At 40.8% G+C, this 217,572-nt stretch overlaps 12 protein-coding genes and 1 long non-coding RNA gene across 25 annotated transcripts; 7 read left to right on the top strand and 6 right to left on the bottom strand.

Annotated features, from left to right (window-relative positions):
• Window positions 1-9,221: 9,221 nt before the first annotated feature.
• Window positions 9,222-37,099, bottom strand: pcp4b (Purkinje cell protein 4b). Its single transcript, XM_026297764.1, has 3 exons — window positions 36,952-37,099; window positions 16,841-16,892; window positions 9,222-9,867 (listed from the first exon to the last, which is right to left on the bottom strand). Exons 1-3 carry the CDS (start codon window positions 36,958-36,960, stop codon window positions 9,737-9,739), a joined length of 192 nt encoding a protein of 63 aa, XP_026153549.1. The 5' UTR covers window positions 36,961-37,099; the 3' UTR covers window positions 9,222-9,736.
• An 18,527-nt stretch (window positions 37,100-55,626) lies between these two features.
• On the bottom strand, window positions 55,627-67,232 carry igsf5b (immunoglobulin superfamily, member 5b). 4 transcript variants are annotated; one of them, XM_026315605.1, is made up of 10 exons: window positions 67,151-67,232; window positions 66,786-66,868; window positions 65,536-65,853; window positions 62,396-62,523; window positions 62,011-62,176; window positions 61,334-61,462; window positions 59,633-59,657; window positions 58,874-58,962; window positions 57,624-57,688; window positions 55,627-56,694 (listed from the first exon to the last, which is right to left on the bottom strand). In XM_026315605.1, the coding sequence occupies exons 2-10, from the start codon at window positions 66,832-66,834 to the stop codon at window positions 56,584-56,586; spliced, it is 1,080 nt and encodes a 359-aa protein (XP_026171390.1). In that variant the 5' UTR covers window positions 66,835-66,868; window positions 67,151-67,232; the 3' UTR covers window positions 55,627-56,583. The 4 variants fall into 4 exon arrangements, with proteins under 4 accessions (XP_026171390.1, XP_026171407.1, XP_026171416.1 ...); XM_026315622.1 differs by having other exon boundaries at window positions 62,411-62,523; XM_026315631.1 differs by having other exon boundaries at window positions 62,011-62,167; window positions 62,411-62,523.
• Window positions 67,233-68,398: 1,166 nt separating this feature from the next.
• sh3bgr (SH3 domain binding glutamate-rich protein) lies at window positions 68,399-78,453 on the bottom strand. Of its 6 annotated transcripts, XM_026298853.1 has the most exons (12): window positions 78,266-78,453; window positions 77,083-77,268; window positions 76,627-76,707; window positions 75,711-75,782; window positions 74,673-74,855; window positions 74,040-74,066; window positions 73,926-73,946; window positions 73,354-73,377; window positions 72,906-72,932; window positions 71,873-71,899; window positions 70,038-70,089; window positions 68,399-69,092 (listed from the first exon to the last, which is right to left on the bottom strand). In XM_026298853.1, the coding sequence occupies exons 1-11, from the start codon at window positions 78,308-78,310 to the stop codon at window positions 70,072-70,074; spliced, it is 711 nt and encodes a 236-aa protein (XP_026154638.1). In that variant the 5' UTR covers window positions 78,311-78,453; the 3' UTR covers window positions 68,399-69,092; window positions 70,038-70,071. The 6 variants fall into 6 exon arrangements, with proteins under 6 accessions (XP_026154638.1, XP_026154639.1, XP_026154641.1 ...); XM_026298854.1 differs by lacking the exons at window positions 72,906-72,932; window positions 73,354-73,377 and having other exon boundaries at window positions 78,266-78,451; XM_026298856.1 differs by lacking the exons at window positions 74,673-74,855; window positions 75,711-75,782 and having other exon boundaries at window positions 78,266-78,449.
• An 8,392-nt stretch (window positions 78,454-86,845) lies between these two features.
• LOC113124201 (uncharacterized) lies at window positions 86,846-91,302 on the bottom strand. The gene is made up of 3 exons (XR_003295007.1): window positions 91,186-91,302; window positions 87,476-87,635; window positions 86,846-87,123 (listed from the first exon to the last, which is right to left on the bottom strand). It is a non-coding gene; the product is annotated as an uncharacterized LOC113124201 (long non-coding RNA).
• A 2,899-nt stretch (window positions 91,303-94,201) lies between these two features.
• On the top strand, window positions 94,202-108,484 carry cep164 (centrosomal protein 164). The gene is made up of 27 exons (XM_026320786.1): window positions 94,202-94,343; window positions 94,795-94,878; window positions 95,245-95,356; window positions 96,111-96,330; window positions 96,716-96,880; window positions 96,999-97,109; window positions 97,206-97,286; window positions 97,587-97,691; window positions 100,954-101,007; window positions 101,114-101,247; window positions 101,655-102,140; window positions 102,443-102,574; window positions 102,770-102,965; window positions 103,332-103,409; window positions 103,556-103,678; window positions 104,138-104,281; window positions 104,588-104,671; window positions 104,765-104,833; window positions 104,925-105,184; window positions 105,442-105,621; window positions 105,710-105,890; window positions 105,999-106,106; window positions 106,311-106,413; window positions 106,620-107,006; window positions 107,092-107,164; window positions 107,246-107,365; window positions 107,679-108,484. Exons 2-27 carry the CDS (start codon window positions 94,800-94,802, stop codon window positions 107,773-107,775), a joined length of 3,882 nt encoding a protein of 1,293 aa, XP_026176571.1. The 5' UTR covers window positions 94,202-94,343; window positions 94,795-94,799; the 3' UTR covers window positions 107,776-108,484.
• An 84-nt stretch (window positions 108,485-108,568) lies between these two features.
• Window positions 108,569-118,461, bottom strand: sidt2 (SID1 transmembrane family, member 2). Its single transcript, XM_026320800.1, has 26 exons — window positions 117,667-118,461; window positions 117,450-117,571; window positions 116,053-116,217; window positions 115,869-115,914; window positions 115,326-115,427; window positions 115,114-115,197; window positions 114,837-115,002; window positions 114,608-114,701; window positions 114,339-114,397; window positions 114,083-114,109; window positions 113,299-113,337; window positions 113,139-113,216; window positions 112,520-112,635; window positions 112,303-112,376; window positions 112,071-112,137; window positions 111,912-111,985; window positions 111,682-111,805; window positions 111,086-111,203; window positions 110,788-110,924; window positions 110,597-110,705; window positions 110,336-110,412; window positions 110,137-110,183; window positions 109,928-110,033; window positions 109,727-109,837; window positions 109,518-109,631; window positions 108,569-109,370 (listed from the first exon to the last, which is right to left on the bottom strand). The coding sequence occupies exons 1-26, from the start codon at window positions 117,949-117,951 to the stop codon at window positions 109,308-109,310; spliced, it is 2,604 nt and encodes an 867-aa protein (XP_026176585.1). The 5' UTR covers window positions 117,952-118,461; the 3' UTR covers window positions 108,569-109,307.
• Window positions 118,462-120,586: 2,125 nt separating this feature from the next.
• On the top strand, window positions 120,587-150,400 carry sik3 (SIK family kinase 3). Of its 4 annotated transcripts, none has more exons than XM_026327018.2 (26): window positions 120,587-120,903; window positions 130,170-130,286; window positions 130,885-130,948; window positions 131,479-131,640; window positions 131,832-131,956; window positions 132,141-132,264; window positions 132,594-132,712; window positions 133,028-133,138; window positions 133,257-133,391; window positions 133,760-133,837; window positions 133,991-134,100; window positions 135,800-135,956; window positions 136,101-136,250; window positions 136,362-136,435; window positions 139,098-139,232; window positions 140,199-140,340; window positions 142,801-142,920; window positions 143,228-143,286; window positions 143,481-143,590; window positions 143,993-144,159; window positions 144,431-144,558; window positions 147,625-148,394; window positions 148,564-148,718; window positions 148,814-148,943; window positions 149,023-149,166; window positions 150,217-150,400. In XM_026327018.2, the coding sequence occupies exons 1-25, from the start codon at window positions 120,613-120,615 to the stop codon at window positions 149,142-149,144; spliced, it is 3,855 nt and encodes a 1,284-aa protein (XP_026182803.1). In that variant the 5' UTR covers window positions 120,587-120,612; the 3' UTR covers window positions 149,145-149,166; window positions 150,217-150,400. The 4 variants fall into 4 exon arrangements, with proteins under 4 accessions (XP_026182803.1, XP_026182793.1, XP_026182785.1 ...); XM_026327008.2 differs by having other exon boundaries at window positions 149,023-149,178; XM_026327000.2 differs by having other exon boundaries at window positions 149,023-149,149; window positions 150,217-150,399.
• A 4,832-nt stretch (window positions 150,401-155,232) lies between these two features.
• On the top strand, window positions 155,233-158,983 carry tmem25 (transmembrane protein 25). The gene is made up of 9 exons (XM_026298564.1): window positions 155,233-155,314; window positions 155,857-155,936; window positions 156,094-156,438; window positions 156,526-156,816; window positions 156,952-157,086; window positions 157,186-157,219; window positions 158,114-158,223; window positions 158,565-158,651; window positions 158,774-158,983. Exons 1-9 carry the CDS (start codon window positions 155,265-155,267, stop codon window positions 158,845-158,847), a joined length of 1,206 nt encoding a protein of 401 aa, XP_026154349.1. The 5' UTR covers window positions 155,233-155,264; the 3' UTR covers window positions 158,848-158,983.
• A 1,529-nt stretch (window positions 158,984-160,512) lies between these two features.
• On the top strand, window positions 160,513-163,390 carry LOC113122250 (T-cell surface glycoprotein CD3 delta chain). Of its 2 annotated transcripts, none has more exons than XM_026293450.1 (7): window positions 160,513-160,638; window positions 160,976-161,048; window positions 161,161-161,181; window positions 161,336-161,533; window positions 161,779-161,922; window positions 162,913-162,980; window positions 163,109-163,390. In XM_026293450.1, the coding sequence occupies exons 2-7, from the start codon at window positions 160,994-160,996 to the stop codon at window positions 163,166-163,168; spliced, it is 546 nt and encodes a 181-aa protein (XP_026149235.1). In that variant the 5' UTR covers window positions 160,513-160,638; window positions 160,976-160,993; the 3' UTR covers window positions 163,169-163,390. The 2 variants fall into 2 exon arrangements, with proteins under 2 accessions (XP_026149235.1, XP_026149244.1); XM_026293459.1 differs by having other exon boundaries at window positions 160,536-160,638; window positions 160,973-161,048.
• A 2,171-nt stretch (window positions 163,391-165,561) lies between these two features.
• Window positions 165,562-169,764, bottom strand: LOC113125748 (T-cell surface glycoprotein CD3 epsilon chain). The gene is made up of 5 exons (XM_026299421.1): window positions 169,513-169,764; window positions 168,820-169,026; window positions 168,588-168,731; window positions 168,374-168,426; window positions 165,562-167,421 (listed from the first exon to the last, which is right to left on the bottom strand). Exons 1-5 carry the CDS (start codon window positions 169,580-169,582, stop codon window positions 167,359-167,361), a joined length of 537 nt encoding a protein of 178 aa, XP_026155206.1. The 5' UTR covers window positions 169,583-169,764; the 3' UTR covers window positions 165,562-167,358.
• Window positions 169,765-173,487: 3,723 nt separating this feature from the next.
• LOC113125319 (myelin protein zero-like protein 2) lies at window positions 173,488-186,771 on the top strand. Its single transcript, XM_026298701.2, has 4 exons — window positions 173,488-173,743; window positions 182,814-182,983; window positions 183,297-183,507; window positions 183,681-186,771. Exons 1-4 carry the CDS (start codon window positions 173,665-173,667, stop codon window positions 183,854-183,856), a joined length of 636 nt encoding a protein of 211 aa, XP_026154486.1. The 5' UTR covers window positions 173,488-173,664; the 3' UTR covers window positions 183,857-186,771.
• Window positions 186,772-189,679: 2,908 nt separating this feature from the next.
• mpzl3 (myelin protein zero-like 3) lies at window positions 189,680-200,599 on the top strand. Its single transcript, XM_026293471.1, has 6 exons — window positions 189,680-189,920; window positions 192,985-193,151; window positions 197,083-197,296; window positions 198,069-198,225; window positions 199,201-199,270; window positions 199,504-200,599. Exons 1-6 carry the CDS (start codon window positions 189,851-189,853, stop codon window positions 199,582-199,584), a joined length of 759 nt encoding a protein of 252 aa, XP_026149256.1. The 5' UTR covers window positions 189,680-189,850; the 3' UTR covers window positions 199,585-200,599.
• Window positions 200,600-205,611: 5,012 nt separating this feature from the next.
• gap43 (growth associated protein 43) lies at window positions 205,612-216,850 on the top strand. The gene is given in 4 exon segments (XM_026296329.1): window positions 205,612-205,883; window positions 212,296-212,798; window positions 212,800-212,933; window positions 215,632-216,850. Coding segments are annotated over 4 exon segments (747 nt in total). The 5' UTR covers window positions 205,612-205,853; the 3' UTR covers window positions 215,712-216,850.
• Window positions 216,851-217,572: the final 722 nt, after the last annotated feature.

The following is a 217,572-nucleotide window of genomic DNA, read 5'->3' as shown; positions in this document are numbered from 1 at the left end:
CCGCCTTTTACAGAAAAACACAGCTGAGCTTTGATTGCTCAGATTTAAAATGGACCACTCTCAAAACTAATCCTGATAAATAAAATGTTGAGTTTACCACCAGTCACAATGAAAACAGGCATCTGGTTGAAATTAAATTAACTGAACTTACTTTAAGGGACTACATATCTATGGTTCCCATAGTTTGTTTCTGTGGTTCTCTGCAAACAAAACAATGCCACTTGTGACCAATTGTGTTTAAACCATTTGAGTAATAGAGAAATCAGCTTTAAAGGTTTCAAGGGTTAAAATATCAGAAAATCCTGATAATACCAGAATATATTATTGATTATGTTCTTTTTTGGTTAATGCTCTTGTGATGCCTCAGATTTGTGTTTTTTCTGCTTTGTGTGTAAACTACTGGGAAGCAGGTGATTTATTTACAGGCCTTTTTCATTTTTGTAGTAGTTTGTGTCATTTCAGCAGTGCTTTCACATCTGTCTGAGAGATGAAACACAGCTGTTTACATATACTTTACATTTCCCTTGATAATTCGGTCTGGAATATAATTTTAAAAAAGCATATTTAGCCTTAAAACCTGCTTAAAAGGAACAAAAAGGTGTGACAACCAAAAATGGATTCTGACTATTTGAAAGGAATAGTTTCAAATGCCAGTAGGAAGAAATATTAAATAAACCAAGCTTAAGCACACAAATGCACAAAATTAAAGAAAACATGTTATATTTACTAAGCAGGATTTTTATTTTGTAGAAGCTGGTTTCATGCATGAAAGAACTTCAGTAGATGTAAGGGTAGGAAGAGGAAATTTATCCAGCAGGAAGCACGTAAATGTGAAGCACAACCTTGGCATGGCTCCAACCCGAACTAACATAAAGAGCTTGTAAAAAGTGTTTATACTGATGCAGCTTTGTCTTTACGTTGATCAACAGATGGTGTTGTGCAGTTGCTGAATTTGGTCCATTTGCTGGTACTGAGGAGTGTGAGCCTGTGGGCTCCGAGGAGGTGGAAAGGAACGGTTCAGCACCAACATTATTTGTGACAACCTGGAGAGAGACATCAAGGGCAACCCAGCAGTCTGTTCCAGTGTGTGTCTGCTGTTTGCAGGAGTGCGCCACCCTGAACACGGTGAATTATTCATGCCAGCACTGACACTGGGACCTAGATCAGGTTTACACTGTCACACTGAGCCTCGCAGCACCCGAGAATGTAGATGAGACAGCAGATTGCAGTTCCATATACGAATGCACACACGCTACAATCTTTAGGAAAACTGGGTAACTGATATCACTGATGTAGAGTTAAGCATATTAGTTAATAGGCAGACCATTTTTTAAAAATTAGCTTTTGATTGATACTGTTCTCTAAATGGGCTGTGCATGTGTCAGAGATCGAATGAATATATAACAAACATTGTGCTCCATGTTTGAATACAAGTTCTCAGCCTGCTCAGCCACCAGAAAGACTGCATGCATTTACTATATATTATTCCAACAAAAGGATCACACCAAAAATAAAATTTACTGTGGGTGAAAGACAATAATAGCAGTTTCTTTTTAAGTCTGTGGGCTCCCCTCAGTGGTGTGCGATAGTATAATGAAGATGAATGTCCCAGCAGCACACTGAGAATACTTTATGACTGTGCAGGTGCCCTCATACATTAGGAAGAAGCAGGACTAGAGTGTGTGAATAGTCTCCTGGCTGCAGGGCCATTATCACACCTCCCACCATGCTCAGCAGCCAGAGAGAGAAACTGAGATAGGAGAATGGGAAGAGGTGGTTTCAAATCCATAAAAACTGTAACGTGGCCCTTAACCTTTTTTTGGTTGTACTCCCACAGCTCTGCAAGATTAACTCAAGTCACGCCACACTATTTAAAGGTTCAATGTCTAATATTTAGAGCAATCTACTGTATTAGTAGATATGGAATATAGTGTTCATAAATGTGTTGTAATCAGTGTGTTATCACCAGAAAATACAAACCGTTGCGTTTTTTCAATGTTAGAATGAGCCTTTTAAATCTACATGGACAGTGGGTCTCCTTTCACTGTGGCAGACATGTTACACTACCATGTTTCTACAGTAGCCTAGAATGGATGAAACCAAACACTGGCTCTAGAGAGGGAATTGCATTTTGTTTTTAAGTGATGACCACTGAGTAGATCATTTTTTTGATCATTTTGTCCCATGTTTCAGTCATTCTAGTTGAAGTTATTTTATATTTATTTTATTTATCCACAACTTTAAGTATTTTCATTTATCAAATGCTAAGGTATTTCAATTGAATATTCATTCATTTTTACTTTTAGCTGCTTTTGAAATGGTTTTAGTTTGAACTTAGCTAGTTAACCATGTTACCTGCTATCTATGACCATAGGTTTATACACAAGATATAGCATTTGAGATTGTCCCGTGGAACCAGCTCCCAGTCTGGGTTTAGGACTCAGACATCCTCTCTACTTTAAGGTTAGGCTTAAAACTTTCCTTTTTCATAATCAAGAAAGTTTCTTTTAAAATATAAGGATATATATATATATATATATATATATATATATATATATATATATATATCAAAAAACATGCATGTTAGGTTGATTGGTGACGCTAAAATTGCCCGTAGGAGTGAGTGTGAGTGTGTGAGGTTGTCTGTCTTTGTGTGTCTATATGTGGCCCTGCGACAGACTGGTGACCTGTCCAGGGTGTACCCCTGCCTTCCACCCGAGAGAGAGCTGGGTTAGGCTCCAGCAGATCCCCGTGACCCTGAACCAGGAAAAAGCGGGTATAGAAGATGGATGGATGGATGGATATATATATATATATATGTCACTAATATATTCAGTAAGAGTGGTATTAATATTATTATTATTATAAGTCAGTCTTTCATAGTGAAGATTTTTATTAGGATTTTTTTCCTTTAACAATCCACCAAGGATGCCATAGTATGACGTGCAATGTCAGTGAGCAGACACAGGTTAGGAATAGACCCTCCCAGCTGGGTTTTGTAATGAGGTGCCTGAAGAGTTGGCAGGAGACAGGGGGGCAATTTAGACAGCATGAAATGGAAGGACTTTCCCCCTGAGCTCACACAACACTCCCCTAATCAGTCACACCCTCACTTCCCTCTCTGTGGCTTCACAAGAACTATTCACCTTTGTTTCCTTGACATTGATGTTTATCTTTCTTTCAGACCAATTATTTCTTCTTCCCTGTTCTGTTTTGACCTCCCTCTCTTTTCTCTGTCTCACATCACGCTATTGATCCAGCTTGTCTTCTTTGAAGGGCTTGAAGAGCACAGGATCTTTCTGAGAAGAATATTGAGTTTGTTTGGTTGGACAGGGCACAATGACATGCTCACAGAATCAAAGGTGTTATTGTACCATCAGTAGAAACAGGTTGTGTGTGTGTGAACACATTACGTTTTGCAGGTGTTTATTATGATTGGTGCTGCTATATCACCCTTGGTTAAAAATGGTTTTATTAGAGCTTCTTCTAAGTCAATTAAAATAAAATAATTTATTTTAAAATAAAAATAAAATAATTTATTTTAACTCAAATAGCAACAATCAACAACAAACCAAATACTTGGAGGCAGAAAATGTCAGTTACCCAACATGAGTTGCATTTCTACAATACTGTAGCTCCCACACTCCCTTGGTCACGTGAAACTGGCTTGTACCTTTGTAGTGTTCACTTAATGTACTCCTGCTCTCCACATTAAAAAGAACTGTTTCTTTCAGCTAAACAAACAATGGGGGATTTGCCTTTGAATAATTAGTCCTAAAATCAGACTGTCTTCGCATTTCCATCTGTTTATACTTAGTGTCTGTTCTGACCTTTATGAGTTCCACTGTGACTGCGTATTGTATTTTCTGTCCAGTGATGGAGCAAAAAAACCAGGATGTTATTCTGACATTATAGTCTGAAACATATCCTGACCATCATGTTAATCCACACTCGATGGCAAAAGTCATTAAAATGTAGCACTCACACTTTAAATATATGTAGGCTGTATATATTTTATGATTTTATATTTGCACCTGATATATGGAAAAAAATATGGCACCACACCACCAACCTGTACCTTACAGATCAATGGCGTTAAACTCATCAGCATAAGTTGGTTACCACAAAACCTTAAACATAAGTTTGACTCTGAGGTGTTTTCCAAGTCTATAGTCATGTGGTCTGTTGGTCAAATGCTGCTAATTTTTCACTGTCTTTGTGTCAGCTGTCAGAAGTGAAAACTAACCAGATGGTGACCTTGTTTTTTTTAATATTCATTTACTTGTTTTTCCAATATAGTAATGCAAGAACTATAGAAAACATGACATATGTTATTTCTATGGGTCTTGGGTTTGTATGACTATAAATGTAAGATGTCAGTGAACCTGACAAGCCCTGAAAACAATGATATATAAGCATCATAACAGTTTAAGGCTTTGATACAAACACTCTTAAAGGATTTAGTACAAATGTGAGCCCTTCAGAAACATCACACCCAGGCATCTCCACACACATAACACTGCATATTCACATTGCTTAGAACAGGCATCTTGTCCATTCAGTGCATGCTTTGTATGCATAGTGATTTTTTTGTCCAGAATTTTTGTGTCCACTAATGAGCGTACTAAACAACAACTGAAAGCCTTATAGTTATACAAAGTGGAGTGGATATAAAACAAGGAAAAATCTTAGGTGAACAGCTGTCGTTCATTATTATGCATAGTATACTGTCCTGAGAAAATAAAACAATAACCAGAGACTCTTTTGAAAAGGGACTTGTAGCTTTAAGAGTGAGATCTCATTAGTGAAGGAGAAAACCAAGTATAAATAGAAGCTGGTTTCTGGGGTTGTTTCCAATCACAAGGTCAGTAGAGCAGTAGTACTGCTGGGGGGCAGGCTTTCTAGCATAGTGTTCAGATATGAAGATAAGAAAATCTATTGTACTACAGTCATAGTGAGAGTGACATGACAGAAAGGAGGAGAAAGGAAGAGTGATATGTTGAACAATGAACACTGTGACTCTGCAGAAGCAGTTCTCATGGTTTCTCATGGTTCTCATGGCTTTCTTACTGGTGATTGTTTTTATTTATTTATTTCTAGTTCAGGGTCATTTCACTTATCACATGGACTCGCTGCAGCATGAATGAATATCGCCTGTTGGGCTTTGTTTCTTAACTTTGTACAGTGTATTCATGTATGGATGGATGGTGAGATCGCAAACAGCACCGTGTCATTGCCATTGAGCCTGTATTAATTTAAAATCAGTAGGCCCTTACACTAGATATTCTTTCTTAATACTAAAATTAATCTTACAATGAACCATAATGACTGTATATCTACCACACTACCATATCTGAGTGACAAAATGGACGTTATTACATACAGATATAAGATATTGAACTGTTGATAATATATAAACCTCCATCCATCCATTATCTATACCTGTTCGTCCTGTTTAGGGTCACAGGGATCTTTACATGAATCATTTCAAACATTTGTCTCTACTTGGATAGTCATAAACATCTGGGGCAAAGCTAATCAAACAATGAGAATAATATTAAGGTTGAAAAATACTTTCACCTTTAGATGGTCCAAACAGGGTGAGATCACTCCAATACTGTCATGATCCGCAGTTTTGGACTTCCTGTTTATTTTATTTTGAAAAGGATCATGACAGGATCTGGTTTTGTTTCATTTCTGTTCACCTTACTTTGACCCAATTAGTTCATCGTTTTCACCTGTGCCTTGTTTTGTCCTTCACTTTAAGTACCTTGGTTCAGTCACTGTTTCTTGGCCAGGTTGTCTGTTATTTCATGTCCGTTGTATCACGTCTGTTGTACTATGTCTGTTGCCTTACCTCGTCTACTACCTACGTCCCACGCCATGACTTCTGCCTGACTTTTGTTGCCACGTTCTACCCTGCTTGTTTCCTTGGTTTTTGGACCCTTTTGATCACGGTTTGTTCTTTTGTTTCCCCAAGGTTAAGTTTAGTTGTTTTGGTTTTCTGTTGTGTGTGTCCTCACCATGTTTTGTGTGTTCGTCTAGCTTCCTTTTGGATTCAGGTTTTTTTTGTCTTGTTACCTTGTTCATGCTTTGTCCCCTCAGTTCAAGTGTCTTTGTCCCATTCCATGTTTTATGCCCTTGTGTTTTCATGCCTTGCCTTCCCTGATTTTCGTGTCCATGTTTCCCCCTAGGTCTGTGAGTCCTCCTTGTGTGTGACCCAGACCCTCATGCCTTGTTCCCTATGAGTCCCTGTCTTTGTCTTCATGTTCATGCTTCATGTGCTCCTGCTTTGTGTGTTAGTTTTTGTTTAACTTCATTTTTTGTACAATAAAGCCCCTTTTTCCCTCACTCCTGTGTTTTTGTGTGAAGTTTGCTCCTGACCACGCCCTAGTTCATGACAAATACACTGTACAATTACAGAACAAGAACAATACCTTCAGTGTTGTTCTTCCATACTTAAAAATACTATTAATCCTGACAAATGTGACATAGAGCTTCTGTTGCTTTATGGGTCTGTAGACTCCAGTAGTTATTACTGGAGACTGAAGACAAAAAGAACAGCCAAAGATGCATCTCATACAAAAACATAAAACCCAGCTTCTCGGGCACCTGTCTGTTTTTCTGAATAAGTATATAGATATGAAGTTTTAATTAGTTTTTCAGATTTTTTTTTTGCTTTGTTCTTGGCCATGGGAAGTAACTTTGATAACTGAGCAGCGCTCAATTTCCTGTCTTGTCACTGCAGGAGATTTATCAGTGAAAAAAAAACTCTATTGCACAAAGAAGTTAACTTTAGAGGCAAAATAATGCATGGTGCCAACAGGTGAGAGCTGCAGTTTTTGAAAGCTTTTAGAGTTTCTGTACCATCAGTGGAAAGACTTTTGACAAATTCCACAGGAGCGATCAGTCATTTGCACTCAAAGTAGGCTGTTATTTTTCACAGTGAATTTTCTCACATCTTATTCAAACGCACACACACTCATTGATCACATCGAATTCATGTTACCGTTAGTATGACAGACTACTCTAATGGTAAATGTAAATTTAATGAATTAAACCAAGTGAAATCCTCCATCTCCACGTCTACAGGGACCCTGAGTCTGCAGTGTTAAAGGAAATACGCTGAGTTTAACCAGTAAATCACATTATTTAAGATAAAAACATGATTTTTCTTACTTTCATGGAAATACATTCTAATGCATGTGTAAGTGAATGTGTGCAGTCAGGCGTGAACCAATGATGAAAATGCCAGTTTTCATCACAACATGGATGATTAATTATTATCAGTAATTACAAAGTGTGAAATTGATTTTTGTAGTTGTCCAATCATATACAAAGAAAACAGTAATACACCACAAATGCTGAATTCAGCTTCGTCCTTTGAGAAGGATAAGCAGCTTCATGTGCTGTTCATACTGGCTGGCTTAAAAAATACCCAACCCACCACCTCCAGATATTAGATTTAGATTAGATTATTAGATATTAGATTAGATTTATTCTGTACGAGTGATAGAGGAGAGGAGAAGAGAGGAGAGGAGAGGAGAGAAGAGGAGAGGAGAGAAAAGGAGAGAAAAGGGGAGAGCAGAAAAGTTTATAGTCATGCAAGATCAGAAGAAAATCACCATATGTTAATATTCTATTATCACACGCTCATACAAACACAGGAAAGAGACTAGCAGAGCCTCAGGAGGACGGTTATTCTCTCTGGGCCTTTAGATGACTTGGCAGGATCCTATTTAATCATCTGGGTGGAAAATAAACAAGCAAGCAAACAAACAAGAAACTGTAGTGAGTCTTTTATTTCCATGAGACAGTGACCTTCAAAGGAAGCCTAAAGGTCACTGCACTGTTGCCTTTAAAGAAGAGAGACTGAGGCACAACCTGCTTTGCGTTGATTTGTTACTAAGGAAATAAGTGAAATATAATAATGTCACAGAGAAAACTGAATGGATTCACTTTATTGTTTTATTTTATACTGCTAACCATCTTGTTCACCATGTTCTCAGCTTTCTAAGTCCAAACACTTCAGAACAGTGTTATGATCCTGAGTTGCTTGACACTCTTCAATATCCCAAATTGGCCATAAATGTGAGTGTTTATGTGTCACCACTGTGATACACCGCTGAACTGTCCAGGGTGTACCCCGTCTCCCACCCAATATCAGCTGTCAGGTGTCTCACATGTACTAGTTCATAAACCAAAGTATTGGACAAATGAAAATGTTGATTTCAGTGTGGTGTTAGGTGAATAGTTACAGGATAACAGCAGTGGTTTCAGTTCATTTCCTCAGTTGTCTGAGCTGAATTTCACAATAATTCATCCAATAGTTGCCAAAACAACTGATACATCTTGAATTCTTGCCTGTGCCAATCCAACTGGTAGATGTTGATCTGTTTCACTGAAGAAACAATAAAATGTGTCTGCTGGTAGAAAGGTCAGGGGATCACCAGCATCAGAAAGATTCATTCTATGGGGACCATGAATTTCTGTGCAGACTTTCAGGGTTCTCTGAATTTTATTTCCATGACTGATACTGCTTTCCATAAAACAACATCAGGGCAAAAACTTAACCTTGCTGTTTTAAAAAGTTTATAAATTATAGGCTGATTACTAGAAAACTAGCAAATGCTGTGTTTCTCTGTGGCATGCTGTAAGATGAATTACACTGATATGTTTTAATGTTTGAAATATAGTATAAATATATGATGGAAGCTTTGTGCTGTTCTGTGATCAACTTTAAAAGGAGTAAGGTTTGTTTTGGACAGTTGCCTGTAGCCGAGTGCTTGCTGCCCCTGTAATTTACCTAGAGCTGCAAGAAAGTTATTCAAATTATGGAGTGACAGCTGGACATCCTTTGCAGTTCAGTGTATTTACTCAAATGTCCATCAAAAACATCAGTAGCCTTTTCCAACAATTCCAATTTCCAACCTTCTAAGCAGATGAGTGGTGTTTAAAGTGCCTAAAGCTTTAGCAGCTCAGTGAGAATCAGTCAGTCAGTGAGCTGGTTCCCTGTAGGGAGAAGGTCATCAATCTGGGAAGGAAACAAATTCATCTCTTGAAAATGCTTCTATTGGTATCAGTCATCAGAATAGAAGTCACAGATAAACTGCAGCAGACATGTTCAATATGTAGCTGGAAGTGTTTGGTATTTACATGAGCCATACACAGGTTCCACACAGAGCCTTTATTTATTCAATATACACTGATACATAGCTTAATAGTACCATGCGGGTAAGAAAAATGCCTCTGGGTACAGTGGGTGAAATATTATCTTAAGGATGGAAAGTTCCAGACTTAGTTTCCTAAAAATGGCCTTATTCTAACCTCCGATTTAGCGCCATCTACAAGTACAGTTGATTCCAGAAAATGTAGTCCTAATCAGTACAGAAAGGATGGTAAAGTTATGAGGCTGGGATAAGTACAAAAACATATTCTAACACAAACACCAGCTAGACTTCATGATATAAGGAACATACAATATATGGCAGGACAGAAACAGGATCTTTGTGTTGCTTATTTATTGATAGAGCAGTTAAACAATAAATAATAGGAATTATAGTAATAGCATAATGAAAATTCACAGACATGTTATATGATGAACAGGCTATTGCATTCTTGTCCCCCCATCACAGCCCCTGAAGTTCCAACAGGTATGAATTTGTATTACATGCAAATGTCACACCATCGACACTGTGCCATCACTTCCACCAGCGGCAGAGCAGCGGGGTGCTCACTAGGACTTCTCATCACGCTTCTTCTTCTGGAACTTCCTGAAATGGGACTGGATGGCGACCGCGGCCTTTTCGGTCTCTGGGTCGTCCATGTCGATGTCAAAGTCCTCTGGCACGTTCGTCTTGGAAGCATCTGGAAGGAAAAGGGAAAGAGAGGTCTAACTCATTGAATGCATCAGCCAGGTGAACTGACATTCACTAAAACTCACCACTAAACACTGACTGGCTGATCATGGCTTAGCAACAGTAAATAGGCACGACACATCACTCAGTGTTTGGCTTTTCCAAATGTTTAGGTGTAGGCATGGGGCTGCAGGTCTTCAATATTTCATGAGCTGTGAGGATGCATCCAGCTTTAGCCTGACTTTTTCCCACAACATCCTGTAGGTAGCCATATATTGCATATTTAAGGTCCCTTTGTCAGAGACTGCAAATTTTTAGCAGTTAGACAGTAAAATGCTAATGTTTCTCATAAACATTGACTCAAAGGCACCAAGGCATAAAAATATTGAATTATTACCTAACGTTTTGTAGTTAAATACCACTAAATCAATTAAATGCAAAAAACAGGCAAAAAAGGATCAGACACAACAGATCAATAGCTCACGATGTCAGCGAGATTAGCCTTCGATCGATTAAAATGTGTTATCTGGCGTTACTGCTTTGCTGTAATGCTTTGCTGAATTCATCGTTAAAGCATGTTTCACTATCATGCAACAGCTCATGTCACCAAGAATAAAAAGTCAATTAGCTGTTTTTGTCTTTTTATTTTCACAGAAATTAATGAGTTCTCTAAAAAACTCTGTATGAAGTTATTCCATTTGTCTGGCTGACAACACACAGGACGACACACATTGCTCTGGCTTGCGTTTGATCAGCAGAGCCAAGTGTAGGGAAAGATGACAAATACTAACAGCACATGCACAGAAAGGCAACTCGTATTGACTGTGCAGCTAATCCTCAGGTTCCCTTGGGGTGGAGCTGAGTCCCCCTCTCTTGCTGCTCAAGGAGGAAACTAACTGCTGTGTCAAGCTGATCTTTGAATCCTGCATTAATTGATATTGAATTTTCCACTTCTCTAATGCTCACTATTTTCATTCAAGCAGCATTAGCTACCGAGCTCTGGCGTCTGCCTTGTCAACAGCACACATGTTAATAATCCAACTTTTTCATGCAAATTTATTTTTCATTCATCTGTTGAAACCCATACAAACTAGTCAACTTGTTTTAAAAAAGGACGTTACCAATCTAGTGTTTTTTTTATTACTATATTTATCACATCGTCACACTAATAGACTAAAAACTGCATATTTGCTGAAAACAAATGAGAAATGTGACATCAGGGCTAAGTGTGGGACAGTTATGCAAGAAACGTAATGTCACTTTAATGTAATTGTGAAAAGTGTGAGCTTCTTATAGCCATGCTAAATTCATAAATTCACAAAGTAATTTTTATTTCTCTAATAAAATCACCAGACAATGAAAGGTGTATTACTTTGGCAACATTAAGTTTACATCCAACAATGGTCACATTAACAACATTTAAGAGTCAAATATGCTGTTTATCAGTTCAGGTTGTCAGTAATTTCAGTTTTGTTCTCAGTTATGTAGGTGCTGGACATGTTTTTTATAACTAAACCAACTGATCAAGTTTAGTTTTGTGTTTCAGATGAACCAAAAAGGAACCATGTCATCACGCTGACAAAGACTTTGAGTTCTGAGCACAGATTTTCATCATTTTTTAAAAGACAGGAGGCAGTGGCTGAATGTGACAATGACGGATCATTCTCATCTGTATTAGGATTCATCTTCTCCTCCACACACATAAACATACACAAAATGGATTATCAAACCTATTACCTCTGGCAGCACTTTCAGTGTCCCTGTCTTCACCTAATGGGAGTGTAATATCTGCTGTCAGAGTGTCGTTTTGGATCATCGTGAATGTGCTGCCAGTGAAAAGGAGAAAATTTTATTTGTGGTGTTGGTGTGTGGTAGGTGGTGCTTGGTTGGTGCTTGTTGCCATCCTTGTCTTTTAAAGGTGCTGAGAAGTCTTATAGATTTCACAGAGGACAAGATGCATTAAAAAGGAAGTTTTATACCTTGAGACAATGGAGACAAATTTTGAAAATTAGACTAAATCTCTGTCCCCAAATCAGTGCCATATTATTGCTTCCTTTGAAAAACCTGTGTCCATATAACAATAAGATTTACAGATGACTAATTTGGTTATTGTTTAATTGTTTTCTAAGTAAAATGTTAAACATTTAGAGGCTTTGTATGATAATAAATTGAATTCTTTTGGTGTCACAAATGTTATGGCTTTTCTGTGAACTGTTATTTCCCCACCCAGGCTGCAGAGGTCACTCTTTCCCTCTGACTCCTGTTCCTCTGCTACTTCTTCTTCTCTCATTACTTAGTCCTGATTTTCACACCCACCACACCTGTTCAAAGTTTTCCAGGACTTCCTGTTTTCCATGTGCAAACTCATTTATGGACTTTTGGATTTCTGGATTTCTGGATATGGACTTTGTCAGTTTTTGTATGTTTTCATCTTCTGTTTCAACCTCTGATTAGATTTGGACTTCACCTTTGGTTTTCCCTGCCTGATCTTGTCTGCCTGGACCCAAAGTAAGTTTCACCTGTTATTTAAAAAACAGCCTGAATGTATCTGCCACTTATCTCTGCACTTGTGCTCCTTTTTGCTCCTTTTGCTGATTCAAGCAAAAATCTTTTATCTTATGAAATTGGTCATTTAGAAAATTTCTCCCAGGTAATTTATGTTTTACTTACAAAACACAAAATGGCTCTGATTATCAACCCTCAGTAAGCACAAAGGACAAACTGTGTCTCTAATACATTTTCATTCAGCTGTAGGTCAATCAGCTTTTCTCTGGTAAATTAAAATGGCAGGACCCCTGCATTTATCGGTTCAACAGAATTGAATATTATAATAACAAACTACTTAAACTAGAGGATTTTTCATGTGTCTTGTTAAGTTGTATGTTAATGCCACTTCATCTTGTCATTTTGCTGCTCCAAAGGCAACTTAAACCATATAACAAACACATACATTTATCAGGAGAGAGGCAGTGCTGTTTCTCTAGTGTCCAACATCCATTTTAAGCTGAAGATCTGGACTCAACGGCATCGTGCATGCTTTCAAAAGATAATTGTGCTTGGGTGTGTGTACAGTGTAAAAGTTTATATATTTATGTGCATAGAATTGTGTTTATGTGTGTGAGAGATTCCTGTTTGTATGTTTACAGTTAAAAGTCAGTGTGTGAATGTCAGGAAAACATCGGTAACCCCTGAGGCCTTGAAACACTAGAAATGCAGGAAAACATAAGAGCGGTCGATACACAAATACACTGGTTCAGTATTGATTGGGATTGTGTACTTGGTTTTTCATTGTGTGTCATCTCTTATTTTGCCATGGGGAGGAAGCATCTGTATAACTTGCTTGGACATAGTGAAAACATGGGCTCTTCAAAAACCCGCAGAGGAAATACGTGGTTTCTGCTCTTTCTAGTGCTGAATGCTTCTGAAACAGCGATACCATGTGCATTTACTAACAATATCTGACAGAATAAAACGAATACATTACAGTTATAATTGCGTACAGTAACACTAATTAAAAAGTGTGTAGAAAATGGGTCATCTTCATCTGAGCGCTTGTCTCAAGCTAATTATAAAAGGATGACTTTGATCTCTAAGGTGAGCCAATTTTAAAATTGTCTGTGCCTGTTTGAAATAAGGTGGAAGGTGCTGTTGGTGTAGTAAAATCTCCGTATAGTTCATGACAATTCTCAGCAAGCTTAACATTTACATAAAGAAATGGAGCAGTTCCACTTGCTGTGTTCCACAGGACTAAGTGGGTGACTATTTCCTATTACTGTTCCCGTCAGTGTGGTTTGTAGCAGTCAGTCCATGCTGCCATAGCTGCTACAGTGCCTGGGCTAATCATAAGCTCAGTGAACATGTGGAGCATATGGCCCAAACACACAACATCTGGACTCAACCATGTCAAACAATGTCAGAGAAGTGAGAGGCGTTTTAGAGGTGTCTATGACGGTGTTCTGACCAACATGCAGTTACTCCAGTTCTGTATTTAAGTACAGTTGATGGGTATTTGTGCTTTACATGAATATTTTTATTATTTTATTTCATTTTACTTCTGTTCCAACACTTACATCCTGTAAACCTCACCAATCTGCTGCTGAGTTTCTATTCTTAACACAAATATCAGTCAGTTATTCATTTACATTGACAGCTTCTTTAATTTGACTTTTCTGAGCACTGTTAAGTTACTATCAGTGAAACTCAATACATCCTGCAAATTGAGGTATTATACCCTTTGAGCTGTTGAAAGTATTTTAATGTGAAACATTATATACTTTCTTAAGCAGAAGTGACAATAAGTGAACGGAGAATGAAAACATAATTTCTGTTAGACAATAGAAACTCAGAGTAAAGTGAGTATGACGAGACTGCATTATATTATACTGTATTTTTAATTATATGCAATTTAAGTAAAGAGTAGCTGTAACTACTATTTAAAATGATTATCCAAATAAATAATGCATGATGAGCATCAATTGGTTTTTGATAATTGCCTGTACTTTTATTTAGCATGACAATTTATTTGTAAAACAGTGTTTTCACCTTGGTCCCCGACTGACAAAGATTATTATGTTAATTTTAGCAGCATCTTGTTTTCTTTCTTTCTTCTTATAGAATAATCAACATCAGCAGTGAGTCTTTCCTGGGTCTTAAAGTAAATAGAGTCATGACACAGCAAGGTGGAAGTGTCCAATTCAATTACACTTTCAATAAACTTTCAACTTTTAATCTTTTGCGGTTATCTGCAGACAAAGATAATTTCCTCCAGCTTTCCTGGTAGTGCTGTAATCAGGGAAACAGCTTTGGCTGCATGACTAAGGTGCAGCACAGTTGTATTTACATGTACCCCCCCAGTTCAAAATGAGTTTGAATGAATATGAATACATCAATCACTCCTTGGCTGCCCTTCAGCCTGCGAGAGCCTTTAAAGACCGTGTTCTGCTGTGCGTGCGTGCGTGTGTGCGTGTGTGCGTGTGTGTGTGTGTGTGTGTGTGTGTGTGTTTGTATGAATGTAGACTGCGTACTTTGCCTTTGCTTCTTTATTCTTAAGTGAATAGAAAGTGTGTTAAATCCTACAGGCAGTGAAAAATTAGTCTCCTGCAACAAGGTGTCTCATCTCACCCAGTTGCTTTAGGTAAACTGGATCCTGTTAATTGGCACTGGTGAATAATGTTGCTGAACAATGACTCTGTTATTATTTTCAAAGTGGGTCAGTGCTGCATTTTCTTACATGCTTTGGAAGCAGATTACTGCCTGTTTTTGAGATGAACCATTTATTCAAGTTGAAAAATGATTAGACTATTTGAAAAATTAATGATTAACTAGATTTTTGTAGGCTAATCTTATATCTCAATTGTCACAGCTGCCTGATGCTTGCATCGAAAAATGAGATGATGAGTTGCCAGTTCATTTTTTGACCTTGAAGGCCTTTTCAATACAGTGTTACATCAATTTTAAAGGCAGCTGAACCACGTGCACACCCACTTTGTTCAAGGTTGCATACAATAATAACTTGGTATTTGACTGTTCTGATAAGTACATGGTTTTTCCTTTGACATTTCCAACACTTTTGCTCTTTAAACAACTAAATGCATTTATGTAAAGGCCTATCAGTTTGTGGAAGAATCAGTTTTTTTGCTGCATTAGTGTTGCTTTATTGCAAATTGTTTCCTCTTTCTTTAAATCAATTATGTATAAATTTATTGAAAAAAGTACAGACCACACTATTTTGTTAAATCAGTATAGTTAATTTTTCTCGCTTTCAAGTAATAATCTGGTCCCAAGTCAGAGTGACAGACCAAATCACTGGCATGATTTATACAAGTGAAAGCAGGTACGATATTAGTTTCTCGATGAGTCTTTATTTACTTCACTGTGATAGGTTTAATGACAGAAAGCTCAACAATAAACATGATTTGTAATGCACTTGGTGCACGAAGCAGATCTTTATTTCCCACAGGACCAAAGGGATACAGGTAGTCTATCTCTGTTCAGGGAGGCAATCATCAGAGAGTTGGATTTATAGAAGCTGGTGGTCATCTCAGTTGTGTCTCCTGGCACTGTATTATTTACCCAGCTGAGTCAGGACTTTAAAGATCAGAGCAATCCAAAGCTTTGTCAAGTGATTTATATAAAAACTGTAAAGTGGTGCAGTATATAATGTCTTTGAAATTTACTAAATTAGCAAAGCTGAATTGCTACAGTATGTAGCCAGACGTGCTATGAATTCTTACAGGAGATGGTATTTTTGGTTTCAAAGGTGAGTCACTGCTGAAAAATAATAATGTACAACCTCATAATTATTTGCACTGCTCTTGAGCTCATGTACTGTAGACCTGCTGAAATAGACATGACTCCAGGGCTTTGTACTCTCAGACAGAAATGAAGAAATGTGACAGAAAATGAGACATGAACTATAAATTCTCATTATAAAATGTTCTCCATGACATGTAAATGACGTTACAGTGCCCTGAACTCTTGTCAGAACATGATTGGATAAGATGCAAAACCCTGAGGTGTGTGTGCGTGTGTGTGTGTGCGTGAGTGTGTGTGTGTGTGTGTGTGTGTGTGTGTGTGTGTGTGCGCGCGCGCACGTGTGTGTGCGTGCGCGCGCGTGTGTGTGTGTGCGTGTGTGTGCTGATGGCAGCCATCCTTCTGACCCTGTTACTGTCAATCAAGTGACATGTGCCCTTTAAGGCTCATCTTAAATACATGAATCATCGTTTACTGTAAGCTCTGGTCCACTTAGCCTCCCTCTCTCTCATCCTCCCCACCTCCATCATTCTCAGTCTCTGTCTCCCTTAACTTTTAAGTTCTCATCTTTATTTTCCAAAATTATGTAAAGATCAAAAATGCTTATATAACTCCTGTTTCATCTGAGGTCAGTTTGTCTCCGATATCACTGAATCATAATATTGCTGATGAAAATAAGTGTCTAAATTAAATACCAATGTATCACATACATTAGTTTTTTTTTTTTTTACCTTGCCCTCCAGATGTCTTGTTGTTGCCAGCAGCTGCTCCAGATCCTTGTCTCTGCAACACAAAACAACAAAACAGAAAAGTTTTATACAGGACTTTTTCTTCAAAATGGAATCCACCCGACTACAGCACAATAGACACTTTCCCACAAACCTGCCATCATATCCAACTGAGTTGAATACATGTCACTGCTCTGTGCCCTTTGCTAATTAAGCCTTGTCCCCATGATTGTTCTGACATCTACAGGGGGCTGATCTGCCACATAATCTGCAAGCAAGCTCTCTAAAGCCTCCACTCTGGAGGGTTTTAGCTGGTCGGGCTCACATATTCCAGCTAGAAGTGACTCTGCAGGGCCGTGTGACAGTAGAAAGGCCTAAAGACAATATACACGATGACCACGACTGACACAGTGCCCGAGGTTTTGTCTGTTATTATGACGTGGCACTGTGATGCTACAGAGGTCAGAAGAATTCTCAGTTGAAGCAAAGCAAATGACCAAATGACCTAGTCTGTACTGTACTGTATGTTCCATTGTCCTCGTTAGCTAAGTACAGAGTGGGAAAAGTCCAGACGTAGGCAGTTATGCAAGCTGTCAAATATATCATCAAACATGCTCAACTATTTTTCTGTCATACTGTGAGGGCTCATTTTACCTATGTTTTATGTCAGCCGTGTGTGGAGTGTACCCCACCTCTCACCTAATGTCAACCACCAATTAGCTCCAACCACCCAGTGACCCTCAAGGATAAGTGGGTATGGCTAGTGGACATCTTTTTCACTCCACTTTACAAGACACAGAGGTGTTAAGTAAATTCATGAGCAGACTGGTGGATGTACATGAGAAATCCTAATGTATGAAAGCTGCAACGATCTCAGCATCGCCTGAAAAACAAAGCCAGGTACTGCACACTCAAACACAAATACATTTTCAAACACACATGGTGCCAGCACATAACAGTCATTTTATCCTTGTGTACTAATGTAGCCCATTTATCTGAATGTGTTCTTATGCCTCAGTCATTTATTAGCCACACAATATTACCTTTGGGTTCCAAACACACTAATTTCCCTCTTATTAAACTGCAAATAGCCACTGGGCTCCAGAGAAACAGCAAATTGACTGTGTTAATGTGTGTATTCCCCAAATCTTCTGACATGATATGAGTTTATCAAAGTGTGCTAAAAATAGAGCTCAAAGACTTTCAACACTCACTCAACATAAACTTTAAATTCATGATGTAAGAGACAAGAGAGCAGCTGGTCATCTGAGTACAGGTGTGACACCTCATCACAATGAGCAGATTAGGTTTGTTTATTCAAAAAACAGATCCACAATGTGAGCATAGCTATAAACTTTACTTGTTTTACTTACAGGCCAAATACCTGCACATAAAGTACAGTAGTAGTCAGAATACTCATTACCACTTTTACTGTCTACATCTTAAAATTAAGATCAAGTGAGCTTTGGCCCTACTGCCCCATGGGAAGTTTCTTTAGTCTTTATTGCTTTAAGATACAGGAACAAATTTCCAAAAAATGTATGAAACTAGTCAATTTCATATGGACATTTTAAAATGATCTGTACTATTAATTTTTTATGCAAGAAATGTTATTTTTAGGGTTCAGTTACAGACATAAATGACTTGATAAAATGAAGATTTGTTGCAGACCTTTCACCAAAGTGTTAAGTGCTAATGCAGCTAAGAACCCGATGTTATCAAATGATCCTCTTCTTTGCTGCTCCACTGTATGAGCCATCCTAATTAATTCAGCATTAGCTATCCACGTTATAACGGATGTCCCCAGGCCTGTGTGTGGGACTGACTTGATGGCCCATTTATCTTTACACCCACAACCAAAGAGCAGGTGGGTTTAAGCAGAGAGAGGGAGTGCAAAAAGTCCAACACTTAGTCACTGCCACCAACCTCACTAAAACATTCAGTATGGCTATGCATTTTAGAGGATGTTAGGAGCTTGAAATTCCCACTGCAATCAATAGGTGACACTGAAACTTGGCAGATCTGGGAAACAAAGTCTCTTACATCCATCCATCCATTATCCATACCCACTTATTCCTATTTAGGATCGTAGGGATCTGCTGGAGTCTATCCCAGGTAACAGTGCTAATCACCAAGCCATCATGTTGCCCAGTCTCTTACATGTATATGAAATTATTGCAGGAATTATCGTGTCGCTGCATAGGTCATTGCCAGGGTGTCAGCTTCTGTTTTCATATGCACAGCTGTGATGATGTTCTTTTCTGTAGTGGAGAGGAGGATCAATACCTCCCTCTGCAGTTAAGATGTACTTAGACAAACACTGGCACTGAGAAGATAAATGACCAGAATCAACATGGTGACCGCCTCCTTTTGTCTGGGGAAAAAAAGGAAAATTAGAGAGAGGGAGGGTTAAGCCTGCAGAGGTCCAGTAAATTACTAGTCTAGCTCTGTCCAAAGGCAACAGAAATCACCCCATGAGCAGCACAAAACCTGGACTTTAAAAAACAATTTTTGGTAAATATCAAACATGTTTGACATTTAAGATTACTTATCAAGGAGGTTTTGCCAAAATACCCCCAATAGCAAATGAAAGCAAGCAGCCCGAGGAAGCGTCACCAAACATGTCAGCACATCACAACACCACCCGATTGAAAAAGACAACAAGCTTGCTGAATTATAGCAACATCAGACATGGAAAGGACATGGGTTACAAAGTCATGTTTGATCGAGCAAGTTTCTGTAAAATCTCATGTCTGTGGAATCGCCATGAAATCAGTACTGCAAACAGGAGGTGTGTGTGGTCTCCCAGTCCGGTCAACTAGTCTAGTGTGTGTGTAGTCAGCCAATCCAAGTTGATTTTATTGATTTTTTGCTGTAAACTACAGTAGGTAGAAATGGATGTGCTGACCACATGTATGGGAGTGTGCCCATGTTTGTGCTTCTGTGCCAGATCAATACACCTTTAGAGGTGCTGAGAGGTGGACTTTGAAGCTAACCACCAATTGGCTCCAGCCTCATGTGTTATAAAGTCAATCTTTTCATTTCAGTCAATAAAACAAATATGTACTCTATTTCAGGAATATGAAGGCACAGAAAGATCAATAAAATTACAGTTGTTTAAATGGCTTTTAATTTTAATATTCTTCCACAAATGGCCACTTCATCACAGTCTGTACTTTATCTTTGTAGCTAGTTTTTGTTTTTTTTACCCATGTTTTAAGTGAGGCTTGAGATGACCTATGTGTGTTTTGCAAAGGGAAGCGCTGTATAATATACATATTATGTATTATTATTAGATTGTAAGCATTTCATATGGATTTTTGCCAGCTTTAACAAATTCAGAGGGAAAGCACTGGGGAGTCGGCACAGTAACAAAACGCAGAAAGAAGATGTTTCATTTAAGTAGCATGTATCTAGCTGGCTCCTGAGGGAATTAGCTCCAGCTTTCACAGTTATTTCCCTGCTTGTTCAAAGGTTTCCTATTTGCTCATGTCAGAAGAGTTTCCATGCTTTAATAGCTGAAAAGTCGAGAAGGTCTCGTGCCACGTGTCCTCTTTTCTGAGCTTCTCTTTCTGCATTATTAATCCATTGCTTTCAATGAATTTCAAACAGCATGCGCCTCGCTTTGATGCTGGGGAGAGGGCTGGGTGGTGAGGGGGTTTGAAGCATCCTCACAAGCTCAGCACAACATGCCAGTGCCTTTTGGGAAGAAATGTTTAATTTGAGGCTGGGCTTTGATGCAATTCTGAATTTTCTTTAACAAAAACTCTTGAAGTTACTGGAAGTGTATAAGGTACAGTACATGCACACAACACTGCAGTTTATGTTTACCTGTCATGCATGTCAGGATGATACGTGTTGGCTCTTTTCATTTGTCTATCAGGAGAAACCCAAAGTGGGGCAACTTTAGTAAATTGCTTTGTGGTGATTAACAGCACAGTCACACAGCTGAGCCTCCCTGCAGCTCCAAACAAATACCAGAGCCAGGTAACCAGCACTGTTTTGCTCTTCCCTGTTACTAATCCCAGTTCAAAGAATAGAGCTGAGTCTCTCCACCAGCCTCTTCTAATGGCCATGAAATGAACTAGTGCCTGAGCTTGAACTCCCAAAAACTTCAGCTGACTGCTCTGCTTCAGCACTCACTGGAAACAAAACTGCCCTCCAGCTCATCTGGTTGAATTGCTCATGTATGTTTTGGAGATATCGCATTGATGTAATATTGCAGCATTGTTACAACGAGACTGATATTGTATCACACACAGACCAACTGCAAATACAAACACTAACACAGGCCTATAGGTAGATTCAAGGGCATGAAAAGCAGCGTGATCTGTAACTTTCAGAACAATGTTCTTCATGGTCTTACTGGTTTTACAGTCCATTTGAGCTGATGTCCACATATAGATATTCACACATGATGCACCTCCTCTAATGCTTTTGTTAAATAGCATTAGAGGATAGAGAATAACCTTGTAATTTCTGAAAATCACTTTATCTTAAAAGCATATGGGCTTTCTTCTGTTTTTGGCTTGATGTGCACAGTAGTGTAAGTTACAAAAATTTGCTGACCATGGTGTTTATTTTATTTTTTGCTGCTTCTGATTATTTTTCCGTTGCACTGGTTCTAAGATAAGAGGCTACAATGAATGATTATAATCTATTGGTTACTTTCTCACTGAACTGATTATGGTTTTAGTCTGTGAAATGTACAAACAGTCAAAAATGCTTATCACAATTTCCTAAGGAGATTTGAAAAATAATCCCACTTCAGAAGCTGACTGTTTAATTATACTATACGTTGTCATTTTTCTTGTCTATTGACGTTTGTTGCTACTTCAACTTGTTTCATTCAATTTTGAGAAAAAAAGTGCCTATTTAATCACAGTTTATAGGATTAATAATCCAGAAACCACCAGTCTGTAGTTAGCACATCACATTTCTGTCTGTGGCTTTTGTAGTTCTTCACTTAGCATCGAAACAGGAAATAATATTCTATCATAGAGGAGCTCATTTGCACAATTTGAGACTGAACACATCTAGTGAATCTTTGAAATGCGATCATTGTAAAGTTTGGTCCACCCATCATAAAATACCACACTGTGGTGCCTTTGAAACCTTAAATATGTCCTCTGAGATAACATCACCATAGATCTAAGCTCTGCTTGGCCATGATTATCACCGTGTTACTGTGTGCACACAACAGGTTCCATAGGGATTAACAGGTTACAACTTGGCTTAAATTCAAGATGTGACCTGAGGCGATTTTGTTTATGGAGCTCAGTTTAGCAGAGGTGATGAGAAAATATAACTCTCCCGGGGGCAGGGAAGAGAGGAGGAACCAATACGGACGAGCAGCTCTGGAACTGCAATAATAGTAGCTTTAATGAGTGAGATTACTGAGGGGGAAAGGGGATATCCTCACTCTGCAGATAAATCTGCACATAAAAACACACACACTGACAAATTAGACCTGTGGAGAAAACATACACACACAATTTCACACGCCACAAGGAACAAAAACAATTAGATGAGAAACTAATCAAGCAGAAAAAAAGACAGTAATTACATGACGTTGACAAGGGAGAGAGACAAAGCACAAAGATACATATTGTGTTTCTCATTAATCATTAAGACTCAGAGGACCACAAGGTCAACAAACATTGATTTGATGTGTGTGTGTTTGTGTGCTTTTAGCTGAAATACACAAACACAAACAGCAGAGCTACTCTAGCATATTTTCAGTAAACTCCATAGTGGCTGCAGCAGAATTTGTGCCTCAAGGCTTTCAATTAGGTTGTTCTAGAAGAAAACACATATATATACACACATATACAAGAACACAGGCACTCTCACAAACACCGGGTGAGTCTAGCAGAATAACAGTGTGTACATACTGTAAGCACGTAGCACAACAGAGAAATGCAAATGTATTTTATCTTGATTGGCCATTCATTGGGGAAGGGAGAAGGAAGACAGCAGACGTTTTCAGAAAGAATCCTTTAAAATATCCACCTCCTTTCATTCTGCTGTGAGCAAACCTTTATTTTCCTCTCTGAGCCAAACTCTGTTATCGGACCAGCATAATGGGATGCTGGAGTCAAGCCCTCTCTTTCCATTTGACTTGTGTTTGCTTTTCCATCTTATACGTGTCTTCACACCTGCCGTAAAATCAGGCCTGCTTTCTCAAGTTTCGTCTTCATGTGATTATACCCAAATAAAACTGATCCACATGGGCATGCAGCTTAAACTAGTTTGGTTTTCCTCAATTTAAACTAGTGTAATCCTGCAACCCACAACTAATTCAAAGACTTCATGTTTTTTGCATAGATGAGCTTTGAATTAAAGGTGCAATGTGTAAAAAGACACGTTTTCCACTTCCATGGTCGACACGGCTGCTAGGAGCTGTGGCCGTAAGGTCTCGGGTTCCTGTCATGGTGGCAATCCCCTAACCCGGTGGTGGACTCCGGAGGTAAGAGATGCCGTCAAGCTGAAGAAGGAGTCCTACCGAGCTTGGTTGGCTTGTGGGACTCCCGAAGCAGCTGACGGGTATCGCCGGGCCAAGCGTGCTGCAGCCCAGGCGGTGACGGCGGCAAAAACTCGGGTATGGGAGGAGTTCGATGAGGCCATGGAGAAGGACTACCTGTCGGCCCCGAAGAGATTCTGGCAAACCGTCCGGCGTCTCAGGAGGGGGAATCAGCGCTCTACCAACACTGTTTACAGTGGAAGTGGGGAGCTTCTGCCCTCGACTTGGGATATTGTCGGACGGTGGAAGGAATACTTCGAGGATCTCCTCAATCCCGTCAACACGTCTTCCATAAGGGAAGCGGGGGCCTATGCCAGGGTGCTGGAGAGGAGGAGCCGGCCAGTGGTTGAACCTCAGATCCAGGAGGAACAATGCGGTTTCCGTCCCGGCCGAGGAACACTGGACCAGCTCTACACCCTCTCGAAGGTGCTCGAGGGTTCATGGGAGTTTGCCCAACCAGTCCACATCTGTTTTGTGGACTTGGAGAAGGCATTCGACCAGGTCCCTCGTGACATCCTGTGGGAGGTGCTCCAGGAGTATGGGGTCCGGGGCCCTTTGCTGAGGGCTATCCGGTCTCTGTACAAACGGAGCAGGAGCTTGGTTCACATTGCCGGTAGTAAGTCAGACCTGTTCCTAGTGCACGTGGTGAAGAAGGAGCTAAGCCGGAAGGCGAAGCTCTCAATTTACCGGTCAATCTATGTTCCTACTCTCACCTATGGTCATGAGCTCTGGGTCATGACCAAAAGGACAAGATCGCAGATACAAGCCGCTAAAATGAGCTTCCTCCGCAGGGTGGCCAGGCGCTCCTTTAGAGATAGGGTGAGGAGCTTGGTCACCCGGGAGGAGCTCGGAGTAGAGCCGCTGCTCCTCCACATCGAGAGGAGTCAGTTGATGTGGCTCGGGCATCTGTTTCGGATGCCTCCTGGGCGTCTCCCTGGGGAGGTGTTCCGGGTATGTCACACTGGGAGGAGGCCCCGGGGAAGACCCAGGACATGCTGGAGGGACTATGTCTCCCGGCTGGCCTGGGAACGCCTCGGTGTCCCCTCGGAAGAGCTGGAGGAAGTGGCCAGGGGGAAGGAAGCCTGGGTATCCCTGATTCGGCTACTGCCCCCGCGACCTGGCCCCGGATAAGAGGAAGAAGATGGATGGATGGATGGATGTGTAAAAAGTGAAAGATTTGAAAACATATAGTGGTGAGATTGTAGACAAACCATTTCCAGGCACGAGGGAGGGTACAGTGCCAATCAATTTCAAAACAAGACAAGATTCCCTGTCTAGAGTCAGTATTTGGTTTGGCCGCTCTGGGCTACTGTAGAAACATGGTGATACAACATGGCCGCTTCTCTGAAAGGAGACCTGCTCCCTATGTAGGTTTAAAAGGCTCATTATAAGCTTAGTAAAGTGCAGCAGTCTGTATTTTCTGGTGATTATACACTTATGACAACATTTATGAATACTATAGTTAATATCTGCTAATAGATTGCTCTAAATATCACACATTGTTCCTTTCTGTTGGCATTTTTAATCTGTTATTGGCCATATACAGTGATAGCCCAAGTTCTTTTATTTGTTTACTGATTAAACAGACAAGCTGCTATATGGATTAGTGATCTCATAGGATTATTTTAGGTAGATCCTGTTACCTCCTGCTTTCAGTCTTTAACCTAATCAACTGCTGACAATGCTGAAAATAACAAATATGTTAATATAATGTCATTCTGACACACTGCTTTAAAATCACAAAGTCGCCATGTCGATTAAATGTCTTGGTCACGCTGATGTGTAGCAACATATCAACACTTTCCACAGATTCAACACACTGAAATAGAGCCGTAGCTAGTATGTGGGGGCGTAGAAACCTCGTTTCCATGACAGTGAGACGTTCCTATCATTCATGGCAGTATGTAACTCAGCAGCTTTTGTCTCTGAGGGGATGTTCAGTGTATGGAGGATGCTGCTGTGCTAAAAGCCTGAACAGTAGAACACTTTTCGTTTTGATCCTCTAACCTCGCTCTTCTCCTGCCTCTTCAGCTCTCCAGAAATCAGCCTGCTCATCTTCACTGTGGGAGTGTGCCGGGAGTGAGTGTGCGTCTGTGGGCGCTCTTTACTACGAGTATGTGTGCAGCGCTGTGTACTACAGACCACTCATCTGTATGAGCTCCACTGGCAGTTACATAAACCATACTGTCATAAAGGCTACAGGGCACACTGAAACGCAGCCAAATCAGTGCTGGGTCAATAACTCCCCACTGCAGATTTTTTGGATTTTCTTTCCTTTGTTAGGCAGCCAGTGCATGTCTGGTTGAAAGTGAGGAGGAAGTGGGTGGCTTTTTACTGTTGCAGTGCACCACAGAGGTCAGTAATTACCATGAAACATAATTACTGACTTTCCCTGGGACCCCTTTTCTCTGAAAAGAAAGGCAGTAAGTTTGGCTGCAGTAATTACAACAGACTGTAAAGGAAGCCATTTGTGAGGCACAGAGAAAAATGAATTAAGGTTAAAATGTATCTAAACTGCCGGTCCACATATGCACCTGGCACATTAGTGTATGTTAAATCCACCTCTGGCATTAGTTTAATTTTTCTCATTAAACTATTTTGCAACAATTGTTACACTACACTACGCTACACACTCTTGAGCCTCGTCCGCTGCCCGTTTTACTGTGGGTTTTAAGAAATGACTTCCATTTTCCACACAAGGAAGGTGGGCTGGTATCTACAAGTCAAATGTGGAGATCTTTTTTTCCTCAGCAGCCCTTGGGGCTCCAGGTAGAGTGAGTCAGTGGGGAAAAAGAAGAGCAGCTGATTTGTCTGTCATAAAGATCAGCTGTTTGACGGTGACTGGCGATGCTGGCGCCTTCACATAGTCTGCCAGGAGAACCACGAGGCACAGAAACGTCCAGTTTCCTCTGTGGAAGCCAGGAATCCTAAAGTGACTCTGCTGAAATGAGAAGTTGTCAGGCCCTGATGTTAGAGATGATCTCTTCTTCCTCTCACACTTTTTTCATATTAACTTTATTTTTTGCAAAGCAGTTGTACCTATTCGCTACTTCATTCCTCATACATACAACCACAATCATTGTCAAAGCATCTCCACATGCTGCACACGCCTGTCACTGTGTGAGACAGTCATTTGTTTTGCTTCCTTCATATTCCTCTGAGGTTCGGGATGAAGAAGGCTTTTGGTAAAACTATGAGCCTGAGCAAGAAACAGGCCAGCTGTCATGCAACCAAGGTGCCATTCCCAGAGAAGCTTTGATCAAACCACTCACATTGACTCACAAACTACTTTTTCTTCTTTTTTTTATAATCTTACATTATTTTGGAGAATTTATGCGATGCGGCACTAAAACTCTCAGTTCACATAATGTGCTCAAGACCAAGCCAAGAAGTACTAATGCCTCTGTGGCACAGAAAAGCCGGAAATCAAAAAACTCCAAATGACCTCTAGAATAAAAAAATCATTTGTTTTCATCTTAATACAGATTGTGCTGTGGTAAAAAAAATACTTTGATTCACAGCAATTTCCACTGAGAGAAGAGGGAGGGAGGGAGTGACACAGGAGGGGAGGAGGGAAAAAACACTTTGCAGCTCCTCTTCAAATTATTTTTTCAAACTCCCGTCTGTTACACAATTTAATGAGCCTTGAAATTGGCGACATCACATTTCTCGGAGTTGCTTTCATTAGTGTGGGTGTCTCCAATCTCTGGGGATTGGTTTCCTCACTTTGGGATCGTATGCCATTCAGCCACAGTGTATTGCAGTGATGAAAGAAGCACCAAACTAACCAGCAGGCCAGTAAATAGATGAGGGAGTTCCCTGTGATCAACCAGGGTTTCGGTTCAATCAGCCAGCTGATTTACAGAAGCAGTGCTGCAGGTCAAAGTACTCCACTCAGCAACAAATTCAATCATGCTGTGTGTGTGTGTGTGTGTGTGTGTGTGTGTGTGTGTGTGTGTGTGTGTGTGTGTGTGTGTGTGTGTGTGTGTGTGTGTGTGTGTGTGTGTGTGTGTGTGTGTGTGTGTGTGTGTGCGTGTGCGTGTGTGTGCGTGTGTGTGTGTGTGTGTGTGCGTGTGCGCGTGCGTGTGTGTGTAGTATTTACTTAAATCACAATAAAACAAATCTTGATGACACAGCAACATTTGTTTTCTTAGAAATCTCCCTTGGTTCAAAAGCATAACTGAACAGAAGATTTCAGTTGATTTACCTAACTAACACAGTGTCTTAAAAACATACACTCGTAAAAGTAAAATAACACAATGTGTCAAACAAACTCTTTATTGGGTTAAATGTAATTGATGTGAAAACCAGCTGTCCTCTCCTACTTTTTGGAGTAGTTTAAGAGAACTTACATTTCATTTTGCATGCCTGGTCCCTCCTGGCTCCTGCTGAAAGCTGAGCGAAAACTGAATTTGAAAATAGACTGAGGATAAACTGGATATTAGATTACAGTCTGCTGATCAAGAACAATCTGTGAATAAGGTAAATTCTAAAACTAAAACTCCATCTGGTAACAAGTGAAGTAGACAGAGTTGAGGTTATTTTTTTAAAGTCAACACTATCACAACGACTACTACTAAATCTTACTTTAACTGTGCCTTTCAGTTCATCGAATCACATCATGGATGAAGCACACTTCCTGACTTTTGTTTCACGCCACTGTTGTTGTCAGGGGGCAGTTTCCTGTAGTTTATTGACTTAACTCTGTTGTGTTGAACATTGAAACACCTCCCTGTTTGTCACAAATTAGATGAAATGTGAAAATCAGTGCTGTGGATCCCCAAAAGCTCCTTAGTCTGTTAATCTGTAATAGCTGATCCATAAGGTTGATGTTTTGGATTGAACGACTGATGTTTTGGCGTCAGCTACTTCATCTGGCCCAACAACACTGACCATTTTGGGCTTGAGCGCTAAGATCCAGACAAACTGTGTTTTTTGAGGAGGTCCAGTCTGTTTGTGGTGACTTTGTTAATTTAATCCAATGCAAAGCTGTGAGGTGGCTCCGCGTGACACACTGAGCACTTGCTACGTAACCAGGCGACCCAGATAGCGCTCCAGTCTGCATTTATGGGCCAAGCAGCAGGAGAGCAGCTTTGCAAATGAACTGAAAAGAGCAAGATGTTCAAATTAAGACCCTAATTATGAGGAATGATGAATCTGTCTGCTCTGCTGTCCAGAGACTGTCAGATAGAAACATCCCTCATATAAACTCACCAAGGAATCAGAATACACTTGAAGTTTGGATACTGTTCAAATAATAGATCCTTTCTCTGTGCTCGGTGGATTTCAAACTAAACACAGTTTGTGTATAGCTTAATAATTAAAATCAAAGTAGAGTGGTAGATGAAAATGAGTGGTGAGGAATTGGTAAAATAGTTGTTTCTGGGGTTATTTTAAGACTTGGCAGCTTCTAGAGTCCGAGTTCTCTGCCACACTCAATGGACATTAAGAATTTAAAAAAGCAGAAGTAGGCCACAGACAATTGAAGCAGAAAGAACATAAGGCCAAAAACCGCCTCTTCTTCTTTCTGTTTTTCAAGCTTCAGAACAAGTTTTTTTTTAATGTCTCTTTTCAAGCGTAAGACAGAGACAAATGAGTTGTTCATCTTCCCCGTAGACATCACCACCAGCTCAGGTTCAGCCACAGAACATCAGGGGTCCAGTGCAAAGAATATGTGTAAAGTGGAAATGACAAACCCAACTAATAGTTGAGGGAGCTCATCAATGCAGCTACTGCAAATTTCTTCCCTAAACTACTCAAACTACACACTGTGCCTGTGAAAAGCCTCCTCTCATGTTTAATTGTGGTTCTGGGGCATTGTCTTACAAAACAGTTCCTCAAAAGCTGCAGTGGATTTCTAGTGACATCTACACAGGGCATGTGTTGGCCCCCGGCTTGTGCTCACTGGGGCGAGAGTGGCTTGTGACTGAGTCGCTTTGAAGAAAAACGGTGATAGAAAAGACCTGCAGGACATAAGAGTCCGACAGGATTTATAATCCGTACCCAGAGTGATAATGTTTTTATTATTTGCTCACAAGCCACCATCATTCCAAAAACACAGTTTAACTTATTCAAGGACTATCAATGAACTGATTTTGTGTTTTGTGTCATAGTGTTTAATAGGATCTTTTATTTAACACTAAATTATGGCATCAGTGTTCAACAGCATAAACAGTAGTATATGCAGCTACTGGGTATTCATTAGGCAGGTTAGTCCCCATTTAATTGTGTGCTAGGATGCTGGATAACAGGTGTTTGCTGTCGGCTCATGATTTATGTCTGTCTCATCTTTTTCCATTAAATCCAAAAAAAAAAAAAAAAGACACCATGCCACACATTTTCTTTTCTACTTGAGCCACTTTAGAAATCTGTATAGCAGTTAGGCTCCATTTAGTCCATAATGGAGAAGAAAAAAAAACGTCATAGATAGACTATAGGGTTGGTGCCTGAGCAGGTCCAGTAAGTGTGGAAGAAAGCTGGTGCAACTGTGAGGTGACCTTCATTATAGGGGTGAACAGTAAGTATACAGTATGTAGAGACATAACATGGGTTATATGTTGTCCTATATTGCAGGTAAAATATGTAATATTCAGGGGGACCACAGGGGTATATGGCTTACAATGGACATACTGTATAATATGACAAATCAATGTATCACTGTCACTTCCTCAACTGCCTGTATGAGCTTTACACATTAGTAATAAATAAATAGTGAATTTCATGTCCCTTTACCTCCTCAAAATACATTTTCTTTTCTGCATTCAGGTCAATGCTTTGTGGCTCATAAAGTCACAGGACATGAGTGTTCTGCAGAATCAAAGATACAGTACTTTCCTGGTTTGGGGTGTTTAAAAAAAAAAACAAAGAGAGAAAGATTTTCGACTCATTATCCAAAATAGCATCTCTGGCTACACTGAATTTGATAGTAAGTAAAAAATTCATTTTGGCTTTTAATTACCATATAGGCTTTGTTTCAGCCGCATAATAAAAAGCCATAGTCATTAAAATGAATCAACAAACTAGACGTAGCTTATGCACTAAAGGTTTGACCTGGAAATCAAACTGCTCCATTGTTCATCACATTTGCTACCAGCTTGTTTTAGAAATACCACCAGCTGTTCTACACTGCTGCAATGTCTGGTTGTGGTTGTCAGTGCATCCCAAACGTCATGAGCAAATTCTCTTTATGACTTGAGCCTTAACAATAAAAGACCTTACAATTAAGCGCTTAAGTGTCCACAGAGAAAAGAGTAGTTTTAAACTTCTTCTTTCAATGAACGCCATTTAATGTGTCACACCCAGTGACTGCAGACAAATACCAATGCCAAGACATTTAAAAAGCAAAAATTGGCAAATTTGTGAATACTACATTCCCGTTATGTAAATCTTTAGTATGCTGCTTGGATATTTCACCAATACATGTAGATGTTTTACATGACAGGAGAGCAGCTGGAAGATAACACAGCCATGTACAGCGTTAACTTCAGATTTAAAAAAGTAGAAAAAAACATACCTGAGATACTTTGCCAGCTCACGTCATTAAAATGACTCTAAGAGCACAGAGTGAGTGTTTGAGAATGAAAACAACACAGGTTATGTTTTTATGTGCCTCTACTAAAAATTTACCATTTGTCCCAATATTCAGACTGGGACTCGTGCAGTTACAAAACTCTTTCTTTAACCTCCTTGCTTATTAGATTGGCCTGCAGTCCCCAAAGTATTTTCCCCCAAATCTGTGGCGTGTGATGCTGTAATGATTTTGGAGGAGGAAAATTTGCAATGTGCAGCAGAAATGTCGCTCTGTTAATGTAGCCCTCCCAACTCGTACAGTGAATGACTGAAACATACGCACCAACATGAGCACGCTGCTGAAATGTTTGATTTATATGATTATGGTTCATTCACAGAGCAAAGACAGCTTTTACACAGAAGTGTTGCCTACTGTCATAGATTCACAAATTTTATAGTTATCAAAATTTCCTTTCATATGTCACTGTCATGTAACAATTAAAATAATCATGTATGATTGATCATTTCATCAGTATTCTAAATGTGTCATAATTTTTCATCCATGTCAAGAGCACAGACTTAAAGAGGATTTTCTGCAACCTGACAGCAAATCATCCATCAGTCACAGGATGAAAGAGCTCTGTAAACACCTTCCAAAGCATTTCACCAAAGCAACAGGCCTAATAAACATGTCAATTTATGTTATTGATTCACTTTACATTGGTTACATTGTGTGTTTCCTCTGCAAAAGGCAATACAAGGCCTGAAAAAACAGGGCCTCATCATCCCTGTGTACACATCCGGCTAATTTATGGCTGCATAACAATCAGACAACAGCAACACATGCATTACAAAAACTGTCGCTTTACTGCACTAATAGTTTCTGTGTGAGCTTGATACCAGTCCAAGTGATTTATGATCCTGCGGTTGAGTAAACTGCAGCTCACATCTTCTTTGCTGTTGGTAAAGTTTGTGCTGGTTGATGGAGTGTGTGTTGATTAGACTCAGGATGGAAACTAAACATGATATGAATCAACATGAAGACACTGAATATGTTTATAGAGTTTAATTGATGTGATCATTATACAATGGAAATAATCAGATTCAGTGTTTAAATTTGCTTTTAATTTGAATATCATTTAGATAACATCTCTTGTGCAGTGACAGCTGACAGTGTGGTTTTGTTTTCAGTGTCTCATCAAAAGTTCCAAGACCATGATCTCTTTCTACACAGGCCTTTGTGTGAAACTGTCCATTGCACTTTTACAGGACACTCGCCTGTAGAAGCAGCATGCTTTCTACTGCTAGTGCAGAGAGTCCACTACAACAGCTGCAACAGACTGACACCAATAAAACACAGCTGTATCTGTGTTTATTTCTGCAATTTTGCATTTTAGGCCTTTACCAAAGCCTGCCAATTTAACCCTGTGTACCATCAGGGTGAAAAGCAATCTGTGTGGTCCATCTGCCTGTTGGACAGTGAACAAGAATGTGGCTGCCAACAGTGGAAGCCGCAACACAGCAGATCTACACAATCTACAAAAGTCCCCTAATCCAGCAGTACATGCTCTAAAGCTGCTTAATATTTGAACATAGGGACGGACCAGTTCCTGTTGTAGGTTTACCAATCTGAAAAGACTAGGGCAGACTTATCTTTTGGCTTTTGCTAAGCATAAATGCAGATTTCTACCCTCATATACACAGTGTGTATTTCAAGGACTAAGCACCTCATGTTACTCATGTTAAAACCAGCTGATGTCAGTTTTTAATGGGATGGAGAACAAATGCTTGAACTCTGAGATAAAGTGTTGCAAGCACCAAAAGCCAAAAAAAGCATTTTCCAAAGTAAGTCCTCACATCAGATTCAATAATGACTAAATGAAGCTTTGTGTCAAACTGCTGTGAAAAATATATCATATTTTGTCTAACGATAAGACAGTGTGTGTGTTCCAGTCGCTACCCAAAGCTCAGTGTCTCTTGCGTAAAATCCCGCAACCCAATTTGATGCCTGGGAGGGTGATGGCGTGTGAAGATCTTAGTCCAGCGTTACAAGACAAATGAAAGATAGGGAGTCAGTGCACCACAGCTAAAGGAAGATATACTGTAGATTAATTCAAAAAGAGAGTGTAATTCAGTGACTGTGTCTCTCCAATAACACAGAGTGATTAGGTAAGCACAGGTGATAAGTGTCCTAAAAAGCTGTGAAGCTATTTGAGACATCTGATTTGTGCTGACTGTTAATGCGGTGACCTCAGTGATACTTCTCTGGCCGAGGTTATTTAAGTCTAAGTACTTTGAGAAATTCCTATCTGTGCTTCAATCGGATTAAACAGAGTTTTGTCAGATTTATGTTTCCTGTCCATGGGGCTGAATTGAGCCAAGCTCAAAGTAAAGCAGGGCTAATTCAAAGTAGCATGAATACTGTGTATGATTCCTCAATGCAGTCGTCCACATAGCCAAAGGCTTTTCTTATCATTTCAGAACTACATCTACAAAGAAACTTGTACTTGCAATAATGATCCAGCAGCCAATCAAGGCTAAGCTTATGCTAATTTATAATTAAGGTAATTAGCAATTTTGAGCAATCCCAGCTGGGGCAACTGGGGCAAAAATTAATAGTATTAAAAAATGGTTATACAAATTTCTAACTGCACATGCACACATGTATGTAATGCACATACACATGCAAGAATGTAAATACCTGCATGTACACATATGAATCTTATTTAAGCCTTTATTCGAACACACTCACCACAACTGTGCTGATACTGATCTAAGAATATCTGACTTCATTTAACATCATCATCAAAGTCTGAGTGAGTGTTACTTCCTCTTGCACTGACCAACACTGGTGAAGTTGCTGTGACAGTTATGCAAAAAGCTGCAGAAACTAGAGACTGGCTGCTGCTATATGAGCTGTATTGGCTTCAAGACGTCTGCGTCATGAGTCAGTAACTGCAGGAAAATGAGAGCAGCATGCAGTTTTGTAGTCCAGAAATACCTGAGAGTCAACATGAGTTTAAGCATCCTTGGAAAATGTTCCATGAACTGTGCAGTAACTTTCTACAAGTAACGTAAACCATAAAAACACACCAGCCACCCACAGGCCATCTCCATAAAAACATCCAGTGATTTGTTGATGTTTTCACATTACCTGTAAATGCTCATCGTGCTGTTTGTGTGTTTATCTTTAGAGTTTTTAACAGTTTACTTCTTTGTTGATGCTATAATTCTACAACCTGGTCTTCTTTTTCTATATTTCATTTGGCTCAGGCTGTGGTGTGTTGTGTTGTGTTTCTGTTTGCCACCCTGTAAAAATACGCAACATCCAGCTGGTGACACTTATCGGTCTGCTCACGCTGTTGTAGTCAGATCAGGGGGGTATCGCACATGCAATTAAGAAAACCAGGATGACTGAAAAAGTGTGGGTCTGTGCATCCTGGCTTAATCTGTTACACATTTGTTGAGCCAGGATGAGCGAATGCAGCTACTGTGATTTCAGTGCTAGACTAACATTTCTTATCGTGCAGCAAACGGTTCCCTTATTGGGGTTTTTAACATCTCCAACAGAATAAAGGAACATGCACTTGCTAAGTGCCATAGTGTTACACAGACCATCTGTGGGACAGTCAGTGAGGGCCCCAAGCTGTCCAGTGTTGTATCTTTGGACCCAGCAGCCTACAGAAATATTGGCTGCCATCACCTGAGAATCTGTACCTCTGAGTCAGATACTAACGGGTCTGACCTGTGCCTGAATGAAAGTGAATATTAACACTCCCTCATCTAAGACATCATCCAACAAAGGACACGTCATTGTGAAAAGGAGACTTGAAGCGGACTTTAGCCTTATGTTATATATCCCACATATTGCCCTTGTAATATATATATATATATATAATATATATATTCATCGAACCTCTGTCAGCAATATGAACAGCAGTCTTCACAAACAATAGCTATATGTTAGGACCTGTTAGGACAACTGAAAATATCCACAGAAAAATCATTTAATTTTGCTAAGTATACTTCAGATTTTTAATTATCAGAAAGCTGCTCTGTAATCTCAGAATCAGAACTATCAGTCAAATAGCTGAACACAGCAGCACTCGGAAAGGGACTGAGTGCAAACAGCAAGCTACAGATTAAGACCAGAGGAAAGTCAAACTCCGACATGATGGTTACTAACCCTGTCAGTATCTTAAACTCTACTATAAACCTAACAAAAAAGTATCAAAGTGTCCTGAGTCAGCCGTTTTCCAGCATCTGGAGCACCTGACAATTTTTTTACACTGTTCACTTGGTTCATTTGCCAAGAGATGTAGAGAGAAGGCCCAGAAGAAAAAAAATCAAAGCTGTAGGAGTAAAACTGTGGAGCAGTATTACCTTGGAGTATTGTATGTGTCGATGAGAAAGTGGGAGGTGGAGGGGGCAAGGGCATAGAGCGAGAGGGCTGCAGTGCTGACCACTGAGAGACTCATCCATCCAGAACATGCTGAGCTGCTCTGCTTTGCTTACTGGCATCAAGTCAAGTTTAGAGACTGAATGACTTTGACTGAGAACTACCCCACTCTGCTCAATACTTGACAAAACATATCAGCTAAGCAGAAAAATCCTCACCCTTCCTCTCCATGGCCTCCTCCTCCTCTGCCTCCTCCTCCTATTTGTATCAGGACCATTTTTTCCCCTAGAATTACGCCTCTTTTAATCAACAGAAGATGGCAGCTATTCTTTACTTTGTGGGTTATTACCAAACAAAAAGGTGATTTCACTGCAGGCGATTCAATTATTTAAAAGCTATTAAAGCTGCTGTTGTGTGTGCACCCTGATATCATATTTTATTAAGGCAGTGGGTGAAAGACTGGTTATAAACAGCTTGCAGGGAAGTATGGTGACGTTTGACACCAACCCATCTGACGGAATGACAGACTGTATATCTGCTAGACTGTAGGATTGGATTTTAATAACACTGCTTTACCATTTCATTGGCTTTTTTTCCTTTTTCCTTGAAGTGTCTGAGGAGGTTTACAGCTGCTGCTCAGGCTTCCAAATTAACCTTTGAGCACATTTATGTCTAGAGTGTAGTTTCTCACTTGACCACACATTTGCATGTAAACACTGTAAAGCGAGTATATACCCACAGATACCTGCACAAACAAAACATGGTGGTTACATGAGCAGGAAAACTCCAGGGCATTTAATAATGAGCTTTATGGTTTGTGCAGAATCATAAGTCTCCATTAAAAGAAAGCTATTAATATCCACCTCCCTCCACTCCAATGAATGAGCTGAACATCTGTGACTGTTTGGGATACAGACTGTGAGCTGTGGGAAAACCTAACAGCAGTTTTCCATTGCAAGCTGTAACCTCCTGTGGTGTTAGATCTCAGATTCCCTGAACAGTTGCCTTCATGCTGAGAACTAAACCTACAGTAATATTCAGTTGGTACAGCCACCTGAGACTTTATTTACCAGTGCTGCCACATACTGTCAAACAAATCACCTGGAAGCCTTTTCACCTGAATCTCTCTTTTCTTCCAATATGAGAGATATTCATTGGTCCTTTTCTCTCATTTTGCTGTTTCTTCAAAATTCAAGAAGTTACAAAGTAAACGCAGTTCACGCCACAGTTTCTGTGCTTCTCCACACTCTATTCCTTTTTTCGCCAGTGCTCCTTCTACTGTATCTGCTGTCAAACCACGCAGCATAAATCAAATCATGACTGAACGTGAAGTCGGTCTGAGCCATTGTAGTGAAAAATAAATGCATGTATCTGTCGTAGCTCCACTACTATAGATAACTAGTCCCCCTAAAGCGGCAGTTAAACCCAGCACTGCTGCGCCCCGGAGTGCCCTACACACTTTGCCAGAGCAGCTGTGCAGCATCTGACACTATGACAGGAATTTCAGCGCTTCAGCAGTAAATGTGCAGAAATTCCATCTGTTACCAGTGTCCGTTGTCAACAGCAGCTCTCCTGCCTGGTAAATCTCTCAATAATATTTCCTTATGCGCATTAGCGCACGCATTGTGCGCAATTGGGTTAATCCCGATGCTTTTTTTGTTTTAAAACATAAACTATTCCTACCTCGCTCATGATGGACCGTAAATGTCGAGGTGCCTCGCCTGCTTCCAGTACGTGAGATGCGGAAAGAGAAGTTTCAGCAACAGTGCCCTTTAAAAGAGTGGCTCGCCGCGCACAGAGAAGCTTTATAAAGTGTTAAGCCCAACTCCTCCGTCTCATCACGTCACCAATAAACCAATAGGAATGCCGCGGGCAAATGTGTCTCCCAAACCACCACCCAGCTCCTTCAAATATTCATACGCTGTGTAAGCCCTTTTCATCATGATCAGCCAAATGGAGCTTCTCTCTCCTGTTGAACACCCGCTCACAAATATCAGCGATGGGAGACATTTCATGCACCAGTCATCAAGTCATGAATAGAAATTATTTCACAGCGTGTACCATTGTTCTCCCACCTGAGTGTGTGTAAAAGTGTGTGTGTGAGCTCTAAAGTAAAATTATGTCCTGTCTTTATATCTTACCTTATAAATCCAGGGACTAACAGTGTGTCTGTCATAATGTGCTTCGTTTAATGCCTGGTAACGCTATAGTTTCATACCGTGGTGCATGTTCTGTTTTAATTTTATGGAATGTGTTTTTCAGAGCATGTGATATCCCTCTTGCATTTATTACATGGCCAAGTATATCTAGTAAAGGTTTAATAAGCTCATTTTTGTGTTACATCCAAAATGAGTGGTGAATTTATCACAACAGAAACTGATTTCTCTTTTTAATTTCCTTGCTGAAAGACAAAGTGATTTTTCAGGGAGAGGACTAGTCGAGGGGCTTGTGCTTTTGCACCAGTCACAGTTCGTCTGGTTATATCTGTTCTTTCCCTTCCATCCCTTTGAAAATCAGTTTCTCAAGGTAAATTATTACTTGTCCTAAATCTATTCATGTTTGTAATATTGACGGTGTTTGGCCAATGGAGCAGTTAATTAGCAGAAAGTAGGTTTAATGCAGAAACTAAAAGGTAACTTCTATCTGGCCCCTAAGCTAGAAAGTGGAAATTGTTTCAGACAAACAGGACCAATATTTACTAAGCTTTGATGTGAATGCAACTTGAGGGCTGTGCAGCTTCCTTATGGACTGTCACTGAAGAGCCAGTGAAGTCCCAGTGGAGTCTTGATGGATGGGAAAAGAGGAACCCGATTACAAATGAAGCCTAAGATCTCTTCTGGCCTGACCTGACCGGTATGTCTCTGGGTAACTGTCAATGTGCCTGACAAGATGGAGCAAATTTGCACTGAAAATGGCTTTGGGTTCTTGTTCTGCAAAACACGCTCCTCAAATCCCTCTGCTTAAGATAGTTGGAGGGAAGGAAGTTGTTTTGTTTTGCCAAGTGCAGCAGATGGTACTGAGGTGTGGAAGCTTATGAAGTTAGCAAGGCACAGCACAATCTGTGGAGACTGCAATATAGAATTAAAGCTGAGCTAATGTTGTCCTTCACAGTGTAGAGGACACCAACAGTACAGTGCATTAACTGTAGAGATGACAGGTACAGGCACACAAGGAGTAATGGCTTAACGTCCAATGGCATCTTAACTGTGTGATTTTATGCAGATACTAGAAGATCAGCATATCTATCTCTCTGTCTTTCTATCTATCTATCCTTCTCTGTCTGTCTGTCTGTGTGTATGTGTGTCTGTCTGTCCTTCTCTCTCTGTCTGTCTGTCTCTCTCTCTCCTCTCTCTCTCTCTCTCTCTCTTTACCCATAACACTTGCCTGTGTTGGTCTGAAAGAAGTGTGTAAGTGTAGTTTTCACAGAATGATAAAATACGTATTTCCAGCCTCAGTGTTCAGGTGCATGGTCGGTGTAGGGGCAGTGTAAGAATCTTCATCCTGGCAGACAAATTAATGCAAAGAGTTCATCTTAACAAAAAGGTCTGAGTCATGACTGGGTGCCCATCCTTTCCTTAATATTCAGGTGGAGCTTCAAGTGTGTAGACACCCACAGCATAACCAAACATTGGAGTGTGTAACAACAGCAATATAAAGGCAAATCACACAGAAATGAGAACACAACTTATTTTGTCCACAGGGTTCACAACGGTAAAACATTTACAAGCAGGAACATTATCGTCCAACTAGTGGTGGAGAGACAGCAGATGAACACTGTGGGGAAACAGCTGTCTGTCCCTCAGGAGAAGATGAACAGACATGATGCGGAAGTCAGGGGAACAAATGGTTGTGTTTTATGGCGTATAGGAGAATATAGTAGGGAGAGAATGACTTTTGTTGACTTTGATTCAGTGGATCTTTTATTAAGGTCAGAGGTTATCTGTGCAGTATGGGATATTCCACTTAACCCAAAAGCAAAATGTTCATTTTCTTCAATTGTCTTACATAGGAATTTGAGGTCAAAGGTCATCTACAGAGCACTAGAGGAGGTAGAAATTTAGCTTTGCGATGAAGAACACTTTAGCAGCGTGTATGTGAGCTGACACTCAGAATTAATGTACATCACCCTCCTTGTTGTATGACCTGTATCAACTCAAGCAACTACTTAAAAACATAAAGATCTCTCTCTTTGTGCTTTTACAGCGTTTAGAGTGTAAACATATTACAGAGTGCATGTGCAGGCTGTATTTCTGCTGGATAACTACAGCCAATTTGCAGTCAACTTTGCATAATACATAGTGACTGAATTTTGAATTTCTTATTGTTTCCCATTTATCACAGTATGTTGTTCACAGTTTCTATGAGTTGCCTTCTTAGTCTTTCTTGTCCTGTTTTCTATGTTCGATTCCACATGTGTTGTTGTTGAAGCTGTTGTATTTCCATAAGGGTTGTGACTCATGAGTGTTTCTGGCGAAATGCCTTTATTCTGCTTTGTTGTCTTGAAGAGACTCCTCCATCAGAGAGTTGCATAGAAACAATTTTTATATTCTGTGCTGAATATGAAATGCACGCATATATGTAAATATATGTAAACTAGGCCTTTTGTAGAGTTTGAATATGTTTTGCATTAAAATCATTTTGCTGTTCTGTTTTAAGTCCTGGAATACACACAGTAAGTCAATGGTATCTGTCATTTAAAAATTCCATGGTTTGCCAGGCAACTATCATTATGTGATGTGATCATGTTTGTTATGGTTTGCACACTATTGCTCTCAAAAGAACCAGAATGGGACTTATTCTGAAAGTGTGTTATCCCACATGGAATATATATCTAACAAACTGGGTGTGTGTTTGACCATGTTTAGTCTTCCATATGCCCTCTGTGTCAGAATCAATCTCATCTTTATTAAAAGACTGAGAGAGCATTCCGACCACAGACAGTCTTTCCTTTCATCCCTGTCTGTCTGAAGAGGGAACCTCATCCCAGCAGGTTGGCACAAAGAACAAAGAGAGTGACCTCAGTGCCCTTCTTACTGTGAGTTGATAAACATAAATAAATACCTTCACAAAGCCAGTTGAAACTTTATAAGCATGAGTGATACAAATAGGCAGGATAATCACTTTATCATCACCAAACTTTTACAAGCTATTGTTTGAAATTCTAGCGTTATCATAGAAATAATATTATGTTGTTAGATATAAATTGTTTCTGACATGCACTATCTGACTATTATATGTATGCTAATGTGAAAAAATGGCACACATTTGAAACCTGGTGCACTTAAACAGGTGCCAAAGTGAAAATGTGCTGACTTTGTACTGTTGTGGCTGAAATAGTGTGTAATTCCTTTCTCACTGCAACATTAAACTAAACAAAGTGACTTTGAATGGATAAGGCTGGTAGTAGTTTTTACGTCACAAAACCGTAAAGTCACAAAGTATCAAGAAGTGGACTAACACATTGTGTGTTTTGGTCGCATTGGCACAAAATATAGTAGGCATAAAGTCCCACCAGTCTGGGGAGGCAGACTGAGAGATGGTAATTCAATGAGAACGTATTTATACTCTAAAGTACTTCATAAAGTCTTTACTGTCTGTGTTACAAATGAAAGAGTGCTGAGAGCTGCAGATCTTTCACCATCTCTACAGTATGTTGTGAGAGCTTTGGCCAACTCCAGTGGGATTTAAGGATTGATCAGCAATTCTAAAGAACAGACAAATAAAATGGACTGAAATGCTGAGCAGGGGAAGGTGTGACACACCTTATTAAGAAGACTTACATGAATACACTTTGCAAACTTAGTAATTCTGTACTATATGGTAAGCAGAGACTGTTTTGTTGTTCCCCCACATCATTTTCAGAATACACAGCAATTAATAAATAGACTGAAGCCCGGTCTTTGTTAATTCAAGTGTTTGCTTCAGAGCAGATTAGTGTAAATTCCAAAAACATTGCTGGGACAAATGAGTTTTAGATTCTGTTTCATATATATCAGGGTTCACAGTTCCTTGAATCACTGAGTGCAATAGAGATTGGTGCTGGTGCCACAGGTGCAGACTCAGTGACAGCTTACAGAATTTCACAGCACACACTGTTTAAACAACAGGAGCTAAGTGTAAAGTGTAATTCACAGCCACAGTGCACTGCAGGGGGGCATCGCCATATATATGATGCACAATCAAGTACACAGGAGTTAACACACACATACATTCACCCTGCAGAAATACATAGCACTCATGCAATATGATTGTCTCTGCAGAGGGAAGTCATTTATCTTTATTTTGTTATTTAAGACTCTCCAGAAGGAGGTTGAGCTGCAATTGCACATGGCTGCCTGCAGCTGACCTGAACCCTGATATGTATCACTAACACCATGAAAAGGAGCATGTCCATGGTTTCAATTACACACAGAGATAATACATTTCGCTCTGATTTGCAACAAGAAACAATGTGTTTCCACTATTTATCTGTACACAGTCTGCTCATTTAAATTGGACATCCTTGCAAACAGATGTTTCCCCCATATTATCAGTGTTGCCACTGGAACTGGAAATGGTCATAGATATTCTTGAAAAAATGAGATAATAGTCACCTCCTTAGTCTGGTGTAACAAGAGTTTAATTTGAGAAGATTTAATTAGAGTTAAACACATTAGTAAAAGTACTACATCTGCAAACTCAGGAACATTCCATAAATGAGGATAAACTCTCTTGTCATTTACCAATTTTAAAAAAAGTGAAGTGAAAATATATAACATATACATATAAACATATACTGTATGAAGAATATGATCTGGAAGGATAAGAAACTTCCAGGTACCTTCTGGTACCAGACCTGAGGAAAACAATACAGAGTAGGAAATCAAATAGTAGAGAACCTATGACAAGAATAAAACAGCACTGGATGCAGTAAGACAGAGAATGAGATGAAAAAGCAAGAAAAGGAACTTACTTCCATTTAGGAAAGTTCCTTTGGTCAAAATAAGGAGAATAACAAGATCAGAGCTGCCTGGGAGAAGGCAAGTGATTGGATCAATGGTGCTTTTGAGATAGAGTGAAAGAAGTCAGATAGTCTGAGACTGCTGTTGGAGCAAATACTGAGCTATAGGTTATACAACATGGGACACAAGTATGTAAATAAAAAAACTAGAATACCCCAGCTGTGAAAGGTGTTTAAAACTTGAAGACTTATAGAAAAGTGTTTGCACAGACCTTGGTCAATCTGAGAGAAAAGGAGAGTTAAGAGCTGATACTAAACAAAAAGTGAGATGGTCTAAAAGAGGTTTGGGAAAGAATTTGATTGAGGAGAAGAGCACATTACCATTAGTGTGCAGTGTCTGTCAGACCTGAAAAAATGTTTTTTGTATTAACTGAAACTTCCTTAAATGTGGAACATGGTGTATTGTTACTTATTGCTACCCTTTGACCAAATGTAAAACTAAAGAGGTATCTACTATTGGAAAGGTTAATACAGTCAGAGCACTATGTCATATTAAGAGATGATAAAATCATGACTTTTTTGGTAGAATTCAGCTGTTTATTCTTTATCTCTTGGCTATAACATCATTTTTCACCTGCACATGCAGTAAATTCGAGCAGTTTGGGATTTCAGAACAGGTCTATGTTGGACTGGAGTCATATGACAAGACTGAATCCTTGCTAACTTTCAGTCTGTTTGTTTGTCTGTGGGTCCAACTGGCAGCACGAAGCTAGAAAGTTCAGAAGAGAGGCAGCACGAGTTCTCTTGTATCAGGCTGCTCTGTAAGCCTCAGGTCATTATATCACTCAGCACCACATCTCTTGCCTTCTCACATCTGATTAAACTACAACCACATGGTGCTCAACATTGGCTCATTCCAAGTACAGCTCTTATAGTTGTGGTCGGGGATGCTGAGATATGTGAGTGGAATGTAATGTTATAACTGTGCGTCTTCTGCTGCAATAACACAGACTGACTGGGGCAGGATCATTAAAATCAATTTGTACTTCCTAAGTAACATGTATATTGCTTATAATTAATAAACATTGGCTGAATTCTTTGCTGTGTCTTCTGAGACCATGTGTAACATTGCTTCTTTAACTACTACCCCTTTATACTGCAGTCCAATTTTGTCTAATATTGAGATTTCATGATAAAACCAGCATGAAGCAAGTAACCTTTTGCCCTTTAGCCATTACTGCATCCTCTGTACTGTTTACTACATGCTTGATCTCTTATGTGTGTGTGTGTGGCCAGTCATCACTGATTTATATGTGTGGCTGCATCTCGTCACACTCTCTAAACAAACATTGTGTCAAAAGAGCCCTGAGACATTCTCCTTGTTTTTATGACTGTGGTTGGCAACTTAATATAATCCTGCAAGCACAGCCATCACTGGAGAGCCACAGACAGCTGCATAATGAAATCTCACACAGGGAAAGCCTGACAACACCACCTGCCTGGCATCCTCTTCTCTATGAGCTACAGCCATTGTTTCACTCTTCCTTTTCATTTTTTGTGCCTTTTTATTCCCTTTCTTCATAATCCCTTCATCTGAGGGTTTCCCAGCTGCTGTCACACACCTCGTCACTGTCCGTTGCTGTGTCGCTTCCCGTCTCAGGGAAGACCAGGTTCCTGTGTAGTAAATTGCTCCTCCTCCTCATCAGAGTGTGCAGAGACATTTTTATAATAAGTGCTAGCTGCTGGGCACTGACAGCCACAGAGCCAATCAGCTTTTATTAGCGCACAGCTCGATGAAGACAAAGTAGGATACTGCTAATGGGATGCATACTGTGTGTTTGTGAGAGGAGGAAGAAAACATGGCTGTAACTCACTGCTGCGAGAAGCTACAGATCCAAGCGTGTCCTGTTGTAGAGCATAGCACAACACTGTCAGTATTTTAGTTTCAGTTTCAGAAACCAAGTATCACTACTGAGTTATCTTTAACCATTAGGTACTTTGAAAGTGTAGCGTGGAAACTTAACATTGCACTCCTACAACACTGCCTGACTCAAAACAGATGCTTTCAAACATATGTCAAAGTTGACGCTGCAGATAGAGATATTGTCTATCCCACACATTCTTCTTCCTTTTCAAAACCTGGAGTCTACATTACCCACGATGCAATTCGACCACCAACTGTAGTCAGAGATGCGGTGCTCAGTGGTGGAAAGTAATACATTTCATAGTCAATTCTTATACTTTTGATCTAATAATTATATTCCACTAAAAGAATATATTTAAAAATCAAGCCCATTTTAGTATGCTTTTAAAGAAGATGGAGCTTTCCATTTCCAGCATTTATGCTATGCTAAGCTGACTGTCTCCTGGCAGTAGCATTGTTTTTACAGATACAACAGTAGTAATTATCTCAATAATCCCTTAGCAAAAAGCAAATTAGCGTTTCACAAAATATATAACTAGCTCTTTAAAATTCTAAACATCTAATACCCTGAGAAAAATACAAAAAACACTCCTTGATAATAAATGTCTATTTATATCTGACCTGATAATGTCAAATCTCAACAGAGTCCATCTTAATATGGAAGAGATAAACACTCAAATGCGTTCCCTTTCATCACACACACACACACACACACACCTTCTTTATCATCTACATATGCATTTTCCCGACTATGCAGCCCTCCAGTTGCCGTGCCTAGTGGGGGTCTCCAGCAGAGTAGTCTCAGCTCTGCACACTGCAATTATTAGTGCCTAATTACTAGGAACGTTGCCAGTCAAAGGAAAGTGATGATAGGCTGCCTACATGTCAGGAGCCAGTTGTACTTCTGGCTGACAGTGAGAGACAGCAATGAATGAGGTGGAACCACTGACTTGATGTGCTGAGAGTGAATTTAGTACTGGTGAGATCTGGATTCAGGCTGTCTTACCTTGTCTGTGCTCTTGATCAGTATCAATGGTATTACAAGTGGAGCGGGGCCAAAGCAGCGTGCCTTGTCAGCAGCTGCACATAGAAGGATTAGCCTGGAATATTGATAATACTGCTGTTCATTCATATTAGAGAAAATAAGAAAAACATCCATTAAATTATTAGCTACAGTCTGATTTCAGTCATTTATGTGGCACTGTGAATCTTTAATGGGTGTGTTCAATAAAAACATGGGAAATTCAAATTGTTTGTGTGTTTTCAGCTTAAGCAGACTGTGTTTGTCTATTAAGATTTAGGTGAAGAGCAGATTGTCCACACGTTTGATGCCAAATAAATGCAGAAAACCAGATCATTTCAGTGGGTTCACATACTTTTTCTTGGCACTATAAACTAATCTAACCTTCATACTTGACCCTGGTCATGCCTGATGTTGTCCACCCTGGGGACACAAGCAGGGACAGGCCTGGTGAGAACTTGAACAGGAGACTACTTCAGAATACCAGGTACTGCAAGGGTCATTGATACAAAAACAATGACTGTTTTAGTATTTAAGCAGTCTTCTTTATTATTATTACCTACAATTCAGACTCTGCTCATTTTCTAAAATTACTACACAGTCCATTTTTTGTTGTTGTTTTAAAGCACTTTTGTCAATATTTGCTGTTAAATGTCCTTTAATAAATAATAGTTGCCATCCATCTTGGCCAATACACCTATTTGTGCCACAAATACAAATTAAGACATATATTTCAACAACCACTAAATCCTCTATGCTTGATGGGTGTTGCATTTTTGGCTCATACCTGGTCCACTGCTATTTAAGAAATAATACAGTTGGACACTGGGACAAAGTGAGCTGGAGGGTGGTGGTGGCTTTTAATTGAGACAAGAGATGCAAGGGTTATTGCCACATTTATGCCATCATCCATCTTGTACAAGACTTACATGGATATATTAAAGAGAGATTTGCATTGCCATGGAGAGCTGTAAAAATGTCATTGTCTACAAAATACAGAATTATTTGTGGATGCACTATCATGCCAGGAATGTTTAAATGCCTTTTACATCACCAGGGACCACATTTATAGAGCCGCTAAAAGCAGCTGTTCCTTTATGCTCGAGTGTTTTTATTGTGTCTTAGTGCTGCACAAAAAATAGCACCTCTGTAAAGCCAGAACAGTGCTAACACACAGCAGGCAGTCACGTGATAAAGACTCATAGATGTGAAACTGAAAATGTCAGGTACAATCAGACAATACAGTGACATATCTGAGAGTTTCAGTTTGGGATAAACTAGCTCTCTTTGGTTTAGTGAGGACAGAAAGTGAGGAAATCTGTTGGCTCAGGGTTTCTCAGAGAAAGGGGGGGGGGGCTCTCAGTTGCCTTTCATTTCCTCATCAGAAAGGTTGTAAAATCAAGGTGTCCATGAACATGCACAGAAAAAACTCCACACTGGAGGAATTGTGCAATTACACTGTTTCACACTGTCCTTGGCTGAGTTGAGGACACAAGTGAAGTGGCAGATTCTTCTATTAACTGATTAACAATGTATTTCAGCCAAAGAGCAGAGATTCAGTTAACTCAGCAACAAACAAGAAATCAGCCCTGATGAGTCAGAGCTTAATTACTACACAGCCAGAAGACCACAGTTCCCTCCAAGTTCCCAATGACGTTACTAGAAAATTACATCAAGTTGTAGTTTATGAGACATGAAATTGCTGAACGAAGGAAATAACCCCCTGAACAGGAGCACAGAAGTGTCTTGCAGAGCATGAGAGTACATTACTGATGGCCTATCAATACCCATTAGCTTGGAAACCTTTTAATTATTTCTCATTCACCCAGTCGTGCTGGAGGAAAGGGAAAGACAATGATGGAGACAGGCAGAGAGAGAGCAAGATATCCATCTGGGACGCAGAAATGTGGACACATTTTTACATGCAAACAGAGTTAAACTTACGAGACATAAATGTGGCAGAGGCTTAACTGAGTGTTAACTGGTAGGCAAAGCAAATATAAATAAGAATTTTTTTATTGGTTATTTCTGCAGCAACAAAGCAATTAGTGCACAGAGATTCAAAAAACATTGCTGCCTCTGTGGCAGTGTGGTGTTAATTAGTCCTTTGCCTAGAAAGGCTTGTAGAGAACAGAGGGAAATGTATTTCAGGACCAAATAATATGCAAGTGACTTGTTCTTTGCCAGTATAGATTTCCCAGGTCACAGAAAATGGCCCTGTTTTATAAAGTTGAGCTAAAATGCAGTTTTTAATTTATCTTTGTTGTTCATTACCAAATGGTCTGTCAACACAACGTCAAGGCGTTTTACAGTGTTTTTATTCCCCTGTCACTTCTTTAAGTCAGTCCTGTTAATGTGATGCCACAGTGACAGCACCACCGGTTGTTGCTTTGTTTACCACTGTGTGTTAATGCCATGTGTTTGTAATGTTTGGCTTTGCCTCAGAGGGTCCAGCTGTTCTCTGCTTGGATGAGGACATGAGACTGAGGTGCTGATGGTTTGACTTTTCAGTTTGGGTTTGATTAGGTCTGGAGACTTTTCCTTTGACTCTGATGGAAATGCTCTGATACTCTGATGGCTCTGATACTCTGATACTCTGATACTGTGATGGCTCTGATACTCTGATGGCTCTGATACTCTAATACTCTGATGGCTCTGATACTCTAATACTCTGATGGCTCTGATGGCTCTGATACTCTGATGGCTCTGATACTCTAATACTCTGATGGCTCTGATAATCTGATACTCTGATGGCTCTGATACTCTGATGGCTCTGATGGCTCTGATGGCTCTGATACTCTGATGGCTCTGATGGCTCTGATGGCTCTGATACTCTGATGGCTCTGATACTCTGATGGCTCTGATACTCTGATGGCTCTGATACTCTGATGGCTCTGATGGCTCTGATACTCTGATGGCTCTGATGGCTCTGATACTCTGATGGCTCTGATGGCTCTGATGGCTCTGATACTCTGATGGCTCTGATGGCTCTGATGGCCTATACTCTGATGGCTCTGATGGCTCTGATACTCTGATGGCTCTGATACTCTAATACTCTGATGGCTCTGATAATCTGATACTCTGATGGCTCTGATACTCTGATACTCTGATGGCTCTGATACTCTGATGGCTCTGATGGCTCTGATACTCTGATGGCTCTGATGGCTCTGATACTCTGATGGCTCTGATGGCTCTGATGGCTCTGATACTCTGATGGCTCTGATACTCTGATACTCTGATGGCTCTGATGGCTCTGATACTCTGATACTCTGATGGCTCTGATGGCTCTGATACTCTGATGGCTCTGATGGCTCTGATACTCTGATGGCTCTGATGGCTCTGATACGCTGATGGCTCTGATAATCTGATGGCTCTGATAATCTGACACTCTGATGGCTCTGATGGCTCTGATACTCTGATGGCTCTGATAATCTGACACTCTGATGGCTCTGATGGCTCTGATACTCTGATGGCTCTGATGGCTCTGATGGCTCTGATGGCTCTGATGGCTCTGATGGCTCTGATGGCTCTGATACTCTGATGGCTCTGATGGCTCTGATGGCTCTGATACTCTGATGGCTCTGATGGCTCTGATGGCTCTGATACTCTGATGGCTCTGATACTCTGATACTCTGATGGCTCTGATACTCTGATGGCTCTGATGGCTCTGATACTCTGATGGCTCTGATACTCTGATGGCTCTGATGGCTCTGATACTCTGATGGCTCTGATGGCTCTGATACTCTGATGGCTCTGATGGCTCTGATACTCTGATGGCTCTGATAATCTGATACTCTGATAATCTGATACTCTGATACTCTGATGGCTCTGATGGCTCTGATGGCTCTGATACTCTGATGGCTCTGATGGCTCTGATGGCTCTGATGGCTCTGATGGCTCTGATACTCTGATGGCTCTGATGGCTCTGATACTCTGATGGCTCTGATAATCTGATACTCTGATGGCTCTGATAATCTGATACTCTGATACTCTGATGGCTCTGATGGCTCTGATACTCTGATGGCTCTGATGGCTCTGATACTCTGATGGCTCTGATGGCTCTGATACTCTGATGGCTCTGATGGCTCTGATACTCTGATGGCTCTGATACTCTGATGGTCTTATCTCAGTTATTCCTGCATGTTATTCCTGCATTACTGCAAGTGCATGTTAGAGCAAATTGTGTCAGGCCTGTGCTCATGATTTGGTAGTAATATGGATTTTGTTGCTTTTGATACCAACTTTAGAGGATTTGCAGAGATTGCAGGAAGTGTAGACTTCGAGCACAGTATGTCCATTTCTTACAAGCATGCTCAGTTTTTTTTTCTGCATATGCTACTGCAGTCACCATCTGCATCTTTTTCTTTCACCACTATCTACCCATGTTGCCCAGCTTCAGCTTTATCCTTATTTAGAAATGGTTTCAATTGTTGGAAGGATCTTGGTAGGAGTGGGGGAATAAAATATTACACCACGAGACGATTCAACTCAGGCTCAGGTAGGAAAGCCGCCCACACTTCATCTGTCTTAAATCGCAAAATAATGGAAAAGAAAATGAAAAAAACACAAACACTAGAATTTAATGTGGCTATTTTTTCCTGCATTAATGCTTTGAAGGACAACATGATGATAGATATCACCAATCAGGCATCAGCTTTATTTTAGACCAAGAACTTGTGACATAGACGTACACATGAGGAAGTCTAAGTAATGACACAGCACCAGAACATGGAGGATAGCAGGAGTGTGTTGGTTTGGCTTTTGGAAAGTATAAATTTACACCTTCGTTTTCAAATAAATGATTATGTTGTGATTTTGACTCGTCTGTCACTTTCTACCAAATCGTGCAATTAGCAGCTATGTTTTGAGACGCACAGATTAACATCAACATTTGCAGTATGAGGATGGAGATGAAGCTTGTTGTAGAGATGTTTTGCATGTTTAGCTCTTGAACTGCAGTGTCAGGTGAAAAAGTGCAAGTGGAGAATGTAGCTGGTCCTGTAAGAGGCTTTTGGTTCATCACAACATACTAGTACAGCTTAATCCACTGCAGCATTTTATCATATGCCACAGCTGTCATTTTTTTTGGATGATCCCTTTATATGCCCTCAGGCTGGACACCATATCCTAAAATTTTGTGTTTCCACAATTCAAAAATAAGTTTAAAGCGTTTCAGAAAGTACACAGACTGCAGCGCATTTTATGTGTAGGGGTCATTTTAAAAGACATTTAAACAAAGACGTATGACAGGTTGCTTTTAATTTTGCAAGTCTTAGGGAATATCTGCAAGAGTTTACAAATAATAATCAGTGGCTACAAAATTTAAATAAATTGTTTATTTATATAGAAATTAAGAATCATTTTTCTGTTCTTTTCATTAATGTGTTATTCTTGTTTTTGGAAGTCTCTTAATTGATCAGTTCACAGTGTGCATGTCCTCTGGGCTATTAGGCACTCCCCTCTGTTTAACTGAACCACACAAATCAATAGCAGCAACATGACAAATGCATTCACTCTATAACTGATGGCAGTTTGGGATATTGCACTGGCAGCCTTATTTGTTTGTTCAGATAATTTTTCACTCCAACGGCTTTTGACACACATCTTGCACTTGTTTGACAAACCTGTTGCAAAGCTTTTGCTCGAGGGTGAGCTCTGGCTTTCATTAATAAACTGGTCTCAGTGGATGTTTTCATTTATGCCCAAAACCAAATATGCCAAATCCTGTTTCATATGCTGATAAGTAGTGATCATCTGTTTTCTTTGTTTTCTTTTTTTTTTTTACATGTAAACATTGATACAGTGTGATTTTGTATAATGAAGTGATGAAGTGAGTTTGCCTGAGGAAGGTATGTTAGAAATGTCAGAGCTAAATAAACTTAACTAAGTCATTAAATGTTCAGACAACTTATTTGGCAAATTCAGTACTAACCAGACACCTATAGTACAGCAAAGTGTAGTGTGGCAAGTGTGCCTTTTCTTTTTTGTTTATATAAACTTGTAACCAGTACCACTTTAGTGTGGATATGTCTGATTATTGAACAGAGATGTTCAGTACAAACCCATCAGGGCCTTTCTGTGTGGAGTTTGCATGTTCTCCCTGTGCTTGTGTGGGTTTTCTCCAGGTACTCCGGTTTCCTCCCACAGTCCAAAAACATGTATGTCAGGTTGATTGGTGACTCTAAATTGCCCATAGGAGTGAGTGTGAGTGTGTGAGGTTGTTTGTCTCTATGTGGCCCTGTGATGGACTGGTGACCTGTCCAGGGTGGACCCCTGCCTTTCACCCAAAGAGAGCTGGGATAGGCTCCAGCAGATCCCCGTGACCCTGGTTAGGAATAAGCGGGTATGGATGGATGGATGGATGGATGGATGGATGGATGGATGCATGCATGTTCAGTACATGGAAAAGAATAAGTGAGGTGTTTTAATAGGGATTGCGTCATAAACTATAGTACTGTACAAGTCTGATTCAGCCATGAGTCAGTACTGGATTTTAAAAGAAGTGCTTTCCATTACAGGAGAGTTGGTGTGCAAGAATATTTGGGGGGTTGCTGGACTTCCCATGCAATGACAGTAGGATATCACTTATCAAGACAGCACTATCAGCAGATATGGTCTGCAGAAGCGCTGACGTGCTGAACCTCTTCTCCCTCAGTGCCAACACTGCTGCCATCAGAGCACAGCCATGACAGATGGGCAGTTTGGGACACATGAAAAAAGGGTGCTAAGAGGTCTTAGCAGGTCCTGTCCCTTTGGGAGACACATACAAACTGCTTTCATGCCCTTGATTAGGACTGGTAACACATCAACTTCAGTAGAGTCTGGGTAAAAGAAAAATGTGGAATTGTATTTTTAATCACACCACAGTTATCAGTTTAATTATTGTTTTAAACCAGTGCAGACAAAGTTAGATAATATTATATGACTCAGTTGGGAAGAACCTAAGTTAAAGGTGAAATGTCAAGAGATTTTATTAAAGTTTAATATTTGATCCCACAATGAAAACTCTTTCATTTTTTAAAAATACTTATCGTCCACCAGCTCAAAAAATCTGCAGCAGGTGAGTAAATTGAAACAAGAATTTTTGAGGCAAAAGCGAAGGAGTGAGCTCTGACACAGTGAGTCACACTCACACAGCAGAGGGATAGGGGTTGGAAATACCTCTGAGGCATAGGAATTGCTCTGCTCAGCCAGGCTTCAGACTGCGGCCGGCCACCACTAACACCCCTGTATACTGCTGCCATATCCAGTTAATCAGCCACAGGGACCTCTCTTTTTTAAAAAAAACTTACCATTGAAAAGCTCTTAACTGTGCACTGTGGTAATTAGCCTGCAAAATCACTTGCTGAGTTGTGTTAAACAGCTAATAAAGGCTACCCTAACAAGGTTGTGCCAAGGATTTTAGCCTCAGTTGCTGGTAATGGCACTAGACACATAATACAGTGGCAAAGAATTAGATTTGTGGGCCTTTAATTTAGTAGGAGCCTCATGCTACAATGTTCTTGAAGGTATCCATCCATCCATTATCTATACCCGCTTATTCCTATTTCTGGTCACAGGGATCTGCTGGAGCCTAGCTCTTTGAGGCATTGGCTTTCAATAATGAGAGGAGGTGTTAAGTTATTAATCAGTGGTGCTTTGCCAGTGCTGGCCATTGAGAGTCCAAACAAAGCATCAACCACTTAATTTGTCCTGACCAGTGCCAAGAGGACCCATTTAATTCAAATCAATCAACATAGTGGCATTCTGAAGCCGCAGACCATTTACATGTCACTGAGGTCTTTTGTGCAGGAGGAAATATTTATAAAGCTGATGATGAAATGCTCAGGGCTTGTGTTCCTTGTGGCCCTGTGTATTCAAAGGTCAACAATAAGAAATTATTGTCTCAACACCTTTTATGATGGCTCACTTGAGGTGTGGCGTTTCTCCAGTGTATAAACTCATTCAGGTAGTTGCAGTAGGCTTGCCCACCATAGATTTGAGCTTATTTTTGTTATGCACTTGTTTTTAAAGGACATTTATGTGCTATTCTGCATTTTTCATTTTGTTAACTAATCACATGAAAGCACCAAAACTGCCAAAGGAGCCACAGCATAGATCTGGGTCACATGTTCTGTCTTTATGATGAACATGGCCACTGTAACTTAGTTTTTGTCCTGTATAAACTGTCTTACTGCTGGAAATATTCAACTGCACCTGATGTTTATCAACCCATTGCTAAAAAAAAGTCCTCAAACTCATGCATTATGTACATCTGTTTGAGTAATGTTTGCTAACATCTACAATGCCCTGCTCCTTTAGAAAATGACTTAACCTTTACAATAAATTGAACAATATAATCAAGACCCATTTTTAATGATTTATGTCTTCACTAGGAACCAGTGGGCTTGAGGCTACGAGCTACAGACACAGTAGGAAAAAATGTGCTTTTGATTTTGCTGATTTTTGACCAGAATAATAATTGAATATTGCCAGTCTTTCTAAAGACAAACAGGAAGCAATGCGGCTCTGGGACTAAGACATTTATAAATATGTACTTTTAATCTCTGCTCAGTATCTTCTGTTCCTACAGCAGAGTAGTGACTGGACTGCTAATGGACCGTGGCAACAGGAAGTAGAAAGCAGAATATAACAAGCCACTGGAGACATCATGTTGTACCCCAGAGAGCTATTATCCAGATTTTCCATGTATATATCCATACACCAAAGAAACTACATCGGCTTCTTGCTAATTGCTAACAGAAACACGTTGAGGTAGCAGGGGAGCTTCACCCTAGCAGCAAGCTTCTTTCTCATCATCCCTGATGGTTCTGTTCCACTCTCTAATTTCCTGTGTAATGAGGAAGGAGATACCTGCTGTATTGACAAGTGGTCCCTCATAGACTGACAAAGTTTGAATGCTGAGGTAAAGATCTGGTAGCCAGAGTGGCAATGGACACTGAGCATGTGCAGTGTAACTCTGCTTACGACAGGCAGGAGGAGGGTGGACAATGAGTGAGTGACAATGACTCCAGCAGATGACTAGAGTTATGAAGAGAGACCTTGTTACTGCCTCATTGCTGGAACAGACCCTGGCTGTCTCTGTGAGACCTCAATGGCTCCAAATGATAGAAGCACACCATTTTCTGCAGTGTGACCGAGACCCATGGAGCACCCTGAGTAAGCCTCAGGGAAGGGTTAAGCTGGAAAACGAAACACTAAAGCATGTCATGTAATAGGCCTCTCATTTTGCACCTGTCTTTGTCAGGCCCACCGGAGGAAATCTAATTTATTTAATAGCCTGCCGCTGCAATGCCAGGCGTTTGGTGGAAGAAAACAGAAGGCAGTGATGATGAACGCATAGCGGGAGAGAGTGAGAGAGAGAGGACAAACCCTTTTCTCACATTCACTGGTGAGATGTGATTTCCAAAGTAAAGATCTGTGTCAGCCATCTGGTGACAGAGAATAGCAGGAAACTGTGGCAGCATGCTATTTTCAATAATGCAAGCATGCATGCTGTCACTACATAATTGACAATTTTGGATTTCTGTGGAAATCTTCTTGTCCTCTTAAATTATTTTTTTTATTTACTTTCTACAATATAAATCTTTCTATTTCCATTTGCTGTTTCTGAGAGATACAAATTCAACACAGTGTCAGAGTAAAACAGAGATTCATGTTTGCAGAGAGATGTGGTAAGCAATGATAGTGAGAGCCCATGTATAGTGGCACCACAGTAAAGCTTTTTAAGGTACAAAATTGTGGTGTGATGCATCTGATTTTAACCACACTCAGTGAGGAATGACAGGTTTGGATTATCTTTCAGCAGCTTTGTCCCAGATTAAAATACCTGACGGATTATATGTAACCTAGTACTGACATTTACATTCTCTCCCTGAGTAACTGTAATAAGTCTGATGATGAGGTCAACAATTATTGTGTCCAGTTCTTTGGTTTATGACTAAATACCTGTAAAGCTAATGAAATTCCCTGCCTGCGTGACTGTAGACTAGTTTCCAACACATTGCTTGTGTGTAGCATGAAGATAACATATAAATTATATAGTTCCCAGCCAAAACACATAAACAGATTGTTTGTTTGTCAGTGCTCTGTCCTGACTTTTGATCGTGACCTCTGAATGCCCTGTTAACTGTTCCTCTCTCGTACTACATTCGTTATATGAATAAATGATACAGTGCACTGGAAATCAATGCATTTGTTTTCAGCAGCATTTCCATTTGCAGAGGTTTAGACACAGTGCCATTCGCCTATGAGCTTGCGGTCATTTTCAGCTAATCAAAGAGAGAGCAGAGATGAATCAAGTCTGAAACTCAAAGAACTAATCAGATTGTGCACCGGCCCTCAGTAAAATGAAAGTGAATGTCCCATTCAACAAAACATAATCTTCTGATTGGATGCTTTGCCATTTCTTTCAAGGCCTGTGCAGTTTGTGAGAAGTGACAAATGATGAATAAATACTAAAAGAGCCACAGCATCATTCAGAAAAACACTGTTATTCCTTTTGGCACAGACTTGAACTTCAATGCTGTGACATAATCAAACAGTGATAATGTTGTCAATGCCTGGGGTTCCTCAGAAAAATGAACTACAGCAGTATATTAAGAGTTTTTAGGACACATTTTCCAGCAATAGACATGTCATCTTTTAAATGGATGGCAACTCCTTTAATAACAGCAGTGTTGATGAAACTATAGAGTGTCTGGCAGATTCATATAGCTCCATCTGTACCACTTCACTCCCCTCCACCCTTTGCTATTATGAAATGCAAATGGTATGTCACCCACTTCACACAGAGATAAATCTGTTACTTTGTGCATTAGTACACAGAGTCTCACCACCACATCATTTTCACTGCTGCACCAGTCACATCGTGGTAATTTACACTCCAGGCTTTGCCACTGATAACGCATTTTATAACCATTTCCTTTCTATGACAATTGAGTTTTAGATCCTATATGCAATAGCAAAAGGCATAAATTGGACTATTGGAATTGACCAGAAGGAAGGAACAGGTTACAGTGATGTACTGTATGATGTGGTATTTTGGAGGAGGAATCTGGGATATCACTACAGCTGGAATTACTTAATAAGGGTAACTTAAAGGACAGCTCTGGTTTATTACAATTTGGATCTTATGTTTGTCACAAATTACTTCGACCTGGTTGACTTTTCATAGTTGTACACAGATTATTCCTTTGCAATAATAGAAAATTTGTGACATTTTGTGTGTGCTCAGACTGGTTTTACCTCCAAATATAATGTTTTACATCATTTGTTGAAACAACAACCTGTCAGACCATTTGACTGGCCCCTTTTCTTGCCAGTTAGCTATAATGTATACTTTCATAATAGTTTTTGCAAAAAAAAAAAAAAAAAGAGCTTTAAGCTTTACAAAAATTTCACCATCTGTAAATACTGTACATCACAATATTAAACTGTGGTAATTCTCCTGACAGTCTTGGACTTGTCCTCTGCTAAACCCACTTGGACTGGGCTCTCGCTGTGCAGAGACAAGCTGCTGGAGTGCACAACATCAGGGACCTGGAAAACACCATTAAATATTTTTTCCTTAATAACAATACACCAGATCATTTCTGCAGCAGTGCACATAGACATCAGTCATAGGAAATGCAACAGTGAGATTATGTTTTGTAATTAATAAAGTGTATGATCACCCACAGATAAATGTGAAGACAATTGGTAGGGAACTATTGCCTTATAAGTCTCAAAGTGGCTGTCTTACAGCTTCAGTAGCTCAGGGTAAGATAATCCTATTGCCAAACTTTAAGCACTGGTTCATTACATCAAAGACAAAAGTAAATCAGAAAGGAACTTGTGACCTGAAGTCAGAGCTGCTCAAAATCTGAGCTAATTGGGAAAAGAGGCTACATAAATCAGTCCAGGGTAGTAAAGTTGGCCTTCCCCATTACGTGCAATTTATCAATACAGTATATTATCTAGAATCAATGTGCCAATCAATTAGTCAGTTACAAGTTGTCTTCTGGAAGCCCTTTGAATAACATTTACTCGATCAACAGTGAGATCATCTTTTACAGGACACACAGACAGAAATTAGATTTTTAGAATAATTAATTTTTTCTGATATTGTGTTTCAATGAGGGGTTGGTCTACTAGTCATCTACATATACACCTAAAAAAATCATCCCAACATTGACGTGGTACACCTCAGTGATGATGGAGCCTTTTAAAAATGCACTGTAAACTAAAAATAGTGCTGATTTTGTTGAGTCATGAACTACTCTATAAATTTAGATTTACCCACTATGACCCAAAAGCAAGTTATTCCACAGCTGTGATTTATACCATAATGGAATATTTGAGTTGTCTGATGGGAGGCTGAGGTGCCACAGTGGAGCAGTGCAGTTCCCCGTGCTCTCCTCAGCATGTGGGGATCTAGCAGGAGCTCCAGCTGCAGATCGACTGACTGACCTTCAGTTTCTCTATCTTACCTTATGAAAGCTGACAAAGTCCATATGGCTACGAGATTCCATGATTAGCTCATTGCGAACTGCATCTGCAGGAAGAAAAACAGGACTTTAGCCTGATCTAACCTTGCAGCTCTTCTAACCAGCCACAGCCCATTTTAGACTTAAACAGGACCAGGAGCATAGGATAAGATTTAGGAGATATAGTGGCTCAGATGTCTGAGAACTATACAGCATCCTAAATGTAAATAAGTCTTTTGTTTCTATCTAAAAAAAAAAAAAAAAAAAAAAGTCAAAATATGCATAAATATGAATTGAAACTGAATTGTTAATATGTGGTTTGTGGCTGCTCAACTGTCCATGAAAAAAACCTAATGTTTAGTTATTACCCTTATTAATCCCACAATGGGGAAATTCCATTACCACCCAAAGTGCACACACACTGTGAACACACACCCGGAGCAGTGGGCAGCCAGTGCTGCGGTGCCCGGGGAACAGTTATCTTACCTAACCCAGGTATCACTTTAAGATACCTGGTATGTTACTATTTACTGCAGCAGTATAATATAATAAATCAAAACATACTAAACTATGTAAGTTATAGTCCATTTACTACACATCCCATATACTTTGCAATACTAGTAACAGTGGTTCAAGGCTTTACACATCAATGGATTTTAGTACAGTATTAAAGTATATTAATAAACTCTTGGTACCTGTGACATCCTTCAAAGTGAACATAAAATCTACTTTTATGTTGTGAAAGTTTTTTTGGAACTAAAATCAGTAATTAAACTGAATTACCAAACAATTATAGTTACCTTAATGTTAGTGTTTATAAATCGCACAACTCATGTTTTAGAAGATGACTGGCAGATTTTCATGTTGTTAACAAAAAACAAGAAACCAGATGTTAATGCAGTTGAATGTAGAAAGTTTTAAACCTTATACTTGATATCATCACATTGGTCTGAAATGTTGTGAAAGGCAAATACCTCAAATAATTGTTGAGTCATGTTGGTACACAACATATTAGGCACAACAAAAATACTGTGATTATTTTATTCTATGGGTTTGTATAAATAAGACTTACCTGTGAGGTTAGTACAGCACTGACCTATTTATTGTAACATAATGCTACAGTTTATTAAATTAAACAAAAATATCCATCTGCGCCCACAGAGGCCATACTGTCACATGTGACATTGTGACTAAAACAGTTGCAGCTGAGAATTGAAGATGTCACAGTAAACTACACATATTCGCTCTCTCACCTGTGGGACCCTCACTAGAGTATCCTAAGTTGACCTTCCCTCCTGTCGCCTCAGCAACCGAGCTTCTCCCGCTCACTGATTGGTTGAACCTGTAAATGCCCAAATGAATGGTCCAATGGAAAAGATAACCTTTAGCTGTGATCCGGCACAGCCACTTTGTCAGAGGCTGTGCTGTTGTGAACAGACCATTTTCTTCTCTCACAAAGCAGCTGTATGCCAGAGGCCTCTGCATTGTTTTCATTATAAAACGATTTGGCAGATAAAAAAAAAAACATCATCATTTTTCACTGCATTTTATTAGACTCAAACTAAGTACTGAGCTCTCCCTTCAATATGATCAATGGAAAAGCTGTAAAATGTATTTCAGCTGCAGAGAAAATGCTGACAAATATAATGCGTAATGTGTCTGCTTCTAAATGAGCTAACGACCGTGTTAATCTTAATTAAGTTGTTACAAAAATTCATGTCTTCAATTTTCTTTTATAACGTGGAACAATAAAAGCTCCATTTATTCTCAGAAAGAAGTTGTATGTATTAACAGACATTCCTGCTGAGTAGTCACATTCTAGTAGTTTATGTAAAGTAAAACTGGAGCCATGGCTGTCTCTGTTTGATTTTTGACAGCTCTTTTATTCCATGAGAAAGTCAGATTTTATCTTAAAGTTAGTTTAAGAAGTAAGGAGACCCCTCAGGTTTTTCAGAGTTTAAAAATAGCCCCATAAAACAAAAGTAGTTTAGAAAGAGAGTTTTAAATCTTACCATATTGCCTCCTGTGGGTTGGGTTCTGAGAGGTAAAAGAAAAGAAACATTAGGTTTACAGAACTATTATGAACTATCAGCTGCTAACTTTATTATTGACCACAGACCCGTTATGCTTGCTCACTGCAGCCACAGCAGAACGAAAGCTGTAAATGTCCTGTTGCTTATTAGTTTTAGGATCTTCACTAATATCATAGCCCCCAGTGAGTTTGCAATTCAACAATGAAAGCTAAAGTGGAGTGTTAATAAGTTTTTTAACACGGTTTCATGGTTGCCTTTGCCAAAGGTCCTCCTGGCCACAGTGAAGACACAACAATATACCAATGATGCAGATGGCACTGGCCCCAGGAGAGATATAAACTGCTCCTTTTACAGGGAGAAAAACTGCCTTTGTCATTATGTTTTAAATCCCTGCTGTCATGCTGAAAAAAGTCTTTGAGGGTGACTGTATTAGATCCTTTCTTTTTTCAGTAATTACAAAACATACATTACTCCCCACTCAGGTGGATTACTCAAAAAAGAGCTTAGTGACTTGGAAACATGCCAGAGCCTCTGCCATATGAAACATCTTCATGAAGTCAATTTAACATGCTCAGGGGTGTCAAACCTAAAGCCGTAAGACTGATGCAAGGACAGTGGTGAAGGTGGTATCAGACGCTACAGGTGCAGGAAGAGGCGAAAGGTCACATCTGCTTTATGATAATCCCCTAGTTCTAAACCATGGCCATGATTTGAAGAATCAGTCACAGGGATTACAGTGACTTCTAAATGTGTGACTCAGGCCTACTTTTTGTTATCATGTGCAAACAGGCCTCCTCCTTGCACTAGAACAAGGTTCCCCTATGAGATGTCACTCCAGAAACATTTCTACAATGTCCCGCTTTCCTGGCCAGACTTTTTTCAACATCGAAGTATTTTGCTTCCTCAACTTGCCAAGGTATCGACCTCTCTGTTTGGAGTGGTCGCACATAGTCCAGCTACAAATAGTCTGGGTTCGGTCATGAGCTCTGAAAGAGGGGCGGTAAAACTATCCCACTGTGTGGTGATTTTAAACCCATATTAACAGGTTTACACCTTGGGTGGGCAACTTATGTTCCTCAAGGGCCACTGCTCTACTTGTTTTCCAACTATCCCTGCTCTAGCAACTGTTGATTAGCTGGGTCAATGTGTGTTCATCCAGTCAGAACATGAGTTTCACTCTGCTGGTTTATATTAATATTTACTCACCTGAAATATACCCGACATATTTATAACTCTACAGCAAATATAAAGATAAGAATAGATTTTAAGTCCTACTGAAATCACATTTTGCATTATTAATGATGTCTTGCTCAAGGGCACCTCTACAGTAGCTATTTGGAGTGATTGGTAGTAATTACTCCTTCCTGTCTTGAGATTCCCAGTTGTTTTGGGACTCAAACTGCCAGACCTGAAGATACAGACATACCTCCCTAACATTTGTGCTGCTGCTGTTTCCTGAGAAGTAAGGTTTGTGCTGACAACTAATGTTCTGTCACAAAAAGATATAGCGTGCCCTTGGTAGAGGCCAGCACGGCGTAGTGCCGAGTCACAGTGTGTAGACACGTATCTTCTTCATTATACTTTAATCACAGTTTCCGCACTAGAAGAGTGTGGAGTAGTAATTGTTTTTTTTTTGTTTTTTTTCACCTGGATCAATTTAAGGAGGAGAAAAGTGCCTACTTGCTTGCCTCTTTTGTCTGTAGCAGAGGACAGTGCAGATGCAGATCAGGAGCAGTAGCAGAAGTGCAGACAGGGAGCCTGTTACCACCAGCGGGACTGTGCACACATCGTCGTCCACCACCTCTGCAACTAAGAAAAGAAGGACACATCATGTGTTTTTGATAAAGAAATGGTGAAACTCTGCTCTTACTTTGAAGTTAAATTACAAATTTACACACAGTGTAAAGAAAGCTGTGTTTAGTTTCCTGTTTTAATTTGCAGTCGTAGGCATGTGGGTGTTTGCTGAGGGAGGCTGCTCTGTGGTGACTTTAAGAAAATGTTACAAATACAACGAACATTACTACAATAATATAGTGTGAGTATTTTACAGTGTTGGACCTCATGGAGGTATGTGACCTCAACTCCACTTAAGTAGCTTTGATGCAAACTCATGCAGTGTTGATTTGGCAGCTTTCTACTCCACAGTCCTCTTCAATAATAATATTCAGTGATGATTCAGGTGCTTCCCAACAATGAGTGACACCAAACACACAAAAAGAAGGAGATTTTAAAAAGAGAGAAAACACGAATGTAGAGGCCAAAAACTAAACTAGGACAGAACAGATAGACACCAGAGAGACAAATCTAAACAGGTGTGTGCACATATACATGTTATTTAATGTGTGTTACAGTCTCACCTACTGTCAGACGGCCACTGCTCTTCAGTGGTGTGGGCATGGCAGACACAGAGGCCAGACAATCCACATGAGAGCTCTTTACTGCCGTCACGCTGAGGTTGCTGGTCACAGTGAAGAGGCTCTTCCCAGACATTTCACTGCTGATGCTGTATTCACTCTGGCTCACCTCCACACCATTTCCCAGAGAGAGCAGGACCATTGTTAATTACAATATATTCCGCTTGCTAATTGGGATGTTTACATTTTAACTTGCCATAATTTTGCAGAGATAATCTGGAAATGTGGCAAACAGAGTTTAAAGAGACAGTTCACCTACAGGTTTTCACTGTCTAGCAGTGATGATGTGTCCAAAGATGATGTCTGATTGCTTACATGATGTACTTACATTTTTATTATTCACCTGCCATTGCAGAGTGGGTTTAGGGAACCATCCTACAGCTTTGCATTCAAACAGCACTGGCTGTCCCTTAAAAGCCAACTTTTCATCCCCAGCGACTTTCACACTGCCCTTCTCTGCAATCACAAAGCACATTCACAAGCTTGAATTATGCTCTTTCTTATTATTATTATTTATGTGCCAGCATGCATAAGCAGTATATGTTTTCCTGCATATTTCTGCATGATTGTGAGTGAGTTTATGAATGCTGACAAAACTGGGAAAGACGGATTTCATCATGATTGTTTCTCATGTGGTTGCATGAACACATCTCTGCAAAAAATAAGCATCACTTCCTCCTCAGGCCCGTTACCACTTACAGTAGATAGATTACATTGGTTGCAGGTGATTGATCTCGTGTCTCAGTTGCTGATGAATGCTTGTTCTCTTTTTCCCTTCAAACGCTTCCACACCAACCAAATAAGCCACTGAAGCCCTGAAGACTCTGGTAGATACTGTATGTATCTCATATGTGACGTCTATTGTTTGGCAGAATAAGAGGCAGTGGATGTTACAGACAGTGGCTATAGGCAGAAAGATAATTACAGAAGCTTCAGTCTTTTATCTAAGAAAATGTCTTGTCTCTCTTGATTTAGGTGCAAATCTTCAGTTGTTTTGTCCCCTTTATTGACTGTCCCTTTTCTCCAGGGGCTTTTACTTGATGTCTTGGTTGGTATCATAAACACTGTTCGATTCTGAAAGCAACCAGTGCTGATAAGTGAAATCCAGCTGCTCTGACAGAATCTCAGCACCAGTGAATAAAGTTTGGCAAGGAACCAGCCTCATTTGCACTGACTGATGAGGGGCTCTCAGCGATCATGGCTGATTGATACATCTGAATAGAAAAAGAACATCATCAGCACTCCCTCCCAAAGCTCTAATCTAAGTGATCCCTGAAATAAGGTTTCATAAGGTTTGTTAATCACTGGAGGGAAACTCTGAAGACTTTTGGCTGCTGTGTGAGGTGGGAAGTGCTCAGCTAGCTCTAATTTCAGTGATTTTTCAGCAGGGGTCCTCAGAGGGGAAATTGCTGCTTTGGGGGCAGCATTTAAAGACCACAACATGCCTCTGTGCAGATTTGGTGTGTACGCACATGCAATTTATGTTACATGAACCTTATATAACACATGTGCTGTATGTGTGGGTGTGAATTTATTCCAATGAGAAGGACACTATTCATCAGCACTAGACTGCTCACCATCTCTGATTTACATCAAATAGTTCTCTTCACTGCAGATCCTGTTCGTACTTAACAGCACATGCACTTGCTGAAGTAAAAGGTTGGTGTGTTCTTGTGTGAGAGTGAGTAAAGAAATAAGCGTGAAAGATGAAGTGACAGCAAGCAGGAGGGTGTAGTTCTATTTACATCATCTTCACATTGGACAATTAAAGAAGGAAGTGTGGTTGATAGCATACAGACTCAACCATCCCTGTGTGGATTTATGGCTCTATTCCAGCAGTATATTTCAGGCTGCACTACACAAATCACAGACAGAGTTGCTGACTGTTAACTGGGCATGCCAGAATGCACAATTAATTCAAAGGTTGTGTCAAGCCATAGTGATCTTCTGCATCCAGAGAGGAATCCCTGATTCACCATATACTGCTGTTAATGGCTGCATATGTCAGTGGGGATTTGTGGCACTGGCACCAATGTGGCCTCTCTCAATAATATATTGTAGGCGACAGGTCGTTGTTTTTTTTTCCTCTACCTCTTTCCAGAGGAGATGTTTCCAGGTTTATTTTTTTTAGCTGAGTTCTCTGTTCCGTTTGTACATACTGTAGATAAGCAGAATGATAAGGTCAGGAGGTCCAAGCAAATCTTAAAGAATTTATCGAGTTGTTTATCGAATGATCACTAACTTCCCAGTATTGTTAATTATAAAGCCAAAATGTGGTGCTTTTCCCTGGTTAATCCTTGAACAAAGGAATGTTCCAAAAAGTATGGTTGTGGTGAGAGAACTGTCTCAAAGAAAGTACTGTGTAGAACAACCACTAACAAACCTTTATATCAAAACATAACAAAATGAACATTCCAGCTACATTTTATGTTAAAAAACCTTCAAGAAAAACAGAAATTGGTTATCAAGTTCAGCAAATCTCCAGCCAATGTGTGACCCATTTCTCCACCGCATAACCGCCTTTGGCACTGCATCTGCAGAATATACACTAAATGAAGAGAGACGGGGTTCAGCTGCAGCCTGTATCCATCTATCTGCTGCCTGGTCTGAGTGAATTGCTTTTTCCAGGTATTTTCTATGCAGGGGGAAATGAAAACCTGTACTCAACACCACAGGCAGAACATGGTTTCTCAATTGTCATATTGTAGTTTGATATAATATAGGAAAGCGTACTTTCATTTTTTAATCCCCCCACTTCCAAAAAATAAATAAAACAAACACTTTGTATTGAAATATGTACCTTGAATGCTGAGGAAAAGTACTATATTATTATTCCTGATTCTTCGTGTTATATTTGGTAGCTCCAGCACCATGTGGGTGGGCAGAATTAAAGCACACAACTTTTGCTTAAGCCCTTAATTTTACCTCTTTTTTTTACATGGTGGTTTTTGCCTTGTCAAGGTTAAATTCAATGTGTAGCTGAGCTCTCACACTGCAATGGATTCAAAAGACTTTTCATCTGCTTGGTTTCCTTTGCTACTTTGTTTGAGTGTCTGTACATTGTATTAGTCGCATTGTAGGGACCAAAACCTGTTTTCACTCTCCCATTGTGGAGGCTTGGCCTCTTTGTAAACTACGTACATCATTGAATTTGACTTGGTTTAAGGATCGGGTTAGCATTAGGCAGGTAGTGGTTATGGTTAAGGTTAGGGTTAGTCTCCAGGAAAAAAACATGCAAGTGTGATGTGTCATGTCCCCACAAGAAATGAAAACAAACACGTGCATGTGTGCTGTGTGTGTGTACTCTTATAGAGCATCCCTAAGAGAAGCTGGTTGCACTAAAAGCCTTGGAAATTCTTTGCAGCAGAAATAAACAATTCTGCCTTCTCACGGCAATGAATCAAGGTAACACACATGCACCTAGTAGCTCTTCTGATTCTCTCTCACATACAAATATATCATACAGACCTTGTACAAACAAGCCTGCTGCTTTCCGGTCAATGCCCTGGAGGTCACAGGTCACAGGTCCCTCGTTGTGCCTCTCTGTGCTCTTTAGCACAAACTGCCAGCTGTCTCCTTTTGATGTGGGGTTTTTCTCTGCCGTCACATTCGGGTTGATGGATGGCAGGACACCATGCAACTTCGAGATGCTGAGCGCCGCTGTTCCATTCAGCAGCCACACCATAACAGTCCACTGGGTGTTGGAGGTACTGCAGGTAAACCGGGCCTCCTCCCCTTGCAGGACAGTTAGCATTTCAGGTGACAGCTTTATCTGAGCTCCAACTGCTAAAAGTCAAAAAGGAGTCACCAAACAAAATGTATTGAGCAGGTTTTGGAATAAGTAAAAACAAATCAAATTACCAGTGTGACACTTAGTAAACTACTGTTACTTATTTGCTTTCTTGCTTGGAGTTAGGTGCTAAGCTCATGTCTCTTCTGTAAATGGGAAGCCACATATGAAGTGAATCAGCTGCCACACAGGAGCTGACTAACTAGCTTAGCATAAACCTTAGGTGGGGAGAAACAGCTAGGCTGGTGTCCAATGGTAACAACCTCTAAAGCGCTCTGAAACAATTCTTATTTTGTTTATTTAATAGAAAAACTGTGCACCAGCAGTTCAGGCCTACGCTTTATTTAACCTCACTCATCATAGAGGCACATGAATGCACACATCCTCTATTGAATTCCTGCATATATTTTTTGCTTTCTGTCACTGGCAAATGAAGGAGAATGAATTAATATTAATGGAAAAGTGAAATATGAAATCACAGGTTTACACCACAATGCTCAGGGTGATGTATAACTTGTTTGCAGTGAGCTAACAGTATTAGCTTATACAGCCAGCATGCTGAGTTATCAATTATGCATCTGTTTAGGAAATTAGGTCTGAGAAATATCTAGGCCAGCCTAGACAGCTATATCTTTTCACTGTAATCACACAATGTTAGACTAATGAGCATAATTTGTGTGTGCTCCTATTGGGACTGTTAACCAGTGAAGTCGCCCAACCATTGGCAAGATCTTACCTTTAACTGGACAGACTTTTTGGAAAAAATTGTAAAGTGCACATAGATCAATGGGCCCAAGTAATTTGAAGGGTAAAAGTATTAAACACGTAATGCCACTAAATGGGGCCACTATTACAAATACATTACTGGCCTCTGCAACACATCTTCAATCAAACATGGTGCTGTTTTTGTTTTGAGCTGGAGTCTCACCTTGAATCTTGCATGATATAAGAAGCACTGAGAGGCAAAACAAGTCCATCTTTAATCAGTCCATAGTTCAATGCTGAATGGACCTGAAACAAAAATATATGAATTATTACCTACCTAACCTAAAAGCATGGTTAACTATAATCATGAGCTCTTTGTTAAATTGCCCCAGAGCTTTATACAGATATTATTCATCATTGTGTGCGGAGGATGAAGTCACCTCAAATTTTTGTGGTTTAAAATGAAAATTCTCAACAATTTTTGGTGGATAGATTACTATGAAATTTACTCACGTTCATATTCCCTTCCACTAGATTAATACATCTAATTTTTGGAAAAATTTCCAAAAGTCCCATTGTCTGACTCACCTCAGTCTGGTGTCTCTGTGTCACGCTCAGTAGATACGTGTCAACATCGCTTTCTTCCTCTTGCCTGGTGCTAATCCACTCCAAACTGTCTCGTTAAATATTACCTAACTCAGTGAGAACTTTGCTCTGTGCTGATGCAAATACACAGTGTGACTCATATTGCAAACAATGCCCCTTGTAAGTCTCCAGTTCCCAGGGGTCTTATAACTTATGCTTCCTCCCTCTTCAAATAATGTGTTTGAAATAACTCACAGACTAACACTCACAAATGTTTGATGTATGACATGATGTGTTAAATCTGTAAAATAACTTTTGACCACTTTAAGTTTCCATAGTAATTTTGTCAAAGAGGTTGTGTTAATTTTCATACCACAAACACCCTTCCAGTAGAAAGTACATTTATTGAACTTAAATGCACTTCTGAGGTACTTTACTTGAGTGGTTTAAATTTCATGGTGCTTCAAACCTCTACTCTGTTACAATTCAGAGGCAAATAATGTCATATTTCATAACATCAATTTGACAGCTATATTTATTTGTAATTCAGATTAAGATTCTGCACATTAAGAAACTAATAATCAAACTATTAAAGTTTAAGCCAATGGTTCCCAATGTTTTGGCTTTTATTTTAGATATTTTACAAAAAGCCCATGTCTGATTAACCACATGTTTTATTGTATTTTATTTTTATTTACGAAGTAACATTTCAAATAATTACACGTAAAATCATGAATCAGTGACAGAGCCATGTTTCTAAACATCTTGAGTACTTCTGCTTTTGATAAGTTATCTACATTTTTCTGCTAAATATTTTCACTTTAGTGGAAATTTAGTAAAATTGTTCTCTGTAATCGAATTTTTGTTTTTCTATCATTACTTTTATTTAAAGATCTTACTAGTTTTTCCACCACTGCATCTTTCAGTCTAATTATACTATATACTATAGAGTCATTTCCAAAAATGACTATGTATAGTATTTGCATTTAGACAGAATGGAAAGTGGTAATAATCTGTTAACATACCAACAGTGTGGTACTTAAAGGTATGTACTATAAATACCCAGCCAATTTTTTTTTTCTGTCCAGTAATAATAGTATATGTTCCACTCCACCACCACCTAAAATCTCTTGGGACTAGGCATTTGTTTTCCTGTTTGCGTCTGCACTGCTCACACAGCACAATGGTCCATTGATCTATAAATGTTCCAACAAAAGAGTTTAAAATAAAAACAAAATAGAACCACTAAAGTTTTTTTTCACCAGTTTACTTTATTGCATTTCTCATTACATCCAAGTCTTAGTCACGTTTCACTCAGCAAAGTGCATCGATTAAACAGTAGTATTGGCAGGAGTACTTGTAGTGGTGTTGGAGTAGTTTGTAGTCTAGTAGTATGTGCTTATTTCTTTCTCATGCATACTTGATACGTCTTAGTTTGCATTTATACATTCACTTCTTAAAATGAGTCGTCAAGGCATTACATTGTATTAAAAGAACAGAACACTTACTAGAGAGTCAGTTACAAACCTGTGAATCATAACTCCAGAAGGCAAAGCTAAGGTATGCCAAGATAATATGGTTTGAAAAATTCAATGCCTCTCTGTGTTAGAAAACTTAATTTCCAAAAGTAAAGTTTTAACTGTGCATTTTACAAAAGCTACTCATTACAAACAAACTTACACCACTTGGCTACTCTGCGCATTTTCAGTACAGTATGTCTCCACACACAAAATATAAAAATTAAGTCAGAATTGCAGACAAAAGGGTAGAGGGTGGCAACTGTGGGCTGGGGTTTTTTATTTTGGCTGGTGTCCTCAAGCACATGCCCAATGGTTTCCCACAGGGTCTGGTGCAGCCTTGGGGAGGGGTGGAGGGGTGGAGTGATGGGGCGGAGGAGGTCTAGCATCAGGGGTCAGGGAGAGAAGAAACAGTAGGCTCCTTCAGGCTGGAACACAAGCCAAACAAACAGATGGGAAAAAAAGAGGTCACACACTTCCCAGTTGTCTTCGCAGCCACCACTGATACGCCTGTGCCACCCAGCTTTCCCGCTCCTCCGCAGGCACATCTGAAGCTCGCTTAGCAGCTTCGTCTAACGTGGCGTGACAGGGGCTCTCAGGGGCTGAGAGACAGCTAATGGAGGAAGAAGACAAGCATTGCCATTCCTTCAAAGCCTGCTCTATAGCTCTTCCTGCAGCGGGTCATAGATGCCTGACATGCAGAGAGGAACTAGAAGACATGCTTTGAAGATTAGGATTATTATCATCATAACCATCATCATCACTGCCACTGCCTCAGAGGAATTAAAAAAAGACTTTTTTCTGTAATGGTTCCAGATGATCCCCAGGCACTCTGTGTGTTCACTGAAACTGTCTGCAGATGGAACCTACAGTGACAGTTGCCAATAAATAGGCTATTGCATTATTTTATTTATTCTGACTGGACACATCAAAGTGCACGTCAGTAGAAAACATGACAGCTCTGTACACTGAGGTGAAGCGAAGAGAGTATCAGCATTAGCATGTGAGATTTAAGCATCATGCATGTAAAGACAAGAATAGTACAATGTAGTGAATATTTTGTTTCTGCTTCACAAGCACAGTATATCCTGTAGATATACAAGCTGGCTGTGTAATTGCTGCTATTTTACAGCAGCCTCTGATTTGATAGCAAGGTCAAAGAGACACACAAAAGCAAAACATTTTTTAGACTGTAGGTTTAGTGTTTTAATTAACATGGTTATATAAACACCAAAAATAAAAGCAGCAATAGGGGGCTTGTTCATGCTCTGGTGATGTTTGTTCCCAATTCAGACAATGTTTTACTGCCCTCCGATGGTAAAGCAGAAACACTGAAAGAAAGCAGTTTTTGTTTTTTTTTGTTGTTTTTTTACCTGGATAGTCATCGTTAGTGTCTCCTGGTTTTAACTACTTTGCCTCTTCCTCCTGTTAACACAAATAATCACATATTGATAACAAATACAAGCAAAGCAATGGAAGATAAGAAGTATATCAGCAAGAATGTGTTGAAATCTATATGTTTTAAGTTACTTTATGTGAATTGTTCACATTATTATAGCACATTTTAGATCATTCTGCTAGCACTAGTTTTACTTGTAGAAAAATGAAACAATCCCAGTAAAACTGGGGCAGTTTGTGTCAGCTCCTTCGTCTCAGTGACTCAACTCAGATCCAATGCAGGGGGATTAGTGGATTTAAGCAAAAAAAGACTGCATTTGGTTCAGCACAGTTTGGTGCCTCAATATAAGTAACGATTGCTCTGACAGTGAGAGTATAAAAAAAGAGCTTTCCTCTTCCTGTTATCTTGTCTTTCCACCAAGCCTGGCAATTTCAATAAAACCAGTCATTATTGGGAGTGAGCAATCAAGATGTTCCATTACTCCGTATTTGTGTCCCACACGGATCCATCCTCTTAATGAGAGTGAAATAAGACTTTTTGCAGGCAGGTCAAACACAGGCAGTAGTAAAACATGAACAAATGTGTTTGTTGTCATTTTAATACTACCTGTGTTTCTTCCAAGTCTTCCTCTTCTTCCTTTGACACATTTAAATAAAAAAAGAGAAGGAAGGGGGCTGTGTGAAGTCATCGTCCAAATGACAGGAAAGTGAGAGGACTTCACATGTTAGTGGTTATAGTAAGGGGTGGATAAAACATGGGGGAGTTATCTGAGATACGCGTGCTCAGTAACAATGATGGGAAGAATGAGGGAAACTACGGAAAATAATGTCCTGTAGGTTTGTGTCTATGTCTTGTGGTAATCTAAGACTGGTGCTTAAGATGGTGCATCATGTAAGCTGATGTTTTAAATTCAGAAACAAGAAGTAATCATATGCTTTGTTTAATATGTGAAGCTGCATTGGCTGTCCCTTGTTAGTACAGTGTGATGACTGCTTTCTAGAAGTAAACAACATGCTCACCGAGGGAAAAAAGAGAGTTGACATCATTATCTATAATTAGATGCCACAATCACTTGATTCCACCCAGTCCTACATCTTGAAATAGTTAGTACCAAAACACTATAAGACAAACAGAGCTACACAACCTGAAAACAAATTAGGCAGCAGTTCGTAATCTAGTTTGTCATCTGACATAACATTTTTCTGTGTTTTATTATCACTAGTATTGCACAATAACAAGAGATGTTGCATCCCATCCATCATCTTTGAAACTTGTCGCATCCACTTTATTTCAGAGTGCTCTTGGCAAAAAAGAAACAAGCCATGACTTCGTAAAAAAAGAGAAAGACACATCCCCCTGTCAAGACAGTGAGTCCCCTCTCCGTGCAACATAACCAAACATGTCCAAGTTGTGCTCATGTGGATACAGGCAGAGTTAAACAACACAGCAAACCTTTCCACCTGTTCTTAAGACATCAAAACAAAAAAAGAGACAGTGGCTTGACAGGCTCAGAGAAAATGCCTCTGTGGATGTTTTTCTACATGTTCACTACAACACTGAATGAAGCACCAATACTGTGTGGTGTCATCTCTGAAGTAATGAAGTAATGAATAAAAACCAGAGTTGTATCACATTCGCACACTGTGCACTGGACCACATGATGTAAGACTGCCTTGGGGAGAGATGATAAAAGGTTTCTATAAACCTGTACATACAGTCTTAGTATGCAAGCACATCATGCATAAAAAATGCCCAATATGAATGCGCACCATGCAAAACATGAGTAAGGAGTCTACAGTCTAAATATACCTCTTGTACTTCAGCCTCTTCTTCTTCCTAGGGAAGATTAAATCAGGTGTTTTTGAGAATGCGAACATCAAAAAGAAGTTATGAAAATAACCAACATAATGGTCCATATATGACTCGTGTTTTTGTAACCACATTAAATTCACCTTAGGTTTAAGTCAAATTTTTATCATGCCACACATCGTCAGGCATCTTCATGGAAAAGAGTCTATGAGGTCATGCAACATGCACAGGGAGGGGAGGACAGGGAGGACAGTGAAAGTCTATAAAGCCTGAAAAATACTGGTCTACACAACAAACAAGAAACTACCTCACTGCCTTGCTCATCTTGCTCCTGCAAGAAAGGTGGCGCAACAATGACAAAATAGACGGAAAGACAGAGTAGAGAAGGAAAAAGCAAGGCAAAGCAAAGCAGTGAAGAAATGTGACAAAAGATCAGCCAGAGGTTGGAATGTCTCTGAGGGGCAGAAGTCCTTTTCACACAGCACTTAGAGCTGGAACAGTTTTTATCCTTGACAGTTGCTTTTTACTTCGATTACCTGAGGCTTCATACTATTCCACTCTAAAGTGGTCAAATCCTGATTTGGGCTCTGGTTAGGTCTGAAGGGACGGTAACCCTGAGTTAAGTAATGCTGTGTGAAAAGTGGTTGAACTGATCATGAACTCAGTCAGAGGGCAGAATGAAACTAATCTAACTTACATGAGAAAAGTTCTGAGTACACTGCATCATAACCTTTCTGATAATAATACAAAAATCACCAAAGCTCATAGTCTCTTCATCACTGCATTACGTCATATATGGCTAAATAGCGACAGTGTTGTGTTTATTGTTGCACTGACTCTTTGCCCTGTGTCATGATACTCATCCAGCTGTTTGGTCCCTTTTGACCTGATTTTATGGCAAATTAAACTAATACAGAAAGACTACTAAAAACTAGTGAAGTAGAACATTAATGGGTATACTGGGAGATGGCAAAAAGACAAGACGAACTGAGGAAGGCTAGGGGTATGTAAAGAAAATATCACATAAATCTACCTCAAGCTGTCGGAGCTCTTCTTCCTCCTATAGGGAATAACAGATGGCAGGTCAGCAGGCTGTGTAGGGAGCAAAAGAGCACCACAAGCATGCACTATATAGAAAAGTCATCTGAATTAAAATGGAAACTATGGGGATAGTTGAAGTTGTCAGGAAACAGCTACAGAACTGGGAAGAAATGAGGAACTGGATGTTAGCAGAAAGAGAAGAAATCAAAATGATTAAACAAGGTAGAGCAGAGTGATGGAGATAAAACAGTTAAAGGTTGAGGGAAAGGTGTGTCCTGAAGTGAGCAACTTAAAAGAGTAGACAGATGAGTGGGAACAGCAGATCAAAACCCACCCCAACCCAGCCAGAGCAGCCTTCCCTGATCTGTGCACCACCAAACCCACTCTGCTGATGACTATATGTAGGAACCGTTGAAAGAGATGATCACAGATGCAGTTACCTCTGACTGCAAATCCTCTTCCTCCTGGGGGAAGCAAACCAAGAAATGGACAAAAGTGCAAAGAAGGGGTCAAATGCCATTACAGTGTGTGCATGAGGAACAAGAGTCGTGAAAACCAGCTCTAGGGCCTCTGAAACTGATGCGTCTGAGTAACATGTACTGATTGGTGTTGTTTGTGAGATTAGATAGACAGCCATTCAGTTACTGTATGCAAGCCATCTGAAGGAAATTCATTAATAGAAATTCAGTCTTCTCACATTTCAAATAGCACCATGAGAAAATATCCTTGTTGCATAATTTTTAGTCCAACTTACAGATAATATTGATTTGCGAGTTAATAGAAACCCTACAGGTGCAGCTCATTAGTAATCAAAATAATAGGCAGCATTTTCAGATCACTGGCAAACAGACATGGCTGGAAGCTAGTGAAGACTGGTCAGAGCACTGATTAGAAACCAGCAACGACCGCCACTACTATTGGTAATGTTGGAACAAAGCACTATGCATGAACTACTATTTATTAATAACACCCATCAGATTTGGCACCAAGAAAACACAATTGTCCTTCTTACCCTCTCGTCATCAGCTTCTTCCTGTTGAAGGAAAGAAGAAAAAACACTGACAGACAGTTCATTTTAGCTTTACCTTGAGTTCTGTGCACTCATAAACTTTAGATACATACTCACCTGTTCTTCCTGTTCTGCATGAGCCTGCTAACAGAGCAAATAAGATCATATTAGAGACATAATATTCATCCTGAGACACAACATTCACAGTGTATGAAACCAGACACTGACAAGTGATTGTAGTGACACAACACATTGACACGCAGGACAGTTACTAGTAAATGGATGTGCAGTGTGCATTGCATCATCAGAACAAGTAGTAACAGTGTCATTACCAGAAATCATCAAACATGGGTGGTAGATGGAGGAAAATTGAAAACAGAAACCCATACAAAGTTACAGAAATGAAATATTAAAGAGGTTCAGGGTCCAGTGGTGCTGAAGGGACAAAAAGGGAATGTTGAACAGGAACTATGCATACTGTGAGTTAGTAAATAACTGAATCGAGAGACAGACAGAGGAGAAGCAGTATGAGGATGGCAGAATCTTAAAAAGGAGGCAAATCCTTAATATGGGATGAAAAGAAGACATGAAAGGGAACGTGACGTTGCTGAGGGTAGAAAAAAACAGAGCATTCCAGGAATTATGGGAGGTGGAGGAAAAACACATTAAAAACATTCAAGACTTGGAGAAAGAGGCGAGATGACGGAGCTGGGATTGGAGCTAAGTGGCAATTACTGTGTCTTCTGTGACCTCGTCTGTTTCTTCCACTGTCTCCTCCTCCTCAGCAGGGGCCTCGTCTCCTGCTGTTTCTCCTTCCGCGGCTTCGTCATCTGCAGTCTCTCCCTCCACCTCTTCACCTCCTTCACCTTCCTCATCAGCAGCCTGCTCCTTCTTCCTGTGTGCAACCCCATTACGCTCCTCCACAGGAACCTCCTTATTGTGAGAAAACAGTAATGTGTGATCAAGGAAAACAAATGAAGTGATTAAAAAAATAAACTTAGAACAATAACAGCATAGTTCTTCAGGCACTGCTTCAAACAGCATTAATCATTTGAAAAGCTCAAAACTTAAAAGGCAGGTGTTATTCAATCCTGGGAATAAAGTGGGGGAGGGAAGAAACATTAGCAGTTTAAAGATGGAGGCAGTACTTGGGGTTAAAAAAAAGTTTGAAATGATCTATTATAAATTGTCATAGGTCAGAATCCCTCATGACCTTGATGCAAAGGTTTGAGACAAATACACCTCATTTTATTTTTCAACAAGCATTAGAGGAAAGGATAAATACCACTGTCACAATTGTTTGGTAAATATGAAGCTACAACCAGCAGCCAAGTAGCTTAGCACAACGACTGGAACCAGAGGGGAAACAGCTGGCTTCTCCAATAGGATTCGCCCTCTAGCAAACCAAAGACATTTATGTGAACATTGTTCAATGTCGTATTTAATCTTGAAAATCATTAGAACCAAGAATTATAAAAAACACAAAATGTTTTGTTTTGTGACAAAACCAGACTACCAAAAATTGTCAAAATGGTTATAGAAACATCATGTTTCACAATTCTGTGCCAATCTGAACTCAGTGAAGCAATGTCACTGTGTTATTGTGAACTCATGCACAACACTAAAAGATTAGTCAGTGTTGGGACAGGGTAACCCAGAGGAACATGTCTGTTGAAGTTGACAGGTTTGGAAAATAGTGAAATTGAGTTCAACTGGATGAAAAGGAAAAGGTGAGACAGTGGAGAGAAACAAAGCATGGAGGAGGGATAAAAGTAAGAACAGCATTACTGTTGACTCATCGTTTCCCTCTGCATGGGTCCCGTTCTCCACTATGTGCGCTTTGTCGGCCTGTGCTGCTTCCTGTGTCAACGAAATGCTCATGTTTAGCATAATACAGAGTCATGGCTTATAATCCCCTGCTTGGATCATCAAACAATATTGATGCTGTAGTAGAAGGTTAACACACAGTTTTCTTGAAATAAATTTAATGCACTGTATCAACTTGAACATATTTACTAACATAACAGAAAATTGTGGCCTCAGCCCACTACAGTCTGAAGTAGTGATATGTAAGGTTTGATTCAGCATCCACTGAAAGACTCAAGTGATATGTTTGCATTACTCACCATAGAGGTGTTCTAATTTTTACGTATTATATAAACTACAATGACTCTAATGTACAGTTTACATGAAATGACCTGAACGACTACAGATGATACGTTTGATTTGTCCCATAAGTAGAGAAAAGGGAAATGTCAGATTTCAGTGGCGTCTGAATCACATTCTTTATTGGTAATTTATGAATGTTACTGTAAGCATTAAGTCTGATAATTTGCTTACTCTAGCTTCTTTTTCCTTTGTAATGATGCTTGAAAATGCTTGTGTGGCATTTTAGAACTGGTTTAGATTAGTTCTTGCTGTCTTGACATGACACAATAATAAAACCATCATATAAAGGTAACTGGCAGCATAATGCCAAGATCTGATAAAGGTTTTTAATACCCTGCATGTCAATATGATGAGATTCAGCTCTTAATGATTTCTGTTTCTTTTGTTTTAGGTGTTTGATAGATGAAACCCTAAAGGAAGACTGCTCACAGTGTCATAATACTGCAGATTCATTGCCTGGCACAGAGGTAAAGGAAATTAGGGGATTTGTTTGTTTGTTTGTTTGTCAAAGCAGAAAACAAAAAATAGTTCTAACCTTTGACCCAGGAGGAGGAGGAAGCCCCAGGAAGGCATACACTGTGTTGTCCTCCTTGGCATCAAAGAATGTGTCATAGTCCTGCATGTAAATAAGAGGAAAAGGTTTTTTAATACTTCGCTACCTTCTCTGTTCCTACTCACTGGGCAGTTAAGGGAGCAGGATGTATTAACTGCAGTGAGTTCTGTGTGTTTTCAGCAGTAAAGCAGCAATGAGGAGATTCAGTAACACACATTCATTTACTAAAATGACTTACAAATGTGTCACTATATAGCACTTTACTGTTTTCTGTAGCCTTGCTCCAATGTTCATTGATTCACATTAACATGTGTGTATTTTATGTACTATTCTGCAGAGGTTTCTGCATTATGGTGCAACATCTGGAGCCAATCACTGGTCACTGGTCAATGAACAGAGGTCTACAGCATAGTGAGTATTGGCTGTGAACATACGCACCCCACAGTAGCTCTCTTCGTTGAAGATCTGGGGGGGCAGGGGGATACCGTTGGCAGGCTTCTTCTCTTCTGGGACATTCTGCCTCATCCACATGCGGTTTGCCTCATTGCAGGCGATGTCCAGCTGAGTGTAGTCCACTTTAAGAGCCTCCAGGAAGGCAACCACATCTTGCTGTTTCTTCTTGATCTGAAAAGCAGAAAAACAAATCACGCCTATAACAATTAAGAAAATCAACCTGACTGCACAGGATATGGGAAGAAGCCTTTAACATTTAAAAATGGAGCACAGTGGTATAAACCTATGAACTAGATGATTGACAGAAAATGAATTGCTAACTAGTTTGATAATACTTTACACTGGTTTGACAGTGTTAGTACACGTTATGACATATCATCATAGTAAATTGAATATCTTTGTGTTCAAACTGCTAATTCAACTGAAAATATAATGTGAATAAGTCATTTTGTGCACTGGGAAATTGTGATGGGCCGTTTTTCACTAATTACTCAAATTCTAGACAAAACAAAGATTACAAAATAAAAACACACACATCAGGTTCATTGAAAATGCTAATTACTGTTCTTAGCTCTGGCTGTTCAGACAACCCTCCACTTGGAAAAGGAAAACATACAGACAAGTTCACTCAGGAGGGTCGGACGCAGGTCTCTGTGCTCAGAGAAAACACTGCCATCCAACTGGGCCACCGTGCCCCCACAGGCCAGCTCAAACTGCTTATTTAGCGTTGCCAAAAGTAGATCTAGAAGATGAATTCACTCCGCCTGTTGTACACACCTCACATAGAGCAGCCTATAGAAAGTTGAATGTATATGTGATCGGAAATGCTATAAAAGCCTCGATTAACAGATATGTGGAATAAATTGTCTGAATATCGGGGTCTGCGACAAGAAGGACTGTCGGAGCCCCTGTTCTAGAAAACTCCGCATGTGATTACTTCGATTTATAGGCGAATGAAAGGGACCGCTGAGGTACCTCTGAAACACAAATCTGACCATAATCCAAGTCTTCAACGTGCCAACAGGCTTTAGGCAGCCAAATCAAAGGCAAGTGGCATTCATTTGTAGGTTTAACGCTCCTGAGCCAGTGTGGGTGAAAACCGACATCGGAATGAAACAAGGAAAGTTCACTCTTAATGAGAAATCTGTCGCATGGGCCGAAATCTTACCGCTGTGGATCCAGATGAAGAGGCGAGGAATACTTTGATAACCATTTTGTTACAATTTTGTAACGTATTCAACAAGTGGGCTCTTAAAGGAGCAGGGAGCCTCCGATATTATTAGAGCGCACCCAGGACGGAGACATGGGACTAAGATCACACACACACACACACACACACACACACACACAATGCACAGTCTATTTCTGTCTCCAGGCTCCAAATAGTGCAGGATTGGTGGGATGGCCCCTAGGGGCGCAGCACCTTACTGACTGATTGGCAGCTTCAGCTGTCTGTCTGCCTTGGGGACAGTGAAGTTCGTTTCCAGCTCCTTGCTGAGTGCATATATGGACAGAAGTATCACAGAGCAGGACTGTAGGCTGTAACATATTGGTATGTTATATGTACTGTGTGAAATTTAACCAGCAGAATTTCAGACTGAGATAAATATGTAGCTACACAGCAAAATAGAAGAAACACAGAAGAAAACCAGAAATTTTATTTGATTATTTTATTGATGCCAGTTAATTGAAGTGTGGGAAGAAACCGGAGCACCCGGAGTAAACCCATCATGCAGCTGTGTTGAACATGTGGCGGCCTGGAGAGCTGAAGTCCTGGTCAAGTCCACATCCAGGTGATTTCCTGCTTTAGACAGAAGGTCACCTGGATGTGAAGGTCAGCAGGACTTCAGCTCTCGCTCGATGTTTCACCTAATATTTTATTGATGCCAGTTATATTTGGGAAGAAACCGGAGCACCCGGAGTAAACCCATCATGCAGCTGTGTTGAACATGTGGCGGCCTGGAGAGCTGAAGTCCTGGTCAAGTCTACATCCAGGTGATTTCCTGCTTTAGACAGAAGGTCACCTGGATGTGAAGGTCAGCAGGACTTCAGCTCTCGCTCAATGTTTCATCTAAGCCTAAAAAGGTGTGAAATGATGTCGAAAATCCCAGTGTAATGAGCAGTTTTAACAATACACATATGGAAAGATGTGGATTGAGTCATACACCCATAATCCAAAGCCGACTACACCAATTGTGGTCAGCAACATGGGCCAGTTCTCCCTAAGTCCGCGTCTCATTCTCTCCATCCAGCTGAGGCGCTTTGGTCTAATAACATTTTGAGCAAAGCACCGAACAACGAAAAAATAGCTGTTGGGCTGCTGACGCAGGATGTGATTCAAGGTCATAGGTATGCTGTGAAACATTTCTACAAGCTCCTTGATCACAACGTGCTTGTAGTCCTGGAAATCATTGTTGGTGTCGAACGAATCAACTTTTACCACGTCCCAAACATCTTCAGCTAAACGTATTATCGTAGCCGTAGTGGAGTAGTCCAGGCCGCCAGGACAGCGTTGATCTGCGTTCAGGAGTTTGCACACTGTGGAGTGTACCAGGAGTTTAACAAACACTTCTTTCTGGTGTTCTTCCATGCTTGTCTTCTTTTGTACTGATCCGATGTGTAAAAATGCTTTGTATGAGCAAAACTATTTATCTAGTACAGTTGGATTGGATGTGACGTCAAAACTTTGATCCAAAGTCATGTCCGCACCATGTGACGTCACCAGTTACCGGACCTAAAGGCAGAGTTTTGACGTCACCAATGACGTCATTATATTGTGCTAGAAACGTCTAAATAGAATTTCTATCTTTTTTTGGCACTGTCGATCAGTACAAAAGAAGACAAGCATGGAAGAACACCAGAAAGAAGTGTTTGTTAAACTCCTGGTACACTCCACAGTGTCCAAACTCCTGAACGCAGATCAACGCTGTCCTGGCGGCCTGGACGACTCCACTAAGGCTACGATAATACGTTTAGCTGAAGATGTTTGGGACGTGGTAAAAGTTGATTCGTTCGACACCAACAGTGATTGTTTCCTGGACTACGAGCACGTTGTGATCATGGAGCTTGTAGAAATGTTTCACAGCATACCTATGACCTTGAATCACATCCTGCGTCAGCAGCCCAACAGCTATTTTTTCGTTGTTCGGTGCTTTGCTCAAAATTTTTTAAGACCAAAAAAATGTATTAGACCAAAGCGCCTCAGCTGGATGGAGAGAATGAGACGCGGACTTAGGGAGAACTGGCCCATGTTGCTGACCACAATTGGTGTAGTCGGCTTTGGATTATGGGTGTATGACTCAATCCACATCTTTCCATATGTGTATTGTTAAAACTGCTCATTACACTGGGATTTTCGACATCATTTCACACCTTTTTAGGCTTAGATGAAACATCGAGCGAGAGCTGAAGTCCTGCTGACCTTCACATCCAGGTGACCTTCTGTCTAAAGCAGGAAATCACCTGGATGTGGACTTGACCAGGACTTCAGCTCTCCAGGCCGCCACATGTTCAACACAGCTGCATGATGGGTTTACTCCGGGTGCTCCGGTTTCTTCCCAAATATAACTGGCATCAATAAAATATTAGGTGAAACATCGAGCGAGAGCTGAAGTCCTGCTGACCTTCACATCCAGGTGACCTTCTGTCTAAAGCAGGAAATCACCTGGATGTGGACTTGACCAGGACTTCAGCTCTCCAGGCCGCCACATGTTCAACACAGCTGCATGATGGGTTTACTCCGGGTGCTCCGGTTTCTTCCCAAATATAACTGGCATCAATAAAATATTAGGTGAAACATCGAGCGAGAGCTGAAGTCCTGCTGACCTTCACATCCAGGTGACCTTCTGTCTAAAGCAGGAAATCACCTGGATGTGGACTTGACCAGGACTTCAGCTCTCCAGGCCGCCACATGTTCAACACAGCTGCATGATGGGTTTACTCCGGGTGCTCCGGTTTCTTCCCAAATATAACTGGCATCAATAAAATATTAGGTGAAACATCGAGCGAGAGCTGAAGTCCTGCTGACCTTCACATCCAGGTGACCTTCTGTCTAAAGCAGGAAATCACCTGGATGTGGACTTGACCAGGACTTCAGCTCTCCAGGCCGCCACATGTTCAACACAACTGCATGATGGGTTTACTCCGGGTGCTCCGGTTTCTTCCCAAATATAACTGGCATCAATAAAATATTAGGTGAAACATCGAGCGAGAGCTGAAGTCCTGCTGACCTTCACATCCAGGTGACCTTCTGTCTAAAGCAGGAAATCACCTGGATGTGGACTTGACCAGGACTTCAGCTCTCCAGGCCGCCACATGTTCAACACAGCTGCATGATGGGTTTACTCCGGGTGCTCCGGTTTCTTCCCACATTTCAATTAACTGGCGTCAATAAAATAATCAAATAAAATTTCTGATTTTCTTCTGTTTTTCTTCTATTTTGCTGTGTAGCTACATATTTATCTCAGTCTAAAATTCTGCTGGATAAATTTCAACAATACATAAACAAACATAAATAGCAATAAATAACCAATAAGAGTTGGTGGTGGTTGGGAGGAATAAACACGTCCATGTAAAGTAAATGACTTTGGCTTTCCCACTGAGAGTTCAAACCCCATTCTAGTGCCCAGTCCTCAAATTTTCCTTTTCCTCTTGTCCTGGTCCTAAACTCCTAGCCTCTCCACATCACTCCACCATCTGGAAATTCAGTAGATCTGTCTGCACTGATAAATTTGTCATTCATTATAATAAAAAATACTGGATTTATTACACTGAGTTGCATTTTCTACCAGATTTGTTTCATTTGTCAAAGTTAAAACTTACAAAACAGAAACAGTAATTGAGTTTTAAGTGGGACATATGGAAATAGCTGATGTTATGAATATGTAAATACTATGATGGACTGGTGACCTGTCCAGGGTGTACCCCTGCATTTCACCCAAAGAGAGCTGGGATAGGCTCCAGCAGGTCCCTGTCACCCTGGTTAGGAATAAGGGGGTATAGATGATGGATGGATGAATATGTAACTATTGCTATTAACAGTTTAACTGTGATCTTTTTGTTTATGTGGCAGGTGGAAAACACATTGAGCATTGACAGACTGAGGAAGAGGCAAGAAGGATATGAAAGTTTCACTGATTGCTGGAGTTATATCAAAACTAATATCTGGGTAACAGAATATTTCAGCCCTGCGGTGGAAGGAGATCCTGTTTAACCCTCTGTGTCTCAGCAAGTACATCCAATATTGTAGCAAGCTTTTAAAGCTGTTGTGAAGAGGCCACCTTTGAGGGCAAAATGTATATATTAAGTGTAATTACAATATATATATGGTTTTGTTATTTAAACCAGCAACATTTACAGAAGAAAGTAATTTATAATAATCCCAGTCTAAAGTAAATTCCTGATGAACTGAGCTTAAACTTCACCTGAGCCAGGTATGGGATCTGCAGCAGCAGCTGAGTGAGGCCCTGACTGAGAACAAGCTGTTGAAGAGGCTGCAGCCTCACCACATGGTGGCAGAATTTCACAGGTTGGTTGCCTGGTTATGTCCCTCTGCTCTCACTGCGGTCTAAAAAAAATTCACAGTGCTCTCACAGTGCTCTCCGGTGCCTACTTGCTAATGATCATTCCAAATACCAGGATTTTCGAAAGCATTTTACGCCTTTTGAGGCTTTGATGAAACATCAAGCGAGAGCAGGACTGGGTCCAGTCAGCACCCAGCCAGTCAGCAGCCAAAACAGAAGAATTAACTCAAATAATATGTACAATAAAACAATAATGATGACTACATTTGATTTTTCTGTTTTGTTAGCAAATACATACACAATATATAAAAATGTATAATACAACATAATTGAAGTATATAGTTATGAACCTATACCAGGACATAGCTATGAAATATAAGCAATAAAGTCACAATTACCAGCAATAAACCCATGATAAAAGTTAAATAAATAAATAAATGGGATTTCAATGTAAAAGCAAACATTTGGCACAGTTACGGTATCATTTAGGGTCAGTTATGGCTACTTTTTTGGCTGGGTTATGGGGATTTAGGACACTTTATTAAGGCTATAGGGTCAGTTTGGGTCAGTTTTGGGCCTATATTTGGTTTGGTTTGGTTTTGACAAATTTTAGCACTCCAAATTTGGCCCATTTATCCACCTAGAGCTTTGCCAAAATGGTGAGCCAGTTTTTGGGCAAATCTGAGCCATGATAATTTTGCTATCTGGGTTTTTGTTTGTTTGTTCTGTACTGCTCGAGTGTGTAAAACTTGCTCAGGTAAGGGCAATACTATTTATCAATTTTAGAAATTCTATTTAGACGTTTCTAGTACGACAGAATTTGACTATAGAATTTTACTATACTGATGACGTCATAAAGGCTTTGGATGAAGATAAACGTTCTCCTGGCTGCTTGGAGGATTCTTCTAAGGATCTTATAAGGCGTTTAGCTGAAGCTGTTTGGGACGAGGAAAAAGTTACTTCATTCGACATCGACGGTGATCGTCTCCTGGGCTATGAAGACGTTGTGATCGGGAAGCTTGTAGAAATGCTTGGCAGCACAAATGTGGCCTTGAAACTCATCCTGTCTCAGCAGCCTAACAACGAATTTTTCCTGGTTCAGCAAATTCGAAATTTTGCTGAGAATTTTATTAGACTAAAGTGCTACGAAAGGACGGAGAGAATGAGACTTGGAGGAAACTGGCCAATGTTGCTGACCGTTGGCGTAGGCTTTGCCGTGTCTTGCCGGCTGCTCTACAAAATTTTCACAGTGCTCTCACAGTGCTCTCCGGTGCCTACTTGCTAATGATCATTCCAAATACCAGGAGTTTCGAAATCATGTCAAATTTTAGCACTCCAAATTTGGCCCATTTAGGGGCCATTTATCCACCCAGAGCTTTGCCAAAATGGCGAGACAGTTTTTGGCCAAATCTGAGCCATGATAATTTTGCTATCTGGGTTTTGTTTGTTACTCATCGAGTGTGTAATTGTTCTGGTAAGAACAATACTATTTATCAACTTTTCGTTTCGTTCAACGTTTCTAGTGTTGGAGAAATAAATCTTACACCTTTACTAATTTCATTTATAATTATTGGGAAATAAATTTACACATTGACTTATTTCATTTATGATATCAGTACTCTTATAAATGTTTATGTTTAATGTTTCTCACTGTATAGTAGGCTAACGTTACTGTTTATGAACGCATCAATTCTAAAGCGACAGAAAATAGAAGCATCAATTATTAATGTCCCAGGGTTTTAGTCCACAGATTTTTAAGGTAACGTTGTTTTTAGCACTAGCGCTAACTCCTTTACACCGCACACAACTGTCTAACATTGCTGTGGGCCTCTTCTAGTTAAAATGCCTCAGCACAAAAGGTCAAAGTACATGTGTTTTACCTACATAGAGATCCTAAATAAACCCCACCCTGTGGTTGTAGCAGTGGCAGCCACCTGATTTCGAGCTAAGGCTAACTAGCTAGCTAGCCATATAGCATAATTCATTAGCCGCATGCTGAGCTAACGCCGAGCTAGTCAACAATGAATCGAGGCGGCCGTGTCATGTTATTTTTTTTCCTTTTGGCTTGTTCATTATTGTTAAATAAACTAATTTTGAGAATTGAATTTTCTTGTGACTTATTTGTGCACATGGGTAAGATTAGGCTCGGTTATGGCTCAGTTTTGGGGTTTCTGGTTAAAGGGTGGTGTTGATATGGTTAACTTGTGGCTGAGAATTGGTACCAATAATTAAACCTGTTTTGGCCCAGTTCAGGGCCATTTAAGGGTGATTAACTGGCCGAGATTCGGGCCGGTTATGGCCCATGTGTGACCCTTGTCTTTAATCCAGTTCTGGGCCACGTCTGGGCCGTCATTCTTTGCGGTACTTGGGCCGAGGGAAAAGTGATTGTGTGGCACGGAGCTGGGCCAGAGAACATTTGCTATGTGCGCTACATAGAGATCCTGAATAAACCTCACCCAGTGGTTGTAGCAGAGCAGCCACCTGATTTCGAGCTAAGGCTAACTAGCTAGCTAGCCATATAGCATAATTCATTAGCCGCACACTGAGCTAACGCCGAGCTAGTCAACAATGAATCGAGGCGGCCGTGATACAAATGTACAACCTGTACCCAGAAGCCAGACACGATGTGTGAAACAAGGCGTTTAGCTGAACATGTTCGGGATGAGGTAAAAGTGACTTCGTTCAATATCAACGATGATCGTTTCCTGGACTACGAGCACGTTGTGATCAAGGAGCTTGTAGAAATGTTTGACAGCAGACATGTGGCCTTGAATCGTATCGTGACTCAGCAGCCCAACAACGATTTTTTCGTTGTTCGGTGTTTTGCTCTTAATTTTATTAGACCAAAGCGCCTCGAAAGGACGGAGAGAATGAGACTTGGAGAAAACTGGCCCATGATGCTGAACGTTGGCATAGGCGTTGCCGTGTCTCCCCTGGTGCTCTACAAACTTTTTAAATTGCTCGCCGATGATTACGTGATAATGATCATCCCAAAAATTGGGATTTTCGACATCATTTTACACCTTTTTAGGTTTAGATGAAACATCAAGCGAGAGCTGAAGTCCTGGTGACCTTCACATTCAGGTGACCTTCTGTCTAAAGCAGGAAATCACCTGGATGGCATAGGCGTTGCCGTGTCTCCCCTGGTGCTCTACAAACTTTTTAAATTGCTCGCTGATGATTACGTGATAATGATCATCCCAACAATTGGAATAGCAAACGGACTTGGCCCAAATGTGGCGTAATAATGACAGTGCTGGCGTGTTGCCGGTAATGGCATGCATCATGTCAGCCAACTGTGGGCCATGCCTGGCAATGATGGCACTGCCTGCATGACGGCGGACTACATTTGGGCCGATTGTGTATGGGAGGTGAGTGGCCCAGATCAGTGTAGAGATTATGGGCCATACTTTGTGTACTGGATTAGGCCTGCTGGGCAAGATTGTCAAAAAAGCTATGATTATAAAAATTAAAAATAATTAATAAATATAGTGTTTACTTTTCAACAATGTTCACAAAATTAAATAATCAATAAATTTGAATTAGCTTACGAAGTATTATTTATTTATTTTAATTAGTTTTTGTAAATTTATATTTTTTTAAAAAATCAAATGAAATTGTCTATATTTCAATACTCTTTAGTTTAAGTGCCACAAAATCTATAATATTACGAAATATATAATTTTTTTCCTAAATCATAGTTTATTTGAAAATATGTAAAGTTAGAACTTGGCGGTGGATTGTTTATTTTGGTGCGATCTCCATGGTAACGGCAGGTTTTCTGGTTGTGGCGGGTCTTTCTTTATGTCTTCTTCTTTATTATTCTGTATAGAATAATACATTACTCTGTATTATTATTATTATCACATTATTCTGTATAGAATAATAAAGACAAAGTGTTGAGCATGAACCGAGCCAGCGGTAGTCCCGCCACGGTCGATTTTTAACGGCATTTGGCGGTTATTTCAAACCACATCTTGTTAACTCTGTTAATATAATAGCTGCCTTGGACCAGAACTGGATTAAAGACAAGGGTCACACATGGGCCATAACCGGCCCGAATCTCGGCCAGTTAATCACCCTTAAATGGCCCTGAACTGGGCCAAAACAGGTTTAATTATTGGTACCAATTCTCAGCCACAAGTTAACCATATCAACACCACCCTTTAACCAGAAACCCCAAAACTGAGCCATAACCTATTCTATTAATGAATCTACCACTGAAATTTAAACAAATAATGTAATTTTACTCTCAACAAACAGAGGCATATTAAAACAATTACGTAAAGTAACACATCAGAATGTCTGTATGTGTAAAGGAGAAAGTGATCCTATGTAGGACTGTCCTCAAGAAGTGAAGCACAGCTCTGCAGCCCCTCTTTTCTCCTCAAGCGCTCTCTTCTTCCTCCATCTCTATCAGGAGCAAGCTGAAGCCATCTTTATATATTTGCTTCTATCTCCTGATCAGTGGCATGTTGTGTCAGACGATTTTTTCTCACAGCAGCTGAAAGACAAAATACAACATAATACAAAATTAATTAATACATATACAAACATTCATCCACCTACTTTAAATAATTTTGGATAACAATTGAAAATAAGGTTGCTTCAGTTGCATTTAATACAGGAAATGAGTGCTTATGTGGCACTACTGCATGCTCGTACTAACTAGCTTGTCAGAGTCTGACAAACAAGACCATTTTAGTGAACAAAAACCTTAAAATGTTGTGATATGAAAACTGTAGTGTAAACAAACCTACTGTTAAATAACAGTTGTAGAAATTGGGCATAAAAACATATTTGATTTTAAATAAATTAATTCATTTTTTAAGTGGTCATACTCACTACAGACTTACCAAGAACGATGTTCCGTAACTGCAAGCTTCTAAAGCTGATCTTCCCATTTACTCCACGCATATTCATATTCCTGGCCAGCGAGTTTGTTATTGTTGCTCTCATTATTCTCCAAACTCCATCCCTGGTGTCCGTCCCACCTTTCATTGCCAATATGCTTATCTGTGAATTAACATTTAATTGAATCATTGTTATTGTAAATTGTTAATGTAAATTATATAATTTCCTCACCCCCACTTGTTCCAAGCCTGTATGAGTTTCTTCCTTCTGTTGAACAAAGGAGAAATTTTGAAAAATGTTGGTACCCAGGCAGCAGATGGTACCCACTGACTTCCATAATATTTTTTACCAATGTTACCTTCAACTCTCTGGTTACCAACATTCCTCAAAATGTCTTCTTTGTGTTCATCCAAAGAAACCCACTTATACAAGCTTAAAAGTAAATGATGAGTAAATTTTCATTTTTGTGTGAACTTCATTTAAGAACAAGAACAGGCATATATATTAAAACAATAAGCCTTTGGTAAGCCTAAACAAAACAGTTGTGCATTTATACATCTATATCTGGAGTATAACTGACTTACCAGTTGCATTTGAAAGTCAGGAAATTTCCTGTGTTAGAGAAATTAAAATGTTACCCTCAGGTTTGTTAATCCATTTTACTTTAAAGTCAAAAACACTGTTGAGTAGGGCCTGTTACCGCTTGTCTCTTCCTAAGGTCAGTCTGTTCTGACCTTCACTTTCTGATAAGACACTTAGTATTGAAACCCAGATGTTTTGCAGTTTCATGGGAAACTGCCTCCTCTTTCTTCCTTTATCACATGACTTTGTATCATAGTATTAAAATGATGTGCTGCCCAGCTAAGAGCCAGTGATCCTCATGCTGTACCAAGGTGCTGTGTGACTGTTACTCCTTGCAAGTAAAACTTCTATATAATCTTCATTTGGTCCATCATGATCTCTTGATTTTCTGCAGTGCGTCAGGGGGAGTATGACCTCTCTCAAACAAGTCAGGAGAAATACTGCTTCCCTGATTCGGGTCAGGAGAAGTGTGGACTTTCTGAAACAGTTGAGCAGTTGTGTGGCTTCTCTGAAGCGGATCAGAGGAAGTCTGGCCTCTCTGAAATGGCTCAGCAGTTGCACCATTTCTCTGTCGTGTATCAGTGTAACCGGGTCATATATTCCCTTAGTTATAATTACACAAAATCTGTTTTTATCTCCAAATATTTCTATACCTGACTGTCAGGACCTCCTAACCTGTTGTTTTTGTTGATAAAGTTTGAGTTCAAAGCCCCTCCTCATTCATTTCTGCTTCTGTGGTACCCCTCCTATAAATTCTGGGCACCCACTTCCCCTCTCCCCCTTTGTACAATTCTCCTGTGGGAGAGGTGGGTGCCATTTTCTCAGTTCAATTAACATCGTAATGCATCCTGTTGTTTCTTATTGTTTTGCATTTATTTTAGCTCATCCTCACCATCATTATGGTTGTTACTAGCTGTTGATATGAATGTGTTGGCACATGGGCGCTTATAAAGCTACTTTATTTAATAGACGGGTGTTGCTAGCGTAAAAGCTATGCTGCTAACTCCCGTCCTGACTGTTTATATTTATTTGTGTAGGAGTTGGAGCGGGCAGAATAGTTACTTGGAGGTTTTTCTTTTTTTCTTTTTATTGTCAGGAAATAAATGGAGCTCGTCTCCAAACGTGATCCTAGTGTCACCATCCTCACTTCAACACAACGCAGAAACCCACCGGTCACATCAGGGGAAGTGCAGCCTCTCTGAAACAAGGCAGCAGTTGTGTGGTTTATCTGAAGCGGGTCAGGGAAAGTATGGACTTTCTGAAATGGCTCAGTCGTTGTGCGGCTTTGAGTCATTTTCAGCTTTACAAGTGAATCACTGTTACTGATTTGGCTGTGATTTTTCCTATCATTTTGACAGCATTACATTGTTCCGCTCATCGGATAGAAAGCACCAGACATTCCGCAGACCGGTCTATGGTCTGTACTGGCGGCCTCAAGTCCACTTCTGGGCCGTCATTCTTTGCGGTACTTGGGCCGAGGGAAAAGTGATTGTGTGGCACGGAGCTGGGCCAGAGAACATTTGCTATGTGCGCTACATAGAGATCCTGAATAAACCCCACCCAGTGGTTGTAGCAGAGCAGCCACCTGATTTCGAGCTAAGGCTAACTAGCTAGCTAGCCATATAGCATTATTCATTAGCCGCATGCTGAGCTAACGCCGAGCTGGTCAACAATGAATCGAGGCGGCCGTGATACAAATGTACAACCTGTACCCAGAAGCCAGACACGGTGTGTAAAACAAGGCGTTTAGCTGAACATGTTCGGGATGAGGTAAAAGTGACTTCGTTCAATATCAACGATGATCGTTTCCTGGACCACGAGCACGTTGTGATCAAGGAGCTTGTAGAAATGTTTGACAGCAGACATGTGGCCTTGAATCGTATCGTGACTCAGCAGCCCAACAACGATTTTTTCGTTGTTCGGTGTTTTGCTCTTAATGTTTTAAGATCAAAGCGCATGGACAGAAAGAACGGAGAGAACGAGTCATGGAAGAAACTGGCCCATGTTGCTGACCGTTGGCATAGGCGTTGCCGTGTCTCCCCTGGTGCTCTACAAACTTTTTAAATTGCTCGTCGATGATTACGTGATAATGATCATCCCAAAAATTGGGATTTTCGACATCATTTTACACCTTTTTAGGCTTAGATGAAACATCAAGCGAGAGCTGAAGTCCTGGTGACCTTGGATGTGGACTTGACCAGGACTTCAGCTCTCTAGGCCACCACATGTTCAACACAGCTGCATGATGGGTTTAGTCCGGGACCTCCGGTTTCTTCCCACATTTCAATTAACTGGCATCAATAAAATAATCAAATTAAATTTGTGATTTTCTTCTATTTTGCTGTGTAGCTACATATTTATCTCAGTCTGAAATTCTGCTGGTTAAATTTCACACAGTACATATAACATACCAATATGTTACAGCCTACAGTCCTGCTCTGTGATATTTCTGTCCATATATGCACTCAGCAAGGAGCTGGAAACGAACTGAAGCTGCCAATCAGTCAGTAAGGTGCTGCGCTGATGACGGAAAACAACAGAGCAAAACTATAGCTTTCATCAATGTTGAGCAATGAGCTAGAAAATGTCTTTAACATTTGTGATAACAGGATCAAATGACTCAAACTGCAGCTTCCCCCGTTTGTGCCCTTGGCTGACACAGACCTTAAGTGGCTATCGATGAAGAGAGAATTTCTTCTGGCGTTTGCTTCAGCAGAACGTGTGAGAACTGCCCACGCTATGAGTCCATGAGTCCTAAAATCTGTTCTCTCAAAGCAGCGCCTTGAACACTGGGTGGTGGATGTGTAGCATTCCCAGCTGAACCAATGCACTTTACTCTCTGATAACTGATGTTTACAAAAGCTTTTATTCCATGACACCATCGAAATCCACTTTGATTGTAAAACACCGTAAGAGCTGATTGAAGACAACAAAACATACACTAATTAGACATTTGCCAACTAAAAATACAAAACATGCATAAATCCTATTATCTATAATATGTATGCATATGTAATTCAATTATGCCAACAACCGACTGTTAACTACCTGCTAAGCGTTAGCCTATAACTTCAATTAACCATAAAAGTAAATTGTTTGTAAGTCACTAAATAAGAATGTGAAACGATACCTTGTGCCCCAGGTGCTAGAGAAACCTTTCTAACTTAAGTTATCCAAAATAGAGCTTTCATATATTCAGTGTAGCGTATTTCTAGTTTCGGCGCGACCGTGTTCATCCTCACCGGAACCGCGGTATTTACTTCCTGTATCCTGGATTTCAAAATAAAGCCATGTGTGGTAAAAAACGTACCAAAAACCAACAAAAATAAAAGTCCACTTTAAATTTGTCCCACATTGAGTCTCTATCATGGCAACATTTTTAATAAAGTGTTCTTCAGTAATATTTGGCTCCATTTAATAATAAAGTCCTTGAGAAATCTTGCGTGGAGTAGTCTTTGAAGCTACACCGCCCTCTACTGGAGGATGCGAAGATGCCAAGCCAATTCAATGAATGGGGGATTTAATGGTCATTTACAGGATGTAATAACCCATGCTTATGCCTCACAGTATCAGCCACCACCACCTGGAGTGACGTGTCATTCTAGCAGGACTCTCAAAACCTTGTGGGCTGCAATGAATGGAGTGCCTCTAGAGGTTATATGTGAGGCAGCCTCCTGGACACGTTCACCAAATTCTACAGGGTGAATGTGGCAACACCCCATCCATTAGAAGGTATCCTGCGGCAGCACCCTTCTTCATCCCAATGAGGTGTGTGCAGTTTTAAAGGTCTAAGTATTCCTCGTGACCTTGTTGGTGTTAGTTGTCCAGTACTTGAAGCACCACCTCTGGTGGTCAGTAGGGAGCAAATTGAACAAGAGTAACTCTGGTTCTATGAATCCTCGATGACTGCCAGAGGCATGTCCGCAAAGGTGTGTGTGTGCCCTATTGTTTATATTGTGGAATTATAGAGTCTTATGGCCGTGGACACAAAAGACTTCCTGAATCTCTCAGTCTTTGCTTTAGGAGGAATTAGTCTGTTGCTGAAAGAAATTCCCATTCGCCACAATTCCTCATGAAGTGGGTGGGCAGATTTTGTCCACCATCCTCCTCTCTGCCACAGCCTCCAGACTGTCCAGTTCCAGCCCAACAACTAATTTTGCCTTCCTGATCAACTTGTTTGGTCTGTTGGCCTCACCAGCCTTGATGCCACCTCCCCAGCACACATCTGCAAAGAACAGTGCACTCGCTACTGCAGACTGATAGAACATCTTCAGTAGCTTGTTGCACATGCCAAAGGAACAGAGTCTCTTGAGGAAGAACAGTCTGCTCTGTTCTTTCTTGAAGAGTGCATCTGTATTGTTTGACCAGTCCAGTTAATGTAAACTCCAAGATATTTGTAGAAGTCCACAATCTCTACTTCCTCCCCAAGAATGGAGATAGGGACTGGGATCTTCCTGCTCCTCCTGAAGTCCACCACCAGTTCTCTGGTTTTCTTGATATTGAGCTTTAGACAGGTGTTGTTACACCAATCAACAAAGCTTTTTATCAAGTGTCTGTACTCCTCATTGTTATCATTATTGAATTAATTAATGGCCATTTTCCGTGGAAAATAATGATCTACACATCTTAACTGACGTGTGCATCATTGTAATTATTGGATGGCTTGCAGACAGGGACATGTTGTGTTGTGCAAGACACTGATGCCATCACTGAGTCAGCCATGTCTAGGACAGGTGTAATATTGTCAAGAATATAGCCCAGGAAGCAGCTCTTTAAAACTTACCTGAATCGCCTTGGTTAATTGATATATTTGCTTTTGCAGATAGCCACTTCTCTCTGGTCTTCTTCCATGCTGATAGCAGGATGTTTGGGCCTTGTTGAACTTTTTTTGTTCAGTGACAATTTGACATTTGAATGAAGCTTGGCTTAACTCAAGGTTTTTCTCTAAGTCCTAGAATAAAGTAAGACATTCCTATTTGTAATATAGTTAATATTTTTATGCTCCTACTGTGGATACTGCTATGAGTTCTGAAGGATGTGACAATAAACACTGTTGTGTTAGTAGTAGCACGTTTAGCAGTGAACCGCATCTTCACCAACGAGCTGAAGTCCTGCTCTTGTGTGAGCTTAGAGAAAACTGGCCCTTGTTGCTGATGACTACAAATGGTGTAGTCGTCACTGGATTATGTGTTAAAATAGACGTGGTGGAAACAACCCCCCTCCATATGTGTGGTATTAAAATAGCCTCTTAAAACCTTTAAATCTGCTTTTTCTCCAGATGACTACGTCTCCTGGTAACCTTCACATCCAGGTGACCTTTTGTCTAAAGTAGGAGATCACCTAGATATGGCCCATACCAGGACTTCAGCTCCCCAGGCCGCTGCATGATGGGTTTACTCCAGGTGCTCCGATTTCTTCCCACATTTCAATTAATTGGCATCAATAAAATAATTAAAGTTCTGTTTTTCTTATATTTCTTAATAATTTAGCATTAAAAGGCATGAAATAAAAATTATATGTTGCCACCAAAAAAGACAAAAAATTGTGGAGGATATTTGCGGTTTCCGTGAAATTGTGGGGGTTTCCACAAACAAGTATTAGTTAGGTTCTGTCGGCGTGTTTGTTTATTGGAATTAAGCAGAGGAAAAATTCTTTCAATTCACACACGAGTTTTAATTGAAATTCCAAATGCTTGTACAAGGACCCTTTTCCTGATCACATGAGAACAATCATCAGAGAATGCTCTTTATGTTGCAATTCAAAACTACAAGCTGCATCTCACTGCGCAGCCCCCGAAATGAGACGAGATTTATGTCACTATATGTGTCCCCCTCGCCTCTGTAAAAGTTTTTGTTCATAGCATTCCTCAGTTCAGGCTCCACCTATCGGCCTGGCGCACTACCGTTGTGTTTTCTCTCTTGCATGTTTTTGTTGTTGCAGCGTTTCTCTCTTGCAGGTGTTTTCGTTGTTGCAGCGTTTCTCTCTTGCAGGTGTTTTCGTTGTTGCAGCGTTTCTCTCTTGCAGGTGTTTTCGTTGTTGCAGCGTTTCTCTCTTGCAGGTGTTTTCGTTGTTGCAGCGCGTTCGCCCTTGTCGGCCACCGTACTGAACGCCTCATGAGAATCAGCCAATCAGATCCATGTCTTCATCGTCAACAGGAAACGGGACAAGCGTCCTTGGAGATGTTGCTAGTGGGGTAACTTTTGCATCTCCCACCCGCTGTGTCAAACAAATGACGACTAATCGACACTGTCACAGAGATCAATGAGAAAACGATTAAAAGTTTGGAAGGTAAATCACTCATCAATAACGAGCTGTTCTCCAGCTACCTGCCCAGCAATGCTAATGCTAAGTAGCTATTGGAGCGTAGCTAATGTTGAAGTTAGCTAAGTTGCTAGTTTAATTAGCTTTCCTTGTTGTTTTCTGCTTTTTGCGTTTACCGGAATAAATGTTAGTGTTGCTTTCTTGCTACACAGCTTCCTACACTCTTAGGACCGTGTTTATATTAAGGCCTTGCATTTCTCTGCCTCGCTTTCTTTGTCTAAGTGCAACTAACACTAATCTTATTAACGTTAGCGCAGCATAATTGTGAAATCAAATCAGGCATTTTCTGTCAGAAAGCAAAGCGTGTTTTCCACTGACGCTTCCAACCGTCATGAACAACCTCAGGTCGTTGCCTGTCGATGTGTTATAACAGTGTATTAATGTTACAGCATCTTTAAATCCCTGTTTGCATTTGCAGTAACCATGACTGCAGCTGCTCTCATAGGAGACCAGCTAATCCTGGAAGAGGACTATGATGAGAACTATATACCCTCTGAACAAGGTACACAGGTTGCAGATGTGTCTTCAGTCTGATTCTTTCACCCTGGTAGAATATGTTGATTATTGTTGTGTAATGGATGAATATTCTCTTTACTATTGGATACAGGGATCCCCTGTATCATGTACCTGTATGTTTTGGGGTGTCTAGCTCTGTCTGAGTGAGCCATTCAGTTCAGTTCATAGGTTTGAGAGCATGTGATTGGTTGTACACACCTTATCCAGGTAATCAGCAGGGATAGTTAGATGACAAGCAGGACAGTGGCTACAGTATCGTATGTTATGGGATGCTCTCCGATTGACTTCAGTTACATTGATCGGTTCTAATATTTATTACTGTTCTCAATTCCCAATTTCTCTTTATCAACAGAGATCCAAGAGTACGCAAGAGAGATTGGCATTGATCCCGACAATGAACCGGAGCTCCTGTGGCTGGCCAGGGAAGGCATTGTTGCCCCTCTGCCTCCTGAGTGGAAGCCTTGGTGAGTAAGGAGAGTGAGGCTGTCTAGTAAGTCCTAGGAGCATGGCCACCCTCTGTAGCAGATACATTATGTAACCACATTTTGTATTGTCTGCATTGATTTAGAGAATGTGATGTTGTTGTAAATGGTTATGGTGATGTAGAATGAGACAAACAAAAAGCAAACAAACCAAAAATAGAAGGTGTCAGAATATAATTTTTGCTGTCTGAGCTCTTATAAGTCTTCTGAGTCTATTTCACTTCTACTGTGCAAGTGTTTGTGTCCTTGCAGCCAACCAAGGGTGAAGGTCTGTTCTTGACAACCAACAGTGAAGCTGCATAGCAACATGTGAATCCACCAGTATCAGAACACAAGTAATAGATAGCCTATAGATAGAGGCTAAAGGAAATCAACTTAGGGAATAGTTCATTGGGTTCAATAGTTCATAGGTTTGAAAACGCAAATAACAGCATCTCTGTTATTTTACACAAAGACAATAATATAATGCAGAACTACTTTAATGTAAATAATGTAGATTAATTTCTGTCTGTCTTTGTCTCTGATGAGAGGTTAACAAATCATAGAATCTAAAAAAACAAATCAAGGAATAATTGTTGTCCAGTTGTAGCCTAACAAATCTCAGAGGTATGGTGATATGGAATGATAGATTAATTTGGGTCAGTGTTCAGTTTCAGGTGACAACACACCGTCTGGTGTAATTTCTCGTTTCACTTACCCATCCACCCATCGTCTCTCCCCTCCTCCTCCCCTACAGCCAGGATGTGACGGGAGACATCTATTATTTCAACTTCTCCACTGGCCAGTCCACCTGGGATCACCCATGCGACGAGCACTATCGCCGCCTGGTGGCCCAGGAGCGTGACCGTGCCCAGCTCACGGCTGCTGGGACAAAGAAGGACAAAGACAAGAAGAAGAAGAAAGAAAAGAAGGAGAAGAAAGAGAAAAAGAAGAAGGAACCACTCAGGACTCCTGGAGTAAGTGTTTCTATTTTTGCAGCACCAGACTGTAGAAGACAAAGTATAAAAGTAAAATTTTGTTTTATTTGATTATTGGAAAAGTAGCAATAGTTACACACAGTAATGAACAAGATAAATATTTATTGTGCTTGTGAGAAATTCATTGTTGAGTCCCTCAGTGTAGGATTTTTATTATCTTCATCATTTATTTAACCTACAGTTTTCATTGAAAAACTGCTCTGGGAAGCCCTGTTAGAAAAAAGGTTGTAATAATACTATGGCAGTCTCAAATATTGTAATATACCCCACAACCTTGCAGCTACCTTTCAGTAGCAGGAATTTCAAGATACCATGGTACTTCATTCTGGTGTTTCCTTCTCTGATTGTGTGTCATGTTTTCTAGGCTCTGAGTTCAGCCTTGGGACCCCTCCCCTCCTCACTGGGCAGCCTGGCTCCTCTGAGAGGTCTGGATGCCTCTGGGCCAGGCCCATTCTCTGGATCTGCCCCTGCTCTCCGGGGGTCCATTTGTAGCTCTGGTGGCCTGGAGCCCCTCAAGAAATCCCTTAGGGTAAGATCCCAGTGCTGTATGAAGGCTCATTCTGTATGATGAGATTTTGAGCTTTTTTTAGTCTCTCCCAAACTTTTATTCTGTATGGAATAGCACATTTAGTATCGTTTTCTGTCAGGGCCCACGGAGCAGTGGAGCATCTAGTGTTCTAGGGAGCAGGCAGGAAGAGAGGGTGTCTCTTACTCTGCCCGGCTTTGATGATGATGAAGAAAAAATTTCTGAAAACGAGGTGCAGTTAACAATCAATGCAAATGATGAAAGCTGTTATTCCTAAATATATATCTATATACTCTTTGTACTTATAAAATCTGGGGTTACTTTTCAGCTGAGTCCTCGTGGTTCAGACAGGCTGTTGAAGAATCTTCATCTAGACCTGGATGCCCTTGGAGGAGGCCTAAAATATGAGGTAGACAAGCTAATTTGCTTTCTATGGCAATGTTTATTTGGCAGTTTGACAGTGGATAGTGAAGAGAGAGATAGGAATGTGGGGAAGGAGAGAGGCACTGTATTATGTGCAATTTTGGTTCCCTGACTGAGGATTACACTGTTGATATTGTGGTTATGTGTTATGCATCTTAACCATTCGCTTCAATTATGACATGATAATAACAAATTCTGTTTTTTGCTTACATATCTATCAGAACTGTATTATGCTTTTTAAGTATGAATATGTTTTTGTATTTAATGGTTTCATGGTGTACCCTAGGACAGTGATGTCAGTGGTGGAGCTCCGCTTGAGGACAGGACTGACCCAGAGTTGCAGGACTTGGTCGTGTCTGGAGATCACAGCCCTGAACCACCGTCCCAACAAGTAAGCACACACATGTGGCTCTTTTTTTTTTTTTTTTTTTTTTCCACTGGCTCTCACCTTTGTCTTTTTCACCCATTTTCAGTTCTGTTTGAACAATCCAAATATAACCTCTCTCTCATTTCTGTGTCCTTTGAGTAGTCATACTCAGGCCTGTGTGATTCTCTGTGACTGACAAATATTTACTGGTTGGAAACATTTTCATAGATTACATTTGTTGACAGGAATTGTAGAAGCCCATCCCTAGAATATTATGTATATTTATGGAGGGTAGTATTGAGTTTTCACCTTTAAGCCGGAGATTTAAGACCGGCCTACCCATCCTGGTAGAAAAGCAGACTTTAATGTGTTGCATTTTCAGCATTTGTTTTAGTTCTAGTTTGATCAGTTAAAAATAAGAGCATAATGATGTAGAGTAAAGATGCTATTCTATAGTAGATATACATTGTTTATTTATATCAATGCATCCTCTATGTATCATTGCCATAGTGGGATTTTCTATGTATCATTGCCATAGTGGGCCTTTCTTGTTGTCTAATGTAACTAAACCATCTGTTGTTCCTTCTCTTGTGTTTCTTTGACCTTTAATCCTCTCTTATCTCCACTATGACCCGTATGTATTCATGTAGCTGCTGTGCTGCTGGGATTTGTCCTTTGGGCATGGCTGTTACTGTGTCTTCCTCTTTGTCCTGCTGTCTTCCTACTGTCATTGTTATTGCTTTGCTGTCTGAATGGAAATACCAGGAGCATCAGGTCATCTCAGTGAAACCTGAAGACTGTTACTGAAGACTGTCCTCACAGTAACATGTTTATCCCCTTTGGGATAGACCAGGACAATTTCCCACCACGGTCAAAAGATTCTGAGCAGTCAGTTTTCATTCATGAATTTTTACTTTTACCACTAATTATAGTTGGTGGTTATGCATTTAGTTTTTGTTCAAAATTACAAAATGCCCTAAGATTTAACTGAACCAAAATGTATAGATTCAGTGAATTCTTCCACGCAGGAGAATTGTTAGAGGGGAAATGCTGGAACATGTAGGGCATTTATCAGAAAAACCTGCCCCTTTGCCTGCATTTCAGTGTGAGGCTCACCCCAAACAAGCAATTTTGTAAATTACATTAGTCATACATTAGTCAAATATTTTTATTTGTTTATTTTACTGTGTTGTACTCTCCATTATTTGTCTGTCTAACATGAGTAATTTTGTCGTTGTGAAATGCATATTGTTGGTTTTGCATGCAGTTGTGTCATGATCTCCCCCCCCCCAAGTCCCCAAGTCCCCAAGTCATCTTTCAGCAGGGTCACAATCTTCTTGTCTGGCTCCTTCCCTCACCTACCCTCCTCCTTCCTTTCTATCCTTTGTGTCTCTGCACATCTCCTATGTGCCTGTGTTTGGGATGGATGGTTTTCCTATTCCCCTCCACCAAGGACACTCTGAGGGGACACCACCTCCATCTGTCACCACTGGCGGACACCGGAAACCGTATTTATGATGAGGAGGCTGGTGCTGCCACTCCTGAACCTGACCACTCAGAGCAGGAGCTAGCAGAGGAGTTGAATGAAGTGGAAGAGGAAGAGGAGGGAGGAGAGTTGGAAGATGAGGATAGTCAGAAAGAAAAGGGAGGGGATGAGGAAGGAGGGGAAGCGGAGGAGGATGAGGAGGGAGTAGAGTTGGAAGATGAGCATAGTCAGAAAGACAAGGGAGAGGATGAGGAAGGAGGGGAAGTGGAGGAGGATGAGGTGGAGGAGCAGGAGATGGAGACAGGGAAGTTGGAAGATGAGGATGCTCAGGAAGACAAGGGAGAGGATGTGGAAGGAGAGGAAGCGGAAGAGGACAAGGAGGAGGGAGGGGAGTTGGAATATGAGGATGCTCAGAAAGACGAGGGAGAAGATGAAGAAGGAGGGGAAGCAGAGGTGGGATTGAAGGGAGGTGAAACAGAGGCAGGAAATGAGCAGGAAGATGGAGAGGAAGCAGATTTGAGAAAAAGCAGACAAGAGGGTGATGAGATTGAAGAAGAGCATGGTGGAAGTAAAGCAGCTGTGAAGAGCAAGAAAGGAGAGGAAGAGGTGGAGAGTGATGGGGTACTGGAGGAGTGCTGTGAAGGTGAGGATAAAGAGAAAGATGCAGGGGAAGGTGAAGTGACAGAAAACATGAACCACAGTGAAAGAGAAGAAAATGACGATGATGAGAAAGTAGAATTGTGCTTGAAAAACGAGGATGATGAGACCAGAGACAGAGAGGAGAACATGGGGAGCGATGAAGCCTTGGAGAGTTTAATGCAGGAGGAGGAAGATATGCAGGAAGAGGTGCAAGCAGTAGATGGAAAACAAGAATGTGAAGAAGATAGTGATGTGATGAAATCCCTGAAAAGTGATAACGATGAAGGGAGTGAGTGGGAAGACAAAGGGGAGGATGGTGAAAGCGATGAGGCTTTGGAGCGATGCTCTCTGAGCCAGAATAAACCTGATGAGGAGGAGTTAGAGAGATGTGTGCTGAGTGAAGGAGCAGACACAGAGAGGGAGGGTACTGAGGTAGAGGATGATTCATATGCCCAAATGCCACGAGAGGCATCGGAGAGCGAGGAGGAAGTCGTGGAGGTTTTTGAGATGGAAGCGTCTGATCTCCGACCTGCCAAGTTAGGCCCGAAGATGATGCTGAGTGACCTTAAAACACTTGACCAAAAGAGAAAAATTCTTGCTGGCAGGATGAAGAGTGAGACAAAAAAATGCCCCCTTCCTGCAGAGGTAGGGTTTGGTGTTGCCTCTGTGCGTGCTCATCCCCACCCAACCCCACCCTGCTCCTGCTTGACTTTTTCAAACATGCACGGGTGCAAACATGTAAATCCCAAAATCCAATTCCACTACCTTAGGGGCTGTCTCAACCTCAGTCAGCCAGGATGTCATCACAGGCAAACTGAAATAGAAACTGGTGAAAGGACAGTTCATTCAAGCCCCTGAGGACTGGTTTGGAAATTTCTGATCCCTGTGCCCACTGACAGTGCAGGCTTTTAATAGTCTACCTGACTTGCCATTTGACCAGGCACAGGACTCTGATCTCCCACCACTTTCTCCTTTAATGCTTGGCTGTTTGCATGCACCGTACACTCTCCCTGTGCTGTGTGTTTCTGTGTCCCTTTGAAAAAAAAAAACAGCAAGCTTCCATGTTCAGTGTTGCTCGTGCAATTTGTGTTTTGTGTACATGTGCATCTTCATTGAGTTGCGACCTTGTCATTGAGTGCGGTTGTGTGTGTTTTATTGCAGGAGTCAGAGTCCAGTAAGATCACTGACAAAGCTTCATCCTCCATAGATGTCAAGGTAGTTAGATAATGCACTATGATACCCATTCACCATCATTTATTCATTTGTTTGTGTATCCAGTTGTCGCTTTGTTTTGTGATGTCTCTGGTTTTGTATCCATAAGCTGTCAGAGAAGGTTCTGGACATCAACGACCTGTCTGGCACAGTCAGTCCACTGGAGAAGAAGGGCAAAGTGGAAAGTAAAGATGAAGAGGACAGTGAGGAAGAGGAAAAGATAAAGAAGACAGAGACAGAGAGGTTTCTTGTTTTAATGGTGTTTAATGTCTCTAAAACAACTCATCTGCCTGAGTCTAGGTTGTATTTCTTCTAAGAAATGTCTGATTGTGAGGTTTTGTATTGTGTTTTGCATCTTTAAAGATTGGTTTTAGAGGCATTTTTTATGCTTTTTGACTATTTTTTAAAAATTCTGCTGTTTTTCTTGACTGTGATCTCATCTGTGAGCCAGTAATTTCTTGTGCGAAAGTCACAACTATTACATCTATTTTTTGTGAAACATGCAGCCAGTTGGTCGAAAGAAAGGAATGCAGTTTCAGGAAGTACACACAACTTGATTAGTAATGGAATAATGTGGAAATGTTCTATGCAAGCTTAGGATTTTTTTGTTACCTTGGAAGTACTAAAACCTCCCTCCCACCCTTGTTTAGGCATATGCTGGCTGAAGACAAAGGCAACCCCCAAACCCATAATGTTGATCGGCTCATCCTCCATCAGTCAAGCCCTTCGCCCTCAGTCTCCATTTCATCCCATTCAGGGCAAGGTGTTGAGCTCAAACCAGAAGGATTTGGTGTTTCTCTGGAGTTACAGAGGCCTGAAACCTCAAGAGGTCGTCTGGTCCACACCAGCAAACTCAAAGATCCTGAAACCACCTTAAAGAGTCAACACAACTCGTTGGATGAAGAGTCAAGATGGAGAAACGGGCAAGACAGAGAGAAGAAAGGGAGGGAGGAAGAGGAGAGGAGTCTGAAAGAAAGGAAGGAGAGGGAGAGGAGGGAGGCCGATCAGGAGGAGGAAGAAGAGAGGAAGTGGATGATGAGAGAGAAAGAGAAGAGGATGCATGTCCTCCAGGAGGAGCTGAGGAGAGCAGAAGAGGAGGAGAGGAAGCTTAAGGAAGAGAGTGAGGAAAGACTGAGGTAAGAATGGAAATTCTAACGTTGTAGTCCTCTCCAAACTTTTACTGCCTCATTACATTACATCAACCTATCGGGTCACGTCCATTAAGGTCATATTACTTCTCATTCAACAGGCACTAAAAGTTTTACTATTTTTTTTTACTTTACCTTTATTTAACCAGGTATGTTCCATTGAGGATAGATTAGATTATGAGGCAAATTCACATTAGAGTGATGAGTCACTTAAGCCAAACTATGAGCTATAAAACATAATCAGTTAAAACAAGTTGAACTCACAAATACCTGTTTGTGTGTTTCCTCAGGGCTCTGCAGCAGCGTCTCCTGTCTGAGAGGAGAGAGCAGGAGTCCAGACTGAACGCTGAGTCTCAGAGGGCCCTGGAGGAGCTCCGAGAGTCTGTACAGAAGGAGAGGGAGAAGCAGCAACAGCAGCTCAGGTCAGACACTAACATTAACACATGGTGCACCAGAGCTTTAGCTAGTTCAGAACTAAATCTGCTATGCAGGCTTTCTATATTAATATCTTTCTATCTATCTGATTTTTGTAACACACACCCTTTCAAAGCAACTTTAATCAGTTTGCAGTTAATTGCCAATAAGCCACAAAATAACATTGTGTGTCCTTTGATCAGGGAAGAGAGTGAAGCCATCTTGAAAACGTTGCGTATCGCTTTAGAGGAAGAACGAACAGCGGAGCGTGAGAGGCTGGAGGGCCAGAAGAAGGAGGACATGGAACGTCTGAAGGCAGAGTCCGAAGAGGAGCTGCAAGCACAGAGGAGGCGACTGCAGGGAGAGAGAGAGGAGAAACTGAGCTCTCTGAAACAGGAGGTGACTGAGGATGATATTGGCTTCTTTTTTATTTTAAATCTCTTTGTTTTTCCATTTTGTTTCTGCACCTAGTGTGACTTTGAGACTGACTAATGAGGGATATCAGATTCTAAACACACTCATGTTGAAGCTACAAATAAATAAAAAGAACAGAAGAGATGATTGCAAGTACTAACTTCAATAAATTACAAAATTCAAATATGGTCATTTTCAGTAGGCAATGCAAAGAAAATCATTTGAACAAAATTATGAAGCAATCCAGAGTGAAAGCCAGATAGAGCTGGTCTGGTGATTTGTATGAACATGTGTCTGTCACTGTGTTTGCACTGTTTTGTGGATTTGATTGAGCTGTTTGTCTGTATAAAGGTTAAAAGCACAGAAAGGAGGAAGGAGCTGTTGATGAGTCCACGACCTGAACAGCACCTGGCAGAGTACCACCGAGAGGTCAGAGAGCACGGACACACATACGCTGTGCAGACAGAATTGCGTCATTATTGTAGATTTCGTGAGCAAAGGATTGAAATTTAAGTAAAATTTCACTGGAAAATAACTTTTCGATCTGTAAACCTACCTTTTCTTCCTGTACCTAGTTGGCTGATGTGCTCCAAGAAATACGAGATGAAGTACAGCGTGATCACGAGAGGAAGCTGGAGCAGCTGAGGGAGGACCACAGAAGAGAGATGAACAACATCAGAGAGAAATACCTGGATGAGGTCAGAGAGAGTTTAGGGTATGGGGTTATGGCACCAATGGGCTCCAACAATAAAAAGACTCTGGCTCATTATAATGGTATCCAGTCAGAAGATGAAAGATAAATATTAATAGATATTCTCATTAAATCAAACAGTACAATCCATTGTAAGTCATTGTTATTGTAATTCAAGTAATTATTGGTTATTGCATGAAATAGGTTGAGAAGCACCATGAAAGAGAAGTTATCTATGTATTAGAATTATCTGTTTAGGTCTTGACTAGGTTATTAAACATACAGTAAGTAGCTACTTTTGTTTTTAACACCATTTAAAGGTGCATTTACTGAGATTTTACACATTGTCTGTTAAATCCAGTTGAAAATGGGAGAACACGTAATTGAGAGGTTTTCTGTTTCGCAGGGTTTCTATCTTTTTCAGTTCTCAGCTTTTTGTTTCTAAGACTCTGTGTATGTGTTCCAGGAGACTGCTCAGAGGGAGCGCTTGCTTTCCGCTCTACAGGAGGACCGGGAGCGTCTTCAGGCCTCTCATGCTGTCCAACTGGAGAAACTCCGGCTGCAGCTTGACACACAAATTCAAAAGACACAGCTCACACACTCACGCAAGGTGAGACAGGACAGATTTACTGGCAGTATATCTAAGTGCTGTAACTATGGAAATGTTACACATTCTTTCAATGTCTACAACTCATTGCTCATGAGTCCTCTTTTCCACCTGCTGCCACAGGTTCTAGATGTATTTAAATGGATGGTTTACACTTACACCATAATGAAACACTTTTCTTTCTACAGACTTAAACAGCAAAGGGAAGCCTTTTATTTTAAGTCAACTTTGCCTTACTGAATATCCTTCTGAGGGAATGTAGTAGTACAAACACCCCAAAACACAAATCTCTCCTATTTCATATCTTAGGAGTCAGATGTGCAGGAACTGGCAGATAAGTTGGAGCTGAGAGCCAAAGAGCTAAAGAGCCAGGAGGCCATGCTGCAAACAAAGGTCTTTTATTCCATGTGTAATTTACTAATTATCACAGATATTCTAACCTGAATCACCTGGACTAATTTGGCTTTGTTTTGTTCTTTATGTCAGGCAGCAGATCTTAAAAGGAGAAGGAAAATGCTTGGAGAAGAAGAGGAAGATGTTGGCAGACAGATTGAGGTAGGAGGTCTAACTTGTCTTTAGAAGAAAGATTATATTCTCCCACTGCCTCCATCTATAAAGCCTTTCATTCCTACCTGCATGTGTTCAGGTTTTTCCCAGGCTGATCCAGGAGAGAGACCAGCTGAAAATGGAGCTGGAAAGAATGAGAGAGGAGAAACATCACGCTCGAGAACTCCTCCAGAGAGCCAGGGAGGAGAAGAGCAAGGCCAAAGAGGAGGAAGAGAGGCTGAGAGAGGAGAGAGATAAAGCCAGGGAAGAGTGCAGGAGAGCCAAGGAGGACAAGGAGCGACTGGAGAGCAAGTTGTCGCTGCTGCAGGAAAGATGTGACCGTCTCAGCCGTAGAGTCAGGTACAGCTGAAATACACGATATTGGCAGATCATAAAAGGAACAGTTCTCCCCAAAATAAAATTTCACAGACAGGAGTAATCCATAGCAATCCATTCTTAGGCTCTTCTTTTTTTATTTTGTAGAATAACTACTACATGACAGAGTTTGACAGAGTCAATAGCAAAAGCTCTTTGGAACAAAATTTTAAAAGTTTGGTTTGTGGCTGATTTTCATATCTGCATTTTTAAGATATTATCATCTTATTTTGTCTGGTCAGTGAGTTGGAACAAGGTGGAGGAGCGAGCATCTCCCCAAAGGAAGAATCTAAACAAAAGATGGTGGAGAAAGCAGATGTGACAGCACCCTCCAGTGACAGAAGAGACTCATTGCTACATGTAGAAGACCTGGAAGAGCCGCCACTCTCCCCTTTACCTGACAGCCACAGCAGCATGGACGAGTAAGGAGAGAGAGACAGACACAAAACAGAACTGTGATCATTAAGGATAATTTATTCAGCCCTTAGCCTCACACCTCTATGTGCCCAGGTTCCGACGCTATATCTCCTCACACGGCGCCTCCATCCAGAAGACCAAACTCTTCCTGGAGAGGGAGAGCGGCCGGCTGATGGAGAGGCAGGCAGCTCTGAGGGCCGCTCAGACCTGCTCCTCCCAGACCATCAACCATGAAGGAAGGCTGACTGAAGAGGTGATAAGAAACCTCCAGCAGGTAGGGAGGAGTGTGACCTGCCTCTTGTAGAATGGGTTTATTGAATGATGGGATGCAGTTGATTTACCAATAAATGTTAAGTGTTGATACATTTTTCTTGCCTGTCAGGAAGCCAGAAATGTGGCGGAGCTGCAGCAGACCGTTCAGAGAGGAAACACCCTTCTACGACGGAAAGAGGAGCAACTCCAACAGCTAGAGAGTTCTATAGCTGAAGAGGTCAGAGGTCACAGTTAAAATGATGCTTCACTTTGGTTGAGTGTTTTAATTTCCTATATTTTAACACCATAGTCATAGTTAGTGTGGTTACCTCAAATATACAAAGAAAGTTATAAAAATATGTTGCTTTATTCATTTCCTGTGAAAGTTGGTGTTGAATACTTCTAGTCGAACTCATTCTGTCCTGTTGCTTTCTACCTTTAGCCTCAGTTTGAGGATCTGCCTCAGCTGACAGGAGATAGGAAAGTGACCTTTGACGTGACTGAGTCTGACCTCAGCAGCACTGTGGACCCACCGGATGGAACAGGTAACACACAAATATATTGAGTGTAGAGCACAGTTTAACTAATCATTTATTTCTTCAACTTGTTTTTATTCATATCATTGGTCTCTTATATTTCATACTTTGCCATAGACTGTTTTTTACAGCTAAGTATGACTGTGTAGTGAAGCTCATACTGGTTTTCTATTACTTTCTCTACACCTTTCTCTTCTCCACCTACCTCTTGTCAGGAAGTCATCCCACTGTACCGGCCAAAGTGCAGGAGTTAGCAGAGTCCCTGCAGCAGATCTCAGGCCAGCTCAACACTGTGCTCAGTGCATTGGGTTCACTGTCTCAGAGGCAGAATGCCATACCTTACACAGCCTTCCCCTTGGCTCCATCTCAGCCTCATTCCAACCCAGCTCACACCTCCACCTCTGTGCCCGGCATGCCCCATATGCACACCCTGATCCCCAGCTCCTTAGCCCCACCTCCCCCCCTGAGGCTCTCAGAGCCATCCTGGAACTGGTTGCCTCAGGGCAGTTCTGCAACCACCCCACTCTACAGCACTCCCATCAGCAATGGGCTGAGGGCCTCTGAAGACTTCATCAACAGCAGATGGAGTCAGATATTCCCTGGTACGACAACATATACATCATTTTTACTATGCTACTAAAAAATGTATTATCAGTCCCAACCATTGTCTGTTCTGTTGTTCCCCAGGGGCAGCTATGGAGCCAGTTGCCTCCAGCACAATGAAGACCTCCTCTGCATACTCATCATACACTCCTGCTAGGTAAACAGCAGTACACATCCTTACCACGTTAAATTAACCTAAAACTACAACTGCAGCTGTGTTTGACGGTGTGTTTTGCAGTGAGCATGGTCGCAGCCTGCGGTCCACACAGAAATCAGTGGAGGTGGACGGGCAAAGGCTGCAGGGGCTGATTGACGGCAACAAGAAGTGGCTGGAGATGCGCAAGAAAGACACCAGCATGTATCCTTCTGTCACACATACTCATTCACACACATAAACATTAGTGCAGAAATGTCACACAATGGAGTTTCTGTTGTTTTTACCTCATTTCAGTGTACCAGACTGACATAAACCATTTGTTTATAATGTACCAACCTGCCATATATAATCAATCCAAGTAAATAAAATGTCAGGAGGAGTAATTGGTTCAGGGGATAATAAGTTCAGTTATATTTCTGAGTTGTCTGATAAACCTTTGCTGCTTCACATTATTGATATCTATGTATTAGGCCACGGTGCTGTGCTTTTTATTGTCTTTAACGTCGCCTTCCAGACCTCTGTTTACTCGTTATCAGGCTCCTTCCTCCAAGAGTGGCCTGGTCCAGCTGGGCCTGGACGATAACAACCAGATCAGAGTCTATCATTACTGAAAACGTGACGCACAGTTCATTGCCTTCGCACTGTGACAGTAACTGAGGACTTTGGAGCATTTTAATGACTGTGACAGGTCAGTGTTGTGACGTTTACGGGCAGAGGCTCGCCTGGGAATCAGATGCCCTCTTTGATTTACAGGTTGAATTACAGGTTGACAGTAAAGGTCTGGCCTCCTCCACTGTGATTGGAGGAAGAGCTGACTGCAGAGAATATCACAGTGCATTTTATCTTCCAATGTGGCTGTGAGACTTTTTAAAGCACTTCAGTGTCATGTTTACAGACACTGTTCAGTTTTTAATGGTTTGGTTTACTGGTGTCAGATGGGAGTTGGTCTTTTCCTAGTAAGTGTAGGACAATCATGGAGGAGTTTCTAGATGTTTATTCAGAATACTTCTCCATTAATGGAAACTTCAGATATCACCAGATTTGTCTTCAGTTGTGAATCCCACTTATTTGCTGCTTAAGGCAGGACATAACACTGAGCAGCAGATTTTCAACTTCCATCTCATGATAGGTTAGTTTTGTATTTATGCTACTCTTTTTTTGTGTGAGTTGTGTTTTTTAATTGGCTCCCCCACTTTTGCTCTTTTAGCCTTCCAGAAAAAGAAATCGGTTAGTTGTTGTTCAGGCAAAAGGAAAGTGCATATATTTGTGTAAATACATGCTGTATTTTTCTATATTTTAATAAATTAAATTTTATATGTATATTCTTGTAACTTCTGTGCACTGTTCACCTTAAAGCCAGCTGTCATTACCTCAATACTAAATCGCATTAAACAAAGACCATACATTTCAAAATGAGATTTTATTCAGTAACTGCTCATTGCAATGCTCAACAGTAAAATTCATCTTTTTCATACAGTACAGTGCAAAAAATACTTTCGCAGTCAGATTTGAGGGCAGTCAAAGAGTAAATACAATCATCATTATTATTCTCCAGTGAGAAGGACGGCTAGTTTAAAGATCTGACCACTCAGAGTACAGTATGTGACAAACATTGTTAAAACATTAAAGGCCACTGAAAGACTGGACAGAATTCATGGTTGTAAAGACACGCACACACGCACGCACGTACGCACACACACACCGGTACAAACGCACGCAGCATATAAACAGCATTTAGACATTAATTCCAAAATAAACAGTTGACTTGTAGTTCATATGTAACGCAGAGAGTATAAAATAAGTTAATTCTGACCGTTTACTTTTAGCAAGTCCTTACAATGTTATACTTCATCGTCAGCACTAGGTAAACATTGATTACAACAGTTAAATCAGTGATGACAGCGACAAAATATTTCAATGTCGATCCAGGTCTTCATTGGCACATTAGTGTTCATACAAGAGGAGGGATGGGCTATGGCCCTTCCCTGACTGGCTGTGAGAGGCAGACGGGTGCCCACCATACTCTCTGGGATATATAGGCTACTGGCTGTGCTTTTTGAAATCATAGAGGCGATGCAAATGAAGAGAAGGAAGGGCGATAAGGCAGAGAGGAAGAGCTGCGGTCATCAGAGAGCTGACAAATCTAGAAGACATAGATCTTGTCTCTCTGGACGGTATCAAGGTCATCGTCCATGGTCAGCAGGACCTAAGATGGAAGAGTGAAGGTAGCTTTTGCAGATTGTGTCATATTAAAAATATATATTTCAAGCCTGATCATGTTCTAAGCATTCAGAAAAATAATTCAATTTGAATGTGCCTGAAGTGTGTATGCTGACAGCAGACATTATCATACCAGGAAGGATCCAAACATGGCGATGGAGGAGAGGAAGTGCCAAATGTCGTGGTCGTCAAAGAAAGAGAGCAGGATACAGTCCCTGTTGTGCTCCCGAGACTCTGCTGGTGTTTTCTGCGTCAGGTGAGAGAGAAACACAGTAAACTGATGCCACGCTATATAGGAATACAAAGATTGTGGTGTATTCTCAGGGGCAAAAACCTACTGACCTGCCAGGTGCTGAGACCCTGGAAGAAGAAATACAGTGCAAAGCCCCAAACTACGGCCGTGAAGAGAATACACACCAAGGCCAGACACTGGATTCTCTCACCACTACGCAGCTAAACACACAGAGAAAAAATCTTTAGCTATACAGTACAAAACACATTTGATCATTCATAAATCTAAATGAAGCCAAAACTCAAACTCACCTTCATAATGATGTAGAAGGCAAAGTAGAGCAGCAGGTTACAGATGGCGATGGCCAACAAGTATGAGGCAAAGTCATTAGGTCTCTCTATGAGACCATAGGCAGCTCTGTCGAGAGGGAGCATGGAGGAGGGAAAACAAAAATCACTTCTACACACAAAATTTCTATTTATATCGTAGCTGCTAATGAAGAAAATCAGCATTTACTTACAGACACCAGTTGACAATGTTCCCCATTACAATCAGAACCATTCGGTCCTATAAAGGTGAGAGAACATTTACACACAGGAAAAATCAGTCTTGACCAATTGGATTCAGTCGATAAGAATTCATGTGTTAAATCAGTGGAGTTCCCATTTAACCCATGACAGCATTTAAACATATTCATCAATAATTTAGTCTTTACTCACAATATACATCGGTCCACTGCACTGTCGAATGCAATCTGTATAGATGACATACACCATCCTGCGTAGGATTCCCGAGTCTGACGCACAAATACAGAGAAAAACATCAAATCCTGCATATAATGCTATAATCACAGTCCAGGTAACGTTTGAAAGACCCTGTTCAACCTGAGCATTAACCTACAGAAACAAAACAATTATAAAATAATTAACTAAAACCACAAAGGATTAATATCAACCACTAATTTCTTGGTGTGATCCTACCAAGTCTCCATCGGCCCATGTAATAGAGCTGTGTGCTGAGGAGGAGAGTGGCCAGAATGTGGATCACAGAGAAGACGATCCAGAAGACTGTGTTTCCTTTCCCAAATACCTTCAAACACAACATGACACATATTAGAAAAAAACTGTCTGTTTTGGCTTATTTTGTGGTGTGTATGTGTGTGTGTACATACCACTCCCAGCACTGAAAAGAAGATAACCACAGCTAAGCAGGCATAGGCAGTGTAAGCACTCGCGTTGATGTCTGGGTGTCTCTTCTGATAAAGTTTTAACATACACAGTCCAGCAATCATGTACATAAAGGAAGTGTCTGCAAAGAAAGTGAGAAGCTTCACTTAACATATGCCATCTCTAAAGCAATCTATCTCTGTGACAGACACAGCTTTTACATCATATTCTTAGTTAGTACTGGTATCTGCTTTTACTCAAAGACGCAACATTGAGGCCCAGTGGAAAAAGAAGCACACTTACCAAATTGGAAGTTGGTGTAGTTGGGACAGACATGGTAGCAGGCACTGAGCAAACCCTCCATCATCAGAGCAGTTCCCATGGCATAAAAGAGACCAAAGTGCTTTGGGATGCCACACTCCTGAGTGGAAAATGCAACCAATAACTCAGCAACGAAGATTAGTAAATAATAATAATAATAATACTTTTATTTATAAGGCGCTTTAAGAACAGCAAGAGCTGACACAAAGTGCCGTACACCAAAACAAAGAATTTGAATATATATATATATATATATATATATATATATATATATATATATATATATATATATATATATATATATATATATATATATATATATATATATATATATATATATATATTTATACACATACACATACACACACACATACATGAAATAAGACATTTGATGCTGCAGGAGTCTGTTACTTACAAAAAAGGTGTTATGAACATCACATCAGCTAAAAAATGGTAGTAATTATAACTGACATGTTATAGTTCTGTCTAGGGAAACAGTAGTGGGTGGAACACAGCTAATTTAGCTGTGCCTTAGTGTGTGTTTACATTGCAGCTGGACAGTGGTGCATGTGCCTTACCAGTGCATTGAGGTTGTTGCGGACCAGGGCTCGATTGTGGACGATGTCTCTCTTGAGCACGATGAGAAGGAACAGGAGTCCAAGCATCACGTAACCAAGGTTACTGAGTATGTTGTTGAATGCGCTGTGTAGGACAAAAAAAAAACAAAAAACATGTGAGTCATCACACACTCATCCATTTGTGTCATTTTGTACCTAATACCTGAGACATACATTTGCTATCTACAAACCTCAGAGCTCCCAGAGGGTGGGCACATAGGAAGTTGTAATAGCAAATGTCCTGGTTTCCCGTAACATTGACAACCTGAAGAACAGAGTCGTTTTACACCCATCTACATCACGTGTCAGTTTATTGATGTTTTTTAACAGAACTTGTCAACAACTTTTACCGTCTGGTAGGTGATGACCAGCTGGACGACTGGCAGGGCGTAGAACACAGCGATGGTGGCAATGTTCCTGGAAAAATGACTCATTTGAGACTTTCTGATAATAATGCTGGGAGGATGCTCTGCTTCATTATTTCACATCTTTGTAACCAGACTATTTCTGGGAGTTTTATCTTTTACTGCACTATTACTCCACTCTGGAAGTTGCTGCAATCTTGGATTGTTGTAGCCTCACCAGAAGTAGATTTGGTATTTCTTGCTGAGGATCCTTTTGTCTTTGCGGGCCAGGTCAGATACACATAGAAATTTCTAGAACAAGAGAAGGACAATATTAGTGACAGTCATTGGGTAAAAATGGACAAACTTTGTGACAGACTGTATGTCGGAAAAGTCTAATCAGTCAATGCTGAGGTGCAGTTCACATAACAAAAGTAACGAGAAAACGAGAGTACCTTGGTGCGTACGATGTTTTTGTCTGAGTTGATGTCGTCCAGTGTGTCGTAGTCATCCTCCTCCACAGAGCTCAGAGACTCCTGCCTGCTTCGTCCCACACTGTCCAACGATCGATCTATAGAGAGGGGACAGGATGGGCAAAAGAAAAGAGCCTTTCAATTCAGCGGAAGAGCAATCGAAACAATTTGTTGGACATCTGAATTAAAAATAAATTTGATGAAAAGGTGTTCAAACATATCACACCATTTGAGATTTCTTTACAATTTTTCCAAATACATTAACCAGAAAGTTGGAGTGGTTTTCATTTCACTGTCAGCAGATTAGGAATTTGGCCACTTCCAAGTCTCATTGATGAATGATTAACATGGAGTTGATTGGTTTGGTGTAAATCTCGGAACTGATTAAACTAATTATGTCGCAGAGTGTCACCGAAGCGGACGTGTATGTGGTGAAGATGATTGGGGATTGGTCGACGTTTGAAAGGTTCCTGCCCTGATAAACAAAAGCACACAGAAAGTCAGTGAGGGACTGGAGCTGCAGGCCAGGCTGTGGAGACACACTCTAGAGTCACCTTGATGGGGCAGAAAAAAATGTGTGTGTGCCCATGTTTGTCCATACCCATGTATCCATAGTTGTTGTCGGTTGAGGTGGCGCTGTCAGTAACTGCCTCTGAACTCAGTGTGCTGCCATTATCAGCTAGGAAAGTAAAGGAGAGAATGTTTTGTCACTTACTCTCCTAACAAATACAAATATAAAAACCAGACTGTCCAAAACTCACCAAAGGAGCCATATTCGTACGGTGAGGCTGGAATCTTCCCTGTGGACAGAATGCACAGCAATACAGTCAGTTTCATCAGTGTCTTAATGCAGCACACTAAAACGCCACTACAGCTGCTGCTGTTAGTACGTTCGAGTTGTTAGTAAATAAACACAGACAAGTTATGTTTACAATGCATAAAGAAATGACACAAAATACCTGAAAAACATATATGAGACTACAGTTTTAGTGCATGGGTGTAAATGTGATTACAAAATGGTGCAGAGGCTGATTGGTGTTAAGGTGAACAGTGAAAAAGTTTAAAATCAAATCATGTCAGCATGCACTGCAGAGAACAGACAGATACACACACAGAGGGAAGCCTGAGCCGAAGAACACACACGTTTATCTTAATGACTACACCAGTGTGTTTTCAACAACTTCCATCTTATGCTTTTGTTGATTATCATATTGTTATCACTGTCAACTATAATGGCATATACAAGTATAATACACGTGTGTTTCTTCAGGCAGCAAAAACAATATCTGTGAGGACTAGAAGGATAACATTGTGATGTAAATAACAAAAAACTGCATGATAAAACTAATGTGATTTCTTGTATTTATCCAGTACCCAGGTGAGTCCTGTGGATCTGCACCTCTATGATGCATGTCAGAAAAACACTACAGCCAATAACATCACTGTTACGAGTACGTGATCTAATGCATGCAGGACATTTGCAGGCAAGCAACACATACACACACAAACAGGAAGTGCACAATAGGATTAACTATGCTGTTATACCGTCTCCATTTTTCCCGAGCAGAGAGGCTGAACCATTAGCATGAGAGAGAGAGAGTGAAAAACACACATTCAGTACACACAGAATGTTACAGGTGGTATGGCTACTTTACTGCATGTTAAATGTAGTTTCACATCTTATACTCTACTAATACTACTCTGCAGTACAAGTTCATGTCTTCCAAAAAAATGGTATGCGCCACACTCCCTCTAACGAGGCCATAATGGGCCAGTCCATCATAGCGTGTTGCTGGGTTACCTGTCTCAGCAGGTGACATGTCAGCAGGAATCTGAAACACCTCTCTCTTCTTACTCACTCTGGAAGAGATGCAGGTGAAAATAGTTTGTACTGGTGTTGTTCTTGCACAACACATGTACTTTAATTGCACTGTAATTGGTTATTTTGATCAGTTTTCAGGAAAGACATTCCAAATACATGAAAACAAAGATACACGTAATATAGTGTATGTGAAATGGGTGAATTAAATAACTGCTGGTTTAGTTGCAGAGGAAAGTACAGATTATTACCTTTTGTTCTCCAGACAGGCCACCAGCAAGGTGAGAAGGTAGAACGAGAGGAAGATACCCAGACAGAACAGCATGCCAATCACATAAATGTCCGCTGTGGAGTGTGCAGACATATGTTTAAGCTTATTCATGAGCTAATAATGCATTTCCTTGGTTTAATCCAAATGTTGCTGACATACTCTAAAAGACTTTCTAACACAGTGATGTAATCATGAAACCGATAACGTACAGTTGATGGCAGGGGATACCATCACGTCAAGAACCTTGCTGCGGTTACCAGCATCAATCAGCTCATCAGGTCGCAGAGGGTAGAATCGCAGTGGACCACCACATGCCTCATCCTCTGTTTTTACCACTATCACTACATAGAAACTGTTGCTGGGAAAATCCTTCCTCTGCAAAAGAATCAGAAAGACACATGAGAAAACACGTTATGGCTGTGTGGTAATAGCATCTATACCAGTATGTTCTGCATCTCACAATAATATAAGTGTGTGAAACACTACCTGCACTGTGATGGCACCTTTTTTGGTCATAGTCTGATACATCCCAATGAAGGCCACATTGTTGTCAAGGTCATAGACAGGGCACTGGAAATGGAGGGATTAAAAAAAAAAAAAATCAAGGACCTCATGTAGCTACTACATGCTGATCACAATGGCAGGGGCCACCTAATGACAGTCTCATTAGAGGGAACAGGGAGGGGGAGCAATTGTACCTGAATGTCTTGGATTGACATAACGGAGCATGGGAAGTTCATTTCTGAGTTGACCTTGACAATCACAGTGTCTATCCCGTCTGGGAAGACGTACTTGAAGTACTGAGAGAAAAGCGTGATAAGGGGAATAATTGTAGGTGACAGAGTTAGAAAGCATGTTGTATTTGCTGAGGACACAAAAACCTTCACAGATTAAGACAGTTTCCTTTAAAATATAGTTACTGACTGTAGGAGGATGTGATCAACTTAATCTTACGTACTGTGACAACAAAGGTTTATCAGGTTTTATAAAAGGCCTAAACAAAAATAAAACTTTTTCTTCTGCACATGTTGAAATGCAGAACTTGCCAGAGAAAACGTAAGAAAAGAATGTCACAAATGGGAAATTTCTTCCTTTCATACATCCTCTTTTTTGTATGTACTTTCCGCAGCTTACGTGTCCCATCCACCCCAACGGTCACCCGTCTGCTATATTTCTGTGAATTAACTTTGTTACTGTAAAGTAGTCATAAACACCCAAAGCTATGGTATCATGCTGTATACCTGAGGCTGAGATGGTGATGCGGTGAAGCTGAATTTCGTGTCTGTCCTGTAATCAGGTTGAAAATATCATGTCACACACACCAGCGAGTCTTTGTTAGCTTCTATAAAAAAAAAACATCTCAATGGCCAAGTGAGAATTCAGGCCACATATTGTGTTTAGGTGATTATATCTGATATCACTCACTGCAGAGTGAAGCTTTCCACACGGCTGACCCTGAGCTGGTAGTTTGTACCCTGATTGGACAGGGTAGACACATCCACAAAGAAGTACTGGCTCTCGGATGCGGCTCGGGTTGGTGGCTGACACAATGTTCGGCCCACATGTTTGTAAGGGTACTTCCTCTGGTAGCTGGAAATAACAAGATACCAAAACACAGGTTGAATAAAAATATAAAAGTATATCCAACATGTACTAATTCAAAGGTTTGGATTTATGAATTTGAAAATAACTTGTGTTAAAGTATCCGTTGAGAGCTTGTTTCAGTTGAACAGAATGGGTAAACACAAAGTAATGGATTTATTATGTGAAGACAGCTGGGCTCCTCAGATGTGCACTGAATGATCTCACAAGAGGAAGTGAAAGTCCAACGTTCGTTCCTGATAAGCTAAACCTTGCATGACCATGGGACTGTACATGCACGAGTGTAACAAGGTCATCCTCATATTGCACAACCAGAGAGATTACCTCTGAGTGTGGGAGACACGGATCACACCGTAAATGAGCTGCTGGCCAGCACCTAATAAATTGTTTAACTTCTAACCTGTTATAAAATCCCACCTGATGAGGGTGGCTGCCAAGTTACAACCCAGAGCCTATTAAAGGCTGTGGATTTGCTGTTAACTGTCCTTAATACTAGTAATTGCAATTCTAGCTCAGATGTCCAAACCTGAACTTCATTCTCTTCCTCTGCCACACCTACAAAATATTATACAACAAGCACAGCTAGCATTTCCACATTTCAGTCTCCTACAAGGCTATTAGGTACACACACAGCTATCTGTGGGAAACAAACTCAATCTTGAAGTCAGAACTGTTTACCATCTGGGAAGAAAGCAGCAGCAACAGCCTAACCCTCCCTAGGAGGAAGCTAGCCCTTTATGTACAGTGCAACAAATTATGAAGGCAAACAAACTCTATTATAAGTTGGACAGACCCTTTCGATGTGTGACCTGCCTTCCAGTCCACCTGTACTGGTGATTTTAGGTGTTAAGACATGTAGGTGTTTAAGATGCCTTAAAACCTATATATATACACAACTAACACATTATCTTTCAGCAGATCAATTTCAATCTGAATTACAGCTGTTGACAAACATTCAACATAAATAAACCACTTAATGACGCTCATCAGTAAATATGGCCAGGTTATTGCAGTATATACAGTACTAGGTGACATATAAAACATTTGCAACTACGCAAAACACAGAACATACTGGGGCTAACCCCGCTGTACAATTTATAGAACATGATTTACTAGCACCTCAGATGATCTGGGACAATGAGCTGCTCCAATCAAGCTCAATCTCAGAAACATTGCTGGATTGCTAAGGAGAATATGAATGTGTTTTCGGGAATACTCACAGGCCTCTTAATATGAGAGGGACTTGAAAAGACAGCACAGCTTGTTTCTGCCGTATCACAAACAGGATAGGGCTCTCAAAACCCTGTGACAGCACATCCACAGAAACACGCACTCCCTCAGTCTGAAAACCGAAGGAAGGAAAAGGAGAAAACAGCTTACACTCAGTACTGGTTGACATCAAGAAACAAATGGACTAGTCTGACCATGTTAACTCACCTTATTTCTGGAAACAGTGTGATTGAAAGCATAGATTGTCTGGTTCTCACTTGTAACTGTGTCATTGTAGGTCACATCAAACTCTGCATCTTTCTGAACCACATTTTTGGTTTCCCCCACCGCACCACTGCAGCAAGAAAACCCACAGAGCCAGAGCAGGGCTATCAGTCCCGGTCGGATCCAACAAGGAGCAGGTCTGTTTTTGTGTCGAGATTTCCAGCAGCTCCTGAGCACCATGTTGCCTGACACCGTCCTCCTAAACTGACAATTGATGCCTTGTGTCATTCTCGCCTGTGTGGCAACCCTAATGATAACTCCACCCCATCCAGCAACACTTTAATGGATAAATAACAAGCTAGCTAGCTAGCCAACAATAGCGGAAGCTGCAGGCTAACAAGGTAAACACACAGCAGGTTGTTTACATCACAACAAACCCGTTGTCATCTACAACCAATTCGAATCAGTCCGCTACACAACCGGTACCACACGTTTCAAGACGAGATGATAACGATAAGGTTACTCAGGTCTTCATCTAAGCCTGGCAGGCTGCTAGCGAGCTGCGATAGTGTTAGTTAGCACTGTGGCTCAGGACGCAGACACGGCAACTCCATGATCCAGTATCGGGGTTCGGCTCCGGCTTCACAGAAACATCTAAAAGGAAGCGGTTTTTTCAGGTCTGTCCAATGCGGACGGTTGTCACTGGCTGTGGTTGCGTCACCGCAGCATTGTGCCGAAATTTCTTGCGCCGAGAAGGAAGATTCACTGTGTTTATTATGGAGAAAATGTGTTCCATTAGCGCCCCTCCACGCTCAGGTCACGTATAGGGTGCAGACAGTAAACAAACAGACGTCGTGACGTCACGTCGCAGTCCGTAAATTACGTCATCGCGGCGGAGAACCCGCGTAGGTGTATGTGCAAGAAGAGGTTTGTCCACAGTGAATCAAATCATAACACGCTGCATTTACAACAGATTTTACAGCAGCTTGGTTTCTTTCAAATAACAGAACTGTATGTATAAAATAGCAAAGGCCTACTTGGTTCCAATAAAAATGATTTTTTATTTCAAAACACCTGTTGTAAATTATATTTCTAAGATATTTAAGACATGAAAATTGTTGGAAAAAGGAGCCAATCCCAACCCTTTTTGGGTGAAAGGCAGGGGTACATCCTGGACAGGTCACCAGTCCATCACAGGTCCCTGTTGGCAAACAATTATTTTAAAATTGCATGTAAAAGATTTTCCCTTTTGCATTTTATTTAACTTTATGAATACAATCTTTATATACAGTGTAGGTGTAGTCTACATGGAGGGATCTGTTACACACACCTATTAACCAATGTTTCACTTGTGCACAACTGAAAAGCACAAATGAGTTAAAGCAGCATATAGAAATACTTCACCAGCTGCAGTAACTTTGCAGGGATTGTCTGGAAAGCCTAACAGAATTAATGCTTCCTTTTAACATGTTGTCTAGTCCTGTTACAGTCTTCTAACAACAGCTGCATATGACTGAGCAGTCATATGGCTCAGTCTCTTGTCTCCCCAGTGCTACTGTCCAAGCTCTAATTTCAGCCAGAAAAACTCGGTCAAGATCTTAAAAATGCTGCTTATTTGCTTCGAGTCAACTATGGAAGATATCTGTAAACTTTCTTTTCCTGCCCTGGCACACGAGTATACCTGCTGTGCTCAGGCAGTAATCCAGTTTAGTAACAGGATGTAGGAACTCCTCTCTACCATGCAGGGGTGCTGTACACAACCTAGTGAGTCTGCAACAGGATAGAATAGAATAGACTAGAATAGAATAGGATTCCCTTCCTCGCCCATGAGCCTACTAATAAAGCACTACAGCATCTCTGCAGAATTTGTTGGCATAAACTGTAACAAGATTAACCATAAACAAATAATTAATTATTATTATTTTATACTGATTTCTATTTTAATTTCTGCATATTCATACATGCAGCATGTAGGCTGCATTACATGCTTTTATGTTCTTTCAGGGCACACTTGAGCGCATCTTAAAATAAAAAATTTATGAAAGAAAAGAAGAAGAAAGAAAAGAAGAAAGAAAAAGAAGAAAAGAAGAAAGTTCTTTTATTAATTAATTAGTCGGTTTTTGATGTATTCAAGTTTCATATTTGTTTTTCCTAAATGCATTAACTGTAACAATAACTACGTTATTATTTTATTGACTGATATTCAGGACCGAGCTCTATTAGCATGACATTATATGTGCTATCTAAAACGTGTATTCCTATGTGTTTGTGCAAATGTGCATATGCGTGTGTGTGTGTGTGTGTGTGTGTATTTGCGTGCAGCCTGTATCACTGCAACCCTCTCATTGTGCATTGTGAAGAATGTGGAATCTGAGAATATAATTACCGTGGAAATACAGCTAATAGCAAAGCCACTAATGGCAAAGGGTTCATTAGATTTTCTGAGAGCTTTACTGTCCTCAGAAGGTCAGGCCATTTCTCAGCATAAGTGGCATTTACCTTTGCACAGAGAATCTGCGGTAGGTAGACTAACCTGCATACAGCATTTAATAGGCTGGTTCTCTTCGTGCCACTGCAGGTTCAAATAAACGGTTGTTTTGTAAATATTCATGATGCCAGTTTTGGAGAATGTTTTGCTAAACTCGGTGTTTTGAATGTCATCGTTTGCCTTTAAAGCCTCAGAAACCCGTCTGATCATGCACGGTGCGGCAGTTTGCAAGGAATCACTGAATCATGGGAACCAGAGTGATAATGCGCACTTCTCTGTCGCCCAGGCAACCACAATACGTTTCTGTGGATGAAGTCATTTGTTACGCCGACTGTTACCATGGTTACAACCTAGAGAGGGCGCTGCGGAGGAGCGTTCCACGTAAAATGACGCAGGGCGGGGGCGTGCCCGCGATGCGCGCTGCGCAAGGCTGCTTGTTGTTCCCGCAGAGAGGCGAGAAGATGGCGGCCGTGTCAAGCGGAGGTGCTGCTGGGTCCGCTGCGCCCGGGATTACGCACTCTCCCCGACCGATCCACGCAGTAATGGGCTCCCAGACCCGACCCCAGCCATCTTCCGGGATCAACCACCCTAGTCGTACCGGCACGGCCGCTGGTTGCATCCCCAATCCTGGGCACACTTCGGTCACCAGGCCCCCCCCGGCCCGAGTGGGCCACTATGAAATCGAGCGGACCATCGGCAAGGGAAATTTCGCGGTTGTTAAACTAGCCACACACGTCCTTACCAAAGCAAAGGTAAGATTACGGATATCTGGGCGTTAGCGGTGAACAGTTACAAGTTGTCATTGTTTTATTTCAAGCTTTTTCGACCATGTACTCCGGATGACGCTGGGGCCTTCGGGCTCCGGAGACAACGGCCAGTTTTTGGTGACACCGCTGCCTGATGTTGGTGGGGGTCCCTTCGACACGGGGCATCACCCCTAACCGCTGGATACAAAACACATTTATCACAAGATAAATCTGATCCCTCAGGTATTACCGGTCGGTGTTTTACATGAGCACCACAGAGGCCTGGGGTTACTGTGTGCCAAAAGACGAAGAGAAGGATATTGACGAAGATGAAAAATACGATTGGAGTTCCGATTGGAGTCGCTAGCTTAGCTTACTAGCTAATTAACCTAGCTGTTTGGATAGATTCAGACATTATTTCAGGCGCATGAAAAGTAACACGGTTAAAAGTTTGCAGCGCCCTCTTTGTTAACTTTAAGTCAACCGCGAACTTCCAAAGTCGATAACGTTAGTTGAATGTTGCCCGAGTATTGGTTGCTCGCTGTGAAATCCAGCATAACGTTAGATTTAACGCCAGCTAACGCTAACTGTAGCTAGCTAGTTGATAAACAAACCGCCTTAGTCATTTTGTTTTGTTTGTGGTATTTCTGATAACTTTTCCGTCAAAGGAAACATTAACATGGCACAGTTAGTGATTTTAAAATTGCCACTACGCGCTGATTGTACGTATGGCTGGATATTTTTGCTTAGAGTGGGCGCCATTGAGCTGCTACCAGATACAGTTATCAATAAGTGATATTCATGCTGGATGAATAGATGAGTTGCTTTGGGGTTTGCCAGGAGTCAGTCTCTTGCTCCATGTCTGTAACTCATGAGAGTTAACATTATACCCAGGCTTTTTCTGTTGGTTACTGGTTTTTGCAGACACATTAAATGTTAGGGGGGATTGGGGGCATTGCACAAAAAAGAGAAAATTCAAGTAGTTTCATACAACTATTTATTTTTTTCTTTTATTGTTACTTACTTGATGTGGTGCCTCACTGTTTCAAGGCTTCAACAGCAGTATCAGTATAATTTAAGATGTTATGAGAAGACATGACAGATGAGATAACCTGTATTAACTCCCAAAGGGCAATTCTTGTAGTAAAAGTAAGAAGTACTAAGTAATAAAAGTAGTCAGTGACAGCAGTTGGTTAGATTTCTGGTAATTAGGCCCTTTGATTTCCAGCCTGTTGAAGATTTACTCAGGATAATTCTTTCTGAGGATGTCAGACGCCTTTTTCTGATTAAATGACCATTGTATTGATCAGTATGCACATCCCTTATGATGGATGCCTGGTTGAATGCTTACGACCGATATGTGTAATTGAAGCCTACACTTACAGACAGCTTCTGCAGTATGATTTTTGTTTCTTGCTTCATGAAGAGCCTTTAATTGTCATGTCACGAATAAAGGTGCGTCAAGGGAGCCGAGTGTGCAGCCTCAACACCATGTCCTTGTTGACTTACACACAGACAGGCAGACTAGGGTCACTTGGCTGCTTTGCACCACATAGCCCAGAGAACCTTCCATTTAGTTCCATGAAGCCAAAATAGACTTGGGCCGGTGAGACCCATGGAATGGGTTTCGACACTACAGAAGACTTTTTTGAAAGATGTTAACTGTGATGATATTACTATAAGATATTTATGGGTAGAAGCTTTGGCAAAGAGTGTGGTCAATCATTCTGTAGAAGCAATACAAAGGCAGTAGTAACAGATTGATTAAGTGGTTATGAATCTTTATTCTTCTGCGTGTCAGCCTGTTTCTGCCTGTCTGGATGTGTGGGGCTGCTTAACTTAGAGTAAGACAGGCAGAGGACAAAATGACATGAAACATGGACTGACAGAATAAAAGAGAGGCTTTGTTGCTGGCTGTTGATGGTGGTCACAGACAGACCAGTTGGCTTAATTTTTATCAACTAGTGCAGCGTTTATTTAGCATTCCTAGTTATTCATGAATATCAGAAGAATAGGGGTGTACTTTTACATGCCTGTGGATATCATGAATATGGATATGATGATCAGTCATCAGATGAAATGCGCTTTGGAGCCTTGTTTTATGGCCTAGGTTTAATAATGAGCCAATGAGAAATGCTGAGTAGTCAAAAAATAGCTCTCTCAGTTGTTACGTGGAGCTGGATGATATCCTGCAGTGCAGTCCTACTGAAGAGGATCTGGTTATTTATACTTGGTTGCTGTAGAAGCCTAGAAAGGGATGGTCTCGTTATACGGCTCATTTGCTCAGTTTTGTTAAAACCTAAAACACTGAACAGTCAATTTGTTTAAAGTGTGCCACCTCAATACACACTACTATTTCAGCTGTGTATTTTGCTAATTCTTGTGGAACAGGACTTGGAACACAGAAGCAGTCCCACAACATAGACCTTTTCTGGCAGATAGCTGGTGTGCTGCATCTGGATGTTGAAATAGTGAAAGTTCATCTGCTTCAGACAAAGGTTGGCTAGTGAAGTGGAAGTCAAAACAGGCATTTTTATACTCGCATACTCAACTAAAGGCATTTGAGATAAATCTTGATTTCAGTGATTGTTTTCTCCATAAACTTTATTTCAGTACTTTTTGATAACTCAGATTTTAGCTCTAAAACTCACTGCCAAGCTCATTTAGGGATTTGCCTTACAGGAGTAGCTGTAATTTCTTTAAAAATAAATTCAAATTGTTTGTCTGACCAACAGACTAAAGAAGGTCATTAATTTTAATTTGAATGGATACAAATAGGTAATCCTCACATTTTAGAATCTGTAACTGTCATCTTTACTTAAGAAATTACAAAAGTTACTAGAATTGGCATGCTTTATTTTAATAATTGTAATAATTTCGACAACTAATTAGGGTTCTCAAAGAGTTCTCACTGAGTCTGTGTCCATTCCTTGATGTAATCTATTCAAAGCCAGTAATGTTTATCTCTGCCACCCTCTGTGCTGCGTTTCCAGCACAACTTCAAGGTAATATGGCCTTGAAAGTTCTATGAAAATTTTGAAATGTGTACAGGGGCTGGTCTTGTTTAGGACACAAAGAGAGACAAGCTTTTGAAAGATTTATTTTTAGGGCTGGGTTTTAAAAAATAAATTTTTGGATTCAAATTGATCTTCATTTGAAACATCTGATATACATTCTTAAAATCCATGGATCGATTTTTAAAAATATATGCATTTTCCTGCATGTTTCAGAGGCTAATCATGCTGCAAGGTCTCTCTTCGAAATTTGTTTACCTATTGAGAGTTATTCTCTCTGTACCTCTCTGGAAGAGAACAGGGTTCAGGTGGATTTTGTTGTCCTTTCACTGCTGAAATCTACACTTGGTAGTACTTGATTTATCACCTACTACTGTACTGTAATCAAAATTGCCTTCATATAACTGTTTAAATTTTTTTTATAATTAGCCTGGTCATAGTGTTCCTTTTTTGTGTAAGTTGTGACATTTGTGTTGTGAAAATCTTTCATAACCAAACAGAATTGGTTTTGAGATGGAAATATTGAGTCAATATTGACTCAAATCGAGACCTTGTGAATCGGAATCAAGTCTATTCATGAAGTCTGTAGCGATACTGAGCTCCATTTATTTTCATGTTTACCGAGATTGAACTGATTGTTCTGCACTGCAACTTTATGCTATTAATTAGGCCCATAGTTGCCTGTAGTGTGCCATACTTGAGATGTTATCAAGTATCCCTGTAATTTTTAACAGGTGGCAAATTTGCACATCCTTTTGCATATCACTTGAACAGCCACAGTCAGCTATTATGTGAATTGATTTTTTATGCACAGCTAATTAATTAGTCAGTGAGATCCTTTCATCTTTTATTATCTTTCAGGATATGAACATTTTTGAAATTGTCCCTAGCTACTGTTCAGGTATAATAAATCTGTTATCCTGGCTGGCCTCTAGGTAAATGGTCAGCGCTAATATTCAGTTGCGATGGTGACACAGGGACATGTGATGCAACTAGAGTGTTGCAGATGTCTCCATGCAGCAAGTATTCATACTACCATTCTGCAGGGAAGCAGTATTTTATTAATTACACACTGTGTATGTAATTGTAATTGATGATTCTCAGGAATTGAGTGTTCAATTTGTTTATCACGTGATTGACAAATTGTGTAGCAAGGCTTTTGCAAAGCCTTCGGTCAGCTGGCACCGGGCTGCCACTCTGTGGTAGCAGTTTTTTCTACTCTTCGTTTTCCTGTCCTTCCTCCTTTTCCTCTCGAGTGTTTTTAGGCAAGAAAAGGATGAGCAGGAGGAAGAGGGCAGACAGGATGGCAAATGTTAGGTAACAGGCCTAATGTACTCTGCACTCACTCCCTCAGTCACACTCACTCTCAGTACTCTAACATACAGCATGCCCTCTCTGCTTCTCAAAGACGCACATACGCACAGTCAAGTGTGATTTCGTTTGGGTGAATAATATGACAAAGGCTGTGTTTATGCCTGACTTGTCTTCCTGCCCTCTAGCCATCTTCTGTTGCGTTGTCAGTAACGTGAATCTGTAGCTAGCCGGCATCAAAAGGAGAAGAGAGTCCATACGATGAGTTTCTGTTACTTGACGTGACGAAGGACAGTGTGAGGTCGTTGTTCTGTCCTGTTGTGTTTCTCGTCAAATGTATCGACACTTATGTTGGTGCCTCATATTAACTCCAGCAGTTTGTGTCCATGCACGTAATCTCTCCTATGACATGTGCAAACATTACACACTCTAAAAATCACAACTCTGTGCCATCAGCATCCACAGAGCTGTATGTTGTCAAAGACGTGTCGCCAAGGATCCCAGTCGTAGAAAGGTCGCTCCATTGAATTCTAACTGGTTTCCATAGAGATGATGGTTATTCCAGCCTCCAACCACAAGTTCTGAATGTGACTGACCTGCCATTGGTTGAGCTTGTTGTCTGCTATGTTGTGAAGACTCTTGATTAGTGGTTTTTGTTTACCAAAACTGTAAATTGCATGCAGCAGAATTTGTCTGGTGTGCTTTGGTCTCCCACCTCTGTTTCTGACAATCTGGGTTCCTTGCCCTTATCTTTGATGTGGAATTGATTGCTTAGTGTATATAGCAGGATTTCTGTTGATGAAGATTCTTTGATCAAGAAGCTTTGGTTGTGATAAAGAGCTAGTTGTGCTAAACAGTAGTGGTGTTTGCTTAAACAAACACATGCCTTACATAGTGTTCATAGTATGATCCATGGGAAGTATACATAAATCATCTGACAGAGTAAATGTATATGTGTGTATGTGTCTATATAATAAATAAATAACCAGGACCAAGACTTTGCAAAGTCCAAAAACTTCAGCCAATTACATTTATCATCATACAAGGCAAGCAGAAAATTCTCACAGTTCTCTGATTGCAGTAGTCAGGCAGAACATTTTATGCATTAGTAAAAGACACGAACTGAAGGCATGCTACAACTAGTGAGGACATAGTTCAATTACAGCACTAAAGTGTAGAGCAAAAATATCAAGTTTGCTTAAGGTTTTCTGTTTTTGTAGTGACTGGAAGGTAGTATGGTATTTGAAAAAACGCTATCTTTAGGTGGTATGTGTATTTCTTACAAAAAAATGAGATATGTACCATGTTCTTGTCCCCACAGAGAGCTGTTTGTCAAAGTAGAAAGACCGTGTCAAACCAGAACTGGTGATTTTCTTTTTTTTTTCCTTGTAAGCACAACAATCACTGTCATGGTGGGAATGTGAACTTGCAGCTTCAGTCAGCTGGTGTGTCATACAGTGACTGTAGTTGGATGTGGTTAGGTCTGTATGAGCCTCTCAGCGTAAAAGGGTCTCCTCTGCTGTGCATAAAAAGGAAATGGGAGGTGGTGTCCAGTTTTTACAGTGAAGCAGGTCCTGGTGCTGTTCTTTCAGCCTTGCACATTCAACTTAGTCATTTTCACACATAAACTAATACAAGTGCACAGCAAGCAAGTAGAACATCTCTAAAAAGGCTTTGTGCTGACTCATATTGCCTGCATGTTTTCATGTGTGTCTGTGTACACATATACTGTCATATGTGCAACTTGTACAGGGCTGCTGTGACCTCATTGTGATGTCCTTTACACGTGTACACACAAAACCCACAATTTCTGCCTATAATTAGCAGCTGTAAGGATAGCAGGTATGTATGCATGGGTGTGTGTGTGGGTATCTGTGCATATGTGTGTGGGTGTGTGCATGTGGTGAAGAGTTAAACTCCGTCACATGCTGGTATAGGCTAAGCCTGAGCATTACACCTCCTGTGGGAGATAATCGCTGTCACCTGTTGATGAATGTTAACCCTGTGTGTTATATCACCGCACCACTGAGCGATCGAGCGAGTGAGTCACTGAGCGCGTGAACACAGATGAGCATACAAGATGCACTTGCCCCAGCTTCCCACCTGATGTTACACCAATTCTCTTTTTTGGATTAATCCTAATATTTAGTTGGATCATGATCACTTGCTAATATGAAGTAAAATTCTTTTTTGTGTGTGTGTGTTTGTTTGTTTGTTTGTTTGTTTGTTTGCTCGAGGCTTAAGTGTCGTGGCAGAGGTCAAACCCTGACATGACCTATAGTAGTATGCATTGAGTAAGTCAGTGTATTGAAGGCAGGTGTGTAGCGCAATGAAATTTTCTCACAAAATACATGCTGACTTAAGCAGTACTTAACATGGTAGTATGTTTATATAGTGTATATAAACTATATATATATATACTCTATTTATATAGTGTCTGTCTCAGCCTGCTATGTTGTGTCCATGTATATGTTTAAACAGGAAGCCATTTTCTTGCTCTTGCTGTTTCATTAGCTTGTATATAAGCTCATAACAAGCTCCCAGTAATCCCAGTCTTATTATCCTTTGTGTGGCAGGTGAATTGTTGTTGTACACTTGTGTTTAAGTTGGTTGATTGTCTAAGATAAACGATTTTAACTCTTTTTTTCGTCCACCTGAGGTATTATTTTATATGTTAATTTATTTTTTTGTGGACTGTAAAGCTAGTTGGTGTGTGAGTGTGTTGTACAGTAAATGGCTCCGACTCCTCTGCTGGGCACCAGCTGCTCTGGCATGGTGCTGTGTTGAGGTCACTGTCTTGTGATCACAGGGGCTATGTGACATTTCATCTCATTGCAGCCGGCCTCTCAGGAATGGTGTGTGTGTGTGTGCGTGCGTGTGTGTAAACCCAGATCTTTTGATGGAAAATTCCAGTCGTGGAAGCAAGTGGAAAATAAATTTAACACCCTGAGGGTCCTAAAGGTACAACATATTCTCAATGCATTTACTGTATCTTGGATGACGCTGAAGCTGGAGCGCCACACTTTGAGATATACACCAGTCACATGGTTGTTGGTAGAGTACAGCTTACTGGTTAGCTTCACAGCGGGTCTAGCCAGGTCTTTACCTGTTAGCATAGCAAAGTATGCTATTTTCTAATTGACTGTCACAATTACTGTACACTCATAAAATAACAGATGCTCATAACGATCATGAGCAGTTAAGTGCAATATGAAAAACTATGTGCTTTTATCAATACAAACATGTAATAATCAGTGAATTTCAGTTTATTTCCAAAAGTGCATTGATTTGATATGAATGTGGTAATCCTCCCATCCCTAGTAGGTACCCCAGGAACCTGTCAATCAGCCACTGAACAGTTATCCATCTCAAGGTTTTATATTAAGACAAATATCTTGTGTCTGTACAGTTTCAACATGTAGCCAAAGAAACCCTGTTTCCTCGTTTCCGGGTCTCACTGTCCTCTAAATATAATGTGTATGTGTAGAAGCTGGCATATGTTCGAATGCGGGAGTGTGTGTGATCCAGATGTCCTGTTGTTACCCTCCATAAGATGCAGAGAGTAGTGATTACATCCAACAAAACTGGATGACTGCCAGTGCCAAGAATAGATTGCTAGAGCTTAAGATACCACAGAGACACACTACACACACACACATACATACATAGAGTACATATATAAACAGGTCTGTATTTCTAATAAAACTAAACAGTACAATTTTTGCTGATGTTCAGTGTCTTTATATGTGTCTGCCTGAAAGATTTCAGAAGGACCATACCAATAAAAACAAAGTGTTGAAAGGCTGTGACACCCCAGATGATGCATGTGTATGTCAGCACAAGAAAATGAAATGTGATTTGTCACGGAGCACAGTGCATGATGGGACAGACATTTAAAGAAAAAATTGGAACCAATAAAACGATATAGAATTTAACATAACAGAGGGCTCAGCAAAGAACCAATTAGAAACCATGTAGAGTCGGTACATTTTCAATTTAAAAACTCCTCCACACAATGTACATCTGCATTTAATAATTAAACACTTCAGTGTTTTCAAATGTCAGGATACAAGGAGAACACAAAATCTACCTGTATACATGTTGTCCACTATTCTTGAAGGGAAACTACACACTAACTTCTGCTCGGCAGAATTTCACGGATGAGGTGCTGCTGTTTGTGTGTGTTCATGCAGGACGAATGCGTTTCATTTTTTTCACACGCACTCAAACTGTACCCGCTAATCTATTTTTGGCAGGAGCTGTGTTTTGGGGCAGCCCTTTTACTTTAGCTTGATTAAGTCATTAAAGGTGTCTACGAGGGTGTCACACACCATCACTGTCCACTTTGCTGGAGCCATTGTCAAAGGCTCAGTAGTTATGCAAGAGTTTTGCTGGCACTCAGAGGTCATGACTCAGGTCGAGTTCCCTAAACAAGATTCAGAGAGCCAACAATCCAGATGAAGCACCGTGTTTGCCAAGACACAGTTTGGGTGTCGGTCATCTTAAGATGTGCAGCCAGTCAACTATCAGTTTATAGTGTTTTTATGTTTTTGTTAGTGGATTCCCTGAGCCAGGCCGTGTCAGAGTGAGTCTGTCTGACTCATACTATCACTTTACCTTGTTTGCTGGTTCTTTTCACAGCACTTTGCTCTTTTGTCATTATCGTGTTATCACTTGCAAGTGCACTGTGGCTGTGCCTTGGAATTGTTGTCTGTAATTTAAGTGTTGACTAAATGCCATTTAACACAAATGTCTGGCCTTGTGTATTCTGAAATTCAAGAACTAGTAAACACATTACATTGCATGAGTTCGCTCTCCTTTCTGTGTGCGTCTTCCATACTCCCTCGCTGATTCCTCTTAAATCTCGTCCTCCCTGTCCAGGAATTCGCCGTCTTTCATCATTAATCCTTATCTCCAACCATCCTTTTCTTGTTCCCCTGTCTCCAGGTGGCTATAAAAATAGTGGATAAGACTCAGCTGGATGACGAGAACCTGAAAAAGATCTTCAGAGAGGTGCAAATCATGAAGTTGCTGAAGCACCCCCACATCATCCGCCTCTACCAGGTACACACTCAGACTCACCCCCAGAGCTTGATAAGGTGCTCTGCTGCTATCTTACACGAGACACGCATGGTCCACTAGGAAAAGGAAAAATTAAATTAGGATTTGGTGATGACCTGTTAATTTTTCTTGGGTTGACTGTACCAAAGATTTCCTTGTTGGTATGGAATTATAAAAAATACCTGGAAACTACTATTTCAGTTTCATTCAGAAAAACTTATTTTTCCCCCCAATCACAGTTGTTCCGCTGGGGAAGGTACCATCTAAGTGATAGAAGTTAGGGAAAAAAAAGTTTCCTTTTTTTCGCAGTGGGAGATCAAGACCAAACTAGCCTGTCTCAAACTAGCATCTCAATCCAGCATGTTGACTTCAAAAAGCCACTGTCATTTAAAACGTAATATGCATTTTCCTTGTAAGTGCGATCATATTATCTTAAAATTTCAATAAACACAGCACTGTCAATTTCTGTGCTATATAAATCTTCCTCTTTGTAACTATGCTTACTCATTGTGTTGTGTAACAGGTGAGCCGCCCATAACTAGATGTTGGCCTGTCAGAGAGTCTGTAGGTCCTGGCTGTTATCTTTTGTTTATTTCTTTAGGTGATGGAGACAGAGAGGATGATCTATCTGGTAACAGAGTACGCTAGCGGTGGAGAAATATTTGGTAAGAGTTCCCCACTGTTAATCTTGCTATGGATTGTCTTTGTCATGTCTGTCTCAACTTTTCAGTTTTTTTCCCTTGACTGGTGTCAAATTATGTAAAAAAGGAAAAATTGGCATTTAAAAATTTGAGGGCCATTGTTCTTAAAATGGCTTGATATGTTGTAGAACAAATCATCTAAATATAATTAATAAAGGTTTTGTTTTTAAGAGACATGACTGGTTTCCTCTACTGCATAGTTGGTTCATGCTTGTTTTACACAAAATGCATCTTTTATTGGTTTTGTATACACATACTGGTTTCATATTTTAGTTTTCTGTTGTATTCTGATAGTAAATTATGTCCAGGATCCAATGTCCACTTTCTGTTTTTATAGGAGTATAATATGGCAAATCCCAACAGAACAGCATTTGTATATTGTGTATTCAGCTACTCGGCCTGTTGGCTTTGAGTTTAACAAAGCCCTGAGCACAGGATCTGATCAGTTACAGTGGATGCCCATGTCTAAATTGTATGGATGTGTGTATGTACAGACCACCTTGTGGCTCATGGGCGGATGGCAGAAAAAGACGCCAGGAAAAAGTTCAAGCAGATTGTTGCAGCAGTCCATTTCTGTCATTGCCGTAACATTGTCCACAGAGACCTGAAGGCTGAGAATCTGCTCCTGGACCACAACCTCAACATCAAAATCGCAGGTGTGTGTTTGTATGTGTTTGCACTGAAGAATGTTTGGGTGGGTATCTTTATTTAGCGGTTTTGGACTGTCTTGGTGAGTGGGTGTAGGCAAGTGTGATCATGTTCTTTTGGAGCCTTTACCTGCTTTGATTGAGTTTACACTGTCAAGAAAAGTGATAAGATTGAATCAACTTCTTCTCTCCCCTGTCAGATTTTGGCTTCAGTAACTTGTTTTCTCGAGGCCAGCTGTTGAAGACGTGGTGTGGCAGCCCTCCCTATGCTGCACCAGAACTTTTTGAGGGCAAGGAATATGATGGGCCTAAAGTAGATATATGGGTGAGTAACTGGACTGCACTGCAACAGAAAGCTTAGCTGACTGACTTCAGCCTTTCAAAAGAGAAAAGAATGAAAGGTTCTCAGACGTCTTTGTCTTAAAGTGTAGTACCCAGCTTCTTCTTGATGTTTTTGTTGAAGAAAATGATAATGACTCATAGTTTGTTTCTGTGTTTTCTCTGTATAGAGCTTAGGTGTGGTCTTATATGTGTTGGTGTGTGGCGCCCTGCCCTTCGATGGCAGCACTCTACAGAATTTGCGGGCACGTGTCCTCAGCGGCAAATTCCGCATTCCCTTCTTCATGTCCACAGGTAGTAATCCTGCCAACTCTCAATCTTTCCAAAGTCTCTTCACTTCCTCCTCCAGATCAAATCACTGCAAGATGTCAGTAGCTTATTTTTCCCAACCAAAGGCTTAACCAATTCTCAAGGTGATACTTCACGAAAAATTGCTTTTCAAAGTTGTTATATTTCATCTTCATAGAAAAATATGACATTTTTGAGCCAATGGAGAGTTGTACTCTAGGAGGCTAGATGGTCTGGTCATGTCTACCATCTTCATTGGTGTTTGTCAAACATTTAATTGGACAAAGCGTATTATTAAGCTGTTTCAAATATTATATCCGCTTTGTGTGTTGCAGACTGTGAGTACTTGATCAGACACATGTTGGTGCTGGAGCCCAGCAGGCGGTTGACAATGGAGCAGATCTGTAAAAACAAGTGGATGAGACAAGGAGACCCAGACCCAGACTTCGACAGGGTGAGACCTCCATAGGGTTCTGCAGTAAATCACTTGATTCAGGCCAGGTCATAGGTGGAAAGCAATAAACTGGTTTTGTGCAGAGGTTCCATAATACCAGCATCTCTAAAGTGTGCTGATTAACACAATAAGGTTGTGGAAGTGTAGCAACAACAATTAAGCATTTTATGGGAGGTTTGACTATTTCTCGAGCTATTCCTTTAACACAAATCTAAAAGGAAAGGGGTGCAAGTTTGGTGTTTTCATCTGCCACTGCCTTGACAGTTCTTTGTCAGCCCTGGCTCACCTCTTTTCTATATCTCTCCTCTCTTGCAGCTGATAGCGGAGTGTGAGCAGGTGAAGACGGAGAGAGAAACAGAGCTCATCAATGAGCAGGTGCTGATAGCCATGTCTAAAATGGGCCTGGAAAGAGAGCACACACTTCAGGTTGGCAGACAACTACATGGCACACTTAAACTGATGTATTTAAGTTTTTGCACTGGGTTTTGTTAAAAGTAGTGTAATTTCAGTAACTGATTTATATTCCACCCCTCCCCTCCTCCAGTCCCTACAAGCAGATGCATATGATCACTACAGTGCCATCTACAGTCTACTGGCTGACCGCCTCAAGAAACACAAGACCCTACGTGTTGCCCAACCAACACCACACCCTATTAGCTATCCCCTTAACGCTGTACAGGTGATTCATTCTTTATGTTGTCATGATAGGCATTAAGCTTTGCCATTGTTTCATAGTGCTATAGACTGTTAATGTTCTAGAAATACTCCAGAACACTTACCATATAATCTTAACAATCCCTGTAGTTGACTGATGATGTGTCTGTGCCTATATGTGGATTGATTTTGTTTATATATAAATGTATGCAGATAAGTCATTTTATTAATAGTTTCTTTAAATAAGTATTGGACTTTTAGTTTCATAGTCTCCGCTGTAGGCAGCAATGTTTGAACAGTAGTCCACTGCTCTGAGAAGATTGTTTAAAAATTAGTGCAAACCTCACATGACTTGCATTTGTGTGTTTATGTCTGTGCACGCTCACTAAGCAGACAGATCCTCAAGGCAATCCTGTTAGCATGACCGTTCCCCATGTCCAGCTCATTAACCCGGAGAACCAGATTGTTGAGGTGAGTCAACCACCTGGTCATGTTCTTAGTGCAGCAGGTATCATAGATCAGTCAACACATCAGTCTTTATTTTTGATTAATTCTGTGTTTCACTGTGTTATTTTAAGACATTATCATAACTAATGATCATATATGTGTGTAATTGTTGCTTAGCCGGATGGCAACATGGCGCTGGACAGTGATGAAGGGGAGGAGCCATCTCCTGAGGCGATGGCTCGCTACCTTTCTATGAGGCGGCACACTGTCGGGGTGCCCGACCAAAGGTAAACATGGCATTAACACACAAGCCTCTAATCTACTACAAGTTAGGTTTCTGTTATTGCAACAATATTTTTACTTGTCTTAGTATGTTTTCACTGTCATTTCCCTGTGCTGGTTTCCATTGGTGTACTTTGTATTGAAGTGTGCATGAGTTGGCATGTGCAAATAGCAGATCATGTTCATAACACCATGCAATCTCTTCCAAGGATATAAATTCATGCAAACAACATGAACCAGTTTCTGTTTCATCAGTTTTGTGGTTACAAGGGGAACATTTGTGTTTTGTGATAGTGCAGTGGCTAAAACTAGTTTAAAACTATTGGATAAGTAAAGTCAGTATGTTATTCCAATTTTTCTCTCTTCTTGGCTGATGCCCAAACCTGTATTATCTGATGTTTTGGTAGAAGTCTGCATCACAGTTGCATTAACCCTCTGGGGTCGACGAACGCGTCGGCGTGTTTTGACGCATCTTCTATTGATAACACCGAAACAAACTTAAATTACTCCGTCAATTCTGATTGTACAGATAAAAGCAATATATCATTCAAATCACAGTGCTTTAGTTGTATACCATCGTAATAACCAAAAAATGCTGGGCTTGCACTATCCCGGGCGAGGTAATGCGGTCCCGCCTTGTACACTGTCCACTGTTCACATGTAAATAATCTCAGGTGAACCAGGTAAATATGTGCACACCCCCGAGAAATGACATAAAACGTCAAACTTACTCACTTTTTCTGCACGTTTGGATGATGGCGCGTTACGCATGTGAAGAAGCTCTTCTTGTATTCCACACAGAGACAAATAGTTTAGTTTGTCCTCAGAGTAAAAACATGATTTTAACTCGAATGACGAACGATTGGCTCTGCATTGTGTTGTATTGTACAGCACTAATCCGTCCCATCCACATTGACTGAAAGGCTCATTATGCGCGTCTTTGTCTGGTCGTTCAGTGCGTCTTTTGTCTTCTCAGGTAAATCACATGACTATTCATCCTGAGACACACCTTCTTGCATATGGCCTTTCTGGACAAAAAGTGTCTTAGAAAATTGAAATCAATGTGTTGTTTACTGTGAATGAGTGAAAAAGATGACTTTCACATCATTGTGAAGTAAACACTTTTGGCAGCAACATGCAGGTCTCCAAAGTTTTGTGAACCAATGTTCTTTATGTATTTTATGGTCTTATTTCAGTGACTAAAAAATTGTAGTTTTTCACTAACCATGCATAAACACTGTTTTCTCAAAAACACAGTCATGTATAAACTTGCTGCTCACATATTATTGTAGCCCAGTTTGTGCTGATTACAGTGTTATCAGACTTTAGACATGAATATGTTTAAAAGCAACTGAAAAAAGCACAAATGTCAAAATTTGTCCAGGGCCCCAAAACCCCCTTAGACCCCAGAGGGTTAACTTAGGACAGTTGTCAAAAATGGTAGATGCCGTGCTTCTGCCAACTATTGTGTGACTTAGTCTGTGGTGTTGAGTTTGCAATCACATGTAATACAAACTGAAACCTATTTATAGCTTTTTAAAAAATAATAACAATCTGCACAAATAGGAAGTGTTTATTGGTGGGTATGTTGATGCAGGGTTAGTGGAGTGTTAGGTCTTACATTTAAATAAGCTGTTCTCATAAGATATTAACTAGAATATGAGCTTGTAACTGAGTTTTCATTCTTTCCTCTTTCCACCACAGGACAGAGATGCAGGAGGACCTCCAGAAACTTCCACCAGGTTTCCCACGTGGTGCAGTGCCCCAGCCCCCCTTCCCCTCGCTGGCTCCCACAATGGGGCAAATGCATACTCTCATGCCTACACAGAGTTTGCAACCCACACAGCAGCTGGAGTACAAGGTATAGTCATTGGGTTGGATTAAGGTTTGTACATTGGCAATAGAAGGTTTCTGGAAGCCATTAGGTAACTTATAGAACCCTCTATGTCTAAGTACCAGCTTTGATTATCCACCTTCTGACTCCTTGTTTCTATTGTCCTTCCAGGAGCAGTCGTTGCTGCAGCCGCCTACACTGCAGCTGCTTAACTGCATGGGACCTTTGGGTAGAAGGGCTTCTGATGGTGGGGCCAACATTCAGTTACATGCTCAGCTCCTCAAAAGACCCCGGGGGCCATCACCACTTGTGGCCAGTCCAGTGAGTATAGATGTTACATCTGAGTATCTGTATTTCCATATGCATGGGATTTCTTTATTTTCCTACCATTTAAACTGTAATGCTGACCAGTAAACTGTTTGCCTCTCTCAGCACCCTATCCCTGCAGTAGCTCCAGTGGATGAGGAGGGTTCGGATGGAGAGCCAGATCAAGAAGCGGTACAGAGGTAACCCACGGTGCCGTGTTTTTGGTGAAGGGGTTTACTGTACAGAGGTGCTGTCTGAACTGGATACTCAGGAAGGTCTGTAGCCTGTGACATTAGTTTCAGGAGTTCTGTGTGAATGTTGTGGTAAGGACTGTACGAAATAAAACCATACGTTTTTAATTTTTATCACTAGTCACACGTGAGACTTCACCTCACTTTATTTAAAATAATCTTAATTTTGAACATCATGACCTTCTATGTAAAGAAGCTTTTCAGACCTAAAACACATTAATCCAGTGACATGCAGTACATACTCCATGACACAGAAGAAACGGCAATTTGTCTGCTGTTGTTTTGAGTAGTGGACATGTGTTTAATCCAGGTAATTGCAAACAAAAAAACCTGAACAATACATGGAGGGTGTACAGTGGGTACGGAAAGTATTCAGACCCCTTTAAATTTTTCACTCTTTGTGTCATTGCAATTTTTGCAAGTTTATTAAAAAAGAAAAACTGAAATATCACATGGTCATAAGTATTCAGACCCTGTGCTCAGTATTGAGTAGAAGCACCCTTTTGAGCTAGTACAGCCATGAGTCTTCTTGGGAATGATGCAACAAGTTTTTCACACCTGGATTTGGGGATCCTCTGCCATTCTTCCTTGCAGATCCTCTCCAGTTCTGTCAGGTTGGATGGTGAACGTTGCTGGACAGCCATTTTCAGGGCTCTCCAGAGATGCTCAATTGGGTTTAGGTCAGGGCTCTGGCTGGGCCAGTCAAGAACGGTCACAGAGTTGTTCTGAAGCCACTCCTCTGTTATTTTAGCTGTGTGCTTAGGGTCATTGTCCTGTTGAAAGGTGAACCTTCGGCCCAGACTGAGGTCCTTAGCACTCTGGAAGAGGTTTTCTTCCAGGATATCTCTGTACTTGGCTGCATTCATCTTTCCTTCAGTTGCAACCAGTCGTCCTGTCCCTGCAGCTGAAAAACACCCCCACAACATGATGCTCCCACCACCATGTTTCACTGTAGGGATTGTATTGGGCAGGTGATGAGCAGTGCCTGGTTTTCTCCACACATACTGCTTAGAATTAACGCCAAAAGGTTCAATCTTGGTCTCATCAGACCAAAGAATCTTATTTCTCATAGTCTGGGAGTCCTTCATGTGTTTTTTGGCAACCTCTATGCAGGCTTTCATGTGTCTTGCACTGAGGAGAGGCTTCCGTCGGGCCACTCTGCCATAAAGCCCCGACTGGTGGAGGGCTGCAGTGATAGTTGACTTTATGGAACTTTCTCCCATCTCCCTACTGCATCTCTGGAGCTCAGCCACAGTGATCTTTGGGTTCTTCTTTACCTCTCTCACCAAGGCTCTTCTCCCACGACTGCTCAGTTTGGCTGGACGGCCAGGTCTAGGACGAGTTCTGGTCTTCCCAAACTTTTCCCATTTGAGGATTATGGATGCCACTGTGCTCTTAGGAACCTGGAGTCCTGCAGAAATTCTTTTGTAACCTTGGCCAGATCTGTGCCTTGCCACAATTCTGTCTCTGAGCTCCTTGGGCAGTTCCTTCGACCTCATGATTCTCATTTGCTCTGACATGCACTGTGAGCTGTAAGGTCTTATATAGACAGGTGTGTGCCTTTCCTAATCAAGTCCAATCAGTTTAATTAAACACAGCTGGACTCCAATGAAGGAGCAGAACCATCTCAAAGAGGATCAGAAGAAATGGACAGCATGTGAGTTAAATATGAGTGTCACTGCAAAGGGTCTGAATACTTATGACCATGTGATATTTCAGTTTTTCTTTTTTAATAAACTTGCAAAAATTTCTACATATCTGTTTTTTTCTGTCAAGATGGGGTGCTGAGTGTACATTAATGAGAAATAAAATGAACTTTTTTGATTTTGGCAAATGGCAGCAATGACACAAAGAGTGAAAAATTTAAAGGGGTCTGAATACTTTCCGTACCCACTGTATGTTTATATTCATATTTAAAAAATATATTTTCAAAATACAAGATTTGACATCAGAGGAGCTGAAATTCAGTCACAATAATGATTATCATTTTTGGCATATAGATATATGTTGTTTGATTCCAAGGTCCAGGTTAGGGTCTCCCAGCCAGTCCTCTTCAGACAGCACCTTCTGTAGACGTCGCTGGTATCCTGGGTTGCTGGGAGTGAATGCCTTCTGGCTGCTCTGCTTTTTCCCACGGGAGGTGACCACCCTGCTGTGGTGCTTATCCCATTTCTCCTCCTTTCACCATCGCACAAGTGCCTTCTGTCACAATTCCAAACTGACTCTGCCACTAAATCCAGTCCTCCTATCTCTCAAAGTCTTAATCAAGAACCTTTTTATCTCATTTCAGTAAGTGCCAAATTATTTTCCAGACACACTCACTGTTTCTCACACAGCTTTGCTAACTCTGAAGCTTGCAAAACCAACTATTTAAAAAATGGCCACCAGTCCAATACTGAAATTGGAAACTGGGTGGTTGTGGGAGCTTTAACATCCGTCTATGATGTAATTCTATTGTATGTTTTTCTGATTGGCTAAGCTGATATGGCAGAGGTGGGAAGGGGTGGGCCTTTTCCCCCCGTCTCCATTAGCCAACGAGGACAGAGAGCTGACCAGTGCTGCTTCCTGTCTCCCACCCTCACCCCCGTCCTCCCCCCTCCCTGCGGCCCAGGTACCTGGCGAACCGCTCCAAGCGGCACACGACGCACGCGCTCATGAGCACATCGCAGGGCGAGCCCTCAGCAGAGTCACAGCGGCTCCAGGGCCCCCGCCAGAGGGGGGGTTGGGCCCCCGACATACACACCCGGTGAGGGGACACGCCCGCTCCGAGCTGTATATGCACAAACACACACTCACACATACAAATACACATACATGCATTTTAAATGAGGGGCATATCAAGCCTAACTCTTAATCACGCTCTCACACACACAAAAACACTTACTTGCACACACAGCTGATCTCAGACATCCAGGTGAGGGTTGAGCACCTTTTGTAAAGGAAGAGCATTTTTACTTAGTGGTGTTGAAGCTGGAGGCTGTGGCACAGGGCAGACATACTGCCACACCACCAGTAAACCATGATCCAAAATAAGTGTCTTCTCCCCACACGGAGCAGGTAAGATTTAGGAAGTTGTTCTTGTATGAGCAACCGTTCTAAGCGTGGTTTCTCTTAGTGTCCATTCTTTTGTGTTATGTCGTTGCAGATGTTATCCCCTATGATCAGTTCTAGTTCTTTTTTTTTTCTTTTTTAAGTGTAAATGATAGTTCATCCAGTCCTGTCAATTATCAATGTTGCAAGCAGTAATTTAGCTTTCTGTGAACCATGTCAACACTTGAATAAAAAGTAGTTTATCTTCTATGCACTGCACAAACATCTGGAATCAATGGTAAGTTGAGGAAGGAGCCTTTCTGAATATGCAGTCACTTCATGCATTTATATATTGTGTTGCTGTGTTAGATGAACTTCCATCATCAGTGCTAATGTAACTTATTCTGTCATAATTTGCTGGATGAAATAATTTAAATGATCATTTACCTGGGTTAATCAGTTTTTGTTCATTCCAAGTGTTATGTATCACCATCAGATGCTTGAACATAATTTTACTTTAATATTTTGTGCAGGTTTGTACAGCTCATGTTTCTCATGTTTGTATCTCATCTGTCTGTATGATTGAATGTGTGTGTGTGTGTGTGTTATTTTCTATCTGTCATATCGTGTCTTTGTGTGGGTGTGTGTGGGTGTGGGTGTTTCTGTGTTTATGTGCACTCAGATCCAGCTATAAGGACTGTAACACTCTTCATCTCCCCATGGAGCGCTTCTCACCTGTCAGACGGTTTTCTGATGGCGCTGCCACCATCCAGGCTTTCAAGGCTCATCTAGAGAATGGCAGCCTCATTAAGCAAGTTAAGCAGGTACATCACCACCACTCTACTAAATATCACAGGACATAAGAGGGAGTCAAAAAACAAGTAGGTGTTTTCAATAAACTGAAAGTAGCTGAGTTTATCCTCCCAGCTCACCAGAGAAAAGTGACTTAGCTGTGACATTTATTTATTTATTTATTTATTTTGTTGCTGAAGAAAACAAACATATCGTTATGTTGTGCTAATGTTGCATATATTTATTTGACGTCATGTATATTTGTTATCAGCATGTTGTTATATGAGTCATTTAGAGAGAGAAATTTTGACTGTCTGGCAGTGAAAGATTTTGTTTTTTTTTCTGTGAGATTTATTATTATAAGAACAGTTAAAATCAGACTTTATGAAAAGATACATTGAGAATAAAGTAAAACAGCGTTTCTGTGGAGGGTTGATGGGGTTTTTAAACAGTAACAGTGACTCAACAATTACTTCACCAAGTGCTGGGATTTCAGAAATTCCCTTCTGGTCTGTACTTCACCTCAGCTCCCTGCTTTTTTAACTGTTCATAGAAGTAGGACTGCTAGGGGCTTGCAAACAATGATGCAACACATTTTGTTCTAAGGGAAAAAAGTGCAGAACTGGTGATACAGTGTAGCTAGTTGATGCAATTTTTACTGACTTGGGAAAACAAACCAAGAACCCTGGCACTGCAGATCTGTGCTTTACAAGATTAGCTAAACTCTGATGCAGCAGCAAGTGTAAAAGCAGTCGGTCTCCTGATGTGGAGCACTTTGATAAGACTCCCATTGGCTGGCTGTGGCATTTTGCCTCCTCATATGTTGTCTTCTAGTCAGCCAAGCTACAGTTAGAAGCTGAAAAGTGATGACAATTGGTCAGCTTGTCTTATGCTTGTATTGTCCATGAATTCTGAAATAAAAACACAAATATTAACATATTGAAAAAATTCTGAGGAAGTTCAGTGGTGTCATTTGTCTCTGATCCTGTTTGACTATGGAGTTGAGATCGGGCAATGAGGAACTTCAGACCTAGGTTTTAAGATAAACCTTACACACACTGATGATATGGTAAGACTAGAGCTGGGGTCATGTGGTTTAGGTCTTAACTAATAGGCACCATAGATGCCCTAGTGGTGTTTATCTTTTGACAGATACACATCATTAACATCAAACCATTTTGTCTGGAGCATATGAGAGAAAACTGACATACTTTGACAGATGGTACATAATTTATGTACACACTGCATATACTCACAAACAGAATGGTACATAATTTATGTACACACTGCATATACTCACAAACAGAAATGTACTTAACACCTAAAAACACTAAAATAAAATGCTTTTTCTCATGGTTATTACTTTCCCCTTTTGCCCCACGGGGAAGTGTTGGGTGGCCTTTGCAAAAAAAAAATTTAAAAAAAAAACAAAACAATCTTGACTAATCATTATGAGTGACATCATATAGACTCAGGGCAATTTGGACACCCAACATGAGGTTTTTCCTAAGATTAAGTCAAACAATGTTTTTCATATGGGAAGATCTCCAGCTACTTCTTGAGACATCACATCATTTGCTGTGACACTGCAATGAGATGACCTCATGAGAGGCAGGGAGAGAGATAATCATCATGTTCTTAGTGGTGCTCCATTTCAGGCATGCACTTAAGTGCTGAGATTATCTTGCTCTTAAGTCCTAAAGAGGGTTAACAAGAGTAGAACAAAGGTTAACGCACACATGGCCTCTACCCAGGACAAGACTCTCAGGAGTAAATGTTTTCAGAAGGTTCTACTATTGATACTCTCCAGCCTGTATTTATATATATATTATTTTTTTTAAATAAATAAAAAAATAACTTGCGGTAAATAAATGTAGATACATTTATGACCTCAGAGTATATTACACCTGCTGTTGTTCTCATAATTTTGGATTGCACAAAGTGCTTACACAGCAGGTTTCCACATTTTATGTGTATGCATGCATTTGCTTTTAGCATTGGCTGTCCAATTAGTTTCATTAACTAAATGTGATTAGTGTTATTAACTGAAGCACCAACATTTTTAAGACATGTTGTTGCCCTTAATTCCAAAATTGCCTTATGTTTTTGTTAAAATGGTACATTTTCTCAGTTTAAACATTTCTATGTTCTGTTGTGGATAAAATATGGGTTTATGAGATTTGCAAATCATTGCAGTCTGATTGTGTCTATATCATTCAATCTCAACTTTTATGGAATTGGGATTGTACAAATACTGCAAAAAGTACATACATTATATTTACCACCTACTATAGATAAATTGGTAAATTACTCCTCATTCATTGTCTGTAATAGGTCAAATTTTGATCACCTTTTTAACAATGGAGACTGCTTCTCTGGGTCCAGCACACTGCCCTCATGTTTTAGCTTTTTTATAAATTAAAAAAAAAAAAAAAAATCCCTTGTTGGCATGTAACTTTAATATTTGTGGTCCATGTCTGTGTTTCCAATAGGAGTGCGAGCAGCTCCAGAAAATGTATGCTGCCCAGCAGGACGAGCGACTTTTGGAGCACACCCAGCAACAGCATGTCCTCTACCAGCAAGAGCAACAGATCCTTCACCAGCAAATCCAGGTAAGTGAAGCTGTCATAAGCTGTGGTCATAGAGCGCACCATGAGCTTTGAACAGGTTAAAACCTCTCATACACAAAGAGTTGAGCTGTGCTGCTTCACCTTTTAAGGTTTGCGATCATACTTTGGAATTAGGAATGCTTCATACAAGTCTTACATGGTGCATGTAAGATATCACTTAAAATATATACAAACTATAAAGCATAGATTTAAGCCTCATAGAAGGTGCTATTGATTTGTTTTATCTGAGCCTTGGATACTCTGCACTGAAGCTGGACTTTAATTGAAATGTATTTCGCTCTACCCGCAGGGTCTGTCTTTAGGCCATGGAGAGAGCCAGCCCAGTCACCTAACCCACCAGCTACAGAGGTGAACAAACACACACACACACACACACACACACACACACACACACACACACACATATATATTACTCACCATATATTGAACAGCGAACAGTAAACTTGATACTGTGGTGCAGTACTATCGACTGAAGTGTTACATCACTGTTATCTCTGTATCTCTCTCTTCTCCTCTCCTACTCTGTCCTGTTCTTCCCTCAGGTTACGTATCCAGCCCTCCAGCCCTCCGCCAACACATCCCAGCAACCACCTCTTCAGACAGCCCAATCAGAGCCCTCCGCCTGGCTCTGCAGGCATAATGCAAGGGCATGGTTAGTAATATCGCTTCTAGAGTCCTTAACTGTTTCTTCCATTATAAGTGGTGTAGGTGCATTGTCTTTTTAGCTTAGGTTAAATTGCCTACTGAGAGACTGAGAAATATTGCAAACAGTTCTGATTGTCCAGAATTGTTTTGTTTAGTAGATATTAAGCTTCAGATTCGTACTTAAGCATTTGACTCTCCATTAGTCACAGGTTTTTGTCATCAGACACTTACATATGTTTAGAATTAACATTGTGTTATGAATAATAAAGTGCTAGTGTGGGTAGTTTATGTTGACTGGAAGATAAACAGTATCAGTAATTAATCAGGACCAAACCTTATTGTAGTACTGAAATGTAGTACTAGAAATTTAGTTGACAAGGATTTGCTCCCATGACTCCTCTCCTGGCAGGCCCGTCTCCAGTGCAGTACCAGCATGGTTCTCCAGCACTGTACCAGGGCCAGAGTGGCAGCCCACCTCCCTCAGGCCTGTCTCGTGTCACCCTACCACCAAATCAGCAAGCAGCGTCCACCCACCCCACTGTCCCTTTGGCACAGGGTGTACCTCAACAACAGCAGGTGACTGTCAAGACCCAATTAGTTTTGGTTTTTGATATTTTTTTCTGTGTGGATGCTCACACATATATTTTTTTAATGAATTCCCTTAGACTAACGGTTAAATCTAAATAAATTTGACATTGTGTTTAACTAGGAAATGTCATACAGCCCCTTAATACTCTGAATAAAATTTTAGTTATCCATGGTATCAGTATCCACCATAGCATGCAAAGTGATACTCTGATCATAATAATAAATGCTCTGACTGTTGTTGCTGACATTGTTTGTACAGGTTACCATTCAGGTTCAAGAAGTGGAGCTGGGAGGTGGGGCGCAGAGACAGGGCAGCTTTTTGTCCACACCAGGGGGACACAGAGTTCTTGGGAAGCAGCTGAGCGCAGACAACGCTGAGACGCACAGGTGACCCCAACCATCCTGTCACCACATCCCATGATGGCTGCCAAACACCCTCGACAATACCACTGGACTTTTCTGTCTATGTTTTCTTTTCATTACTCTCCACCTCCTCACCACCAGTCAGCAAACACCTGCATGCTGTTTGTTGTATTTTATCTGTTTCACTGACTGATTCTTACTGTGTTGTTGTGCTTTTTTTGTCATGTCAATTGTAAACTGTTCAAAAAAATTAAGGGAACACAGTTAAACGTTAGGGACATCAATTTGCTGTTTCACCCGCTTTGGTGCAATGGAGAGTCTTAAGCAGGACAACCCCCAAAATGGAAGGGTCTGAATGTGGTGGCCACAGACAAATGCTCTCTCTTTATTCTTCCTGATTGATTGTTCTCAAGTTCTGTGCCTTGCCAGTGTCCTTGTTACTGCTGGCAGTAAAGGGCAGTACCTGCAGCCCAGTCAGGTTGCACAGGTAGTCCACTTACCCCAAGATGGTGCATACATACGTGTAGTTGCAAGAACATTTGCTACAGTGGGTACGGAAAGTATTCAGACCCCTTTAAATTTTTCACTCTTTGTGTCATTGCAGCCATTTGCCAAAATAAAAAAAGTTCATTTTATTTCTCATTAATGTACACTCAGCACCCCATCTTGACAGAAAAAAACAGAAATGTAGAAATTTTTTGCAAATTTATTAAAAAAGAAAAACTGAAATATCACATGGTCATAAGTATTCAGACCCTGTGCTCAGTATTGAGTAGAAGCACCTTTTGAGCTAGTACAGCCATGAGTCTTCTTGGGAATGATGCAACAAGTTTTTCACACCTGGATTTGGGGATCCTCTGCCATTCTTCCTTGCCAGTCGTCCTGTCCCTGCAGCTGAAAAACACCCCCACAACATGATGCTCCCACCATCATGTTTCACTGTAGGGATTGTATTGTAGGGCAGGTGATGAGCAGTGCCTGGTTTTCTCCACACATACCGCTTAGAATTAATGCCAAAAAGTTCAATCTTGGTCTCATCAGACCAGAGAATCTTATTTCTCATAGTCTGGGAGTCCTTCATGTGTTTTTTGGCAAACTCTATGCAGGCTTTCATGTGTCTTGCACTGAGGAGAGGTTTCCGTCGGGCCACTCTGCCATAAAGCCCCGACTGGTGGAGGGCTGCAGTGATAGTCGACTCTGTGGAACTTTCTCCCATCTCCCTACTGCATCTCTGGAGCTCAGCCACAGTGATCTTTGGGTTCTTCTTTACCTCTCTCACCAAGGCTCTTCTCCCACGATTGCTCAGTTTGACTGGACGGCCAGGTCTAGGAAGAGTTCTGGTCGTCCCAAACTTTTTCCATTTGAGGATTATGGAGGCCACTGTGCTCTTAGGAACCTTGAGTGCTGCAGAAATACTTCTGTAACCTTGGCCAGATCTGTGCCTTGCCACAATTCTGTCTCTGAGCTCCTTGGGCAGTTCCTTCGACCTCATGATTCTCATTTGCTCTGACATGCACTGTGAGCTGTAAGGTCTTATATAGACAGGTGTGTGCCTTTCCTAATCAAGTCCAATCAGTTTAATTAAACACAGCTGGACTCCAATGAAGGAGCAGAACCATCTCAAAGAGGATCAGAAGAAATGGACAGCATGTGAGTTAAATATGAGTGTCACTGCAAAGGGTCTGAATACTTATGACCATGTGATATTAGTTTTTCTTTTTTAATAAATTTGCAAAAATTTCTACATTTCTGTTTTTTTCTGTCAAGGTGGGGTGCTCAGTGTACATTGAGAAATAAAATGAACTTTTTTGATTTTGGCAAATGGCTGCAATGACACAAAGAGTGAAAAATTTAAAGGGGTCTGAATACTTTCTGTACCCACTGTATGTCTCTCAGCACAGTGTCAAGGTCATGGAGGAGATGCCTGGAGACCAGCTCTTACACCAGGAGAGTTGGACTGAGTCCTAGAAGAGCCAGTAGAATCATGATCTGTTTGGACTGGGAGAGCAGAATTGTCAAGTCCGCTACTGGTGCCCCATTTTCTTCACAAATGAGAGCAAGTTCACACTGAGCACATCAGGCAGAGTCTGGAGACACTGTTGTGAACATGTCATCACATTCCCCTGAACTAAGTCCAGTTGAGCAGCTATAGGCCATTATGTCAGGGTGTATCTGATGCCAGGTACCTCCACAGGCTGTCCAGGAGCTCACTGATGCCCTGGTCCAGGTCTGGGAGGAGACCTTCTGCCCACTCATCAGGAGCAGCCCAGACATTGTTGGGAGTGCATAGAGGCACGCAGGGGCCATGTGCACTATGAGTTGCTGTGATAAAATTGATGCTACTTGGAAGAGTCTGTAATTTCAATTTTTCACTTTGATTATCAGTGTGATTTGAAATACAGCCCTCTATGATAATCATAATCAGTTTGTTCTGAACAAATCATCATGCTCATAATTAAAGACTTTCAACTTGAATAATTTTTTTCATCAAGACCAGTGATTTAAGTGTTCCCTTAATCTTTGTTTGAACAGTCCATTTCTAAAAAATTGTATATTGAAATCTCAGATGATAATACTGTTGCTCAGGTCAGAGATTTTATGTGAGAGAGCAGACTCTTTGTTACCTGTGTTGAAAATTAATGGGAATCCTTCATCATCTTTGCTGAGATGACATCAACAAATTCTCCACCTCAGTGTAGCTGGGTGAGTCGTTGGGTGTGAGTGTTTTGGAAGTACAGTCTGTGTAAATCTCCCACAAGCTGGAGTAGAAGATCATTCATCCTATAAACACCTCATACACTGTGCCCCAGAACCGGGACTGCCTTCACTGGGAGGATGTGTAACAGTCCTCAAACACACAGTCAGTCATAGTTTCTTTAGAAATTCCTTTGCACCTCTCAGTGAACACTAAGTCCTGGAGCTGACCTGAAGTGTTTGCTAGGCTCTCTCTGTGCCCTGATTTGATATCTACAGATTCTATAGATTTTTGAAAGCTAGGTGATCTACTTGCATGTCAAATAGATTTGGGGAAATGCTGATGTTTACCAGGAAACTAATTGTCCTCTGTATCCCCCCCCCCCCCAAATCCAGTCGCAGCCTTGGCCGCTTCACATCCGGATATGAGCAGGCCCAGTTCAATCCCCACCTCTTCTCTGGCGATGCTGCCTCCCGAGGCACCTCCGGGGTGGTCGGCTCCTACAGCCCCTACCTGCAGGGAGCCTCCCTGAAAGTCCCTGGCCTGGAGGGTTACCAGAGTGGGGCAGTGGGGACCAACAGCTACGGTGCCCCTTCTACACTACAGCAGGCCCTGCTCTCCCCGACTCCTTTGGACTACCGCCCCCCACAACAGCACGTTACTCCCACCTTGCAAGGCCTACTGTCTCCTCGCCACTCTTTAACAGGCCATGCTGACCCCAGGCTGCCCCCCCAGGACCTGGCTGCCCTGCTGAAGAGGCAGAGCCCACGACCGTGCCCAGCACCCCCCACACCTCCCAGCGGTCCAACCCAAGAGTATGGAGAGATGCTGCTTCTCCGCCAGCTGAGCCAAGGTGAGAGCTTGGAGCCACAGGCGCCACAGGGTGCCTCTGGAGGCCAACACTACCACCACCTCCTTCAGATTCGACCTCCGGATGTGCAACCACAGCAGCACCCGGCCCAAGCACCTTGCCCCAGCTTACCTCACTCAGAGAGCATGGAGGAGGATGAGGTGCCATCTGGCTATCACCACCCGCATGATGGCCTGCTGGCCAAGGCAGGAGACGGTCATGAGCTCCTGGGGCCACCCCGAGGAGGCACGCCACCCTATAACTCACCTACACACAGGCATGCTGGCTACATAAGGAATGCTTCAGCGACTAGAGGTGAGACCCATTTTATGTGGCAGTCTAGTGTCTTTCCTGACTGCCGGAAATATTTGTTTACCTTCACCTCTGTGCTGCATTAAAATAATTCAGACGTTAAATCGACATCAGAGCAGTTTATATTTTGCTTTTTGTGGGAACTGAATGCACATGATCTGTTTTCTGTCAGAATCTGAGCATGTGGAGTGCAGGCCCCCGGGACAAGCCATGGAGGTACCTGATCATAATGATGTAGGCTATTCGCGAGGTGCCCAGGGTGACGCCTATAGGTCCCGCGGACAGCTACAGCGCCACCACACCATTCAGACCTGTGATGATGCCTATGTGAGAGAGAGCCAGACTGAGCTTTTAAATTGAGTTTGATATCATGCGAAAACGTCATCAGGAACTAGCTTACATTGTTTTGTTATTGTGTGCAGGATCAGGCCGAGCCCATGTCCGGGATGAGCCTATTGGCTGGGAAAGCACTAAGCTCCGCTCGCATGTCGGACATCCTCAGCCAGACATCACTGACAGGAAGCCAGCAGCTACACCAGCGGGAAGAGTCAGGTCAGCAGGAGACATGCAGTACCTGAAACACCATATTTGCTTTGCCCATGTCACTAAAACGAGTGTGTTTCTTGTGCAGTGTGTGATGTCGAAGGGGAGCTCCATGCAGCAGCCTGCTACCCTTCCTCCTGCACCACTGACATGCTTTTCAGCTACAAGCCCCCTGACCTGCAGTACAGCATGGAGCAGGCTGGGGTCTAGCACAGGTGCACACACAGCTAAGGTTTGGTTTTAGGTAAACAAGTAAACAAATACAAATGAAAGCATTTTCCTTTCCAGCTGTGCCTCAAGCTGTTATAAATTAGTTTATGAATGTTTTTGTTGGATTTATATAATAATCAGTGTTTGCCTTGTTTTAATGAGGTTTATTCAAACATTTATTACCTGGGTTTCATTTCATTTGTCCATTTTGTCTCTTTACTTCGATCAGGACCAGGTTTTCTTTTATGTGCTTCTAAAACGGTGTAACCGTCTTGGAGCATTTTATGTTTTATTTTTAAACCACTGAATCCCAGTTGCTTTGTGGCATCAGTCAAATTGAAAAAAACTCTTTAAGTGTCAACATTAAAACAACTGAATCTAATTCATGTGTAAATATAACACATAAGGTTTGAATGTTTAAGTAGTCACCTCACCAATACTGCTCCATTTGTGTCTTCTGTGCTGCTCAAGGTCTGTTCAGTTTAATGACCTCGACATATTTCACTCTGAACTCTGACACGGTCGCTCTAATTATTTACAAGTGGCACCTTTTATCAGACCAGTCACTGATTTTTCTTTGTCATCAGGATGTAGTTTTTGTCAGGTAACCTTGAGTGTACAGGTATATTTTACCAAAAACAGTCAGTTTATTTGTGTTTTATGTCTGTTTATCATTTTAGTTTTTAATTTATATTTTAATTTGCTAATGTCCAAAATCTTCATCATTACACTGACATTTAGCATCATTGCTAAACTCTGTTTATACAACTAGTGGACTGCTCCCTCACAGTTAGACGGTCCAGTTCTGTCCGGACAGCCATTTTTCATCTTACTGCTGGAAAACAATGACTACAACACCCTGCAGTGGAAATATGTGTTTTCAATAAACATAGTCTTTGCAGCACATGTTAAATGCACTAAGGTTATTGGAGAGACCTTTTTCGTTTGCTCTTTGATCAAAGTTTCTGTATAAACTTAAATATCTAAAAAGGAGTGTAATGCTAAGTAATAGCAGAGGCAGGATGAAGAAAAGTATTGATTGTTTCTTCTGCTGCTCTGTGGTCTTCTGCAGGAAGCAGTGTATCCTGTGTACAGCGGTCCATATCAGCCATCCTGAGTTGTGTTGACTTGAGTTGAGCAGCATCACACCAAACCACCTTTGTCTGCCCAAGTGGGGGGTGCTCTACGTCCATCTGTCTGTCTCCGTCTGTCCCTGGAAGGGCAGTCAGCGTGAGAGAGGGGAAGGGGTGGGTGGGTGTAGACATCAGAGGGGTGTGGGGGTCACAGGTGGGGTCCCTGGGTGTAAAAGTTGAAGTGCCCGCATTATCTGCACAGACATCCAGCATTCACTGCTGCAGGTTCTCCTCTTCTCACCTCCTGTCATGGGCCTATTGGGATTCCTCTGTTCCATCTTCCAACTCGACCCCTAACCTTCTCCCTCCACAACCCACCACACACACTTGCTGCCCTGAGCTAAAGCCCCTTTTCACCCTTCGCCCTCGATTAACTGTTGATATACTTCATTATGTGCCTCACTGGCCAACGCATTGAAACAGTCACACACACAAGTACAGTACATGGAGTCCAACAGCTCAAAGAAATATACACACTGCTGCCACAAACCCAAAGTATTCACATTAGGTGTGTGTTGTGTGCGAGTGCGTGCGTGCATGACTGAGAAGATGAGGCGAGGTGTCCGAGGTTCAGCCTGCTCCTCCCTCTGTCCTGCAGCAGATCATTCCGGAGCGGGCTGGGATCTCGGCATCGACGGCCCCGTTTTCGGCCTGTTGGTGGGTGTTTTGGGTCAAGGCTCCGACTGGGCAACAAACCCATTTTCTCCAAAGATGGAGCTTAGTGACATCGCACAGGACAAACCAGCTCTCTCATTTTTTTTTTTTTTTTTTTTTTTTTTTTTTTTTTGTTTGTTTGTTTGTTTGTTTTGCATTTGTTTTATTTTTAATTTTATTTTAAATTTGGATTTTACTGCTAATGTCCATGTAGGCATTATGGTCAATTTTGTTACTCTTATTGTTATTACTGTTTTCTGTAAAAGATGTTTTATTATAATGAATATTATTATTATTATTATTAAAGGAAAAACAGATCTGTGTTCCAAGGAAGACAACATGTTTTTTGATGAAATAATTCTGCACTTTCAGTTCGAGCTATCCTCTGTCTACTCACACTTCCTCCCTCTGTCATTCTGTTAATCCTGCTTTTCAGTTCTACTTTCCTCAACTTGTTACCCTCTTCTCCATCCTCCTCCTTCCTTTCCCACGTCGGTGACAGTGTATTGCATTGTGGGTAGTTTTACCAGACATTTGCTCCTTTCCTTGTACAGTGATGCCATGTATAGAACGCTATTGCAATTTCTGTATCAGACCTTTTTGTTACTTTCTTTTTTTTTCTTTTTTTTTACATGTTTGGAGGCTTTTTATATTGGTATTGTTTATCATTTGTATTTTTTGGATGTCTTCAAAGAGTTTTTTTTTTCTTTTGGTTTTATGGATCTTGAGATTTCTAGCCAAAAGAGGACAGAGAGAAGAGGGACAGTGCTCTTTCTGTGGTGTATAAAAGATTGTTCTGATTTGTTTTAATATTATATCGAGACACTTGAATTAAGAGGAGAGTAATTATTTTGTGTTGCTTTTTAAAGTATCATTTCAATTGTTGATGTTGTGACTTGTCATTCTTGTTGATGTTGGGCCTGTTTTCTGTTAATGGAGTAGTCGTGGCAGGCTATACAGGGTCAGGCTATGGGCTTTGTCTGGGATGGTTCGGGTGCTACAGAGACATGACACTCTAAAGACAAAAAAAAGACAAAAAACAAGGGAATAACCTGTAAAATAGCTGACATATCATCATCACAAGTGTGGAGACGGACAAACCCACTTCTCTTTCTTGCTGCCCTACCTACCTGCTGTGATCTTCCCAAACACGTTTCACTATATCAGCTTCTGATCGGAAGGCACCTTACGGACACGCTCCCTCCTTTCAAGCTAACCTTGTTACTATGGCAACCAAGGAGGAAACTACAACTTCCACTATTACTCCGCTGGCCTTATCCTTTTTGTTTTCAACCTTGCTTTGTATCCCCACTCTACCCCCAGCCTGGAAAGGGACGATTGGAGGATGTGATGGCTGCGTTTTACCAACGGTTATCAGACCTTGCTGGGTACACTTTGACACACCTCCAAATAACAAAAGGGAAACGTTTCAGGAGGTGCCACTTTGGATTGAGTTGTGTTGGACTTTCAGAGTGGAGGAATGTATGTTTGGGGTCCGACAGATGTGTTACATGTCTAACAAGGTCTGTCTAAGCTGAGTTTGGCTGAGGTGCAGCCAGACAGAGGCTAGAGCACACTGAGGAACACAGCAGAGGACTGAATCCCTAACAACCCCCTTTCTTTTTTTTAAGTTCTTTTTACCTCCCTCAAACAAAACCCCTGGAACTCACGTCTGTTAGGCCAGCAAGAGGACTGTGGTGCAAATAAAGCTTAACTTTTCTGTGTTATAATGGCCAGATTTCACACTTCCTGGCTGCACAGTTGACATGTCGTATGCTATAAACCCCTGAGAGCTGTAGGTGGCGTCATGCAGCGCCTGTGCTTTCCATTTGCATCATGTCACTTCCTGTTTACCAACATTCTCTCTTATTCAAGACGTGATGTGGTTTGCAGTAATTCCCAGAAAGAGTACTTGCAAGTATAAACAGTTCCTTCCCTGTTGGTCTAATTGGGCAGAAGAAGCTTTCCCCCCCCCCCCCCCCCCCCCCCCCCCCCCCATTCCATCAGATTATTCCCTCCAGCTCATTTGTTCCTCTTACAGATCTGTCCTGTTGTCTCTCATTGTTTACACCACGTTAAAACTCAGATCTGGAGGAGGAAGAATTGAGCACTTTCCTGTCAATGGAGAAGAAACAACTGGAATGGGAGACACTGCATGTCATTTAGTCCATGGGGAGATAGAAGCTCTAAAATTAAGACTGGAGGCTCCACTTTGTTTAATATTGCGAGCAGTACCAGAGCTTTAGCTACACAACTATGTGAGTGGGGAAAGAACAGAGGCACACAGGAAGAGACAGCCGGGTGAATGGAAAGCGCCGCACATGATTCTGAGATAATGGAGGAGGAGAGAGCTGCTTCACACACTCCTCCGGCCTGATCACACTGACCCTTCTCTGTTGTCTTAACTCTTCCAACCCTGACTCCTGGCTTTTCTCTCCGTCTCAGCCTCCCCTTCTCAGCAAGCCAGCTCTCCCACTCCCGTTTCTTCAGGTTTATTTTGTTTTCTATCGGTTCACTTTTTTCTTTTTTTTTTTCTTTTTTTTTTTTTTTCTGTTTTGTTTCTCTGTTTGTTTGTTGAGTACAAAAATACTAAAGTGCAACAACAATGATTAAAAAGAATATCAACCAAACTGAGATGAATAAATAAATATATATAAATAAAGAAATAATTTAAAAAGTTCACGACTTCTCTGACTGTTACCTGATGCATTCTTTCACACACCCCAGGCATTTAATTTGCTTTATTTCTAGGCAGCCATTTTGTTTAGTTCAAATGTAAATCAGCAAATCAGACTGAGAGGAAATTTCACAATTATCTTATTTTGCTTTTACAGGTTAATTAGGGCTTTGATAAATCTATAGGTTGTTTAAAATAAATAGTTTGATATTAATATGCTTATTATGATTTTCTAAAGCATGAGCCCACTACTACAGTGAAACATGTTAGTGTGTCTCTGCCCTCCAGTGGAGAAACTTAGATGTTTTTTTTTTAAGTGACTTCATGCTCAGTACTGCACTCTGTCTTTACACAGTGGCTGATCATCCAGGAACAATAATTGATACCTATTAGTAATAAGCTGATATCAGATGATATGTCTGCCTGGCAGATTTATTATATATATATTTATTATTCACATCCCTGTGGGACTGACAGAAAGTAGGAATAGAAAGAGACTGGAAAGTGGTAAACACATTAAAAAGAAATCTACAGAAATACTGTCTGTTGTAGATAGTGAAAATTGGCCCTTCAAATCACAGATGTACTTTATATTTGTTTAGCAAAGATAAGATCAACTTCATTGATCCCTGAGGGGAAATTTAGGACGTGCATGTATGTGTGTGATTATTTTTACTGTTGCACATATCTGGAGTTTCATCTATTGTCATGTAGCAGGTTTAAAGATAGTCCCATCAGCAGCATCAGTATTGATTTATTGATTTATTCAGTTTCTATATTACTGATGCAAAACTGTATTGAAAGTGTCTTTAATGTGCAGCTTGTTCCATCACCTCATGAAGTCTAAAGGTTTCCCTCAGATTAATTCATTAATCATAGTTGTAGCTTGTTATTTTGGCATGAATGTTCCTACAGTAAGAGCTTGTTTCTTTGTTTTTACCTCTCGGCTGCTCTGTGAGCTGCTGCTCAGGCCTGTACAGCTGCACTGCAGAGGATTTTCAGTCTGGACCAGTTCCTATAGCAGAGATTACTTTACTGTAAAGATCCATTTATGCCTCTGAGCTGTTTCCTCTTCAACGCAGCACGATTCATGTTCAAGTCCCCAGCAGATCGTTAAAGACTGAGGTTTTGCATGAACTTACTCCTCTACATCCTCCTCTCCTCTCTTCTCCTCTTCCTCCTCCTCTCCTCTCTTCTCCTCTCCTCACCTCTTCCTCTTCCTCCTTCTCTTCTCTCCTCTCCTCTCCTCTCCTCCTCTTCTCTCCTCTTCCTCTTCCTCTCCTCTCCACCCCTCCTCCTCTCCGCTCCTCACATCAGCTTTTTCTCTTGTGACAACTCTGTGCCCACTCTCCTTTTCTCTCCATATCCCTTTCTCCCAGCCTTCATTCTCTCCCCTCTCCTTCTTTCCCTCCATCCCCTCAGCTGCTTGCACCTTTTCTCCCTTCCTCCTCCTTTCTCTCCTCCTCTGAGCGGCGACAGTGTGACTGCTTGCGTCAGCCAGCCTTGCCAGTTAGTGAACGCTGCTGCTGGAGTTGCCGTATACCCTGCAGAGAACCCTGTGTGTGTGTGTGACTGTATGAGCGTATGCAGATGGGAAACTGCCTCTCATCTCTCTGCTGTTATCACCATCCTTCGCTCGCCCTTCTCTCCTCCTCCATGGAGCTCCATCAGGCTGAATCACACCGCCATCTGCAGAAAGGGCTGAGGTAATAACTGTGTGTGTGTGTGTGTGTGTGTGTGTGTGTGTGTGTGTGTGTTTGTTTCTTAAATGCACACATCTGTATTGAAATACCTGCATGCAGCCTTGCAAACGTGTGCAGTGTGTGTGTGTACACTGTAACGTATAGCCCCTTGCAACCCATCAAACTGCAGATCACATCGCCGTGCAAATCAAGCATCCTCAGCCTGACTGCAAACAGCTGCAACACTTGCCGTTGTGTGTTACGAAGGATTTTCCTTGTCTCAGTATGTGTAGGATAATGTGTGTTTCCTTGACAGCTCAGTTCCTGTTTTCGTCCGAGGTGCTCACACAGATCACATGACCCTAGATTGCAAGCAAGCACTAGGCATTACTCACTCACTGTGTGTGTGTGTGTGATCCGAACAGGCCTGTGCATGTTTTGTTTGTTTTATTATTGTGGTTCATGTTCCCATTATGAAGCATCATTCTAGTTTATAGTAACAATTATGTGATTTCTCCAAGCAGATAGATGTGTGTGTGTGTGTTTGTGGTGCTCCCTGGGCCCAGTATGGACCGTTTATGTGTAAGGAGGTGGGCATCTGGCTCGGCCGTCATGCTCCTTCAAACACTGGCCTTATCCTGGGCAGGTGAGGTACACAGGAACTGTGATACATGGCTTATATGTTTTGGTTAAGAACTAGGTGATTGTATTCATTTTAAGGATGATTTTACTGTTGTCTCAGTGAATTTAAGGCCAATATAATAATAGGCCAATAGTCCAATTACATAATTTTTAACCCACAGGTGCAATTAAGTCCACCCCCAAAATTGACGGGCGACACCGGGCAGCTGTGACACTGCAGGAGAACGTGACACACCGGTTCAACTGCCAGTCAGACGGCTGGGACCCCCATGCACCACCCTTACTGACCTGGTACCTGGATGGGAAGCAGCAGAAAGAGCCGTCACCCAACCCTGGGCGCCTGGTGATGACATCACAGGAAGATTCTGAGGTGCTGAGACCTGGGACCCATCACAACAGTACCTTTTCTCTGCGAGCTCGAAAGTGGGACAGGGAACTTGTGTGTGTCGCGTCCAACCCCAGGACAGGAAAGAGCTACAATGCCACGGTCACACTCAACGTCCAGTGTGAGTCTGTGTGAAATATTTTGGGGTCCCACCATTTTCTGTTGATACAGTGACTAAAGTGAGTCGTCCCTGTCCTTTGTCCCCCAGTCCAACCAGAGATCCTCAGGGTGAACGCTCACTACAGTGAAACCTCAGACCCCGGCCTCTCCTTGGTTCTCTTCGCTTTGGTACGCTCCAATCCGCCTGCCACAATTACCTTTGTGGATCAGTCTGGCCAGCTGGTGGCCAACACCTCTGACTTCCTCATCCTGGACTCACGAAGCTACCCCTGGCTGGCCAATCACACGCTGAGGGTCACACTCAGTAGCCTATCAGGGAATATCTCACTGAACGCCAGCAACAGCGTGGGAACGGTGCAGAGCAACCTCACACTGGCAGGTGAAAGACGAACTGGCTGTTGCTCCGTATTTACCTCACAGATGTGAGATTATGATCAATCATCTGATCTAACAACAATAAGCAAACAAAAACACAAACGCGGCTGAACATCTCTGTCTTTGCTCCTCTCTCCAGAGTTCCTGCAGTCTCGTGTGGAGGTGCCTATGCTGGGAATAGTAACTGGGGGAGCTATGGCCTTCATGGCCCTGCTCATCCTCAGTCTGATAGTTCTCTGCCTCATGCAAAAAAACAACAAGAGCAAGTCCATTGGTGAGATGACTGTTTGTGTGTGCAGTCAGCAAGTCACAACAGATGTATATATAACATGAATCATGCATCTGTGTATGTGTGTGTGTGTGTGTGTTACAGATGAACCAGTGGAGATTCTGATGACCAAAAAAAGGTAAAATAATCTCTGTAACTTTAAGAGTACTTATGTTTTTGCTTCACTTAGAAGTCTGATTTTGTTTTAAGCAGAAGAGAAAAAATTGTCAAATATGTTGTTTCCAATTTCATAGTAACTTTTGTCTGGAACTGAGGGACATTTTTGAGACTACAATGTTTTGCTTTCTTGTCAGAGTTTGATGAGAATAAAACTCTTACACTTTGTTAGTGTTGGACAGAGTCAGGAGTCAGGAATCAACCGACTCCCACGTCAGTGGATTTCCCCGAAACACCAGCCTATTTGTTTCTCACATACAGGTGTGTTCACAGATGTACACACCTCTGACACAACCTGAGAAATATTGGCCGCACTTTGTAAAACAAAACTGAACACACAGAACATGTGTCACACCAACTAAAGTTACTAAAGACACGATCTGATTAGTTTCCTTATAAAGAAGATTTTTGCATGATCATTTATATGTTTTAAAAATGGAAATATTGTGTCAGGGGTGTGGAGATTTATGAGCAAAGATGATATTCGGTCATGGTGATTGAGCAGCTCACAAACATCACGAACACTGGACATAGACTATACGGATGTTGGCCTTAGAAGAACATCCACAGAGAATAACCTAAATGCTATTTAACGTAATGAAATGTAGATTGAGGCTTATTTGTTATGTAAAGGTTATTAATCTGCTTCCTACAACCACCTTTCTTTCATTGACACCATACTGAAACTGTATCATAACCCTCTCCCACATCTCGCCTAATAATTTCCCTCTCAGCACATTAGTGGATTGGAAGGGAAATACTGATGAAAGCGTTTTTGTGCTCTTATGAATATTTAATGTTCATCCAGCGGGCTAATAACACGTCTAAACTGAGTTCCTCTATATCATGCACACAGTGAGTCTGCCAGTCTGCAGGCAGAGAAGGCCAACAGGACCCACATCCCCAGAGAGAACATGTCTCTGCCGTCCAACGTGCAGCTCAACGACCTCAGCACCTTAAGAAAAGGTAAGTTCCCCACAGTGTGTGTGCTGGAATTCAACATAGGGTTTGATAAAACACTGATGGTCCCAGATAGTGAAGGACCTCAACACGATTCATTTCAGTACTTAATGGTAATTTATTTAGTTGCAGTTTGGTTTGTGTTATAATTCATGTTCCTGAATACACGTGTGCTTAGATAAACCACTAGAATTTGGTGTTAACTGGAAGTGCAAATTGATGTTGTGCCCCCTGGCTGATCCAGCTGTGCATCCAGTAATGTCCCACACACAAATAAAGGAATAGATGTGTGTTTCCTCAAGATTATCTCTTTAGACTTTATTCCATCTTTCCTGCATCACTTGTAGCGCGAGCTGCCCAGAAGAACAGTGTGGGAGAGAATAAGAAAGAGGAAGAGGAGGAGGAAGATCTGTCTTTAGCCTACGCCGCCAGAGGTCAGGAAAACACACTGCATTTTTGATTATTTATACTTCAGCTTCAACGTGGAGGAACAGCAGTAAGTATATTTTTCCACGCTGTGTTCTTTTTCTGAATTTTACTCCCCGATGATTCCCAGGTTTTGCCAGATATCCGATGGTGGGCTACATTTATAAGGTGAACAGCACAAGCAGCGAGGAGATCTGGCTCTGACTGACCTCAGCGTTAACACACAAACTGTACATGCATGCAACGATGTCCAATAGTGCAGCTGTCCAAGAGGAAACCCAAAGCAACTGCCAGTCAGTCATTCAGCCAACATCTTAAAAACTGGCCAAGGATGAGCAGGAACCAGAAACTAACTTGTGGAGCTCTTATCTGTTTCTGGACCACATACATTGCAGCATCAACACACCCTGTTTTCCCGACTCCAACTTGGGCACCAAAAACTCAAACCTCAAACTGTCAGTGTTTCTATTCACTGTCTCTATGAATGAGTGGTAGATCCACAGCTGATGGGCTGTTGCAAAGTTTGAGCTCTGCATAAAAAAGTTTGTCTTTTTTTTTTTTGCTCATCATGTTGTCGTCCCTGTCGCGTTATTGGAATGCATTAATTGTTCTACGCTAACATCTCTGTGCACAAAACAATGTATTGTATGTGAGATTTAACATATTGACCAATAATATCTAAATAAGATGGTACATAATTCTAAAATATGCATTTATATATGGTCATGTAACATGTCACGTACTGTATATTTGTACACATATGTATATGTGTATAAAATAATACGTCTGATAAAGATAATATTGAAATTGTATGAAGTAAAATGACGGATTTCGTGTGATTTTATTGGCAGCCACCAGGGGGCGCTCCAAGGTGATTTATAAGATGAAACGCATGGCGGCGTTTGTTAGTCATAAGAGTTATGTGTGTGTTTTTTAAGGTAGTGTTGGGATGAGTGTACCGTGGTGGGAACGATACAACAGCAGGTGCAAGAAGCATTTAATACACGGTGTGTGTGTGTGTGTGTGTGTGTGTGTGTGTGTGTGTGTGTCAGGTGTTGGCACTAGGTCACAGGTGGTTGTGGCTTCCAACAGGAAGTTGAATTGTGTTGTGGGAGCATCTCTTTGCTTTCTATCTGCTGCTGCTTCTGTGCTGAACAGGGAATCTAGTCTGTCACACACAGCAGCACAAACATTTACAAAGTTCAGGCAACTCAAATACATTCACTTGTGTTTTTTTGTGTGTTTCGGTTTAGTTTTGCGACTCCTAAATCAACTAGACAGCGAGTAGCCCTTAGTGTTAAGACACTGATCAGTCATTTCAGCCAATGGAAAGCTGATAAACAGATTATTTCCACTTTCAATATGACGATTTTCCTTCTCAGGCTGCTGCTCATGTTTGTTTTTGGGAAATATGGACATTGTTTTGTAGAAATGAAAATACCATGTGGGTGAAAACTGACTGTTTTAATTCATCTTGGTACATTTTAATATTTCACTGGGACAAATGTCTGAACGACTACAGTCCCACTTCAGTTTAATCCTAAAAGCAGCAGTGGAAGAAAAGTTCAGATGATTTAATTGAGGAAAAGTAGCACGATGTAAAATACTGCAGTGAAAATGTTGGTGTACATGAATATTAAAGTGCATGTGTATAATTTTTATTAGATTATAGACACAGATTATTATAGTTTATGTGTTTGTATGTAGAGTGTGGTCGTCAAAGTAGTTTGACAGTGTAAAGTGGCATGAAGTGTAATCCTGAAGTAAAGTTCAGGTAGTTAAGTGTGTTTTTGTTATTTTTGTCTATTTGGTGTCATTTGCTGGAAGTCATGGAGACATCGAGGTCTCCAGATGTAGAACTCAACGGGGTTTGCTCAGACGAAAAATAAACCAATCACATTCACTTCCTGCGCACACATACGGACCCTGAGAGACTCTGACAGACCCATACAAGACTCTTTGTCACCAGAGAGGCAGCAGCTCTTGGTTTTTGAGGTCAGTGCTGTTATTTTACATTTATTTAAGATACTGTGTTGACTTCAGCTCAGATTGTGATGTATTATTGCATCGGTTTTAATGAAGACCCATACTGTGGTTGTGTTTTGGGAAAATCAGCCCAACCCAAAGTCTGAACTTGTTTTATTGTATTGACATTTTAAAACGACTCTGTTAACATCAGCACCTTAACCTTCCTCGTTCACCAGCAGTTACTTTGTGCAGTACGTTGAGTGAAAGGGGCGACTGGGAGCAGAAAATGGCGTCCTTCCTGTCTTCTGCTGTTTGCTTGCTCACACTTAGACTGATCTGAAACATCTCCCTCTGTCATCAGCAGAACTCAGGAGTCAACACAATGAAATGCCTGTTTGTTTTGGCTTCCTGCTCGCTGCTGTTCTGGACTCTGACAGGTAGGTCTCCCATCAGCTGGCTTTTTAGAACAAGATTAAAAAACATGAATTTCAAATGCTCAGACATTTTACGATGACGGTTTCTATTTTTCTTTCCATATTTCTCTCACAGAATTTGTCAGTGGTCAGGAAGGTAAGAAGGCAAAACTTTAACAGTGAAGTGGGATTGTGTAACAGTAACTACCTGTGTGTAAAGTTTAAATCTGTTGTCGTGCAGAAAAACTTGTTTCCATAATCATTGTGCAGGTATATTGTCTTAAATTTGAATGTATCTTCTTCCTACACAGTTGCTGAGGTAAAGGTGAATTACCACCCTGGTGGGATCAAACTGAGCTGTGATAAGAGACAAATTTATAACGCTACATCAGGAGAAGGACAAGGGTTTTTGCTGTTGGACTACAAGGACGAGAACACAGACGAGTACACATGTGTTAACGAAGCCGACGAGAGTGATAAAGAACCAAAAATCTATGTGAAGTTTCGCAGTAAGTGCTGCAGAAAGTCTAATGTCATGTATCATGTCATAAAGTACTCATGTATTTTGTGTTTTACTATGGCTTTTATGTGCACTTGTGTACTATGTGTATTTCCTGTGTTTACAAATAATGTAAGTACAGTGTCCATACATCTATTGAATTGAATTCAATTTTATTTGTATAGCGCCAAGTCACAATACAAATCATCTCAAGGCACTTTACAAATGTTTCATTGTGTGTGTGTGTGTGTCCAGCCTGTGACAACTGTATAGAGCTTGACCTGACTGCCATACTGGGCATAGTCATCGGAGATGTGGTGGCTACGATTGCGATAGGAGTCGGTGTCTATCTCCTTCTGTCTCAGTCTCGACTCACTCCAATGTCCTCCCACAAGAAAAGTAAGTCTCTGTCTGTCCGTCCGTCCGCCCGTCCATCCGCCCGTCCATCCATCCATCCATCCATCCATCCATCCATCCATCCATCCATCCATCCATCCATCCATCCATCCATCCACCTTAATATTTAATGTTTTCACTAATTCTCGTTTAAAATACAAGTTCAGTTATACTTGTTATGGGATATAACCCAGATTATACAGTAGATCAGAATGTATGAGCCTGTTATGAAAAACCGATGAGACCACTGACTGCAAAATGTAAAAAAACCCCCCAAAAAACAGTAGCGTCCTTTAATAACTTCAAACATTACCATGATTATGTACACATTTAATGTTCATCACAGTGTCATGTCAAAGTGCTGCTCCAAGAACTGACGATGTATCATACAGAAACATGTTGGTGCATAAATAAATAATATCACTGGGTAGTGATCATTTCATTGTCTTTTAGTTATAATCATCTCCATCCATGAAGCAGCCGATTAGCTCAGTGATTGGAAACAAGGAAATTACTGATCAGCCAAATTATCTGAACCTGTTTTTATTTTAGTTCTGATTTACTTCACAATATTTTTTTGCATTCCCCCAATCCACAAGAACAGATCGATGTTTTGGGTCAGTCCGTCAGAATTACAGGCGATACTGCCAATTCAGGGTGAGGCTCTGCAGCTGCAACACAATGCAGAGATGATGTGACACCTCACATAAGGTGTTTATTTCAGCTTTGACAGAACAATATACTGACTCTGACCACAGTTAGTCAAAGGCCTTTTTAAGCCACAAGTCCAAACTTGAGCTGCCCACAGCACAAAGGTTCTTCACATGCTGAAGTCCATTTATTCCCTGTGCAGGAAGTGATACAGTGAAAATAATATTAATAAAAGTTACAGTGTTTTGGTCAATCGGAGCACTTCAATAAAATAAATAGCAGCAAAATGTATTTATTAATCCTTAAAATATGAACGCGTAGCCTCACTCTCTCTGTCCTCAGGCTCTGACCGACAGCATCTTGTTCCCAACGAAGTGAGCAGCAGCCGAGGCCCCAACGATCAGTACGAGGTACGAGGACACACGGAGGCCTTTTAAAAGGCCTATTTGATTATATGTATTTAAAATGAAGTGATAGATTTAAACTCCATGGCTCTCCTTGTCCCTTTACCATGACACCCCCACCCTTTCTCCCTCAGCGGCTGAGATACAAAGGTGCTCAGAAGGACATGTATGATGTGATTCAGAACAGAAGATAGAGCAGCTGCTCGTCCATGTGTTCTCGCATCTTAAACATCTGCAGGAGGGAACGGCCTGTTATCTGTTCCAGGGGTCGGCGTCACACCAAACGTTTTGGTGATGGTTGTCACATATTCCTAATGAAATCTGTACGATAGTGACTTAGCTTAAGAGTTTATGCCATTTTTTAAAAACTATGCCTGTAAAATCATGCTTTCAATAAACCACACACACATAATAAAGGATGCTCTACCTGTTGCTGTTACGTCAGAGGGTCAGTGTTCATCAGCAGCTGTTTTTCAGTGGGATTTTAATCACCCAGTTTAGTATTTTTATAGATTATCTATGTTTTTTCCACTTACGTTAAGAAGGGCTGCTGCAACAGCCACTTCACATAATGGCTTCAAAATAAATGTTGATTTTGACAAACAAAATGAATTGTCCTGTGTTGTCATGTCATGGTGGTGGTGGATTAGAAGCTACTCAAGTCGAGGAGCCTGCGTTCAGTGCTTTTAAATGTGCTACTCATTCATTTAACAACAATATCACAAGTTTTTATCATATTATAGTGTTTTATTAAAAAAAAACATAAAATATGTTTTTAAAATGAATAGATTTGTTTTCTGATCCAACACGTTTAGCTTGGGATTAAAAACTGTTGGGTGTGGTTGCGTCACCTTGTCATATGTCAGAGATATCTAAACTTCTCTGATGCTTTTATTTCTACAGCTACTTCAATTATTATAGTAACTATAAACAGCAAAAACTGGAAAAAAGAACCAAAATGAAGATACAGATTTGTACAGAAGAACTTTTCCACCCAGGTAATAAGCTGAAGCAGCTGGCCTCTAAGGTGGGAAACTCTAGATCTACTACATCGTATATCACTGAACCGCAAAACTAGCTACAAATGGCAAATGTTACACACATGAATCGATGCATCATTATTAATTTAATCATGAAATTAATTGAACAGAGGACGAGCACTTGAGATATTTAAAAGTTGCAATTCCTAAGATTTTCATGAAATCAAGATATTTATGATGCGATTCAGCCTGATTTTCTCTCAATAGACTGGTTGTCCTTTACTGACATTACAACATTACGATCGATACAATTCTCACTGTCTGTTTACTTTCTAAAAGATCAGCGGAGGTTTTATTACCTTTAACACTGATCTGAAAAGTGACCTCAGGTGTTGCCTCAGGATTATAACTCTCACACATTTTAAAGAGAACACTTTATTAATATTTTAACATGATTTAGTTAATTCAGGACTTTTACTTGTTATTGAGTATTTTTACACTCATCAGTGCTTCTATATTTCATCACCATCTCATGAAGGTGAGACCATCTCAGAGGCCTATTTTAGTCTGTTGCACCGAAGATCTGAACAGATAAGAAGAAAGAGAGAAACAGTTACACAAGAAGAGTAAAGAGCGAGGTAAAATGTTAAAAACAGACATTGTTAAAATAGTAACAAAGGACAGGGAGGAAATGCTGAAGAGGGTGGAGGTGAGAAACCTTAGTAGAAGCATCCCCATGTCAGACAATCGAAACGCTTAAATTCTTTTGTCGCTGCTGTGACAATGATCCAAACTGCTCTTTTCTACCAGAGAGAAGAGAGAGAAAAGATCAAACGCTCAGCTCTGAAACATAACCCTGATCAACACACACGCACACACAGCTCATTTCTGACTCAAATGCATGTGCGCACACTTTCACACACTCACACAGGGTCACACAACAGAAATGTGTGTGTTTGTGCACGGATGCTCACGCACGTAAGCGCACACTTGTCAAGCAGATGTATGTCTGTGTGTGGGAGCAGTTTGACTTAAGACTGTCAAATAGAAGATCACATTGTTTACCCACACACACACACACACACACACACCTTAGCTCTTCGTTTCTCTCTCAAACAAACATGCAGCAGATGTACGTGAAGATACGTGAGCAGTGAGTGTGGGAGTGTTTCCACTCTGAGCTACATACAGTACGACTGATCAACCATTACCAGTCTTGCACGAGGTAAATATTATGTGGCAGCATCATTTCCATCCATGCAGCTGTGCTCAGTCACTGCTGGGAAAATCACCATGATGCCATCAGAGGCCAAAACATGACACATCATTTCCAGTGTGTCTGACAGCATGAAAACATATATGTTTTTATTTTCTGAGAGGTTTCAGAGATGTGTCAGATGTTTCCTGAGACATCGTGGCCTGTCACTCATATAAGGGACACCAGCGAGGAAGACTACCGATGGTGATTGTGTGCTGATGGTGACATGCGGCTGAGCTACGGATATGAGCTGCGGCTTTCAGGTTGTTTCATCAATCACACGAGGCTGTATCTGAACCGAGCATCTCAGCATCGTTTTCAACCATGTGCAAAGAGAAAAAAATGAGAACGCAGCTCATTGTGGTTTATTCATTAGTGACACATGTTGTGGCATTACAGTAGCAAAACGATTAACACAGCAGATTAAATGAAAAAAAGCATGGAAGGTGTGAAATAAGTAAAAATTTGGTTTCTGCAGAACATTTGAATTGAAATGTCTGAACTTACAATGACACAAACATTTATGTGCAGATGTTATGAGTTTTTTATGAAGCAAATGTCACTTTACTCTTCTGTTACTCCAATTTTTACACTACAAGTATAAAAACAACAGCAAGAAAACCCAAACATTCAGAGGATATTTACACCTGGCAGCATTTTTACAGCCCCCTAAATTTGCAAGAATAATAATGTTTGTTTTTGGTGATGTTGCCAAATGTTTAAATGCAGTTTATATATATTATATATTTATTACTCGGGTAATTATTAAAGATGGTGTTGTGCTAGACAACATTAGGTCTTTTTAACTTTATGTCCATGGGGGTGCATCATCATCATCATCATCATCATCAACATCACTAACTATAACATCAATGCTAAGATACGCTAATTAATATCAATATGACATATAAAAAACTGCAAAGAATAGGCATCATAAAACTAGACTTCATGGCATTAGACAGTACTGGTGTAAGACAACAAAAGACAACACTGAGTATATATCTTAAAAACAAAACAAAGAAGCGTTTTCTCACTTGCCTCTAAGCGTTTCTAGTCATGTAGATAGTTTTTGGTTTTATTGGTTCAGATACGTGTCTCTGAGTTTGCTGTGTCCACAGCAGTGCAGTCGCCCCTCACTGTATCTCTTAGACAGACTAAATTATGGCTTATAGATCTACTAAATGGTTAATGTGTCAGGCCTGCTGTATTTCCCAGTAACTTTTATTTTACTTCTCAATAATACGTCAAGTGTTGGCAGAAAACTGTCCGACTACTACACTTGGTGTTATAGTTGATTATTGTGGTAATAACTAGTGATCAGCGTTGTTTATTCTGTCCTAAACACAGACGGTTGGATGTGTATTAAATTATATGACACTATAATTTCTACTACTGCTACTTCTACTGCTACTTTACTTATTTAACCATCTTTGTGACGGTTAAATAAGAGACGAACAGACGTATCACTGTAGAAAATGTCCCCATTACTTTGAATCACCCACTAAATACCGTCAGTAGTTTTACATGTACTTTCTAACATCATGAGTACCTCAAAATATAATGTCATTTTGTGTTTTACTACAGCGGCAACAGAATATCTGGACAAATGAAGCCTAAACTGCTGTACCTGTCTAGGTAATACCAGGGGTAAGAGAGAAAGTTTTGGGTTTAGTGACCCATCACATCTAAATGCTCGATGTCTGTCTTAACCCTCCTGTTGTCTTCGGCTCAATTTGACCCATTTTCCAAAAGTTAATATGTGATAACATTGGTTTTCTTCTATATAAGGAACTAAAAATGGGTAAATTTGACTCAGAAGGACAAAATCTGAAGACAAGACTACACACCTTTTGTCCGTTCTGTTTTGACTGCTTATAAAACATGAGGTATAAAATGATCACCAACTTTTTACTTTCACCTTTTTAGTGAACTTGTTTCCAACATATCAACATATATTTTCCACTTATAGTCAGGAACCATCCATGTCATTTTAGTTCATTAGATGGAAGAAAATCAAAAGTTATCACATTTTAACTTTTGAAAATGGGTCAAATTGAGCCAAAGACAACAGGAGGGTTAAGTGAATGTTTGCCTTCGTTCATAAAACCCTTTATCCAGTGACCCGGTGCACTCAGGTGATGCTCCATTATCCCGTCTTGTTGACGACAGTAGAGTAGGTATCCTGGGAGCGAGTGTGAGTGCTCAGTGGCTGCAAAAACAAAATAAATAGTGTTAGGTCACAGAATCGTTCCTCAAATCTGTGATAATTGGATCACAACACAGAGTCTAAAGTCACAGTCAGTCAGTAATCCAGGTTTCTGTCACGCTCACTAAAATAATAAAATAGTTTTTCTGCTGAGAGTAAGATGAGAAGATGTTAGGCTTCAGATGGGTGACGCGGTGGACTGTCTTAAAATCTGCCACTGTTCCACCGATATAGGGTCCCAGAGGGGTCACTTCACATTTTCATGTTTTGATTATTGATTTTGATTGTTTGGATTTAAAATGTGTGTTTGCCATGTGTGCACACAGGAAATGGTCCCGTCCTGAACAGATCTTCTTACCTCACTATACGTGGATAGGAATCCTAACACATTACACACTGGTGTAGTTACTGCACTATTTAATCTACTTTAAAATTAACATACAGGAATACACACATAGATTGGGATGAGTTGTATCTCATGCACAAACACAGTAGCACTTTGAGCGCACTGTGTAGCCTCAATATGTATTTTCTCTCTATGATACTTTGGTTTTCCTACATGTTACAATATGAGAATAAAACATGTTAATTTGTTTTATTTTCTAACCTGTGGGCAAAGCCAGACAGTTTCCACCTGCTTGTACTCTGTTGGGCTAACTAATATCTGATTAACATATTTATCTTCTCATCAAACTCTATGCAATAAAGCAAATAATTGTTTCCTACATGGTGGAACTTTTCTTTAAAAGACCAGATAACAACAGCCTCTCTCTCTTATTCCACACACCTACTGGGACTTTTGATCTCGTCACGACTGATGATTTAACATTGAACTATTATTGATTCCTGCTGTGCTTCATTTAATTCACTCTGAACAAGAAAATCAAACAACTTTTAAATGTAAAATGAAGCAGAAAATGGATCTGAACAGAGCAAACACATATAAAATACCTACCTCATAGTCAGGAGATGGGACAGGTGGAGCCCGGCCTCCTGAACGAGCAGGTGCTGGAAGATAATCACAAATAAAGTGAACAGGCACAAGGTTAAAAATCAGCAGCTAACAAGACTAAAAGATGAAACAGCTGCAGCTCAAAGACACTGGTTAACCTTTATTTTGCCATGATGTATAAGCAGAGTGGTGCAATGCTGTTGGACTGCACTCTTACCTTTGGAAGTGGGCATGGGACCAGATGAGCTTTTCTTTTTGGTGTTCATGTAGATCAGCAATATCACAAATATCGTCGCGACAATGTCCAAAACAACAATCAGCATAAAAATCGTCCCATCGAGCTCAAAGCAGTTTTCACACACTAGAGGACAAGCAGCAGCAAAGACGTGTAGTCAGTAAAGACGACCAACTGGTGGGACAATGTGAAAATGTGAAGGATTTTTACTCACCTTTTCCTTGCACGTAGAAATAATATTTTTTTTCGACATTAAGATGATCAGTGTATTTGCAGAAATACGGTCCTTTGTTTTTGCCGTTATATGTGACTGTACATGTTGATTCTTCAGAGCTGCAGCTGACATTGTCACCTTTCAGGAACCATTCTCCTTTTTCTGGACAGGTCATGGTGTAGGTTTCTCTCCAGAATGTTACGGATCCTTAAAACATACAAACAGACATTCATTTACGTTAACATACATGTTTTCATCAGTTCCCTTTACCTTAACTTGTCAGAGGTAAAGAAAGTCTGTGGGCTGAGATGAGCTCCCGAGACCAAAAACCTCCACATGTGCATATATTATTAGCATGTGTTACACAATGCTAATTTCTTATATGTATAATAGAGCCTCTTTACATTAACACCCCAGAATAAATAACAAAAATACTATGAACTGGAAACCTAGTAAAATGCACATCACAGTAAAAAATATCACAGAATGAAAGAAATACACAGTTCAGATTAGTGAAACGAACAACTTCTCGATGCAGCAGGTTGAGGTGCATAAATTAAATACAGGAAATTGGAGACGTTTCCTTGATAATGCTCTTAAATGTTACAATTTTTACAGAATATGTTGTTTACAAAATCCAGAACAGTACATTAGAAATGACGTGTATAACTTTATGAAATTAATGATTTTTACCTGCAACAGCCTTCACAGACGGTACGAACAGGAGGACGACCAACACGGCCCGAACACCCAAATTGTTCATTTTCTCAAAGCAGCTTCTTTTTCTGTGCTGTGTTTCTGTTTCTTATTACTGTATAGATCTAATCTGTGGATGTCTCTTCTTCAGGTTATTAAAGGTGTTGATTTGTCTGCTCGGTAAGACAAGAAGATTCAGAAAAGTAGATGCGATGATCCTCTCCCTGACTCGGTCTGTCTCTCTTTAACGTACACGCAAACACAGACACAGACACAGACACACACTCAAACACACAGACACACACACCCTTCACCCCCCACAGGAAGTGTTTTTGTAAATTCACAGTTAAACCTCAAAAATGAAGTGAAGCTGCAGGAATATGGGGTATAGAAACACACTTTTATTCCTCTTGTGATTTATAGTGGATTTATGATCAAAAACTCAGAAAAGGAAGCTTCAGCTGCAGTGAAACCGAGATGACGACTGGCGAACAGATCATGATAAAAATTTTTACACACACTTCTCCGCACTGGAGGTCACTTCTTCACAAGTGCAGCTCAGCACAACAGTTAATGTAACATCAGAACTACCAGAACACAGACAGGAAAACTTTGTCACTGCTGATTTAAAACACACTTTGTCTCATTGTTTTATCTTTTATTTAATGACTATTTCAACAAAACAAAGACACTGACATGACAGGCCTGACGTGTGTGCACTGAGCTTCCCTACAGATTTTGTCATAGAAATGAAGGAGAATTGCTCCATGTTGCGTCAACAGGTTTTATTTTCGATCTTTTTGCATAGAGTAATATGAAAATGCACACAATGAAACCAAAGCACCGATGCAATAAAAACTATAAACATGTCACTATACATACTTGTATATATGACAGCTATAGGCAGAACTACATCAGTGTTAGTCAGCCCTGTCTTCTATACACATTACACTTGAGGCCTCTCTAATCCGTTCCTCCAAGGCCACTGTCCTGCCTGTTTTCCAACTATCCGTGCTCTACTCACTGTTGATCACCTGGATCAGGTGTGTTTAGCCAATCAGAAGCTGGAAGGTACCAGACTTTGTCTTCCCCCACTCCACCCTAATCTAAGGTGGTATGTAGGAAAACAAACAGGACACCTCATAACGTCTCAGCAGCCGAGAGAAAAAACTCACAATATAGAAACTTCAAAGTTTGTTCTTCTTAATGAATTAGAATCTATAAAACATGTCACTATACATACAGGACCCTAGAGGATCATGGGTTGGGTGCTCCTGCTCTAAATACGTCTGGGAAAGAACCATTTTGCAGCCTGGTCCATTCATTAAAACCTTCTTTAGACATATCCAGATAAATCCACCTGCACAAGGAGACGTCGTCTGTGTGGTGATGAAGGACTGGTGGTTTCTATCCCACCCTCTGATGAAACAGTGAATCATCAGGAATGAAACCTAAGTGTTCACATAAGGAGTTCGGTATTTTTTTAAATGACTTTTTAGTATATTTAGTGTCTAATTTACACTAATATCGTGTCATGCTATGTTTTTCATGTCAATTTAACATTTTCACAACAATATCTAAACTTTTCCTGTCTCTCCTGTTTGTTTTGACCTTTCTGCTCATGTCTCTGTCCACCCATCACATGTCCTCAAACTATTCTCTCTGGTCCACCTGCTCACCTGTCTGTGATTCTTAATAACCAGACTTTCCCCACCCACCTTTACACCTGTTCCCAGTTCCCTCATTAGCTCCTTTTCCACCTGCTCCTTCTCAGGTTGTCTATCATGCTGTATTTTTTATTCCAGCTTTTCTTCCATCAGTGTGTTATTCTGTCTGTTTCTTGGACTTTGACTGCTGATTTTACTATGACTGACTGGTGTTTTTTCTGCCTGCAGGTATGTCTCCGCTCTGTCTGAGCTCCATACGCTTAATCTCCATACGTTTCTTTAAAAGCATTAATGATTGTATTTTTATAAACTGTCTGTGCAGTATTATAATTAATCCGACTTTTAGGATTTTGTGTTGAGATTTTGTATCAATACTTGGTTTGTTTATTTTTACATGCATCCCCCTCATATGTCTGGACAATAAGATGCAGCAGATTATTTTTATTACAGGCTCATAGTCCAGAATAAGAAAAAACAAAGAGGATCAATAACTGTACAATACATTCACACTTAAAAGGTCTTTACCTTTAAACACTAAAAAAATTGATTGGTTGATTAATAGCAGAGAAATATTTAATACTTTTAAGTTTACTAACTAACTAACAATAAGTGGTAATAAAACATCAGTTTGCTCTTTATATAAAGTGGCAATAACTAAATAACAAATAATTCAAATTATAAGTTTTATAGATTCTAATTCATTAAGAAGAAGAAACTTTGAAGTTTCTATGCTGTGAGTTTTTTCTCTCAGCTGCTGAGACGTTATGAGGTGTCCTCACGTCGTCGGTCTGAGTTCAGCCTGTGAAGTGTGTTACATGTTGTTTCCCGTCATCTGTGTGCTCTCTAACGAAAACATAAACAATGTCTGAACAAACAAATAAAGCCTTTGCTAAAGGGTCAAGCTATAATTATAATTACACATGATAATAAAGGGCCCTTATGATAACACATCAAGTTTGCAGTTGTGAATGTTAATAGGGTCCAATGCTCTGTAGCTGCTCAGCAGAAGGTCAGAGGTCAAACAGTCCACGGGAAGAGTTTTCATGATGATGAGCTAATCAAACAAAGCCAGTGCTAGAGGAAGAGGAATAGCAGCCACAAGAACCTGTGAAGAACCTGCTGACTCAGAGGTTCTTCTTCAGAACTGGGGAGTTTGTCCTCCTCTGATTCGAGGGTCCAAGGACAGAGTCGAATTTTTATGACTTGTCTTGTGTAGTGTCTCTTTTCTTACTCTTTGTTTTTCCTCTGCCTGCTGTGAAGCACTTTGTGGAAAGTGCTTTAGAAATAAACTGAAAAGTGACTATTCTTTGAACACGTCCTTTGTAAAAATGTCTTTTAGATCATTTTATGTCCCAGTTCATAGACAGCTGTGATATCTAGCAGTGCATATTCAAAAATGTCAAACATCTACGCAGAGAACAATTAAGGTTGTAAAAGACTTTTTCAGGTTGACTGCTGAGATTTTTGAAGCCAACATATCTATTAATGCACTTGTCATTCCACAGTCTCATGGAGCAGGATTTGACCCCAAACCTCAACAGAAACTGTCTGCATGTCAGCCATGAACAGACCAGAGTCTGAGCCATTTTCATCTGACAGGGTTCAAAGTGCAGCTCTGCCCCCAAGTGGTTCGAACTAGTAACCAGCCAGTTTCCCACTGGAAAAATAAAACTGTCTCCCACTAAAAGAACAAATTGTCACATGAACGTGAGTCTCTCCTGTAGGGATTTCTCACCAGTCCTCAGTTTTTTTGGCATCTGTTCACAGAGATTCTCTCAGTTTTGGTAACTGATAAAGTGGATTCTACTTTAATCATCAATCAAAAACTGACAGATTCATTAGGTTTAAGTCAAACATTGAAATGAATTAAATTAATTTAGAGGGTGATAATGACCTTATGCAATATTTGACACCATGTACAGTAGCAGACATTTACCATTTAATATCATACAGGATATACCTCTGTAATTCATGCTGTTTTTGTATAATGATACATCAGATCATATAAAATGAGATCATTAGATTAAACGTGCCCTCTACACGCGCTGCCTCTAATTCCTAGATGAGTTTGAGCGACACCTTTGGTTTGGCACCAGACGTCTTTTACGCAGCAGCACAATAGTGTCTGCAGGCTTGGAGTTTATTAGCTTGTGTGTGTGTGTGTGTGTGTGTGTGTGTGTGTGTGTGAGAGAGAGAGAGAGAGAGAGAGAGAGAGAGAGAGAGAGAGAGAGAGAGAGAGAGATAAGAAGGCAGCGAGGAGAGAGTGGAGACTTTGTTACTCCGCCTGAAAATGTGGTGGGAGGGTGCAGAAATGAAATGCAGGCTGTGAGGGCAGCGGCGAGTTGGGACGCGTCTTTGGAGAGACCAGGTGGAGGAGAGGACTCACTTCATGTTTCCATCCCACTCGACAGGGCTTCCATAGACGTGGCGGCCTGTTTTCCTCTCACTGTGTGTCGGCGGGGAAGTTTCGCTGGGTTCGCTGATGATCATCAGACAACCTGCCGTCCATCCAATGTGCGTAAACGGGCTCTATTTCTTCACCGTCCTGTCTGGACTTGCAGGTGAGAGCCCGGTTTAGTTCAGTGGATCATCTGATTGAAAACAGTTATTCATGTGGGTCGCTCTTATAACACTGTCTTTGCATTGGAGCGTTTGAATAGTGGGATTTTTTCAATTAAGCGCCTTTTCTGAAATGTTCAAATTCAACTAGTGACACAGGACCCAGTTATTGACACACAAATACAAGCTTTAAAGGCACAGGGCCTACTTTAGTAAGAGTGAAAAAGTTTAAATTAGACTATTTCTACTTGTCCCTGTGATCTGATGTTGGTCAAATCTTACACTGAGTGATGTTTTAACGTCCTGAGAGTCAACCTTAGACATAACAGGATGACTCTTTAAATAGTCGAGTTAAAGAAACTCCTGATTATCTGCCCATCAGTAAAAACTCCACGGAGACCCCCTTATCTCCACGTCTGAGCGACTGTGTCGTGCGTCACCGGGAAGTGGAGATTTGCTGAAGAATTCCAGTTAAAAACATCCACAGCGGGGGCACCTCTTAACAACACAACGACTTTACAGTGTTTGTGTTGCAGTTTACTGCAGCCTCACGCCTGTCCTGCCTATGAATGTGCTTAAAGTCACGGAGACATATATGAGTCCACATGCTTCCCGAGCCAGGGGATCCAGGAAACGTTGTTTGGACCATAACAACTTGCACCCGGTTATGTAAACAAACACTCAGAGATCATATCCGCTTGTTATATCTGGTCTCATCTTTAAGCTGTAATGGAACATACATTTAATTTTATGAATTGGTGCATCGATAGCAATTCATTCAGCGGATGACAGGTTGTTTAATCCGGAAGTTGTCTGTGTCCATCCCAGTTAAGTGGATTATATTGATTGAACATGTCCATCCGCCAAAGCACCATGCAGGGATTTGCAAATAGTAGCGAAGTGCTTATGTTTACAGAAAGAATGTGGCTCCAGGTCAGTGCCAGTCTGACCCAGATAGAGCAGGAGGTTTAGTAAATACACTGAGCTGATAGATAATCAAACAACAATGTGTGGATTGATTAAAGCATGTTGGAGCTGATATTGCTCAGCAGCATCTCACTTCTCATTTCATTTCCATTGCCTCGGGATTTATTGTGCTGGCAACATGACAATGCATGATAAAGTAAGCCAACACACTCCTCTGCACGGGTGTAAAATTACTGTTGTGTGTGCAAAAGAAATCATATTCATTTCTCTCTCCCTTCAGGTAGACGCATACGTGACATTAAAAACAGCACATTTTACCCACAGTGCATTGATCAGACATGTATTATTAATTTGCAGACTTGTTGCAAAGAGTCTGTTTTCAAGGAGATATAGACCAAACAGAATAATTTATTTCTCCTCCTGCTTTTCCAAACATAATTGCACCAAGTGTTGTAAAAAGTGTGTTTGGTAGGAGTTAAAAAATGCTATAAATCATAATTTGTCTGAAGATGCTCTTGGGAGTCACTTCTTTCTAGAACATGATCATTAGTAGATTTGGCTTCTCTGTTTCTGTGTGTTGTGACGGTCGATGCAGGCTCAGAGGAGGAACAATCAAAACGGAACATGTCACCTCGTGCTGCCACATTTATTATGTATTGTTTTTGAATAGTTAGTTTTTAGGAACACTTAGTTTTTCTGCATCTGCTAACCTCTTATTACATTTAGATATATTTCACTTTCTACAAAAGATTAAAAGACAGAAACAACAGCCAGATATTCTATTTTGGGTTTAATTATTAGGCACCTGTTTAGCTTAAATTGGACAAGTTTGCTTAGAACTGAGCTAAAAGAGCTTGAATATTGACATTTGTCTTGTTTGAGTAGCAACCTTGACTCCAGATGGAAATCTAACTCCTGCTTGTTTAAGTAAACACCTGCTAAAAAGGTCACCGCATCAGCTTAGAAGGTTAAGAGTGTCAGTGTTGTGTTCACAGCTTATTTCTGTTTTGCCAAAAATTATTACTGCAGCTTTGTTGATATTGTGCCTTTATGGTTTGATCTTTTCTGTCAAGACTTTAGGGGCCTCTAATAGTACTGGGTGTTTTCCTATTGGGTTAATTAGGCCTTGAATGCATCACAGCCCAAAGAGGGTACCAAAGGATCAATCAGTCAATTTCTCTGTGTGAGCACTTGCATTTGAAACTGGCAGAATCACAATGTAGCTAATGAGGAAGGGAAACACACTCAACAGTACACTAGATTAGATTTAACAACCTACATACGATTATGCTCATTTCTCCTCCCGTGTTGACCAAACACAGGCAGGAGGCTCAAAACCTTAAAATCTTTTCATCCCCTGCTGGTAACTTGTTTTCATTTCTGTGCTTCACTTTAGTTCATCTTGCTCTAACATTGTTCTTTTCAACCAGAGGCAAGAAATGTTTAGAGGCTGACGTGTGCCAACGTGTCCTGACTTACACACACACGAACAAATGGCTGTTGTTGACTGTCGCATACCAGAAGCTTACGCTGGTTATTTAGGCTTTAGTTGACTCTTCACAGTCGTCGACCAGCTTCTTGTTTCTGCTTATTGGGATATCACAGTTTTCTCTCTGCTGTGGTGCCTCTAATCTAAGATAAATAATAATAATAGGTTGGTGTATTAATAGTAATAATAGGATGGCACGGCAGAGGACGTGTGGCAAGTGTGTGTGGAGTTGATGCCATTGCCTGGAGGTGCATAGAGTTGACATGTTCATATTTAAGAAGGCACCAATCCCCAACACAGAGAGCTTAAGATGCATCTGTGCAGTGCTTGAAGAGTAATGTGTAATTCTGTGCTCGCTGCAAATGTAAACAGGGATTTGAAATACTTTTCTCACTGAATAGAAATTGTTTGTGTTTGCAAGTTCATCTGAGGTTTGAGTGCCTCGTGCACATGCTCACAGACTGTAACAAGGTAAAAACTGTATATTTCTGAGCATGGGTCTCAGCCTCTCTGAAAACTTTGTTAGCTGGTCCCTCATTCTCATAATTATTTAGACTTACAGTAAACAGGTAGGTCTTTTAGTCTTACAGCATGTGGAATAAATCACCAGTTTCCAAAGAACACCAGGAGGTCTTTCTGAGTCATCTGATCTGCAGCGAGCAGAGAGGAATTTCATCATCAGTTGCCAGTTGCTGAACAACTTCTAATGAAAAACAGAAGAACCATGAAGCTGACGAGTTTCCCAGGCTGGGGAGTTGCTTTCTGACATTGTCTTAATTTCCTTTTCTTTGTTTAGTATCTGACTTTCCTATGTAATCTGGTATACCCAGTCATTGTCCCCTGAAGTATAGTGAAAGAGTAACAGAAGCATCTACTTATTTGGATTTGCACACTAATTATCTGACACCGTACTCAGCTATTTAAATGAATGAGTGTGTGATTAATGGCTGTGGCAGGTGAGGGTCAGACTGCACTTGTTATATATGTTTCCTTAGTCATTTCACATCTACAAGCAAGCTGTGGAAAATTTGCAAAAATAACATACAAATATATATAAGGTTATATATAAATATAGCATAGCAGGTAAACTGCCTTTAGCATTTGTTTAGCTCTTTGCTAATTCCAATGCACACGTCAATGATTTAGTATTGCACTTTCATTAAGTTTGACCACTTATAAGTAAATGCAGCACAGGCCAAGATGCACATGGAGAAATAACTGTCTAAAACACATCCTAAAACAATATGGCTGTAGCAGCAAAACCTGTAAGTGTATTGAGGTTGCATTGGGTACTTTTAGTTCCATATTTTGCCCCTTTAAGGTGGAAATCAAAGAGGTGAAAGTCACAGGAGGACTGGATTCACACTGACTCATATCACTGCAGGACAGCAGACGTATGGACAGTCCAGCGTTATAATAAATTTGCAACACTAATGTTTTCTGTGGAGATTTGCTCATTCAACAGGAGCTTGTCAGCTGAGGTGAAGAGTTTACATTAGAGCCGCCTTCATTTTGTAATCATGGAGAGAAGCTGTGCAGTCAGCTGCAAGGTGGGAGTGGAAGAGGTTTGATGGATTAAACTCTTATCCTCACTCACTCACTGCCTGTTTCCTCTGGACACCACCACCTAATGAATTACAATTGGTCTGGAGGAAGGAGGAGGAGGGAGACAGAAAGACAGGAAGAAAGCATTCAAAAAGAGATTGATGATTGGGTTCTGTTTGGACTGACCTTTAGTGTTTTCAGAAACAGTTTCTGTACTTCAGTATGGTTTATACATACATAGGGTTAAAGTTTAGATGTGCTGTTCTCCATATCCGGTATACGTATCTCTCTGTGTGACAGATTTTATACTTTAGTGTTATTAGACAGGAGCAAAAATAATAGCACAAATGACAAAAAAAACAAAAAAACAAAACAAACTCTTACAGATTCTTGTCCAGTTGTCTGTGAGATTTAAGTGCAGAAACTGAGCTTAGCATCATCAGTGATAATAATAATCCATCCATCCGGTATCTGCCCCCAAAGGCAGGTACACCCTGGTCAGATCAGTCTATCACAGGGCTGACACACAGAGACAGACAATCCCACTCACTTTTACACCTACAGGTAATTTAGAGTCACCAATTAGCCTAAACTACACTGCATGTGTTTGGACTGTGGGTGGAGAAAACCCACACAGACACAGGGAGAATATTCAGAGAGAAGTTCATACACAAAGGTTAAGCTCCTCTACTCCAAACTCAGAAAAGCTTTGTTTGTTTTTTTTTTGCACACAATTATCATTTTGTGCAATAATGTTATAATTCTCCTAAATAGAAGGAAAATAATCCAAATGATAAAGAACAGCCCCATAACAAAAGTATACCTTTGGTCACAGAGTGTGTTTGCTTGTATTGGCACAGCAGCTGGTTTATAAGTGAGTGGAATGAAGATAAACAGTTCAGTATGTTACACTCTGTGCCTTCTTTTCAGCGAACATACAGTTACCTGAACCTGCTATTCCCAGGCCTCAGTGCAGCTCTGCATGAAAGACAGACCTTGTTAAATTAAACAGAGACACTAACCTGGAGTTTGAAACCTCTCACAAAGGGCCGAAGAGGAGCTTTGTAATCCACTGAGCCCTTTGTATGTTTGGTTCTGGCCTAAGTGTTTCCTCCACGACCGGAGAATCAGGTTTCCTCTGGTGGTCCCTTTGTTTCTGAGCCTGATGAAGAGAGGAAAGGCACAAACACACACTGTCTAGCAAATAATGTAATGAAACCAACTTCCTGATTCAGAAATTTGAGCTGACTGCTTCATTTCTGTTGCTGTGTTTTCTTCTCCAAGAAGACTTGCCATCCTGTTTGCAAACACAGACCACGTCTACAGTGTAAACTGTAAAGGAAACACATCTTTAACAGTGATTGGCAACTGTGTTACATCCCCATGTTTCCCCACTTAGCATGATATAATATCTGATAATAGATATTAGCACATGTTTGACTGAAAGCACATCCTTTCTCTCTGCTTTCCCTTTGCTGGTATACATATTTCTGAGTAACTGAGATAGATTTGGATTGTGCACGAAGGTTGGCGTGATTTGTTGGATCTGTGGATTGTTTTTCAAAGAAAATATTTAGAATACCAGAGAGTTCAATATACCAAGTGTGCCTCTCTTCGGTGTGAAACACTCCCAGAATGCCTCACAACGCTACAGTTTTGGAAATGCTGCCCTTGGTAACAGTTACTAAGTAGAATAAATAAATAAATAAATCAGAAGAGACATTTCTTTTGTTTGTTTGTTTGTCTGTCTGTTGGCAGAATATCCCAACTAGTTGAGTGGAAAGTGGAAAGTTTGGTCATGGTCCAAGGAAGAAGTGACTGCAGTATATCAGAGGATTGTTGTTCCACCTTGACGTACAGTACATAGAGCACTGAGGGCGTTGTTTCACTAGATAAATATAGAGTCTAATATTTCCCCCCTTTCCCAAACAGCAATCGTCCAATCGTATCTTAGCAAACTAACTAAGCCTGTCAGTCTTTGAGCTTTGGACTTGTTGAAGCAGTGTGGATATAGCGACACCCAGAAGTCTTTTTAAAGTCTTTACACAACCAAAAACATAGATTAAACACTGTCTTTATCTGCTCTCATCTATGTTGCTCACACTGTAACTGCTGCATGCAAGATAATATCCACAAATTTGAAAGTTAATTAGAATAAATACTCTGGATCTGCCCTTGGATATAACGGTACATAACTCCATCTTAATAAGCTGTGAAAGCTCTGTCTCTGGGTCCTGGGTGTGGTCAGCCCTGGTCGGGCAGGATGTCCAGACATAAACATGTGAGCGACAGACTGGACATGGACAAACAAGTAAACAAACCAACAGTTTTATCTTATCTCTTCCTTGTTCTCTTCAGACCCCAATTATGTAGAAGAATACTTTTTGTTATGAACCAGCTCAGTTGGTGCCCTCTTTACTCATCCTGCAAATTTGATCACTTAAGTTCTTAATTTCTGCTTATTTATGACTCTTCTCTATTTCTTTAAACAAGTTAAAGTCTGTCCTCTTCATGTCCTCACTCATGTAATGGCATTCATCCTTCTTACCAATTAGTACCTGCTAATGACTGATTAAATAATAATACTGTGCTTTTAGCCACGGGGATTACTACATAGCTCTAACTGCTCTGCCATTTGCTAATATCCATTTTATTTTCAAAAAAGGCTTAATTAACCTAAATTTTTAATCAGCTCAGCTTGCGTCAAAGGACTGTGCAGTCTTGAAGGGGTTTTTCATTTTTTGTTGTTCAAAGGAGATTAGTGATGCTTTTTTTAAATTCAGGCACTGTAAATAGATTGGTTAAGGGAAAAAATTTAAAATGAGGCTTTTTGGCTGGAGAATATGTTTCCTCCTATATGAACCATGATGAATCTGTTCAGGATAAACACTGTTCCATGTGCATATACTCTCTAAATAAGTGTGTAGAAACAGATGGTTTTAAGTCTAGAGAACCATGAATATCTGTTTAAGGTTTCATGGCAATCCATGTCGCTAAGATGGTTAGAGACAGAAAACCACTTACTCCTAGTTTGAAAGTAGGGAGTTACTTATTGAGTGAGCTTCTGTTCCCAATCTATCTTTTTACTTCATCCTCTTTATCTACATGTGCATGACATACAGAATATGACACATTTACCCAGTGGCTTGGACTCTTCTCGGAGACACACGTGCACACGTAGCAGGGAGTCATTACTGCCTGAACCGATAAAGTCAGCACTGATTCTATCTGCTTAATGAGTAATCCACTTCTGTGCACAATGCCAGGTAGAGGGAGGAGAGAAAAATCTTAGAGAGCAGGCGTTTCTTCTCTGTAAACAAAGTGTAACAATATGATAAAGTTAGAATCTAATTTTTCTTTATACAAGGAATTATATGTGTCAGTTTCAGGTTTTGAAGCTGTTTCAGTTCCTTTGACCTGATTTGACCAACAACCACCTGGCTGATTTTTAATGTGGATTCAACCATGTAGTGACGTCAAATATAAGACCTAGCCATTTGTAAAGATGCGCATTTCTTGCAGTGTGCACTCTGTCTGTATTGTATAGTAGTGTACTCCTCCCAGGTTTCACTGGGCTCATTTAAAACACATTAAGCTGCTAGAGTGCTGTCAGGGGCTCAGAGACGAGAAAGAAGATTGTCTGTTTAATGCTGCACAGAGGCCCAACCCACAGGAAACTCTCCAGATATGGAACAGAACACTTTGTCCGAAGGGCCAGACCCCCCGACATTTTCCCAGCTTTCCTCTGCCTTAATGCTTATTTTAACTATAATGCAGGGCAGTGGAAATATGACTGTATGATTTTTCTCTTTCCCTTTTCTTATATTCCTCAGGACCTAAATCACAGTTCATCACTGGGAAAATCCACCTTAAGTTATGTAACCTGCATTTTGAAATTGCATAAGGTTTCCTGATACCTATCACAGTAAACATTGTAAAACTACTGTAGGTATTGACTGGCAGAGCTGATCTTTAATCAGGCTGTAACATGTGGGAGTGTGTCTCATATGTAAAACTGAAGCCTGGGATGACACATCCCCTCAGGTGACAGCTTTACAACAGCTCTTCTGTCAGACTGAAGTGCCTCTGATAGTCAGAGCTTTTGTCGAGTGTTTGTCTTGTTGTGCAGGGTCCTCATGTGGAGTGTGAAAAAGCCGTGGCTACCCTGACCACACTGCGGCTACTCTACAGCTGCATGATCTGCCGTGTGCTTGGCCACTACGAGGCTAGACATGGCTCCTGATATTAGCAGGGCATGTAGAGTTCTCCCTATAAATAGTTCAAGTGCTTTGGACTAGACAGCCTGCACATAAACATCCCTGAGACTTGTCACACAAATGTACCTACAGGGCTGCTTTTGAGTAACGTTGGATCTGTCTTCATAAACAACACTCAACAAGCTTGAGGATGGGGACACGTGATCGACTGGTTCATGATGCGATGCTGACCGGCTGCCAGGCAGGAACTCGGCATTAAGCACGTCATTGCATATGTGTATGTCTGCGCTAACTCCATTTCGGAGAACGCCATCCATCATTTAGAGGGAACCAAACTGTTGCCAATATCCCTCTTTGCTTTTCCAGTCAATTCATTTTCTATTTAATAGGTCTACCATGTACTGTAAAGATTGATTTAGTCCATATTCATATAATATACAGCACACTCTCAATATCAGCCCTGTCTCTGCTGCAGTGGTATGGCTAAAGTGGCTATTACTCATAAAGTGTCACAGATATGGTTGCTGACCTAAAATCCATTTGGACTTTCAGGATCTAATGAAGCAGATGTTTGAAGCAAGTTCACTTACAGTTTGGAGATATAATCTCATACTTTTAACATTTTAGCATAGTGTTTAAGATTTCAGTATGTAATGTCATGCATCTGTGCAGTGCAACAGCTTATAGTGATTTTATTCCTGCAGCAGCTCTGCGTAGGCAGAGGGAAGGTCACTGAGTACATTTCATGCTCTCGGCATCTGTTGCAGTGTATTTAGCATATGTACAGTATTTGTGTGTGTGTGTGTGTGTTTTAAACACTGTGTGTGTGCTCTGTATGCTCTGCATTCTGCTTTTTTAAACTGTGCTGCTGTGCCATATGTTTGTATGTTGCAGGCATGTTGCAGGTCAGTGGGATACATATATACACACCTGGAGATATGGAGGCTGTCAATGGGACCGACGTTCGCCTGAAGTGCACATTCCACAGTTCCTTTCCTCTTAACCCCAGTGCCATCACCGTCTCCTGGAGCTTCAGACCCCTCACTCCAAGCCGAGAGGAGACGGTGAGTGGGTGTGTGTCTGTGCGTGTGTGAGATCAAACCTCAACCTATGCTCATCGTGTCAGGGAGCATCCACCCCCTCAGCCAAGTGAGAGAGGAGTCGGTGAGTCATCAGGGTCCCGATGGAGCACCCAAGACAGCCTGACTTTTTTCTGTGAGCCTGTGTTCGTATGAGAATAGAGTGAAAAGATGCAGCAGGTCTGGGTTTATGGCTTCCTTCCTTACCCAGCAGCCCCCGCTCTCATTTTGATATGACTTTCTAACCAATCAATATCTGTTGCTCTGACCAAATCTACCTGACTAATTTCGTTTTTAGGTGTTCCACTACCAAGTGAAACCATACCCTCCTCTAGAGGGCATTTTCAGGAATCGTGTGGCGTGGGCCGGTGACATCATGGGTCGTGACGCCTCCATCATAATTCGACAGGTGAAGTTCAGTTACAATGGCACTTACATCTGCCAGGTGAAGAATCCACCGGATGTCCATGGAATGGTTGGAGAGATTCGACTCCATGTCGTCACCACAGGTCAGCAGATTGATTTTCAAATGAAATAAACATTCACATATATCATAAATATACGTTCGCACATCATGATTAGTGTCCTGTTCTATTGCTGTGAATGAAAATAGTTAAAGTAAAACAGTATCGATTCATCTGACTTTAAACAGTGATGCTATTTCACATGTTCCTTCTTACAGCCTCTTTCTCCGAGCTCCTTCTCCTGGCGTTGGGCGTCGGGGGCGGTATTGCAGCTGTGGTCATCCTCCTCATCATCATTGTTTCCTGCAGGCGGTGCAGGAGGAGGAGACAGAGACAGCTGGAAGTGAATGAGGAGGCACCTCGCAAGCAGAGGAAAGATCCCACTGTGTGGTAAGCTCAAGAGAAGGACAGAGGGAGAGAAAGAGCAGGAAAGACAGAGGAAAGGAAGAAAGCAAACACACTGCCAGTCTCGCCCTCCATCTACCAGCAATGGTGGGGTCTAGGGCTCTTCTCCTATTGGACACTTCATCTAGGGCTCTTTTCCTACTGGACACTTCACGTCCTCTTCTCTCTGCAGTGACAGTCCTGGGATCTTAGTCCTGGAACAGTTGATGGACAGTTTTCATTAAGCAGAAATAAACTGAGAATGTGCCTTTGTGTAGAAAGCTGTAGATCCAGAAGTTTAGCCAGGCTGCTGCATAGCTTTTATGGTCTCACCGTGTGCCTTCCTGGATGAGAAACAACTGTTTTATCAGTTCATCTTTTCCTGTTCATTTAAATTGGCCTCCAAACACCTTTCCTGTTTAGGTGAAATGTTTTGATGATGTAGATGTAGAACAATAGTGTATTCCTGCTGTTTACTTTCCTAGTAATACAGATCAACCCCCATCAAACCAATGCAGTAAAAGCCACATGTTTGATATATTGTTTCAGCAAACAATAGAAACAGTGGAACAATGAATGAGCAAGTTTGTAGCTTTTGTTTTAGTTATCAGATGAAGAGAAACATCATGAAAGTCCATACAGAGGTTTTATCCACTGCTGTTTCGGTGGTGTTGGCCTCCCTCTCTGCTTTGTTTCACTACTGAAGTTAAATCACTGTATTATAGATTCTGAAGTGTCATTAGATTAATTTTGTGGCTCCTGTAGAAATAATCAAGGTGCTATCAAAAAATTCAATGCTAACAGTGAGCACTTGGAGGAGTTGAAAACAGTTATTTTATATTTTTGTAAAATGTTAAAAGCACTTAATGAACTGCAATATCTAATATAGGCTTCGCTAACAAAGTGGTCCATTTCTGCCATTTCTAATGGCCTATAATAATGAGCTATTTTGTCAAAAACAGATTTGTTTCTAGGCACATGGGACTTCTCTGGCTTTATCCTGGGTTTTCAGATCTCTCTGTAACAGACATCATAATTGGTTATTGTGAAAACTGCTCTGTGGTAACTTATGCTCCACACATCAAAAGCCAAGCCTCTCAAGGGAAAGTTGACATCTGTGTCGTCATTGTAGTCAATCAACTTTATCCAGACTTCAAACTCAATCTGTCACTGACAACCAGGCAGAGGAAGACAAGAATTTTATCCTGCTCAAATACTGATGAGTAAAGACAGAGTTCGATCCACCGTTGGCTCTTAACTTGGGATGATTGTGTAACGCTATCCCTTTGTCCCTGCTGCTGTGTCTGTGTTGCCTGCTCATCTTTGTCCTCTCCCATTGCGTGTGACTGATGCACCATCCATCCATCATTATCCACAGAACCACTTTACCTGGAACATCCAGGGTCACATTGGGCGAGAGGTGGGGTACACCCTGCACACCGACAGTCCATCACAGGGCTGACACAGGCAATTTAGAGTCACCAATCAGCCCCACCCCAAACAGTGTGTCTTTGGGCTGTGGGACAAAACCAGAGTACCCAGAGAAAACCCACACAGACATGCTATGATTACTGATAAATGTGCATGTATATAAATAATTAATGAATGTGTGATGAATGCATATATCTTTCCTCCCCCCTGGTGCATGTTTCTCTATATCCTCTCTTGTGTGTACACGTGTCCCAGCCAGCCATCAAGGGCTGTCCAGTTTTACCCACAAAAGTAGAAACTGATAATTCAGATGACATGATCTCGGAAAGGCAGCACCAAAGACCCCAGCACCTCTGCAGAAGAGGGCCTCAGTTCAGACCATAATGATTTTAGTGATGACTCTTGAGTATTGGACAGAAACACTGACATGAAGCTTGCTGGAGGGGTGCCCGGGTGTCACCCATGGATAAGGTTCCACGGTTCTGCTGAGTAGGTGCTTGGTGAAGAAAGCGCTACTGCTGCTGTTTCTAAAATAAGCACATTGTTTCCGAATGAAGGAAAATGGAAAGAGACAGTTCAGTGTCTAAGTTTCTGAATAAGAACAAAGAGATTGGAGAAATACTTTTGACTAAGATGAAGGCTATGAAACTGCATCAAAAGGACACCATCATTACCACTGAGAAAAAGTCAAATCTTCAGGGTTTATGAAAACCACTTTCATGATACACATTTTACATATATTGTAACCCTGAAAATGGCTTGACCACTGTCACGAAGACAAATGGGCCACTTCACGTTTGTTCTTCTAGAACCAGATCTTGTTAAGTCTATCTAGGAACCTAATATAATAATCGGCTCCAACAAACATTTAATTTCATCCAAGATATTGGCATTTCAGAAGTCAGAATGAGAAAGTTGTTTGCTGCCATGGTACCTAATAGGCTAACAGACAATATTATGTACAATCTGTAGGAACATCTTTCATATTTTAATTTTACAACTGAACGCCATCAAGAATAATATAAGCCTTTGATTTCAGGCGGTTACGCACACCGTCGTAATACCCTGCAGCCCCAGAGCCCTTGTTAAAAGCTGTTTTATCTGAGGGGCTTACAATCTGTCACACCAGATCACTTGGATAAAGCAGAGACAAGTGATGTTCCTGCTGTTAAATCCAAAGGCCAAATACTTCAGTGAAGAACCGTCCTCACACATGCTCCTGTCCTGAGTCTTCTGTGGGAGCACACAGTCAGATCTGAAAACCCTTTGACTGTTAAATGTCCATGAGAAGCTGTTTTTCCCCGTGCGTCTGTGAATGTATCATATCTGCTAACTCTTGATTGTAACACCTCTGTCTTTCTTTCTTTTGTGAATTGATTTTCTACTTGTGATGTAATAGTTTATCATGTTGTTTAAAATGTCACTGAATTTGTTTGTCATAGAACTTTTATTTACAAAAAAGATTTTCTAATAAAAATACCTTTAAATATTTTACCACACTGTATCAGACACTAGTTGGCCCATGAAACAAATAATCACCCACAACTTGGCATGATTTGACAGAATTCATCTATTATGTAAGAGAGGAGTCTTGCTATTTTGCATTTATTATGCATCATTATCTTTAATGCACTCCATCCAATTGTGTTCTTATGATGTGTCTGTCTGCAGAGCTCTTCACTTGTTTACCTGTAAGCATCACCGCAGTGAATTGTTTAATATATTGCAGGTTAAATATGCGAATGGCTGCTGATGTGATTTCCATCTGGGGTTTGCTTGTTTATTGGATGTGATTGTTCATGACTGCGAATATGTTATCCTATATCTGTGTGTGTGTGTGTGTGAGTCTGTCTGAGTGTATTGATCAAAGTCTATTTCTCTGGGTGCAGTTTAGTTAATGACTGACCAGAAAGTTTTGTGTGTGTGTGTCAGTGTGTGTGTGTAGATTGGCATGGTTGACTAAACTTTAAAAAGAAGGGGAAAGGTGGGGGAGAGACAGTCTGTCTGTCCATGCTAAATAATTACATGTGTTTGTAAAGAGGCCCCTATTGTTTAAATAGTGGGCGCTTGTTTCCATCACCAGAGCCTGTTGATCACAATCACAGGGCACAGACACTGAGCTTCAAATTAGGCTACAACAATCAGCTACAGGTGTTGATATGTTCAGGGTTTAGTTTATAAGCAGCTACTCAAGTTTCTTATGTTGATGTTCAGATGTGATGTTGCCATTTTTTTTTTTTTACCACGTTTGTGAAATGAAGAAATAGTAGATGCACTGTGTTCTCCAATAACAGCATCCAGAACACACACACACACACACACACACACACACACAAAACTTCTGAGTGAACGGATCTGACAAATCTGCTTTCTCAACTGGTGCTATGTTATTATTACGCCTGTTACTCTCTCTACTCAAACACAACCACACCCGTGTGCAGCAAGTTCATGCCTCGTGGTTGCCAATGGGAATTCTGGGAAATGTAGGAAATCAGACTGAGGGAAACACCAGAAATAAAGAAACTAGACCAGGCATGAGACTGTCCCAGCACCTAACTAATTAAGGCATATTGTTCAAATCTTTAGATGCACCTATAGAGCTGAATTCCTTCATGCATGCGGACACACTGACTTGCATATATGCAGACACATGAACAAACAAAAGCTGGGCCTGACATGACAGGTTGCAAAAAATAAAACCCGATCATGTCTCTAGTATCGTGTACAGGGCTTTCTAAAATGTGAGTTATATGACTGAATACACACAGTGCAAAACACCATTTAATAATCTATTCATTCTCAAGTTTGTGCTTTCTACAGGGAGTGTATAGCAGATGCAGAATTTCATCAAGTATTCAATGCATATAACCTGATGAAAGGACAGAAGGACTGTCACAAAAGGATAATGGTTACATACACCATCTGGCCCCAGCCATTTAATTCACCTTTATCGGCCCCATCCAGCGTGGACAACAGAAGAACAGGTCTCTTGTTGAGCAGCGCCGCCAGAAAGCCAGTTAGCTGTAAGAGCTTTTATTGTTTCTGAGCAGATTTCATTTGAAACTGAGACCATGATACTGTACCCAGACAGAGAACCCCTGTATTCTCACATATAATACATGACACAATGTGCTGGTGTGTGTCTGTGTGTGAATGTATCCAGGCAAGCGGCAAACGATTTTATCTTTCAACAGAGGAGTCTCTAAAAATTAACACAGATTATATGAAATGATATGATGAACTGTGGAATCCAGAAGATGCTCCTGCTCCCAGGTAAGGCAAGTTCTGTAACTCAGCATCTACTGAAAAAAGGAAGCGTCTCAGTGTTACATAATGTTTACAGACAGAATAGTCACACTGTAATATTGAATGGATGCAGGGAGGAAGCAGAATGAGCCTCACTCTCAACACCTTTATCAGCAATAACACCCAGGGAAATGTGCTATGAACAATAAAGCAAATGTGTAAATACAAAGTATGTGTACTACATTACCTCTGAAGAAACCTCAAAGGGTAAACAGAGACATTATTAATCTTCAGTCCTCACAGGAATAATTTCCACATGGTCTATAATAGATTAGAAGTTATTTCTAAAGTAATATATATGGAGTCATTTGTATATATGACTTTTCATTCCTTTATTAGTGAAACATGGCTGCTTTCTTTTCCTCAAATTCCCCCAAAACAATAAATGTATACTGTTTTGTATTTAAAACAGTAAAATATCTATCTATATATATATATATATGTCTATATATAGAGATTCCAGTAGACATTAATTCTGTCAAATCAACGTCACAATGATTCAACTCTTGACACACACACAAGGTATTTTAAGAAGCCTGGCCCAGAGTAAGACAGGGTGTTGACTACAGCATTCCTGATCGCTTACACTGGAGGAGCTATGCAGATGAAACAAAGACGTAAACACATGTAGTCTCACCCACATGTAGTGGAGGGAAAAACTATTACGTTACAACAGTAAAGACAGCAGATTGGGGACAGGGACAGTGGAGTAATGTGCCTAGAAATAGCATAAAGGTCCCACTAGAGCACCCATGGGTCTATAATAAAGCTGGTTAGGAAGATAATGGAAGGACTGGGCCTCAGGCCTCCGCGCACATGCACACACACACACACACACACACACACACACACACACACACACACACACACACAGACACAGACACAGACAGACACAGACACAGGTCACATTAGGAGATGGGAGAAGAGAATGTGTTTTATTTTGGCTCCATCATATCATATGCTGATATTATTATTATTATTATTAAACCAAAACATAGTCACGGATATTTAGCTGCATCTTTAAGATTCACAGCACTGACTCAGATTTTACCCACTTTCAGTTTGACATTAAAACACAACTGGCTGTAGACCAGGCCATATCAAGGCGTTTCACTTCCTGGTGCACCTGTTTGTCAGGTACGCTCGTCGAAACGGAGCCGCTGAGTCACTACAACCGGACTATGGACGAAGTTTTACCGAAGCTTTGAGGCCATTTGGACTTTTCTTTTTTATCGTCACATGAGTGAATCGTCTGTCGCGTCTTAAAATGCGTGTGTTGCACCAAGGAGCTGGCGCTGTGAATGTGGTTTTGCTGCTGTGTTTGTTCGCTTGTTTCGGTGAGTAAACAGGCCCGAGCTCGACTTTCACGTCTCACGTCGTTTTAGCTCAGTTCAGGACTGGACCTTACAGCTCTTATTTAGGTGTAGACGAGCATTTCTGGAATATGAGCCCACTTTTTTTCCGATGTGCTCCTCTTTTCAAAACCACCAGGTAGGTCAGAAAAGTTCATGGAAAGACAGGCCGAGTGGAAAAGCCCTGAGCGTCATGAGACTGTCCCAAAGTAATTAAAGTTTCAGATGGACATGTACACAGCTAACACAGACTCTAAATGAGAATATATACATTCATTACAGCAGCACTGCCATAGCCTATATCATAATGAAGCTCAGGATGTTTCATTCTCTGGTGAAATTGTCAGAAATGGGTCAAATTAACTCCTTTATTATTATTGTGTTGTGTTGTATTGGGGTTCATGATATCAGAAACACCCCTGGATACAATGCAGGCCGGTACAACACCACCTTTAACTGCTACCTCAATAATAAATAGTCTCACAAAAAGCTGCCACATAATGAGATTCATAAAGAGAGATCTGATGGGTCAGCTGATTAAAACTATACAGGTGTGTTTAATAAAGTGCTGCAGGAGTGTGTAGTACACAAACACAGGCCTGCGTAAGGAAACTGGGCTGGGAGGGATCGTGACAGTCGGTGTGGAGGAAGTTTAGAGCCAGATACGTTACAAACATGGCTGTGGGTTGTGGGCCAGTTGTTTTCCTCTCTCTGAAAGCATCTGACTTTGTTATTGAAGGAAGAGTAGTGGCACAGCGTGTGAAGCTGTAGCAGCAGATTCATATCATTAAGGTTTTCTTTTCGCTGAGAAACATGTGTTGTCCTACATTTTGCACCCAGGATTTCTCACAAGCGTAGCCAGTGCTTGTTTTTTTTTTTCTGCCAGGGTCATACCTTCACAGCTCAGATGGCATCACAGTGCGATATTATCTTTTTGGCTTTTACTTTTCGGTTTCTTCAGTGAAAACACTGATGAGCTTCCAACTTTTGTTTCCCACCATTAGTTGATTGATTGTCAGCATCTCTCATGTTGCTCACGTTCAAGAGTGGTCCAGCTTTCAAGGCTCCTCTGCTTGATTTCCATTTTTCTGAAGAGTTCATGTTGTCAACTCTCTTGCCCTGGAGTCTTTATAGATGAATCGGGCTGATGGCGTGATATATCTCATGCTGTTTTCATAAGATAAAGTTCGTGCTCATCAGGACCATTGGGGTCCCTGAAGGAACCAGTGGTTCCAGTCTAAGATGGATATATCTGTTGATTGCTGCGATATGAGATATGGGGGTTTTGCTTTGAAATTAAGAAAGACTTTTTAATTTTTTTTTTTAACTCATGACCCCTGCCAAAAAAAAACAGCAAACTCCCTGATGGTGTATTGTCATGCAAATACAGTCAGTAAAGTGGCAAAGCCACTTTTGCCCAGACTTAAACACTGGATGCATGAAAGCTGTTACGTTGCATAGCTGTGGGATTCTCGGTAGAGTTCACAAACTCCTGAGAATCCATCTTGTGAGACCTGGAAGTAATTTCATCGAACCACCATTGGTTTGCTTCCTGTGAAGACGCAGCATGATGACAATAGGGCTGCACCTATTGATTGCTTTTTAAGTCGAATATTTCGGCAATAACTCGAGTAATCGGATAAAATAGACTTTTGCATTTTTAAACCATAATACTGTTGTGTGATTCATGACAGAAACGACAGGTTACCTTGAAATAACGTTACCTTGTGAGCCGGTCTGGGTCACAGCTGGATGCTTTCTGTCCAGATGTTGAAGCATTGACGAAGTGTTGTTGTGGTTCTCCAGTTCTACTTTATAATACACACACTGCACTGTGTTGTCGTCTTTTTTAAGTTTGAGATTATCCCGAACTTTGGACATTTTCTACCTTTTACTGACGGTTTCTCTCTCTGCCATAGCGCCAACTTTGAAATACCTTGTGCGACAGTGATTATGGTCCGAGCGGAACAATGATCCCGAGGCGGAGCGGATCCGATAAAGCAAGTAATAGTAATTAAACAAAGAATTTGCTTCGAGGATTTTTTTTGTAATCGAATTCATCCGTTTCCTCGAGTATTCGTTGCAGCCCTAGATGACACCCTAGGGTGACTATTTTCAACAACAGTGATGGCAACTGCGATGTCTTGCATTTGATAATATGCCTTCATGCACATAATTATTTAAAAAAAACAACAGAAACAAACTGTGGCTCATTAGCGTCCACGGCTCCTCTGTGATTTTTTTTATTTTTTATTTTTTATTTTTTTTTGTCTTTAATCTTGTGCTCAAAGTTACTACGTCAGGTGACTTGTTGCTTTGATTGTTTAAAATTACTTGATGTTAGTGGGTTAGTGACAGATGGCTTATCCAATCATCTGCCAAGTAATTGTTTGAAAGCCCTCTGCCCTTTCCAAAAGGTGTCTTAGGGTGCCATCTGGCTTGGCAGGTTATGAAAACTGTTGGATTGCCATGAAATTTTGTACCAGAGAACTGATTATACCGACTTCGGTGTTCTCCCTTGATTTTTCTGTGTTTTGAGTCTGAGTCTGGCAAAATAACAGATTAGTTGTAAAAGATGCCGTTAATGTTCAGTTTGTGTTTATGGATCGCAGGCTCCGCTTTAACACGTGGCTGACATTTTGTATGAAGTGATGATAAAGAAAAACATCCAGAGAGACATATAGGGATGCAGCTTTATCTGCAGCTGTCAGGCCCCTGACAGACAGATGTGTTGCGTTTATGTCAAACCCAGAAAGAGATGCTGATGAGTAACTTGTGTCAGACTGTCACTCGGTTCACTGTCTACCAGGAGAAATGCATTGTATTGTAGATGCTGTCATTTCTTTTGTTTGTTTACTGTTTTGCTTCTAGTGAGCTATTAAAATGTCACTCACAAATGTACCCTCCTTTCTCTTTGTCCATTTGCACTCTTCTCATTCTTTCTGGCCATCTTTAACATATAAATCTGCTCCTATCATGTCTTTTACTTCTTTCTGTCCTCTGTGTCACTCAATCATCTTTTAATATTCATCCTTTTCTACCTTTCCAGCTCCTTCCTTAGTCTCCTCTATTACAGTCAGTTCTCCAGCAGAGCTCCATGCATCCAAAGGGGACACCGTCATATTGCCCTGCTCTTTCATTTCCACGAGTAGGCCAACCAGTAAGATGACTGTCGACTGGTCCTACAGGCACCAAAGTGGAGGCCCCCCACAGATAGTGAGTACGGATTTATCAATTGCAATCCACTCAAATTGTAAAGATGCTCTGTCTCTGTATTTGTATTAGAGATAAATGAATTTTGGGGCAAAACATTCTGCTTAAAACGCACGGCATTGACTGGTTTTTGTACTTGAAATATTTATTTACGCTCTAAAAAGGTCATGGTGCAGGAGAACAAAGAAACAGATGCTGCACAGTGCACCATCTGAATGTTGATGCTATGCTGATGGGAAGTCTGTTAGTTAGCAATTAACAATATGACATAAAGCCCTAATTTCTTCCAAGAAATGTTGACACAATGATCTGTCGAATGATCAACAGGAGAATTGTTCACCAATGCACATGATTTTGCTTTAGACCTTAGTTTTAAATGATATTGTTTAACATGGACGTGCGACTTCCATTGGTCACTCTGTACAAACATATTCGTTTGACTATCTGATTGCGTTATTTGCATTCTTGACCAGCTGGTGTTCTCTTGATTTCTAAACCTATATCTCTAGCTCTGGTAGTAATTCATGGCCTAAAGCAAAGTGAGTGTCAGATCCGTGTCACTTTTAATCTATGCACTGTATTAGTAATTTGATTTATCAGCAGTCCTCTCCAGGGTAGAGTCTCCTTGCAGCCCCAGCTGGTCAGCTATGTTAATATGCCTCCCTACTTGGTGGTGATGTGGTCTTGTTTGAGATGCATTCGGATGTATCCGTCCCAACCCGTAAGTGCACTAAAGTCCTCTAACCCCACAGAGCATGGGTTCAGTTTCAGTGACCAACCCACTAAAAAAATCAACCAAATGCTTTAAGCAGTTCCATTTGGACTTGAAGATAGCATCATCTGCGGTTCTGTGTAATTGCATTGGAAGCATGGGAATCCATAGTGTGGTAGCTGCAACTCTATATGCCATCACTTTCTTATAGAAGCACTCAGGGGAAAATGGAGACTAATGTTTTGTGGCTCTGCTGATATGGAGGTCTGTTGGTTTAGTCACTAAGATGTACTGTAGCTATATTTCTGCTCTCAGAGTAGGTAGCAAGCAGTGTGGCACTACCTCAGAGCTGCACACACATTAGTAAAAAGGTGTGTCAGCTGCTTTTCAAGGAAAAGCCATACCAGTGCCTGTATTTCCTTCAGGCCAGCTCAGCTAGCTTGTTCCCTGTATCACAGATGAATAATGCGCAGCAGCTTTCTGATATGGCCGATAGATGGAACCGAGTCTGGAAGTTTCTCATTTCTGTTGCTTTCATTTACTTTCCGTCCAATTTCATTAGCAGTTTTGGCTGCTTTACCAGCCTGTTTGTCCCCGGTCGTATATCATGCTGGGAGAGACCATGAATAAGCATGTGAAAAGCTTCATCAGAAAATATCATTTTGCTGCCAAAGCTTTAGTGTCAGTCTGAACTGCTGCAGTGCTTCAGCAGCTTGAATAATTACATCAGTCCTGATGAGAATTAATTTTGTTGATTGGAGGAGAGAGGCTGGGTGGTTCATAAAATATCGATGGAAGTAGGTGATAACTGGATGATTTAGCAGTTGAATTCTGCTGAATAATCCCTAAAAAATAAATTTGGTAATGTTGATATTTTAGTCAAACACTGCTGCTAAATTTGTCAGTGCAGTCTTTTGTCTAAAATCAGATTTGCAGATGGAAACAATTCCATATTCTTGGCTGTGCTGCAGCATTTCTTAAAAGGACCACTGGGTCTAATGTTTGTTTCCAGACTGAGCAGACTCTTAACGTAGTCACTGAGTTCAAGCTGCTCTTATGTTGTGTAGGCTGAGCTCTGCCAAGTGCCCAAACGATCAGCTGTTGCTGAATAACAGTGCAGGGACATGTGTACATGTACATTATCTTCCCCACACCTGCAATCAGTGTGTCGTAAAAACGCAGCTGATATATATACACACACACACACACACACACACACACACAGTTGTAAAGCCATAAAGCTTAATCATCGCCGGTGATTGTTTAGATAATGCTGTGTTTTGATTTTTTTTTCTTTCTTTATGATTGGGAGCCCTTTAACAGTTATCAGTTATCCTTGTTGACATTGCTTCAGGTGTGTAAACCTTTAGGCAGTAAAAATACTCTGTGTACCAGGCTGCATAAAGAAGTAAATATTTTTTATTTTATATACATATTTTCATAAGTAACATGTTACATAAATACTTAACATTCATATTATCTGTTTAAATGCTTGTCATGCATTTTGTCATATTTTGAAATATTTAATTTGTCAGTTTGTCAATTTGCAGTTTTATGCATATCATGCATGACTGATGCATGTAGTGTTTTTTTGGTTGTTCGAATTATTTTGTGAATTGTTTTTTGATCTTTATAAATCATTCATATTATGTTTACTTGCATGAATAGAGATAATTTTTCACTGGGCATGGAACTGGCAGAGGACCATCTGGTTTTCTATGAAACGCCACTAAATAAAATGGTGTGAATTACAGAAACGGTCACACAGGAATTTGTTTTCAATCAGAGAGTGCAAGGAGCCACTAGACTGTTGGTGTGAGTTAGAGTAGTATCTCGAAGAGGGTTGGATTTCTCTGCTCACATCCGTTACAAAGCACATCCTCATGTGTCACATCCTCTTGAATATTTTTTATCTATATGGGCTCAGCCTCCTTGTATCTGATTTCAGAATCATGTGTTGATAAAATGTATCGTGGTGAGTCGTGGTGAAGGATAAGGCTTCACTGTGATGGGAGTGTATGCTGCTGGCTTTCTGGGTACCATCCACTTGTTAGACTACAGTTAGTGGAGCAAAATAGAATTATTGGACCATAATCTGGTGTTTTCTGTTCACTTGAATGACTTTTTAGGAATGTTTTAAGTCTAATGGAAGGAGCTGAATGACTAGGCAGGTCGGAGATGCGTCTTTGTAGATTTTCAGAAGCGATCGATAGGTCCCTTCTGCTCTGCTTTAAGAGATGAAGGACATGCAGCTCTGATCTTATCCACCAAATAATCTAAAAGCCTCTTGATGTCTTCATGTTCCTCAACCAGCTCGGTACAAGATATAGCTGGGAATAGTAATGTCCACCCACTCATATTACATGTCTAATCACTAATTCTGTTTCTTTATCCTGAAGGTTCCTTTTCTGCTGTAGTAACTTTTTTGTTTTTTATCCCGTTAAGCCCTTCAGGTTGGTGTAGGTGGAAACAGTTTCCAATTTCCATTTAATCACCAGCTGAAATTTCAATCAGTTCATTTCAGATTTTTTTTTTTCCCCCTCTATGTCAACTCTCCACTCCTCGTTTAGACTGTGGTATTTCCACTTTTTTTTTTTTTTTTAATTCCCCCTTCTCCACCCACACAAACAACACACTCACACTCTGGATGTAATGTTTTCGAGAGGTCGAGGTCAGGTTGACGTGGGAGTAATGAAGGGATGTTCTCAAAAACAGACTGACGTCGTAAAACTAACATTCAGTTTTCGAGGCACCTGCAGTACAAATGTTTTGTGTGTGCACATGGATTTCCTTTGCCTGTCAGATTTGTATTCATATTTCTTACACTGAACATAGAGCCTCCTTCACTCTAGCAACAGCATTGCCAGAAGAAAATGTCCCACCATCTGTCCTGCTGCCTGTGACTCTAGACACTTTCCCTGAGAAAGGAAAATGGCATCTAACATTTGAAGTGATTATTCTAAATGTTCTCTAATCGTTAGTTCAAATTATTAAAGTGCTGCTCTCTCAGTGGAGTTACTGTACCTGTTTGTTAGGAGACAGTGGATGAGAAAGGCTCATTATGTCACCAGTGGTGTCTTTTTTTTTTTTTCTTCTATCTTTCTCCCAACATCAATACAGTTTACCAGACTGAGATAATTTTACAGCCTTGCTCAGGATGTTCCTGTTATTAGTTTCATACAACTAGCTATTTTTAAAAAAAATCCTCTCTTCTCCTTCCAGTTTTTCCACTTCTCCTCACAAGCGTTCCCTCCACCTGAGGGTCAGTTCATGGGTCGTATCCGGTGGCACGGAAGTCCAGCACGTGGGGACGCCTCCATCGCTCTGATCAACGCCACGTTGAACGATAACGGGACCTACACGTGCTCAGTCAGGAACCCTCCCGATGTTTATGGGTCCCCACTGTCACAGACGGTACTCACCGTCACACCAAAATGTAAGCTAATGCTCATGCCACTTCAAACTGTCATGATCTCTTTATTTCACTGTATAGAGTCATAATCAGTTGACTTCCTCAATCTGTTAATGCCTGGTTATATGTAACGTAACAGTAGTCCCAGCCTGACTCCTTTCCTCTGTCACGTAGGCAGCCTCGACATCAGTCCCTTTGTTTTTCTGTGTGAAAACTGTTGTTTGCACTACGAAAATGAACTTTAAAAATGCTGGTTGCCTGTGCTGCATTGACTCAGTGTTTGACTAATCAATGTAAGTGCACGTCACTCATGGTTTCTGTTGTGCTGAAAAGTAACTACTCCAAAGTGGGAGCTAAAAGAGTCCCCTGAAACAGCGTCCTAAAGCCTGTGATGGTACCCAGCTCTTGCAGTTCCTACACAAATGGGGAACTTCCTCCAAAGGTTCTAAGAAATATGACAATGTTCCTCCTCAATAGCAGCTGGTTAGAACAGCTGCACTAAAATACTGGAAAAAGGGTAAAAGCTGTGTTAAGCTAAGATAATGACTGATGGATTTGATGTATATGTTTACCCATGATGTTTGTTTGTAGTGGTTGTGATGTATTCACTGCCATTAAGAAGTGAATGATTGCTGTTATTCATGGCCGATACCTGTACAACTGGTGTATATATTGAGCTGTATGTGCTCTGCATGTGTTAACGAATGCTTTTGGACGTGTGGCCTATACATGTGTATAAGTGGCCATAAACAGCTTGTTAATCTGTGTCTAATGACCTCATGTCCTCTCCCTGTAGCGGCCAGCATTCGCTTCACTGACGTTGCGATCCTCCTCGCTTTCATCCTCCTCCCCTCCGCTCTCATCACCCTCATTCTGATTGGACGGATGCTCTGTTCCAAGCAACGGCTCGACCAATCGAAGGCCTACAGATCACCCATCGAGGTCACAGACGGGTGAGTAGATTTATCCACCCAATCACTGCTGTGGGTCTCTGGGGGGTAATGATAGTCATTGCAGTCGTAGATGGTTATAGATGTGCTTCTGGGTAGCTAATTTGATGAAGGTTAAACAGGAATTTAAGTCTGAGTTAGGAGTTTCAGGAGTGTCTCCTTGTTGAAGAAAAGTGTATGAGTCAGCGGCTCCAGCTCAAATGTTTGAAATTAGCAGGTTTATAGCGTAGCACTGTTACTCTCTGTGGTTGCACAGGAGCTGGTACTTGCTCTCGAATGAAAGTTCAAACAGCACTGTTACTCTATAATATGTGTCTAATGAATAGCATAAATGGTAAACATAGGTGGTTCATATGACGTTGAATAAACACTGAGCAGCAACTTCAGTTCAGTCAGGCCCCTCTATAGTTACATGGTGTATTTTCATTTTTTATTTTCTAATACTTAGAGTCCTAACTGCACCACTACCAGCATGTGTTTTCTTCTAATCAGTCCCTTTGCTTTACTTCTCTCTATCACAGTAAAGTGACCCAACAAACATCATTCAAGTCTGTTTTTACAAAAAGAAACAAGGGCATTTTTAAAAAATAATGTGTCATTTTGGATTCGCTCTGTAGCTCAGAGTTAGCTGAATAGATTAATGCCACTCTCTGTTCTTGCTTTTTGTTTCTGTTCTTATGAAGCTGCAGGCTGGAGCTGATTAGCTATGTTAGAACGAAGATAGGCCAAGAAAACTGTATGTTTTACAAGTTTTTCTACAAATCTTCTTTGGATTATGTAGTAGAAAAAAATTCTTTGTGAGAACATGGCATCATTATTATTTTTTGGTATATCAGTGAAAATCAACACAAACGACCCTCAGCTCAACACTCATTGAAGCTGCTGTGACATTCAGACCTGTTTGGAACTTGCTTTATTAATAAAAACAGGCTTTTATTGGGACATTGTTATTACTGTTGTTCTTTCTGCTTTCCTCAGTGAGGAGTATGGCGACCACCTACCGGCAGCCAAAGTAAAGAAGACCACATGCTGTGACCTATATATGATGGTACAGTACACAATGTTTCATCATGGCACATGGCCTTCCACCCCATAAATAACTAAATGATCCATTTCACGTGCTTAATTTTACATGCTCCTCCATTGCTGGCGACAGGACTTGAAGGTTTATGAAATATTGATTTCTTTCCAGTGTAGTTCTTTGGTGTCTGGCTCTTTGTGTGTGTCTGTACACACACATCTGACTGTTTTTTGTTTTTTTCTATCTACCCTCTCTGTCAGGACCCAGAGGATATAGAGGAGCACTACAAGTTAAAAACCAGATCTCCCATAGATGAAGGATTTGCTGAGTCTCAGTGCTAGAGAACCCTGTTGTTTGGGGACTGGAACTACAGCCTCTGGACCAATTGGTGCCATATAATGGGAGGTACTGAATGGAAATCAATACCAGATCCTTTTTTCACCTTTTTACCACTTTCAGGCACTTTTTTAAGCCATAGGTGATGGAGTTCAGTTTTTGAGGGTACCTGTTCAGAGTGATACTGTTCAGTCACGACAATCTTTATTATGAATTACATTTACACGATTCAGTATGCAAATAATTTGATTTACCATTTGTCAACAAGCCCCTGACATTTTAAAGGCCTAATCCACAGCGTTTATGCAAATGTGATGTGACGAAAAGTCTTGATTCTTGAATTTCCAAGCTCCTGGTCTTGTCTGTACTGGAAAACAGCTGGTATTTGATCAGATATGTCCATGCCAGAGTGGCTGGATGATATCTGGAATATTTCTGTTATATCCTTAATGTTTGGAGAGAAATTTGGTTTGTTTGACTGGTTTGACATACTATTTATGTATAATATTGTATATACAGTGCTTTTGATATTTTATATTTGATATATCTATACATACATCCATATCTGAATGTGGCCTTTCATGCATGTGGTTGTTTCATGTGCTGTAACGGGGTTGAGTCTCGACTTTGAATGCACAGCCTGCTTGTGTTGATTTAATTTTTTAGTAACATTTATGCCTACATAAAGTATTTATATGCAGATTCATTTAGCTTTCTGAGAGGATGAACATCACTTTTTCAAAAGATCCTTTTAGCAAGTTAATACAAAGAATTTGTTCAGTAAATTGATGAGTTAGTGAGAGAGAGAACCAATAAGTTTGTTGTTAAAGGCACCATTCTCATTTGCTCTGTTTTTGTTTGCACTGTTCACAAATGGGTCTATTTCACTATTTATGAATGTTCTTGAATGTCCCTTAAAAGCATTAAGGACAGGCCGGAGTCTATGGCAGCATCTGTCTTATGGACACAGTCATGGGATTTGAGATTCATTAAAAGGTTTAATAAAAACTCCCAATGAAATACCCAGAAAACAATAAGTCCTCATTCTGTGTCCTTTCTTTTCTATTTCTCATTCAGCGCTTTCATGCCCTCTAGGTTTTAATAATTCACACACTGCTATGGTGAAACAATTATCATTCCTGCTTCATCTCAACTACCATGGCAACTCTGTCAGGCAGAGAAAAAAAATATTTAAAAAACTGATTGGAGAAAGAAGAAGCTCAGTGGACTGTCTCAACTCAGTTTACTGGATAAACCTTATCAGGGAGGGCAACATCTAGGTTTTCTAGTCTCCAGACTGAAGGGATATATCACACTTACTGCAGAAACATCTACTTTTTCAGCTATTAGGTATTGTTACTGACTGGAAATCACAGAAAGTGATTCTAACTATCAACATCTGGAGAAAGGCCTACCCATTAACGATGGCTGGTAATGATTCATACCATTATTAATGCTTAGAAATGATATGGACTCTAAGTGTGATTGTAACAGTATCTGTCACTTTAGGTTCTGATGTTCAACAAACACACATTTCTCCCTGGCTCCTGTCGACATTACAGGTGTTACTTTGCCGTGTTATGTTTCTTATTTATGTATTTATTTATTTTTTTCAGCTTTAGTTCTTGTTCAGGAGGTGGAACCTAGTTCACTTTCCTTAGTGTGACTTGTAGAAAACCCTCCAGGTCTTTGTCCCACAGTAAAATACATTTGGAATTGTATAAAATTTATTTCTGACTATGTCTGAAGTAAGAATTCACAGTTCTTTTGCTGCTTGATTAACGATCAGCCTCAGTTTGAATTTCATTTAAATGTATTAAGCCTAAATTGATTGTAGGCAGGACAGGAAGTTGTATAGTTAACAGTCAGGTTTATTTTTCCAAAACACTGAACGTTCCTGTTACGCACAAAGAACAAAAAGTTGCTGGTAACGTATTGATCCAGATGTCTTGGCTGTGCATAAAGAACATAATGGACACACGAGATGAATACGTTATTGGAAAGCTAAATAGAAATTTCAGTGAAAGTAAAGTTTAGCAATAAAATACCAGACACAACTAAGATGGATGGCTTAAATTAAATTATTTCTACTATCTCACTGCAAATGACTGATTCTATACTGTTGCTAACCAGTTGGCCAGTTGCCTATTCCAGCATAATTTAATGGTGCGCCTTGTGGGTTTGTATAGTCTGATTTATGTCCCACACAAATCTTGAATGCTTTAAAAAAATCAGACTGAGGTATGAGCATTATGGACTTGAATTCTTGCCATAAGCAGCAACTTCTGGCTGCACCACAGTTAAATTTCTATTTACTGTGACGACTGATTGTTCATGTGCCTCTTCGCTGTACTACAGCATGAAATGTATAGATAAGCTGCTTTGCCTCTGGTGGTGATGTCGGCTCTACGTCAACTGGCTCCATTATTTCAGAGGGTCAGAATGACAAGTCTCACAATACAAATAGAAAATTTAATATAAATGGTATCAATCTGAGATGTATTAATATCTTTTCAGCACTTTCCTCAGCTAACATGTATGTTTTAGTAATTTGGTATGTGATCAGTCATGTGAACAGGTAGATCTACACTTCTTTCCATTCATGTCATTTTTTTTGACATTTGGTCTCATCAAATTCTTGCTCTCGTTGATTGATGCCTTTCAGATGAACTTCTGTAAACTCTACAAAAGTTTTTTTTTGTGTGATGTTTTGCCAGCTTTGATTTCTATAGTTTTCTCTCCATCTGTAATAACACCCATAATGTACCCTCAGCATAACAAAAGACTTGTGAGTTTAGACCCTAAACGTTCTTTCCATTCATTGCTGTAATATGCCAACCACTGTCTCAGGGTGTCATCAGCTTGTCTTCATGGTCCTGCATTAGATGTCAGACACGCTGTGACCTCTTGAGTGTTGAGAGATGTTTTCTGCTCCAGTACCATTTCCTGCTTTTCACTTTTTATATGACTTCTACAGAGATTTTGGTTTGGTACCTCCACCAATGAGCTACTTTACTGCTGTCTTTTCTTGTTAGTTACAGCACAACATGATCTACATTGATGACCTTTGATGCTTCTGCACCCAAAAAAGTCTGAATTATGAATTATTACTTATAGCCCCTTTGACGATCACACATCATTTAAAATCTCTCCAGGTTTCGTCATATCTGTGGAGGAATAAAACATCTACATTATCTGTTTTAAAAAGCTCACCATAATATTTGTGTGTAGGCTCGATGTTCTTTCTTGTACTTTCTTGTTCTTTCTTGTACTTAGTTGTTTGTACTGGATAAGATCCTAAGCGACGCTGATTGAACATCTTCGTAAGCAGCAGTTAATCAATTACTTTAGCTCTGGTGATATTTTCCTTAACATACACTTGGTAGATTTTTCATAGTGCAAATGAGGGACTTCATCACAGTCGGTCTGAAAGTACAGGCTGCAAAATATCATAAATTAAAACATCTGTGTAAAACCTGGGGTCTCTCATAAAAACACCTGGTTTAGCTTTAAATAAGTGAAGATCAAAATGATCAAAATGGCAGTATAACAATGCACCATTCCTCCAACCAGTGAGGTGTTTTTGGCCATCTCAAGGGAGGAACTGTACAGTGCTTTTTTAAAATAGTTTACAAAAAGTAGGACAACAAAGATGGTTGCACCAGGAAGAACATTAAAAGAAAGAAATAGAAAAATTGTGTTTTTAACTGGGTGTCCCATTTATGAGATTTCATGTTTTGTACAAACTTTGTAATCACACTAATCAGCAGCAACATATAACCATATAACATATGTTATATAACATAACAGTAAGGCATTACCAGACTGCACCTCTCGACTCTGTCTCGATACCGTCAGGACAGCGTGACGTTATTGATCTCTGTGGTCTGTAACAGCAGATTCAGTGGCTTAACACAACAATCAAGTAACATAGATTAACACACTAAGGCATCAAGAGCAGCCACTTTACGCTGGAGTGTTTTTCAGCTTTCATACTCACACACACTCTTTAACTACCACTGGCCTCAGTGAAATTTAGTTCTTGAGCATGTGAATGTTTAGATTTGTGTTTATCACTCAGACAACCCTACTTACATGTAATAGATTATGGTGTTTTTGTATCTCTGGTCCCAGTGTAGGGATCTGTTTTGAAGTGATTTGTTATTTGGCAAGTGTCTTTGGATCAGTCTTTTAGTAAATACAATACAGAGTTAACATGAGAAACTGCTTTGTAGTGGCCAGTGCTCCTTGTCTCTCAAACTGCTCTCCTTGGAGGTTGTTTATGGTTTTGATTAATCAATTACTTTTGCTCTGAAAATTTCAGTAGTTAATTTTTTTTTTTACTGATTAATGAACAATCATGGTCTTAGCTTATGATTCATATCGTTTTGCGTACACACTAATCAGCTTTGGACAGAAAAAGCAGTTTCTTTGAACTTGTGTTTTAGTTAGTTATTATGGTGCAGTAAGGACAGTAGCTGTATAAAAGTAAAGCAGGGCAGTGCTGAGAAAGATCATGCGCACTCAGCAGAGCCCTGCATCATTACAGGATCTGTGTCGTACCGTCTACTATAGCCTATGATGACACATGGTGATGATGTAGTGCAGCCAAGTAATGGTGCTAGATTTGCCTGTGTGACGGCAGCGACCACCAGGAAGGCTGTGGCTCAGCAGTGGAGGTTATGATTCCTTTTCAGTGAACTAGATGTGGAATAATCCTGTAAGAGTAAAGAATAGCGCAAACCCTCAGGACTCTGCCCCCCCCCCCCCCCCCCCCCCCCCCACCGTCAATCCTTCCCTCCATCTTTGTCTATCCTCCTTCTCTCCATCCTTACCTCCATCCTCATTGTGTCAGTAGCATCTGCTGGTGCTTGCTGGTGTCAACGTGGGGGTGGGGACTCTTCTGACACCACAGTGTGTGTGCGTGTATGTGTGTGTGTGTATTATGAAAGACAAATAGAGTGTGGGTGTTTGTATGAGCATGTGCCTGCCTCACAGCACAGTAATGGTTATAAACGTAGGGATAATGCATGTGTTGTGCCCACTCATTAAACCAGACTCTGTGCAAGTGTGTGCACATAGGGAGGTAAAAAAAAAACAAAAAGGGGGAGGGAGAGGGAAAAAGAAGCAGTTTGCTTCGCCTGCCTGTCTGCCACACCCGGCCTTCTTGCTTCCTCCTCCTACCTTCATCCCTTTCTCTGCTTCCATCTATCTCACTCTTTCATACACACTCCTCCTCCTCGCCTCTACTAGTCTATCTGCTGGTGTTTCCATGAGAACAGCGAGCGTTGGGTATGGGGGGTGGGTGGGTTGGCATTGCGGGTGACGTGTCCTGAGAGCACAGAGTGTGTTGTGTGTGTGTGTGTGTGTGTGTGTGTGTGTGCGCCTCACAATCATCACTGCTCTCTTTCACACGTCTCTCCTGGCATTAGCTGCTGCCGGCTGTGCCAGAAAACATGCTTTTGGCACGGCTGTGGTGATTTGGACGTGGCGCTCGCAGGCTCATAACACTGATTTGAGATCTAGAGAATGTAGAACACAGTCTGAGAAGGAGTCTGAGCAGTCAGAAGAGGCGACTTCCATTTAGGAGTCTTTTTTTTTAAATGAAGACACCTCATTATGTGTGTGGAAGGGGAGGGAATAAAACAGAGGGGGTAAAAATAAAACACAATAAAAAAAAAAAAAAGATCTATCAGGGCAAAAAAATTTGGAGGTATCCAGTCAGTTATTAAAGGACAACCTTTTAAGGGTGGGGCCGCAGCTTTTGCTGGAACCAGGCTGAAAGAGAGGAGGAGGAGGGTGAGAAGATGGAGAAGAGAGGAGTGCTCATCTAAAAGAGGTGGTGGTGTTGGTGGTGGTGGTGGGGGGGTATTCATCACTATGAGCAAGAAGAAGAAGAGGAGGAGGGGGACAGATTGAAGGGAAGATGGGAGGAGAGAGGGATGGAGGGAGTGTGGGGAAGGGAGGGGTTTAAAGGGTGGGCTTGTAGTCATTGTTAGGCAGCGAGAAAGAGAGAGAGAGGTGCACCCAAGCAGACCGAGTGAAGAGCGTGTGTGTGCAAACCGGGATGAGTAAATGCACTGGGCGGCTTAGCTGTTGATACAGCCAGAGAGAGAGAGAGAGAGAGAGAGAGTGTGTGTGCACGAAAGCAAGCGAGTGAGTGAGTGAGCGAGAGAGAGAGAGAGCGAGAGAGAGAGAGGGTGAGAGACGAGAAGTGAAAGGGAGAAAAAAGGGAAGAAAGGAGCAGAGAAGAAAAAGGGAGGATACTACAACTATGCTGTGCTGCATAAGAAGAACCAAACCGGTAAACTATTCTGTTTTCTGTTTATCAGTATCTTCAGCTCCTATTATGACAAAATGCTGCATTTCAACTTTGAACTTTGTGACTGCTGGTTAGGAGTCAGATTAGGCTGCATGTGGAGAGATTAGGAAAAATGTTGGTGTCATTTTCTTTGACAGGGTCTGGCATGTCTTTGTAGAACTCTATCCACAGAGCCCAGACACGCCTAGTTAATGTGATTATCCTGCATGAATGGATGTTACCACAATGCCTCTCAGACCTCACACTATACTTGCAGAGAGGCTCAAGACTGTAACTCGATCTTCAGCAGCTGGGTATTCCCTCCTATTGATCAAGCACTTGAAAAAGTGAAAGATTGTTGAAAGGCACTTCATAGATTTTTGTAACGTGTCTACTATCAAAGCCAAATGACTCCTTTATTAATTCAGCTGTAGTTAACTCTAAGACTAATCTACCAACGTTACAACGCCTCATACTGATTACACCAACCTATGTGCATCTGCATGTACCTTAAATGGGAGCCTTAGCATCTTTCGTACTTCTGTTATCTTGAGCAGAAATGGGTGACACAGGAAAGTAAATTTCCACAGTGTGAAGAAAAAAGGGTGGGGTATGGATTGAGTGAGCAGCACCATCATGTCAGTGGCCTCGAGGGAATACAATGGGAATAAATGAGTCTAAATGGATTATCATAGCCCTCCAGCTTTATAAGTGGATGCTGTCAGTGCAGGGTACTATGAAGTGTGCACTCATTTAAATGGTGTGAAAGGGTGTTAGGTAGTTTTATAATAACCCATAGCATTGGCACAGAAGAATAAAAAAAAGAAGGTGTTGCATGGAAGTGGGTGGGTCTGGACAGTGGAGGAGAAGGTGCTCCTGTGTTGGATTTCAGCAGTTATCGTAGTGGTTTTATGTGTGATCAGGGTCGGGTTCCGACTATCTCTGCTATCTCAAACTGATGATGATTTTATCGGACTCATAACACACTGGATTCCAATGGCACTTGATTGCTTCTTAAATGTCAGCCTGGATGAGTCATTTTAGCTCTGGCAGGCAGGAGAGAGAGAGAAAGGAAGTAAGCAAGCCTTGCCGGCTGCAAGACGTGCAGGAAGAGCAGGGTGCATGGAGGCAGGCATGGAGCGAAGGAGCGGCAGGGTGGAGTGAGGCTGCTGCACATGTAGGAAGATTGGGGGCAAAGAGAGAAAACCTTGTGGGCACAGAAATAGAGGTGGAAAAAAAAGGATCGAGGATGGGGGGAGTTGCAAGGTATGGGGGAAGGTAGGGAGAGGCAGGCATGCAGCAAAGCAGAAAGGCAGAGGGAGTGAAACTGGAAGGTGGCTATGATTGGCAGGTATCATGGTGACAGTGCGATGATGGTTAGAGGAAATGCGGAGGCACAAAGGTGAGGAAGATCAAAGAGGGTGGGAAACACGAAGAAACAGAAGCCGGCATACTGAACACTGCAGCCATGTGGGTGAGGCCCCGGCTTTTCCCACAGAACGTTGGCAGAGCCTCAAGTGTGTGCATCTAGCTTCACAGGGAAAAAATATCCTCCTGGCCTGCAAGGACTGATCTTACTGCTCCTGCTTTTGAGGAGCTGGGGCATAAATTAATCCAGACAGACTTTGTGGTCTTCATGGATGGATGCCCAGAGAGCTTGTTTTCGGCTTTAAAACATTGCTGTATTACTGTTAGTCCTGCCACTGTGGAGTGTTAAGTGCCCCTGAAACATCTTCACTACGGGACTGGTTACTAACACTTAATTTAAGTCTCAGTAGCTTCAGTCACTAGCTCAAACTCTGAAGCTTCAACCACTTGTCCTTCCCTCAAGGCTTAGGGACAGAACAAGGTCAAATTCTTAAATCCAGTTCTATCTTAAGTCCAGTCTTCCTCTACTACTAGGCCTAATCAAGGCTGCCATTTCCCCATTAACCAGAACCTATTAAAATCCTTGTCTGCTCCGCCCCAAACTCCATCCCTAGTTCTTCTCCTAGCAGCAGGACCATACATGCCTTTAGAGCCAGGTACCTTAAAGGTGATTGTCTCCTCTCCTACTGTGGCTGCCCATGCACTCAATGCCCCTTCCCCAGAGCCTGGTTTCAACCAAAGCATCAGCCACAGCCCATATTTCCATTTCCTGCTTTGTCCAAACCCAACCCCTTTTCCTCCAGCTCTTTACTCCTCTCGCCCCTCTCCTCAGCCCCACTCCCCATCCTCATCGCTGGCCCCGATGAGATCAGTGATGATTGCGGAGCCTTTGTTCAGGCAGAGAGCGGGTGTAATTGAATTAAAGACTGCTCCAGAGGATGTAGTAATGCCGGCATATGGCCGCTTATTAGTTGCTGCGGAGAATCTTTTCCTGGGCCATCGTAAAAGAAACCGTGCATCCTTTAACATCGCTCATAAATTCAACGTCAAAGGAGAAAGGGAGCGAGAGAGAGAGAGAGAGACAGAGATGGCGAGTGGGTGCTGTGGCAGTCACCACCTGAGCCCCCCCTTCCTCTCATCTGCAGGAGATAGCTGGCTAAAAGGGTGTGGTGCTTCGCTGTGTCTGTATGTGTGTGTGTGTGTGTGTGTGTGAGAGGAGGAGAAAGAGAGGGAGGACGAGTGGGTTGCAGTTTGCTCAGTGAGAAAGAGAGTGTAAGGCGACAGAAAGAGAAAGAAGAGGAGGAGATATTCAGCTATTGCAGACAGCAGCCAGCCACTAGTGTCTGGATGATTCTTGCAGAAAAAGCAGGCAGCCATTGAAATCATGCTGGGATTTTCAAGCGAGAGGTGCCTTTACAGGTAGTTTGTGTGCCACCAGCAGGGTGGCTGATGCTTGGAAACTGTGGTAATATGCCAAATTTTTGGGGAGGGGTTATTTAAATCAGAACACCAACTTTATATTTTATTGTTAACAATATCTGGTTGAAGAAACTTATAATAAATTCAGCGTCTATTGGGGCTGTGATACAGGTACCTCTGTGAAGCAAAGTTCTGTAACTACCATTATAAATGCAAATATTACATTTAATATTTCCCTCCCCTCTAGCTACAGGCATTCTATCCAAGGCCGGGATAAGTGGTAAGGTGAAAAGGGAGTCTCCTGCTTAAATGAATCAGAAGGGGGAAAAAAATGGATTATATGCATGACAGTGTGTGCATTAGTGTGAGCTTTGGTTTTGTGGTAATTCAACCAGCATTAAGCCCACTGCTCCACCATGTCTCCCGTTTCTATTTCCCCTCCCCTCCTGAAAAAAGTCCCTAATGGCACTAGCAATGAGGCAATAGGAAGGTGGCGGTTTGCTACTGTGTATTACCATTGGGGGATGGTGTGTGTGTCTGTGTGTGTGTGGTTATGGATCTGTCGGTAAAGCCATTGACTCTGGGGTGTGGTTCTTACGACAGCCGGTGCCCACCCAAGGACAGAGACAGGGAAAGAGTACAGCGGCTGATAGGCAAAGCTGTAATAGACACATTCGGCTGTCAGATAATGTACCAAACACATTTGGATTCTGAACTTGAAACTGGCAAACGTTATTTCTCACCTGCAAGAAGTATAGTTTAGCATGTCTTACAGGATACATTATACTGTAGCTGCTACAACTGTAGAGAGATTGCATAATTTTGCAACCACACAAGAAGATTGTATTGCAAACGTGCCATTTTTTGCAGGATAATAAAATCAGTTTTCAGTGGTTAATGCTGTGTATCTATGGCAACCAGAAAGGCCATGTTAGACCAGAACTGCAGGCTAATTGTAATAAGTCACTTGATTAACCTGATAGTGCAAATATGTTGTCTCACTGCAAATCAAATGAAGAAAATTGTAAATGGTCGTGGAGTGTTAGTGTGAAGACTTAAAGGGAGTGGTGTGCTGTACCTTTGGGAGATGCTGCTGTATTTATGAATGAAAATGTGCGCCGCACAGACACACGGTGGCATAGCGCCTGCAGGAGGATACGTGACCAGGGTTCAATTAATAGTCAGTCTTCAAGCAGCAAATCTTTTAAAAATATTTGCAGTAATGTTTCTGTGATGTTAGTATGAGGCTGTAATGCATCGTAGCCACTATTTCAACTCTTTACCACCGGCGATTGTATATTATCACTTAAATAAGTTTCTTATGTCAGGTCAAAGTAGAATGAATCTTAGGGTCCATGAAGACGCACCACAGCAGTCAGAAAATCACAGCACAGCACTTTTGAAGGGTGATGCATGGACAAATATCAATTTTTCAAATGATGATGCTTAAATTGTGGTCACACTATGATGATCTTTCTTTTCATTTTCATACCCTACTATGAGATCACTTGGCTCTCTGCTGGTATTTTATTATATTTGCACTCACGTACATCTACACATCTCTAAAGTAAATGACAGCCCTTCTGTTCCAGTAATGATGTCATACCCCATATCCTCAAACACCCTCTTCAGTCCCTTACTTTTCCTCTTTCGGTCTGACTCACTATATGCAGTCAGTCAGTAATTTTATTTAGAGTTAAGTGCTTGGGTCAAAATTTTGGCAATTGTAAGCACTCATGAGATCAGATACAATAAAAGTCCAATAAGTCACAGGAGACTTGCATAAAGGCAAGTAGAGGGTGTGTCATTAGTGCTTTGTCTGTCTCCACATTGACTAACTGTTCTAATAGCAACACATACAGTATGAATTTTGTTTATTTTTATTTAATAGTTAATCATTTTGTGACCAGTTTTGGTAGAAGTTTTACTTATTTTATTATATTTGAGGAGCAGTGTAAAGCTTCTTAAAAATCTACTATCCTTCTTAGAACCAGCAGTATAATTTTGTTTGTAGTATTACATTACACAAAGGATGGTTCATATATAATATAATATTAAGAATTGCAGAAGGACTCGAGGCAGGATTTACAACCTGAACCCTGGGGACTGCATGTGGATAAAGGTGGAGGAGGTGAATATATCAACACAGCTGCACCTTGGCCTAGCTACTCCAATATCAAACTGACACACTGACCCTGAAGAAGACATGTTGGTTTAGGGTCTCTGGCTCTTAAATCAGTCAAACAGATGTGATTGCTCACACAGCCATCTGTCCAAGTCAAAGCTCATATCAAATATAATGACGCTGCTAGAGACAGTAGCAAATATCGGGAAATAGACTGATGGATGAAGCCACCAAGTGAAAAGCATTTCCACTCAAATTCACTATCCTTAAACAAGATGCTACTGCTCGGTGACACAGACCTCCAACAGTGATACATACACAAATGCGTGACCCCTCCAGCTCCCCCACCGGACTCGCACCACACCCTTCGGCTACATCACACACAGCCCCTCCTTAACCATGCTGATTGCATCGCCTGATTTATGTGTTCCTACTGGCCTGCTGCCCTTAGGGGGTCAGGTGCACTGCCAATCAGGGTGACATATAGTCTTTCATAGCTCCAACCAGCAGACAGCATCGTGATGAGTTAGCACTGTGGTTGTCAAGGTAACCTTTGATGGTTGGGAGCGTTATGGTAGTGAATGCTGAGGAGATTCTAGCAGCCACCTTGTTCCCTAGCAGCCAGAGATGGAGCCATAGAAATGTACTGTATCTACAGCACAGAGGCATGCTTGTTATTTTAGAAAAACTGTCTTTTATAAAAAAAAAAAGAGAGAGTATTTTTGTGATTCTACTGTCAAATCGATCACATCATAAAGTCTTCATACCTGAAAAGACAAAACCAGATAAGATTCAACAGTTTTCTCACCTTTTTATCATCTGGTTAACTGATGTCGCACTGCATGTCTGCTCTTTGACAATTTGTGTTTGCTTCATGTTGCTTCTTCACATTCATTTACGGTGCACATTTAATGCTTTTGATTTGTTAAACCGCAAGAATATTTACCTTGATTTGTCTATTCATTTCGAATGTACTGATTTTCATTTTCTTTGCCACGTTCAGTGCTCATCATTCATTCTTTAATTTGATTTGATTTCTTTTCATTAGATTTATATGACTCATAGCACAACCCACTATTTGATGGACAGCTATGGACCCAGTTACCGAAGGTAATACCATGGAACCCCTTTAAGTATCATACTGTGTGCTGCTCTATTTCTAACCCGGTTCCTCATCCACTCTTACACTTTTACTCAATTCCTGTCCTGAAACCTTAACCCAACTGTTCCCAGTCTTTCTAAATACATCTGATTATAAACTAATCTCTTATCATAACATATACTTTTGCCTTTCTGATGTCTGACCTTTCCAATTATTTTACATATTGTAATTATCTTTTGTGGCATTCCAAGTCCAAATATAAGTAGGCCTGGATCTTCATACTACTACATTAGAAAGATACTTGTTATGTTTGGTTTAGAATGGAAAACCAGTACCTTTACTGGTTTCCAGTGGGTATACACACCTGCTGTACATTTTCTGTATTCTGTCTTGACTGTTAGGTGGAGAAGAATGAGGAGGCGGACCAAAAGATTGAACAGGATGGCACCACCAACAAACCTGAGGACAAGGCCCACAAGGCTGCCACCAAAATACAGGCCAGCTTCCGTGGACACATAACTCGGAAAAAGATGAAAGATGGAGAGGAAGAGAAGGAGGGAGACAATCCTGCTGCTGCAGAGGAGGCAACGGAGGGAGGAGAACAGACAAAGAAAGCAGAGGGAGAGGAAGCACTTGCAAAGGAGGAGGCTGCGGGAGAAGACGCCAAAAAGGAGGAGGAGACAAGCCAAGCCAAAAGCCCAGTGGCAGAAAAGCCAGCTAACTCTCCGGCAGCTGCTGCTCCTGCAGGTACAGCAACATCTCCTGTAGCGGTGGCCCCGGCTGCTACCTCTCCCACGGCTGCCTCAGCGCCCTCTGAGCCCCAGAAAGTGGAGCCAAAAGCAGAGGAGAAAACTGAGGAGAAGCCCAAAGAGGTGGAGGCCCCAGTGGCAGCAGCCAAGAGTCCCCGCCACAGCTGAGGAGAAGAAAGAGGAAGATAAGAGCGAAGAGAAAAAGGAGGAGGCCAGACAAGCCGATGTGCCTGCTGCTGTCAGCCCAACAGCTGAGAAGGAGGAGTCTAACCAAACAAACGATAAACAAGGTATGTAGATTTTGTTTAAAAAAACCATGACACATACATATGTCAAATTAACTAAGCCCACTTGGATTGGTAAAAGCTTCTCAAGCACTTAGGCATGCATCTGTGTGGAAAGGCAACAAGTTTAGAGACAAAAATAACACAATATCAAGACTTATGAAGCTATTTACTTACTATAAAGAATAGATGAGCTGCCTCATAGTCCACTTAGCAGGCACCACAGAAAATAAGTGTTTATTTAGTGTGTGAGATATAAGATCTTTGGCTGTGGTTCACTATTCACTGCTTTACACTGGTTATTGTGAAGAAGCAAAAATATTGTTTGCTAAATGATGAAACATCACAGGTTTTTTTGGAGCCATACATGTTTATGAACATCACAGATGTGTTCATAAGATTTTTACCCTACTGTCACAGTGATGATATTTGAAAACACAAACAGTGCGAGTTGATGTCCCCATTAAAATACTGATTACACATCACAGCAGGTCATAATCTCTGATAATATCCTTGCTGTCTGACACCAACATCAGCTAACAGGTTCCAAACCAAGTTACCGTTTGACTTCCAATTTTTGCAGAGCGTGTACCTGAGAAGAAAGTAAAGCCACGAAAGTATGACAATGATCTGATGCGCTATCACAATATACACATGACATGACCTCATATTTCTGGTCCAAGGACTCGCAGACTGGGTCAGACATTTAGATAATGGAACATGCTCAGTCTGGAGTAGGTGTGAAGTGGGAAAGACACACACGTACCAGCTGAAGAACTACAAGGAAACTAGGTCACCTAGGTAGCACTGTCTCCCTGTTGTCATAGTTACCACCATGATGGGATAGCTGCCCTGCATGGACTGTAGCAGGGATAACAGGTGCTCTGATTTATATGAATGATTAATGATCCCTGCTGGTCATGATCCACAACAGGACAGTCTGTTGCAAACAAACACAAGTTTGAAAAAAAAAAAAAGTGCTAATTGAAAATCCACTGGTGACCAATCTGCTTTACCAACTGAATGGACTCAGGGAGCAAAAGAAGATTTATAACTAAGGTTTATTGCTACACGGAGCAGTGCTGCAAAAAAGGCATGATAGGTACCATGGTCTGACTGAGTAATTTATGAGGTAGCCAAGCAATGAGCCACATTTCCCAATAAACATAACGATGTCACTGGCTCCATTTAGTTATAGCTGACCGTGACATGATGACATAACAATCAATCTTTACATATACAGCAATTGGATAAAAATGGATAAACTTTGCTTATATTTAGCTTTTAATATAGGAAATGCAGCTCAATAGTAACTGTTAAATAATTAAATAATAATAAATAATCAATGATTAATGCCGTTGCTTGTGTTTTTGTAGACTTCAGGTCTATTTTTTTTAATTTCCACAGTAAATTATGTGTCATGATCTCCTTTAACATTGAAAACTTCAGTGGGCAGAACCAGTAGACAATGACAAAGCTCAATAGAGTCTGGAGGTTTGTTTTCCCATCACTAATTCCTGTTTGTGAACGCTTTAAACGAGCACTGTAGTCAGTCATCATTGGTGTAGGTACCTGAGGTGGCACTTATGTCAGAACACCAGAAAAGCATTGCAAATTGTGTGAAATTGTAGTCAAATCTCACAGTTCAGTGACTGGATTGAAGGACATTCTCCAGTCTGTCACAGTAGCGAACGAGCTAATTACAGTTTACCTGGAAGATCTGCTATGACTCATGCTGTCTTGAGTCATAGTCATACACTTACCCATTAGCACGAGCACTAACACAGACATGATCGCCCCATTTCTCTCTTTCCCTCCACCTCGCCCTTGTCCACACACACACACACGCACTTCATCACCCTACTCTCCAATGCAATGATGTCATTCCTTCATGTCTGCTCTTTCTATTAAAAGAGTATGAGATCACTGGGGCATGGCATCATTATTCAAGGTTTGGTCAGAAACAATACAATAAACATACCAAAATCGCTGTAGCCCGTATACTGCATGAGACCATTTTATCTGGAAATTATAATGTAATAGCATAGAGAACAGGATTGGAGAAGCGGTGAATAATAATCCAAAGAAAATATAAAGTCTATAATATATAGTTTTCCCTTCATAGCGAGTATTCCTCTCTTTAAGCCACCTCTGGATGTTATTACAGTGCAGTACCCTCTATCAGATGTGACACGACAAGATGCTGCTCTTAGCATTCTGATGTCAGTTCAGATTCTTCTTGGCTCTATTAGTAGCACTCTCTTCCTTTATTATTTACACAGCCAATTGGGATTTCAGACATTAGGTTGCATTTTTTGACAATTTTAAATAGTCTTAAAATCTTGTGAACAGGGTGACATTACCTATAATGGAAACTCCACATTTTCATAACTTTTGCTGTTGCATTATTCATGTGTTTTTGTATATATGATGGTTTGAGATGAAATATTTACCATCAAAAGTAAGAGCTGGTCAGTGAGATTTTTTTATTCTTAGTATCCCAAAGCAAGAAAAAAGGTATAAGATAGATATTATTTGAGCCTCACAATATAAAGTCTCCTCTCCGCAGGCTGATTTTCTCTAATCCTTTTTTTCTTTCCATCCCATCTTTTATCTGCTCTGTCCCTCCTTTTCCTCTCATTTTATTCATTTCTTGTTATCTCTCCAACCTTCTTCCCCTCCCCTCTTTTCCTCCTCCACTTAGATGCTGCAGATGATTCTAAAGCAGAAGAAGCCACCCCAGCAGATGCAGTGGCGGAGGCCACCGAGTCCAAGGACGACTAAGGCAAAGTCAAACCTAAAGAAACAGAATTAAGAGTATGAAGAATAACACAAAAACACAAATCTAAAAAGGTTGCTCTTTGCCTTCCCAATGTGAAGGCAGTCCGTTTCTATTTGTTTGTCATTTTTTGTGTGGCAATGATTTTCTCATGTTGGGGGAGTTTCCAGCGTGAAGTTTTTTGGCTCAAGCTAATATTATCAGGAAGTGGTGATAATGATGTTGATGTTGTTGATGATTATGAAAAATGATTGTTACCTTGATGATGATGATGATGTGTTGATTTGATACATCTTCTCTATTTAACATAAGTGAACACTACCAACTTGATAGTTACACATTTAAAATGCATTGCTAATGCACCATACTTTATTTGCATGGCAATGCACCTTCATTAAATAAATCTTCCAAGTAAAATCTGTCCTGCAAATGCACGCACAAAAACAAGCAACGAGTTTTCAACACAGTACCAGTGTTTTGAGAACACAGCAAATAGGTAATGTACTGACACAACTGATGAGAAGTAGAATGTATACTTAAATGTGTAACATTTCCAGTTGGGTAGCTTTATCCTGAATCTAAAAACAACATTTACAAAACAACACTATTACTCTCTCTATTCTGCTTGAGGCATTCAAGCTTGGTTTACACCCCTTTTACAAACTGTCTGTTTACTCACATCTACAATAAAGGACCTGTTGCTATTTAGATGACATGATCATATAATAAACTATAGAAATCAGCTGTAGTATTGATGTAACTGGCGCTTACATGACGATTTGTGTTCTGCCAGCCAAACTTGAGAACAGTAGCATGAACCATCGAACCAGATGCATGATGGGAACTCTCCCTCAGAGAGGAACTTTTTCGCAGTCACAAAAATTTAAGAGGTGTGGCGGCTTCTTTTTGATGTCTTTGGTGTTGTTATGACAGTTTATATGAATTGGAAAAATACTCTTGCACTGATGTTATGGGAAAAAAAAAGTAAAAAGAAAAATCAAATGAATGAGCAAACAAAAAAAAAATTTCCTAAGTTCCAGTGAGTGCAATGTCCAGTTTCAACCTTATCAAGGAGTTCAAACTTGTGAGAAAAAATATGAAAAAATAAAAATGGTTTCAATGTCTGTTTTCAAAATAAAGCAAATGTGCCAATTACCATCATAAACTGTGGAGTTTGTTTAAAACTGGATTCAAATGTTATTTGTACTTTTATTTGTATAGTGCCAAATCAAAATACAACCATCTCAAGGCACTTTACAAAACAAAACACAAAACCCAACAAATTCCTTATGAGCAGGACTTGGAGACAGTGGAGAAGAAAAACTCCCTTTAACAGAAGAAAGAGAATAGAGGAGAGAGAAAAGAACAATAAACATGCAGGTTAATGGTTTTCCAGGTTTTCCCTAGAAAGTGGCCCAATTGTCTATGAAGCCCACATCATTTGCTGCATGACACCTAGACATTTCTGATCAGCTAGCTCCACATCTGCTAATGGGGCTAGGCCAGCTGGCTTTGGTTCAAAGGTGCAGAGCTTCCAGTTCAGTGATCCTCGTCTCTAAAGTTACCAGAAGCTTCCACATATTCCAGGTCTCATTGTGACTAAAGCAGGCAAGGGAATAACTAAACATCTGGCACCAAGCAGGACAGACAGGGAGAGGCTATGTTAGCAGCTAGCTAAGCTAACTGGTCGGCTAACAACTTACTTACTTTACTCTGATTGAAAGTACATGTTGGCGTCCCTGCGAAAAGGAGGTGTCAATACTGTTAAGCTGATGCCTTAAAGGGAAGTACTGCGGTAGTACTATAAGAGGTATAAATATCTGTACTTCTGAACATGTTTATTCAGATTGTGAACATGTTCATTAG

This window comes from Mastacembelus armatus, chromosome 13 (assembly GCF_900324485.2).
Source record: "Mastacembelus armatus chromosome 13, fMasArm1.2, whole genome shotgun sequence".
In the NCBI taxonomy this organism is placed as follows: Eukaryota; Metazoa; Chordata; class Actinopteri; order Synbranchiformes; family Mastacembelidae; genus Mastacembelus; species Mastacembelus armatus.
This window is presented reverse-complemented; position numbering and strand designations above follow the sequence as displayed.

Coding starts and splice junctions, on each gene's coding strand:
- pcp4b (XM_026297764.1), bottom strand. Junction 9,868..16,840: donor CAAGACATCTGGAGGGCAAG/GTAAAAAAAAAA, acceptor TTTTCCTTCCAG/ATGCTTCCAAGACGAACGTG.
- igsf5b (XM_026315605.1), bottom strand. CDS start 66,834: ATGGACTTGTTTTGCCTCTCAGTGCTTCTTATATCATGCAAGATTCAA. Junction 59,658..61,333: donor CAGACAAAAGAGGCAAGCAA/GTAGGCACTTTT, acceptor TTTACCTCTCAG/AACCCAACCCACAGGAGGCA. Junction 57,689..58,873: donor CTCTAGTGAGGGTCCCACAG/GTGAGAGAGCGA, acceptor TTCTTCCTGCAG/ATGCAGTTCGCAATGAGCTA.
- sh3bgr (XM_026298853.1), bottom strand. CDS start 78,310: ATGGTTATCAAAGTATTCCTCGCCTCTTCATCTGGATCCACAGCG. Junction 74,067..74,672: donor CAGTGGAAGAAACAGACGAG/GTCACAGAAGAC, acceptor TTGCTCTGTTAG/CAGGCTCATGCAGAACAGGA. Junction 71,900..72,905: donor AAGAGCTCCGACAGCTTGAG/GTAGATTTATGT, acceptor AATCTTCCCTAG/GAAGAAGAAGAGGCTGAAGT.
- cep164 (XM_026320786.1), top strand. CDS start 94,800: ATGACTGCAGCTGCTCTCATAGGAGACCAGCTAATCCTGGAAGAGGAC. Junction 97,692..100,953: donor CTGAACCACCGTCCCAACAA/GTAAGCACACAC, acceptor GTTTTATTGCAG/GAGTCAGAGTCCAGTAAGAT. Junction 103,679..104,137: donor GAGAGAAATACCTGGATGAG/GTCAGAGAGAGT, acceptor TATGTGTTCCAG/GAGACTGCTCAGAGGGAGCG.
- sidt2 (XM_026320800.1), bottom strand. CDS start 117,951: ATGACACAAGGCATCAATTGTCAGTTTAGGAGGACGGTGTCAGGCAAC. Junction 114,702..114,836: donor GGTATCCCCTGCCATCAACT/GTACGTTATCGG, acceptor CACACTCCACAG/CGGACATTTATGTGATTGGC. Junction 112,377..112,519: donor AAAACATCGTACGCACCAAG/GTACTCTCGTTT, acceptor CTCTTGTTCTAG/AAATTTCTATGTGTATCTGA.
- sik3 (XM_026327027.2), top strand. CDS start 120,613: ATGGCGGCCGTGTCAAGCGGAGGTGCTGCTGGGTCCGCTGCGCCCGGG. Junction 130,287..130,884: donor ACATCATCCGCCTCTACCAG/GTACACACTCAG, acceptor TTATTTCTTTAG/GTGATGGAGACAGAGAGGAT. Junction 135,957..136,100: donor CACAGCAGCTGGAGTACAAG/GTATAGTCATTG, acceptor TTGTCCTTCCAG/GAGCAGTCGTTGCTGCAGCC.
- tmem25 (XM_026298564.1), top strand. CDS start 155,265: ATGGAGCTCCATCAGGCTGAATCACACCGCCATCTGCAGAAAGGGCTG. Junction 156,439..156,525: donor GGTCACACTCAACGTCCAGT/GTGAGTCTGTGT, acceptor TTTGTCCCCCAG/TCCAACCAGAGATCCTCAGG. Junction 158,224..158,564: donor CCTCAGCACCTTAAGAAAAG/GTAAGTTCCCCA, acceptor CATCACTTGTAG/CGCGAGCTGCCCAGAAGAAC.
- LOC113122250 (XM_026293450.1), top strand. CDS start 160,994: ATGAAATGCCTGTTTGTTTTGGCTTCCTGCTCGCTGCTGTTCTGGACT. Junction 161,534..161,778: donor AATCTATGTGAAGTTTCGCA/GTAAGTGCTGCA, acceptor GTGTGTGTCCAG/CCTGTGACAACTGTATAGAG. Junction 161,923..162,912: donor AATGTCCTCCCACAAGAAAA/GTAAGTCTCTGT, acceptor CTCTGTCCTCAG/GCTCTGACCGACAGCATCTT.
- LOC113125748 (XM_026299421.1), bottom strand. CDS start 169,582: ATGAACAATTTGGGTGTTCGGGCCGTGTTGGTCGTCCTCCTGTTCGTA. Junction 168,732..168,819: donor TTTCTACGTGCAAGGAAAAG/GTGAGTAAAAAT, acceptor CTTGTCCTCTAG/TGTGTGAAAACTGCTTTGAG. Junction 167,422..168,373: donor TCCCATCTCCTGACTATGAG/GTAGGTATTTTA, acceptor TTGTTTTTGCAG/CCACTGAGCACTCACACTCG.
- LOC113125319 (XM_026298701.2), top strand. CDS start 173,665: ATGATCATCAGACAACCTGCCGTCCATCCAATGTGCGTAAACGGGCTC. Junction 182,984..183,296: donor CTCCAAGCCGAGAGGAGACG/GTGAGTGGGTGT, acceptor TTTCGTTTTTAG/GTGTTCCACTACCAAGTGAA. Junction 183,508..183,680: donor ACTCCATGTCGTCACCACAG/GTCAGCAGATTG, acceptor TCCTTCTTACAG/CCTCTTTCTCCGAGCTCCTT.
- mpzl3 (XM_026293471.1), top strand. CDS start 189,851: ATGCGTGTGTTGCACCAAGGAGCTGGCGCTGTGAATGTGGTTTTGCTG. Junction 189,921..192,984: donor GTGTTTGTTCGCTTGTTTCG/GTGAGTAAACAG, acceptor CTACCTTTCCAG/CTCCTTCCTTAGTCTCCTCT. Junction 197,297..198,068: donor ACTCACCGTCACACCAAAAT/GTAAGCTAATGC, acceptor CTCTCCCTGTAG/CGGCCAGCATTCGCTTCACT.